Consider the following 213,262-nt stretch of genomic DNA (forward strand, 5'->3'; position numbering starts at 1 on the left):
TATATATACATATATATATATCAAGTTTATTATAAATCTGAATATGTTTGCGTCGAATATAAATGAATGTATTTCCCCGCACTGGATACCTGTTAAAATTGCCTGGATCCGGGTACCCAGTGGCAGGTCTTGAAACTGAAATCTGTTTCCAGGCAGGTACCTGGGACCATGTAGCTAAATCATTTTTTCTGTTTCGCGTAATAGTCGAAAAATACACAAAAATAGGCGAAAAATCTGATATACCGCAATTTTTAGAGTAATAATTACAGTATAATCAGTGAATCACTCTAATTTAATAGATATCTCAAAAATTGTTTTACGATAAAAATGAATTTTACAAATAATGCATCCTAATTGCCGGTACCTTATGCCGTAGTTTGATCCAGAGTTATTTTCAGAGCGGGTAATTGCCGGGTACCCGGTACATTCCAAGTAAAAATTACAGAACAAAATTTTCTCTCTATTTTTAAGTAAATATGTAAGCTAAGGTTTTAAGTAAAAGCAAATAACTCAAAATATTTTTATGGAAGTTATTTAGATTCAATTAAATATTTTTCATATATCTCGAAGTAAATTTTAAAGATGAACAAGAGGATAAAATATAAGTTCCAATTTTTAAACCCCGAGGAATTCAGAATTTTGTTATTAGTTTCTTACGAAATGCTAGCTTATCTAACACATAGTAATAAAAAAATGAGACAAAAATAGATGCAATGTTTGACGCAAACTTCATTATGTTCTCATTTTGGATCCAAGTCTTGTTTTATGTAACAAGTCCAAACTAGATAATTTAAATTCAAAGACGAAGCACATGTAATCTATCAGCTTAAGATTTGTTGAACAGGAAGTCATTGAGGAGACGCGAGGATATCAAGCAGATACATATAAATGAATCCAGGGTGATTTTGGCCAAAAGAGTTATAAGAAAAATATATCAAAGCGTCTTCATTTGGTTTCTAGAGAATTTTCTTTGCATGCAAATGATAATCTAAAATTCGACGTTTATTCTCCCAATAGGCAATTTGTAAATGTACATTTTTCAAAGTTCCCATCTACGCCATACGATAAAAAAGCTATTCAAATTGTGTTCTTAGAGTACATAAATTTATGAAATATTTGAAATACAATTTTCAGAACTGTAAGTATTAAATAATTTCTATACTGGTATATTCCAATATTTCCATATATGGATTTATTTAATCTATTAATATTCCAGTAATTTATTAAATCCTATAAAACGGAGAAAAAAAATCAGGTAACAGTATCATACTGTATAGTAATTCTGATTACTGTTATGGTATGGTAATTCTACTTCATTATGACCTGTATGGTAACTCTGGTTCTAGTATCATAATTCTGGTTACTAAAACCAAAACATACGGTATTTAAACCATTTATTTGGTAATTTTTTCGGTCATATGGTAACGGTTCACCTGGTGTTCCGGTTTTCGAAATTACAGTTTTTATTACTACACATTTCGGAAAATATACAAAACTGAAAATTAAACTTAATCAAATAAAGTATCTAAAGTATCATGATAAAATTACTAAATTTTACCTCATGTACCAAATTTTAATATATATTATAAAACCATATTTTTTTGTTAATTTTACCATAACCAAAGCCCCTTGGTTAAAGCATTAAAATTACCGAGCATTTTAATGTCCCCATAGAGGTAAATTTTACCACATTCTGGTAGTTTTGACCATAATTTTCTCGAGCAGAAAATTTTTTCAAGGGTTACAAAAGTAAAATATGCAATAATTAATTTAGAATGTATAAATTTATGATATATCAGAAATACAAGTTTTGAAATTGTTGGTATAGAATAGTTTCAATATATTGATATATTTAACTTACAAATATAAAAGTAATTTAATGGATCTCATGGAAAAAGAGTTTTCAATCATGACAAAACAACAATAACAACAATAAGAGGGTTTTTAAAATTTGAGATCCATCGTGAGAATCTAATGAGTTTCTTATCGTATTTGAGTTTCTTATTGTATCAAAATTTCATCTGATATAGTTCTTTTAAAAATTTTTATAAACAATTAAATATCAAATTTATGCTAAAAAAATTAATTTTACAAAAATAAGTCATAACTTAGGGTAATTTTTTAATTTTTGCTTTGGCAATGTATCTTGAAACTAAAATATTTTGTAGGTAAATGTAACGTTTTTGAGTTTAGTTTTGTTCACTGTTTCAACTATCATTTTAAAATTACGGTTAAATAACTAACGGCAGTCTATCCATCCAATTTATCGGAAAGTTTACGGTTACCTTTACTATTCTGAAATTATTTAGAACTGGTATGGTCGCGTTATAGAATCGCGTTAACATGTCTTATATACTAGTGAATTGGAATTGCATTTATGTAGTTGTCGACACACTACAGTACTCCCCCACCAGAACTATATCTGTGATAGAATTCGATGAACGGATACCACTAGTTGATTTATTGCTGCTTTGTGAGAAGCCGGGAGAGCTGTATTAAGATCAACGTGCTTTTAAATGCTGATCGTGAGAGTTGTATTAAGTTCACGGTCGTGGTAGACATACTACACATACAAGAAATATTTCCATTACCTAGCATAACCTAATCCATAATGGAAACCATACAAGTTCTTGATGATGAATTACGCGAAGAAAGAAAGAAATGAATACATTGAACTGAATTTGCAAAAATCAATGCATGTAAGTATTCTGTAAAGATAGAGCTTTGAAAAATTTTGTAAAAAATTCCATGAAATTTTAGTTTTGACGAATTTTTAATTCAAGTGAAAAAAAAAAAAAAACTTTGAAAACTTTATTTTATGATTTTCAAATTTTTCATCTTTTACCGTGAGAACGACGAAAAGATAATGCAGTTTTCAAAAAATTGTTTTTATTTATTACAGATGTTTTGAAATTTTTTTTTAATGAAAAATATGTAAAAATACTTATAGAAAATTTGAGGTAGTATTGAATAAATTTAATGACGAATAAAATAGTTATTTGTTGGATAATACTATAACTTTCGGAAAAAAATTTCCTCAAAAGTCTTCAAAAAATTCTTTGAAATTTTAATAATGACAAATTTTTTACTTAAATGAAAAATCCTTTAAAAATTTATTTTGTGATTTTTAGACATTTTATTGTTTACAGAGTGAACGGCAAAAAGTAAAGAAAATTTTGACAGTTAATTGTTACATATGCTGTAAAGATTAAATTTCAAAAACAATGTATAAAAAATATTGATAATTAATTTGAGGTAATATTGTATAAGAACTGAACAAAATTTATAAACAACGCAATATTATTAAATACATGAAAATAGATAGAATAAATTGGATGGCCCTCGTGATTCGAATGAGTGATGACAAAACAATGAAAATGATACTGCTTGTTAGACCCACTTCAAAAAGAAAGCGGGGAAGACCGCGGTTGAGATGAGCTGACTCGATGGAGTCTGATTTTATTGCAATTAATGAAAAGAATTGGAGATCAAAGATAAATCGGAAATCTTTATGGTTAAATCTTCAGAGGAAGGCATTGGCTCACACTGAGCTGTCTGCTCAACTATGATAATGATAAATATTGTATGGCCAATAAAATAATTATTTGTTGAATAATATGAAACCTTCAGAATATTTTTTCTCACAATTCTTTAAATATTCTTAAAAAATTTCTTTAAAAACTAAGTTTTAAAGAAATTTTATTTGCGTTAAAAAAAACCTTTTAAAAAGTTAATTTTATGATTCTAAGCTATTTCATCTCTTTCTGTGTGAACGAAAAAAAACAAGATAAAGTTTTATTCATAAAAGTACCATATTACTTTTTTACGCTCGAAATAAAAATTTTATGCTCGCGATATAAAACTTGATGTCTCTCGCTTTTATGTGTTGATCGAAGGGAAAATGAAAATACAACTTTTTGCCTGTCATTATCTCTTAGCACAAGAGGTACTTTTATGAGATTCTAACTAGACGTAACTCAAGTTAAATGTCATTGAAACTTCTAAATTTGTCTAATGTCTAAAATGTTAAAATGTAACATTATTCACAAAACTTCTAATTTCAAATTCTGAGTAACGTGGTTAATTTATCAAAACCTCAAAACAGAGTTTTTATGTTCTTAAGCAGCAAACAAGAAACTTTTTTAACTTCAACTGAAAACATTTTTGTATGTACTAAGCAGTTCTTAACGTAATAGTACGCAATTTATGTTAATATATGTAACAAACATAACGGAATGTGTAGTTTGAATTTTACGTAATAGTTCAAGTGTTAAAGATGTTTGAACCGTTTTGGAAAAAGGTTGTCTGATGTGTGTTTAACGTTTGATAGCGTTATAATGTTATTAAACGCTTCATAATCCTTTTTTTCAATCAGCGATATTAAAGCTACCTAAATGCTTCCGCTATTTCTGTTTTCGGACGAATTAAAAAAAATAAGAGGCAACGTAACTAAGTTAAATGTTATTGAAACTTCTGAATTAGTCGAATGTCAAACGTAACATTATTCATAAAACTTCTCATTTCTGAGTAACATGGTAAATTTATCAAAAACGCTAAAAACGTTCTTAAGCAATAAACAAGAATTTTTTTAAACTTCAACTGAAAACATTTTTATATGTACAAAATAATTCTTACTATAGTAGTTCGTAATATATGCTGAGTTATACTGTTAACATTATGTAATAGTTCAGGTTTCAAAAATGTTTATACTATATTAGAAAAAGGTTGTTTGCGTCGTGTTTAACATTCATTAACGTTGCAACGTAATTACATCGTTGATAGTAGTAAATTAAAATATTAGTTGGCAGCGTGTAACTCTGAGGTAGCATTTCCCCCCTTTTAACACCATTTTTTTATTATTGGTGATTTTAACTTTATTGCCTAATTATTCTGTTTTTGGTAAAATAAATATTTTATGCTTGCGTTTTTTTTTCATTCATGTTTATAAATGTAAAGTTTTTTTTTATAGAAAATAGAAAATATGATTTTTAAGAAATTCTCAAATTGTTCACCTCCGTTTCAAATAATCAGGTAGTGTTGACGAAATAAAGCTAATAAGGTTGGAAAATAAAAATTCGTATTGCTTGCCTTTAAAGGTATCCACACCGTAAAAAATACCAGATCAAATTACGTTATATAGTACGAGTAATCTAGGGTGCATCTTCCGTAATATTCCTTTTACCTTTACCTTAAAATATTATACCGTTATTTTTACAGTAATATCTATTTCATTATAGTGATTTACTGATTTTACGATTATTATTACTGTAAAAATTACGGTGTATCAGAATTTTTGTACCGTAACATGTTCCATTAAAAAGTACGGCAAAAAGGTAAAATGTACGATAAAAAGTACCGACACTTAGAGTGCCGGTATTTTTTACTGTAATTTGATTCGGGATTTTTTGCAGACAATTTTTTAACATTGTTAGGATCCTCGCAAGATTTTTTTTGTGTTGGGAGAAAGTTAAAATCACTTATATATTTTCATTATTATTGATTTTGGACAAATTAAAAATCAATTTATTTTATAAATTTGTTTTTTTTTTCCGGAAAATATTATGCTAGTTTTCAAATAAACTTGTTCAAAAACTCAGTTTTAAATGGATTTCGTGTCGAAAAAAAAATGATAAAAATTCACATAAAGTATCTATTTAACGGACATTATTAAAAAACTGAAAGCACAAACCAACAAAAAAAGTTTTAAAAAAATGTATTACACGCCTGAATTAAGACAACAATATAGAACTTTCGACGTATTTTGCGACTTACAATTAATAAACTTGAGGATGTCACCATCTATTCAGTTTTTGTTATTTTTATTCTATACATGAAAGGGCATTTTTAGAAAGTATGAGTCATGTTCTTACGTATAAATAAATTAATGCATTGAATGTCAACTTGAAAGCTAATTAAATAGTTCTAACTATTTTTAAGCTTACTTATTGATGAAATTTACAAATATATTTTACTGGAGTAAAAGTAAAAATAAATGAATACAGCGAATGTCAACTTGAAATCAAATTAAATAGTTCAAATAATTTTTAAGCTTACTTATTGATAAAAAGTATATTTTAGTGGAGTAAAAGTAAATCTAATGGGAAAATATATGCTGTTTCTGTCATTAAAATAAAACTCTTATCTCAATTCATTTTTAAGTGTTTTAAAATTGTCTCATTTTTCCAAGAAAGAAAATGAAAAAGTCATTTAAAACTCACTAAAAAATAGAAATAAGATAATAACTTCACATAAATGAGGCATATTTGTGAGGTATGATGTTACAAAAGATTCATTTGAATGTCGCAATGGGATATCGAAATTTTTATTTTATCTTAAGAGTTCCATCTTTAAATAGATAAACTGCAGTATGCTATTAATATAAATTAAAATTCCTTTTATTTTCTTTGAAGAAGAAATTTGGATGCATGCCAGCATGAAATTTAAGAATCTAAGAAAAAGTTTAAATACCTATTAAGGAAGAAAATAAAGATAAATCTCTTCACTGTATTACTAAAAGAGTTGCTTAAGAAATTTGCTTTCAGTATTAGTTTGTATAAAAAATGTTGAAAAAAATTAAATAAAAAAGTACTTTTTGGATAAGATAATTGCTTTTAAAAGCCAATAAAATTTTGTTTATTCTTTGCGTAACGGTGGGCTGTAATTGGTAAATTTATTGCTTCCAGTAATACAAGTAGGGGTACTAGGGGTTGATTGTCACAAAAGCACTTTTTTTACTTTTTAACTATTTAGGAACTGCTTCATTAAAACTATATTACAAGGCTACATTTTCTTTTATTTTAAATTATGCAGATTGAAATTATGCATTATTATAAGTATATAAATTTCAAAAATCATGTGCTTTTTCTAATTTTTAACTTCTCAGCTACTGTTCATTAAAGAAATATTATACCAGCCGAAATTGCAGATTTTGGGTCATATTTAAAGTGGTTTGTCATTTTTAACAAATTGACATTTAATAGTTTTAAATTTTCTAAAATTATTTGACTTTTTGGATTTTTAAATCATTTATGTAATTACATAAGTCAAAATTGCTGCATAATGAGCGCTATGTATATATATATATTATACTAATTTGACTATTTAGGTACTATGGTATTAAAAATGTATTACTCAAAATCAATGATTTTAGTGAATATTTGATGACTTGTATATTAAATTTTTTGAAACTTATTTATTTTTAAAAAATTTATATTTTTTAAAATATACGATACAGTAAGTAAAGTTATCCCAATTGTGGAGGTTAATTATTTCTTGGATTACAAATGAAAGTTTAAATGAGAATGAAACTCAATGTAATATTTAAAATTTGTTTACATAAATTTTTTAGAACTTAATTAGGGGATGCTTTCGAAGATAATTCAATTAAACTACATTAACTATTCGTCTACTGTCGCTTCAAATAAGAGAACACCATACGGTATCACAAACAAGATTGTTGCCTTGCAAGCATGGCTAGTATCGTCAAAGGAAAAATCAAAGAATTTTATCAAATTCTCAGTTTTCCAGCAACCGAAAAAAAATTAGAAAATTCCTCTGAAAAGTAGCTCATTTGACAAATTTTTCTCCATTCAGTGTGTATTTAAGAAACACAGCTTTAATAGAATAACATAAATTCCTTTTCTAGTTTAAGGAGTAATTTCTTGTTTTTAATTAACTAAGAAAGGTATTTTTAAGTTATTTCCGAACCCTCGAAAATTTTCTACACAGAAAGATAAATTTAAGAGCTAGGAAATATGTAAGGAGTATACCATTATATCCATTACATATTTCCTAGCTCTTAAATTTCCTTTATTTCATAAATTCAATCATTTTTAATATTTCCTAATCACTCCTTAAATAAATGCGTCAGTTAATTTAATTTTATACAATTTTACAAAGAGCTAATGCAAATGTTTCTATTCTCAATAAATGTAACGCTCAACAATTTATATCAGTACAAGTGTGTAACTAATTATTATTCAATGTCACAAGTGAGTATCGAAATCTAGTTTTAAACATTCTATCTTGTACCACATTAAACATTAGCATATGCCCTGTTAAGTCTACATTAATTTCCATCAAACTTTTTGGCCTTAAATCTTCAGCCAGACTATTTAAAATTTAATAATAATAACGCGGGGTTCGCTTTATTTTTGGCTGTATTATTTTTCGATAACTCGCCAATTCTTGGATCCCATGTTCACTAGTGTCTGTACTCAAGTACTCATTTATTAGGAATTTGAAATTTGTTGTTGTTAGGAGGGGGCGGGGTTGTGGATGCCAATGACCCCCCCCCTCCCCGTCCGATCATGAAAATTCTGTGAAAATGGATGCTTAAAAAATGTCTCTCTAAAAGGGATTGTATAACAATATGTTGACATAATATTTTTGAATGAATGTTGATGAATTTGTTTTGAATGAATATTTTTGTTTTAAATGTGTCCATGTTTATTTTAAAAAATTCTGCCTAATAAAAGAGGATGATTTTCTTTGTTTGATCATATGTTAGCAATTTCTGTATTTTAGTACAAATGCAGTGCTTAGAATTACACTGTAATTATCTGACGCGAAAAATTTTATGCATGAATATCAAATTATAAAAAAAATAGTCTGACAAAAATTTATTTGATGCTGATTTGTAAGCAGCAACTTTGTTTCTATAAGGGTCATTCTCACAAAAAGGTCATTTTTTAAGTCCCTTAGTAATAAATATTAGGAAATACAGCAGATTTCTTAATATTTTTCCTCATCATTTTTCTTAAAGTTCTAACGAACAAATCATATGCATTTCTGCTAAATGTATTTAATATTTCATTCTTATTTTTTAATAAACATAGCTTCAAAATCCTCTCCGTGGACGTCCCTACGTCTGTGACACAGAATAATTTTTAATGGCTGTTAAACAATTTAAATGTTATTTTAATGGTCTTTGTAGTTTTACCTAGTTAAATGTTTATAGTAATTTTTTATTTAATATTTAAAAAAAAATTATTTTCATAAAATAAATGACTAGTAAACTTTGTCCATCAAAAATGAAGTCTCCCTCCATGGACAATTAATATAGTTCGGTAAATATGCAATAAAGGGCAGATTATGCGAAATCCCTATAAGACAGCTGCTGGGAAAGGTAACTATTCTATTTTCTAATGTTAACTATCAGTTGTTTTTGTTCTCTTTGGTGTCAGTTTTAGATTGTTGTGTTGAAATGAGGTTTGGCAAAGTTCTCACCGTATACTCCGTGGACATCATAAAGAAGGTAAGAGAGAATTATTTTATTTTTGATAGATGCATTTTAGATTGCAAAAATAGTATATTTAATAAAAAGAACTGCGCCATATTTGTAACCTTAAAAACAAAAATCAGTGAAATTCAAGAACTAGTTTTTGTTCCTCCGTGGACGTCCCCTCCGTGGACATAACAAGTCCACGGATGAGAAGACACAGTCAATGGAAGAGATAATGTGTTTGATAACCATAATACAATTTTAATAATTAAAAAACTATTTTCTTTTAATTGATATTTTTTAAAATTGAACAAATGTGCTAGTTTGTTTATTTTTTTAAAGAAAATCAATTAAGTTTAACATTTTCTTATCGGAGAAGTAAATATTGGCAATTTTTCTAAATAATTTCTGTGATGTTTAACATTTTTTTTCTCTTCAAATTTTAGGAAAAAAAAGGCAAAAGCAAAATATAAAAAAAGAAGGCAATCAAATGTTCAAATGCAAAAGAGAAGGGAACAGAAAAAACAAGCCGTCTGTGCCCAGGGAAAAAGAAACAATAACAAGAGGAAAAGAGAAAAAACAAAAACGTTATTTGGATGACGGTGTGTTTAACTTGCATAAAATGTTCATAGAAGAGTACCCTCAACACTCAACTTTCATGTGGAGTCTGAATTTTTATTTCAATAGTCTTTACGTTTTAATTTATTAATATACAGTAAGAGTTACTTAAAAAATTGTATACCTAGGTTAAAAATGGATGTTTCCTTTCATAGCAGCATTATTAATCGGAAGTAGCTCTATCTCTGATAATAAAATATTTTATTATTTACTTATTAATGTTGAACTCATATCAGTTGTACCCAATAATTAATGAATTCATTGACATTTTATAACATAAAATGTCTCCTCCGTTGACTATTACATCTCCTCCGTGGACAAGGCAGAATTTAAAATATTTTAAATCTTGTAAAAAATAAAATAGAACTAAAATAGACTTTTTTAATTGCTTTAATTTAAGAAAAATTTTCAGTCTATTTCTACCTTTTCAGTGAGAATGACCCATAAGAAGGAGATAAAAAATAACGATATTATTTTTGATTTTTCTCGAAATAAATTAGAAGAGGTTTAAAAAAAGGCCGAAAATAAATAAAACAATTATTTTTATAAATGATTTTATTTATATAAAATACATTTTTATATATAGGATGGATTTCAACAAACAGGTTGTAAATAAATTCAACAAAGGAATGTTAATGCACTATTGTTTACTTTTATATATACTATTTTCAACTATTTCACAAAAAGTTACACATAAAGTAATAACAACAATCCAACGTTTATTTTTTAGAATAAAGACACATTAAATGCATCATTTTCTGGAACAACACTCAATATTATGAAGCTTCAATTTTTAATACAATAGTGGAACATCAGTGCAGTGCTAACAGATACTCTGTTACAGTTAATGAATGTGCTTAAATATGATGTACTGTACACAGAAATCCTATTTATCACAAACAATTAAGTTTTTGAATTATTTACATACATAGCTTTTGATTAAATATATTGAATATCAATATGTTTTAGACAGATGCTATTGTCTTAATTGAAAAGAAATTTAAGAAGACATAAACAAGGTAGAAAACATTAGATATATGTTTCATTGAGCTTTCTGTTACGTTAAATTAGCACTAACATGGACTGTTACTATTACTTGTTTAAATTACGCATAACAATTAAATGCTGACTAAGGTAAACAACGTTTAGGAGCACAAAAATATTTATAAATGCAGACAACTGTTTCGGATGCTCAAAGGGCAACCTTCATCAGTGCAATAGGATGCCCTTTGAGCATCCGAAACAGTTGTCTGCATTTATAAATATTTTTGTGCTCCTAAACGTTGTTTACCTTAGTTTGTATTTAAGCACAAAGGTCGCCCACTTGTGTAATTAAATGCTGTTTTAAGCAACTTTAATCAGATCAAGGTTATAGTAAGTTTAAAGCTTTGACTTTAGTTATTGATATAGTTGTAAAAAAAAACTACCATTGTAGCAAATTATACCAGAAAGAGATGAATAGTTCAGTGAATCCCTGAAAAGAAAAGTTACTTATATTTTTTTATACATTTATCTGAATCAGACTTTAGTATCCACCAAATAAAAAGCTGTATATTGCAAAATTTATTAATTCATGATCTTTAATTAGATATTAATTAGTTTGATGAGTAAATACATTTTATCAATTAAATCTACCGTCAACTGCAATAACTTGGCTTTTGCGGGTAACTTCACCGTAATAAATTAAAAAATTGTATGTGTTGTAGTTAGAATAGGAAAAATGATTATCACCTGTATTTTGCATTCACTGATTGGTGCAATAAATGAATGATAATCACCCTCTTTTAGCAAAGTACGGAAAATAAAATCTTTTATCCGAGATTGGGCTAAATTCTCCCTAGTTGAAGCTGTATTTTACAGACCCAGGATATTAAAAAGAGTTATTAATTAATGTTACGAATAATATTTAGTTAGAAAAATGAGCAACAAAGGTACACCACACAAAATCTGCATTTGTATCTTGGTCAAAAGCTACTAGAGATGAGTTTAGGCTCAATTTTGGAGATCCGAGCCCAAAGTATTTAAATCCAAGTCCTAGATACAATAGCATTACTTAGAGCCCAAGTTCGTCGAGATAAAAGTCAAATTTTGCAGTTTTACAATTAGGCATTTGCTACCTAAATAAGGATATTAGTAATTAAAATATTTTTATTATAGTTAATTTTATTTTATAGCCGTCGTTGAACAGGTGACCCAAAGTTGAGTTTAAAACTACCAATGTTCAACTCCATAGCCTTGTAATTTCGAACCAAATCAAGAAGACAAGGGAACTCCTGGATCAGCACCTCAGAGGTATTGATTTGCCATGGGAACTTGAAGAACATTGTGACTCATACAGATTTAACGTGCACCAGTCACCATTTATACACAAGGATTCTTCAGCCGGCTAGATTATGACAATTAATTAATGAATTTTGCATTTTTTATACTTAATAATTGTATCAAACGTTTGTTTAAAAGTAATAAAAAAGTTCATGAAAATTTTTTTCTCACCCGAGACAGAGCCAAGCCCGGTCTTCAGTTCGTCTCAAAAAGCTACTCGCAAAGGTAGAAATTACAGTTAATGACACGGTATTTTAATCAATCAAAAATACATGAAATTAACAAATATACTTGCTATAAAAATGTTTTGTAACCATGTATTTATGCCAGAAACATCTTAGTTTGAAATGTGAATACCTAAATACAATTTTATTCATATAAGAAACGTGTGTTAAATTATAATTTTATAAATATCTTTCAGCTATAGATTCACTCTATGCCAAAATGCTGATAAAAGATCACATTACCATTTTTTTATTATATTATTTTAATTACGTGCTATTGAGACAGAAAGCTTCAGCAATAAAAACATACACTATATGGATGATAAGCCTATCTGCTTTTTAATTTTAAATACACGTGTAAAAGAATTTAAAATTTTTCTAAAGTTTTATTTGGTGAAAACTGAAGATGACCTACTTTACAATTAATTGGAGGCAAGCACTGCAACAAATACTCATCATTTAGGTATGATTTATTAGCAAATTTGACTCGATTTAAATATATGAATAAAGTAATGCTACATATTACAATCTTTAACAAATATTAAAAAAAATATTGTTAGTAAAATAATTTCGAAATGCTAGTCATGTATATCAATTGTTAGATATTGGCCCCTATTGCATGTAATAGATGACGCCTTTTTCAGCATGATGATGAAGCTTTTCAACATGAAATTCTATAACGAATTCACAGAATTCATTAGAAGCTATACAATGCAATTTGTGCAAATATAATTTAGCTATAATAAATATATTCATGCTAGCGTGCAATGAATACTTTATTTTGCAAATATCTCCGCAACACAGAAATCAAAGAAAACAAATATTTGATTTAAAACTACTTTTTTTTTTAAAAAAAAAAAAAATAAGGATACAAGGCAAATTTACAAAAAAATGTCCATATTTTGCCTTTATTTTTTTGAAATGCTTAAGACAATTTAAATACTAGAAAATACTCAAAAGTTAATGATGATTTCAATTCGTAAAAATTCAAAATATGCATTTTAGATAATTTATAAATACTTTTGAGAAGCACAACGCCTTCTCAACATTGTTAGCAATATATTTAAAATATTAGCACTCTTATAAATGTTATGCTAATGAAAAATTTTTGAACTAAATCCAATTTTGTTTCAAACTAAGAGGGGAGTAATGTGTATTATGATTAAAAAACCCTTCTTAATTATTAAATTAATAATTTATTCATTAAATATCATCTATGAAACTTTTAACCGAATTATTTTAAATTACATTTTCTTACCACTAAGGAAAAAAAGGAAAGTACTAAAATATAAATTTTAGCAATCTAAAAACTTGTACGAACTTCAATAATTTTTGAAACATATATAAAACAGGTTTCAGATATATCACAATGCTTTGATATGAAAATTATTAATACAATGACAATATTTAGTTTTATTTTTAACTAAGGAAAAAAATAATATTCTAAGATTTAGAAAATATACTATTGCCACGCATATATTAACTTAACAATATTTATTAAACTTATTTCACAAAATGCAAAATATAATTTGTAATTTTTCATTCAATAATTTAATATTTTAAGTCTATATTATAATTTGAGATTGAATGCAAATTGCACATTTTTATAAAAGTTACAACATAAAGCTTTTATAAAAACATACTTTTATCTGTACAGCTTGGATAAATTAGAATTTGATATCATTAAGTATTTTTTTATACTTTAATAATTTTGAAAATAATGCATCGTCATGAAATTTGTCATGATTTTCAAGAATTCATTCCAAAATTTTCTGTTAATAAGAGAATTAAAAGTAAAATTGCCGAACACTTCTCTTTCAATTAAAAAGAATGATCACCACTTTTCAACGAGATATGAGATTATATATCATCAATTTGATGGAACATAAAATATTAATAATAATAACAATAGCATTTATAAGAGTTCATAAACTCAAGGTTTTAAAATTTTATCTTTGAATAACTGTTCTTATCATATTTAACACATTTTGCAACATATTTTTCTTATGCTTCTTACCTAATTTTACTAATCATGAAAAGTATTATAAATTTAGATGAGAATTTTGAGAGTTGAACATAATGCTTTTAATTATGCTTTTCGATATTATTAAACAATTTTTATTAAACGATATTATTAAACAATATTATTAAACAATATTTTAAACAAGATTTAATCTGTTAACTTATCATAAGATTTGAAGATATATAATAAATAGAATTATTAGAGACAATGTCTTAACTATATTTTATGATGTTTTCAAACAATGCTTGTTCATTTACTTTAAGATTTGAAGATATATAGATAAAAATTATTAGAAGTCATGAATCTATTGATGTTTTATCTTAGTTACTTTATTTGTCAAGCCAAATTGGAAAACCATATCGAAATCAAAACTTGCAGAAGAGCTGGGATCATTTTTCTTTTGGTTGGTTATATGATAATAAAAGTAGTGTATGCACATTAGATTTTTTTAAAACGTGTAATATACGTTTTACTTTTGTTTTCGATATGAAATTCCTTTATAGAATTGATTAAATTTGATTTTTCTTCAACACACAGAATATTCCGTAATCACTGCCTTAAATCCATGTTTTTAAAATCCAAAATTTGATGATTTCCTATTAAGGAAGCTGGTGTAAGCATTATAAAAATAAGACTAATTGCCAGAAGCAATATCGAGGCATTTCTGATAATCACTCTTTACCTTTTATAAATTTTCCCAGCAATCAAACAGGATTTTACGTTTTTATCACACTTTTTTCTTTAACGATTCAGCGGAATATATCTCCTATAAAGCTGGTTAAAAATGATTTTTGAAAAAAAATGAAGATTTATTCATATTTCTTTTAATAAATGACCTGAATAGTCAGATTTTTGAGTGACTTTTAACGAAAGAATTTTTAAATTAAATATTTATTAAAAATATGAGCTGCTGAGCAGTTACGTTACAATGTTGAACAGTTTAATTTTAAGAGTTTGCTTATTTTCTTATTATTGAAAATTATTTTTCTTTTATAACTGTTATCACAGAATGCGACAGTCAGACGACTAAAGGTCAGTAATGGAACATATATCATCCACCTCTATGATGGAGGCCCCAAGTTCGACACCCGTATATAATTATTTGAAGCATGCACATTTAATACGAATCACAGAGAGCATAACACCCTTTTACGCAACTAAAACCTCCGATTTGGAACCCTCGTACCCCATCGATTTTGTTTCATAACTTTTTCAACTGATTTGTCAATTTTTGAGAAGCGTTTTGTTTTTTAATCGCTTAAACAATAATTACATAAAAACGATCCAATATATGTGTAAATTTTTGACAAGGATTTAAAAAAAAAATGCATTAAGGAAGGTGATTACGGAGCACCCTAGATAAATACAATTTGTCACGTAATTATATATATTTTCTCTTCAACATACATAAAGTTTGTGTTCTTAATTACATGTTTGATTTTTTCAACGATCTCACCAATAATGATACAATAAGAAGTCCAATCACATTAAGGCATAAATAAATAATAATAACCCCCTTTCAGGAAGTCATAATACTTAAGTCTATATTTGGTGGGGAAGGTAAATCTATTATTCTGGGGAGTGGCCTTCGTGGCCATGTTTGATATTTCTTCAGCCTTAAGCCATGGTTCCATATTTCCTTCATTTTCTTTGTAAATGGATATATGTTCAGTTCAATCCATTCTGAGACTGTATCATCTTCATATATTTCTCTCAAAGCCTTCACAGCAGCATCTTGAAGCATTTGTAAAGACGAATTATAATAGCTAAAGTCTCTCAATAACTCATTCACTCGTAATGGACTGGAAAAATTATGATTACGATTATATTCCGTCATCCAGCCCTTATGAACAGTAATATCATTTATATATTTGTCTAAAGATTTGGCAACATCGTTGTGACGAAGAGTAAGTCTAAATACAGCAGAACCGGGAAAGAAGCATACACCAAGAGCTCGCCACATATTTGGATCATGTTCTAAATCTAAATGGTAATGGATGCGAGACGAACATTCTAGAAGCTCTTGCATGCGTGGAAATACCTCTTTAGTAAACTCTCCTTGTGAAACAGTAATAACATTTAGCAAAAGAGAAGGAATAGCCGCTGGCAAAAGCTCACACAGAGAAGCAAAATGATCGTATCTTTGCCATCCTGTTATTGCAATTCCTCTAAAGCCTCTAAAACTACTATTTTGTTCACTCATTACGCTTAGCCATGCTTTATTATTTTCTAAATGTCTTTTAGCATCAGGGACTGTTAAAGTTTCTCCGAAAGCACCTTTAAAAGCACTTGCAGTCCAAATAAAAGGAAACACTTGGCTGTATTTTTCCCAAAGACTATTTGGTAGGAATAAATAAACATCTTCTACATAAGACCAGGCCATTGGTTCAACTAGTTTCCCCATCTCGTATTTCTCCAATTCAGAAACTGTTATGTGTCTTAGCATATCATCCCACATTATTGGAGTCACCTTATGAGTATCTCGGATATATCTAGATACTTTTCGTACGTAGGCAAGAAATAAACTATTTCTGTCATATCTCGAGCATCGTGAACAATGACCTAATTGGTACACTTCATCACTACCTATATGAAGCCATTGCGAATCTGTATGCAGAGACATAACTTGACCAATCATAATTTTTACCAAGTTTAAACTGCCGTTATTGGTTGGACATAAAGATTGGGGAATATCTTCAACTTCTCGAAGATGCTTGAATTCCGGAAGTTTAAGAACGAATTCTAAATGACCAAATGTTTGTACCAGTGGAATAATGATAAGATCATTATTTTTCGCTAGCTCTAAGATGTATCTTATTTGCTTCTTAGTATAAGCATTCGACGCAGCTATAGAGGAAAGAGGACCCCAAAATGGAAAAGTATCTTCGTATTCCATTAAAATACCGTTAGCACCAGCGTTTCTAATAAGAGGAAAGATGGATTTGAAATAAGTAATTTTCGGAGGAGCACCCTTCAAATCAAAATGCACTAATCTTAAGGGAGGGATATACAGTGGTGGTTTTTCCGTTGTGGTAATATTTGGTATTTCAGTACGCATAGATTTGTATTTCGCTTTCATCAATACTGAAGTTGGTTTTATTCCCTGTTCCATATATTTCTCCCGTATAGATTTTTGACTGTGTTTCTTTTTCTCTAACTCTTCATTCATGCGGTGAATACGTATTTCTTCTTCGGTCATTCCTTTGTAATGAGATTCAGGAATACTTCCAGAAGTTATTGTCTGAACAGGAGGAGGATTGTCCTTATTCAGGTTTTTATTATCTATTTTTAGTGGCTTTGTAGCTTTAGTGACTAATTTAGCCGTATGTTCAATGAAATTGACATCAATGGGGTGTTTTACTGAAGTTCCGTCAGCTGTATATCCAACTTCTTCGGGAACTGTTGAATAATGTAAATAAAGGTAGAAAACGGCCCATACTAAACATCCAGATACCAATAAATATTTCCGCCTCCACATCGACATTATCGTCATGCGAAGAGAATTCCGGAAACTATCTTTCATTTCCCTAGAAAACAAGAAAAAAATGTTACCACAATTTTGGTTATGAGTACAGAAATCACAGTAGAATCATGCTTTGAAATTTCATCATGGCCTACGTCTATAAAGGATCAAAAGAATAATACATTAAAATTTTCTTATGTACCTTAAATTTTCGATATTTAAAAAAGTATTTTTTTTTCTAATGCTCATCGGTTAAGAACAGTTTTAACCAAAAACGAAGCTTTAATTTTTTACAGTTTTGTTTAAAAAGGAAAAAAAGTTGAATGAATAAAATAAGTCATATGAATAGGCAAAATTTTAATGACACATAGCTTTTATTTCTTTTTTTAAAGAAGTTAGTTAAAAATCAAATTTTTTCTTTATTAGCAAAAAATTAAGAGAAAAAAACTTTGGCTTTGTTCGGAGATTTAGAACCGAGGAACATTTTAACACGGGAGGAAAAAAGCTTTTGAGATATTTTAATTTTAAATTACTGTAAATAAAAGTTCACATTTTACAAAATTAAGCATGCATTATTTTAGGAAAAAATGACTTTTTTGTTTTTTCGTCATTAGTTTTTTTTTAGAATTTTGGTAATGAATGGTGTTTTTTTAGAGTTTAGTATTTCAGTAGCAAAAAAAAAATTAATTAGACAATTATAAAAAGTATACTCTTTATTACGAATTAAATACTTTCTCGTAATTTTTTTTAAAAAATAATTTCCAACTTATAATTGTAGTTATTAAATGTATGAGTCAGCCTAATAGTAGGCTGGAAATAGTATATTCAAGTTAAGGTTTCAAGTTCAAACCCTACAGCATATTACAACGTAATATGATTCAATATAAAAATTTATAGCATAAAATACAAAACTGTTACAATATTAAATATACGCATACATTGCATCTACTCCGTAAGACAATGGAGCTAACTTTGGATAGATAAATTATTTGTTAACGTCAACTTGTTGGACAGCTAATTGACTTAAGTTTGGTTTAAAATAAGAAAGATATGGAGATGAATTATATTACTTCAATTCCACGTGGAACCTCCACTCAGCGATATAAGCAGTGATAAAATCATGCGGAGGTCGAGATAACCTGGTCGGTAGGGAACTGGGCCCATGTTCGAGAGTTCGAGGGTTCGAACCCCGCCCCCCGAAGACTCCCCGTGTATGTCTTCGCCAAGATAGACTCGACAGATTTACCTTACGACCTTCGCTCGACAGATTTAACGTGCACATTACTGATGCACGTTAAATCTGTCGAGTCGCAAAGTCCTCCATGGTTCCATAACAATTCAAAACCTCTGGGGGTACTGGATTGGAGATCGATCGTTCTCTGATTCAGGTCAAAATTACGATGAATGAATGAATGTGTGAATGGGTCCGTCCTATAAAACTGGCTGTGACGTGTGTGTGGCCGAAGAAGAATTTTTGGCCATGGGATGGCGACACTTAAAAACGAGAAACTCACACTCTGCCTTAAATTTGCTCAGTTTCACCAAGCAGGCTTGCCCGTGTGGCAAGTGGCATTAGAAACAACAACAACAAAATCATGCGAGTGATATATTATATTGAACATATTAAAACACGAATCATTAATTGAATATTTGCAACGTTTAGTACTGGTTATTTATTTTAGTTTCTTCTGTTAGAAAAAAACAAGAAGCTTCCATTTATTCTACTTTGTCTGAAAGCCCATATAAGAAGCATTACTTCAGAAAAAACGAGATGTTCATAAATGAATGTCACCGTTTTCCCTCAAGCACTCATTTTATCTTCTACCACTTATTTTTCCGGTACACGTATACTAGGATTTCGTGTACAGAATATTCGTTACTAAAACAGGGCAAGTACTTTGATTCTTTATTACTAGAGTACCAAGTTCCAGATGAACAGTGTTGAAGACATGGGGAAATCAATCTTTGCCTATAAGGGTGGTTAATAAAACATCTACTTCTCCAATAATCAGTGCTAGTTGAGTGAGTTTTTTTCTTCTAAATTTAGAGCTATTGTACAAAGATAGAAACAACTTTTACTCTGTTGGTTGAATTATTTAGTTTGCGGTTGTGTTTAACACTAAAATATGTTTTTTATTGTCATTCATAAAAATATATATTCATAAGAGCTAAACTTGCAGTTTAATTCAAAGCAATTACATGAGACCAAATGTATTTGCAATACAACTTCTTTAAATTGATGTGGGATTTTTAAATCCTCTTCATCTAGCCTTAAAGCGTCTATACATTTAAAATAAATTAACATTATGCATTTAAAAATAAGTCACACTTGCCCAATATGTATTAAAATTGTTTGAAAATTAATTTCAACTCTTCTTTTCAACAAAAGACGTATTGGGAGTTCGACGAAGAAAGAAAAATTACATGGAAGAAAATATTCTGGTAAAATTACCGCATTATGGTAGTGACTTTTACGGTAAAAAAACCCATAATTCTGGTAACAAAACCCAAAATATATAACTGTATTTACACCATTCATTTAATAATTTTTCCATTCACGTGGTAGCGGTTTACCAAAAAATCTGGTTTTCAAACATTTAGTAAAAAGTAGAAAACTGAAAAAGCAAGTTCAGCCTAATTAATGGTTTTATGCCATGCTCTAAAGTATCATGATATAATCACCACATTTTACCAAATTTAAGAAATTTTATACACATTTTATAAGGCGATATTCTATTGTTAATTTAACCGAAACCATTCCGAAAGCAAATCGGTAAAAATTACTGAACTTTTTGGTGTTCTCATACAGCCAGAAGCACGATAAATTTAATCATACTCTGGTAGTTTTGATCATACTTCTTTTTTTAGTGTAGAAATTAAAATTGTATGCAGGTTCTTTTATATTACATGTATTACTGTGATCCCCAACCCCACATCGCTGACCAGTTCCGATCAATAAATCAATTGTCGAGTCGCGATGGCTCAGGGGACAGACCGTTCATCTTTCAATGAGGTTAACTGGCTTCGAATACTAGTGATGGCTGGGAGATACGAATTCCGCATCCGGCTTGCACCGACCACAGTGCTGGTTGACGAATCATGGGCTAGAGTCCCCTTGACGTCGTCTAAACCGTGGGAGGTTTTCGTGGTTTTCGGCAGCATGTAACGCAAATCCTGGTTAGTTCTATCAAAAAGTCCTCCACGAAGGCAATTTTCACCCAATATTTGATCCAAGAATTCCATTGAAATCTGGATTGGGTACAAAATTATAAGGGTACGGAGTTGAACATTAGTTGTCGTAAACCTAAAATATTCGGTCGGCTGTTCAACGACGGTTATAAAATAAATCAAATGGGAGTTATGGTGGCTCAGGGGATTGAGCGTTCCACTTCCAAAGAGGTGAACTGGGTACGAATCCCAGCGATAGCTGGTTGATACGAATTCCGCACCCAGCTTGCATGGACCACAGTACTGACGTAAAATATCCTCAATGGTAGACGGATTATGGGTTAGAGACCCATTGTCATCAGGCTAACCGTGGGAGGGTTTCGTGCCTTTCCTCCCCATGTAATGCGAATACGGGTTAGTTCCATCAAAATGTCCTCCATGGAAGCAAATGTCTCCCAATACTTGATCCCTTGTCTACTGGATTGGATTCAAAATTACAAAGCTACGGAGTTAAGCATTGGTATTGCTTTTTCATTTAGAAAAGAGATTTCTTTTAATTAAATTAGCTGTATCAAAAACATTTTTGAAAAGCAATATTTTATTCAAGATAGTTCGTAAATAATGTAGATTTTGAAAGCTAGTTCTTGAAAGCTTTTGTTAACGGAATGTTAAGTGTGATTTTGTTTTATACTTAAACACGTAAGTGAAAGCAACATCATTAATGAATCAGTTTAAAGCTTTAGAAAACTTTATGAATTTTAAATAGGAGACAAGATACCTGCTGTTATTTGTTGTGTATAATAGTTAGTTAAATATTCATATTGGTATCGGCATTCATCTATTCAATAGCATTCATGAAACTAATTTAAATATTTACGTATTAAATTTATATTCATAAAATAATCTTCATACTTGAAACAAAATGTATCTTTTAGTCTGTAAAATGTATCATGCACTTTAATTGGTTTATTTTAACAAGTTATTCATGGTAACATTTTGAAATATGTAGCGGAGCAGCTTTAAATAAATATATATTTTGAAGTATATATCTATTTAAAGCTGCTTAAAACGACACAATGTTGATATGATATATAATAAAAAGGCACGTAAGACATGAAAACTATTGAAACTTTTTCTATGATAGAGGAATTTGAAGCAGAACGAAGTGTTATTTAAAGGAGGATAGTTTAAGAAAAATAATTTAAAAATAAATAGGAGTAGTTAAAAAAAACTATTGTGACTAAAAGTTCATAATATCCCAAGGCAACATTGTTACAAATAATTTATTTTTTCTTCTTTTTATATTCCTTTTAAAATATATATTCAAAAAAAACTATTGTGACGAAAAGTTCATAATATCCCAAGACAACATTGTTACAAATAATTTATTTTTTCTTCTTTTTATATTCCTTTTAAAATATATATTCAATTCACGCATATCGAATGATCAAACAAAAGCTTGATTATTTTTATTTTTAATGTGTTTTTTAGAATTAAAATGTTCTAAAGAAAACCTATGAAACGAAATAATGTATTTTGTAGTTTTAAGCCTTATTAGATTTAAGCAATTATTTTATCAGTATTTTAAATAATAAAAATAAAGTCATTTAAAAAAGTATCTTTTGTAAAGAAAAATATTTCCCAACAAGAAGAAAACTATTAAAGGATGATCTTATTTTAACAATATAATTTTGTTCCATTTAAGATTATTCCCAAATGAATTTTTACAAAAATAATTAGCTTTTTTAAATTATTTGTTGATTTTATTAGAAGCATATTAAAAATTGTTAAATTTATGAACATCGGTGAAGTTAGTTTTTAAAAGTCTCTAAAACAATCGCCAAATAATTCAACTTCTCTCGCCAATCACATATATTGATGGAGCAGTTTGTGCTCGATATTTTTTTTAAAAAAACTGTGAGTGGCTAAAAAATAAATTTCAATAAATAAAATATATTTTCGACTTAACTAATATCTAATTTGGTTAGATTCGATGATTAAATACTTTGATACTATTTATCTTGCATCTCTTTATATTTAACGTCAGTTTACTTTCATAATATGTATTTTACATCCAGTTACTTTCATAATATGTATTTTGCATCTCTCTATATTTAGAGTCTATTGGCAAAGCTAGGAAAACAACATGCGTCTCTTTATAATAATATTTAACACCTCATGATTAATATGCAATGCTTTCCTATATTCTATCTTATTCAGCAGAGTTTGGCGAAATATTTAATTTCACAAATTAAATTTTATTGCAAATTTTACCAAAATCATAACCAAAGCTCATCGGTATAAATTACCGAGCTTTCTAGTACTCCCATAGAAATAGAAACATAGTAAATTTCCCATATTCTGGTGGTTTTGACTATATTTTTCTCCCAATGTAAATTTTCTACTCTGGCTCTAGATAGCCGGTTACTAAAACTTTAAATTATATTTTTAAACCAAAGCAAACAGTGAAATCATGATGAAAAAGGATCGATCGCTCGGAAACGAAATGAACAAATACTTGTAAAGTTATATTTAATCTATTTTCACCTAAACAGGTACTGAAAACTACTAACAAAATTTTGATAAACATCAGAAAATTGAAAAAATTGAAAAGGTATTTAATAAAGAAATCATTCTGTTTATTAGCTTAAAAAATTTTCTTCCATATATTGTTCAAATTTATTATAACAAACAATATTTCCCCATTTCATAAATAAAGTTAGTGTAAGACGATCATTGTTGAAAAATTCTTTTGTGTTTCCTAAAATCGTTTTGTTAGCATTATTTGAAAAAATATGAGCTTGGATGATTTATTTCAGCATTTAAAAAAAAAAACTTCTTCTTTTATTTACATTTACAACCCTCATTAAAACCAAAAAATGAAACATGAACCCATCTTCCTTTTTCTAATTCTATTGTCTGACAAAAATCGCCTTCCGTCTGTTTTCATTTCAATTATTTTTTCCTCTTTATTGCTCATTTACTACTATGTATACGCAACGAAATTTAATACCCCTGAACAAAAGACCTTAATCGCATGCAAGAAAATGCTGCTGTAAAGGAAATTCGACGTTTTAAGAGCTATCACACGTAAATGAAGCCGTTTCAAACCGCGGTGGCTGATGGGAAGGGGACCATTTCCCGTGTGTGCCCGTAATTTCTAATATTTTGTGCTCCGGATCTTTTGGCTATTTCCCCAACCCTAGAACCTAACGAGCGAGGTAGAGCTTTTATCAGTGTAGCAAAGTAACAGGGCGAATTCGTTGTAGATTAATCACGGGGCATTAAATATTATTATACCCTCAGCGGGATGAGTTGTTATCTCGGTTTAACCAATCGGCTCTAAATATGATACATAAATTTAGAAAATGTTTTATTATCTATGATAGCATAATCGGATAATACTGAAAGCCAAAATGTATTCTTGTTTATCAAAATTTGTAATTTCGGAAAACTATTAAACTTTGGTGAAGTACATTTTTAGAATTGTTTTATTCGTCTTTTATATTATAACTAGAGTTATCAGCATATTATCGTAGTTTATAATGTTCGTTTGCTTAAAATGTAGAATTTGGAGTGAATTACAGAGAAAAACAGAATCATGAATTTTTGAGTAAAGCTAATCGCACTTTCACAGAGAGAAAAAACGCGAAAACCTCTCACGGTTTACCCTACTGCACTGTAAATATTCCGGATCAAATTACGGTCTAAAGTAGCGGCACTTTAAGTGCATCATCCTTAGAATCCCTTTTAACGTAAAATCTCTTTTACCGTAAAATCCATTCTACCGTAAGATCTATTTTACCGTAAAATCCATTTTCGCCGTAGAATATTATACCGTAATTTTTAATGAAATATTTATTTAATTAAAAATATTCAGTGATTTAAGGGCTATTATAACTGTAAAAGTTGCAGCATATCAGATATTTATTCCGTAACATGTTCCGGTAAAAATGGATTCTACGGTAAAAGGCACCGGCACACAGAGTGCCGGCATTTTTAACAGAAACTTTTTAATGTGTTTAACGAGACTTGATCCTTTTCTATTTTAGGTTTAATTTGCTATTTTTGTTCACCGGGTTTTTCAGCTATTTCCCTATCTCAGAACTTAACAAGCTAGGTAGAACTGTTATCAGGGTAACAACCCAGCAGGGAAGTAAAATGCTTAGGAAAATGCCTTCAGCGGTAGATGGATCCTGAGTTAAACCCCTTATCGTCGGACTAACCGTGGGAAGTTTTCGCGTTTTTCCTCTCCTCGTAGCGTAAATGTGTGTTAGCTTCATAAAAAAGTCAGTATGTCACATCCATTTATCTAAGAATCTCTTTGTTTTCTGGTTTGAGTTAAAAATTACAAGACTATATAGACAGTCGTAAACCTAAAGATGGGTCGATTATTCAACGCTGGCTCTAAAATGAAATTTAAAAAAAATGAAAAATTGAGAAGACGCTAGATATATAAATTATAAATTATTTTATTGTCTGTGATGGCAGAATCGTACACTACTAAAAGTCAAAATAATTTTTTAATAATTTATTTTTAAATTTGTAAAATTGAAAAAATATTAATCTTTAACGAAGTACATTTTCATTATTCTTTTATATGTACTTCAATTAATAATAGGAGGACTTCTTGCAGCTTGTAAAGTTCTCTCTTTATAGTATTTAGCCTAAAAGGGAAGTGGTGAATCAATTATGAGGAAATTTTTAAAGGAAGCTAATCCCACTTTTGTTACATGAATAAAAACAGGAAAACCTCTTCCGGTTGACCCGAATGCGATGACGCAAAAGGCTTTTATTTTTCTAGTTTGTTATTATTGTGCTCCTTGTCTTATGGCTATTTGGCCAAATTTGGCTGAGTGAGGTAAAATTAGCATTAAAATATGGTATATACATGATAAATTTCTGTAAATAACGTAAAATTTGGTAATTCTTTCATGACACCTTAGAGCATTGGCATAAAAACCATTCATTTGGTTAAATTTTCTTTTCAGTCTTGTATTTGTTTATTAAATGTTTGGTAAAAAGAACTATAATTTTGAAAACTACAATTTTCGGTAAACCGTTATCATATGAACGAAAAAATCACCATTAATGGTTTATACATATATTTTGGTTTATTTTGGTTTTTAATACCAGTATTATATTTTTTTATACCAAATATATCACTATCATTGAGAACGGTAGTTTTACCAAAATGTTTCTCCATGAACAAAATGCGTTTTTAAATTAACATGACCAAAGAATGCTAGGAACTATATCTGACGCCAACTATACTGTTCTAATATTTTTTCTTGTTCTGTTCAGCTTAATTTCTAGTTAGTGCGATTAAGGTCTTTTAATCAAAGGTAATTAAATTTAATTATTACGTAGTCATAGCAATTTATGAGAAATTAAGAGAGAAAAATAGTCCAAACAGAAAAAGAGGATGCCAATTTGGCCAGATAAAAAAATTAGCTTTGAAAAAGAAAGGAAGGGGTATTAAGATTTATATTTTATTTTAAAAAAGGTTCTATATAAATAGATGGATAAGTTATATCTTAAAATCCAGAAATAAGTTATCTAAACTCAACTTATTCAAAGTATGATCACGCCATAAGTTTAGGAAAAGCGCATGAATATTTCAACAATGTCCTTTTACGCTAACTTTTGCATTTATCTAGAGAAATATCTCTTGAAATTTTTTTATTTGGAAAGCTTAAGGAGACATTTTTTTAGAGAAATAAAGAAAGTTTATTTTTGAATAAGTGATTTTTTTTTCGCAATTTATTAATTTTGAGATGCTTAATCCAAATTATGCTCGGGAATCTAAAGTTAATTTTGAGTTGAAAAATAGGAAATATAATTTTAAAAACATTTCTTATATCACCCGTTTGATTTCGTCGAATCGTTCCGTTTTCAAGCGAACGGATAAATTCAGTTATTGTTCCACCTATAGCTAAAAAATATAGCTAAATATCAGAACAACCGGGTGTGCTATATCTGATGCAAAAACAATTGGAAATTAAACAAGGAAATATAACTGTTCAAGGCTATTTCTCATGCAAAAATAAACGGAATGTGAACTAGGAAAAAAAAGAGGAAAGAAATCTCACTACAGAAACTCGGGGTGGTGGAATTGGTTTATTCTTAAAAATATATATATATNATTAGAAGAATCTGTTTGCTTCACTATTTATAAAAATTTATGCTAGGCTGTAATTAAAGTGTAGAAAATTTAACAATTACTATGATTTTTCATGAACATTATCAATTAGCTCAATATCAATATTATCAGTATCAATATTTTAATATGAAATGCAAATGCATACTAACAATGTACCACAAATTATTTTATAAATAATATATATGTGTGTGTGTGTGTATAAAGATCAACGCTATTGCCCTCTGAATAGTTAGAGCAGCATAAAAAGTGATTTCTTGAAATAAACCTCAAAGCAAGGAAGATGGAGATAAAATAATAGGTATAAAGTTCGACGAGAAAGAAAATGATTTCCTACGAGAAAACGTGTTTGTGTGGTATCGTGATATCGAGTACAAATTACTACCATGTTCTTTGACAGTACGGAGATCATTTATTCATTGCTATCTTCGTAATTGCTAGATGCTAGAGATAATTATTTGTCTGTCAAAAAAGTGACTTATCATAACATACATATACATATTAGTATTTATTAAACACTTTAATAATATTTTTTATATTATATCCAATTTTACAAGTTATTTTTATATATATTTTGATAGACTTTTTTTCTTTAAAAAATAATCACGTCTAAAGCAAAAATCATATTGTCTAAGAAAATGTATTTTTTAATTAAAATAAGATATTTTTCTGGTGCTGTTTAATGAACTGATTATACAGATTTGCATTATAAAAAAAACATGATAAACATGATAAAAAAACGTAAAAAAAATTTAATGAAAGTTGCCGTATAACTCAAGTGTGTTTGATCCGAATTATATAGCGTTAGAAGAATGTTTATTTTTTGTATATTTTTGTATTTATTTTTCATTTTTTCTATTTCGCAGGAAAAAAATATTACATGAAATCGAAACTTTTACATTGTTGGAATTGTTATTCTAAAATTACGGTAAAATAACCGGCAGAATCTATCGATCGAATTAACCGTAAAGTTTACGGTAAGGAATGTTTTTTTATTAAGGTCCTGAATTCGTTTTAAACTAGTATGATTTAAAACCATGAATGCAGAACTGTGCTGCTTTTTAACCTTTCACAACTGTAGCATGGTTTCACAATCGTAAAATTGAGGTATAGCTGGACACTGGAGACAGTTTAGAAGCTTTATTGTGCTGCCATCTATACGTGAATGTCTTATTCTAATAGCCCAAGATCATAAATTGAAGAATGCAGTGCAATTCTGGGATTCTGGGATTCGAACTCCTGCTCTGTCGGTCATAAGATTGGCAGATTAACCCTCTCGGCAGTATCTACTCATCAGCGAAAAACTCAGTGGCTTCATTAGGTGGGTCAAGTTGGTGCGATAAAATTCCTTTTTTTAAGAACCTTTTTTAGCTGAGAGCATTTAATAAACGGTTTTTCTCATATTTAACAGTTTGAATACCATCTTTTTTATGATTATTCGACTGTTTTGTTTGAATATGGTAAAATAACAATTAAATAAACTGTTATTTAACCATTTTTTTTCGATAAATTTCCAATAGCGTAGTTACTCACGAGTGAATAAATATGGCCATATTTTCTAGATAGTTGCAGCCCAAAGATTGTGTATCAGGCAAAAAAAATTATAAAGTATATGTAAAAAGTTTGAGATTGGGTCTGATCTTGTAATTTAATTTGTAGTTATTACTAATAACGCCTAAGTGGGTATTTCATATTGTAAGTTTTAAGTGAGTTTTCGGAATATTGATAATTTGATCTATAGTTAATCAGGGTGTTATGTTCCTTAACCCGTCTAAAATAGGTAGAACTTTTTAACTCTTTGTCCAAGATGGGACACCGTCATCTCTTTCATATATTTTTTGCTCTCTATTTACAAGAAAAAGTATATTTTGGTATCTTTTAATTATAAAAATATATTCTACGGCTGTATTTGTTTTGGAGCTATTTTGACACATTTTTGTTCATTTGAGAGAAGCCTTTTTTTTCGGTGCTTAAGCATACATTCATTGACTGTTGTATGGCGAATATACACAATACAAACCCATGAAGTAATAAGACAACATACTTATAATAAGACATGGTTGTATATTATTTGAATATCTTTAAGCTATCATTATCACGACTGATGTTATATCGATATTAAAAAATAACTATATTTTATCATTTATATATTTCATGATATATCTATCTGAACCTCGCCCAGCTCTGTTGTTGACGTTGAGTCAAAAACTATTTCACCCTTTGACAGCGGGGAACCTTTTATATATTTTTCGAAGCTCTAATCACAAGCAAAAATATATTTGGGTATACTTTTAATTATAAAAAAAACAGTCTAACAGTTGCTAAAAAATGTGTTAGGTTATCGGAATTATATTTGTACTAAAATGTAAAATCCAAAAAGAGTAATTAGAAGATCTTTATTCATTCATATTCCAAAATTTATTAATTGATTCAACCAAAGCAATTTCAATAATGAATAACTGTTTCCCATTAGATTTAAATAACTGTAAAGAAGTTCGAATATAAAAAAAATATTTAGTGGAAATGAGCCTTGCTTGGAAGATTTCTCCTTTAACGCTAATAAATTAATTTAATCTTATAAATTAATAAAATACTAAATATAAAATTTTTTACTTATTTTGACCTAAATTAGTACAAAATAATGAAAAAGCATGAAAAATATGTTTAATAAAAATTCTGCGTTAAAGGGTTAAGTAATGAAAGTAGAAATCACGAAAATTGTTTATAGACCCATAGCAATCAATGAGCAGTCTACGAATTACTACGTGCTCTGTGAGTACCTGAAATACTAATTTTATAATTGCTAATTGATGGCGCGTGCTAGACTGTACCCATGCACTGTAAAAGTTTTAAGAAAAATAGAATGAAAAACAAACGTGTCTGTTAAATGTACATGACTGTACTAGTTAACACTGTATAAGTTTTCTGCAAAAAAAAAAAAAACAGAATGAAAAACAAACATGTCTGTTAAATTGCGTAAGTTCTTCAAGTTTTTCATTAACAGATTATGGAAAACATATTTTTCTCTTTGCATTTCTCTAAAAGGACTCTCTTCAAGTATTTCAGCTTACTGTAATTTGCTATTGCGTTTTCCTGTTTGATTTTCCATTATGGGGCCTCGGGGCACTGTCAGTTTTTGGTTTCATTACTGGCAACAGAAAGGCTCATGTGTGTTGGCAGACAGTGTGTCCCCTGATGAAGTGCTGTCCTACTAACATACAGATCTTAATATTTTTGTAATTTTTGTTTTCTGCTAGAATTGTTTTTCTGACTCTTTAAATCAGTGTATTGTTATTCATTTCATAAGTAAATAGTCACTCTGCCGGTGTGGTGGGTAGAGTCTTCGCTTAACACAGCTTCAGTGTGGGTTTGATTCATCAGCTATAGCTTGTTGTTTGAAAGATCTTCAATCGTGTTTAGCTATTTAAACTTTAATCTAATCATTGAGAAAAAAATATGATCAAAACTAATAACTAGAATATGGTAAAATTTACCGTGCTTCTGGTTCTGAGAGAGCACAAAAAGCTCGGTAATTTTACTGAAGCAGTTTGGTAATGACTTTGGTAGAATTAACAATGGTTAAGAATGGAATGACTAAGTGGGCCGGATGGTCGGTAGGGTGCTGGGCCCATGTCCGAGAGTTCGTGGGTTCGAGCCCCGCCAACCGAAAACTCCCCGTGTAGTAAAGTGACTGATGCACGTTAAATCTGTCGAATCGCAAAAGTCCTCCATGTTCCCATTACAAATCAATACCTTTGGGGGTACTGGATAGGAGATCGATCGTTCTCTGATTCAGGTCAAAATTACGATCTGTGGATGAATGAATGGATGTGTGAATGGGTCTGCTCTATAAACGGGTGTGACGTATGATGTGGCAGAAGTCGAATTCTTATCCATAGATGGCGCCACTGAAAAACAAGAAATGCACACTCTGCCTTAAATCTGCTCGGTTTCACCAAGCAGGCTTACCCGTGTGGCAAGTGGCATTAGAACCAACCAACCAACCAGAATGACTGAGAAGAATAAGGTGGCATGAAAATATCATTTAACTCGGCACGGTATTAAAGTTAGGAAAAATTTGTATTTTATTTTTATTGAACTGCGTTCAAAACTTCTAAGGTGTTACTTCCATAAACCTAAATCATTATAATTCATTCTCACTTTCCTCCTTTCATCCGAATAAACGAAAAGTTTCGGTAAAAAAGAATCCTGAGAATACGTTTACAAAGTTAAGTTAACGAAGGTAATTAGGGTTTGTCAAACTTGCTTTGGAAGTAATGCGATAATCACTACATCTAATTGCATTCTACATGAATCATTTGCTCGCCTCTTTTAATTTCTGTAAATGTTTTTCTAAAGGCTTTTGTCTTATGTAATCATTAAGATTCCTAACGCTGAGATTAGTTGTTAGGCGAATACTTAATTTCATCTTAATTAGAAAGTGCTAACTAAGCATGAAACTTTTTAGGTAATGGTTATATTGTTTAATTTAGTTTTCAAGAAGAAAGGGAAATATTAAAATAATTTATTAATGTTAAGAAACAATGAGAAGAAAAGTGAGATTGAAATTACCATTATATGGTGAAACATGCCGTGTTTCTGTTTCTATGAGAACACTGAAAAGCACGGTAATTTTAAGCAGTAGCACTTCAATGATTTTAGTAAAATTTGCAAAAAAACACGGTTTTTAATATGTAATAAAATATGATAAACTTGGTAAAATTTGGTAATTTTATAATATTACTATCATGGCATAAAAACTATTTTTTCGACAAAATTTACTTTTCAGCTAATTTTTGCTAAATGTGTTGCAATGAGAATTACAATTTTAAAAACTAGAATTTTCAGTAAACCATTACCATATGAATAGAACAATTGCCAAATAAATGGTTGAAGTACCGTGTATTTTGGTTTTTGTTATTAGAATTATGTTTTTTTTTACCAGAAATGTCATTATCTATAGTACGGTAATTTTACCAGAATTATTTTCTCCGTGTATGAAAAATTACATATATTATATATTTATATATCATAATATTAAATAATAAATGTGTATATTTATGAAAACTGAACTTTTTTTATGCATTCATTGAAGAATTAATAATGTTTTAAAAAATGGAAACTAAAATTCAAGATATTTACTGAAGTTTATTGAGCAAAAGAGTGAGAAACGTTTTTCTAAAGACTTTTGTTTTGTGGAGTCATTAAGATCTGAGGTAAGTTGAACTTCATTTCTTATCAAGAAAGAAAAAGTAAGATTTTTTTTTGAAAATAGACATATTATTTAATTCAATATTTTTACAAGAATGAGAAAAAAATTCGTGAATAAAAAAATTTTCAGTTCATATAATTAAATTATATAATAAATAACAAAGGATTATTAGTGAAATTCAACTTTTTATTGAATTTTTATGATACGTTCATACAAAAATTTATAATAAAAATTTTTTTTCTTTAAACTATAACTAAAATTTTACAATTTAAATTAATTATATTGAGCCAAAGAATATGAATATAAATGTTTCCATAATTATTTTTTATCTAATGGCAGGCGTTTTGCATAAAGAGGTGTATTTTGTATTAAAGATATTCTTACTAAATTAATTAAAACGAAACAGAAGAAAAATCTATCTTTCTTTGTTAAAATATACCTCTTTTTATGGCAAATTTGGATTCATAGCTATCAAAAAAAAAGGAAGGAGGATTTAGCTTTTAACAGTTTTTGCAATATCTCAAAAAATTGAAAGAAATAAAAGAATTTTTGTAGGTAAATATAAGCTTTAATTTATTTATTTGAGATTTCACAACACTTTCGTGCAAAAACAAATATATAAATAAAAACTAATTTTCACCATTCTACTTTTTTCTCAATTTTATAATATAAAACGTTTTGAGTTCTGAGTTCTCATAAACTATATACTACATAATATTATTCTACGCACATGTAAAAATAGTAAACAATGTTTATAGTATATTTTAATTCCTATTTTAGTGAAATATCTGAATATTCTGAAGTAAAATAGTCTACTAGTTGTTTTATAATAGCGCTTGTTTAAAAATAAAATTTCTCTCTAGTTATTTACTATTTTAAGACTTTCACATACGTTATATTTGTATTGAACAATAAATATATAAATTTTTAAACTTATATATAACATTTATTCATTTTTTTAAACATTGTTTGCATTTGTTAGTAAGAGTATTAATATTACTAGCAGAAATATAATTTATTTGAAATAATTTTTAAATCGCTTTAAACATTTAAATTTACTAAGTGATGTAAGATTTTTAAAAATTTCTAAGGAAAATAAATGATAATCGTATTTTTATCTTAAATTGAATCAAACCATCACAATTTTTTTATTTCTCGGTTTGTTCTTTTTTCCTTATCTTGGTTTTATTTGTTGCTTTGGAAACATGACCTGAAGCTGTTGACAAAAAGAAAACCAAAGAGACTGCTGCCATTAAACAGAAACTGATATCGATATAAATTTTTACAAAAAATGTAGGATGTATATTTACTTTGAACAGAGAAATAAAAAGAAAATCTTATAATAATTAAATAAATTTCTACAGCTATACATTTATTTGTGAGCATTTGGATAAAGTAGCATTGATAGAACTAGTAAAAAATATAAATAACTATTTTCTCATTATAGTTCCATTTTAAATAATATTTAAATTATATTTTTTAAATTTTTGAAAATATTTAATTGATGAAAAATTATGAATAATTTTCGCAGATTAATACTATAAGAATCGAACAAAATAGAAAAACTAATAATTTAAATAAATTTCTAAATTAAGTTTTAATTGAATAGCATTGGAAGCAAATATTTATGACTAATAAAAATGCCAGCTGGTTTTTTTAAACTATGCACACTATTACCATTAATAATAACTTTCAAATTTGACGCCTGAAACTAATTAAAATAAATGGATTTTTTTTGAGAACATGATTTCTCTTTGAGAATATTTTCTTTAACTAGACTTACGAATACCTTTTTTGCTATTTTTATGAGAGAATTGTTTAGACAACTGAATGGGGTTTTTACCATAAACGGTTTCTGATTTACGGTAGGGAAAAATTAAAGAAAATAATTGTTTCATTTCTTACTATTTTTATGAGACACTTTTCTAGATAGTTGAATGAGGATTTCAACATAAATGTTTTTTGTTTATGTTAGGAAAAAATTAAAGAAAATAATTGTTTTACTTTTTACTATTTTTATGAGACACTTTTCTATACAGTTGAATGGGAGTTTCAACATAAATGCTTTCTGTTTTATGGTAGGGAAAAATTAAAGAAAATAATTGTTTTACTTCTTACTATTTTCATGAGACACTTTTCTGGATAGTTGAATGAGGATTTCAACATAAATGTTTTTTGTTTATGTTAGGAAAAAATTAAAGAAAATAATTGTTTTACTTTTTACTATTTTTATGAGACACTTTTCTAGATAGTTGAATGGGGATTTCAACGTAAATGTTTTTTGTTTATGTGAGGAAAGAATTAAAGAAAATAATTGTTAGTTAAAAATTGTTCAAAAGAGAATTGATTTTATTTTAGTGACACGTTTTAGTAACTTTAACTTTATATTGAATAGTAATTATATTTTTCCTTCTAATCCCGAGGTTCACAGAGAGTTTTTAAAATCATCTATTCTCTCTAGGATTCATATTATTTAATCAATTGAAAATCTAAGCAATATATCGTAAAACATTGAAATTTTTGAGTGTCGTGATGACGATATTCGGAAATATATCACACAATATATATCGCATACATTATATCTTTTGCAAAGCTATAATATAGGATATATCTGAACATTATTGTCACGGTAATATCCTGAACAATATTGTAAACGGTATTTATTCAATACGATAATATCGTTGTAATGATTGAAAATGATAACGATTGATTCAGTATCGTGATTCGAACACAGCATCGTGATTATTATCTTCAACGATGATATTACTAGGCAAACTCATTAAGCAAATCTTTTGCAATATTTTGCCCATTATATTTAAAAATTATGAAGATTTAAATTTAACAAAAATGAGTATCTTCTATTGTGGTTAAAAAATACTGATTGTACAATGCAAAAATGATATATATGATTCAGAAGGAAAAAAAAAGCTTAATTTACGTAAAAAAAATTGTTAACTGGTGACTTAACAAAAAACTATAGCTAAAGAATTATAATAATCTGGTAGAGTATCATTTAAACAATAAAGTCGGTTCGCAGTTCTATTTATACGATTTTCAAACTCATAAATTAATTTCTGAAATGTTAGAGCAAGTAAAGTAATTATCAGATATAATAATTACAGTAAAAGCAATAATTGTAAAATATATTTGAAAAAGGAAAAGTTATAGTACGGGTAAGCAAAACTGAATGGCAAAAACAAGAATTTGAACTGACGGTTTGAAGTCGTTAATGAATAGGATGAAAAGGAAAAAAAAATTCGTTTTCTCAAAAAGAAAGAAAAAAAAAACACTTTAAACCATCAAATATACATAGAATTTCCTTAAAAAAACGGGAATTTTTACATTTTGGGGATAACGGTTAAAAAGAAAAAAAATGTACTTTTCTTTAAGTATTCTGGATTTTTCTGAAGTATTTAGTTAATTTTTTACTGTGTATATGCTCAAAACTATCATAATATAGTAAAATGAACAGTTTTTCAGGCTTTAAGGACAAAAAAACTTTTTATCGAAGGGCTTCGGATTGTATCAAACCACAGTTGATTTTGATAAAATGAACAATAAAATATGATTTTATAATAAGTGATAAAATTTGGGAATTATTCAAAATTCTTATCATGATACCTTAGTATAGGCATAAAAAACCATTTATTCAGTTAAATTTAATTTTTAATTTTGTATTTTGTACTAAACGTGTGGTTATAAGAGCAAAAATTTTGAAAACCAGAATTTCCAGTAAACCATATGAGCGGAAAAATTACCAAATAAATAGTTTAAATACTGTACATTTTAGTTTTATTAGCCAGAATTAATTTTTTTAAAACCCGAAATGTCCTCACCATACAGTACGGTAATTATATCAGAATATTTTTCTTTCATGTGATATACCATTAAATCTAGATATTTTCTTCCGTAATATTGTCATATTAAAATTTTGATATAGCTCAAAATTACTCTTTGTTAACGATTTGCACTTTTACTTGTTTAATATTTCTACCATAGTGTTTCTTTTCAGAAATATAAATCTAATAGAATTTAAAAAATTACAATTCGAGCTAGAAACAAATGATTTAAAATTGCAGCAACTTCTAGTCAAAAGCAGTAAGAAAAATAGGGTTAGAAATTTGATAAAATAGTAATTAAGGTAAATTTTGCACCTAGAAATAGAGCTAAAGAGGTTTCTTGCATTTTAAATATATACAAAAAGTAAATGCTTAAAAATGAAAAATGTTTTTCGTTCGATATATATGTAAAAATGGGACTAACTTTGGAACTTTTAATTTAAGATAAAAAAAGAGAAATTAAATGGGAAATATGAATTAGAGAATTTTATGGTAAACAATGAAAAAACAAACCAGCTAAAAAAGCTAAGAATATAAAACTCTGAAGTACCAGAATAATTTAAAATTTACATTATTAACTTATGCAAATAAAACTAAAATTTAAAACATATTTATTTATTCTTAAAAATAGCCGGTTCTTTCATACAAAACTGTTCTTTTTTGCATATTTAAATCGTAAAACAAAGTAAAGATTCAAATGGTAAAGAAAAGCATTAACCACAGTTTGAATAAAAGTAAACTTTGTTTTCTTTTCTTTCTGGGAACTTCAAAAAAATGAGCTCTAATGAAAAAGTTTAAGTGAGATTCTAAAAGATAACACAAGACTCTCAAAATCAACATGATTGGATTTTACGTCTCTTCAGAAATTCTTCTACTTGATTAGATTTCTTCAAAGTTAAAGTACATTTATTACACTTCTTGTCATGAATTTTTAATGATTTAAGACGTTGAATTCATTTGAAAAAACTGTTTTTCAATTTAATGGCATAAATTAGTTTTAACTCACTTGTAACTATTCTAAGTAAATTCTTAGATTGACTTCAAGTGGAATGGAAAGAATCTTACATCAAAGTAATGAGTTTTTTTTTCAACTGAAGTTTTTTAATAGAGTATCTGTCGTAAAATCGAGCATTCAGTTTAATTTCAAATGAGAGGAATTCGAAGCGTGAGTAACAAATTAAAGGAGAGAAATTCACGGGAATTAAGGCAATTTGGAATCAAAGATTTTGAAAGGAATATCTTTGCCTCTATATTTTTGAAAATTTTATTTTTTATATTTACTTATGAAAATTTCATTAAAACCAAAATGCAAAATTTAAGTCTAAGCTTTTTTTAAAAAAATATATTTATTTATTATTTATTTTCCGAAGTGCATGAATATGTAAAGTTATTACTGAAGCATAACAAAGTGAATAAAGATCAAATAATGGCAAAAAATGTTATAGATTAAGTCCCATTAAAGAGAACTTTTATCAGTGTCGAAACGCATAATGACTCGTGTTTTGCCATTCAGAATAGTTTTTATTTAAGGACATGAAACTATAGTATGCCTATTTTTATGCAATTATTTGAGCTTTATTCACCTTTGTTTTATTAATATGTAGAACAAAGTGAAAGTATACCCTACCTTTATGTTAAGTTATTGTTTAAATTTTAAATCGTACGATTTATTTTGACACTTTTTGACACTTTTTGGGCACATGCCTAAATGTACTTATAAGCTTTTGTAAGAGCTTGAATAGGTTATTAATAAAGAAAAACATTTTAAATGAGGCACACATATTGGCACCTAATAGACATACTTTCGATTTAGTTCTATGAAAAAAAGATTTCCGCGTTCCGAAGCACAAAATGTTTCGACTCAGAGGAGGTTTCTTGTTTACAGAATCGAAACTATAGTATGTCCATCTTCTACCATTATTAGAGATTTATTGATGATATTTTATTTTACTCTTACGTTGCATAAAGCATACCCTATATTCATATCTAAAGTAGTTCTGAATTCCCTAATGCATTTAATATCTGACTCTTTATTCGATCTTGACCTTTTTATTTCATAACCGACGTTGAACCCAATACTGATATTAATGTTCAACTCCGAAGTCTTGCAATTTTAAATTCTACCCAGAAGACAAGGGGGCTCCTGGATCAAGCATTGGGACAAACCTGCCTCACTCAGTGGAGGACTTTTTGATGCAACTAACCCGCATTTGCGTTGCATAGGGAGGAAAATCATGAAAACCTCATACGGTTAGCCCAACGGCAGGGAGATTTTAACCTATGATCCGTCTCTCTCTATATAATAATAATAATAATAATTATACATATATATATATATATATATATATATATATGTATGTATGTGTGTGTGTGTGTGTGTGTGTACATAAAAGCCTTTGAAATAGAAAGTTGCAGTTCGATCAATGCAAATTTCATCCTTTGAAAAGGAAACCAACAAAAATAAAAACCACATTAATGAAGGAAACCATTTCTATACTATTTTGTGTCGATTAATTAAATAATTAGTATAAAAAAGAAACAGTTATCTAATTACCTTTGTCACAGAGATTTCATTACAATTTTTTGAATAGAAATCATTAATAAATCTTGGCACATCGCAATTCGTGGGCCAAAGTTTGAAACAATTCCTTTAACACCTCCGCCATTCTTTGCACAAATACGTTCATCTGTAACTCTGAAATTGTAATTACACATTTTGTCTCGCTTCTTTCTAGAGTTTATCTATGACAGCCTCCGTCATTTTTGATGAGAAATGATTCGTTGAACGAGATGAGGTTTACGCTCTTATTAGCTTCCCGAATTGCACCGGTCAAACAAATGACAGAAAGTACACGTGATTTATGACATCATTTGCTTTTCGATTTTTCCAGTGTTGAGAAGTAGTTAGTAAATATAGCGCCTAATATTTAACGTTGCGAATGAATGACTCTGAAATAACAACAAATAAGGAAAAATGAAAAGTAGTATGCCATTTCTGAAGCTTGTTTCAACTTCGTTTAGAAGAATGAACAACAATATTGTAGACGAGTGCGGGTAATGATTGAAGTTAGAACAACTTTGGGGTCTTGGAGCTAAGATTGCGAGTTGGTAATTTTCTATTTGTAAGTAGATCTTTTTCTTTCTTTCGATTCATTTTAATGTTTTCCAAAATATTTTTCTGATTTTTTCTTAGTCCAACAGAAAACGTAAGAAAACTGCTTCCAGTAGATAATCAAAGTCAAGCATCACTGGCTGCGACAGTAAGCGGGTTGGTGACTACTTTGATAAGCCTGCGAAGGGACCGAGGGTGAGTGATATCGGTCCTCGTTAAACTGTTGTACCGTTAAGTGCTCGACTTAACCTGCAGGGTTTCGGGCTATGAAGACGGAAGAGCCATCCTTTCTGCAAAGGAAGAAAATTGTCATGTCTTTGGATCATCTTCTGAGATATTTCCCAAACAGTTGCCATTAGCCTTATTGTGAAGCATTACTGCGACGTAAATAAAGCACTAAAGTACTACTACCTAATGTTTTAAAACTTGTCAAAAATAAGCAGCTCCCCATGCAACAAAAAGTAAAGTATTGTTTGACCGGCATCATCGTATGTAAACATTTTGACCTCATCTTACGCCAATTTTTGAGCAATGAGACTACATAAAGGAGTGAATCTGGTTAAATAACTTTCTTCCAGCATTAAGGGAATAGTTTTTTTTCCTCAGGATTTTCTGCTTGTGTTCATTATGCCTTCTGGATTTAACGAACTTGAAAATTATTAAATTGAGTTATTTATTCATTAAGTAACCTAATTACGCAAGCAAAATTCTAGAATTGTAAAAAAAATAATAAAATAAATATACAGTAAATAACTTCATGTTTTCTTATTCTTTATTGCACATTCTTAGTTGCATATTCAATGTATGTTATAAGTAATTATTGCTAACTCATAACATTAATGGTCAAATTAGAACTATAGCACAAACCAAAATGCAGTGCTTGAAGACTAACAACGGTCGTGATGCCCTTCAATCTAAAAATGGACGACAAACTGATTAAATAAGATGTTAAAGGCTATTTGACAGTTTCCTGATTAACTGAACATAAACGATGAAAAGGTATCACGACTATAACTTCCTTCATTTACAGCAACGCGCCAAGGAGGAAAAAAAAAATTCGTGTCTGTACACATCTACTTTAATCTCCGGATTTAGCACCATAGGACTTCTGACTCCTTAAAAAAAGTTGTTCTATACAGTATTCGCGAGAACTAAATAGCAAAAGAAAACAAAACAACCTAGAACTTGCCGGCTAACAATTAGTATGAAAAGAATCCCGACTCAGCGAAGAGCTGGTAGATGTCGGCAATGTTGGCGTTAAGGAACAAACCTTTACGTTTAGATCCGCTATCACTTCACGATGAACAGTGTATTAACAGAAATCATTGGGCCACAATGGAGTAGTTAAAGGATATTCCTAAAAGAGTTTTGCAAAAAAGCCTCGATAGTGGAATCAATGCTGATATTAATGCACCTCTTACCTATGAGAATGTTTGGAAAGTGATCAATTTATACTTCACGTAATCTTGTTACTTTGTTCACGATGAAATTATTCACCTCATTTTAAAAAAATATTTGTGGGTCGTGGTTGACTTAAAAACTGAGAAAAAAGGTAGACTCAAAAATATCAGAATACGGTAAAATCTACCATGCTTCTCTCTTTATGGGGAGCACTGAAAAGTTCGGTAATTTTTCTCCATGCATAATGAAGCATTTAACTTGTTCAAAATCCTTCTTAAAAGCATACATCTTAGCTAATAAAGTAATTATGATTTTAAATAAATTTGCTGTTTACTAATTTTTTGAAATTTAAGATTTACCCTGTCTGTTGTTGGTTACGGTTATAACGCTATTGTATTAAAAATGTCGACTTAATGAAAGGACAGATTCAAATCTTATTTATTAAATTTTGAGTGAAAAAGTGGACTTTAAGAAAATAAATTCCTGTACTTAAGTAACTTAATCAAATGGCAGAGATCATTCGTAATATTAGAAAATATCCGACGAATCGACAATAGTATTAGAAAAGATGCTCTAAATTAAGGAAATCTTGATTTGAACAGAAATATGAATAATACGTGTTAAATAGACGCTACATGTATACAAGTAATAAAATTGAGGCGATGTGGCGAAGTTTGCACTTAGCTAAAAATTATTATTATTATTTTTACAGAAAAAGACATTTAAGATTTTTAAGTTTTAAAGAGTTTTGATTCAAATCACGTATTTTATAAAAAAATGTCGTTTGAAAGTAATAGAACGGAAGATAATAATAATAATATAAGTAAAAGAAAAGAAATAATAAATTTAAGGGAAAATTATTTTAAGCGTTAGTTTACCATTTGTAACTATAAAAGCCAGCTTAACAAGGATTTTACTATTTCTGTCGGATTTACACTTACGCAAATCTGACAACGTATTTTAATCATAATAAAACATTTTACATTATTATGAAATATTAAAGAAATTAAGAAACGGGTGGAATTTATAAAATTTTTGTTGCAACTGCCGTATTTTTAGTAAATTAAAGATAGACTTAATTTTATATTGAATCATCAATAAGTTTTGTTATTTTAAAGATAACAAAAGATGTATGTTAGCGATATGTGATAATATATTTTTTTAATTTTTGTCCTCAATTTTATTTTATAGTCGGTAATTTTCGAAGTTATAAGGGAGGTTTATTAAATATTATTTTAAAAATGTTACTTATTACTTATATGCAGATTTTTTTATTAAAGGCATATAAGAATAATAAGTCCATGCAGCTTTTTAAAAATTTATATAAAATTTTTCTCTGCAGATTTATTTTTTCATTACAAATTTTAAGGTAATTTAAAATAAATGCATGCTTGCTTTAAACAAGACTTAATTATTTCTAAATTACTATAAGATGTGTATTAAAAAAATAAATTACGAGAAAAATATTTTTTGCAAATTTTTAAAAAAAACAGTATATTGACTTATTATTCCTTTACGTTTTTGATGAAAGCAACAGATAAATAATAAATTTAAATATCAGTTTAAAATAGTGCTTCATAAATCACCCTTATAACTTCAAAAATTATTTTTATATGTCTTTGATGAGCCGTGAAAGCTCAGGGGACAGAGCGTTCGCCTTCCAATGAGGTGAACCGGGTCCGAATCCCTAGCAATGGCTGATGGTCGATACGAATTCCGCATCCGACTTGCACCGACCACAGTGATGGCGTAAAAATATCCTCAGTGGTAGACGGATCATGGGTTAGAGTCCCTTTGCCGTCAAGCTAACCGTGGGAAATTCGCGTGGTCTTCTTCTCCATGTAACGCAAATGATGGTTAGTTTCATCAAAAAGTTTTCCACGAAGGCAAATGTCTCCCAATACTTGATCCAGGAGTTCCTTTGTCTTCTGGATTGGGTTTAAAATTGCAAGGCTACGGAGTTAAATATTAGTAGGCGTGAATCCAAAAATTTGGGTCGGCTGTTCAATGACGGTTATAAATATAAATAAATATATGCCTTTGATAAAAACAACATATAAATAATAAATATCCGTTTAAAATAGTATTTACTAAATTTTCCTTACAACTTATTTCATAAATCTCCTTCATAACTTCTACTTTATACCCTCGTAAATCTGCTATATAACTTCGAAAAGTGATATAAATCACCAAATATAAAATTATATTAATGACAAAAATTTAAAAAAAAATATCAGATATCACTATCATACATCTTTTGTTATCTTTAAAATAAATTGCCAGCATTCAATGAACCTCAATCTAACAAGACAAGTGAGAAAAATGACATACCTTTAAGTGTTAATTCATTGATTATGCATTAATCAACTATGAATAGTGATTTGTTAATAGCTGCCGTAATTTTTTAAGCTATTCCATTAAGCTCCGAGACAGACAAGTTAAAAAAAGTATCTTTCTTGTTTGCTGAAGCGAGATTAAACACGCTTCAGATGAAGAGTGTGCCAAGAACAATTAGAGTTTTACTTTCAAGTCTTTACGCTACCTTGGCTAGTTACGTTTAAACATTGAAGATTATCTTTCTTTTTTTTGCAGTACAAGTTATTTTTGCTTTTGTCTATAGTGATAATCTTCCAACGAAACTTTTCATCTTTCTTTTTTTAAAAAAAAACAATGAAGCAGAAATAACGATTTTTTTTTTGAGTAGAAAAGAGCATTTCCCAAATGATGGCTCCTTTTATATTCTCTTAGACAATAATAAGTTTAAAAATAGAGTTCAAACAAAATCGTAATAAATTTTTCTCCTTAGAAAGAAAGAACATAATTAGATGACATTTAGTTGACAAGGTTGAAATTAGTAGGCTAAAAATGTCAGATTTAACAGCTTAATATTTTCCAGTTTTTTTTCTTTTATGGAAAATTTACTTGTTTGATCTGCTTAAAAATCAATGTAATCTTTAAAAATATTGAATTTTTTTATTTTTTTGTTGAAAAAATTAGTTTAGTTGACAAGGTTGAAATTTGTAGATTAAAAATGTCAGATTTAACAGCTTAATATTTTCCAGTTTTTTTTTCTTTTATAGAAAATTTACTTGTTTGACCTGCTTAAAAATCAACGTAATCTTTAAAAATATTGAAAAATTTTTTTTCTTTTTTTGTTAAAAAAATTAGTTTTATCTAAGAGAGAATGATTGGGAATTCGAGTACGAATTCTCATGTATTATTAGGGCATAAGTAGAACACACAAAACAAGAATAGTATATTAGGTTGGAGCGCTGATTGAACAAGGGTGAACCACCAAAACAAAATCCAAAGCGAATCCATCCAAAATTCAACAAGGAAAGCTGATAGTACATATTTTGTCCTCTAGCATAGGTATGATCCATTATTATTTTATGAAACCTGGCTTACTTTTACTTTCCTTTTACTTTTACTTTACTATTACTTTTACTTTCGTCTGTAGTGATAATCTTTAAACGAAACTTTATATCTTTCCTTTCAAATAATGAGGAAGAAATAACTACTTTTTTTGGAAAATGAATACTTCCCAAAACACTTGAAACACCCAAAACACAAGTAATGACTTTTTTCGTACTAGTAACTATTAAACTATTTCCTAACTTGTTATTTTATTCTCTAAGACGCTAACAAGTTAAGAAATAGTTTCCGAATAAAAATGTAATAAAGTTTTCTTATTTAAAAGGGAACTATAGGAAAATAATTCGGTGTAGAAGTATAAAAGTTGCAGTTTTCAAACAGAAAGCTTTTATTTTTATGATTTTCCATCAATGTATTTAGGACGTTCTGGAGCTAAATTCTACCTTTTCCAAGTTAACATACGGGAATTATCAATTACCTATTTTTTAAGACACTTACAAATTTAAGAATGCCTTTTGTTTAATTTTATTCCTGAAATGGGGAACTTAAATTCAGGTTTTATGTTCAGGGTAATATTATATGCTTGTTAAAAATGTTTGAAAGAAGGAAATTTAAAAATACTCTAAACTAAAAATTAGCCAACTGAGTTCCTTAAATTACATTTCAATGAACAGTATTCAAAAAAATATTTAAAAATATTAATTACTGACTTAAAGAATCTTTTCTTACTTAAAACTAAAGAAAAAATAAGGATGATGTTTCAATATAAATATAAACAACAATAATCTCGAGAGCTTTTGACCTGTTCGACCTCCGTTTAAAAAGTTTACAGCTGCTTACTATAACTTATTTTGAGAGGTGACAATTTTCAAACAGATAATTTTGTTTTCTATAAAAGAAATGAATTATGTAGTTTCTGAGCTCCAATCTGCTGTATTTCATTAGATGTCAGTAATAAGTAATTTTGGCAAGTCTGAAGTTAAAATTTATTTTAGTTATTTAAGGATATATTGTTAAAAAAGATTATATGATTGCTAGATTTAGTAAAGAACTCGCTTTTTTGGCAGTCTTGATTTGGCCTCTTTTTAATTTTTTATTACTGTTTGTTCTTACTGCAAGCCATACACTATCATACGTTAGTAATAGCGTATTGTTCCAGCAGCGAGACTAAGTTCGTTTTTAAAATTATCATTTTGGTTTAAATTTCGAAGTTGTTATATTGTTGACAAGGTAATAAGTGTTTTATAACGATTAATTTTTTTCAAATGTTAAACTACACAGCTAGAGCGACTTTGAGTTTTAGACGTAGAACTCATTGTAAACACAAATATGAAATCAGGTAACAAATACTGTACATACAAGAAATACTCCCTGGGCCCATGTCCGAGAGTTCGTGGGTTTGAACCCCGCCGGCCGAAGACTCCCCGTGTAGTAAAGTGACTGATGCACGTTAAATCTGTCGAGTCGCAAAGTCCTCCATGTTCCCATAACAAACCAATACCTCTGGGGGTACTGGATTAGAGATCGATTGTTCTCTGATCCAGGTCAAAATTACGATCTGTGGATGAATGAATGGATGTATGAATGGGTCCGCCCTATAAACGGGATCGACGTATGGGTATGGTAGAAGTCGAATTCTTGGCCATAGATGGCGCCACTGTAACACAAGATCAATCGCACCCCCTCTGCCTAAACAATCACGTCAGCAAGAAATACTACTCAAGAGAGTTTCGAAACACAATGAACACATAGTGAGCCATATCGCCTTAAAACACACCAGAAACAGCAACTCGGAAATATAGAGCCTGCAACGCTTCCTAGTGTTGAGAAAACATCATCATTTTAGTGTTTGCTGATCAATGCAGAATGATAGTCTCTAAGGAATTTCATAGAATTCGGAGAATCACTGTTAATTTATAAGGTTAAATCCTTTGTTTTCTAAGAAAAAAAAACAGAGCCCGTAATTTTAACGAGCTTCATCAGAATTAGTAGAGTTGGACGTTAATAAATACGGCTATTATATAAAGCTACCTAAATCAATCTGGGGTTTGGCACTCTTTTCCATGCCGTGTGTAATGTCATATTATGGTCACAAAGTTCCTTGGTTTAATCCTAGCAGAATCCGAAGAACATCTATCTTGTACTCCTTTTACATTGGTAACCACGTTCAGTAAACTCGCAAATCTCTCACTCCTCGACAGATAGCAGCATTATACTATTTCACCTAGTTCTGCGGTTCGCCTAGATTCGACAAAAAATTGCCTGAGCCTTAAACAATGTTAAGTCCCTAACTGAAGATAACTTTTGATAGTATAACGTTAACTTTTAGTTAGAAGTGGCCATATATTTTACGAATAACAGTTAACGGGTGGACCCATATTTTTATGGTTTTAGTGGTATTAGATACTTCAAGTCTCCCCCCCCCCTTAAAAGTAGGGTAAAAAGAGAAGGACATTAATTAAAAAATATACAAAAGAAAACGTCAGGATAACAATCGTAGCATATAATACAGATCGCATAGAAAATTTAAATTTAATAACCGCAAAGTGGCAATAAAACTAATTAAAATTAAATCAAATAAAATTTTGATTATTTCAGAAAGCAAAATGGAGAAACAATATTGAGGAAACAAATTATGCGAACATGAACTCTCATAAAGAAAAAAATATAGAATTGAAAGTTTCAGAAGGCTGCATTAAATCGCATCGATCTTTTTTTAGCGAAACACCGATTTTATATAAAATGTTAATTAGCAATTGTGAAAAGAATAAACAACGAAAAATTGAATTATTATGAGAATATTTGATACCGAGAATGAATTTGTTTCGTCGTTTTAACAATAATAGCCTAAAAAATAGGTTTTATTTCAGAGAGTTGAATTTTATGTCCGTAGTGGCATCTAATTTAGTTATGAATTAGTTTTTGGTGCATGCATATGGAAATGAATAAAAGCTGAATCATAGTTCTCAGTGAAATCATACTTTTCTTTGAATTGAATCATTGTTTTCATTCATTGAAGAGTTGAGTATGGACTCCTATAAACCTTGAGAATGGTTATCAGGGAAAAATATTGTTTTTTCGTTGAATGTGGTTATTTTATTTTAAATTGAAGGATTTTAGCCTGGTTAGCAGTTAGTGAGAACGGGAGATCTAATTCAGCCGGCTGAAGACTCTCCGTGCAGAAAATGGTGCATATTGAATCTGCTGGATCACAGAGTCCTTCATGTCTCCTTAATAAATTATTCCGCTGGGGGTACTGCATTAGAGATTCATCGTTCGCTGGTTCAGGTCAAAATTACGAATTTTACAATTATTGTCAAAAACTGCATTCCAAATGTTCAAGATTTAACTGTTTTATGGCGGTTTATTGAATTGGCGATTATTTTGCAGAGCTCGCCAATTCAGTTGCCACGTTAGTAGATGCTGCAACTATTCCTGTGCCGATTTTAATGTAATTTTTGATAATAATTGTTGTCGAAAATTATATTAAGTTGTCCCTGATTTAGCTGTTTTATCTCAGTTTATTGATTTGGTGATTAATTTGCAGAGCTTGCTGATTCGATTCTTAAATTACTTTAAATTAAATCAGATATAATTAAATGGATGGGGTTAGTTGAATGTAATTCTTAAGAACTGTTATTAGCGGTAATTATTTTTCAAATAAACATAGATTTAGCTGCTTTATCGCAGTTTATTGTTTTGGAAAATAATTTGCAGAGTTTGCCAATTCGGTTATCAGATTAGTATGTTACGATAAAGCAGCTATTTCCGGGCTTCCTTGAATGTAATTTTCGACAATAATTATTACAAAACATAAAATTAAGATAATTTACTTAAAAAAGTACCTTTTTAATGGGGAGCAAACAGAATGTTAGCAATAGGGAAGTGCCCCTAGTGGCGTAGCATGAAATTTTTGGTCTTCGGTTGCAATGCAGTCCTTAAGCTTTATGCTGCTTTTTTTACCTCATCTCAAAGTTTGCTGCACTGAATTACCCTGAATTAATTGCTATGTTACCATATTGAAACAAAACAGACAAATAACCATAAATAAGATGGTAATCAAACGGTAAACTGCGAGAAAAACCGTTTATTAACAGATTTCACTTAATACGGCTAAACAACCGAGATTTTATCGCACCAACTAAGCCCACCTAATGAAACCACTTAGTTATTTTCAATTGCGTACATATTACAGCCGCGAGGGCGAATGTCTCATGACCGACAGAACTGGGGTTCGATTCGAAGAGTTGAGACCACAATATTTCAATATATGAAGAATTGTCAGTGTCCTGCACTCTCAAATGTTCAATGCGTAACGAAAAGTTTAGCTCTGAAGTCCATTTAAATTTCTTTTCTACTGTTTTGAAACCATGCTAGTTGTAAATGGTTTAAAATCGTATACTTATGTATTCATGATTTTATTACCATACTAGTTGTAAACGGTTTCAAACGATAAAAAAATGTTCGTTAGTGTTAACTTTACGTTTAATTGGATAAACAGACTACTGCCAATTATTTTACCATAATTTTAGAATGAAAACTATAACAATGTAAATAAAATTGCATTCATATTTAAAACAACCTCATATTTAATGGATAAATAAGTCTTTCAAATTTGTTACCTATCCAGTTATTTTCGCTGAAAATAGATTTAAAAACAGGGAATTCTATAAATAAAAAATTGAGTTCAATTAAGGAATAAACAGTGAGCCGAATTAATAAAAAACGGAGGTTTCTGTTATTTTTGTAAATTATGAACATCGATAATATTTTCTTGTCAGAAAATTCTACCGATGATAAATTTTTCATTAATTATTTTTATATAACACCCCTTTAGTGTAGATATGACATTTCATTCATCAAGAAGGAAACATGTGATGTATTTGAGGGGGTCAAACGCAAATCAATATCAATCGATTCTCAAGTACCTTCACTATGTTGAGTGGTTAGATTGGACTTCTTAGTGTTGACTAATAAAAGTATGTAAAAAAAACTCATTGATCCGTTTTTTTTTCTTCCATCGAGTTCGTTTTCTAGAAAATAATTTTTGAAGAGTTAAAAAAAGGTTTAGTCTGAATAAGGGTACTTTTAAATATTTTCAGAAGAAAAAATTAATTATTTTACCTTTCAAAAATGAAAAAGACGGAAATTATGCAAAGAATTTTCGTCAATAGGTTAATTATTTGTGATGTAACTAAAAGTTAAATTGTATGCAGTATTAAAAATTCGAATGAGTTTCTTCCTTAAAAAATGCGTAAAAATTAATCACAGTGCTGTAGAATAGGAAAACTATTTAGTAGTTTTCAACAATAATATATTTAGTAGTTCTTAATTTATATTTAATTTTTTATTAAATGTTGATTAAAAGTAAGATTAAAAAACTACAAATAGCAGTTAATGATTTGGAATGATTGTTTCTTCAATGATTGATTGACTAATGATTGATTGAATAATGATTGATCAAATATTTATCAATGATTTTTCAATGATTGATTAATGATTGTTATTTCAACATCGCATTAAGATTAAATTTCTCACTCAAATGAGAGAGTCTTAAAGCTGAAATCAGTAATTTAACTTTGTTAGATATTTTCGATTGCGTCGAAACAATTACTATGTTTTCTTGCAACCTTAATTAAGTGACAAGTTTAACCGCATTATCATACAAACAAATTATTCCTAAGTTTAATACTATGACAAACCAACAGTTAAGTTTGTAGAAAACTTAATAAAATTCTGAGTTGAACCGTATTATCGTACAAATTAATAATTTTTAAGTTTAAGTTTGTGCCGAAGCAGTAGCTAAGTTTAATGCAAGTAGATGCCGAGTTGAACCTTATTGCAATAATTCTTAGTCTTAAGATTCTGTCGATACAATCGTTAGGTTTGTTGCAATCTTAATTTGATACCGAGTTGAGGTGTATTATCGTACAAATTAATTATTCTTAAGATTCTGTCGATAGAATTCTTAATTTTAATGCAACCTTAATTCGATGCTGAGTTGAGGTGTATCATTGTACAAATTAATTATTCTAAAGCTGAAAATTGTGGCGATACAATCTTTAAGTTTGCTGCTAACTTAAAGTGATGTAGAGTTGAGGTGTATTATCGTACAAATTAATCATTTTTAATCTTGTTTACACGCTACTACTGTTTCAATTAAAAGGAAATTCAATTCAATTCATCACCTTAGAAATTTGCACGATATTATGGCTCTAGGTACAGATAAAAATGATCCTACTTTCATAAAGGTGCAGTAAATATGAAAGAAATAGTAAATAAAGAGTAAGAAGTTAAAATTTAAAAAAGGAAAACTTTATAAAATGAGTCTAATGGGGTTAATCTTTTAAAAAAGTAAATCTAATTTAAAGAAATTGTTTTAAACTTGATAAAGATGTTAGAAATAATTGTTTTGTTAAGTTTAGTATAATACCTCAGTATACAAAATATAACGTGATATATATTACATAATATATACTACATAATATATAGCAATATATAAGTGTAATATATTAAACAATATACGTTTTTGAGAAGTTACTTCTAGGATTTTAGTTGATATAATTTACAACTCAAGAAAAAATATGAACTATATTTTTGGGAGTAAGCAGGCTCGGATTGCTAGTTGATGAATGTGAAATCCAATTTAACGTCACTATAATCTGAAAGCCATTAAAGGAATGACTAACGAATCATTTAATCTGCAATACCACCATATATCAGGCTACACTTCTAATTAATGTCTTCTGCAACTAAATGATAAACCAACAATACACCGGACGACAACGTTATCTATCACATGAACCGTTTAATAATTTCCTAAAACGATGGTCACGTGACAATTTTATGCCCGATACTGTTAACTTCAATGATTAAAATTCACGCCTCAATGGAGGATAGGTAGCTTTCGTATGTTTCGCTTCGTATTACACTTTGTTTGATTAATGAATACTTCCTGAGAATTAAATACCATTTAATGCGAGCGGAAATGCTAATTCTTTTCAGCGAACGTAATTTGGAGATGTTGTTTAAATAAGCAGCTGGAAAATGGGATAAATGGGATCTTAAGAGGGTAGTTAAATAATTAAATTAAAGTAGTTAACGTATAGTAGTTAAAGTATTAAAATTTGAAAACATATAATTAAAAAGTAATTTTAATTAACAACTATCTAGTAAGTTTCTAACAGTGGAAATAAAAATTATTACATAACAATTATTCGAAAAATATTATAATAGTTTTACTGTTTTAAGAGGTAGTAAGTCAGTGGAATATGTCTTTCAAAATTTAAGTATGTTATTGGAATAAATTTCGTGGACAGACATTTTAAAATGTCATATTTTTTAAACTTAAAAAAAAAACATTATTTTTGTATTATGAAATTTGGTATGTATTTTCTTTTGACCCATTTTTAAATACATTCATATTTATTAAAATGTAAATGTATTAGAAGCCTCTACGAAAGCTTAAACAGTTCTGTAAAAATGGAGCAACCTTAAATGATTATTTTTTAACCGTTTAAATGTGAAAACATGTAGATTGCTGCTGTTGTTGGTTTACTTCACACATGAGCTGCACAGTAGGCTATTGGTGAGGGTCTGGTAAATATCCCTGAAGATGATCCGAAAACATGCCATCATAATTTTTATCCTCCGCAGAGGGGATGGCTTTCCTGCTCCGGTAGCCCAATGACCTACCCTCTAAATCGAGCACTTTGCGGCAGAACAGTTTAAAGAGAGTCGATACCGCACACCTTCTGTCTCTTTGCAGACTGATCAAAGTGGTCACCCACCCGCACAGTGACCGCAGCGCCAGTGAGGCTTGACTTCGGTGTTCTATTGGGAACCGCGTCTCGACGGTCAGTTAATTGATTGACCAAAATATGTAGGTATATTTATGTTAAAATATCCATAATAAGCTTTTTTTCTCTACCAAATGATTTTTAGAAAGGAAAAATTTTTCTCAGTGGAAAAAGAACTTGATCAACTCACGTTTATTTTTAGGAAAAAATTGATTCACCACAGAAAAAAAATATTTTTATGATGAACCATAACAGCGTGCCAAGCTGGTTTAACTTTAATAACGTGTTAAATAGAACCAAATTTTTGTTCAAGTCAAACCTTACTATCGTGTATTCAAGTTCAAGAAAAATTAAGTTACACGATAATATGTTTTAACGTTGCACTTAAATAAATTGCAAAGCATTTAATTTGAACGATATAATGGTTTGGCTCGCTTCAAGATATCAAAGAGATGGTGAACAAGTCAATAAGAGGAATAAATAGGCTGTTTAACGTTAATAATGTGTTAAATGGAACCAAATTTTATTTCATGTTAAACCATTGTATACTGTTCACGAAGAATTAATTTACACGATAATATGTTTCAATTTAGCACTGGCTTATTAAGATAAAAGCATAGTTAAACGATATCATGGTTTAACTCGTTCCAAAATGTCAAAGAGACGGTGAACCGTTCAATATAAAAGGAATAAATAGGCTGTTTTACATTAATAATGTGTTAAATGGAACTAAATTCTGGTTCGATTTAAACCTTAGTGTCGTTTATTCATGTTCAAAAAGAATTTTATTGCACGTTAATAAGGTTCAATTTGGCACCGTATTAAGGTAGTAGCAAATTTGAACGTTAAAAAGATCAAACAAAGAGCGGACCGGACAATATTAAAGGGATAAAAACGCTATTTTACTTCAATAAGGTGTTAAATTAAACCATATTTTATTTCAAGTTAAACCATAATATCATGTAAACTTCAAGACGAATTAAATTGTTCAATAACATAGTTCAACATGACCTAGTACACAATTTTGGTAAAATTACCGCACTGCTTGGTAGTAACATTTCAGCTAAAAAAAACTGGTTAAAATAATTCTGGTTAATAAAACAAAAATGTATGGTGTTTAAAATTTTCATTTGGTAAATTTTCCGTTCAAATGTTAGCGGTTTACCGGAAATTCTGCATTCAAAATTATCGCTCTTATTACCACACATTTGGAAAAAAATACAAAATTGAACAGTAAATAAATAGTTCTTATTCCATGCCTCTAAGGCATCATACAAAATTACCACATTTTACCACATTTACCAAATTTTATCGCATATTATACAACCATAGTTTGTGGAGCTGCATTTATTTTATCAAAATCATTATCAAAGTAATTCGGTAAAAATTACAGAGCATTCAGGTAATCCCAACTCCAGAAACACTGTGAATTATACCATATGGTATTCTCAGTGTATAAAGGCAACAACAAATTTGAATGGTATTACTTTTCAACTAGTTTGACTAGATTATTTAAAAAATAGAATTTTTGATCATAGCTAGAAAATACAAAAATAAATATATCTTGAATTAGTTACTAAGGAAAAAATTATTTCTTTATATAACCCGAGATTTTAAAAATTCCCACAAATGAAATATTTCTGATTAGCTTTTTTTTTTACAAAAAATAAAAAATTATAAAATTGAAAAACGTTAAATATTTATTTTCTAGCTGAAAAATATCTGAATTAAAGTCAACATCCTTTGTTGCTCCATTTTTTGTAGAGTTATTAGTTTTTAAGTTTCTTTAGAGACCTTTTAAATCGGGTATCTGATAAATAATTCTTTTTATTAAAATCATTAATATTCTGTCATCTTTCTTATTAAATTTAAAAATTTCATCCAAAAAATAGTTTTGTTTGCATTCGAAAAACATCCATCTCCGAGGAAAAAGAATTATTATAATTATTCTTAAAAGTATTTTATTAAATAGATGTCAGAAGATAATGTTACTTTTATTTCATAAGGGAATGTGAATTTTTTTGAGCAAAAAACTAATAAATTGCTGTTTAATTTTGCATATTAAAAATGTTCTTTCGAGAAAATATTTTTTGGTTGCTGTGAAAGGCAGAATTCAATATTCAGATAAAGTTGTAAAGAATGCTGGTTTTTTCGTTACATTCCTCATGTACGTTTTTATGTCTAATATGCGAATAAATTCTCGCATTACTAAATTAGCTTTTCTTAGGTCTGCTCTTTAAACCATAAAAATGCAAATTAAATTAAACCAACAGTTAGATCTGAAACTAAACGAAGGTAAATGCATTTTTTTATTACTGACTGTTACTTACATCTGCTTCTATGCACTGTAAACAATACTGGATCAAATTATGGTATAAAGTAACGGCACTTAGGTGTTCATCATCCATAAAATCCATTTTACCGTAAAATTCATTTTACCGAAAACCGATTTTTGCCTCAAAATATTATACCGTAATTTGAACAGCAATATTTATTTAAATAGAGTAATTCAGTGATTCCAACGTCCATTAATATTTTATGGGAAAAGATTTAAATTTTTTCTTAATAAAGAGTATGATTTTTTTTTATTTTTCTTTGATCGGTATTTGAACCACGGTCTTATTTGCTACAACTTCTATTATATGACAAAGTAAAAGACTTTCTATATTTATTATTAACTATTCTTTTCTGAAAACTATAACTGTGGCGCCCTCTACTAGCAAAGTAAAAATAACTCAATAAATACCAAAAAAATATAAATACATAAATAAATGAATAAAATCCGATTTGATACGAAACTAAAATATTTCAAAGGAGCATCCCACCAAAGCATTGTTTTTTTACAAAATAATATACTCCCAGTAAATAATGAGATATACATTTCTGAATGTATCTTAAGGACTAGAGGCAATATAATTTTACCAATCTTTTTTCATCTGAAAACAAAACTTTTTGATCAAACTTTTCGTTGTTGCTGTACTTACACAAGTCAACAGCACAATGCATAGAAACACATTATTGCCTAATAGGGGGATTCTGGAGTTTCCAAAATAAAACAGTCCATTATATTAATTTCCAGTCCATTATATTGCCCAAATTCCTTCACATACTAATTAAAAATTACTCCTTGTCTCGGTGTAATCAACGCATTTTCGACAAATTACACATGATCCAGATAATTCATTTTGAAAATGTATATTACCATTATTTTGTCTAAAATTCCTCACACATAAATTAGAGGTGTTCTTTCGGAGATATTAACATATTCTCGTCAAATTACACATAGGATTCATTCTGAAAATGTGCATTTTCGTTATATTGTTTAATTCCTTCACATATAAATTATAAATTACGACTTCTTTCAGCAATTTTAATGTATTCTCGTCAAACTTTACATAATCCTGGGGAATCTTAAGGAACTTAAGATATACAAAATTACGGATAACATTATGATAATAAAATGTCCTTACAAAAAAATTAAAAGTCAAGATGGATTGAATACTCTTAAGCTGAAATGAATGGAATCAATGCCATGAAAAATTATCGCACATGATAACACTTATTATCAACAGTCATTATTTTTCTTTAGAACAACAATATCTTTTTACCTTTAATGATCTTAGTCCCAACATAATCCTTTAGTTTGTCACCCCTGTAATGATGGGATTAGATGTAATAGGAAACGCAACATTTTCATTAGAACTCTAATTTTGTTTCCTCCCAGAGGTTTGCTTACATCTCAACAAAGTAAGTAATGTAAGCTTTTAAGATTTAGTATCAAATATTTAGGTTCAAAAATATAAATATATTTGTAAAATCATTTTGACCAAGGTGTTAAAAACTGAATTAAAACATTGTTAACCTATATAAAGTTAATTTTAATTTATGTTTACTAATGTCATGATTTACTCCAAAACAACACAAAACTTACAGCGTGGTCTTATTTGAACTTAAAGGTTGTTAAGTATCATTAAAAGAAAAAAAGTTTTGGTTAAAAAAGGAAAAATCTTGTAGCATATCCATGAGACGGGGCATAAATTTTCCTTCCCAGAGTTCCTGGCTTTTAATTCAAAAATTTCCCGACAGATGACACCTCACTTAAATGCCCTCTGTTTTTTGGTTACATTTTACAAAAATTTTATTATTAAGACATATAATCGTGTTTAATATTGAGTGGACATTTTCGAAAATTTTGTAATGGGATTTTCCTTTATTTAATAATGTCGAAAATTGTGTTGTTATTTTCAATTATTTTTCTTTGAATAACAGGCTTATTATCTTCAGCTTCATCGTAGAAATACTTTTGAGCTCAAAACAGAAGTTCTGGGTAGAAAGAGTTTTGCCTTACTGCATGAATATTTGGGAGAATTTTCAAATCTTAATCATTTTCAATACTTTGATGTTATCAGTATAATTTTGGACATTCTGTATATCTGCATGGCTAGTTTGAATTTTATTTGTCAAAATTTAAAAAATAGCTTTAGACCACTTATTTACGAGTTTCAGTAGAGCCGATCTCAGGAAAAGTTGGATAAGCGGATAAGTAAAAAATATTTATTCGTAATTTATTCAAGGAACGCTTAACTGCCATAATTAGGTATAAGAACAATTAATTTTATAAATTCAAATACGTTATTAATTTCGCAGTCTGAAGGTCGTTCTGTGGACACCAACCTTGATGGATATTTTTACGATATTAGTTAAACATCACATAAAGAAGTAAGCACAGTAGGGGTGACAAATTAATATTTAAGCGAGGAAAAATTACCAACGTGATCGAATATTGTCAAATAATTGGTGAAAAATACGAGGTGAAAAACATTAAAACTAGTTTGACTGACTGATGAAATTTGGAAGTGTCTGCACTTCCCTCTGTTCTTTCAGACAAGTCCTCCGTTAAAAAGAGTTTCTCAAAATTCAGCAAATATGTATAAAAATAGCTCCGAAATAAATAGTAGTTTAATTTAAAAATCCCATGTATTATAAATTGAAGCAGCATGTAATCATTTTTGAGCAAAATACATACTCTCAAAAGTGATGCGGATGGAGAAATGTGTGAAAGAGACGTTCGTTGGTTGCAAGCAAGATTGGAATCAAGATTTCGGTCAGAGTTCGTGGTAGGATGCTCTAGCCACCATAGTTGTACACAATAGCCAAGGGAGAGTTAGGAAGCTTTATATAATGACCACCGCAATGAGATATCACGACATACACTTCATTCGCTTAAAAGTTTTTAAGATGCAGCGAACTAAGCAAAAGGTGAAAATACAATTACCGACCTCTTGACTAAACTATTAGGGCCAGATTTTACAAAGTGACCCCCTTTGTATCATTCAAATTGGAAATTAGTTGTACTGTATATTTGCCGTGTGTATGAAGCTTCTATGTATAAATCCTCTATGTATATAATATCCTCTATGTATACAGCTTCCTAACTCAGCCTGTACTAGGATGGGTAGCACCCTTCAACGAACTCAAGGGACCTTGGTTCGAATTCTGACGAACATCTCTCTCGTATATTTCTCTCTCCATATTACCTTTGAATCGATTCATTTTACTCAAAAATGATTATCTGCTGTTTCAATTTTGAATACAAAGGGTTTTAAAATTCTGTTTCAGCGATATATTTTGACACATTTTGGTTCTGTTACATTTTAAGAAATCCCCTTTTCACAGTATAGGTGTAATTTTTTTTATTTCCACCTCTCTCAATAAAGGATTTATTAGATTTAGTTAGCGCTTTCGCTTTTTCTATGCTTTAAATATTAGTTTAAGACTCCAAATGCGGTTGCTTTTAAACGAATTGAAAAATATTTTTGTACCATTATTAAACTGTTCCTTTTTAACTTCATTACTTTTATCATTTACTATAATAATAATCAAAGGTCGTTGGGCTACCGAAGCGGGGGTGCCATCCCCTCTGCAGAGGATCAAAATTGTGATGGCATGTTTTCGGATCATCCTCAGGGAGGTTTCCCAAACCGTCGCCAATAGCCCATTGTGCAGCTCTAGTGCGACGTAAATGAACTACAACAGCAACAATAATCAAAAATTTGAATTATGGGATATACAATATTTGACTCAATTTTAAGGTACTGTCTGACAAAGCTAATGTAGAAAAAAAAAGAAAAAGGTTGAATGAAAAATCCAAAATTTGACCGGTATCGGTCGAATGGAGTTTTTGGGGAAGTGAAAATTTATTACATAACCTATTTAAAAATCCACCACTCAATCACTTAAAAACTATTTGACCGATTTTATTTAAATAACAGATTTTGTCATTTAAATTTTCGTGGTTTAGAAGATAGTGAAAAAAATTTTTACACATATATTCGCGAATTACTGAATTATGTTAAGTTTTTAAGGTATCCATAATGAATTTTGCACATGTGCAAACAAAAGCAATTCTTTTGTTTTCATCAGTAGACTATGAGTCAAATTGCGAAAAATTTAAACATGATCGATATTTTCTCTTAAAATAAACCTTAATGCAAATCTCATTTAAATTTTGCTTCAAATTATTCAGTTACAAATGAACCTGTTCTTTTTCAATTGCCATTAAAACTGAATTATCTGTAAAATTTTGATCCTTCTAAAATAATAAAAACTGTCATTTATATAAAAATATATTGAATTGAATTTATGTATTTATGTATTTAAATTATACTTTCCTTATTTGAATTGATCCCCCAAAAGATTTGTCTTACATGTCAGGAAAGCTGACAAGTGTAAACATATTTAAAAAAGTAATGCTTGAAAAATAAATACGTTACTTCTTGAAACATTATAGTAACAGCTTTTATTTTATGTAAAAATTATTCACACTGCGTAAAGCGTCTAGTATTTTTTTAAAAGTTTCACTGGTTTTAAACTTTATGTTAATTTTTCCAGGCAACAAAAATGAAGCTTTTGTTCTTTATAATAGTAAAACTTCTCGTAATAAAAGGAAATATTTAAAATGACGAAAATGTTCGTAATTGGAAAAAGTCTAGGAAGCAGACTTTTCTTCCAACTCCTGTACAAACTGTCAGACTTAGAAGAAATATTAGCCATTTTCTTATCTTAACTCAAGTTGAGTAACATTTTTCTTACAAAAGGAAGATATATGCTAATTGTTTTAGAGGTCCGAGTCAAGTAAAAACTTTTATTATCTTCTAGCAAGAAGTTGCATGAAAAAAACTGTTGAAAGTCGAAGAAATTAAAAGTTGTTTTAGTATTTTGTATGTGAAAGAATTTATACACTTTGGATAGCATAAGTAATTATAAGGCTACAAAGAAAATTTTTTTTTTAATATTTTTCGATTTTTATTTTATAAAAAAATAATCGCTTTCGATAAAAATATCTCATATTTTTCAACCTTTTATTTTAACATCATAATTGTTAAATTCAGAATAAGGATCTAAATTCTGCATTTTTTAAAAAAATTGTTTCCAATTTTTGCAAGAATTGAAACCTATTAAATGTGAAAATATGTCCAAAAATTTATTTCGTTTTCAAAATATTGCAATGAAAGTTTTTTTTTTGTTAAACCTTTAGCGCAGATGGAACACCATTGCTACTTTCATATTTTTTTGACTCTTTAATTACCAGTAAAAATATATTTTGAAATTTTTAATTATAAAAAAAAATAATCTAATATTTATTAAAATAATCTATTGTATTAGCGGCATTATAATTATATATATACACTACCGGTCAAAAGTTTGCGAAAATTTTTAAATCTGCAAAGAAAAGGCCTAAATTCAAATGTTCATAGAACTGCGAAAAATCATTCAAATGGCATGAAACTTTGATATGTTTTGAAGTGAACCCTCTACTGTTAGTTACATATGATCAAATTGCAATACTTTGTTTTTTGCGAACTGAATCCAGCTTTTCATCACGGATTGTTTTTATGGTGAAAAAAGTTGTTAAGTTTGAACACTTGCCAAACTTGCAAAAAATATTTTTTGTACNAAAAAATTTTTTTTGCAAGTTTGGCAAGTGTTCAAACTTAACAACTTTTTTCACCATAGAAACAACTCATGATGAAAAGGTGGATTCAGTTCGCAAAAAACAAAGTATTGCAATTTGATCATATGTAACTAACTGTAGAGAGTTCACATTAGAACATATCAAATTTTCATGCCATTTGAATGATTTTTCGCAGTTCTATGAACATTTGAATTTAGAACTTTTTTTTGTAGATTTCAAAATTTTCGCAAACTTTTGACCGGTAGTGTATATATATATATTAATCCAAAAAAAATTGTTTTCCAAATTTTTTCTTTTTTCTATATTCAAAAAAATATCAATAATTGATTTTGTAAATTATATAAATTTCAATTAAGAACTACTGCTGCTGTTGTATCTTAATAACTACAAATAAGGAAAAATTTGTTATCTAATTTTTAAAAAGAGGTTTTTTTTATAATACAAAAGAGTTTCACTCGTCTAAGTACAATTAGCAAAATAAAAAGCGGAGTACCCTCAATTACTTTTGCTTTAATGTTCCGATTTTAAGCTAGCTAGACTAAATCTTAATAGTTCGTGGGTCTGACCTCAAATATGCTAATTAATTAATACAGACGATATTTCTGTAATCGGACACTAAACTTACTTTCTCTGAAAATACATACTTATATTTCGACCAATTCTTGACCCTCATTAAAAGTAGAAATAATGTAAAGGAGTTCAAATAATTTATCTTGAATAAACTATTTCTACCATATTTTCTCGGTTATTTGCACTAATTAATTAGTATATTTGAGTCTCGAATCGTTAAGATTGAGTCCTAGTACGTGATAATCCGATCATTAAATTAGTCAGGGTTCTTTTTGTTTTGTTTTTTGTTTTACGCACTGTCCATTTCTGCTAACAACTAAAGCAAAACTTTTTTCCTTATTATGGCGAAACTTCACGGAGTTAAAACAAATATTTAAAATTGCGCAAAGTTTTGTAATTGCAAAGACTTTTCGAAGATTGTTTTTCTTCTTTCAACTCAAGAACAAACTGGCGAACTGAAAAGGAAATATTAGCTATTTTCTTAGCTCAACAAAAGTTTAGAAATGTATTTTTTTTAACTGAGGAAGACCTAAGCTAATTTCTTTACAGCTCAGAGAAAAAAGAAACCTATTACTATCTACAACCAAAGAAAAAAAGAATGTAAGACAGTCTCAATAAGATTAGTTTTATTCAATTCACCTTTTATAATTTAAACCATCTTCAACCTTTTTATAGATTGAAAAGAATAAAAACTGTTAAATAAAAAAGTACTCTTCTGAGTTTATGTATTTAGATGATAACTTTCCCATTTGAGTTGATCCCCCAAAAGATTTATTTTCCAAGTGAAGGAAACTGACAAGTGTAAAAATATGCTCGAAAAATCTCGCCTTAAAAAAAAATTGTAGTATCAGCTTTTATTTTATGTGAAAATTATCCACATTTCTAAAAGCGTCGTGTATTATTTGAAAGTTACATTGGTTTTATAGTTTCTGTGCATCTTTTCAGGCAATAAAAGTGAAATTTTTGTTCAATATAATGGTGGAATCTTTCCTAGCAAAGGTTTATTTTAAAATGACAAAAAAATTTGTAATTGTTAACATTTGAAAAGCAGGACTTTCTCCTATCTCAAGAGCAACCTAGTGGAAAGTAAATAAAATATTAGCCGTTTTCTAAAGTTGAGAAATATTTTCATTACGAGAGGAAAATATAATCGAATTATTTTAGAGCTGCGAATAAAAAAAAAACTTCATTAAATCAAGATAAACTTTTATTAATTCAAGAAAAAATAACTGCTCTATAATTTATAGAAAATTGAAAATATTAGAACTTTTTATTCCTTAATTTTTGTATACACAACATTCATTTTCTTTTTCTAGTGTAGAAAACATTAAGGTTACTCATGGAAAATGTTATAAAATTGCAGGTATGTTTTCAGTTGTATAATTATACATTGTATATTTATGATTAACTGAAAACTCCAATTTATTAAAAAAAACACTTTGTTTTTGGTCCAACTTAATTCTTGCCTTAAGATTTAGACACCATATATCAATAATTGTAAAATCACCTAGATGTGCAAAATTTCTCAAATAGTTCAAATTATTTTAGCATATTTGCATCATTAGAGCAAATAGCATTAGAAATTGTGGAGAAATTACTGCTTATTAAAACGCATTTCTTTAACATTAAGCTTTTACTAATTTTAAATATTTTACATCACATATTTTCAAAATCATTATTTTACAAAGAATATTATTAAAAAATTGGAAACGTGCAACACCATTTATACAATCGTAAATATTAAAAGAATTTTTAAGTTTCTAAGTTAATTGTAATTTTTAAAAAAAAATAGTTCTTATACTCCATTCTAAATAAATAATGACTCAATGATATTTAACGAAGACAGATTAAATTTTAATTGATATAACTTAAAATAAACATATAATCGTTAGACAAGTGTATCGAATAAATATTGCACTACGTGAACATACGCTTCTGAGTATTGATTCATTATTTTTACAACAACAAAACTTAAAGTTTTGCAATATTTTACTGCCATCTTTTAGTTGTTAAATTGCGAGATAATGGTGAAAACATTTCATTGAATGTGAGAGCATATTATAAATAGATAAAATGTCAAGATCAGCTCCTAAATGATCAATTAGTTACGTAAGTGTAATTGAAATCGATAAAGAGGGGGTTTAAACATTATGTGGAAATAGTTTAGTTTTTCGAACAGTTTTATCATTTTTTGATGAGACGTGATTAAATAAATTAATATTCATAATATATTTTTTATTGGAAAGCAAAATTTAATTTTTTCATGTAGGACGTACACTGTAGAAATCCAGGATCAAATTACGGTATAAAATAACAGCACTTAGGGTGCATTTTCCGTTAAATTATTTTTACCGTTAAATCCAATTTTGCCGCAAAATATAATACCGTAATTTTTGCAGTAGTATTTATTTAATCAGAGAGATTTAGTGATTTTACAGTAATTATTACTGTAAAAACTACGTTTTATCAGATTTTTTTTCCTAACATGTTCTCGTAAGCACCGTCCTTAGAGCTTCAAAAGATTTTAACAGATTTTTTATGTCTCATTTGCTTAAATATTAATTTAGACTTTTACTGTTTCCCATTGTCTAATATTATCTTCAATTAAAAATTCTAATGAATACGTGCTGAAAGTGGCCATTACAAAAAACTACAGATTATAAAAACAATTGACATTATGTGCTGTCTGCATATTTAAAAGCGAATAATTAATAAAGATTATTTGGTAGAGAGTTTAACTACATAAAATCTAATTATATTAAAATGAGCATACTTCATGCAAATATTTATAAATGTTATTATAATAAATATTTATAACTAAATATTCAAGCTTAAAATAGTAACTTGTTGTTTTTAGAACTATTTTTCCCACACCGTGAAAAATGCTAAAGTTCATTCAAGCTCTAGTTAATTCTTTCACACTTTTGTTGTAAGGCTGCCAGCCTGGGAAAAATTAAAACTAATTAATTTAACGGGTTGAGAAGGTAGTGGCTATTCAGTCCTCGGATCACGTATAACTCTAACCGGCAGCAAAGATTAACCGTTATGTATTGTAAAAGCAACCACTAGGAGAATTCATTATGTTCTTTTTGGTGGCAGTTTGGGCAATCTTCACTGTTCTAAAAGAATGTACCTGGAGTTTAATTAAATCGTTGGTGGCTTAGGGTTCGTGCCAAAAATATCAAATGTTAAAAAAAAATTCATTTTGTTAATGAAAATTTCGCTGCTTTAATTATTTGAATGGGATATCCATTGGAAAACGCTTCTAAAATTGTAATAATTTGACGTAACTCATAATTTAACTCATAAATTTAGTAATTCGTTTAATTCATGTTTAGAAATAAATGGGGACCGTCGTTAAAATTGTTACTTGAATTCATTTTTTTTTAAACATAGTGATTTTTCTTTTGAAAGAGTACTTTACGTTTCTTCAGTAAAAATCTCAATCTTTACCTTATAATCAAAACCAGAGTCTAACGTTTCGGCAACAATTTTTTTTTATTCTAGCTTTATGAGACTTATGCTTATGAAATTTAAAAAAACTCTACCCCTTGTAAAGAATGTTATATGTTCTTTTTGGTTTGATCTTTTTTAAAACTGCGCAGTAAAAAAAAGTCTGTTAAAAGACAGAAGATTTGTGAAAGTTTCATACGGAAAATTTCTGTTCTTTAAAACATCAGATACTTACTGTGAAATTACATCTAAAATTGTCAAAAGAGATATTTTTGGTAAGTAAGACAAAATTAGTTTTGCAAATTTAATTTATTAGTTGCAAAAATTGTTTTCTGTTTCATAAAAAAATATTCCATATCGATGGAGCAACAAAAAGGGTTGTTTTTTCAAGTGTGATATTTATTCAAATGTGAAATTATTTCTTCAAATGTTAAGATGTTTTTCTTCAATTCTGAATTGTTTTATTAATGTCAGAAATTTATTTTTCTTGTCTGAGATTTTTCTACTAGTGTGAGTGAGCTTTTCCATTCAAGCTTGAGATTTTCTTCAAGTGTAAATTTATTTCTTCAAGTATGAAGTTTTCTTTCAAATAGGAAACTTTTTCTCCCTTTCTGAAAACATTTTTCAAGTCTGAAATTTCTTCCTCTAGTCTAAAAATATTTCTTCAAGCATAAAATTTTCCTGTAAGCGATAAATTTTTCTTCAAGTCTTAAGAAATTTTTTCCTCAGTTTTGACATTTTTAATTCAAATGTGAAGCTTTTTCTTTAAGTTTGAGACATTTCCTTTGATTTTGTCTTCCTCCTCCATTTGCTATGTACGTAACAAATTTCTGTAGTTTTATGAATCTGCGGTTCAACTTATTCAACTTGCTCACCATACTCAGGCTCTAATCTTTTCTTGGTTGGTTGCAAAAAAAATATAAGGACCAACTTGAATAACTTTTGATCTAATGATCAGATCTTCACTTTTCAGGACTCAGGCTTACTGTTTCGAGTGGATGACCTCAAATATGCTAATAAATAAGTTTAGACAATATTTTAAGTCACTAAATCAGACACAAAAAAGATCTTTCTGAAATAATTTATAGGATAAATTCTTTTAAAATTACAGAGAATTAAAAACGGGAATTTTCTGTTAAAATGCAGAAAAATACTCACGGGAGACCCAGTAATTTTACAGAAACAGAGTAAGTTACAGTAAAATGAAATCTAAAAACTAAATTTTGAACGGAGGATTGCATATCGAACAAACATCCGATTTTTTATATGGGGAATCGAACCACGACCGTAAACCTGATGGATGAAGGCTTTATTCGCAACAGTTATTCATGAGATAAGCAACAAAACATTAATATAACTGCTAGAAGATCTCTTTGGAGAAATACATCAGGAGAAACCAATGTTTTCTGTAACTCTGTTAACAAGAAACTGGTCTATACGTTTAAGAACGCGAACTTGCAGATTCCTGTTTTTCTCTGCATTTTTACAATGAGGTAAAAATGAATAAAATAGTTTCGTTGAATTAATTATCATAGATTTTTTTAAGTATTATCTTTATTCGAATTTATAAAAGCATTAAACAGAAATGTCTAAGACACTTACTGTTTCAAATTATTTGTTTTTCTGGAGAACAATTTTTTTTTTGTTTCTTGTTGCTTAAGATTTTCTAATAGATCATCGATACATTCGTATCTCAGATTTCAAATCTGCAATCGAATTCCCTCTCCAAGTTTCATTTTTATTAATGACATTTACAGCTACAGTTTTTTAAATGACATTTTCTTTTAAAATCACATTTATAGTCTGTTTTAGTTGTAATGTTTTGCTGTAATAAGTTGAAAAACGTTGTATTACATAGCAAGGAGTCGCGTGAATTTTGAGACGAAGTTTTAGGGGAGTTAGGACACATTATCAGGATTAAAATAGCATAGGAAACTATGCCCAGAAATGTTACCTTATGCTGTCAGGGGCACTTCCCCAATATGAAATTGTTCTACGTGAGCTTTTGAACAGGTCATAATAGATTAAAAGTTGAATAAATGCTGTTGTCAGGAAATTTCGTAGTTAAATATAATCATTGTAATTGACTAACTCACCAAATCATTAAGTTTAAAAAAAGACAGCTATTCCTGAACTTTTTCGACAATTATAAATAAAAAACGCAAAAAGATGATAATTTAAAAAAACATAAATACTTATTTTAGGGCTGACAAAAAAAGAATTCAAAATCAGGAAGCGCCCCTAGTGGCGTACAATGACATTTCCGGACACGGGTTCCTTTGCATTTTTTTAATTCTGATCACGTGCCCGCAACTCCCTTAGAAGTTTGTCGCATCATTTAAGCGACCCCTGAATATATAACGTTTTCATACTTCTACATTTCGATAAGAATAAACTAAAAATGTCATTTTAAAAAATATGGAGTGTTAAGAGCAATTCTGATTTGAAGTCCCTGCATCAGAACTAGGCAAGATCAAGTATTTCAAGTACTTGCATAAATGCAAGAAAAAATTTGCTCCCCAGTGTGACATTTACCCTACATTTTATTACATAAATTCATATTAGGAATTGTTCATAAAAAATCTTTAACTATGTCTACTATATAATTAATATACTAGTAATAAAACAAAAATGTGAAGCCAAACCACGTCTGTAATCAGTTTCAGAATGTATTAAAGATTAACATTTTAATAAGATAATAACTTTGAAACTAACAATAACTTTGATAAGATAACGCAATGATTCCATAACCCAAGTTATTAAATTAAATGGCAAATGTTAACAGCAAAGGCAACTTGATGAACTTAAGGTACCTGACAAGACTAGCAAACTTCTAACAATCAAATTGGCATTTATATTGTTGCAAAATCATGAGCTTGCGATACCAAGTTTCGAGAACTTGCTTTGGAATAAAATTTGCATAATTAGTGATGTTTCCGCTAAGATGATTTAGAGATAATGTCCTAAGGCACCAGGTAAATGATTAACGCGTTAGTTGCGCCTATTTAAAGTTAATTCCAGTTATAAAGCCCATCCTATTTTTCAAAGTTTCTCAACCAAAGTAAATAATAAATTTTTGAACCGTGTAGTTAATTTGGTAATTAGACCTACACTTTTAAACAGTTTCAATGTTTAACGTGGAGCATTTCCTAATATGTTTACTGGAGTTATAATGAATTTAAATAATTATGAAGAAAAAGAATATTGATTAGGGTTTGGAAAAATATGGACATATTTTTCTGTATTTAATGATTTCTGGAGAATAAGTACACTAAATGTTTAGGGCAGCGGTTTTCAAATAGTATTCTGCGGAACCCTAGGTTTCTGCGAAAGGGTTGCAGGTGTTCCGAGAATTATTATTTTTTTTAACTAGTAATGATTTTTGAAACCTGTAATTAAATTTATAGCTAATTAATAATCCGTTTTTTATTTAATATTTCTGTTTTTTTTATGAAATTATTTAATTGAAATTCTTGTGAAGAAAGAAATTTTATAAAAATGCTTTTTCCTATAACAATATTATAAATGAATTATGAAGAGGATGTTTATTTAAGAAAAATTCAGTAGTATTTTCAAATCGAAAAAAATGGCAAAATTCAACAAGGAAGAAGCATGTTTCTCTGATAACTATTCTAAACGTTTATTTTCTTCCATTTTTCTTTTTTATGTTAAAGTAAGACTAATTTCAGCTCATTCATTTTCAGTTCGTTAAAATATATCTAGCAAAAAAAAGAAGAAAAAACAATTTTAAAACTAATATTTATAAAATGATATAAAAAATTTCAGTCTTCATTATTCAGTCAAGAATATTTTCAAAATAATTAATAATATTTAAATCATAACATATTTTCGAAATAATTGATAGTCTTTCGTTAAATAATATATACTCAAAATTGCTGATGAAATTTATTAATTAAGTTTAGGGGTTCGGAAAAAGAAAGCTCGATCATTTAGGGTAGCACTGTCGAAAAAAACTGGGAGCAGCTGATTTAGGGAGTGATTGCGAAGAAGTAATTTCAATATTGCTTTTAAATTAGGATAATTTGAATAAGTAAAATAAATAATGACTAATTATGATAAAACAAATAAAAATGGCTCATTTTGATACACAGATTAGTCCATTAAAAGTAATTCAAGATTTAATTATTGCAGAGTAAAAAGTAACTCGAAACTAAAAATTTATTTATTATGACTTTAAAGTACATGATGAGATGACAGATGACAAACAAATATAAATATGCTCAAAAATGGAGTTACATATCATAAATTTAAAACTAAATTTATAAAACATAATTAAGTGAAAGCTAAATTGTAAGAAGCATTAACAGCAAATTCTTTACCACTTTTTAATTTTTATATGAACCTGTAACTCAATTGTAACATAAATTACCACACGGAGAAAGTAAAGTTCTGTAAATATTGCATGATAATGACACGTACCGAATGATAATGACATTTCTGTTTAACTAAAAACCATAATACTGGTGGTTAATTAAACTAAATCATACGGTATTTAAATCATTCATTTGGAGATTTTTTTGTTCGTTTGGTAAAGTTTAACCGGAAATTCTTGCTTAAAATTATAGTTCTCATCATTAAAAATTGAGTAAAGCATACAAAACTGAAAAGTACACCCAACCGAATAAATGGTTTTTATTCCATGCTCTAAAATATCAGGATAAAATTACCAAATTTCAACACACATACAAAATTTAATCACAGATTATTAAACCCTATTTTATTGTTAATTTTACTAAAATCATTGACGAAATCATTGTTAATTTTACTAAAATCATTAAGAACTACCCAGCTTTTTCGTTCTCTTACAACCAGAAACACGTCAAATTTTATCATATTCTGGTAGTTTTGACCATATTTTCTTTCACTGTGGTCCTGAAGTGTTGTCGGAGTGCAAGGGCATTGTATATCAAATTTGTAAGTTTCTTTTTGTTTTATCATCAGTAAGTAGAATTTTTAAATTCTTCAAACATTTAAATATTACTTAATTTTAAATTAAAACATTTAAAAACCTTTTAAACTAATCCAAATCTTTATTNTTTACTAAAATCATTGTTAATTTTACTAAAATCATTAAGAACTACCCAGCTTTTTTGTTCTCTTACAACCAGAAACGCGTCAAATTTTATCATATTCTGGCAGTTTTGACCATATTTTCTTTCACTGTGGTCCTGAAGTGTTGTTGGAGTGCAAGGGCATTGTATATCAAATTTGTAAGTTTCTTTTTGTTTTTGTTTTATCATCAGTAAGAAGAATTTTTAAATTCTTCAAACATTTAAATATTACTTAATTTTAAATTAAAACATTTAAAAACCTTTTAAACTAATCCAACGCAAAAATTTATTTTCTTGCGAGCTGTTTGATCAAATGTTAAAAAAAATATCATTAAATTCTCGTTGAATATTTAAAAGCAATTTCTAATAGTTGATCCTTATCGAAATTCCATACGTCTTTAAAGTGCTTCGAATTATACATAATTAGGGTATACAGAACATTTATATTCTCCTTAATTTCCAATTAAAATTAGATTATCGTAAACGTTTCGTTAAGTACTAATTAATTTTACCTCGTCACAACAAAGAAGAGCCTCCTAAATAATGGAACAGTTCATTAATTAAATATAAATTCCATATTTTTAATATTAAGTTGCATATTGTCATTTTTAAAGAACGAATAGCTTAAAATTTTTTTCATTAATTAGATTTGTTATATTTTCATATCTAGAATCAATGCTCCGGTAAAAGAATTCCTCTGCAAAGTGTGGTATAATCATAAAGTAACGGTTTATATTTAAAATAATTTTGTAACAAAAACTAATCACTGAGAAAAAAATGTGTTGGCAAGACTACTAGAATATAGTAAAGTTTGCCCTGATTCTGGCTCTATAATAACACCGAAAAGCTAGGTGGATTTTATAGAAGCGTTTTGGTAATGATTTTTGTAAAATTAATAATAAAATGAGGATTTAAAATATATGATCAAATTTTGTAATTTTATCACGATGCCTTAGAGGATGGCTTAAAATTACTTACTAGGTTAAATTTACTTTTCAGTTTGTTACTTTTTACTAACAAGAACTATAATTTTGAAAACCAGAATTTCCCTTAAATCGTAACCATAAGCGGAAAAATTGCTAAATTAATAGTTTAAATACCACATATTTTGGTTTCATTTAACCAGAATTATGGCTTTTATTGACAAAAATGTCATTAGTCAGGGTACGGTAATTTTTCCAGAATTTTTTTAAAATCTGTTTTGGCTGAAAGTGAATCAATTATGAAAGAAAAGTTTTTAAGACTATTCGATGCATAATTAGAGAAATAATTAAAGAGTCTTGATGATAAATTTGTTAACGTATCTGGCGTTTCTATCTTTCAAAATATCTTACATACTCCATACGGTGTTGTGTGTAAGATATTCAGTTTAAAATTCGATTGATCTGAAAGAACTTAGTAGAGTCTAGTCGTTCCTGATAATCATTTGCCGTCACAAAAAAAAATATTGTTTTCATATTGAATCATTTAAAAGTTTTTAGTAATAGTATTCCTTTTGGTGACATTTTTATATATATTTTTAGAATCCAAGACAAAAATAAAATTTTGAAAAGCAGATACTTTAGGTATGACAAATAAATATTTAAACAAAGAAAAACAAAAAAGTTATCGAAATTAGTCGAATAAGTAGTGAACAAAGAGAGAGGAAAAATATAAAAATCAGTTTAATTTTCTGGTGAAAAGAAAAGTTCTTTCAACATATCTGCTTTCTCCAGCAATCAAACAGGTTTTAATGTTTTCAGATTCGCTTTATTTAGCAGTTATTTGTTAGAATTCAAGAGACATTTCTGCTTTTTGCTGCTTTTTTGAATATCTGTTTGCGACTCTTAATGGGGCTATTTTTTATACAATATTTGTAAAAGTGTCTAAAAATCTATTTGAAGGGGGGGCATTGTGGAACACCCTGTGAGTTTATTACTGCTTAAATTATCTTACAATGTTACAATTCCACGCTAATATTTTATAAATAATATTTTGAGCAAAAAAATCATTTTACTTTTATATGAAAGTTACAAGTTAACAATTTTATGCGTAAACTATTCAAAAGAAAAACCTTTATTTTTCAGTTAAATAAACAGTTGAATGTTTTATAAAACAAAAATATTAGAAACTATTCTTTACATCAAAAACAGCTGTTTCACTCCGAAGAAATTTAATAGCACGGAATAACCATGAAAAATCTTTTTGCTTTGATTCTGGTTTCTACAAATACTGTCAAACAAGTTTGAATCTTCTCATGTTTCGTGATATGTATTTGTTTCAAATCTTGCTTTATTTCTATGAATCAAACTATTGGAATGGCTTACTAAATCTACAGAAGTAATCAAGTACATTTTGAGAGAATAATAACATTGGAATTAATAATAACTTTGGAAGGATAGTGGGATAAAATTAATATATTAAATTACATATATATAAACAGTGAAGTGTATGATATACTGCTGTATATATACTGTATGTATGTATAATATATATATATATATATATATACTTATATATATATATATACAAGAAGAAAATGAATTTTGTCTTTGGGTAATTTTTTCGTTTATATGATAACGGTTTAACGGAAATTCTAGTTTTCAAAATTATAGTTCTTATTACTACACATTTAGTAAGAAATATAAAAATGAGAAGTAAATTTGACAGAAGAAATGATTTTTATGACAGGTTCGAAGGTATCATGATTTAAGTAGAAAATTATTTAAATTTGGTAAAAAAAAAACCACAACTGGAAAGTAAATTCAACCGAATAAATGGTTTTTATACCATACCATTAAATATCATGGTAAAATTTCCAAATGATACCACATTTATCAAATTTTATCCCATTTTATAAAGCCAGATTTTATTGTTAATTTTCCAATAATCATTAACAAAGCGCTTCGGCAAAAATTATCCAGATTTTTGGTGGTCAAAAGCATGGTATTCCATATTATGGTAGTTTTGAATATACATTTTTTCTCAGTGTATAAATATAATTATTCATTTTAATTATAAAGTAGTGAAAACCAGCTAGTATAAACTTGCCAAAACTAAATTAAACTATTATAAACTAAAATTTATGACACGGTCATTTCCAGAGCGAACTTTTAAACCTTAAACTTTTAAACCAAGTAGCTTCTAACTCAACGTCAACGATGGAGCTGGGCGACGTATAGATCGATATATCATAAAATATCAATCGTGATAACGATATTTTAAAACAAAATCTAGTTATATAGTGGGACTACAATATCTTACAATAGATATCGAATTAACGATAATAATTGATAACAATATGACCGTGATTATAATCAGCAACAATCGATATTAAAAACACGGGAATTATATAACTTATATATAAATTTAAAAAGTTCAAAAATTAGTAAGTAAAGTATCCTCAACAAAATTCTATCTTCTTCTTTTTATTCGTTAAATATACGGTTGAATGTTTCATGAAACAATTGATATTGGATGCTATTCCCATCAGAAACAGCAGTTTCAATTTACAAAAGTTTAATGGCTCGGAATGAGCAAGGAAAAATCTTTTGTTTTAGTTCTGATTTGAGCGAGTACTGTAAATCGGATCTTGCCATGTATTGTGATATGCATTTATCTCACCTTATTTCTATGAATCCAGTTATTGAGAAAACTTAGCAAATCTACAGAAGTAATCATATTTGTTTATTAATTATTCATTTTAATTATAAATTAGTGAAAATCAGATTGTATAAATTTCCTGAGACTAAGCTATTTTAAACTAAAGTGTTTTACAGGGTCATTTCCCAACGAGCTTTTAAACCATAATATTTTAAAAAATAGACTTTTAAACCATAAACTTTTAAACCATAAGCTTTCAAACCAAATAGCTTCTGACTCAGCATCAACGATAGAGCTGGGCGATGTATATATAGATATATCATAAAATAACAATCGTGATAACGATATTCAGAAAAAATTTCTAGTGATATAGTGGTACTACTATATCTTACAATAAATATCGAATTAACTATTGTATTTGATAACAATAATATCGTGATCATCATCAACAACAATCGATATTAAATACACGGGAATTATATAACTTAAATCTAAATTTAGAAAGTTCAAAAATTAGTAAGTAACGTGTTCTCAGCAAAATTCAGTCTCCTTCTCTTATTTCGTTAAATATACGGTTGAATGTTTCATGAAACAATTGATATTGGATGCTATTCCCATGAGAAACAGCTGCTTCAATCTACAAAAGTTTAATCGCTCGGAATAAACAATAAAAAATCTTTTGTTTTGATTCTGATTTGAGCGAGTACTGTCAATCGGATGTTGGCATGTATTGTGATACGTATTTATCTCACCTTATTTCTATGAATCCAGTAATTGAGAAAACTTAGCAAATCTACAGAAATAATCATATTTGTTTATTAATTATTAATTTTAATTATAAATTAGTGAAAATCAGATTGTATAAATTTCCTGAGACTAAGCTATTTTAAACTAAAATGTTTTACACGGTCGAACGAACTTTTAAACCATAAACTTTCAAACCAAATAGCTTCTGACTCAGCATCAACGATGGAGCTGGGCGATGTATAGATAGATATATCATAAAATATCAATCGTGATAACGATATTCAGAAAAAAATTCCAGTGATATAGTGGTACTACTATATTTAACAATAAATATCGAATTAACTATAATATTTGTTAACAATAATATCATGATCATCATGAACAACAATCGATATAAAATACACGGGAATTATGTAACTTATATCTAAATTTAAAAAGTTCAAAAATTAGTAAGTAACGTGTCCTCAACAAAATTCAGTCTTCCTCTCTTATTTCGTTAAATATACGGTTGAATGTTTCATGAAACAATTGATATTGGATGCTATTCCCATCAGAAACAGCTGCTTCAATCTACAAAAGTTTAATCGCTCGGAATAAGCAAAGAAAAATCTTTTGTTTTGATTTTGATTTGAGCGAGTACTGTCAATCGGATGTTGGCATGCATTGTGATACGCATTTATCTCACCTCATTTCTATGAATCCAATTATTGGAAAACCTACCAAATCTACAGAAGTAATCAAAAGAATGCTGTAATAACCAAAGATATGAAGGGGAGAAATTACATAACCGCGGAAACTAATTTTCTCGGCAACATTTACCGTCACTTAATCGATTCTTCTTAAGTTTATTTCATTATTCTGACATTCTTTATCACATTCAGATTTGAAATGCTTTTCGTGAGCAAGCATTTCTTTCAAAATAAGCTTGTTTGGAAGAATAAAATATTTTTTATTTCTGTGTAAATACAAAAAAAAATAATTTTCGGGAATAGGATTGACTATTTTGTTGGAGAGTAAAAATAAACCAAATTGTGAAAAGTTTTGTTCATTCTATTAACTGCAAACTAGTATTGTAAATATAAACTAGCATTTATGAACTAGTGCGCATGAAGTTGTGCGTATAATTATAAGCTAGCACGTAAATTTCTATCACTGTAATTTTTCGTAAGAACTCAAACTTTTAAATCATTAATCCTTTGACACAGATTTTTTATTAAATATATTTTTAAAACATTTTTATTATTTTGTATTGCTTTAGATCAAATTAAGTGAAGCACATTATATTTGCAATTTAATGACTTATGATTATGAAACACAGCATGAGACACAGGTGTGTTTTTCTTTGTTAAAGGTAAAATCTTCCAAGCATGGCTCACTTCTAAATAATAATCTTTTCTAAATTTGCACTCATTCAGATCTAACCGAAACAGTTATTCATCATTGAAATTTCTTTGATTTACAAAATCAATTACTGATATAATTTTGTACATGAATAATAAAAATTTCTTTTTAAACTACTTTTAGATATATTTTAGTACAAATATAATTGCTATAATCTAAAAATTTTTTTTACCAACTATTAGACTGTTTTTATAATTTAAAAAATACCAAAATATATTTTTTATTTGGAATTAGAGCCTCTGATAAAAAGATACATAAAAGTTACACGGTGGTGTCATCTGCTTTAAAGGGCGAAATAGTTTTTGACTAATACTATCAGCAACAGAGCTGGGTGATGAATTGATAGATATATCGTGAAATATATAAATAAATAATAATGTTTAATATTCATAAAATATCATTATTTTCAAGATCGATAAAACATCAAACGTGATAACGATGGTTTAAAAATACTCAAACTCGCCATACATTAGTCAATAAATGTATTGTAAAAAATTTCAGAAAATTTGATTCAACAAAAATTTTTCCAAAAATCTGAGAGAACTTTATTTAATATCATGTTTCCGATCAATTGAGAATCATTTCTTTTATTTTCAAGAAAATAAACTGAATCGCATTGACGCCGATTCAGTTCTAGAGTGTGGCGTAGCTACCACTACAAATATTAAATTCTAATTAACTAGTATATTAGATATGTTAACTCAATTCTTTCTTGAGTTCAAAATTACAAGGTTACGAAGTTGAACATTGCTAGTCGTAAACTCAAAAAATGGGTCGGTTGTTTAACAATGGTTATGAATTAAAATATAGTTGCCTCATTTTTATACACTTTTGCTCTAATTTAAAAAACTATTTTTTATAGTTAATGCCTTTTCTAGAAATAAAAAGATATAAATATAGACTTAACGAGAACTATTGATTACGATAATATTGAGATCATTATCGATATTGATAATCCAATAATGATAAAGTCACACGTTTTATCGATAATGATAATCCAATAATGATAAATTCACACGTTTTATCGATAATGATAATTATAAATTAGGATATTATTGGGATAATTATCGACAATGTTAAATATCATATACAAAAAATGACATAAGTTTTATTATTAACAAGAGTTTTTGAATAAAGTTTGAGATTTTATCGATAGCGATGACCAATATTACGAGTACCTTTTTCAAATACGATATTGTGAGTGTTGAAAAATTTTGTTTGAGTAATGAAAATATTAACCAATATTTAAATTGAAAAATATCGTAAAATATCGATATCCTCGATGATATAGCGCGATATTCGAATTTTTATATTTCCCAGCACAAGTCATTAGATTTCTCATCTTTAATTTATTTATTTTCCTTGATGTTTTTTTCTGTCTTTAAAATTTATGTTTCACTGTTGGTGAATTATTTATTTAAAACTAAAGATACTCATTAAACTTAAATCATTAAATACTGAAAAGAAACGTGATTTAAAAGATTAAGTTTTGAAGAAAACAAAAAATGGGTTTTTCAAACATCGTAAAATTTATTTTTAAAACGTGGCATGCGTTTGATATGAAATATTGATGGAATGAAAACAAAACAAGTTTAAAGCATACTCGTATTATTCCTTGTTGTTTTTTCTCTTTTAAGATAAACTTTTCTTTCAGAGTATCAATTATAAAACAATTAAAGAAAACTATTCATCATAAATTGTATTTTTTAAAACAAAGTAGACACATTTTTGCTTAAATGTTATTAATGATTCCAAACATCAAATTAACTTGAAAAATTTATTTTGCTCATGAAAAGGCTTGTTATGAGAGTATTTTATATTTGTAGGCTTGATAATCAAATTTTGTTTTGAACGTTTTAGTTAGGTAACAGATCCTTTTTTCGCGGTTACTGTGATCTTCAAGCAAACCCTATTATCCTCATTAAAACTTAAGATATTCTTGTTCTAATATTATTTATATGGTTACCTGTTTAAATTACATATTGCAGAAAATTTTTGGTGACTCATTTTTGATTAAAATTTAAGATTTTTTTTCTTTCAAATTTAGAAATAAGGGAGATTAATAGAAAAAAGAATAATTAAAATAATTAAATAAATAAAAATATTAAAATTATTAATTAAAATGCTAAAATAATGAACTAAAACTTTAAAATAATAAATTAAAAAGTTAAAATAATGAGTTGAAACACCTTAAAACAATAAATTAAAATATTTAAGATAAATTAAGATAAATTAAAATAATTTCAACAACAAAATTATAAGGTAGTTTTGTTTCTCTACATAGTTCGTTTTAAATTTTTTAAAATCAAACATCGAAAATTTTCCGAGTCAATTACAAATTTCTAAACGAAAAGTTTAATGTCTGATCAAACATTTTTTAATTTTATCTTCGTATGTCTTCCTGCCGGAAAACTGCTCGGTGGGTCAGGGTGCGGCTGCTGGCTCCGTACTGTCGGCTTGGTTTTGGACACAGCCTGCTGCCGCACTGCTGCCTTGTGGCTTTCTACTCATTGCTTAGTGCTCGACTGGTCACCTCTGGCCGACGTGTACATGGCGCTTTTCTCGTTCCTAACTCGGGGCCTTGTGCCAGTGAATTGGAGAATGCTCGGTCTTGTGTGCTGATCGGGGTTGTTTTTGTGGTGGCGAGACCTCTAATATTTTGACAAATGGGCCCTTTGGGTTTGGGTCCCAGCATTGCCGTTTTATATGTCAAAGAGAGAAAATAACAGAAAAGAAACAAATGTCTTGAGAGAAAGTTTTTTTGAAACCTAATTATTAGTGGCATTTTTTTTTTTTCGTTTGGGAATCAGTTAATACATTTGACCCGTTTAATGAACATTTAAGCTAAATGGATATAAATGGTACCTAATAAACTATAAAAAATTTGAAATTTTTTTTCAGAGGATTATTTGCCAAATACTCCGCAAAAAAGTCAGGATCAAATTATGGTATAAATTACGTACACTTTAAGTGCATCTTACGTGTAAAATCCTTATTACCGTAAAATCCATTTTTACCGTAAATATTATACCGTATAGCAATAGTTATTTAATTAGAGTGATTTAGCGACTTTTCGGTAATTATTGTGATAAAAATTACGGTATATCAAATTTTTTACTAAGTAACAGTTTTTGATAAAAATGGATTTTGCCGTAATAAGTGCTTTTAATCGTAATTTGATCCGAAATTTTTAATAGTTAGAGTAAGTTGAAATTTTTTAAAATGGCAGAATTTTATTAAATAGCTTTATAACAAATATTAAGGTCTGTGAATCAACTTTTTAAATTTTTCAATCTTTCAGTAAAATCTCTTTTTCAAATATCTAAGTTGAAACGAAATTTAAAACAAAATTTCATGAAACCAGATGTCTGTTTAAAATTAATTTCTTTTAAACAGCAAAAACAAATCCCAAATCAACTACCATTGCTTTAAATTTGTTTTTTAGAAGTTTATTTTTTGAAATATCAGTATTATTTGAAAAAGCAATAGAAATTTTGGTAACCATAAAACGACCGAAATGTAGACAGTTAATGCTTATAAACAATTCAACCTTTTAAATTTTGAGTTTTTTCTTTTAAGTTTCTTTATCAAGTATCAAGGTTGAAATCGATTTGTTCTATGAAATTTCATAAAAACAGAAAATAGATCAAATCTATTTACTAAATTCCGTTTTCGTTTTCTAACCCAATATCAGGTATTAGAAAAATCTCATAAAATGAGAAAACTCTGTTGTACATCATATTCAAAACATGTTTCTGTGTAAATAAAGTTATAAAACACAAAACATGAGACAAAATCGACTTTATTCGGTGATCTGGACAAAAAATAAGAAAATTTCTGAATACCAAGTATATACGTATATTGAAATGCATGGAAAGCGTCAAAAAAATTAAATTACCTCAAAAGAAATTTTTCATGTGATTTCGGTATTCTGAGAAAAATTTGTATAAAAAAAAAGAAAAAGCATAACGAATCTGAAACTTACAGTTAAACATATTTCTTTTATAAAAATGATAAAAGCAGTCTGTGACGAAAATAAAATATTTGTAAAAAAAGTAAGTTCTTTTATCTCGATACTGTAACATTTGCATTTCTTTTCAGTTATCATTTTTTTTCTTCACAAAGACAACTTACTTTTTTGACGTGAAAACATTTCAATAAAAAACAGAGTAAAATATTTACGCTATTTTTTTCAGCAGCATAAAATATATCGAGATTCTTGCCTTATTTATTTCCGACAGACTCCAGATAATAATAAAAATATTTAAATGAAACAATATTTCAAACTTTATCTTTAAAAACTTTTTGAAATTTATTGTAAAAAATAAAATAGTTCTCTTACCGTTGATATACTTTTTATAAGAATATCCCAAAATAGATTGATGGAACAGCCGAGTCAGGAAAGTTGATAAATTTATTCAAGCTGACTCAAATGTTGATCTAGAAAAATATATATCTTATAAAACTTACTCAATACAATTCTTAAACATAAATTTAACTAATAAAAGAATAAACTATCTATTCAAGAAAATTGCTTTTTGTTAACATGACTGAAATTGCTTTTACAATTTTGTTCCTATCAACCGAAAAATTGTGCAGGAAATATGCGTAATTACATATTTCCCGAAAAAATTGTTTAAAACGATACCATTAAATATATTACAAAAAAATATTACATTCCAAAATGACACCAATACAATGTAAAATCAATTTAATATACAAACAACGCAATATACAATCAACAACTACGTACAAAAAATATTTTTTGGTTGAAACTTTATGAAGAGCTTAATTTACAGGCCTGTAAAATTTTGCAAGGAATCCTATAAAATATATACTAAGTTGCAATGTGTTGAGTTTTTAAAATAGATCCTTTTTTATTTTATTTTAAGTACATTTTTAATTTCAGAAAAGAGTTAACTATTAGAATAAATCATGCAGTTTTTGAAAAGATTTTAACTCTTAGGCACAGATTTTTAAGATGAATTATGAAGATCAGGAGTTACATATTTCATGAAAAAAATATTAAATTATACCACTAAATAAATTACTAAATATTGCATTAAAGAAAATACGAATAACACAATACACAATTGGAAACCCAGTTTATATAAACTTTTTATTACTCCAAGCTTTGGCGCAGTTTTTTCTGTTTGCAGACCCACTAAATTTGACAAGAAATCAAAAAAATTTACATATATACCGCCGTGGACTGATCGTTATGACACAGTTCCCAGCAGATCACCAAAGTCAAGCATCACTGACTGCTCTCAGTGTGCGGGTGGGTGATTACTTGGATTAGTCTGCGTAGGAACCGAGGGTGTGAGGTATTGGTCCTCGTTAAACGGCTCTACCGTAAAGTGCTCGCCTGCACGTGATGGTTGTCGGGCTATCAAAGCGGAGGTGCCATCCTCTCTGTTGAGGATTGAAATTGGGATAGCATGTCTTCGGATCATCCTCAAGGATGTTTTCCAAACCGGATCCAATAGCCCATTGCGATGTTCTAGTGCGACGTAAATGAACAACAACAATATTCGATGAAGTAATATTCGATGATTAAATTTTCAATGAAGTTATTTATTACTAACTGGATGATGTGGGATAATAGTTTGACTTATTTTTTCATTTCGATTTAATATTTTCATAAACTTTTTGTATTTTATACTAGGGGATGCATTTGTTTTATTATACAAAGCAACATCAGATATTATTTGGTGTATTTCGAAAAAACGAGGCCATTCTGTAGAATGAAAAATAAATGAATGAATGAGTTTCGTATGTGTAGAATGTTTTAAAAATAAATGAACTATCCTAAATAACTTTTGATCGAATAATCGGATCTTCACATTTTTGGACACAATCTTAATCTCTCAACCTAATCTTTCGAAGAGGTGACATAAAATAGAAGAATTAATAAGAGCAAAGTAAATAAATAAATAAATGAAATAAAAAGCGGACCTACCTCATAACTTTTGATCTAATGATCAGATCCTCACATTTTAGTTTTCAATCATAATGGTTCGAAAGGGTGACCTCAAATATGATAATTAATTAGTGCAGGCCATATTTTAAGTTACAAAATCAGACACAAAAACGTACTTTTTTAGAATAAATGTAGCGTTTCTCGGCAAATTTGGATTTTTGACCTTTGAAATATAATAGGTAGCTGCAGTCTGGGAAATATACATTCTTGCATTTTTTAAAATGATCTAAAAAATTATATACCTTGCAAATTTTTTTCGACTATTATTAAATAAAATAATAAAAAATGGGAAATGTTTACTAAAGTTATATTTACTAAAAGTTATAAAAGAAAAATCTTTGGATAAATAAATTTTATAATTGCGTGCAAAAAATGACAAATTCTCTTAAAAAGTTTTCAATATATGATGAGATAAGAAGAAGTAAAAATAACATGAAGGGCTCCAACTTTAGATCACTCTCCTGACCGAAAATTAGGACCATATTTCCCAGTTTGGGACTATCCCGTATATTTTGGGGGTCTAAAATCAGGATCCATCATTAAAAAAGGTGTGTTCACACAAAGAAAGTGCAATTTGCAAAGTCTGATTTTGCAAATGAAAAATAGTTTGCTCTAATTAATATACTTAAGGTTACTTTCTCGAATTTTTTTGATCGAAACATAGAATGTAAAGATCCGATCATTAACTAAAAGTTATTCAGAGTGGTTCTTTTTTTATCTTTTTTTCTGCACTGAACAAGAGAAAAGGAAAAATGGAACAGGATCTAAAGTTGGTTGTTTTTAATTTTTTTTTTAAATAATCTACCTAATCCCATATGGACTAGAAGTAAGAAAACATTCCAATATATTATTTTCAGCAAATATTTAATTAAAACCAGATTTTTACAGTTAAATAAATGTCTGAATTTTACACGAAGCTTTCTGTTTTTTTATTATGAAAACTAAGAAGAAAGACTTTTTCTGTTTTTATGACAAAGAGCATAAGTTTCCTGAAAAACAATATCTTAGATTTGCAATGGCAGAATTTCACATAATAGCCTAATTCTGATTAATCATGCAGGTTTTAGTACGTAAATGTCTAACGCTGTGTTATCAGGTGCTCAACATTTGAAGACTACGAAGATTTGAAAAATAAGTTGAAGATAAATGGAAGGAGGCTAAAAATTACGGTCCACTGCATTCCATTTAAAAGACCAAAGGGCCGAGATAGCTCAGGAGATAGAGGTTCAAATCCCGGCGACGGCTGTACGATACAAATTTTACATCTGGCTTGCACCGACCACAGTGCTGACGTGAAATATCTTCAGTGGTAGACGGATCATGGGTCAGAGTCCCCTTGCCGTCTGGCTAACCGTGGGAGTTTAAGGTGGTTTTTCTCTCCATGTAACACAAATGCGGGTTAGTTCCATACAAGAAGTCCTCCACGAATGTAAATTTTTCCCAATACTTGATCCAGGAGTACCCTTGTCTTCTGAATTAGGTTCAAATTTACCAGGCTACGTAGTTGAACATTAGCAGTCGAAAACCCAAAAATTGGGTTGGCTGTTCAACGACTAGATTTACTAGACGAAGATTTAAAATGATACGTAAAACTTGTCAAGAAATGGCATTGCGAATTGAAAATAAAATTGGAAAAGCCATATCCTGCTTGAAGTAAAATCTTTTAGGCTAAAAGTCTTCACACGGGTGCATGTTTTCTCCTCGCCATCTGTTGACAAAAGTTTTAACTAATTCTGAAAATTAATGTGAATAAACTTGTTTCTCAGCAGAACCTTAGAAACCCATCTTCTTCTACTTTTCTTTAATTAATTTGTCATCTTATCTGTAATTTTTCGGACATAAGTTATTATAAATGAGCTCAATATATATAGCGAATTAATAATTTACATGTGCATTTTTCACTGTGTACTTAAGTCCCGTTATTCCATTTAAAAAGATTACCATAATTTATTCAGTTAGTTGAGGGAATTGAAATTGACGAAAAGCATTAATATTGAGATGAATATAAAGAAATGCAATTAACGTTTCCCAAATAGCAAATTTATATCAAAGGAGCTTATAAATTAGGAACCAATCAAATTAAAGGAGACACATAATGAAGCGTCTGGACTACAATAATTTGCTTTAAACATACTAATTTTCTGTAAAATGAAAGCCTTTAAATTAATAAAACCCATTTCTTTTTTTAACAATTAGAATTTCATATGTATCTTCTTTATTTAACACTTAATTAAAAATTACAACTTAATGAGACAATTAGTGAATTAATGGAAGACTAATAACTACTTTGTTTCGAGATAATTATGTTTGCAGCATAGTTAAATTTTCTAGTTCAACGCATTATCTTTTATTGAATTTCAGAGCAAATTAATTCGTTTAATTTATTAATCTTATGCTACAAAATCTTTTAAATCATTTAATATCTTTCAAACTGCCTGAATAATTCATGTAGGATGCTCAAAATTAATTATAAAAGTTTTACGAACATCTTGAAAAACGTAAAACAGAACAACAATTATACCATTTCGACAAAGAAATAGATAAACATTGATTTTCATAAGCATAACTAAATATATTAGGGAAGAAAAATTATTTATTATAATTCATAATTTAGTTTTTGTTTAGAAATTAAAATATAAAACTAAGAATTGCAAAGAAAAAAAATTGAAAGTCAGTGTTAACACATTTTTAAATTTATTATGAAAATGCGTTTATTTGTTAGAAACAAGTCGATTCATTAGTAATATTGACAAAATCCGAACATTGTTGTCATCAAAACTTAACTATATGCGAATAAAAAAATTTCTTTTCAATAACTAAGAATTTTACTTTTTATAAATATAATTTTTAACCCTTTAACGCAGAATTTTTATTAAACATATTTTTCATGTTTTTATCATTATTTTGTATTAATCTAGGTCAAATATAATGTTTAGTATTATAGTTATGAAATACAGCATGAACACAGGCGTCTTCTTCTGCGTTAAAGGTAAATTCTTCCAAACATGGCTCATTTTGAAACAAAAACTTTTGAAAATCTGCAGTTATTTAGATATAAGAGAAACAGTTATTCATCATTGAAATTTATTTGATTTATAAAATCAATAACTGATAAATTCTTGAGTGTGAATGAAAAAAAAAATAACGAGCTTTAGTTTGGATTTTATATTTTAATGCAAATATAATTCCGATAATCTAACAGATTTTTTAATAACTATTAGAATGTTGTTTTTTATAATAAAAATTACTAAAATATATTTTTGCTTATAATTAAAGTATTAGAAAAAAAGCATATATAAACGGGATGCCGTTGTCCCATCAGCGTCAAAGAGTTGAAGAATATAATATTCCACTGATATGTTCAAGCATGATCAAAAAACTAAGCTCAGTTTCGCAACAGTCCATTGAGGGCCAAGGCCTACTGACCCCTTCTCAGTTTCATTGATCTTGGATTCTGGGAAGCAAGAGCAGATCTTCTGGTTGGGTGGTCAGCCGAACGCGGAACCCCCAGTGTTTAGTCCCCAAGCATGCTTGCTACTCATTTGAAGAAACCACTAAAAGGATGAAAGGCTGAGTCAATCGTGCCTGGACCGAGGATCAAACCAAGGACTTGTGGCATGAGAGCAATGAGCATGACTACACTGTTAAAAAGGTTTGAAAAGTTTCGAACCACATTATTGTTCAAACCATATGCAACCAGAATGCTGTGCTCAGTTCTACCATATTACAGTTTACATTCTTTCTTTCTTTTTTATCATGTTACAAATGTTGGAATATTTTAAACTTGCAGTAAATAAATGAAATATTTATTGCATTAAATGAAGGGAAAGTTTTCTAAACGTACGTGTTGTGCAAACATGCCTGATATATTTTATAACTGAGATACTTTGTACAAATGTAAATTGATGTGTTTTGATTGTGATAAATTTTAATCGATAAAGTGTATAGAAAAAATTCTGCAAAATATCAAAAATAAATATTCTGCAAAACATTTATGGAGGCTAAACAGGCAAGTTGTTTTGCATAATCATTCTTAATTCTATCATTTAATTATTAAAAAAAATCATAAGAAAGTGAGAATATTTCATTCAGTTAATAAAAGTCACAACGACCACAGCTCTTCAATAATTTTGTAACACACGGTACTCAAATAAGGATAGAATGATTCAAACACTTTTATTTCGGCATTATAAATAAACATATTTAACAAATAGCTACATATTAAAATTTTTATCATAAAAAACTACTTCCCTACATAGAATAACTGATAGTTGATGTTTTGTTTTAAATATCTTTTCATTGGTAATAATAGTGTTTCTCTTATACTTTTTTTAAAAATGCATCTATTTTCGGCAGATATCCAATTACCCAAAAACATATACCGTTTTTGTCCCTGTCTTAAGTCATGGAATAAAAGAATTGCTTTGAAAATTTTCAAAAAGAAAAATAATACCTAGTCAAAGATATATTTAATCTTGCAATTGCTTTTATCCTAACGAGAAACAAATTCCAATTTTCTATAAAATAGCTTACAACATGATTTCGTCAGCAATAACCGAAATTTTTTAGACATTTTTTATGACAATTTATTTTTTACGTGACATTTTAACATCGAATTTCCTCTTTTTCGAACTCTTTTCAATCATCTACGAGACTTCTCTTATGTTATTCAATTACAGAAATAGGGGTGGCAAACGATAAAATTGAGAAAAACAAGGAAGAACTTTCTTTCGTAAAGAAAGGATAGATTTAAGTGCAAACCCTGCTCTATTTTTCGTCCTTAATAACAGTACATTCAGAGACAGCGGCGATCTTTTAGAAAAGGCGCATCAGATAATATAAAATATCTTTCTTTGCCCAAAGGAAACAGAAAACGAAACACGTTCTTTAACTTCTTAAAATCAGCCATATATATCTCTAGTACTCCCAGTGAACGACGACTTTACTCCAATCTTTGGAGTCAAATGTCACGTTTGGGAGGCAAAAAGGAAAAAAAAACTGGAAAAGAAAAGGTAAAGATTTGGCCACGAAAATGACAAAGATCAGTAACTTTGCAGGAATTTTTTAATTTTTTCTTTTAAAACTGAGCTTGTTTTACTTTTTTTAAGCTTCTTTTCCTGTAAATTTTTAGGGACGATATTCATTAGAGAAATGAAAATGTGGCATATGTTTATGAAAATAGTGATAACACCACTTATAGCTCATAGAACTCAATTATTATAAAATGAAAAAAATTAAAAAAACAGCCGGTTATCAAATTCAGGGTTATGATTTTATATTTTTCTGATATACGTAATTGCTTTTTTAAGTCAAAACAGCTTTAGTGTGAAAAATACCGGTTCAAATTACGGCATAAATTGTAGGTACTTTAGGTGCATGATCAGTGAAAGTCCGTTTTTATCGTAAAATAATGTACCGTAAATTATGTAGCTCATGGCACATAGTTCATCGAACTCAATAATTATAAAATGAAAAGAATTAAAACACAGCCCGCTGTCAAATTCAGGGTTATGATTTTATATATTTCAAACATACGTAATTGTTTTTTTTTAAGTCAAAACACTAATTTCAGAAGCTTCAGTGTAAAAATTACTGGATTAAATTACGATATAAATTACCGGTACTTCAGGTGCATCATTCGTAAAATCCGTTTTTATCGTAAAATAATGCACCGTTATCTTTTTACAGTAATATTTATTTAGTTAGAGTGGTTCAGTGATTTCACGAAATTATTACTGTAAAAATTATCATATCTCAGATTTTTAGTTCCATAATATCTTTCGGTAAAATGTACCGGTATCCTGAGAGGGACGGTACTTTATACCAGACTGGGCACCCTGGATCGACAATGATCGATGACTTTACTCCAACGTTTGGAGTTAAATGTCATTTTTGGGAGATAAAAAACTAGAAAAGAATAGGTTAAGATTTAGCACAAAAATGACTAAGATCAGTAACGTTTCAGGATTTTTTTTATTTTATTTTATTTATTTATTTATTTTTTGAAACTATCTGTTTATTGTACTTCTGTTTTCCTTTCTTCTGTAAATCTTTAAGAACAATATCCGTTAGAGAAAGGAAAATGTTGACTATATTTATGAAAATAATTGAAACACCACTTATAATCCATAGATCTGGACTGAATTATTATGAAATAAAAAGAATTTAAAAATAGCCCATTATCATGTTCAGAGTTAGGATTTTATATTTTTCTGACATACGTAATTGCTTTTTTCTAAAGTCAAAACACTGATTTCTGAAGCTATACTGTAAAAAAATACCGGATCAAATTATGTTATTAGCTACCGGCACTTTTGGTGCATCATCTTTAAAATCCTTTTTTACCTTAAAACAGTATACCGTAATTTTTACAATAATATTTACTTAATTAGAAGGATTCCGTGATTTTATGATAACTATTACTGTCCAAATTACGATATATAAATTTTTTGTTCCGTTCCATGTTCCGGTAAATTTGGATTTTTCGGTAAGAAATACCGGTAACCTGAGTGCGGTAATTTTTACCATAATTTGATCATGCAGAAAGGAGAGCTTATTATTTTTCAAAAACTTTATTACAGATATAAAAGTATGTTTCATTTATAGATTTAATTTTAGAGACATTGTTTTTTAGGGCAAGTATGGCCTATATTTAGCCACTGCCTTCTATGCTAATTCTGAAAATGCTGAAAGAAGAAAAGTCACAGTTTTGTAAAAATAAAAATCGTTGGGATCTAATTTTTTAATTTTAGCAAAGTTTCTCCAACGGTGCATTATGTGGACTCATAAAAATTTGAAAAAAAAAGTCGAGATTTATACTTTGATTTTGATAATTTTAAAATGCTGAAAAATTTGGCGTTTTTCGAAATAACAAATAATAAATTTTAATATATTTAAGTTTTTTCGATAAAATTGCACGGACATTTAAAACTGCACAATGTCATATAAAATGAAAAATATACAAATATTTTTCTGCTTAATGTCAGAATGTTTCAACTGAAACATTTGCACTTGCGACAGTTAATTTTGCCCTCAAACTGTGCCACTATGTTGTTGCAAATGCATGTTTTCATGAAGCATTTTTTAATAGTTTTTCACAATTAGCAATGCCCTCTGCTGATAAATTTTGTAAACCAATTTTGAAACACGGTGAGTAGAAATTTTCTTGATCCTTAAGCATAACGTAGAAAAAAGAACCTTTTCTTATCACATTTCGTTTTTTCTTTCAGTGATTTTTTAAATTATCAGTTACTTTTTGAATACCCGGCATTAAAAAACAATGATGTTTTTGCTTTAAAATATTATTTTATTTTACTCATAACAATCAATTTTTATGTACTCCTTTGTGAAAAAAAGAAACATCACGTGAATTCTTTAAAAGCTTTTAAATGTACCCAGCTAATGGCCATGAAAGAAAGCTAAGCTTTGAAAGTAGTTAATTGTTTTTGAATCACAAAGGGATGTAAATTCTGACACCCAAAATGTGTCTAAATAAAAGCGTGTAAATCTGAAATTGATTAGTTTTCTAACTCATAAATTTAAGCAAATGGGCAGAACAGGAAACAATAAACTTTATGATTACTTTCTTTACTTTTATTTTTTCGTTGAAATTTATTTTTTACAGTAGCCTTAACAAGAATAGATTTAAAGAGTGTGTCAATCACGAAGGTTATAAATACCAAATCAATTATTCATTAAAGGTCTTTAATAAAAAGTTCTTATTTTTTCCCGTTAAAACGTGCGAACGATTTGTCCGTTTTTCATGGTTTTTTAACGATTATATTTATAGGGTAATTAAATGTATTATTCTATTAATGTTCGCGCATGTTTCACTTACTCCTATGGTACAAAGCCCTTAACTAGTATTAGTGTAAAGGAAAGGTCATTAATAAAAATATACTCTGCAAGCTAGTTAAATATATGACTGGAAAATCTTTATTGAAGTAGAAGAAATGTAAAATGTATAATCTTAAACAAATTCTTATAACTTATAAACTTAGTAAGCTTAAATTAAAATAAGCAGAATGGACTTAATATATTTGGTTTTAAGAAGTTATTAAAATGAAAAGAAAGTTTTATTTGGTTATAAATATCCAAACAAACAAAATTACAAGAAATTGTTTTTATTGGAAAAATTACCTCAAAATGTTACCTATTTCAAAAATGCTACCTCATTTTTTTAATGCGTTATGTCGCTTATCGATTTAATACGATGCAAACAAACTCATAAAACTTGTTTTCAAAAATGTTGCCATATTTTAATAAGAAAATTTTATATAAAATAAGAAAAGAAAATAAAGTTAATAATCTCAAAAAACGGCAGCGGTAAGATATTACATGATAAAAACTTCATTCGCTTCAAAAATATAGAAATTGGAAATAACAGTTGATTTGGTTGAATTAATCGAAAACAGCTCCTCACAACAGCTCATCATAATACCCTGTAATCTTATTTCATTCATATGATTGCTGATTTCATTGACATTTCACTGATAACAGTAGTTCCTCACCAACTCTCCATAGCGCGTGGCAATGCATTTTCCCTGATTCACCCCGTCCACTCACTGTGGCTGTTTTTGTTCCGTTTTTCATCTTTTTTCTATCTCGGCTACTATGGTTTTTCTAGTATTGTTTCTCAGCTTTATTTTTCCATTTTTCATTAGCAGGTTTTATATTTCAAATCACTTTTCTTTCTTTTAATCCATATCTGGCAAGTCTGGAAAACGGTTGCCTGTTTTTGAGCGCTTGAAACGCGTCGACTGTCATTTTCAATTTGTATATTTTTGAAGCGAGTGAAGTTTTTAATCAAGTAGTGTGAAGTTTTTAATCAATTTACGTAACATAAAATACAATGTATTTTGCATTAACTAAAATACGTAGCTCAAATACCGCGCTATAAATAAGACTAATTTTGCTAAACTTGCTATATTGCTTTTTTTCTTTTCGTTTATAAACATTTATTACTGTATTTTTTAGACTGCACGGAAGATAATATTTCTTAACCTCAGCTCAAATACGCTGCTCTTTTATTTACAAAACATTTCTGTAATTTGTTTTTCGTTGCAATGAAGAACAGACGGATAGAATAAAAAAGAATAATTTTTCCAGCATTTCTTAAAAGTTATTACTGTTCCTAATGTGGTTAAGTCTTTATGTGCTATTTAATCTTGAGCGTTGACAGAGTAAATTGGCTAACATTTAGAGTGTTGTCTACAAGTAGCTCTGATGATGTAATTAATCGAAGCTATCAACAGTAAGTGGAAAAGAGCAATAGAAAGCGAATTCTTTAAATGGAGAACTTAAAATGACTTCAAGTAAATCAAACTGTCTTAGCTTCCTAGGGGAAACATTTCTTTTAAGACCTAACATTAGTTCACTTGGGAGTTCTTTAAGATAAAAAAAAACTTAGATCAAGATTTTGTAAACACAACAGTTCACAATGATAAATCAGAAAATTGTTTCTTATAATTGTTTGTTCTTGCTTCCTATAAATCAGAAAATATAAAGTTTTTAGTTGAAATAAATACTTATATATTTTAAAGATTGCATTATAATTTATTTTGATATTTAACTGCCATTGCGCACAACAAAAAACAAAATTGAATGCATATAAAAAATACTATTAATTCCCAGTTTAAAGGTTTAAAATCGAGTGATTGCTTTTAATTTCCTTCTTATTGGCTTTTTGACAAGGATATTTCCAATCAATTAAAAAAATACGGAAAATTAGTGTTCTATTTTCCTCATTAGAAATATCTTCACGAATTATTGATTGTAGCTTTGCGTTTATATTAGTAGTTTTTGGTTAGTAGTATGAGACTATTCAGCTTATGAAACTACTAGATTATTACCATAAACTAGAATATTAATTAAGATTTTTGAAAAAATATTTCATTTTTGACATTTTTCAACTAACTGTCTGCTTAAGTTCCTTGACTTAAGTTCTTTGGCTTTTCTTCGCTTTGTTTTAACTCTTTTCTAAATCTATTTTATCGGTTTGTAAAGGCTTGTTTTCTTTTTAGATTTTATAATTTTGCTTTTACGATTTTTGACGACGAAATTTTGATTTGAAAACAAGTCATACAGCATGTCTTTTGGTTCCGGCTAAAGAGGTTAACTCTATATAAACCGTTTTTGACACAATTCAATGAAAACACGTAAAAAAGTTTGACTAAACTTAATGTTAAAATCAAATTACGAAGATGGTATTGTACATACAGCCGTCTAGGGTAATAAGCCAAGTAAAATAAGACAAGTAAAAAACTAAATCACATAAAAGTGCTAGAATATTACAAAATAAAGGTATTAGCTTGAATATACTTGTCCTATTTGAGCAATTTTTACTATAACGTAATCGAAAACTAAAAAGTTTATTCACGGAAAATAAATATAATATACTTAATTTTAAAATCATATTTTAAAAAAGATATCATAAAATCTGCAAGAGCAAATATTTCATCAATTGTTGAATATCGAATAGGGCAAACTTGAAAAGAAATATTAGCTTTCTAAAAAAAGAAAAAAGAAAAAACTTGCTAAGCAAAAAAAAAAAGAAAAAAAAATGAAATAAATATTTCTAGTAAGATTACGATGTGTGATTTTAACGAGCTAACGCGGTCGAAAAAATTTTTTTCTTCAGATTGAGTGATTTACATATTCAAAGAAAAGTTTTTTTCAGTTTCCGTTTTATTTTCCTGTTGCCGGAACGGCGTTTACCCAAACTAAGGAGATATTTCTTTCCATCAATACATACACATTCAGAAGGCGCTCAAAAAATTCAATTTTCTTACATTTGTGAGAGCTGTTTTTCATTCCTTCAATTTATTTTGTTTGCAAATATTCGCTTGAGTAGTTTTCTCAACCAAGCAATATTCTTTCCAGGAAGCCTGACTCCTTTTCTTTTCATCTTATCCTTGCAAAAGTGACAGAAAAAAAAGTTTCAATAGCGAAGAGCATCCAATGTTAATATTGGTTCAGCTGCACAAAGACTGAAATCGGATAAGAATAAAAAGCTTCCTTCGTTTGAAGAAAAGCTATTTGCTTGTTGATTTGTGACAGTTCCCATTTTCTAAGCTCATTTTTCTCACGGCGGAGGATCAATGTAGTGATATATGTTGGTCTCTTATCATTTCAAAAGAATACTTGACCACCATGTATAAAATTACATGTTTTGACAGTAAAATAGCCAACTTGACCCATTTAGAGATGTTTTTAGCTCATATATCATCGATTGGGAACAAGCTTTGAAAATCGATTGGGAAAAAGTTTGTGAAAACATTCTTTTAAATTCTTAGAGTTATTTAAAATGGATTTTCGGTTTTTATGAAACTCACTCTGTGGTGAATCCTATGAAAATAGCTTATGAACGTATTTCTTGACCCAACTTAATTTTTGAAATGAACTTTAATTCTTGGCCGAACTTAATTATGAACTTAATTCTTGAAATTTGAAACTTGACCCATTTAGAGTTGTTTTTAGCTCATTTATCATCGATTGGGAGCATGCTTTGAAAATCGATTGGGAAAAAGTTTGTAGAAATATCGTTTTAAATTCTTAGAGTTATTCAAAATGAGTTTTCGGTTTTTATGAAACTCACTCTGTGGTGAATCCTATGAAAATAGCTTATGAACGTATTTCCTTACCCAACTTAATTTTTGAAATGAACTTTAATTCTTGACCCAACTTAATTCTGAACTTAATTCTTGAAATTTGAAACTTGACCCATTTAGAGATGTTTTTAGCTCATATATCATCGATTGGGAATGAGCTTTGAAAATCGATTGGGAAAAAGTTTGTAGAAATAACGTTTTAAATTTTTAGAGCTATTTAAAATGGATTTTCGGTTTTTATGAAACTCACTCTGTGGTGAATCCTATGAAAATAGCTTATGAACGTATTTCTTTACCCAACTTAATTTTTGAAATGAACTTTAATTCTTGACCCAACTTAATTCTGAACTTAATTCTTGAAATTTGAAACTTGACCCATTTAGAGATGTTTTTAGCTCATATATCATCGATTGGGAATAAGCTTAGAAAATCGATTGGGAAAAAGTTTGTAGAAATAACGTTTTAAATTCTTAGAGCTATTTAAAATGGATTTTCGGTTTTTATGAAACTCACTCTGTGGTGAATCCTATGAAAATAGCTTATAAACTTAACTCTATAAATTTTATTAGTGATCTATGAAAGTTTAAATTCTATATTCTTTGTGACACAATGTTAGAATTTTCATTCTAAAATTAAGGTCAAATAACCGGCAGCAGTCTGTCAATCCAATTAACCACGAAGTTTACAGTTACGAACATTTTTTACCTTTAGGTCTTTAAAACCGTTCAGAACTTGCACGGTTAAAATTATGCGGTTTTGTAACCACTTATAATTAGCGTAGTTTCTAAACCATAAAAATGAAACTTAAACTGACTTTGGAGTTCGGTGGATACAACGCTATTCATGTGTGAAAGATAGTTGTGTATTCTTAATAGCTCAGTGTCAATGATTGAAGAAAGCGAGACACTGAATGTATCGATCGAAATAGCGTAGTATCAACACTGGGATTCGAACCCCAGTTCCGCAGGTCATGAGAATGACCGATTAGAGAATAAATTAAAAGTATGCTTTTTTTAATGTTGTGAAGGCGTCAGTTGAAACCTCGATCACTAGGGATCAATAGTATGTACTTGCCCCCCTTGAAATCTAATATAAAAATATATTTTTTTCTTTTAAATGCTATAATTTTATTTGTTTTTAAATAATTACAGTAAATTCTTGTAACATAGCGTATTGAATCTACTTCAATTAAGTGAGCGCAAATGCCACTTTTTTTAATTTAATTCTTTAGTTGAATAATATTTCTTGCTAATTAAGAGATAAAAAATAAGTTGACATTAAATAGGTAATAATACAATTTTTACACCTAGAGATAAGGTGTGGACAAAATTATCAGAATATGATAAAATTTATCTTGTTTTTGGCTCTATGGGCACAAGAAAAAGCCTGGTAATTTTTACAGAAGAGCTTTGATGGTGATTTTGGTAAAAATTTCAATTAAAATATAGCCTTATAAGGTGTGATAAAATTTGGTAAATGTTCTGAAATTCGGTATTTTTATCATGATACCTTAGAGCCTGGCATAAATACTATTCTGTCGATTAAATTTACTTTTCAGTTTCAAAATGTCATGACCATATAATATAGCTATTTTACCAGAATTTTTTTCTCCGTTTAGAAAAAAAATCTCTCTTGATCACCTAGATCGCGTTTTTTTTTCTTCTCAAACCATAATTAGTTTAAAGAATTTGAATTAAAATTGGTTTTTATGTTTCAAAGTTTAAACATTAATAAACAATCTTTTTCTCTGCTAAAAATTTTTAGATTAGTAATTTTATACAAATCATTGACTTGAAAAAATTACAGTTTTCCAAATGTAAATAATTTTTCCGAAATACAAAATTAAAAAAAAATGTTTATCCAGAAAATATTTTTAAAATAATTAAATAAACATTTTCCCTGATTTTAGATTTTACCGGGTGCTTTTAGTAGGGAAAAAAATAATGGGTGTTTGTCTAAGGTGTTTTTTTAGTATTAAACTTTCAAATGATAATCCCTTAAGTGCATATTAGCATATTAGAAAATGGATGCGAAAATTCTAAAGAAACAAACAGTTAACAAAAAACGTCGTTTTGTTAGTTAAAAAAAACAACAACTTCTCATCCAATCAAAAAGAAAATATAAAAGAATTCATCAGACTGCTTTAAATTTAGAATTTCTTGAGAAAAAATTAATGTTAAAAGCAAAAAGCTAGAGATAAGTAATTTGATACAAAAAATAATAATGATAATAAAGTTATAATAATAAAATAGTAAAAAATAATATGATAAAGAAATTAAAAATATGTAATTCGACGAAGTCATTTTGAACGAAAAAAATATAATTTTTGTAAGGAGACACCAACATAACATAAGTCTAAATATGTGCTCTATATTTTGTTGAAAAAGTTTTTGATTTGTACTAAAAGAGAAAGAAATAGAATACCAAATGTTTAAAAACGTTTCTTTGCAATTTATTTTTACGTGATTTGACATACTGCGCGTGATGAAACTCATAAATTTCAAATAGTCTATTTTTTCACTGCATATAGACCTAAGGCATATTTATTCAAAAAATACTCCTTTCACGGGACGTGTTTTAGATCTCTGTACTATTCTGTGACATATTTATTGTTTTTATAAAACTATAGTATGCATATCATAGAATTAAACACTAGATACTACAATTTGATTTAAAAATTATTTTCAGAGATTTGAATAAATTTCATGGAGAACAAGATTGATCGAATAGTTTCTCTGTTATCAATTTTTTTTTTACAAAAAAACCGATTTCATTCAAATTTTGTACTTTAACATATAAAATCACTTATAGGAGAGTCGGGTAGCCCCGCCCACTTAAGGAGTATTGCTTATATTTCTGTATAATATTGAGTAATAATCAATATTTTTGTATGTTTCTATTGTTTTATCATCTAATTAAATAATGCAAAAAGAATAAACCTATAAAAGAACAGTTTAACTTAAAAAAATAGAAATTTAAAAAAACATGTTTTTCAGCTCTTTTCAAAATGTGTCGGGTAGCCCCGCCCAGTTACAAAAATTATGTTTTTTGACTGTTTTTTCAGGTGTAAATGAAAATGACCAATGTATTGACAATAGATAAACCTCATTTATCATTTTTATCACAAAATTATTTTATTTATTACATATTTATATACTTTTAGTGAATTCTATCATTTAATAACAATAATTTAATAACAACAATATTTGTTGTTAAAAATGCATATAACATTCAAATTTGAAGCAATAAAATAATAATCTTTGCAACCGTACATTTATCGACGAAATAATATTGGGCGGTGACACCCGACATTCATGTGAGCGGGGCTACCCGAAATTCAATTTTTTAAAAAAATTGTAATTATTCGATCATTTTTTCACATGTAAACTTCTTTCTTTGTGCAAATTAAACTTTAGACTACATACTTTAATGCTGTATGCAAAGAAAAAATTATTTTTTTAATATTAAAATGAAGTTTAATCGAAACATTCAATCAATTCTTATTAATTTCATGACTACAGTAATCAACATATTTTCAAAACTATTGTTTACCATGCTACCAGCTGCATAAATGCTTGAAACTTTGAAAATAATCTTTTTTTAATATGACAATTAATGTCCGATGGTCCATTGACTTTAAAAAATATTCTATACATATGAAATTGACAGTAGGCGAGGGTACCCGACACTCCCCTACTATAAAGGGATGTAAGCATTTTACACCTTAAGATCCGAAATGTTTTCTACCTTTATTAGGTAAAATAAAAATTACAAATTATTTTTTTAAATGGAGTTAGTTACCTTTAAATAAACGAATTTCATAAATGTGTACAGAAGTTTTTCGATTCACGTAAAGTGTTCTCGAGATAAGCGAAATACGTAAAAAATGAAATTAACTTTAAAGAGTTCGCAAGAGAAAAATGTGATTTTTGAGGGTTATAATACCGACTAAACTATTGGACAATATTTTCTAGTTTCCGGCTACTATTATCTGCCTAAATTATTGTATATTTAAAGTTGAGGCTTCTAACCGTTTTCGTGAAATGACCGTAATTTCACGTCGTAGTAAGTGAAAATCACGTCCTTGCATCAAAAGTTATCCAGGGTGCACGCAACGCACTGTGCGTAAACATGTTATCGCTGTTGAAACTAAAAGCTATAGTGAGTTGATTTTAAGCTCCATTACTACTGAACCAATATTTTTTTTTTATTATTTCAAAGCGTTGGGGTTTTTCTTTTTAAAATAAGGTTTAAGGTTGATATATTTTTTTATTACCGTCGTTGAATAGCTGACATAATTTTAGGTTTACGAATACTAATATTTAACTATATAGCCTTGTAATTTTGAACCAATCCAGAAGACAAGGAAACTTCTGGATCAAAACCCCCAGAGGTATGATTTGTTATCTGAACATGGAGGACTTTCTTACTCGACAGATTTAACGTGCATCAGTTACCATTTACTACACAAGGAGTTTTTGGCCGGAGGGTATCGAACCCACGACTTCTTGGACATGCCGAAGTAAAATGCTGTTCAAAATTTAGAAAGCAAAACAATCCATTATTTTTAAAATTGCATTTGGCAGATAAATTTTCTTATCGCATAATATTCTACAACCTATACAGATGAGCTGCAATGGTTCAGGGGATAGAGAGTCCAGGTGAATCGGGTTCAAATCCCTGCAATGACTGGTCGATACGAATCCACATTCAGCTTGCACCGACCACCGTGGTGACGTGAAATATCCTCAGTGTTAGACGGATCATGGGTTAGAGTCCTTTTGCCGTCAGGCTAACCGTGGGGGGTTCTCGTGGTCTTCCTCTCTAGGTAACGCAAATACGGGTTAGTTCCATCAAAAAGTCCTCCACGAAGGCAAATTTCTCCCTATACTTATTCCAGGAGTTCCCTTGTCTTCTGTATTGGGTTCAAAATTACAAGGCTACGTTGTTGAACATTAGTAGTCGTAAACCCAAAAATTGGTTCTGTTGTTCAACAACGTACTTATAAAATAAAATAAAAACTTATACAGATGGATTAAAATTTGATAAAGTACCATTTATAGGAAAGCACAGCTTTTCAAGTATATATAAGCAAACAGTCAGATTCACATCTTTTCATATCGCTAACATTTTCATTGTGTTGTCAAAAAGATACATAAACATGAATTTAAATATCTGCGTTTTAAATTTAAAGATAATTACCTTCTTTGGATTTAAAAGTTGATAAACCTTTTTAATTACATATAGCGTTGTTTAGTATTTTGCTACTTGATTTAATAAATAAAATTGAAAAACAATTCAGTTAAAATTCTACATCAGCAATAAAATTACGGAGAAAAAATTCTGCTAAATTTACCGTGCTGTTTGGAAATGAGATTTCGAGTAAAAGGATTCATAATTCTGGTTAATAAATCCAAAATATTAGGTATTTAAAACATTTATTTAGATATTTTTCTGTTCATATGGTAACTGTTTATCGGAAATTCCGGTTTTCAAAATTATAGTTCTTATTATCACACATTTAGTAAGAAATATAAAACTGAAAAGTAAATTTGTCAGAATAAATGGTTTTTATGAAAATTTATCAGAATAAATGGTTTTTATGACAGGTTCTAAGGTATCATGATTTAAGTATCATATATTATCACCTATCATAACGCCATACTTTATTGTTAATTTTCCTAAAATCATTATCAAAGCAATGCGGTAAAAAAATACCGAGCTTTCTGGCGTTTTCACCGGGCCAGTCAAAAAAGCGATAAATTTTAACATATTCTGGTAGTTTTGAATACACTTTTTTTCTCAGTGTTTTATTGCTATTCAATAGACATTTCGCACAATTTTTAAGTAATGTGATTTTATTTGATTTTTTCATAGCTGAAGCTGAATTGTTATGGCATTTTTAACTAGCGGATATTACAGTTGTATAGCCTTACTTTAAAGCAATTCAGATTCTCGATGAATAAATTTTTGTAAAGTTTAAATTTAGTTAAATATATTATAAAAATAAAGAATAAATTTCAGGGAACAATCAATATTTTGATCTGGACAAAATATTAACTCCGTTTTAAAGCAATCAAATACAGTACATCACAACAATTAGTTTTAAATATGCAATAACTAAGTTTTTAAGCAACATTTGTGAAAAATAAATCCACGATAAATGTTTTAAAGAAACCATTAAGCAGACTAAAATGCATCAATCAACTCCTATGGTGCCGTGGTGGCTTAGGGGATAGAGTGTTCACCTTTCAATGAGATGAACCGGGTTCGAATCCCAGCTATGGCAGATAGATACGAATTCCGCACCCGGCTCGCATCGACTGCAGTGCGGACGTAAAATACACTGAAGAGCCAAAAAAACTGGTATACCTGCCTAATATCGTGTAGGGCCCGAGCACGCTGAAGTGCCGCAACACGACGTGGCGTGGATTCGATCAATGTGTGAAGTAGTGCCGGAGATAATTGACATCATAAATCCTGCAGGGCTGTCCATAAACCAGTGGGAGTAAGAGGGGGTGGGGATATCTTCTGAACATCACGTTGCAAGGCATCCCAAATGTGTTCAATAATGTTCATATCTGGGGATTTTGACCAGCGGAGTGTCTAAATTCAGAAGAGTGCTCTTGGATCCACTCCCAGACATGAACATTATTGAACCATTATTATACCAGTTTTTTTGGCTCTTCAGTGTATCTTTAGTGGTAGGCGGATCATGGGTTACAGTTTCCTTGCCCTCAGGCTAACCGTTTGAGGTTTTCGTGGTTTTCCTCTCCATGTTACGCAAAGGCGCGTTAGTTCCATCAAAAAGTCTTAAACGAAGCCAAATTACTTCCAATATTTGAGCCAGGAGTTCCCTTGTCTTTTGGATTGGATTCAAGATTACAAGGTTACGAAGTTGAGCATTAGTAGTCGTAAACCCAAAATTTGGGTCAGCTGTTCAACAACGGTTATAAAATAAAAATTATAAAATGAACAACAACACGTGTCCAATTAAAGCTCATCTGGTTGATGACTCTGAAGCATGAAGATATTTGGCTAGTGGATTCGTCTCAAAAAAAAAAGAAAGAAAGAAAAAACTCGAAACGCAAATGTTATATTCTCAACTAGCAAGTAAAATTTGTTATCTAACACACTGGATAAAACTTAACACAAAATATAGTTTTATGAACATCATTTTCAAAATATAGTTTTATGAACATCATTTTTATTACGAATTTAAAAAAATATCATTACTCGTGAGTTTAAGTTGCTTACAAATTGCAATGATTGTTCTAAAGTAAAATAAATAGTGATGATGAATCATAAAATAAAATTACCTTTGAAAATAAATTTAAATTTTCATCTCTTTAATTTACTGCCCAACACACTGGTATATCCTTCTCGTAGATTTGTTTTGATTAGCAATATAAATTATAATTTCACTAAAAATGGAAGAATGTGGATTTTGAGTGATACGGAATACTGGATATTAACTGTTAAAAAATCAATCCTTTTTCCTACAGTTTGAAATTTTAAAATATAAATACTCGCGTATTTTAGTAGTATAAAAATTACGATGTATGATAATAGGTAAAATAAAATAACCTTTGAAAAAAAGAATGTTAAATATTCAACCAACTGAGGAGTTAAGCTACTACCTAACACACTAGTACATCTTTCCAGTAGATTTGTTTTGATTAGCAACATGAATTATAATTTCACTAAAAAAGGGAGGATGTGATTTTGACTGATATGGAATACTGGATATATTAACTGTATATTAACTGTTACATAATCAATCCTTTTTCAAACTGTGGGAAATTTAAAAATATAAATTCTCGAGTATTTTAGTAATATGAAAATTACGATGTATGATAATAGGTAAAATAAATAGCAATGCATGATGAATCATAAAATAAAATAACCTTTGAAAAAAATATTTTAAATATTCAACCCAATAATAAAGTTAATATATAATACATTGGTAAAAGCTTTCTTTTAAGCCTAGCAATATATATGCTTGAAATATTAACATGAAAATAATTTTAAAGATTTCGGCCAGTCACAAATTTAAAATCAACTTCATGACTTTTAGTATCATAAAAATAACAATCTATGATAAATCGGGCAACATTTCAATGAATTTTTCATTATAAAATAAATATATGAGACATTAGGAAATATATACTTACGTCATTTATTTAAATCTGACACAAAAATCTCACAAGATCTTAGTATTTATTCCTATTTCTAGGATACAACAAATGTGATATCTAGTAAAAGTTTCATGCATACTGACTTACAAGCCGTTACATTCTGATCTATTCGGTGCTATATTTCTTTTACGGTTTTCAGAAATACAGTTTTGGGTAAAAAAAAATGAAAGAGGAAATAGGTTTGAAGATCTTTTACCTGAGAAAAAAAGTACAGCCGTCTTTTTTCTCACGATATTCCCTCATCTTAGAAATGGGAATATTTGTATGGAATTTTTTTTCATCCTCACATTTACTGCTTTAGTCATCGTGCTACTCAATATTTTATATTGCTCACTTTACTCACTAAGAAAATTCCATCTTCTTAAATTACAAATAAAACTGCATTAGGAAACGGGATGATAAATTGCTGGAACTTTAAGGTTCTTTTTTGTTAAGAAAAACCCTTCGTTTTAAACTTTTTTTTTCTGTACAAAGCTAGGAATTTTTAAAAGTTATATACTGCTGAGAGTAAGAGTTGGAAATGAGATATGATTTTATTTTTTTAGCCAGCCAAGGAACTTCATGAAAATCTCTTGAGTTGATTTTTTTAACGTAATTTAGTTTCAGCTTTTTTTATGTCCTATAGTGGTACAGAAATATTGCACAAGCTCATCATTTAGACATTACAGATTCAAAACATACCTAAAACAAACGCAGTGGCTATTTTAAAGTTCGATTAGTATCCAGCCTGCTATGAAAAAACTAATTATTTTAATTATTAATTATTTAAGAATAATATCCACAATTGAATCGAGCGCATAAAAAGTTGTATTTGTAACATGGGTTTAAGAACCATAAGATAAAAATTTTCTTGTCCTATTTTTTTGTAATATTTCCTTTGTATGCTTCAATGAATATAAGAATATTACTTTAACATCCGACTTAAGAGGGCAAATTTAAAGAAAATGACAATAAGTAGTGCATTTGTTCTCACACGGGCTACAGTGCCAATTTAAACATCCGTAGTGGTAAACAGATCAGGGTTAAAGCTCCATTGCCATACAGTTAACTCCAAAAATATTTCGAAAATTCTCCATGTTTGTAACGAAAATGTTATTTAGTTTACAAAACTCCATGATAAAGGGGAATTAATGTAGTTTAACTTTTGAGCAAAGCGCGTATATTGATCTAAATTTGAGAATCACAATTTAAGACTTTTCGTATCCTACTTTTTCAATAATTATATATATATATATATATATACTGANGCAGTTGTTTCTAAATATGCTACAGTTTTACAAATCATTACATATATATATATATATGCAATGCTAATATTACGTGCCTTAATGTCAATGCGAACATAACACTGATATTCGAATTAGGCTGCCCAAGTTTGAAACCTGATAATTATTAATGTATGGTTCGCTCACCATGAGTTTGCACTTGGCCACACCTCCTCGGACGAAGAGTTAATTTGAGCGCGGGATTTGGAGGCGAAACGTTTCCGCGTTTGAAATTAAGACAACCCTAAATGCGCGCCAAACGCAAACAACGAATTATTTCAGGCACTTACTTCATTTTATCATCTGCTATTACACCTTTCGTTTCTCCAACTAATTAAATATATTGCAGCAAAATTTCCCAATAAGGACAAACTATTCACTCAAAAGAGAGAAATATCATCAAATTTATGAAATATTTAATATTAAAAAATGCACATAAAGATTGCGAAATAAATATTTTTATCATACGATCGCCTAATAGCAACCTTGTTCAGGATTCTTCTCCTCTTTCGCCCAAAAATAGCGAAATAGTATCGTCGGATACCACGTGATGAAGGCGGAGCCAAGTGCCAACTCCTGGTGAACGAGCTATATCTGTTACTGTCTTGTGCGATTTTAAAATAGCCCCATTGAGATTAAAGTTTTGCTGTCGTTGGGCTGACTCTAAGTTGGTTTAGGAGTGTTTATATGAATATAAGCTCAATATTACTTAAACAAAAAGCAAGTTCATATTAATATTTTTATCTGACAAAAATAAGTGTGTTGTATTAGCGTGAAAACGAAAGATGAGATTTGAATGTTTTCTTATGATATTCGATAGCTATGTGACTAAAGCTTTGCGTCTGAGGCGATTCAAATTTGAAACTTTTCTGTAGTTAGATGCCAAAGCGAATTTAAAATCCACGCAGTTGTAAACAGAATGAACGTTAAAATCCCATTGCGTCTAGCTACCTCTGACAAGATTCGCATGCCTTTACAGCAAATATTAGTTACTTTATAGAAATAAATCTACAAAGGAGAGTTGAGAACTCATATTTTACTTCAGAGCAAAGTGAATAGAATTAATTTAAACTTTAGAGCCGAAAATTGATATAAAACTTTTCGTAACCCCACTTTTGCATTTTATCGGTATTCCTTCCCTTTATCAGTATTCAGTTCCTTTAATACTTCAAGATTTCTATGCCTTTAAAACAAATCTTAGTTACTTCTTTACAGAAATAAATTTTCGAAGGCCAGTTAGCACCCATATTTTACACTTGAACAAAGTGAATAGCATTAACATAAACCTTGGAGCAGAAGTATAAATACTTTCGCAGTCCCATTTTTTTATCAATATTCCTTCCTTTTATCAGTATTAATTTTTTTTTGTTGATCCAACGAGATTTTCATGCGTGTAAAACAAATATTAGTTACTTTCCCGACAAGACTTGCATGCCTTTAGAGCAAATATTAGTTACTTAACGGAAATAAATCTACAAAGGCGAGTCAAAATTCATATTTTACTTCTGAGCAAAGTGAACAGCCATTAATGTAAATTTTAGGGTTGAAGTATGAAACTTTTCGTCCCCCCCTTTCTTTTTATCAATATTCTTTCCTTTTATCAGTATTCAATTTTTTTATCCGATAAGATTTCTATGTCCTTAAAGCAAATGTTAGTTATTTTATGAAAATAAATCTACAAATTTGAGTTGAAATCCTAAAACCCACAAAACCCTTTACTCCTGAGCAAAATGAATAGCATTAACGTAAATTTTAGAGCAGAAGCATAGAGCTTTTTCTACCTCCACTTTTTCCTTTTATCAAAATAAAATGTTTCATTTTTTTCTTATTTATGTATCATGTGATTCAAAATGTAATTTTGCGAAAATGAAACCAAACAATTTATGTTACGGCGTATTCATATATAAATACTTACCAAATGCAATTTTATAAGTGGAGAATAGAATAATAATTCGAAAAATGCAAACAACAATTGATATTTATTATTTGTACTTCTATGCACTGTTCAAATACAAAGCATTATTTATCAGGAATAAAACTATCTTTTTGAACCAATTGAAAGAGAGAGAAAAAAATAATTTTAAATTGTAATATTATTTTCAAAACTAGAGACATGAAAAATTTAGATAATAACTCTTTGAAAGTTGAAGAAGCAAAGAAATGTAGCAGAAAATCGCAATTCCTAGGCAGTAAAAATTAATTATGGAAGGAAAAATTCTAAAATAGAAACGACGAATAGTTTATGCTTATTTTTTTAATTAATACTTTAAAGTAAGTTCGACAAAATATATTCTTTTATTTGTAATGATTAGAATACATACATTTTATTTGTTACTATGCTTTTAATATTAAAAGACATGTCAGTATTCGTTACAAAATAAAAATCTTCATTGAAAAAGGTTAACATAAATTTAAATTAGTTCATTGATTTTTATTTCATATCAATGTTCCTCCATAACTTGCATTTACTTATTTTATTTTTACAACGTACAATAAAATAATAAATCTTTCTTCAAGTTTTGTTTTGACATATTCTGAACTTGTAAAAATTTTAAAAAATAAAAAAATTGTCTTAGGATTAATAATTTAATCTTAGGATTACAAAAGTAACCGAATCGGATTAAACGAAGATTATTAAAAATAAAAGTAAAAGACAAGTGAAATGTTTTATAATTTTTTTTTTCTATTTTCGATGTGGATTATTATTTGAAGAAACTTTATATTTCTTCCTTAATTCAATATTTTTAGTCTCCTCTTTGAAGTAACTCAGACACCAAGAATTATTTCAAAAAATATTTTTCTAAATGTGAAAAGATGTTAAGAATAATTTAAAAATCCCCTTCAAAATTTTATTATTCCTGTTTTATTTTTAATAAAAGACAACAAACATTATTATAATAATTGAAATTTTTTATGCATTTTTTTTACAAAAAATATTTAAAAACGTTGTTCCTGCAATTAAATTTTTACAGACAATTCTCAAATTAATGTACGGAGCACAAAATAAAACATGGACCACCCTGAATAACTTTTGATGTAATGATCGGATCTTCACGCTCTAGGACTCAATCTTAAAGGTTTGAGTGGATGGCCTCAAATAGGTTAATTAATTTGTGCATATGATATTTTATGTTACAGAATCCGGCACAAAATGTACTTTCTCTGAATAAACATACCTTTTTTGGTTGACAGATTCGAATTTCTGATCGGGGGATACCACGAACTAGGAAATATGGCCCCAATAGTTAGACCAGGATAGCGCTCCAATGTTTTGACCCTTTAATATTGATTTTACTTTTAGCGTATTTCGCTATATCTCGCTAAATTTTTAAGTGAATTGAAAAAACTTTTGTACACAATTATAAAACTCATTTATCCAAGCAAAAAATAACTTCTAGCTAATATTTATTATTTTATTTAAGAATGGTCGAAAAAGTTTTGAATTGTAGGGTATACAATTTTTACATCATTTGAAAAATACTATTTTAATGGCGGGTAACCGCAATCCATATAATCCAAATATGGTCCATATAATCTAATCAAGATAGCGGTTTGAATTTTGGACTCTTTAATGCTAATTTTACTTTTGTTCCTGCATTTCACTGTAACTTGAGAAATTTTTAAGCAAAATAAAAAAAACTTGCAACCAATTGAAGACTAATTTTTTTATCCAAATGAAATTCTATGCAAAATATAACTTTTAATAAATATTCATTATTTTTTTATAATAGTCGAAAAAATTTTAAATTGTGAGGTGCACGATTTTTACATCATTTGAAAGAATGTGATTTTAAATGGCAAAATACAACATTTCAGCGAAATCGGTTGAATTTTGAAAATAAGATTCTTTCAAAATTGAAAATATATACCTATATTGAGACTTGTCAATTGAAAATATTGAGACTATATTGACAATAGTGAGACTTTTGCTTGAAATACTATAATGCTAAGCTCTATTTATTACAAAATCCCTTCAATTTTTTCGCTACTATTTATCTTGTGAGGCAAAATTAGCTTTTGAAAAATAGCATCACCAAATAGAATAAAAAATGTCTAAAACTTTTAAATAGTTTGATATTGAAAATGACGAAGTAACAAACCACAAGCATTTAGAAAATTAATGCACTGGACATAATATTCCACTAAAAGATTTGAAAAATACTTGAATAAAATAATAACTCACCAAAAACTGCATAAAAATATTAAATATTTAGGTTATGAAAATACTTAACTAAAATTCCGCCTTCATATAAACCTTTTCAACACAGAATCCAAATCTGGTACTTCAAACTTTGCCAAAGGATTTAATTTAGAGAAGCGTGATTTAGATATCATATTGTAACAGAATGTATGCGATTTGCATATTTGGTTCGATGAATTATTATCTGCACGAGTGGTATGGATAAAACAAGCTCAGTACTTGAGAAGTATAGACTTTAAAGCATAATTCTGAATTAGGCAGAAACAGTTATCACAATCTTGCAGGTGAATATCGTTATTTATTTACTACTTACTAGGATTATCTCTGAAATTTGTGAGCAGATATCACTATCGCGTTGAGTATTATAGTATTAAGTTTTCAATAACTTTGATCAATACGTGGATGTTTGGTTGATATAGTTTCCACTTAAAAACATTTGTTGTATTTTAACTTTACGATAAATATTGTTTAGTTTTATATTAAAATTGCAGTATTTACTTAATAAAACATTGTTTAAATATTTGTTGAAGTTTCTAAAGGTTAAAGTAAAAAATAGTAAGAAAAAACCAAATACTAATTTGGACATATTATAGTTTCGATTCTACAAATAAGAACTTTCCTCGGTGTTTCAATTGTTAGCACTAATTATTTAGGCAATTGTATTTAGATACTGAGGAAGATTTTTTTATAGAACCGATGCCCATTTCTTTATTTTTAATTGTTCTCGCTGGGTTTTGATTTGCTTATCGTAGCACCTTATCCTCTTTCTGCTGAAATGTATCTTAAAATTCATGAAAAATTGTATTTTTACTGAAGCGCTTTGGTAATGAATTTAGTAAAATTAACGATTAAATACGGTTTTGTTATATTTAATAAAATTTCGTAAATATAGTAAAATTTGGCAATTTTATCATAATACCTTAGAAAATAGTAATTTTAGGACCAATTCAATTAATACTTAATGTCTTTTCCCTCCAAAAACCAGTTATTCATTTGGTTAAATTTATTTTTCAGTTTAGTATTTTTTAATAAATATTAAGAACTCTAATTTTGAAAAGCAGAATTTCCGGTAAACCATAGCCCTTAGAACGGAAAAATTACCAAACGAATGATTAAATACTATGAATTTATTAACCAATTATTTTTTTTTGACAAGAAATTTCATTACTAGCAAGTACGGTAATTTTACCCGAAATTTTCTCTGTGTGTACCAACTTCGTTGATACTTAGTGTTTTTTCCCTCCAAAAACCAATTTAGCTTCTTTTGTCTAACATTTTCCTCGATCCCTAATCGCTTTTGGAAGCAATCAAATCGATTGAGGCTTTTCTTCTTTCGCTAAACCTTGATTTAAATCTTATAAACAAAGCTTGCGTACGGAAATGTCTAACCGATACACGACCATACATAGCATACTTTATGTTCGATCATTTAACTCCCGCTGCGCTAGTCTATGTTGATTGAAATCAGACATGATACTTTCTAGCTAAAGCACTATGTGTCAAGAGACAACTTAGCTTCTTTTTTAAGCCAAACAAGAAAAGTAATAAAAGTTATTCTATACATACGATCTCATTTATTCCTTTCTTTTAATCTTCAAAACCAGCTGTTCTTTGCTAAAGAAAAGCTTTTGTTTAAGAGCTCTTTAAAATTATTTTGCTTTTAATAAATGAGTATTAGTTTTCATCGAAAGTTTTTTCTCTTTATACTACAAACTGTATTTTAATGGTTTGGATTTTAAAGGTCAGTATTATCAAAATATATTTTTTTATTTTGTTTTATGAGGAGTAGTTCTATTATTAGGCATACAAACTTACTTTTTGAGTTCGCTATTTACAAATTTAGTTATTGAGGCACAAATTTTTTTTTAAGTTCTCGTTTTAAATGCTATGTGAAACCTAGGCGTGAAATGTGAAGAAAAAAAATAATTATGCATTCGTGTTCAATAATAAGTTTTTGAATATAAATGATGCAGTTTAAAAAAAGTGTTTCACATTCATATTTCACAGTAAGCATGATGCATTAAATAGTTAATGCAAGAAAACTACCGAAAGTATAATGATTAATATAACTATAACAGATCATTGCAAAAAGCGATTTCTTAAATATAAACAATTTGACTTAAAGTCATCAAGAGATTTTTAAAAAAGCAATGAAATATTTTAGAAGGTTTGATTAAGATGATTAAACTAAAACGCATTTAAGGTTGATACAATGACATTAATATATTGAGTCTAAGTAAGATTGCCAATTTTTCAAAGAATAATTTGAATATTTACATTATTTCAAGTAAAAGAGTAATTCCGTTTCTAATTACTCCTTACACTGAGAAAAAAAAGTATGATCAAAACTATTAGAGTATGGTAAAATTTTCCTTGTTTATAACTCTAAAAGAACACTAATAGGCTTGATAATTTTTAACGAGGCATATTGGTAATGATTTTGGCAAAATTAACAATCATGTGTGTGGTTTAACAATAGGGGATAAAATTTGGTAAATATAGTAAAATTTGATAATTTTATCATCATATCTTAGAGCATTGCAAAATTTTCTCGATTTCTTCGATTAAGTCATGTATATTCTACTTAATGTATGGTAATAAGAACTATAATTTTGAAATTTCGAATTTCTGGCAAACCATTATCATATAAGAAGAAAATTTATCAAATAAATGGTTTAAATACCGTATATTTGACTTTATTATTAAAAATTATGGTTTTTCGTCACTGAATAGTCATTACCTTACAGTGCAGTAATGTTCCCGGAATTTTTTTCTCCGCTTACTTAATGGCATTGTGGTGTCGTCTATTTAATTAAGAGCAAACTAATTTTGTGGATAAAAACGAAAAAAAAAGACAAAATAACGATGGAATTACTCCCAGTAAATTGCAAATGCTTGTTTATCTAAAATAAATGCATTATGTGAACTTTTTAATGAAGCTATTTATTAAGTTTTTCTCATTTAAGACTTTTTGACTCTATAATCAAAGTAATCTACACTTTATGGTGCATTTTTTGTCGGATAATTTAATTCGATATAAAACTTTTGGCTGAATCATAAACATCGCACTCCGATCACTTATATTCCTTCTATTTTCTACCAAAATGTGATTTTTACTTTCAACATCGCATTGCACCTAACACAGTCTGCAAAAAAAAAGAAAAAACGTATCATCCTGAATAACTTACGTTATAATGAAGAGATTTTCACGAACTAAGTGTCAATCTTAATGGTTCCAGGGAGTGACCTCAAATATTAATTAGCGACAACTATTAATTAAGTTGCGAAATCAGAAGTAAAAACATACTTTCTCTGAATAAACCTAAATTTTTTTTTTACATATTTGGAATCCTGACCTTTAAAAAAAAAGGGGGGGAGTAGACAAAATTTCGAAAAAATTGGGTTGTAAATTTGGTCGCCATAAAGATTGATATATATTAGCTAAAAATATATGATTGCAATTTTACTCTAAGCGCGATAAGTCAAGTTTCTCGCGAGTTAACTACATTTAAATAATAATCGCTCCATTTAAATAATTTCTCACTGTCGCCAAATAAATTTTTTTTTGAAAATAATTAATTTTAGTTTTTCTCGGCTTCTACGAAATAAAAATTGCTGAAATTTTAGATTTTGTAATAGAAAAATGCATGGATTAATATGGTAAAATAAAATTTATACCTCATACTTCAAAACTTCGTCAGCCACAATTTAATTAAATAATAAAAAATAATAAATAATTATTAAAAATTATTTTTTGCATGAAATTATCTTTGGGCAAATGGGTTTTATAAGTGGGTTCAATTGTTTGGAATTGCTTTATTAGTTTTAAAAATATGACTAAAAACCCAAAAAGTGAAAATAATATTAAGGGATTCGAACTTTAGATCACTTTTAAGACCAAACTATGGGGATCACATTTTCCAGATTACGGCTGTCCCCTTCATTTTGAAGGTAAAAAATCCAAATATGTAAAAAAAAATGTATGTTTATTCAGAGAAAGAACGTTTTTGTGTCCAATTTCGTAATTTACGTAATTTCGTATTGCATATTTGAGGTCACCCCTAGGAACCTTTAATATTGACACTTATGTGAAAATCCGATCATTAGAACGAAAGTTATTCAGGGTGATATCTTGTTTTTTTCCCACTGTACACAAAATAATATTCAAATTGTATTCAAAATTAGGAATTTATACTAATTTTGTTCATATTATTTTTGTCTGAGATAATGTCAAATGGATAAAATGTACACATTGCAGAAATATTTCATGCAATGTTTTCCAAAACGTTAAATTTTTAAGATTGCATATTTATTAAATTTACATATTTAAAGACAAATAAAATTTCAATAAAAATAAGCAATGTAATAAACAATAAAAATAAACAAATAAAAAATAAACAATATCTCTAGAGTTCTATATCTATCTAATATTCTATAGGGTATCGTAATTAAATGAAAATATGCACAAAAAGCAATTAAAATTCCTTTATAAATTAGAAGATAATAAATATATTTTATAATTTACTTTTCGAAAATCGCGCACATAAATTAAAAAGAATTAGAAATAATTATAAAATAATAATTAGTGCTTAACCTACTTTTTAAATGTCTCAAAATTTTCTAAGTCCGTAAAAAGAAATAATGTAATTTTACTCATATCCCCTAGAAAAATTAATTATTCCAGTTTTATTAACTCCTAAGCATGCAGTACTGAAAAGATCATGTTCTGTCTTTAAACATAAGTTTAGTGATTAAAACAAGATACCATACTTTCCAAAACTCGAGAAAGAAACCATATTGTCTTCGTTTTTTTTCTTAAATAAGAGATAAAAAATTATTTTAATGCTATTATCTTAATGACTTACTGCTAAACAATAATTGAGATTATTCTTGCTTGTTAATTTTTCTTCACTGGTCATTTATGTTGTAGCAGATGTTACTAACCTTTTTTAATGCTTTTATGCAAAGAAAAAGAAAATGCCCACAATAATTAATGTAATGGAAAAGATACGGAGGAAACAGCTGTACTTGCCACTTTTCTGAATTATTTTTCCCATAAAGGATAAAATTTTAATTAAAAATTGGAGTTTAATTTAAATCAAATTTATTCTTTCTAGTTGAGATAATTTAATAACTAAAAAACTAAATTTTTTTATGATTTTCAGATGCTTTTATTCTGTGCTTTTTATAATTAATATTTTTAACAGAATAATTTCAGAACATATGTTTTTTACTTCTTTTTTTACATGAGCATTATTTTAATCCAATTTTTTCAGGACGCAATGTTTCAAGACGTCTCATCATAGAAAAGCAAATATCTAAACAAAGTATTTGTTTTTAATTTTATAAATAAACATTCTTTAGAGAAATAGGATGTTTCAAGAGAGGTTACAGAAAAATTAATAACTGAGATACATTATCTTTGTTGGTCTATTAACTACTTTTTGCCTTCGTTTTCTCTTTTTTGGGTTAATTTGTTAACAATAATTAAAAAAAATAATAACTTTAAAAAAAGTTGAGCGCAATGTCTTACTTGAGTATATATTTTTCTTTTAATGTATCAAACAAACAAAAAAAAAGGAAACAAATACGTAAACAGTAACAAAGAAATTATTTTTCTATAAATATATTTTATGAATTATGTTTATAAATTTATGTTAATACATTTATAAAAATGTTAATTTTATAAATTCTTTAAATTCTTAAGAGTAATATTATTCCCCATACACCACAGATTCTATCATAAATGTAAAATAAAATTAAACCATTAGCGGTAATCTGTAAAAATCATTCACATGCGTCTTCTATGTCAGAACTATTCGGTTAGATCAGAAATTACGCCCAGATTCCATTCCACCACGAAAAAAACAATTACATGTGTCCTTTATGTCAGAACTATTCGGTTATGTCATAACTGATTAATCTCACATTCCAATCTACCACGTAAAAAAACATTCACGCGCGTCCTTTATGTCAGAACTATTCGTTATGGCGGAACTATTCGATTATACAGAATGCTTGTGAACAATATTACATATTTGCCGCCACTCTTTATATACCCCTCTCTTACACTCTCTTCATTTCGATGCACTATCGGCTTCATCTGGTGGCTTTCTGTAATTTGGATATTATTCTTGAAGATGTACGCGATAATTATATACAAAAAAATTTATTTTAAAGCTCAATTTCCGTGTAATTTAAAAATATTCTTAAATTTTGGGCATGTGATCACACTCGAGTGTACAATAAAACTATTTGATATTGAGTTAAATAGGAAATAATCGAGTAGGGCAAAAATGGTAAATTAATTAATAATTGGTGTGAATTTATATGAAGAAAAATAAGCTCGTATAAAAAAAAAATTGGAGAAATCTTAAATTTCAATAACATTTTACGTAGGTAAAAAATATCTAATATAGGAAAGAATAACAAAAGTCCCTCGTGTTATCTCCCACATAATTCATATTATAACTCCCCATTAGTTCCTTGACAAAGGGAGCAAGCATTAATTTATTTTGTTCATCCTCATTACATGCAAAGACACTGCCGTCTTTCTATTGAAGCTTCTGGTATCTATTTTGCTTAAAGGAAATCGATAAGTTGATTACGAAAAGATTTTTTGCTGCTCAACGCTTAATCAGATCTTTGCAGTAAAATATCTAAATATTAATATTATGTCGTAGTCTATGTTTTAAATTGAATTTTTAGTAGTATGATAAAGCAAGACTAATGAAAAAATAATGAATATCAGCAAAGTTACGTGATTTTCAAAGACAATTTTTGGTCATTTCCTAGTTTCCAGTTCCGAGTACCAGTTTCCCCTCTATATTTTCAACAAAAAAAAAATACTTTTTTAAAAATATTTTCTGGTATTTTCACCAAGTTTCAGTGCAAAATACACATATAAATCCAAATAATAAATTTCTAAATTAAAAAATTTCAATATTTTACTTCCGAAGATAATAGGGTACCTTAAGCGTTTTTAATTTGTTGGTAAATTACTTTGATCGAGAGTTATTCTAGTATTTATTTTTATAAAGCTTCTGAATTAGTTTCTGTTGCTAAGTAAAAATAAACTCGTAAAAAAAAATTGGAGAAATCTTAAATTTTAATAACATTTTACATTGGTAAAAAATATCTAATACATGAAAGAATAAAAATAGTCCCTCCAGTTATCTCCCATATAATTCATATTATAACTCCCCATTAGTTCCTTGACAAAGGGAGCAAGCATTAATTCATTTTGTTCATCCTCATTACGTGCAAAGATACGGCCGTCTTTCTATTGAAGTTTCTGGTATCTATTTTGCTTAAAGGAAATCGATAAGTTGAATATGAAAAGACTTTTTGCTGCTCAACGCTTGATCAGATCCAAAACTTTGAATCTCTAGTTTAGGAAAAAAAGAGAGCTGTACTATTTTTTATGCATTGCAATACTTTGATGTCACATGAATATTTCATACGAAAATATTCCAATCGATAAAATATTTTTCGTGTCTTTAAAGGTGGGATGTAACTGATTAGCGAGCACCGTTTTCTTCACTTTCGTTTGTGGTTTGAGTCATATATTTTCAAAGTTTTATTCCATAAATTACTGTCACTTTGAGTTATGGATGTTACAAGGTTCATGAGTTTGCTCTAACTTAAACAGAACTCTCGTGATTAAATGAATTCATTATGATTTATTATGAGTGTTTATCAAACGTTATAAATATGATTTTAAAATTGTGCTTTTTGAATGTAAAATAACTTTAAATTAAGAAAAAGGAAACAAAGTTCTAGAATATGAAAAATGAAAGAGTAGTTGGATTAGAATCTAAGCTAAAAGAATTTTTTAATCATACGTTACATGAAATTAGATACCAAGTGTTGTTTCAAAATATTTAAACTTAGATTTGAATTTGTTTATAAAACATGAATATACTTACATTATCCGACTATCTTTTTTAATCCGATTTTGAATCATTTCTGTTTCTTATATGAAATAAAACGATGAACTTTTCTCTTTATAAAACAGTTTCAGTATAAATATAAATAATAAATTTCTAAATTAAAAAATTTCAACATTTTGCTTCCGAAGATAATAGGGTACCTTAAGCATCTTTTATTAGTTGGTAAATTACTTTGATCGGGATTTATTCTAGTATTTATTTTTATAAAGCTCCTGAATTAGTTTCTGTTGTTGAATTATTAGTTTTTGTTATTATTTTTATAAATTTTTTGTTCATATTTCGCTTAAAGGAAATCGATTAGCTGAATACAAAACTATTCTTTGTTGTTCAACGCTTCATCAGATCCTAAACTTCGAAACTGTAATCCAGAAAAAAATAGAACTGTTCTATTTAATTTTTAAGCTTTATAAAAGTAGCATTATATATTGTGATATAAATTGATGTTACAAGATTGTTTTATGCAAAAATATTTTATCGATAATTTATTTTCCGCGTTTTCAAAAGGTGGATGCAGCTGATTAGTCAGCACGGTTTTCTTCACTTTCGTTTGTGGTACGAATCGTATATTTTTGGAATTCCATTCCATAAATTACTGTCACTTTGAGTTATGGATGATGCAAGGATCATAAGTTTGCTCTAACTTAAACAAGAACTCTTATGATTAGTTGAATTCATTATGATTGATTAAGAGTTCTTATCTATTGGTAGAAATATGATTTATAAATTATGTTTTAGAAATGTAGAATTTCTTTAAAATGTAGATTATTAAATGAACTTTTTGCCTTTTAAAAATAAAAGCTTTTACAGATTTGAATAAAAATTAAAAGAGCTATTATTTATTTACCAAGTTGTTCAATAAAAATAAAATAAGAAAATTTTTTAAACATGGATATTAATAATGTGTTAAAACAAGAGTAGTTCTAATATTAGTTACCATTTTTAAAAGTTTGATTTGGGATGAAAAGAACGGGATAAATATAAGGTGCTTTATAAATAGAGGTACACATTTTAAAGTACATCTGAACGCGTACACAGTGAAAAAAAGGTGTGGTCAAAACAACCAGAATATAGTAATATTTATCGTGTTTCTATACTATATTCTGGTAGTTTTGACAATACTTTTAATGCCATGTTACATCAAACAATATTTACCGGGTTACACCAAACACAAATCGGTAATTTTTTCCAAAGCGCTTTGGTAATGATTTTGATAAAACTAAATATAAAATATGATTTTATAATAGGCGTTAGAAATCTGGTAAATGCGGTAAAATTATGTAATTTTATCATGATAATCTTATGAGCATTGACATAAAAATGATTTACTCGATAAAATTTACTTTTCAATTTTGAATTTTTTACTAAATTTGAGGTAATAAGAATTATAATTTTGAAAAACAGAATTTCAGGTAAACCGTTACCATGTGAACGGAAAAATTGCCAAATCAATGGTTTAAAAACTATGTATTTTGATTTTAATAACCAGAATTATGGTTTTCTTTATCAAAAATGTCTTTACCATACAATACTGCCATTTTAAAAGAGTTTTTTTTCTCCATTCAGAGATATACCTTTTGCAAAGATATACGAAAAACATCAATTGCTATCAAACGAATTAAATAATTACACGGGGTTTGCTTAAGTTTAACTTCCTATATTATCTAAAATTCCTCTACGAAAATAAAATTTGAAGAATTTTTCTGTTTGTATGTCTTTAAAAGAATTGTCTTTCTAATAATATAATTGGATTTTCCCTCTATGGATGGAGTCTTAGACTGCAACGAAAAATTATGAAAAAGTAAAGAATTCGATTTATATTATCTTTCGGACAATGATATGGCATATTGTTATCTAATTATATTAGTCTGAGGGATTTTTTTTCAGAAATAAACAAGAAAAAAATATCCATCAATATCCAAAAAATGCTATTAACTATAGTTTTTTTTATAGAATAATTATGAATAATTAAAAAAGCAATTAAGAAATACTAATTCAAGTTTTTTATTACCGCATTTCTAATATTATTTTCATCTAAGCAACATATTTCAAAGAAAAAATAGTTATTCTTTTTTTTTTAAACCTAAAATCCATAAATCAGTTATTATCACAGTAAAGGTAATAGAAGTTCAGCAGTGCAAGAGATGTAATAATTAAGAAACATGGTTTAAATTATCGATACATAATTTCTTCAATTGTTCTTAAAATTACTTATAAATATTTATTCCAAATTTCTAAATTAAAATGAAAGTTGCTTAAAAGAATTTCCTAAGGCGCTAACAACTTTATTTTCTATTTTCAATTCATTCACTTTCTTTTTTTTACTTTCTAATCTGAAAATTCCCTTTAAACTAAGTATTGATTATTTTTTTACTTAATTCCTTAAGTTTTATCTAATTCAAGGGCAGCGTACTCTAGAAGAATGTTGAATCTTGGTATTTATTTCAGCGCACTTTATCATCCCATGCTCTTTCCCCCCCTGTATTTATGAGCACATAAAGAGTCAAGCACATAAGTGACAGAGTTATGTAGGTTTTTTTTTTAAATTTTGAAATTGAAACGCATGTCTTCTCATATGCTTTATAATTTATTTACAACAACATACAAAAAATTCAAAGTTGAATTTATAGGCTCTTGTTTTGTACCTTTTCAAAATAAAATGTCAAATATTCAATATCAAGTATTCTGTTAAACAGATCTGTACGGTAATAATATTCTTACTAAAAAACATAATTCTGGTTAACAAAATCAAAATATACGATATTTAAAACATTCATTTGATAATTTTTCAGCTCATATGCTATATACCGAAAATTTTGGTTATCAAAATTACCGTTCTTATTATCACATATTTAGTAAAAAGTACGAAACTGAAAAGCAAGTTTAACCTAATAAATGAATTTAATACCATGCTCTAAGGTATCATGATAAAATTACCAAATTTTGCTTCATTTTCTAAATTTTAAGGCATATTATAAAGCCATATTTTATTGCTAATTTTCCAAATCATTACCAAAGTACTTCAGTAAAATTTATTGAACTTTTTGGTGCTCCCGTAGAGATAGAAACACGGTAAATTTCACCATATTATGGTAATTTTAACCATATGTTTTTATCCATGAGGTAAATTTTACTGAAATGCATTAAAAATATAAGAATGAATAACTGAAACGCTAATTTTAGCTAGTTTCTTAATCAGCTCCAATTATCATAGAAAATTAAATATATATAAAATACACTCTATAACAAAAAAATCGAAGCACCAAGAAAGAGTTGTCCGACTAACGAAAATTGGTGAATAGGAAGACAATGTACAGAATAGTAAATGATTAAAATTTCAGAACAATTGAATGATTTATTGCAGAGTTACAGAAGCAAGCTCAATAAGATGTAGACCCGCCTCTAGCCTGGATACAAGCTGGCACACGGCGTGGCATAGACCGATAAAGCTCCCGGATGGTCTCTTGCGGTATTTTCTGCCAAATTCGATCCAATTGTCGAACGAGGTCATCAACATTCCGTGCCAGATGCAATCGCCTTCCCATCATATCCCAGACATGCTCGATGGGAGAGAGATATGGTGATCTGGCAGGCCAAGGAAGAGTTTGCCAAGCTTGCAGACAGTTCATAGCAACACGTACCGTATGTGGTCTGGCATTGCCCTGCTGAAAAACCAGCCCAGGGCGCTGCAAAAGGAACGGTAGCAAAACAGGTCTTAGAATGTCGTCGACGTACCGCTGTGCAGTAAGTGTACCTCTACTGACGACCAAAGGGGTCCGGTTGTCAAAGGAAATGGCACCCCAGACCATAATGCCTTGTTGGGGTCCGGTGTGGCAGGCAATAGTGAAGGTAGGATCCCCACTCTGCCCTGTGCGTCTCCAAACACGTCTTCGATGATCGTCAGGACACAGTTGGAGGCGGGATTCGTTGCTAAAGACTATACGTCCCCAGTCGGCATCATTTCAGCCATATCTGTTCAAAACATTCATGTATACGAAATTTCAAAGCAATCGGACGATTGCTTCTTGGTGCGTCGATTTTTTTGTTATAGAGTTTATTTTTAAAACTCAAAGAAGTTTTGTTTAAGTCTCCAAAGTGCTTCATAATGCCATATATCAGATTATAATTGTTTACTGTTTTTTAACTGTTTTGCACGAATTATCTAAATTATTATTTGCTTTTGTGTGGATCTTTTTAAAAGTTCGAAAAACACTAAAAAGTATTAAAAAACATAAGAATTTTTATATAAAAAATCGCACCAAAATGTTTTTATTTTACCATTGTTAATTCCATCAATATAAATGTCACTGTTATTGATGTTCAAATTGCGACTCTTTTATTGTTAAACTCAACTCAGAAGATAAGGAAACTCCAGGATCAAATATTGAGAAAAACTTACTTTCATAGACTTTTTAAGTAAGACCTGCATTTGCGTTGCATAGAGAGGGAAACCGCGATAATAATCTAAGTTTGGCAAGAGGATTTTCACACATATAATTGGAAGTATTTTACATCAGCACTGCTGTTGGTGAACCGTGAGCAGCATCAGGCAATCATCACCGAGATATGAACTTGGTTCACATCTTTGGGAAACGAGTGCTCTATCTTTAGGAGTGATTTGCTTAAATATGTTTAAAAAAATACTTTTTTCAAAAGGAAAAAAATTCGTTTGAGAGAAAAGAACCGATATTATATAGTATATTACATATAAATTTGTATATAGAGTATAGTGTACGTTAGCATATAGTGTATGGTATATATATTAGTATATAGTGTATAGTATATATTAAATATTACATTATTTACAACTAAGTATAGAAACTACTTGCCTATCTCATTTTGTCATAATATAAATGAATAAAAAAGAGGCATACAGTGAAAATAAGAAATTTACAGATGCTTAAAAATATAAATGGATTCATGATATTCTTGGTGACTGATTTTCTCAAAATTAAAATTAAATTACTAAATTAAAAATCTTTGTTGATATTAAGAATAACTTAGTTCACAAACTCCGAAGCACTGAAGCAAAGAAAGAGTTATTTGTAACGAGTTTCTGAAATATTTAGTAAGTTTTCCAAAACTTCTGCGTACTAACTTTAAACTTTAGTTTTTCTTAATACGCTTAGAAGACGGCAAGACTCTGAATTAAGTATTATGAGCAGCGATTACAAATCGCCCGGAATAGCCCAACAACTCATTTCGCCCAGCTGTCCCTTTAAGCAGGCGCGCAATTAACAAGGCAAATATTTTGACCTAAATTCTCGCAAGTTAGTTAAAATTTAACAACTAAGAATCCGTTTTCAGTTGTAGAATGCATTTATTCATCAGCTTATCATTAAATGCGAAATATGTAATAGCTGTTTTATATGTTTGGAAACAAAATGTATTAAGTTATAATTCTTATTAGTGATGCAACTAAATTGTCACATCATCACTTAGTATAATATATTTCAGGTAAATATTTTTCTTTTCCATATTGCAACATTGTAAATGGAGGAGTATTTGTTAAAAATAGTAATTATAAAATTTTTAAGACAAAATATTTTATTTATTTTATATTTTGAATGAGGAGAATATTATACATCGGTTTGTAATGAATAAGTAAAAGTTTTTCGTATAAAAAATAAATAAGTTGTTATACTAATAATTCTTATAAATATAAATAAATAATTGCACTAATAATACTTATAAATATAAATAAATAATTGTACTAACATTACTTCTAACTAGAAATCAATAATTATACTAAGAATTCTTATAAATATAAATAAATATTTGTACTTATAATACATATAAATGCAAATAAATAATTGCACCAATAATACTTATAAATATAAACAAATAATTGTACTAATAATACTCATAAATGGAAATAAATAATTATACTAATAAAACTCATAAAAATAAATAAATAATTGTACTAATAATACTTATAAATATAAATAAATAAATGTAGTAATATTACTTATACATATATAAATCAATAATTATACTAAGAAGTCTTATAAATATAAATAAGTATAAATAAATATTTGTACTTATAATACATATAAACGCAAATAAATAATTACACTAATAATACTCATAAATATAAATAAAAAAATTGTACTAATAATACTTATAAATACAAATAAATAGTTGTACTAATAATACTCATAAATATAAATAAATAATTATACTAATAATTCTCATAAAATAAATTCATAATTGTACAAATAATACTTATAAATATAAATAAATAATTACAGAAATAATAATTATTGCCATAAAAAACAACTTTCCTGAAAATATAATTGAAAGCTCACTCAGAAATAAAACCACTTTCGTTGATTCAGCTATCCTTGAGCTGTGTTTCTTATTGTTGATAGTTATTTGGTCACGAATTCGCGTGATGTTTGATGAAACTGCTTCCTTACTTATGTGTTGTTCCAATGTAAAGAGCAAGTTTTCTCACCATAATGAAATGAGCACTATTGTAAACTTACCTTTCATTATCATCAACTTCAATTGTTTCCCTGCATCAAAACACTGATAAAGAATTTGTCTTAGATTTCAATTATAATTCTAAAAGAAAAGGCCAATATACATACCTTCTAATAAGCATGCTATTGACAAAATAGAATCTAGTTATAGACTTCTGACAATAATATGTAACTCAAACTGTATTATTACCTAATTAAATGTGTTGACATTTCAAATCTTGGTCCTATTGTCAACTCCATTGTATGATTTAAATTAACTAACTTTAATTTAATTTGTTGCGTTCTTCAGTTTTCTAATTATCGAATCAACCACAGCTCCACGCATTCATTCTACATAATTCTTTATCCAACTTTCGCCATTTCTGCAAATTAAAAATAGCTCTGTTAGTAAAGCTATTATTTTTTCTAATGGTATCGTTTCTTGGTATTATTTTTTCTAATAGATTCCTTGTTTTCTTGCTCTATCAATTCTAAATTAAATATTTTAAAAAAACTGCATAAATTACTTTTGTAAAAGTTCAAAAGTTTATTGGATTTAAGATTATTTGCTGTTACATGTTTTTTTTTACACTAATATTGAAAAAGCTGAAGAAAAATTAAACTATTTCATAAAAATCAAAATAATTTAATAAAAAAGTAAAACATTCCTAAAACAGCCCATTGTAAACCAGGAGACCATGGACGTTAAGGACCAGCAATTTCTTGACCGATGTCATAATTGCCGCAATGTGGTCAGCACTACGCATAAGACGCTTTTACTTCCCAAACAAGCTGGTACCCATTGATCTGAAGCTGTCAGGACTTCAAGTTGCCACTGGGAAACGAATCTAATTTGTTTACAATCACTGAACAGTGCCTTTAACCTATGAGTTATCGTTTATTAAAAACAATAATTTTAGCTAGAAGTGAAATTAGAAGCATCATTTCCTTAATTTAAATTTTTTTTAAAATTTTGTTATAGAAGATATGTATAGGGGAGAGTGCGGTCAATTGTAACAGGGTACGATTGTAACAGAGCAAAAATTTCGAGTGTCGGGTTCTAGATTTGGTTCCTAGGTGGCGNGCAAGTTTTCTCACCATAATGAAATGAGCACTATTGTAAACTTACCTTTCATTATCATCAACTTCAATTGTTTCCCTGCATCAAAACACTGATAAAGAATTTGTCTTAGATTTCAATTATAATTCTAAAAGAAAAGGCCAATATACATACCTTCTAATAAGCATGCTATTGACAAAATAGAATCTAGTTATAGACTTCTGACAATAATATGTAACTCAAACTGTATTATTACCTAATTAAATGTGTTGACATTTCAAATCTTGGTCCTATTGTCAACTCCATTGTATGATTTAAATTAACTAACTTTAATTTAATTTGTTGCGTTCTTCAGTTTTCTAATTATCGAATCAACCACAGCTCCACGCATTCATTCTACATAATTCTTTATCCAACTTTCGCCATTTCTGCAAATTAAAAATAGCTCTGTTAGTAAAGCTATTATTTTTTCTAATGGTATCGTTTCTTGGAATTATTTTTTCTAATAGATTCTTTGTTTTCTTGCTGTATCAATTCTAAATTAAATATTTTAAAAAAACTGCATAAATTACTTTTGTAAATGTTCAAAAGTTTATTTGATTTGAGACTATTTACAGTTACAAGGAGGGCACCATACAATTTTTTACACTAATATTGAAAAAAGCTGAAGAGAAATTAAACTATTTCATTGAAATCAAAATATTTTAATAAAAAAGTAAAACATTCCTGAAACAGCCCAATGTAAACCAGGAGACCATGGAGGTTAAGGATCCACAATTTCTTGACCGATGGTACAATGTGGTCAGCACTACGCATAAGACGCTTTTAGCTCCCAAACAAGCTGGTACCCATTGATCTGAAGCTGGCAGGACTACAAGTTGTCACCAGGAAAAGAATCTAATTTGTTTACAATCCCTGACCAGTGCCTTTAACCTATGACTTATCGTTTAATAAAAACAATAATTTTAGCTAAAAGTGTAATTAGAAGCATAATTTTTTTAATTAAAATTTTTTTAAAATTTTGTTGTAGAAGATATGTATACTTAGTGTACTGTCAGACAGCAAGAAATCGAAATAATTTATGCATTTTAAAAAAAATATTTCAAAATGATGCTAAAGACAAATGGTGCCTTAAACAATGGCAATCATTACAAAATTGAGTTTTTTTAAGGAAAAAGAATGCAAAAAATACATTTTCTGCAGAGTGTAAAAATAGCATTGTAACGAAACTAGCATCAAATATTTGAATGAAATATCAAAGAACCAAATTTCAGAGCTATGACTAAATTACATTTATTTTGTCATATTTTGAATTACTGATTTGTAAAGTACTTAAACGGAACAAGTCATCCTTAAAAATTCGTTTAATTATGGTAAAATAATTACGTTTTACAATTTTCCTTAATCATTGTTCAGAAAACCTTTCTCTCTTCCAACATTTCTATTCATGCTTTATAAATAGATGCTGTAATGGTAAAGTAACAGATGTTTCTATGGAAAAAATATTTATTGTTTGTTAAAATATAATGGCTTGCAGGTTCATCAAAAAATAGTAATTATAAACAATTCGCTGAAATTTGATAAATTCATACTTAATTGCAATACCTGTGCAATGAGAATAACCCTTGAATTGTGAATAAAAACGAAAATTCTAAACGCCCATTTTATTTGTTTATTATTATTATTATTGTCTACTGTACATTCAGTCGAAACATGTAAGAATATAAATAACAAAATTACATTATTAAAATATCCTAGTTATATTCTCCATTAAAGAAAAAAAACATAATCCTCACATTTTGAGCTTTGAAGAAAAATTTGATTTGCCCGAGTGATCCCTCAGAATTTGATTTTTTTTATTTATAAAAGTTTGAATAAGTCAAACCTTTTTCACTATTTGAGTGCCTTGTACTTACTCGTAATCATAATTATAAACTGTAAATAACATTTTGCCATAAGGAATTAGCTAGACTTTAAAACGAAAAGTACCGTAAGTATTTATGAAAATTATTAAACTTTTTGTTTAAAAAAAATCACTAGTTTAAATAAATTTTTAAACCAAACTAAAAAGCTCTAGAATCAATACAATTCCCAAATTTTGCAAATTTTGTCAGTCCTGCCAATACTACTTTAAAGTAACTTCTCGAAAATTAAAAGAAAATTACATCGAAAATGTCATCCCATTTTCATAAAACTATGGTTTTTTTCATATAGATATCTTGCACCATTTTCCCTAATACCTGAGGACGAAAAATGGACAAAAGTTAGCCCAACAATCATAAATAACTTTTTCAAACTCGCAACAGCTGTAAGATTAGCCATTATTTGCTGAAAAATGTTTTTTCACACACCGACATAGCCTTTGAAGTAAAGTCTTAATGAAAATATTGTATAGGCATAGAAGAAATTCCATTATACTTTAGCAGCTGTTTCTGCAAATTATCTTGAATAGTTCCAAGGACATAAATGTCATCATTTAGACTGTTTTACATCAATCACATGTGTTTGGCATTTTTCTTTGTTCGTGTAATAAGATAAATAAAACATTTAGATTATAATTTGTGTGGTTTGCGCATTTGTAAAAATTGCCAAGTTTATGCCGCATCGTTTCATAGAATTACATCGTTTATCGTTTCATATCAACGGTTTCATAGAATTTTAATTGTTGATACCATCAGCAGAATCAAACATAATTTCAGCATTCTCCAACTCAAATAAAAAATTAGGCATTCATTATCCAAAAAATAATTGTGATTAAGCGATAAAAAATATACGCAGATTTGCCCCGAAAGATTTAAGTTTTATGCCATTTGAGCAGTAAAGTGTTTTCAACAAATTAAAATAGGCAGTGGAATAGCTGATGTTGGTTTCATGATTTTATTGTATTTTATTACCGGCGTCGAACTGCCAACCCATATTTAGGGCAAGAATCTCTGATATCAAGCATTGAGACAGACTAGTGGAGGAATTTTTGATGAAATTAACCAGCATTTGCGTTACCAACTCCATAAAAACCTTTTCAAGTCTTAAAAATCTTAAAATACTATTTTTAAAAGGTAAAATCGTTCCGAATTTTGAAAAATACATTGGGCGCTGAGTCTAAGGAGGTTAAGTAAAATTTCACAACTTTATCAATATACGCGTCAATATTAAACATGCTTTCGGATTTATACGAGTTTCAGCGATAAAGAAAGTTCTTCTAATCGTTCATGCTGCCAAGTTACACTTACAAAGTCAAACGTGACATCAATGTCCTAGGGCTTAGTTGCAAAAAGTAAATCCAGGTAGTTAAAAAAACATATTTGTCATGTTATCAATGTAAAAATAAAAAATAAATAAATGTGGTACCTAAAAAATTTTCTTTATGAAAAGTTGGAAAGGCTAATAATGATCTGAAGATAATATTGGCGAACGCTACACTGAGGGCACCAGAGGGCAGATGGTGGTGATGACAGACCTGTCTTTCACACCATGCTCCATAGCCGTAGCTATCAAACGAATTATATTGCGTTTAATAACGCCTTTTTAGTGTTTCATTTGTACATACGTCGAAATCGATGTTTTTTGTTTAAGGTTTCTTCTAAGATTGCCATAGATGCTTTATCACATTTATACAAGAAATGGAGGGTGGCTTTTTAAACAAACTGGATGTTTCTTGCGACACTGAAAAACATTCATTTAACCATTTTTTTTGCCTAGAAACAAATTTAACTCTTAATAATTTAATTAAAAAGCTCTGGGATCAAGTGAAATTTTTATAATAGCTCACCTAAGTGTGAAACGCTTGGTTCTTTTAACAATAATGTGGAAGCATTCCGATTTAGATATGACTCTGCAAATATAATTAAGATTACCTAAAAATTTTGATGTACTTAATAGTTAGTGCATGCAGGACCCTAATAGTTGGATTGTAAACTGTTAGATTGTTACAATTTACGTTGATTAGAAGACAATCCAGTTATAAACTAAGCTTTGATTAAGTTTTCGAATCACTTCGCTAGAACTTAAAAGTTAAATGATGGATATGTTCTCTGTCGCGTCCAGAATAGATAAAAGAATCATCTAAAAAAGGCACCTTCTCCAAAAGCGCCGTGTTTTACATCAACCCTTTGCCTTTCATGCTTCAGGATAGGTACTTAAGAAGTTTCCGTTTTTTACATCAACTCTTTGCCTTTTCATGTTTCAGGGTAGGTACTCAAGAAAGTTCCGGAAATTCCTCTCAAATACAGGAAATGTGCAATTCTTGTGACTGAGACGATTGTGTTTGTCGTGGTGCCAGGCAGTGCTTCCATCTGTCGGAGAATGAGACAGTTGCGTGTTCGTTGTGCATGGTCATCAACGTGGAAGGTTGTAGACGAGATGGGATTTGGAAAAAGACCTTTGGATCTGAAGACAGAGGCTTTAACTATCATGAAACGAGTGTACAGTGCACAAAAAAATGAACCACCCTGAATAACTTTTGATCTAATGATCAGATATTCACGTTTTAGGACTCATTCTTAATAGTTGGAGGGGGAAAATCAAATATGCAAATTAGTTAGTGCAGACGATATTTTAAGTTATGAAATCGAACACAAAACGCTCTTTCTTTGTATAAACATAGTTTTTTTTTCAACGGACTCGGCCTTCTGACTCTCAAAATAAAGGAGGTAATCACAATCTGGGAAACATGATTTCCATAGTTTGGTCTGGAGTGCGATCCAAAGTTTAGACCTCTTTATGCTAGTACTCTTTGCGGATTTCGCCATATCCCCGGAGCCTTTTAAGAGAAATGAAAAATTTTGCACACAATTATAAAATTAGTTTATCCAAAGATAATTCCATGCGAAAAATAAATTTCAGTTAATATTCATTATTTTTTATTAATTTATTAGCCGAAACATTTTTGAATTATAAGGTATAAATTTTTTTTATATCATTTTAACATATTTAATTTTACGTGGGAAAATCCGAAATTTGAGTTCCTGAAAAATTGAACTTTAAAAGTACGACTTTTTTAAAATTCTGTTTCTCAGAAACCATTGAACCGATTACGCTCAAATTTTGTTTTTTGCCATGCAAAGTTTCGTACGTTAAAATAATGTACAAAAATTGTGTCCTTCACAATTCAAACATTTTTCGACTATTATTAAACAAAGAAATAAAAATTTACTAAAGTTTATTTTCTGCATGGAATTAACTTTGGATAAACGAATTTCATAATTGTGTGCAAACATTTTTAAATGCATTTAAAAACTTCTCTAGATATGTGAAATACGCAAAAAGTGAAATTGACCTTATGGCGTCCAAGCCTTGGATCACTCTCCTGGCCAAACTATTGGGACCATATTTCCCTGATTGCAGCAACCCCCTATATTTTGGGAGTCAGAAGTCGAAATCTGTCAAAAAAGAGTATGTTTATTCAGAGAAAGTACGTTTTTGTGTCTGATTTCGAAACTTAAGATATCGTCTGCACCGAGTAATTAGCATATTTGAAGCCACCTTTATGAACCATTTAGACTGAGTCCTAGAACGTGAAAAAAAAGTTATTCATGGTCCGTTTATTTTTTTGAGTACTGTACTTAAGTATCTTATTACCTATGTAAATATATGGTAATTTCCATCAAAACACGTATCTGTACAATTTGGATATTTGGATATCTGAACATTGATGAGGAATAAAACTACAGATGAATTAAATCAAGCTTCTAAATCGGGGATAAGTAAAAACGCAAATTTAAGTAAGAGTATATTCAAATAACGGAACCTTGTCATATTTGAGCAGATTTGAAAGCAATTCACGAAAAAAAAAATTTTCATAGAATATGTACAAAACTTATCAGAAAAAACTTATTGAATCAAATGCTTATAATTGAGGAGTACGGCAATTCCAAGATAATTTTTTAATTCTATACCAATTTAAAAACAATTCGCAAATTTATTTTATGCAATATATATAAAATTTACATAAAGAAAAACTTTTTGAATACAAGGTTTGCACCTCAGGTGTACGTGGATTAGAAGGAAATTTTTTCCGATTTAGAAAATGGTTTATTATACTGGGGCGTAAAAGAAGTTAAAAGCAGCTCCAAAAAACACTTGAGACTAAATTTTACATTTCGTTAGAGTTATTAATACTTTAAAGTGAAATCAAATAACTAGTAGAAGTCAGAACTTTGTAAAAAATAAAAATAATTCATGTTAATACACTAAGCAAATGGAAGGAAAACTAATAACTAGCTCCAAAATTTAACAGAGTAACGGTTTGTCCTCTATAATTACTGAAGTGTAGTTATGCAATAAACGAGAAACCGAATTCCAACACTGGAACCGAGTAATAGTAACTAGTATTAAATGAAGTGTCATCGTATATAATTGATTCACGGGTATTATTATGGGGATTTTATTGAATACATTAAATATTGATACACTACAATTAACATAGTCTTTACTTTTACAAATCGTTCAATTCCTTTCGTTGAATTAATCAATTCGTTGGATCATTAAATGATAATATATTTGTAATTGATACCATCTTCAGTTTAGTTATGCATGAAGCTACACAAAATTTAACAGCATCTCATTTCCTTGAATATATTAAGGATTCTATATGGTTACATTATGTACTAATAATGTTATAAATAGACAAATTATTCCTTACGCACTAATGTGTGATAACTATAAAATAGTTTTTATTCTCATACTATTTCAATCAATTTGTCTTTTCAATCAATTTAGTTTTTAATCAATTTGTTTTCGAAAACAAATATTTCAGAATTTTTGCCTGTTTGCATATGTTTTAGACAAATGTAACTTTTGTTTTTTAAAAAGCTCAAATACAATCTAAATGTAAAAAAACAAAAAAAAACTGCTTAAGGAAATATTTATTAACTTTGCTTTATTTTGTAAAATTGAATCTGTAATCATCAGTCATTCATTATTTATCATTATTATGTTTTTTAAAGGCGCTATAAGCACTGTGATAGACTAACGCATTTTTAAACCAATAAGAAATAAATTGAAATATAAAATTTTTTAATATGACTCACTTACAAATTATTTTGGGTAACTTTATTCTGTGTAGATGTACCGTTTGAAACGAAAGTATATTTCAGAAGGAAAAAAATTGTATATTAAAGAGAAAGTTTTTCTGGTACATTGGCGGATAAATTAAGATATTTTTTTTACATTTTGTAAGTGTGTTTTAGCATTTGAAGCACCTTCTGTTGATATATCCCAAACTATCTGATCATGTGACCAACACTGACACTTTAAATCTGGGTGCCCATACTTAAAAATTATTCTATATCTTTATTCTACAGATTGTAGCAATAACGTTTACTTAAAAAGTGTTTTTGGAAATGTGAAGAAATTTATCAATAACAAATTTAAGTGCTGAGAAAATCCTTTAATTAGATTCTAATCAACTGGAAAATTTTATTTGTCAATAATATTTCAGAGTAATATTGGAAAGTTTGACCCATGACCCACTAAAAGTTATGATTTTCATTATTAAGAAAAATAGTAGTTATGAGATATTCTATTTCAAAGTTTGAGCAAGTAATTTATTAAAGGACCACAAAAACTGAAAAATAACACGAATAAATACAAAATATTTTAAATTTCTTTAACTTCTAAGCAAAAGAAAATAGAATTCTACATTTAGAGCAAATAATAAGAGATATTGCAAGTATTAATTTAGCACCTTGAAAATTATCATTGAGTTAACATGTTTCTCCAAATTTAAAATGTATATAGAGAAAAATGTTGAAATTTCAAAATTATTCAGTATGCAGCTAGCATGATAGCGAGCTAAGTTTATATACAATTAAAAATATTTTCAATAATGTTTTAAATATGTTTTAAATAATTAGTAAATGTTACATTTATAAATTATACATAATTTTATAGTTTTCTTTTAAAAGGTATGTTTTTCAAATGCATAATTAGGGCTCCTTAAATGAAAAAAATGAATTTGTTTTTCGTTTTCTTCTGCCTTTTTTATAAAAAATAATTTTTTTAAGAAAAACATTATTTAAATAACTTCATAATATATAAAACTTCATAAAAATTTATATTTGTACATAGAATAACTTTTGAGAAATCATGCGAGTAAGAGTTTTAAATTTAGATATTTTCTTGTAATAATCTTCTTTTCAGATTACTAAAAATATGTTTACTTTGTGATAATTTACAAAGTGTCAAATTGTAGCTAAAAATTTCTCCCTAGACATTTTAAATTTTACGCTTTTATTCGTACTTTTAAAGCTCTGAGACTTCTTAACAGCTCTTTAATCAGGACAACTGATAAAACTTGATGCTTTCAAATTTCAACGACGCACTTGTAAAATTGAAATATGGAAAAGAAAGAAGACTTTTATAGTTTAAAAGTTCTGTCCTTGAAGTTCCCGTTGTAAACAGATGTTTTGTAACTTTGCCCACTTTTTCAGTTAATGAGCAAATTTTTAAAAACTCAAATATTCCTAAAATTATGATTTTGTCGATTGGTTTCAAATTTTGATAGCATATATGTGAGAAAGAAATTACCTCATAATGAAATACCTTTAAAAATTGTCCTAAAATTATAATGAAGTATCTCATTATAATGACGTACATATTTTTTTTGCATTTTGAATTTCAAAACTGAATTTATTTTTTTCTATTATTTGTTAATATATTGTTTCTATTATCTCAGAAGACAATAGTATGTTCCTTTCAAAGCTATTCAGTAGTGTTTTAAGAAATATTAATACCATGTTTTTTTTTTAGAAGTATATTAGAGTTGAGCAAAACAAAGCTATTTGAATCAATATAATCAGTTTATTTAAGTGATTAAAATCAGCAATTCGGATCACTGATTCAATGCCAAGATGGTGCCAAACTTAAGTGAATATAATGAATTTCTTCAGTATGGAACATTTGAATTACTTAACAATAATTAAACAATAGAAATATAATATGATATAAAGGCAAAATTTAAATTTTGAAATTTTGGGATAATTTCTAATTCAAGATTTCAAAAAAAAAGAAAACAAAAAAAAAAAAATACTAGACTTTGTCTCAAATAACTGTAATGCATCAAAAATTCTGTAGCTTCAGAAATATTTTAGTTTTATATAGCGTCGCTACTATTACAAATAAAAGTCTATATAAATTAAAAGAAACCAAAATTTATTATATTCTAAGCTTTTTGGGAAAAGAAAACACTGATTTGTTTGAGTCATTAACTCGCATTTTAATTTGAATTAAAGGATTCAGATTTTGAATCGAATAAGTTTCACGATGATGATTAAATCCCCGGATCAGTACTCAACTTATATAGTACATTCAGTCTTTTTTACATCCTATAATTTTTGGTAAAAGTTACGTCTGTTAAAATAAAAGAGTATTACAAGTCAGTTAATTATAGTACTTACACCCGTAGACTGCAGTCAATTTCTTTTTAAACAGAACTGAATGAAATATGGACTCATTTTTCGTTTTTAGGAAAATAAACAAAAGCTAAAATAACCAAAATCAATAATAGTTTATTTTTTTTAAGAAAAGGAAAAAAAAAACATACCTTTACGTGAATTTGACTTGAAACTCCAGGACACAATTGAGTCCAGGTATTTTTCAACCTGAAATTAAATTTATAATTTGATGAAATAATAGTATTTTAGGAAAAAAAGCAAAAACAAATCTTTAGGATTACAATTTTAAAATTACGGTAAACATTTTTTAGGTAAATAAAACATCCATTTCGTGTTCATACTAAGCTGTAAAAAATACCTGTAGCTGTAAGAAATATATTAAACCTATACATGTAAACTCTGTTTGCATTTTATAAAATAATTTAATTATGCTTTTTTTCTCTAGAAGAAAATACCTAATTAAACATTAAAAATTATTATTAATTAAAAGAGATTTTTGATAGTTAAAAGCTCATTTTAATTATATTTTATTATTAAAATACTGCGACTAATTTTTTTTCACCCAATCAACGTTCCTTAGGTTAACAGTATTTATAAAAACCAAAATTGTAATACTATCTTGTTAGTTTCAAGTAAAATGACTTATTAAATAAGCTTTGTTCATCGAAAACATATTTTGTAATAACTAATTGTTTTATTTTTCTTTAGTTCCATCATGACGTAGTAAATCTCACACAAACTAATGCATATTTAACAAACGAGCAAATACACATTAATATCTACGAGGTTCGTATTTAATCAAGGATGTTCAACAACTTTGCAATGCCTTTTTTATCCTTCTATCTCGTATCCTTTTCGAGACTCTGCAGTTTTCCAACAGATACGGTGGTAAGCGATAGCTTTCACCACATGCCTTCTCTACAATACCAAGACACCCCTTTTATAGCTTTAGCTGATGCCTTAAGGCAGGGATGGGAAAACTTTTTTGGTCGAGGGTAAAATATCGAGGATAAAAAGTTTGGTGGGCCGAGTAGATACTTAAAAAAAAAATAAATAAACGTATACAAGTTTTAATTTAAATATTTAATGAAATTGCGATTTCATTTTTAAAAGTTCTTTATATTGAGGTTCGAAGTGAGATGTGCTTATTTTAAGAAACGAGGCTAAATGCTTGCCTGTTAATCTACTTCTAAAAGGATTTTTTATAAGGTTTATAGTTGAAAACACTTGTTCACATATATAAGATGAAGCAAACATAATACTGATTTTCTGGGTTTTACAATAACATGATATGTGTGCAATCTTTCCATACGCTATAAATAATGTTACAACTCGCGCCGACAGAAAAATCCGCTGCTTCGAGCTTTCGTGGTCTACCACATGTGAAGTACAATTCACCTATATTAGTTTCCATATGTGTGCTCCTCGAGAAAGACAAACGCTCGTTGGAGCCAATCTACGGCTATTCTATAAAGAACTTCTGCTTTCAACATTTTATATTGAAGCTGTCCGTATTCCATGTTGTACTATTTCCATCAATTTATATTTTGTAGAACAAAAATAGGGAAAGTAAAAAGGTCATCAGTAGCTTTAAACATAGTAGACAGGAAAATAGATATATAATGTATCTTGTTTATATTCACCACGGATCGGCAAGTTAAAATTTTATTCGCGGGCCGGATAAAACGTTCCGGCGGGCCACAATTGGCCCGCGGGCCGTAGTTTGCCCATCCCTGCCTTAAGGGAAGAGAATGGCTTACTGTATCTTGATTTATACAATTGCTTTATTTATTACTCTATTTAATTATTTACAATGACTGTATACAATGACTGATATAATTATTATTACAATGACTGATATAATTATTATTACAATGACTGATATAATGATTGCAACTACTTTATACTTTTCTCAAATAATATACTGCTTGCAAAGTAAATCTCATTTTCGATTATCAACAAAATTTTCTTTCTCAAATATTAATTTACAACATTTACTATAAATATTTCATATTTTTTAAAGGTTTTTAAAAAATACATTAATAGAAAAGAACATGAATAAACCAGCATCATTTGTAATTTAATTATTGAAAGCATAACTAGAAGAAATTTAAAGCTAACCACTTTTAAACTATATTACTTTAAAAACATTACTTCCCATACTATTACAGAAAAAAAACATTAAATAGATTCTTTAAGAAAATGTCTGCAAAATGAAAGATGCTCTAGTACAGAAATGTCGCTTTAAACAGTTAATAAACGACTCCATAGAGAATTTATTCAAGTTTAAAGTAAAAGAATACGCTACATTGTAAATTACAGCACTGAATAAAGTACATTATAATGCGAACATAAACTCAGAAAGTATTGAAAAATAAATTTTTCCACAAAAAAAGAATGATTCTACGTTAAAAATGAGAAATACTCAAAGAAAAAGAAATTTAGTTCAATATTTCTATGCAGATATCGGAAGATATTTTATTAAATGATGGATATCGATCTTTATAATCGAGTAAAAAAAGATAACTTTAAAATATTTTCATTCTCATCATTTCTCGTAGTTCATCAAAAACGACAGTAGATAGCAAGGAAGAATGACATCATAGAATCAAAGTTATAGTGATTGGCTCCCTTCCAAACTTTTACTTCCGGGCAAATAGTCACAAAAGTTAAAAATTTTGAAGTGTCTCACAGGTTTTAATGTCTTACAGGTTTTAGATTAAAACAGAAAGAGATCTTTAGTTGAATAGTATCAATAGAAAGTGTCTTCAATTTAGCTCGTTTAGAAAATAGCAGACTTTCTACTTTTAGAAATAGAAACTTTCTACTTTTTCAACTATATTGCTAGTAAAATAATTATTCAAGTTTTATTTTACTTCATTTAAAAATTATTTTGTTTAATTAAAACATTTTTTAATCCCAATGGAGTTTCTCTTCAATATTGCCTTCCGGGGAAAATAGTTGGATAGTATCAATAAAATGTATCCTCTATTTAGCTCGTTTAGAAAATAGTATACTCTCTACTTTTAGAAATAGAATCTTTCTGCTTTTTCAACTACATTTCTAGAAAAATAATTATTCAAGTTTTATTTTAGTTCATTTAAAAAAAATTTTTTAATTTAAACATTGTTTAATTTCAATGAAGTTTTTCTTCAATATTGCCTTCAGATGAAAACTTCCAATCCTAGGTATAATGAGTTTAATGTAAGTAGAAAATTAGTCAAAAAATGTAGAGAAATTGTCTTCAAATTTGAGACTAACTTCAATTAACTTAGATTTTCTTATGCATTTGTAGGTGAAAATTTTATTTAAGCTTTATTTTACTTTATTTTAAAACTATTATTATTAATTTTTTGATTAAAACATTGTTTAATTTAAATAAAATTTTGTTGCGATACTATTATCACATAGACGAAATGCGAGGAAAATTTCTTATCTAAAGTTTTGAGAACTTCAACGTTATAAGGAAGTTAGTCTGAAAATGTAAAAAAGTAAGTTACAAATTTGAAACTTTCCATTTTTTCTCAAACTATCATTTTATATTTATGTTATTCCTTAATTAAAACATTATGTTAGTTTCAAATTTGAAATTGACTTTCTACTTTTTAAGCTTCATTTGTAGTTGAAAATTTTATTTCAGCTTTACTTTACTTGATAGAGTTATTTTTTAATTAAAACAATGTTTAATTTCAATGAAGTTACGTTTCAAATTTATCATTCGGGACAGACTGGGAAAATTTCTAATCAAAAGTTTAGTGAATTTCAACGTTAGTAGAAAGTTATCGGGATAGTAACATTCTGATGTCACCTAGCACTGGTTTTAATAGTTTGTTTGATTTTATCCCAATGCTTTACTCTCTTTTAATACTTAAAATAGATGTACCTGATAATCTCACCTTTTTGTTTACGATGCTACATCGATCTATCGGGAAATGTCGATGTTTTTAAGTATCGCATTGAATTATCGAGAGTGTCATGAAATTTTATTTAGGTAAGGAAAATATTGATCAATTTAAAAATAGTTTAAATTTGTTCCGATGTAAAAGAATATCGTGATATATCGTGGAATATAAGTATTTCTTGACGTGATGTTAAAATTCAGATAGCTATGTAACGTAAGTTAATAAACGTAATGTTATTTAATGTAAATAGTTTAGTCGAAGAATTCAAGCATAAATTCCTTTAAATAATTAATGCTTTTTTTTTCTCATTGAGTTCCTTACTTACAGAAAAAGAACAAAGATATAGAGATTAAATTGCTAAGCTGGGGAATTTATGATTTTATTTCTCACATTATATTTACAGACAATCAGAAAACAATTTTCTTGCCCATCTTCCGTTCAAATTCGATTTTTCGTCAACTGTGTGTAGTATATTGATCTTTTTACTGCAACTTTTACATGATGCTAAATTGAAATTAATCGTTCTTCTTAAATTTGATAACACTATGCTATAGTTCAGCATGTGCGGAAACATAGTTCAATTTGAAACATAACTATGGTTGCTGCAAATTTGCACCGCAACATGGTCTAAGATAGTGATTAAATGGTCCAATTTTGTAGCATGTTGAATCTTGTTACTCTTCAAAATTGCTGAAACTTTTATATGGTGTTCAGTTGAAACCTATTGATTTTTCTTAAATTTGATTATACGATTTTACAGTTCAACTTAGTCGGTAACATGGTTCGATTTGAAATGTGATTATGGTTGCAGCAAATTTGTACCGTAACATGGTTTAAGGTACTGATTAAAAACTTTCTAATGCTTCTCTGAATGTCCCAAATTTCTATTATGTCTTTTGATCAAATTTAAAAACATGTTTTTGTGCATAAAAAAGCTGTTACAGACAGAAATTTATTTATCTTTATCTTGAAGGAGCATTTTTTATGTGGAAAAAGTTGTATCCAAATTTGCATCTTAAAACATCGCTATAAAAAAAGCCAACCATACCTTTTATTTCGAAGTTTTTTTTTAGACATTTGAGGTGACATGATAAATCGACTCTTGTCAAGAAAGTCGTCCTTTGGGTCAAAAAAGAAAAGATTCATGTTTCTGTCAGGAAAAGAGTACCAAACAGCTGATAGTTTTGCCACGAAAAAAATATTTTTCTACCAAAAAAAGAACAAAAGCTTGAAATCCAACATGACAAAGAAAATATATATAAAGGGGTTTGCGGGTAGCTGTCAGGCCACGTGATAAGTTAGGAAAAATCGATGACTTTGACGAAACCCGAGCGTTAACTGGAACAGAGACGATTAGTCAAAATTCACAATACCGTTTGGGAACGAAAAAGTCACGCTTCTGTAACTTTGGATCTCTGTTCTGATCCAATCTAGTTTAAATAGAACATTAACAATAACAAATGAACGCAGATTGTTTTTTTTTCCTTCATTTATACAATAAAGAATTGCGTTAATAGGAACTTTGCGAACTTTAACAGTAAGAAACGAGCGTAGATAGTTTAATTCATACAATTATAGAATTGTTAAAATATGTACTACACATTTTTGATTAATTTGCATTAAAATACAAACTAGGATGTAAATTTTTCTTCTATTTTTGAAAATAAATATGTAAATAAAAATATAAATCTTTTATTTGTTAACATTATCAATAACAAAAGAACGCAGATTTTTTTCCTTTATATTTCTTTGAGTTATGTAAACCTAAACTTTGTATACTTGATAATAAAGCACTTAATTATAGCCTTAGTACATAAATCAAAAATAGATCAACATGTTTTGAGCACACGAGCATGACACTCCTTCTCCAGAAGATAATACATGAATACGTTAGAAAACTGAATACGTTGGAACTGAATACTGAATACAAACTGAATACGTTGGAAATAAGCATAGACACAGTTGCCAGCGAAAAATTAAAGTAAAATCAATGGTCAAAGTAAACATTATTAAATTGCGGTAGTTGAGGCGAGATTGCGGCCGAAGTTGGACTGTCGGAGACATTTCCGTACAGGATGCAGGAGAGATATTAAATAAACTTCATGCATTCCATCTTTAAATGTAATAATATTTATATTTTCTGAGAAATTTGTGAATTTAGAAAAGCATAGTCTAAAAAAAAATTATCTGAGCATTGAATCTAAAATGAAACAGACATATTGCTANTATATATATATATAAACAGCTATCATATATATATATATATATATATGTATGTATCAAACACAAAAGCATGATAATAATCAATGCTATGTAAATTATGATAAATAGGAACTGTACATATTTTTTGATCATCAATTATTAATAATTCAATATATTGTTAGTAAAAGAGTTCAACTGAATCAAAAAAACAGGGAAGCGAACTTTTTAATATTCAACTGAATCAAAAAAATACGGAAGCGAACTTGGTAAGATTTGAAGTTACATTAAATTCATTCCAGAATTCCTCTTTTTGGTCGGTGTCCAAAGTGAAATTGCTCCTATGAAATAATCACACTATTCTTGAGTCAGTCCAATTTTTAATTATTCAGGATAGGATCTTCAGATTTGGAGATTTCCTGGATATCAATATTCCTCAGTCAGGAGATAGGTGGAGGTTAAATTAACTAACAGATCCTCTATAAAATCAAACCTTAATTGCATACATCTTGTAAAGGATTCTAAACTGTTTTATTTTAAAACATGCTGAGTTCGCCATTCAGTCGCAGAGTGCGCCAAGGTGTGGGGACACCAGCATGGATCCCACGTGCTCTCTCCAAGGGCTGTATGTGTCTAGGATCCAAATTAACTTTAACTTACTGAAGTAAACATTAAATTAAAAAAATTAGTTACATATTAGAATTATCTTCTTTTTTAAAAACATAAATCCCAGACACATAACGGAGAGAAGCGCCTAAAAAGAATTTAAAAAAAACTGAGAAAAAAATTACAAAGACGGACTCGCCTTCTTTTAAGAAATCAGATCATGGAGTGAACTTCAACCCGTACGCGGATCGGAGGTAAGCTAGGTTACAGTTAGTACAAAGTTAGTACTTACAAAAGTTAGTTCAGTTAGTACAAAGTAAATCATCAAAAATAAAACGGTGGCATTTCCACAACGATTAAGAAAGAAAAAAAAAGTGAAGACTCAATTAAGTTGGTAAAACGGGCTAAAATGTGATGTGAACAACATGACGCAATGTCTTAAAATTAGAAAATTGATTTTGATCTCTTATGTAATTTTTATCGCTTAAAAATTATTTTCTCCCAATTAAACCTATAATAATAAATGCGGTACATATATGGTTAAATAATTTATGTTCATAACTAAAACTTAATTTAAACTTAAATGAAACTAATACAATTTTTAAAACTTTATCTTTAATGGAACTTAGATTTTGATGCAATAACAAATAATATTATTTTTTCGGTTACTTTATTTCAGCTCAATCTTAGACATTTAATAAATTATTCATTGTAAAATTGATTTCTAAACGAAATATAGCTTTTACATCCTTATTCTAAATGTTTTCTAGTGTTATGCAAAAGTGCAACCCTTTTTATGTATCCTAAAGCAACCCAGATTTTATTTTATCTCAACCTTAGGCATTTAATGAATTATTCGTAGTAAAATTGATTCAAAATAAAATTGAAATCAAATGTAGCAGCTTTGCAACCCTTTTCAATTAAAAAAATTACTGTCCTGATTTGTTATAGAAAAGTTACGACATCAACAAACCATAGAATGCTTTTAAGTTTTAACCAACATTCATTGCTTTTCTCTACCAATAAAAACTGCGTATTAAGCACTATTTTTATTCTTATACCAAATTCTAAAAATATTCAACACCGGTTTTCCTAAGTGTTTTTTTTAAACAACATAAAGAAAAAGGTTCGCTAACAAGATGAGTAACTTTTCCAAAATTCAAACAGTACGCAAACATTAAAACCACTTTTAACGAAAAAGTTTTCGACATTTTCTTTTCTCGAAATTTCTAACTCACTTATAACTGTCGGCTCTAAGAAGGTGTGAAATAACTAAAAACACAAAAGGATACTCTCACTGTAATATTATTTGAATCTGCTGTAAACTTAATATTAAGTCTAAAAACTTATCTAACGCACTTTTCAACAACTTCTCTGAATTTCTCCATTTTTTTCCGTTTCCCTAAATAGCCAACATGGCGATGCATATAAAATAGCTGTTTTGCATAACTTTGCCTGTACTTTGAATTACCCACTGGAAAAGCGGGTTGATATTTCCGGAAGTTAAAGAGAGAAACTAAGAAACAAAAAAAATGTAGCGAAAAGTTAAAAATATGGAGAAAACATTGAAAATAATAATGATTAATGAAAGAGATGAAGGATAATATTAAAATTTTTAAAGATATTTAAAAAAAAAACATTATTTAAAAGAAATTATTAAATAAATATTAAAAAGCCGGAAAACAAAATAATGAAAAGAGAGAATCTTTTCATCAGCTCATACGATTATATCATGATAGAGATTATATCTTTTCATTATTTTGTTTTCCCGCTTTTTAATATTTGTTTTTCTTAAATACTTTTGAAATTGCATTCTTCTTCTTCATCTCTTTCATTAATCTTTATTTTCCATGTTTTCTCTACATATTTAATGCATAACTACATATATTGAGAGAAATTGAAGAAAAAAAATTTCATTTTAAAAATATTGATTTATTTCACTACCACCAAGCGAACCAATGGGTCGTGGTGCCTATGGTCACTACCATGTCGTCTATTGACGGAATCCTATGGGTTTGAACTGAGACTGCGCTTGCTCGTGGGCCTCCCTTCTCCATCGAGGCCATTTTGGTTCTGCCGTGTGTGACTCGAGGCCTTGTACTGACAAGTGCGCTATTGATTAGACATTCTGTGCTGTTGCGGACACTGAATTCTCTTGCTTGCGCATGCGCTTTATGATCCTGGGTTACGTTGTGTTAATTGTTAAATTATTTTACCTACTAAGAGAAATCACAAATTAAAATGCTCGCTTATAAGATAAATTGGTGCGGAAATTATGCTTTTGAGTAAAGGTGAAAAAGTTCAGCTGGCACGTTTGGTGAGAAACTTAATTTATTCGTTAAAAAATTTGATTTAAAAGTTAAATCTTAAGTTGTTTCACCAGCCATGACAAATCAATAATTAAAATATACGTTCATAAGATTCATTAGAGAGGCAATAATGCTTTTAAATATTGGCGAAGTAGTTAAATTTTGAAAAATTCTAACTACTTTAAATCTTATTAATAGACCACTTTGTAAAATCTTTGCAACTTTGTAATGTATATTTCATCTTGAGTATTTTTTATAAGGATTCTAAACATAATTGTTAAGGACTGTCTTTGTAAATACGTTAGATATATTTCAATATCGCATGCTCTCAGAAAATGGTTCAAAATTGAGCTATAATCTTGTGCGAATTCACCGCAACCATAAATAGGTTAAATAGAACCTCATTTTTTCGGATATTGTATAGTATAATCGAATTTAAGAATCATGATTATGGCTCAGTTTTGTGCTATCTTAAGGCTTAAATGACATTATGGTTTAACGGCTTTCAAAACGTCTAACAGTGAATGATGGATTAAATTTTAAGATTATTTAAAAAGAACCTCCTTCCAGGTTGTAACAGAAATTTAGTAAAATCCCTACTTCCCGATAAATGTTATGCCTTATAACTTTGGTTCATCTAATATTTAAGTGTTGTTTGCCAGAATACCGATTTCATATTTCAAATCGTTTTTCTCCGCAATTCTTTACCAAAGAAAAAGCTTCTGATCGTAGTATATCACGTCGAATCGTCATCACCATCATCGTCACGTCATCCGTTTTTTTAACCAGGAAATTCGCTTGCTTTGATCTTTATTAGATAATATCAGTAACCCTGGAAGATATTTCATTCTTTTACTATAATACAGACAATCAGAAAAAGGATAAAAATGATTCCATGTAAATATATATATTTGTTATGATTTTGAATGTTTTTATTAATTAATATAATGCTGCATTAAAATTATACGGTTATTACAAATTTTTGATGAACATTTCTTTACTGAATTTCCTAGGACAAATCACAAAGAAATTTAAAAATTTAATCAACAATAATCAATTTCTTGTATATTAAAGATGTAAAGTATTTCCAATTTAGTTTTGATTCCAATTTGGTTACTTTGATAATTTAAGTTTAGGTTTCAGGTAGGTTTAAGTTTAGGTTAGGTCTAAGTTTAGGTTAGGTCAGGTTTAGGTTTTTCAAATATATATTTCTAAAATAAGTAAAAAAATTTACTTTGTTCTTTATCAGAAATTTGCTACCATAGTTTTTTCGATTTCTTTTTGAGCACTGTTTATCAATGGAATTGTAAATTTCAAGGTTCTAAGCATAGCTTTTATTAATCCAAAACTATATTGATGTTTTTTTTTCAAAATTATTATTATTATTTTACTTATTATTATTTTACTTCTGCTTTAGCTACATTAAATTACTCGAAAAAATTGTTTGTTTTAAATTGTCTGAATTTAATCATTTTAAATTAAATCGTAATTAGTAAACATATCGATAAGTTTAATAAACTCAAAAACATATTGAAAAACGTAAGTGTTTATGTAAGTGTGTAAGTAACCATAAGTGTTTTCATAATAACTACATTTCATGTTAGGTAGAAAAATATTTAAATTATATATTAGTAAATAAAAGAAAATTTCTTTTAAAATAAAAAGCAGCTTATTTTAACCCTAGAAAGCACGGGCAATTTTTGATTAAGTGAATAACACGGCAGGATCCTTTCTCTTTGAAGCACGTAATTAAATTTGGAAAATGCTGACGTAGCACTATATAGTCTACTTTTATTTTATTTTATATCCGTCGTTGAACGATCGACCTAGTTTATAGGTTTACGACTACTAATGCATCATGAATTTCAAGAAAACATAGAAAAAATTAAAATTAGAAAAAGTGAAAATTAACGATGCTAAAAGCATTGAAAACACAGCACAAGGAAAATGACAGGAAACAATCAATATATTTACAAACACAAGGATCCAAAACAATATAGCCTGCACACCCTTATAACTTCACTTCACGATTTTCACGAACTAAGTATCAATCTCATTAGTTTTCCATGACTTCAACTTCGCTAATTGATTAGTACTAACTATTAATTAAGTAACGAAATCAAACACAAAAACGTACTTTCTCGAAATAAACATGAATTTTTCTTACGCATTTGGATTTTTTGCTCGTGAAATCTGGGGAGGGGTTACCCCGCAATCGAGAAATTGTGGTCCTTATAATATACTACAATATACCATTATATCCTTATAATATACTATTTTTCATTTCATAATTATTTTATTTCGAACATAAAGTCTTTAAAGTTTTTAACACAATTTAATTAATAGCTAACTAAACAATTCCAAATAGATTAATATCAATATACAGAAAATTCTTATAGTAATGTTGCTTAAAAATAATAAACAACATCAGTTAGTCAGTATTCTTTCGTAATAGCAATCAAATTTGATTAAGATATTAACTGTAGTTCAAGAATGTCTCAGTCAATTAATATTAAAGTAGGATTTCAACAATGTTAAAGAAGCAAAAAAGGAATTAAAAGAAAAAAAAATTTAAATTGCTGAATGATCCCCCAATTTACCATTTCAAAATTCCATGGTATGATAACTGTATTTTAGTTTATTTTATAACCATCGTTGAGCGCTGACCCAATTTTTGGGTTTACGACTACTAATGTTCAACTCCGTAGCCTTGTAATTTTGAACTAATCCCGAAGACAAGGTAACTCCCGGATCCGTATCACCAGAGGTATGATTTGTTATGAGAACATGGAAGACTTTGTGACTCTGCAGACTTAACGTGCATCAGTCACCATTTATTACATAGGGAATCTTCGGTCGGCAGGGATCGAACCCATGACTTCTTGGACTCTAGCTCATATAGTCTACTGCAAAAAAAATAGACTTTTGAAATTTTAAATATTCCTAAATCCATTGCACCTTCTTCATTCAAAATTAAAAAGTGTCAGTTCAAAATTTTAATTATTAGCATTTTTTATCAGAAATAGGATTGCTTTGTTTAGCTCAATAAATTAATATTAAAACCATAAATATTTGGATCTAAGGTAAAGTTAATTAAAAATAAAATTGAAGCAGAAATCTTTTTCTAATATTAAAGTTAGAAATAACAGTAGAAAACAGCCACACGGCTTAAATATTAATGAATAGCATAAAGAATAAAAATTAATAAGATTAAAAGAAAATTACTTGGACAAAAGAACCATAACTTTAAAAAAAAAAAGACAAATTCCATGTATTTCCGCAAAATTATTTGGGCGCTGAATACCTTTAAAAGAATATCAATTCAGTAATAGATCGTTAAATAAATAAAAAAGCACCAAAATTTTAATCAAAATACAGAGTTATTACGGATATCCTAAATAATTGCGTAAGCGTAAATTAATATGTTTTTCATTTTGTTTCGTAACTCTTTCCTTTCTTTGTTTTGACCTTTATGAATATTAAAAATTTAACCTTCTACACAATGTCGTCTAAGCCAGAAGAGACCCGCCTTTAACACACTTAAAAGAATATTGAAGTTCAGACGTTAATATTTAATTGTTCTTTTTAGGGCAGTAAATATATAGTTGAAATTATATAGCTTTAACCTGAATTACCTCTTCGGCGACAACAGTTCTNCCGATACCGTGCCGTTAGTTAACCTTTTCACGTGGGCGCAAAAATAAGAAATCGAGATCCTCTGGTGGGCTGTTTTTGAGACTGGGGGATGAATTCAAGAAAGGGAACCGCTAATCCCTAGAACAAGACAAGTGATGAGTGTTAAGCATCCCCGAGAGTTTTATTCTCCTTCTGTTATTCTAAACGTCATTTGCTATCTTTTACACCACCGCAGTTCGGGGTAATAGAAATACCACTGGGGATGGATTCCAGTTTTTTGTTGACAACTGAGAAAGCGCGGGAAAACTTCTTTGGTGGTTTTATAGGATTCAGGGTAAAAAACTACATTCCGAATGTCACATGTCGACTATTTATAGTGTTTTATAAACATTCAGAGTTAATGCGGTGTGTCACAATTTCCTGATTTTATTGTTTTAAATTCTATAAACAACACATAATCCTAACCATAGTCCCGAAAAACTATTCATTACGCTAGCTATAAAAATATTATGCGCGCACACTATATATATATATATATATTGTTTAAAATAACGCAAGGCATTATTGTTCGAAAGTTACACACTGCAAAAAATTTCGGATCAAGTATCAGTTCTTTGGATACATCATCCGTAGAATTCCTTTAACCATAAAATCCATTTTTACTGTAAAATATTATGTAGTAACTTTTACAGTAATATTTATTTTATCTGAACGTTATTGATTAAATTTTAAAATATTGTTTAAATTTCTGAACTTTATAAATGAAATAGGGAATTGTAAGGTTTAAAATAGAGCAAGCCGTTATTGTTTAAGAGATACACACTGTCAAAAAATCCAAATCAAGTATCAGTTCTTTGGATACATCATCCTTAAAATCCCTTTTACCGTAAGATCCATTTTTACGATGAAATAGTTAACCGTAATTTTACAGTAATACTTATTTAATCCGGGAGATTCAATAATTTTACGGTAATTATTACTACCCAAATTACGATATATTAGATTTTTGTTCCGCAACATGTTTCGGTAAAAATAAACTTTACGATAAAGAGACCAGGCCTTTTTACAATTATTTGATCTGGAATTTTTTACAATGCAGGCCAGGAATATATTTTGTAATTTTATGTTCATATCTTAAGATCCTCAATCACAAAAAATAGCAATTTGAACGTTGTTAAAGGTTTCAAAGTTGTTTATTTTTGCAACTTACTAAAAATTGTAAAAACAATCAATAAAATTCTATATTGACATGGCTTTCAACTTATACGGTCGTTAAAAAATACTTTACAAAATGGCAGTAAAATATTTTTTTTCATATTCATAATTGAGAAACTTCGCAAAGTATTAATATCATGACAGTCCGACTTATAAATCAATTCAAATTACAAGAGTCAAATTACAATGCGCAAAATAAAAAACGGAACATTTAAATAACTTTTTTTTCCACTGCGGAATGGCGATATTAAGAAAAATGCCTGATATTTTGTTCGATCTCCTGCATTATCTATGAATCCCTCTATTTTGATGGTCATGACTCTAAATACGTCGAAAAAAGATATGTTTATTTAGAAAAAAAAAACTTTTTTGAATTTGATTTTGTAAGTTAAAAAATTGTTTTCACAAACTAATATGCATATTTAAAGTTAAACCCTCGAACTATTAAGATTCCATGTTTGTATATGAATGCTCGTTCATTTGATCATAAGTAATTAAGATTCACACGGTACTTTTATGTAAAGACATTCTTTACATTATTACAATATTTAAACACCAAGGAGGAAGAATGGCTTATGCCCATTTTTCACAAAAGAAAACAATTCGTAAAAAATACATTTTAAGGATTATTAAATTTTGATAAATCAATAGCGTGAAAAACCAGTTTCTTTCTGAGAGTTATTACACAGTCAAGCTGAGTTATACTTCGGAAAAATCCTTCTTTCTATGCGAAGAATAGTTTTTTTTCTTTCTGAATCAGCTTTAATGAACATATACCATTCTTCTCCCGTATTCTAAATTTTTGGTAAGGCATTAATTAGTTGATTTGATGGTGTTCACAAGAATTATGTGATTTATAAGATTAATAGCGACCGACCTAACAGCGGAGAGCTTTTCGGATAAGGGTTTGACCCGTTGTCACGTGCGAACCAAACACTACAAAAATACAGTAAAGTAAAATTAAATCTTACAAAGAGTAATACTCATTAGAAAATATCACAATATCGATGACGTGTAAATTTAAAACAATAAATCAGGTATTGTAAACCATGTAGGATTGTACGTGGATAAATGAACGCTTCAAACACTACAAAAATACAGTAAAGTAAAATTAAATCTTACAAAGAGTAATACTCATTAGAAAATATCACAATATTGATGACGTGTAAATTTAAAACAATAAATCAGGTAATGTAAACCATGTAGGATTGTAAGTGGATGAATGAACGCTTCAAACACTACAAAAATACAGTAAAGTGAAATTAAATCTTACAAAGAGTGATACTCATTAGAAAATATCACAATATCGATGATGTGTAAATTTAAAACAATAAATCAGGTATTGTAAACCATGCAGGATTGTAAGTGGATGAATGAACGCTTCAAACACGACAAAAATACAGTAAAGTAAAATTAAATCTTACAAAGAGTGATACTCATTAGAAAATATCACAATATCGATGATGTGTAAATTTAAAACAATAAATCAGGTATTGTTAACCATGTAAGATTGTAAGTGGATTAATGAACGTAAAACGTGCCTTTGCAATAACAGATAGTTCAGCATCCCCAATGAGATTTATAAAATTTAAAATCAATCATAATAATTCCAAAAAGGATTTGTAGATGAAACTAATATAAAGTTTCGGAGCAAGACATCAAAGTGTATAGCTATAACGAAATAAGGGACCAAAAATTTTCCATAGAAGGGAGAGCCTCCGAACCAGCAACTAGTCCAAGTTTCCGGCTTAAAATAAAAGATCAACGGGATCTTGAAGAATTTTGAATTCTTTAAAACAAGTCAAAAGTACTTAAAACATCTAAAGGAGTAAAATTAACCAAAAATAAAAGTGTCAAAAATACAGTAAAAAAAAGTACAAAGAGCAGCTCAGGTAAAACATCAAATGGTAAAAATAAGTGTGTATCTGGTGATTTACAAATAGGACGAAAAATAATTGACCCATTATTGAGCAAAGACTTTAGAGCAAAATAAAATTAAAGTGAAACAATTATTAAGCAGTAAAGGTAATAACACATGATGACATATTATGAAGAAGCAAGCAAAATGGTAAAGGTCATACAAATGAAAAGACTGGAACCAGTTGACAGTTAAATTTAGTTTTTCGATGAAGTGTTTCATCAAAACATGAATAACAGCTGAAATACTTGTCTCCATATGTTGCTTCTATCATTTTTACAGACATTATTCTTGATACATATGACAAGAATATATAGCTATAGCGCAGAGTTTTATGATAGTAACAATTGAAAGTTTTCGAGGTGCATTGAAGCATAAAAAATAGGCATTTATGAGTTAAAATCATAACTAAATGATAACATTTATTTCCAATTATGTACTCTTTAATGATTTTTAAATTAGCTTTAAGAAATACATTTAGTTGTAAGATATGTTTAGTGACAAAGCGTTTTAAGTTAATCTTATAACGAAAAATATGTTAAATACATATTTTCTCATTTGATTTCTTCTTCGAAATGAGTTGTGTTCAGTTTTCATTAATAACTAAATATATTTTGGTTTATGCAACGAATTCAGCAAAATCAATGTCTTTTATTCCGTTAACGAAGTCTGATATTTGGAATCAATGTTTTCAGAGCGACTACTGTTAAAGGAAATATTGATAAATCAAATCTTTTCTTTCATCTTTTATACAAACTAGCTCGGTGCAACATTTATTGAGAAATCCGACTTTTTTTCGAAGAACAAAGTATATTACTGTTTTTTTCTTTCTTTCTTTAAACATTTTTCAACCCTAGTTAACTGAGCGCTCGTCCGACAGATTACTGATCTCCGGAAGTTGTTTTCAGAAGTTAGGATCTTTTACATTGATAACAGTGGTAATAAATTTACGTTAGTACTAGTAAGTATTTTCTTTTCTAAGTTCCACTTTAACAACACATTTCTTTTATTATTTTTTTTATTATTTATTTGTTCCACATTTCGTTTACGAACTAATGAATATTGTACACAAATATAATATCTACGAATGTTTTAAAATATCGACATTTGTAGCATTTTCGCCCCCTCTTGTTAAATATTATAAGATCTTTAGATATCCTGTACAGAGGGGAGGTAATCAGTGTAAAAAGAAAAATTTGGTATCCTAATCATTTCCCGTTTATTCTTGATTAATCTCTATTATTTCTTTAAGAAAAACTGAAAAGACTGTGGAAAAAAAGAAATAGCATTACGCATTAGAAAACTTCGCGTAAAAGTCAATAATGCAATGAAAAAAAGCATGGTCAAAACTATCAGAATATGACAAAATTTACCGTGTTTCTGGCTCTATGGTAAAAACAAAAAAGGTCGATGATTTTTACTAAAATTCTTTGGAAAGGATTTTGGTAAAATTAACAATAAAATATGTTATCACAAAACGCGATAAAATTTGACAAATGGTTATTTTACCATGGCTTACAGCATGCCATGGAGCTATTTATTTGATTAAATTTTTCTTTTCAATTTTGCATTTTTTTTCAAAATGTACTGTTATAAGAGCTATAATTTTGAAAACGAGAATTTCCGTTACACTGTTACCCTATAAACGGAAGAAAAAATAACAAATTAGTGGTTTAAGTAACGTATATTTTGGGTTTTATGAACGAGAATTAAGTTGTTGTTTTTTAAAATATCATTACCACATTCTAAGGTAATTTTACCAGAATTTGTTACTCCGTGTAGAAAAACAAAACACATATTTAGCAAAAAGTTTATAAAACAATTCTAAACATATCTAGTATTTGCATTTTTCAGGAGAATATTATTCTAAAAGATATTTTGGTTAAAACCACCATAATTTTTATGTTGATAATAAGAATTAAAATATTTTAGTTTTTATTTTATCTTAATTCAGAAAACTAATCTGAACAACATTACTTACTTGATAAGTATAAAAATTTTCATAATAGATTTCTTGAATTATGACTTTCTTAACTACTTCAGATAATATTTTTTTAACCCAGAATATTAGTTTATCATCTTAATACACGAAAATCCTTTCACCCTTTACTTTTGTAGGTAGTGGTCTCTTGTGTTTCTTCATAAAATTTATGGAATATAAGCAAATTATAATCTTTTAAAAACCTGACATTTGAGCTTAATAAATTTCGGTCAGATAGTGAAAAGATTTCGTAATACAGCCTTTTGGAAAGTTAAATAAAAATATTTAATTATTTAAACTATACTTAACAGAACATTTTATTGCTAATATTCAAACTTAACTTTTACAATTTATTTTTTTTCAATAATTTGTAACGCGTAATACTTACTTTTAATACTTATTTCACATGTCAAAAAATTCAAATTCTAGTCTTTTTTATAGAAATGAGTTATTTTAAAGTCTTGCTAACATATTTAACAACGAAATCACCATTTATATTTGTATTTATTTCAAAAATAATAAAAATGTTTTGGTATTTTTATTAACATTCAATCTGAATGACTTTTGGATTAAGTTTTAGTACTTGCATCTGATGCAGGTGACCCATGTTTATCTACACCATGTTCATCTACACCATGAGCGGCCAACCATGCTGATATAAATTTAAAACATAATCTTTGTAAGCGATTGAAAATTAAGTTATGAGGAACACTTTAGTGTTCCATAGGTTAAAATTTAACAGTTTGTGTCAGAAATTGCAAGTCAAAAGAATGCATTACAAGTTGTACTTCAATATTATGAATTTACACTTCAATGGTGCGTGTCATAAATTACACTTAAATGGTGTGTGTCGTAAGTTAAACTTCAATGGTTTACGTCATAAGTTACACTTCAATAATGTACATCATAAATTATGCACTTCCAATTGCATGCTCTTAAATACGATTATAAAATAGTACTATGGGTATTACAATTTAAAAACAAATTTAAGTAAGAAATTCTGAAAGTGTAAAAAAAAAATACAGCTAACGGGCTTTTAACTTATTTGAATGAAACTAAAGTAAAAAACCTAAAACAAGATTTCAAAATCATTTACTTTTGCTTTCACTGTTTACTGCTAAGTAGACAAAATTAATAATTCTAGCTATTAATAGCTTTTAGCTACTCGAGTTAAATAAGTCATGATTCTTCTGTTCAATTAATAAACATGAATTTAAACATTTCCATTTTGCTTATTTTTGACATCTTAAATTTCAACTATTCAAAAAAAAAATTAAAAAATAAATGCCATTATCACTAACTCTGTTAATTAGTTAGCAATAATAATTTCTCAGAAAGTTTTACACAATATGCCAAGAATAACACCAAATTGGTGTTCATCATAAGTTACATTTTAATAGAGTAAAGCATAAATTACACATTTTAAGTGCACGAAAAAAAAAACAATTTTAAGAAAATTATAGTACTGTACGGTAATGACAGTTCTGAAAAAGAAAACTTATAATTCTGGTTAATGAAACCAAAATATATCTATTTAAATCACTCATTTGGTCATTTTTCCGCTCGTATCATATGATAATTAATTTTCCAAATTATTATCACTCATTTAGTAAAAAACACAAAACTGAGAAACACCGAATTTAAACGAAAAAATAGTTTTTATATCATGTTTAAGGTATTGTGATAAAATTAACACATTTTAAACATTTACTAATTTTTTTATCACATATTATAAATTCATATTTTCTTGTTAAGCTTACTACAATTATTACTGAAGCTTTTTGGTGTTTCCATAGATCCAAAAACACGCTTAATTGTACCCTAATTGTATTCTGGTATTTTTGAAAATACCTTTTTTCGCAGTGCGTGAACTTAGAAATTGCATAAGAACAGCGTTCTTGCAATGAGCTATATTTTTTTATATAAGATAAGGAAAGAAATTTGAATATCTAAACTAACACTTAGTGTAGTGTATCGACCACCTGCAAATATGCAATTCCAATTCACTAGTATATAAGATATGTTGACTCGATTCAATGTTGGGGTACCTTTTCATAGATGAAGGTTGACATGTCTTATATACTAGCGAATTGGAATTGTATTTTTGTTGTAATACACTACAGTACTTCCCCTCCAGATCTGTGATAGAACTCGATGAACGGGATACCAATAGTTGGTTCATTGCTGTTTTGTGAGAAGCCGGGAGAGTTGTATTAAGTTCACTGTATCCCCACACTTAGGCGAATAAAGTATGCAAACAAATTTAAATAAAAAATTATTCCTCAGTTATGATTCTTTTGTTTTTCTTTCAATTAATATTTGTAAAAATAAATTTAAATATTATTTTATTTTTTGATATTATCATTTTTAAAGCCTTCTACTCAACAAATTCATAAAACACATACACTCATCATCTATTCTACTGAGTAGCAAGAAATAATAGTTTCTTAGAAATTCAGGATTCCTTCAGAGTAAACATTTATTATATTTAACGAAGAAAAATCGAAACATTCGATGAGAAATGATGCTTCGATCACAACTGATGGAGCGAAACTCCAATGGGTAGTCTTTAAGTTCTAAAAAATGTTTCCACAGAAAAGAGAAGATTATTATGGGCCATAAATCGGAGAAGTTGTTGGAAATCGAGACAGATATCTGATATAAAACTTGATGTTATCGCAAAAGTTCGAGAGTAGTTCTTATAGAAAGTTACTCAATGAACAAGGGAACATTAGCTAACAAATAGGGCATGAAAATTCGAAAGGATACGATTTTAAATTGTATGCGTTTTGCTGTGTGTATTTAAATATCCAATAATTATTGGAAATCTGTATTTAGGGAGTAATTCTATTCGTTATCTTGGTATTTTGGAAATGTTTTCATTGATTTTTTCAAACTTCGTAGTTTCATTTAATTTATTTTTAAGTTTTATTAAAAAAGGGAATTCTTTTGAAAACTTTATTATAAAATGTTTTTACGATGCTCGATTAAGTTAAAAAATACGAAATCAAAAATACGATTCAATAATTTAAAAAAAATGCGTATTTTTAAGACGAAAGATAGAACGTTAAGAGTTGAAATACAAATGATTTTTTTTTTAAAAAATTATATTACTAAGTGACAGCAACATTTTCAAATTTTGCAAAAGAGCTTTTTTGCATTTAAAATTCATGATTCATCTTGGGCAATGAGTTGTTTCGGAGTACTGTCTTATAACTGAGTTGACATTGCGAAAATTTTTAAGCACCCTATCTGGAAACAATACAAACTAATAGTTTGGTGCAAAATTATAACCTTTGAAGGAGTGTTACTTTATGGCCTCAATTCCTCCCTCACAAAATAGGAAAACTTTTAAAATTACTAACTATGACTTAATCATTCACTTTCGTATTAATGCAGTTTTTGAATTATACTAATATTTCATGAGCATTACCTAATCTTATTAACGTATTAATTCACCGAAAAATATGAAATAAGCAAAATAGCAAACATTTTAATCAAATGAGGGTGAATTTTTTTTATAAATAATCAGTATCATTAAGATCCGAGTCTCTTTATTTTACATTTTTTGCATTGAGTTCTTTTAAACGGTGTGGAGTTTCTTTTTTTTTTAACATCTGTTCTCAATTTTTCTCCAAGAAGTGCACATTTATTTTTTATAAACACTCGTAACCATCGATTTAGTTGGTATTCATCCGGGGAGTAATTTGGAAAAGTTCATTTCTTAATGCATTTTTTTTTCTTTTTTAGTCAACATTGAATTACTAGTTTTTCCTCTTGCATTAATGTGGTTTTTGCAAAGTGGGAAATAAAATTCACTGGAGACTTGACATGAGCCTTAATTACATTGTTACAAACTGTTTTAAGTCGGAATATTTATTTAAGAGTTCAATGAGACTTAAAAAGGAGCCCTACTGTCTTTTCATTTTGCTAGTGTTTTTATCGATTTCATTGGGCAATTTTCAAATTACGATTTTATTATAAATGGAAATATCCATGGGTCTTTGTAATATCAGGCGTTAGTTCAGTTCATAATTTCAGGCGTCTTAATGTTTAGGTGTTCTTGCCTTCTACTATTAAAATATTGTTTTTTACATCTAATGAAGGGGTATTTTTTTAAAGGTGTATTAAGTCCTACACTAAATGTTTTTTCTTTAATTTACTAATAGCTTTCAGTTTAAAGTTCAGGATGTTCCATATTCACCACCCTTAATATGTACTTTTCTAATCCTTGTCAAAACACAACTCCAAATTTTGTACTTATTTCTGATCATAAAATAATCTTTATGTGAGGCAGAAGGAAAACCTCCATCGAAATGAAGCGTAAGCATCATTTTATGACAACAAAAGTACTACTACAATTTATTATGGGGCCTCGGGGCACTGTCGGTTTTTAGTCTTACCACCGAAAACAGAAAGACTTCTGAATGTTGGCTGGGCAATGTGTCCCCTGATGAAGTACAGTTTTCGCTAACATGAGTATCTTTAGATTTCGTTTTTCTTGTAGTTAAATTTTCACGATTTTATTTTATTTGCATTTTTTAAGAACCTTTAAGTAGGATTCTTTTCAAGCAAAACAAAAAACTAAGTTGATAAGAAATATCAAATGAATGCTTAAGATACTCCGCTGCATGTTAAGAAAAAAACATTGCGGTATAATATTTAAGTAAACATCCGCGATCGCATATAGTTCCGTTTTATTTCGTTATCAAATTATTTAAATATGCTTTCAAAGCATTATAAAAGCTTTCAAAAGTTAAACATATCATGCAGAAATTTAATTCGTGCTATCTTTCACAATATATATAATAACATTATTTTTTAAAAAAAAGATTATAGTTCTATAGCTTTACTCGAATCCTAGACTTTGCGACATTTTTCAATAACTAAGCAAACATACTTAGATTCTTGAAAAAGAAACAGCTATATGACGTTGCAAGAGCATTGGATTTAATTGGACCACCAAAAGTGGCGCGTCTTATGCAAATACTTATTATTCTTTCATCACATTCATTCTATTCTACAAACAATACTTATTATTCTTTCATCAAATTCTTTAATTGCGAACAGAAAGACGTACAATTGTTATGATTTTCAAATATCATTTTTATTAACTCTCGTTAATTGATTATTGTTGTTAATAACTGCTATTATTATTAATACGAAGGCAAACAAACAGGAGGATGCACAACGTATAGCGATGTTGGTAAAAATGATATACGTTCGCGTGAAGAGCATGGCATCCATTTGGCTTGCACTTAGGTGTAAACAGGCTCTCTTTATAGGTAAAATGGCTTTTTCTTAACTTGCAACAGAGCTATACTTGCAAGGTATGGTTTTTTTCCTATTTTCTAACAATTAATCATTCAAATTTTTTATTTTCCATTTTTTTAAGCTTTTTCGACCTGCGCAAATGTTGCGTGAAAACTATACTAAAATTTCATCAAAACCTTTTAAAATATATTCTGAAATATAACATTTAATTTTTGCGGGAAGTAGTTGGGAATTAAAATATTGTTGTCGTGGAAATATACTAGAAGAGATCGTTAACTTTTCTACTTCTTTCTAACTAATCAACTATTTAATATAAATGTCATTTCTACCAGCCGTGTTCGAATTCATGTGAACATGTTTTAAGCTCACGTAAAGCAAACTTCATCAAAAGCTGGCTCGCTGTTATAAGTTAAATAACCAATATAATATTCCGTAACTCAAATATATAATATTCTCTTTCGTTCGTTTTCTAACCAACCAACTTTAACTTTAATATCACATATTCAACTCGAAACTTTTCTTGCTAGTTAAAACCTGCGCAAATCTTGCATTAAAATTAGTATTATAATTTCTAACTTCCACCATTTATGAATATCTTTATAAATAATAAATATAATTTTTTTCTGTAATACTGTAGTGAGTGAAAATAGAGTTAACATGGAAATATAGTTTACTAGTGCTTACTAATAATTCTAAATGGAGAAAAAATATTCGGGTAAAATTACTGTTTATAATAATGACATTTCTGGAAAAGAAAAAAAAACCTAATTTTGGTTAATTTAACCAAAATATATGATATTTAAACCATTCATTTGGTACTTTTCCAGCACGATTAGTAACTGTTTGACGGAAATTCTGGTTTGAATTGGTTTGAAAAAATTAATAATAAATTTAACTGAATAAATGTTCTTTTTTTTTTTTGCAATTTTGTAAAATGACAAAAATACCAATTTTACAAAAATTTACCAAATTCTATCACGCATTATAAAATCACATTTTATTGTTAATTTTGTTTAAATAATAAAATCATATTTTATTGTTTTACCGTAATAATTGCTAAAATGTTTACCAAAGCACTTCAGTATAAATTATGTGTTCCCATTGAGCTAGAAACACGGTATATTTTACTATTTTCTCGTAGTTTTGGCAATACTACTGTCTTACTAATCAACTACTTAATATTATTATCATTAACACCAACCATTTTCGAACAAATGTGAATGTAAAGCAACATCTAAGGCTAGCGTGAATTCAGAGCATAACTTTTGCGTGTGACGGAGCCTGAACAAATCTTGAATCAAAATTATAATTTCTCATAGCTTTGACTACTGCCATTCAATACAATTTCAAGTATTTTAAAATATAAAATTTTTCTGTAATACTGGAGGAAAAGAAACTGCTGATACAATACAAGGGTAGAAACAACAATAATGCTAAAATAGGAACCGTGGTGGTTCAGGGGATAGATCAATTGTCTCTTGATGAAATGAATCGGGTTCGAATCCCAGCGATGGTTGGTCGATATGAATTCCGTTCCTGGATCGCACCAACCACAGTGCTGACGTTGAATATCTTCAGTGGTAGACTGATCATGGGTTATAAACCACTTGCAATGAGGCTATTCGTGGAATGTTATCGTGGTTTTTCTCTTCTTGTAACGCAAATGCAAATATGTCAAAGGCGTGGGAAAATAAGCCTTGTGCAAAACATTACAAGGAGAACCGAAATAGTAAGCATGAAGCTCAATATATGACTTTTGATGATTGAAGTTAGCCTCTGTTTAATATAAATGAACAACAAGAGCCAAGATGGCTCAGGGGATAAAGCGTTAGCCTTAATGAGGAGAACCAGGTTCGAATCCAAGCGTAGGTTGTTCTATACGAATCGACCACATTGCTGAGGTAAAATATGCTCTGTGGTAAACGGATTATGGGTTAGAGATACCTTGCCATCAGACTAACCGTAGTAGGTTTTCCTCTTCATGTAAAGCAAATGCGGGTTAGTTCCATCAAAAAGTCCTCCACAAACTAAAATTTCTCTCAATACTTGATTCAGCAGTTTGCTTGTCTTCTGGATGGATTTCAAAATTACAAGGCAGCGGAGTTGAACATTAGTAGTCATAAACTCCAAATCGTGTCGGCTATTCAAAATAAAATACAAGTAGATACTATCTTCTCTACTACATTTTAACCAATCTCCTATTTAATATCTATGCTATTTCATCCTGTCTTGTTAGAATAAATGCAGTTGTAATAGGTGTGGTTGTTCCTCAGAGCCTAACTTACTTTTGCAAATTAAATAACGTTTAATATATTTCGGAACTTAAATTGCATTTTAATATTTCGGACATATTCGAATTATATTAAATTGCAATAAAATATTTCGAATAATATTTTTTTCTATTTCTAATATATCACCTTTAAGGTAAATACTTAAATTATGCTTATTTAAAGCGTAATTTTTCCCACAACTTAAAACTTGAATACGGATTGCATTAAAACTAATATCGCAATAACGTTTAAAGTATTTCGAAACCTAAATTGCTTTTTAATGTTTCGGACATATTAGAATTTCATTAAATTGCTATGAAATATTTCCAACAATATTTGTTTTCTATTTCTAATAAATCACCTTTATGGTAAATACTTGAATTAAGCGTACTTAACGCGTAATTTTTCCCACAACTAAAAACCTGAATAAAGCTTGCATTAAAGCTAATATTATAATTTTTGAAAGCTTTGTTCCCAGAAATGCATAACAAGTTTAAAATATAAAATATTTCTATAATACTGAAAAGAGTGAAAATACTGTCATAAAAATACAAAACAATCTCGTACAAACTTTTCTACAACTTTCTAACCAATCATCTATTGAATATTTACCATTTCCACTAGCCGTGTCCAAATAAAAAATACCTATCAAAGTGCATTTTACTTAACGTTTTTATATATTTATTTGCCCACGTAAAGCAAACTTGATCTAAACCTCGCTTACCGTTACAAATCAAATAACGTATATAATATTCCCAAACTCTGGTACAATGATCTACATAGTAAAGCAAAAGGGATAAAGTAAACTAGTAAATAATTTATCACCTTTAGTGCTCCAATTTTAAGCGTGCTATAATACAATTTACTTCAAAGAAGTTCTATCGCCGGAGGATTAAGTTCTGATACCATAAAGATACCCGCGAAACTTATTTTGTAATCTTTTCAGTAGAGTTTCTTCTATTGGAATAAAATAAGCATGTTAAAGAAAAGGAATTGTAAGCAAACGTGATCTATTCCTTTCTAAAGAAAAATAAAATTTAAGCATGTTTTCTCTATTTTTGGGACTTCCTTATGTGTTGGAAAGCGATAAAACCTTTTTTTTTCAAAGCATTTTTCTTCTTTTCAAGTTAGAGTAGCAAATAGCCCTTATAATATAATGTTCCCATTTTTCTCAATGATCTTGAATTTTTCTTGCTTTTTTTAAATCAGAATTTTTACTTAACATACCCCAAAGAATGGTCAGCCGTTTTCTACATAGCATTTTATTATTTTCTTTTTTACCTGGAATAATATTTTTGAAAGCCATTTCCTCGAGTAAAGAAACATTTCGGTACACCGAAAATAGGACTTTTCAGATATTCAGTTTCATAGGTAAATAACCATCTTTTTCATAGGTAAATGGCTTGAAGTATTTAGAGAGCAGAACTCGCTATTATTTTATGCATTTGCATTTTCTCATCAAATTGCAATTTATATCTAAATTGGTAGAGAACAGAATAGTAAATTAAATTGTATTGTTAAAAACTTTGATAATATTACATAAATAACGGTTTTTAGTTAATTTTAAAGTTTAAAAAATAGATAGAATTTTCGATCATACTTTGAGAAAAAATTACGGTAGAAAATATTGGAATATGGTTATTTATCGTGTTTCTAGCTCTACGGGAATACTCTAACAAGATCGGTAGTTTTTACTAAAGGGGTTTGGCAATGATTTTGGTAAAATTAACAATAAAATAAGTTTTTATAATATGTGATAATATTTGGTAGTTTTATGACGATACCTTAGAGCATGATATAAAAAGCATTAATTTTGTTAAACTTACTTTTCAGTTTTGTATTTTTTACTAAATAAATAAGAACTATAATATTGTATTGTAATCCTGAATTATTTCTGAATAGATACAGCATACCAGTTTACCTAAAGCAAAATTTCTGGGTGTAAGTTCTACTTAAAATTAACTTTTAAATCTTACATTAACTATCTGCAACAATCTGTGAAAAGAAATTTAACATACTAAAAATTTTGTCGAACTGCTCTTGGGGGACAGATACCAAATCTATAATTAAAATTTATCGCAGTATCATTCGCTCTAAGACTTACTATGGATCTATTATCTATGGATCTGCTAGAAAATTTGTTAGATACCTTCATACAGTTCACCACGAAGGAATTCGCATTGCGACAGGGGCTTTTCGTACTTCGCCAATTCAAAGTTTGCTAGCACTATATCATGAACCAACCCTCATTTCACGCAGAGCAAAACTTGCCCTAAATTACTATTTTCATATCAAGAGTCATCCTAATTATACTATGTTTTCTAAGATTTTAATGCCCGGCTAAGAAACTCTTTTTAACCACAGATCATCCTGCTTTCCAACTTTTGGATTCAGGAGGAAAAACTTTTATCAGATTTTACCATCGAGGATTTTAATCCAGTATGTGTACCACATCCTCCCTCGATTGATATAAATTTCATCGATATTTTTAAAGGAATGACTAAAGAACAACATCATATACTATTACTTATCAACAGATTTTTAAGTGCCACCGAGAGCAATAAGCAGATTTTAATCCGGTCCGGCTCAAAAATTAATGGTCGCATATCCTCTGCTGTTGTGGCTAATGGATCCAATGTTTCAGAAAAACTTCAACCATCCTGTTCAGTATTTACAAGTGAGGCGCATGCAATATTCTTGGCTTTACAGTTTATTTGGCTTACTCAGCCTTTAAAAAAATGATATATTTATAGTGATTCGAAAAGCTGAATTGAATGTTAAATCATAATCATAAACCTCACTCCATTAACAATTGTATCTTTCACCTGTATAGCATTTCTGGGCACAAACTTATTTTTTCATGAATACCTGGACATAATGGCATTTTGGGAAATAAAATAGCAGATCGGGAGGCAAAATCGACGCATAACCTAGCTAATTACAAATCAACGTTATCAGACACTAAAAATATTATCAAATGTACCTTGCATTCAGAATGGAAAAACAGCTGGAATAATGAGACAAATAATAAACTGCATGGTATTTATTCTAATCTATAACCCTATACACAGCTTAATCTACCTCATAAACTTGAAGTTGTTTGAAATCGATTACGTATCGGCCATAGTCGCATTACTCATAGACATCTTCTACTAAATGAGCTTGCACCAGAATGTTCCTATTATAGGGAACTGTTCACTGTGAAACCTATTTTAACGAAGTGTAGGAAATTTAAAACTCAGAGACAACGCCAATTTGGTAGCTTTAATCCTTCATTGGTTTTGTTAATTGAAAACTATATCCACGACAACATTTTCTCTTACCTCAAAGCCACTGGTTTTGATACATCAATCTAGATATTTTATAAAAACCAGGTTGTAGGTGCGGTATAGCGTCAACTGGCTCTTGCGCCTATAACTCCTAACTAACTAATCTAAAAGAGCTGTTTACAAAATTGAAATTGTCTCTTATAAAATTATAATTTCGTTATCCGATAGATTTCTTCGAGAAAATTTAAAATTTAAATTGCAACTAAAAGCTGATCAATGTCTGAAATACCTTGGTAAAGAAATTTACTTTTGTTGAAAATCAGACTAAATAAGCTATTATTAATATACTGCTTCTATAATCTAAAAAAAGAGATACCGGAATTAAAATTATTATAATTTTTTAATTATTCCTGTGAATTGTTTGAAAACAAATACGGATGGAGGGTAACCAAAACCCGAAACACTGCTGTAAACAAATTTGATTTTGTTGCAAAACAGACAAAAAAAGCTATTATTAATACCATGCTTTAAGAATCAGTCTCATTTTAAGGTAATAGAACAGATATTATCAGAATTAAAAATTACGTAATTATTATTCAGAATTTTTTAAAAAGTGTAATTAGAGAGTAAACGAAAATATGAAATATTGTGTAGGATGAAAAGAATTCTGGAAAAATTCCCGTACTGTATGTACATTTCCGGTAAAAAAAAAATCTATAATTCGGGTTATTAAAACCAAAATAAACAGTATTAACCACTCATTTGGTATAAACCACTCATTTGGTAACTTTTCCGTTCATATGGAAACGGTTTAAAGGAAATTCTAGTTTTCCAAATTATAGTTCTTATTACAACACAGTTAGTAAAAAAATACAAAACTGAAAATTAAATTTAACCGATTAAGTGGTATTTATGCCAAGCTCAAAGATATCACGATAATATTACTTAATTTTCCCACAATTACTAAATTTGATCACATGTTATAAAACCATATTTTGCTGTTCATTTTACTAAAATCCCTACCAAAGCTTATCGATAAAAATTACCGAGTTTTTTAGTGTTCTCATAGAACCAGAAAAATGGCAAATTTCACCATTCTCAGATAGTTTTGACCATACTCTTTTTTCGCAGAGTGGTAAACAAGTTTAATTCTGTTGTAAAATATTCAGTACTTTCAAGCTTTTACTATGTATCTTTTATTGAAACAGCAGTTTATGAAATTAAAATTAGTATCATATAAATTCATTATCAATTCTTTATTTCTTCCGAATTAATTGGAACTTAATTTCATAAAAAGTTAAATAAAGTTTAAAATACCATGGTAAACAAATTCACTTTTGTTGTAAATTAGACAAAATTATCTACAATGCCTTTCGTACTTATAACAATGCATCTTTTTCAAAGAGATATTAATAAAATTTAAAGTAAAATTATCCACACTGAAGTTCCATTTTTAGATACAAATATTAATCAAAATCTGAAGCAATGTTAGCACGAAATTTATTACAGTTGTTAAAAACACTAAAAGTATAATTCATTTTTTCACTATTTCAACAATGTATCTAATCGCAAAAAGTACACTCTTTATTGTCATGAAAACCCTATAAATTAAACATAAACAGAGCATAAACAAAGTCGGACATAGATTCCCCACAAAACGACGTGTAACGTCTAAACAAAATACGCCTTTTCCTGAGTAAATATAAATACTTAAATTCAACACGCGAGAATTTTTACAAGGTTTGTAGAAACTTGCAAAAGATCCTAGTTCTAGAATGCGTGCATATTTGCCCAGATTTTAATAATGCAAACAATTCACATAAAAACATTCAACTTCTCGCTACCTAAATATCTCAGAATACAAGTAGAAGCACGTCATAATGTTTCTAGGACACAAATCTTCCAAAACTCTAACGACGCAAAAGAAAGTAATGTATGCTTTAAATGAGATTTGGCATGCAAAAGTACAATTGGCGACAACTTTTTTAACCAGATGCTACACCAGAATATCAATGCTATCTCGCGTGATTTCCATTAAAGTAATAACATGTCGCAAGCTTAGCACGAAAGCACAAAATGACTTAGATGAATTTCCTTGGTGTAGTACTATAATAAAAAATACCTCTCCTACAGTTAATACTTTGACTTAAGATGATTATAATTCTCTGTTAATAGAAACGTAAGAAGAGCTAAATTTAGTTGTATCAAATGAAAAATAAAACAATTGCTCTAGTTTTCTTACAAAATAATATTAGTTTCCGTAATTTTATTCTCGAAGAAGTTCTTCACTAATATAAATTCATTGTATTTTGTATAAAATGTAGAAAACAGCATAATTTACAATTGTTCACTTAATTACGGAATAACCGTATAATTTTTATAGTTCCATAAAATGTTTTTAGTTGCTAGTTAAACTTGCCTTAAAATTTTTTCCCATGCAATTTTACTTTCTTTTTCAATTCTAAATATACTTTTAATACTTACTTTAGTTACATATCTTTGATAACCCAAGGAAACTTAGATGAAATTTTAATGTAATAATTGAAAAATTGCAATTAAAACAACAAAGAAAATGAGAAGTGTATTTATTTTTTTTAAATCCAGTTGTTTTCATTTTTGCCTTCCTATAGATCGTCCACAATCTATCTAAATAATTTTAAAAATTGCTGCAAAAAATTTAAAAATTTTGAAATATTTCCGCATAATTTATAGACCTTAATTTACTTTCAATAATCAAAAATATACCCTAGTCAATATTCAATAATCATATATAGATATAATGAATAAATAGAAATAATTAAAAGTTTCTATTCAAAAGGTACTACAGTTTTATTAACTTAAAATAAATTTATTGTAATAAAAGAATTCATTTATAAATTTTTTGCACTTGCTATAGTAAGTTTTATGTTAATTTTTAAAAACGTTATGTTTTTTTTATAATGGGCTTATATCTTCGTACTTTGCATTTTTATGGATACAGGAAATTCGTGCACATAAAGTTGATTAAAAATATTACCATTTAAGATATTTCACTTTCGCTAATATAAGAGCAAATTAATTATTAAGGCAATTAAATTGTATACTTTTTACACTTTCGTTTTAAGTTTTATGCCAGTTTTCAAATACGTTTTCTGTTATACGTTACTTATTTTTCCAAGAACAAATAAAAAGAAGCGATTTAATTGAAAATCTTTTTATTTGTAGGTTTATGTTTTTTAAATTAATTTTAAATGATTAAATTAAGTTTAAATAAACAGTCACGTGAGTTACTTCACTTTTTAATCACTTCGCAGCAAATTTCCAATTAAAGACTTCATTTGTTCCTTATTTGGCCGTTGAAAATTTAAGTTGTATTATATTTTTAAAATAATATTTCTGCTGTGTTAACTGATTAGTTTGTACTGTATAATTTATAGACTTATATAAGTTATAGGCTATGTGAGGCTAAGTTATAGGCTATAATCTCTTTACAGGATAAAGTACTTCATATCAATTTCAAAATTTCAAACCAAAATTATCTTAGCTTATTATATATAAATAATTTTAAGGTTAATATTTATTATTTAAATTCAAGAAATTGTGTTCTTCTTTGCTATGTTTTTATTTTGATTTTTAGAACCATTTACAAACTGAATAATGTGTTTTTAAAACTAAAAAAGATGTTTCCTTGTACACTTTTAGTTTAAAATAAATATCATGCAACAAGATCTACTTTAAGCTATCTTCATGATGGTTTAATCAAGTTTTAATCTATTTCTAAATATTAAAGACAAAAGTTACAAAATTTTTCTAAAGAATATAAATAAATAAAATTTTGATTTTAAATTTGTGAAGATTTGGTTTATCATAAAAGGTTTAGCATAAGAAGTTGGTTTAACACAAAACTATTGATAGTACGTGAAACAACAGTTTGAATATATTCTACTGGTTTGTTTTGTTAGTTAGATTGTATTAAATGTATTCAAATAGATTTTTTAGAAATAAGATTAAATTAAAAAACTGTCAATTGATATTATAATTCAAATTTGTTTAAAAATTTATTGTGCACAAATTGAAATTCTTAAAGAAAGTTAACCATAAAATAATAGTTTCGTATTGCAATGGGAATCTAAAACTTAGTAGCCTTTATTTTAATTTATTAAAATTTAATAAACTATATTACACTAAATTATTTAAAAGCTCTTAAGATGTAAAATTTGCCTACAAATAAACAAATTTTTATTAGGATTCCATTTTATTTTACAAATTCAAAGTAAATAATTTAGATTTTTGTAAAAAAAGAATTAGATAACCGTAAAATACTTTTGTTGTTACGTGAATATCAACAATCTGAAGGAAATTTTTATTTTAGCAGAGGTATTCAAATATACCACATATTAGATAAAGTAAATAAATAAGAGTAAGAAATTGGTATCAGATTGATTTCGATTTTGCTGACAAATATAGTAAATAAATTGCAATTATGGAAAAAAAAATTCGCTAACCATGAAAGAAATCAACATTCTCACGAAAAGATTTTATTTCACATGAAATTTTAAATATGATTTATGTTAATAACCATGGTAAATAAGATGTTCTTCAGTAATGAAATTTGGATTACAAAATGAATATAACAGAATCTTTTTTATAAAAAAAAACTTTAATATTAAAGCATAGAAAGAGTGTAGAAATATTTGAAGGGGAATGTTTACGTCTTTTTTATTAAAATTTAATAAAAGAAATTCATGTAAAATAAGGAAATCTTTTTAGAGATTATTAAATTTCCAGGTTTTGAATTTCTAGCATTTTAACGACATAAAAATAAAACTCATAGGACTTTAAAAGTATACTTTTCTTCCCATTAAGCTATTCGATGAGTAAAGAGTCATCGTTGAAATCTCTATTTCTCCAAAGGCATTAAAATATTTTAAAAGAAGCTTTTCAAGATAAAAATTTTAAGACTTCAACAAAAGTACTTGAAGGAAAAATTGTGAAGAATAATTCTCCCGTGTGCTTTGAGAAAAAGGAAGAAAACAAAAGTTATCATCCTTGTTTTTTATTTTATGGAGAAAAAGAAATGCGAAAACATAAAACTTTTTGGATACTTTTTTACGTTAAAAAAAATAGGTAAAAAGAATATGGAAAACAATTCTGCGGCATATAGCATAAAACATTTTTATGATTACATATTATATTTATATTATTATATTTAGTGCACTGATTAATCTTAGCTAACATAGTGAAAAAGTTTTTATTAATTAAAATTTTAATTACACCAGATAAAAATTAATTAAAAGTACCAGATTTCAATACTCTTTAAAAGATAGACAGTCAAATTTCACAAAAGTTTCTTTTCTTTCGACGCAACCGTTAATGACATTGAAAAAAAAATCGTAATTCTGGTTAATGAAACCAAGATGCAGAGTATTTTAACCATTCCTTAGGTTTTCCATTTATATGGTAACCGTTTACTCGAAATTCTGGTTTTAAGACTAATAGTTTTTACTACCATGCTAAATGCGTGGTAGTAAAAAATACGAAACCCAAGAAATAGATTTAACCTAATAAATGGCTTTTATATTACGCCCTAAGGCATTATGATAAAAGTACCAGTTTCACCAAATTGACCTAATTTTATTACATATTATAAAGCCATAGTTTATTGTTAATTTTACCAAAAACCATAACCTTAGCGCTTCGGTAAAAATTACCTAACTTTTTGGTATTCCTATAAAGTCATAAGCATAGTAATTTTATCCATATTCTGCTAGTTTTTTCCATACGTGTTTTCTCATTGTGGAAATTGCTTAGATCGAACATTTCGCCAAAGAAATTTATTATATTTATCTGTTTGAAGATTCGAATTTTACAAAAAGCATTAAGTTTAATACTACAGATCGACTTAAGGAATTGATGCAGATATAAATCTCAAATTAAAAGGAGTTATCAGTCTTCCTCAGGATTCGAATCTGGGAAACTCGTTTGACAAACAAGTACACTAACCCCAGCTTCATTTCTTCATAGCAATGTGATTTAAACTAAGATATACTGAATTCAATAAAATGACACACAAGTAAAGAAGCAATTGCGTAAAAAAATTAGAATTCCTTAGTGAAGAAATGATTGTCCAAAACGACGAAAATTTCGAGATATTGTGACGAAATTATTGTCAAACCTACAAAAGACAGCTCAAGAAACTCAAATCGTCAAAAATGAGAGTATATTTTCAAAAAGTGTCATTATGAAGAAAAAAATCCATACAGTAAAACAGTAAAGAATTTAATTTACTGCAACCCAGGCCATTTGGCCCATACGCCAAAAAGTAGATGCTCCGCCGCCACGATAGCAACCATGAACAGCACGGAAGACCAAGCAAAGGACTCAATTGGCACAAGGTCCCGAGTCACGCAAGACAAAATCACCACAAATCAGCGACGATGAGCAAAGGAGGAAAGGAAAATTGAGAGTACCACCGGCCAGATTGTCGTGCGGTTAGTATGCCTGTCTGCGAATCCAATGGCTGTGGGTTCGAATCCTGCCTAGGACATGTTTCTTTCTGTGTGCTGTTCTCTATTGTGTGAATGTCGCCCACCCTATAAAGGGGTATCTGTGACAGTGGGGCGTGGGTAATGTTGCTCGCCACTTAGGTTCACAGGTGCTCACTGGGTAACGTTAAATGGGTAATACTTCCGACATCTTCCTAGGCGAAGGACATAAAAGTTCAGTGCCATTCGAAAAAAAAAATAGAGTACCAGAGAGTACCAGAACCCCAGGGCAGGGCGTCAATCAGCTGCAGACGACTTAGGCATACAGCAGCGAGCGTCCACCACACAGAGATCCACCAAAAGCCATCCGGCTTACAACAAAGTAAATTTTAGCAACCAATTTAATTTTTCAATTTTAAATCTTTCTTCTGTATTTTAAAATTTATTTTCATTGAAAGATATTTACGACATTATTTATTAAAAACTTTTAAGTCAATGTATTTTAACTAACATGAAAAACAATTATTTTTAGCATGAAATTTTTTTATTTAAATAGATTCGTTTTATTATCCTTTGAATTTAAAAAATACATGAATTAATAAGTCTGTTTCATCAATTCAGAAATTTTATTTATCGAATACCTTTATATTTATATAACTTAAGACACATTTTGACAATGTATTGATTTAACTAGCTGAATATGAAATAAAAATTTATTCTATATAAATAATACTGATTTTAGCTCTTTTCTTGTTAGAGTACGGGTACTTTTTACCGTAATTTTTTACAGTGTGATTAATGAACTAAGTTCAAAATAATAATAATTTACTTTTATAAAGACTTCTTATCCTCATTGAGCTTGATTAAAATATTTGGTGATGTATTTTCTGTGGCTTAATTTATCTTAAAATAAAATGAAAAGGCAGATATTATTAAATGACTAAGAATGCAATCAAAAGGTAAGTTTTAAATTTTTAACTTAAAAACCTTTCATAAAGGCCCTAATCTTAAAATTTTAATTTTTTTTGAGATTTCAACATAGCGTTAGTCTAATACTAAGAAAACAAAGAAATGAGTCTTGCTAAACAACAAAATAGTAATTTTTTTCTTTTGACAATACGGTCGCTATTGTTACATAACAGCGGATTTTACATCCTTTTTCCTCTTGAATATTAATGTAGTCTAATGCAATCTTACGATTCAGTAGTCGTGATTTAGTTTCCTGGAGAGCATTTAATTATCGATCAAGCATCAGAAATGAAATAGATAATTTGATAATGATATCTTACCATCTATTCAATAAATAAATCGTAGTACCACTAAAAAATAATTTTCTAATATTATAAATTAATAGATGCATGAAGTAATGAGAATTAATTTAATAAATTTAAGAGAGTTTGAGCACAATTCAACAATATACTTTAAAAAATAGTAAATGTTAATTTTTTGCTAAAGTTACCGTTAATAATGATGACTAAAGATTTTTTTTATACATTATCCTTATTACTTTTCTATATGCATTAGTTTTAATCAACATTTGCAATAAACAACGAACACTTTAATTTGACTTAACATTGTTTATTATAAAGAACAACTACAAATAATACGTGAAATAAATACACTTGACTGAAATTGCTGAAAGGTTATTTTAAAAGAAATAGAAGTAAATAGTTAAAACCATAAAAAAGAGTTTTGATTATGCAAAGAATCTGAAGGTAAATTTTCATTATAAATTCGGAAACTTAAAATCGTGGCTTTTTCTGCCTCTTTTCAAGCTGCTCTAAATCCTGCGTAATCTCTTCTAGTGTAAAAAATGTATTATTTCTCCTAGCATAAGAAAACTATCCCATTTTTTAGCATAGGAAAAATATCCCATTTCTCCTAGCATAAGAAAAATATTTTATTTCTCCTAGCATAGGAAAAATTCCCGATTTCTCCTAAAATGCAAACACGCCAACTCTTCCAATTTTGTAAGACAAATTGAACAGCCTTTTATATAAAAGTGAAAAAAATTCTGGTACAACTTCAGTACAATATGTCATATAGTAACTACATTTTTGGTTAAAAAGAAAAAGAACGAAAAATAACATAATCATTTTTAATAAAACCAAAACATACGGTACTTAAATCATTTATTTGTTACTATTTTTCAGTTTGCATGGTAACGGTTTGTCGGGGTGTATGGTACTGATTTTTAAAATAATAGTCTATACGTCTAATAAAAAGTATAAAACTGGAAAGTAAATTTAACCGAATAAATGGTTTATATAATATGGTCTAAGGCAGTGATTCTCAACCACTGTGCCGCGGCACTTTTGTGAGCCGCCAAATTCTAAAAGTGTGCCGTCAAATATTAGAAATGATACAATAAAAATTATAATGCTTTTTTTTATTACGAGTAAAGTTTAAATTAAAGAAAAGTGTATATATATATAATATAATACATATATAAATTTGCACATTTTATAATTTTTCCATGCTTTAACCGTGTGAACATCTTTCTCGGCCATTGTCTTGTCTCTGACAATCTTAAAATAAGAAGGAAGTGTTTAAATTGTCTTTGACAATTTCAAGAAATGTTGAAACTAGTAGGAAATTGAATGATTATTAAAATTATTAATTAACAAAGGAAAGCAAGCTAAAGATTAACTTTAAAACTGAAATAAAAACTAATCATTAAAGTAAGCTATGCAATACAAATTAACAAAGGATAACTAACAAAAAAATAAGCTGACAATTAATAATCTGCAAAAAAAACTAGTTAACAAGAAACCACAAAGAAATAACAGTTAATAGCTATCGAAAACAAGCTAACAATTAATAACTAGCAAAAAAAGAAAAGAAAAATAACTGTTACTAACTAATAAAAAATTAGTCGAAAGAAAAAATTGATCCCTTAATAAATGTGCTATTGTAGTACATATTATTTTATTTCACATTCAAAATTATTATCACAAACTATTTAACACAGTGTATTATAGGTATGTAAACAACTTTTAAACTAATTTTTTTCATTGTGTGCCGTCAAATTTCAAAATCGTTAAAAGTGTGCCGCCCCCATAAAAAAGTTGAGAATCACTGGTCTAAGGTATCATGATAAAATTATCACATTTAAGAAATTTTATCACATATCTTAAAACCACATATTATCGTTAATTTTAACAAAATAATTACCCAAATTATTCGGTAAAAATTACTGTACTTCTTGGTGTTCCCATAGAGCCAGAAACAGGGTTAAAAATTTCCATCATCTGTTAGTTCTGCTCCGATCACTTTTTTTCCCTCAGTGTAGAAAAAAAACATTAGTGTTCTCTCTGTTAGCCGAAGTTCGTAGCATAATATAATTCATATAATTATTAAGTATTTAATACTATTTGCATTCTACAGAATAAGAGAGAAAGATATAAAAATTCAGGCAGTTGCTTCGAATAGAAAAAAATAGCTATGTTTATCCTTGACGCTGGTAACAATTAGCTGGTTCATTCAAGTACGCACTGCAAAAATACTGTTGTACAAGTAACTAGAATCGCATTTAGAGTATTGTTTTCTTCCACATTCTCGTTGTCTTCAATCCCTCTTATACCTTAACTAAAATTAATCTGCATGGGAAGTGGATAATATCTGCATGGAAACTAAATATAGTTAATACATTGAACTAAAAAGATACAAATTAAAATAATTTGCTACATTGCAATTTTTGGTATGTCATTCTGTTGAATGTAATTTACTCTTAATTGCATTTTCCTTAACTAACAAAAACTGGAATCGCAATTCTTGTTTTCCTTTTTTTAAAGGGGTTATATTTCTTTTTCTAAACTTTCTTATACCACTTTATAAAAAATAATTTTTCAAATGAATAGCGATAAATAATTTTCCTACTTTCTACGCAAATATCTTTTTGTTTGCATTGAAGTGTTTTTAATTCATACACGTTTAGTGAAACACAAAAAACTCTATAAATATTCTTTATTCTTTTAATCAACTTTTAAAACAACGTGCTGTCTTTCCATTTTTGTTGTATATTACGTTGTTTTTAAAGTCTCAAATTTATGTGCTAAATAACTTGACTGATATATAACAATGATATTTTACATTTAAGAAAATGAATTAGTGATTGCAAGTACTCTGTCACACAAGAAGGCATTAGAATAACAGAACTTAATGTTACATTAAAACTATATTTTTAACAGTCCTTGAAGTGTCCTTACTTGCAATGTGTTAATTTAACGAGCAAAAAAATTTAAAATTTTAAACACATTATGTAAAATTGACTATTTTAAATTCATACGAGCAATTTCGATTTTAAATTTGAACTTAAATATTAACTATTTCATACAAATGCATTTAAACAACTATAATCAATGCAATTTTGATGTTAAGTCTGAACTATCTTTATACAATATAGGCTAATTAAGAACGTATGAGAAAAGAACATGTTCAATGTAGCACAACACATATTGTGTATATATTAAATATTTAAAACCTATATATTTCAAACTTATTTTAATACACTCACCTTCGATATTACATTTGGAATTTAATCTTAAAAGTAGTCTAAAAATATATACAGTATTCTGTAGAATGAAAGAATTTAAATTTTTCCAACTTTCCGAGTCAAAGCTTGCGTGAAAACTTTATTTGAAGCAATGTTGTCATTCTCAGTATTGTGCTCTGAAGGGAGATCATCTGTATAAAAGAATTTATTTTCCCTAAGCGAACATGTGGCTAAAGATATCACTCTACCTATGCATGTTTATTCTTTCCATTCAAACATTTTTCTACTGGGTTTATAATCTTACCTCTTTTGGCTCAATATAGTGGTTCTAGTTTTATTTTTTCTCTTCTTAAATGAAACTATTTATTTTGTATAGACAGATTTTAATATCGGTTTATATTAATTGGTTCAGACGAAAATACACAACTTGCAAGTTTTTCAAGTTAAACAATTAATTGCTGTGGAAAAAACTTTCACTAAGAATTGTTTATTTATTTCAAATATATATNAAACTTGTCTAATTAGAAATTTCTCCGATAAAGTTAGTTACGACAAATAAAACTGATTGAAAAATTTGAGACAAAATTTGACTTTTAAAATTTGGAAGCAAATGTATTCCTTCAAATACAAATGTACCCATTTGTAGTTTTAGGAATGCTGCTTATTTTCGTTTTCATAACTGCAGCATAGTGACAAAAATGATTTTATTTCACTAAGAAAACTGCAATATATTTATTTCAAGAAGCATTTCTAGGGATATATATATATATATATATATATATATATGCTTTCATCCTGAATTTTTTTTAGCTTATTGCAGTATTTCAAGCTTTACTTTTATGAAACCTTTTAATGTGTATGAATAAATTAAGCAATCAGTTAAAATTTTGGTTTTAAAAACCTGTAGCGCATACCTGTAGACCTTCAAAAGGAAATGAACAAAATATTGTTCATAAAAAAACATTCCCTATCAGTTTTTAGCCTCTTTTATATTTTTTTTTTTTTTACTTTTGAAAGCTAAACATATAATTGTAACACTATCATGTACATATCTTTAAATTACATATTACTCACGGTTAACAGTTTGAATACCATCTTATTTAAGAGTTTTTGAATATAGTAAATTAATAATTAAAAAAATTTTTATTTCATCATTTCTTTCGAGAAATTTCTTACAATGTGACTTGCACCAGTTTTAAGTAGCATAAAGAAAGTAACAGGTGCAGAATCAACATATATGTTGGAAATGTATTCTTTACAATGCATTTGAAAAAAGAGGCACCTAAATTAAATTATTGTATTTAGGAAAATATAAATGCTAATTTTGTATAGTTAATTTAATTGTAGCTAAATTTACAAAATAATCCCAATTAATGCTTAAGATTCATTTTAAGATATGTTTTATTTGGCAATCAAAACAACATTTTTTACCTTCTTCGAGAAACACGATATAGCAATTGCATATTATAATTTGTTTCATAAAATGATGAATTTTGTGATGAACCATATATTTTTAATTTAAAGAATCGAGTAATATTGTTTGCACTTTTTAGACGAAACGTAGACAAAAGTAATGCTTATAATATAAGTTTAATTAATGAAAAGAGTAAATAGATGATTTTTGTGCAAACAATTACTTTTAAATATACTATACTATAGTCAATAAATAATACATCTGTTTACTTATAACATTTATTACATATTAAAGGAAATCATCATAAAAAAATTAAATATTTTCCTCGAAAGAAGTATATTTTTATGTAACCAAATATTATTGTTTTGAAATTATAGAATTTTTGTTTCGTGATATCGTTTCACGTGGATGGAAGGTAATAATGGTCTGAAGAAGCAAATCTAATAAATACATCAAAAGTGGTAAGCCCACCTTAGCAGCTCAAGATAACATTTATTAGTCTTGGTCTTATTAAAAAGCATTGCAATATTATTTTTATGTCATATAAATACAGTGAAACACTCTTCTACTTATTATTTAATGCTGATGATGATATTAATTTTTAATATATCATGGTTTTTCGACAAAATAAACTTCAAAATCGAATTATAATTTTTTTAGAATACTGTGAAGACTGTATTGCTCAAATTTGGTGTTGAAAAATTCATTGCGTGCTATTTCAAGTTTATACTAAATCAAATGTTCATACACGCTTTAAAAAGTCCAAAAAATGAGAAGAGAGTAAATTACTGAATCTGTTTCGTACATTTGAAAATAGTTCTACGTTGTTCCGTACATTTGAAAACAGTCAACGATCGATATTTCTTGTTTACAATCGAGCAAAGAATTTGAAAGTTTAATTTTACATTTCTTGATGATGAACACGCTATAGAAGTGAACTTGTTATAAAAATCTAGCGTATTTTTACACTGAAAAAAACTTTGGCGTATACTTCAACATCAAAAATTGCGGTAACTAAACTAAATTCATTTTTACGTATAGAACTGGAGTTATTGTGTTCAAAAATATACTTAGTTTGAAAAAATCACAATTGTTTGAAAAAAATTAATGAGAATATATTACCAATAATATGCCTGTTTTTGTAAAGAAATGTTTATGCAATAAACTCATAAATTGTTTCAAATGCGCATGAAAATATGTGCTGTCAATAATTAAACAAAAATTGAATAAATAAATAAATAAAACTGTAACAGTTAAAAAACTAAATAAAAATGTGTTTATATGCGTTGTAAAAGCACGGTAAAAAATTTATTTTGCCACAAAGCCAGATATGAGCAACTATTCACAAAAATATTTCACTGTGCAGCTGTTTATTGCAGGTAATTATGTTCTCATCAAAAGATTTACATAGCTCTATCAATTAAATAATTTTATAATATTTAATTTCTATCCGCTACAGTTTTGTTCAACCTTGATCGAATTCTAATGAATATTTTCTTTGTGTTGTGTACTTGGTTGATTAACAAACTTATTTTATATTTAGAAATATTCTTACCCGCTTCTTAAATTAAAGATTATTATTCTAGTATATTGAATCAGAAAATAACCTTACTGACTATTTTTTTTATAATATCTTATTGAAAGTTATAAATATTAGCGTTACTTAATAACAAAAAAAAATTTAAAAATGTATTTATTATTAATATATATTTGCATTAAATACCAATACGAAAAATAGATTTATCCAAGCTTTTAAAAATAGCCTCTAAGAGTTTTATAATAAACTTTAAATAAAACAAGAATGCGAGTGTTCCGTACGTAGAATTGCTTTTAATAAGGTATAACCCACCTGCCGAACCCACCAGCCATTTGCAGAGAGATTATACATTACTCATCGTATAATAATTATGGATAATAATTCATAAAAACACAGTATAATTTCATTACAGTAAATCACATTGCAGTAATCATCATTAAAAAAATCATGTATAAAATCCATCATAAGTAATTAAAGTGAACTACATCAAAAGTTTCAATATAAAGTTTCAAGCAATTCAAATGATATAATTTGTGGTTCAAACCTGTAATATTAGTATGGGAATAGATTCTTTAAATTTTTACAGAATTATTTTCTACAGTGTCATGGAATCATTTTCTTCAGTGTCTACCAAATATCAAAAACAAATAATGTTTTTTTGCGAATATGATTTGATTAACTACACAGGAAACCAATTTTTTCAATGGATGATATTTTTTAACTGATTTTGGATATTAACACGGAGCTCATTTCAAATCTGCAATTTATTTCTCTCGTAAAACTACAATGCTTTTAAATAACATTTTAGTCTATTTTTCGTCAAAATATACGAGTTTTAAAATGTAATATATATCAAGAGGTCGCATAAATGTTGCGAAAAGCTTTTAGGGGAGTTAGGGCACATAATGAGGATTAAAATTACGTAGAAACCCATGCCTGGAAATATCATCATACGCCTTTAGGGAGGAAGAAACGCAAGAAAAAACAGTTCAAAAAGAGGAAGCTCCCCTATCCGTGTACGACGACATTTCCGGGCATGAGCTCCCTTATTGTACCCTAACTGCCCTAGAAGTTTGTTGCAATATCTACGTAGCCACCTCTTATATATAACGTTTTTAAGCTTGTACATGTGAGCAAAAAGTATACTAAAAATGTCATTTTCAAAAATCTGTAGCCTTGGAAGTAAAACTAGTTTCAGATTTGAAATTCTCACATTCGAATTAAGCAAGATCAAGTATTTATATAAATGCAAAGAAAAGCATTGTTCCACGGTGTTACAACTTATCATCTCCATTAAAGAGCCTCGAAATAGAAATAACTTCAAAATTTGAAGGGAATGTTGGAAAAATAGTCCATCGACATTTAAATGCATTTATGGATTTTTTCTCAAAAAATAAAGACACAAACTCGATGAACAGTTTATTTTCTTACACTATAAAGAAGGTTCCATTAATTAAAGTATGATTAATTGTAAGTAAAAATAAATTTTCTTTTGTGAAACAATGTAATGCAATACTCTTTTTTACAAGAAAAACTTTTTTAAAACAGCATTTTTTTCTAAAAAGGTTTAAGCACTACTCTGTCAAAAAAATTTATTTAAACCAAGTATTGTGTAAAATCTAAGAATTAATTACATATATTTACTTTGTTGCATCAGCATTAATTCATACAAGTACTTATTTATTTTTTGTTATTGTTCTCATTCACTTCTAAATGTCCTCTTAAAAATATCGAAGCAATATTTTCGAGGGAAATACATGGTAAAGTAAAGCAGTTGCTTTCACATTAACAATTTCGTAAATATTTCGAAAAAATAATTGCAATAAAAAAAGAGAAATCATTAACAACAAAATTTAAAACCCTATTTATCTTCTTAAGAGATATTTTATAAATAAAGAATTAAGTAACACCAAATTTGCTTTGAAAAAAAAGATTATGAAAAAAGAAAGTAAAGAATAACATGACAAATAGGTGTTAGTAATTTATTTTACTTCCTTACTTAGCCTGAATAACTCTCAAGCTCTAATTAAGACTCATTTGTGTAAGATGAAGTAAAATACATTAGCTTCTTTCAAAGTTTCTTTAAGAAATAAAAGCTAAGAATAAGGGGAAAGGAAAATTTTTAAGCTCTGTTTGAGTAACAAAATTTATTTCGAGGTGTTCAAACAAGATGTTGGTGCTTTTTTTTTATTATTAAAATAAATTATTAATCTTCCTAAAAGCTAAAACATTGCATTTGCACTGTTTTTCATTTTACATTTATAGAAGCACCTAATACATTAATTTGCATTTTCTTCAAAAACACAAGATATATATATATATATATAGATAGATATAGATGTAGATGTAGATGTAGATGTAGATGTAGATGTAGATGTAGATGTAGATGTAGATGTAGATGTAGATGTAGATGTAGATGTAGATGTAGATGTAGATGTAGATGTAGATGTAGATGTAGATGTAGATGTAGATGTAGATGTAGATGTAGATGTAGATGTAGATGTAGATGTAGATGTAGATGTAGATGTAGATGTAGATGTAGATGTAGATGTAGATGTAGATGTAGATGTAGATGTAGATGTAGATGTAGATGTAGATGTAGATGTAGATGTAGATGTAGATGTAGATGTAGATGNATATATAGATATAGATATAGATATATATATAGATATATATATATATATATATCCAGTGTTCCCAAGCATGCTTGGCAACTAAACAATGAGGGTTCCGCGTTTGGCTGACCACCTGACCGGATATATATGTATGCAGATTATGCTGGAGGATTACACTGTGTATGGGTATATTTAGAAATTACAATTTTGTATAGGATTTTTTATAGCTAAATTAGTTTTATTTTTTGATATTTGTTACAAAAGTTTTAAGGCACAAGTACGCAATTAGGAACTTTTTTATATTAATTAATTAAATACATCACGTGCTGTACAAAAATGTGAAACCACTCTGTTGTTTTATACCACTGATGTTCGGATATCAGAGTTTTTAACGCAAGTAGATGTTTCATTATTAAGAGAGAAATGACTGGAAAAAAACAACTGATGTTTTGTGAAGATACTCAACCTAAAGTTCATTCAATGATTTTTTTTTATTTTGCATTTTTTTTGTTACAATTTTGAGTTATTTATGTATTGACTTGTGCTAATAGCCCTTTTCTTATAGAAAAAAACTAATTAATTTTAGAAACAAATAATTTTATGATCATAATTTTTATGATAAGATGTATTTTATTTCAGATTTCAATGAAGGGGGACACTAACATAAAAAAAGAATAAAAGAAGAATGAGAAGGAGCGTTTTATGCTCAAAATAATTTCCTTAAACTATTTTTTAGAAAAGTATTTTCATTTGTTTTGTTTATTTCTTTATTTTCATTAATAAGATTTAAAGGCGCACTATGACTCCTAAACCTTTGTAAAAACTTATTTTAAATTTTTTAAACTTCGCAAAGTATAAAGTAATTCCTTAAATATTTTCCTCTAATTCAAAATTTTGAAGAAAATGCAACAACTAATACCACGTTTTCACAAGCACAACACACAATTTTTCGAGTTTCAATCATGTTTTTCAGGTAGTAATTTTCAATTAACTCTCATATATTCAACTGAAACTATTTTTACAATATTTCCTATAATAAGATTAAAGATAATCTACTGCTCCACAATTCAGCACAGTATTTTTGCACCCTTTTTGTTGAATATTTTAGCTACTTAAAAAGTGGTTTTTTAGGAAACTGCATCAATGTTAGCCATTCGTACATGCAGGCTACATCTTACATTCATAACCTTAGAAGTACTAAGCTTAAAATAGCATTTGTTGATACACCAAATATCTGAAAAAAATAACGAATCTGAAAAATAACGGCCAGAAAAACTGATAAAAACTTAAATTATTCATAAAATACTGCAATGAATATTTATTAATCAGAGAAAACGTTATTCACAAAATATTACGATTATTTGAATGAGCGCAAAACTTAATAAAAAACAGTACAAAAAAAGCATTACAAAAGAATAATTTTAGTAACGCATTCTAATTGACTCAATACTGCTTTTTTATCCCTCTAGGAATTATAGCGCGATATAAGACAAAGAAATATTGATTTTTTTTATTTATTTATTTTAATCTGGGAACAAGATACTGTATCGTAAAAATTTCTAGATCAAATTACGGCATAGAGTAAAGGCTCATTGGGTGCATAATTCGTAAAATCCATTTTTGCTGTACAATATTATACCGCAATTTTTGCAGTAATATTTATATAGAGTGAGTATACAGTAACTATTACTGTAAGAATTACAGTATATTAGATTTTTTGCTTCAGCAAAAATTTTCCGGTAAAAATGGATTTTAAGGTAAAAAATACTGGTACCCTGAGTACCTGTACTTTGTACCGTAATTTGATTCGTAATTTTTTATTGTGTAATATGCTATAGTTCTATAATATGTGACACCCCGACTGCTGCATTAGAAGAGTAATTTATCCTCTCCTCTAAATAGCCCTATGATTCTACAGCAGGTAAGATTTTAGCAGAAGAACTAATTAAAACTAACTAAATACACATGGGAAAAACTAACTAAAACGCTCGTGAAAATAGTGTGAAAAAGACAGTAGAAAGAACAGAAGAATTGTCTAAAAAAAAACAAAATCCAATATTAAAGCATTTAGAGCTTACGTATATAATATATTCTAATACTAATTTGGTACAATCACATATTAGGGCATTTTTTCAAGATTTTTTTAAACAGATTTTAATTTTTTGAGATAGCACTGAGGTGCTTTTGATATTAGCAAATTTAACTGATCTCTAATGGTTTATACAAACCTAATGAACATTACACATAATTGACATAAAAATAATTAATATTTATTCCGCAAACAATTTTTGAAAAAGTACCTCATATAGGGAGGAAAATATTCTGGTAAAATTACCGTACTGTATGGTAAAGACATTTCTTGTGAAAAAGAAAAAAAACATTATCCTGGTTAAAAATATATATATATATGGCATTTAAACCATTCATTTGGAAATTTTCTGTTCAGATATAATAAGGGTTTACCAGAAATTCTGGTATTCAAAATTATAGTTTTTATTACCTCACATTTAATAAAAAATGCAAAACTTAAAAGTAAATTCAGCCGAATAAATTGCTTTTATACCATGCTTTAAGGTATCATAATAAAATCACTAAATATTATTACACTAACCAAATTTTTCCAATATTATAAAACTAAAATTTATTTTAAATTTTGTATAAACCATAACCAAATTTTACGACATATTATAAAACCAAAATTTAGTGTAATTTTATCAAAATGATCAGAACTCTGGGAAAAATTAGTGAGCTTTTTGGCGTTTGTAAAGATCCAGAAACATTGTAAACTTTAACGTATTCTGATAATTAACCATGCTTTTTTTTCTTAGTGTAGAAGCATTTTTCGTTTTTTTTCTTCTCAGATATGATTTCTGTTGTGTATTATAGAGTAGTTACAAAATGTTTTAGAGCATTGTAGTTATGCTCTGGATGTTTATTATTAAAATAATTTTACAAAACAAATTTCTGATATTATAGAAAAAAAATTGCATTTATTTACTTATTATACTATAAGTATTTTTTGCTGTTATTTTTTAAGAATAAAAATACTTAGAAGTTTATTTTCCTAAAAAATCATTAATCTCAATCCTTTTTCTACAAAATTGTTTTCTGGAATTCAATTATTCTTATTAGATTCGAGACAACGTCAATTGCTTTTTAAAAAATAAACCTAACGAATTTTATTTAATTTTCTTTCATTATTGTAAAAAAAATATTTTTAATTACTCAAAATCAAACTTAGCTCTTAATTTTGTTAAATTTTCGATGGGTTTCTTACGGCTTTAAAGAAAACTTTTAAGCACTCATATACTTTACATTTTTCTTTAGAATTCTTTTCTTTTCTTAAATCATACGAGTACATGTGTATTTAATTATTTTTAAAATATATTTAATTAAAATGCAGTGGAAAATTGAGCTCAACGTTTTCTTTGTATTAAGTTTTCGTTTTAATTTATTCTCTTTTTTAAATGTAGAAACTACTCATAAAATTTCTGCTTCCATCTCATATGTAGGCTCGTTCTGTCTCGTTTTAAGTTATTTAATTGATATTTCTATTTATTTTATTGTTTAAAACCCCAACATCCCTGAATTGTCATTCGTTATTTTAGTAAAAAAAAGAAGCTGTGCGTTTGGTTATTTCAGAAAAAAATTTAAAAGAAGAAAGCAGATTATAAATTTTAGTTAGTTTCGTTTTGGATAAAAAGAAACACTGCAGCAAATTTTTCTACCGAACTTTAAACAACGTGTTTTACTTCAAAACCAATTCAACACAACCCTTAATTAAACATATTTAAACAATCGTTAATTACTTAACATCTTTTTCAGTAATGCTTACTGATCACAGCGCATTTCTCTCATTATTTCAAATCTTTCAAATATCTACTTTTTTTTTCTTTTTAAAAAAAATTTTAACCGTCATTACAAACCCCCCCCCCTCCGAAAAAAAAAGAAAAAAGAGAACATAAAAATCTTGCATTACTTTTATTATTATTTTTAAAAATTGCAAATCAATAGCAACATATAAAACCGGTTATGCAGCATTTTCTTACCAACAAATCAATGATCATAATTTAGCTTAACAGAGCTATTTTTTTAATGAACAATCTTCGTTCGCAAGTTCTCATGAATAAAAACATCTAATCAAAAACAAGAAAAAGGATTTTTTTTGACTCGCCTTTAAGGCTTTGAAAAAAGATACTTGCGAAAGACAAGGCGCGATATAGTGCAACTGCCCCTTTTTTACAAAGACATTTTAACATTAAACTATTCCTAAGTATCGTTTCCAGAAAGATACTTTACGAGTTTCAAAAATTTCCACTTAATAAGAAAGTAATATACAGAAGCATTTTATAGCTTACATGGAAATTGTGCATTTTTTTAAACAAAAATAGACTCTTGAATAATTTTATATTGTGGTTTATCATAATAAAAACCCAAATTCCAGAATGTATTTTTCTTTCCTGTACGAACTTTAAAAACGGATAAACCTAGCTTCGAAAACAAATGCTTTGTATTATATTTGAATACTTTCTCTCTTAAGCTTAATGTTCAGACATATTAAAGCATGCATAACCAAACAGTTCACAAATGTTTATTTTCTTTTACGAATCGCTTAGAACATACATTATTATTTTTATATAAGATGATACATTCTACGCATATTTCACTAAAGTATTTCGTAGCCAAACCATAAAGCATTTATACGCCAAACCACTATTTGCGAGGGTGTCTTTTATCACTCAAAAAGGTTTGGGAGAAAGCCATAAATTTACATCATCCTTACAAGTGAAATAAACAAAAGGTTGCTGATGACAGGAGCTAAACTTACCGTGCATTGAAAAGGTACATAAAATTTCGAAAATGTCCCTCATAAAAGAAATAGTAAAACAAGGTAGAAATTTATTTTTATTTTAGTTTTGTGAAACTAGCTTTCTATTTTTTTTTTTTTTTTATATTTCCCTTACTTAATAAAACTTTTTTTGGCTTGACTATGTTATTATTTTTACATAAATTTGCTATTTATACACAATTGCATAATAATGCGTTACTTTTAACATTTAAAAATAATTAATGTTCAAAATCCTAGGCATAAGGAAGGACTTTTTTTTAGGATTTCGTGTTTCTAAATTTTGAAGTATTTAATCTAAAAATGTAGTAAGAATTTAATAAAATCTTTAACGTTCTTTTTAAACTTTTAACTTACGACTCTATTTTTGTAAAAAAAGTTTTTTTGGAGAAATTTTATTTTAATTATCGCAACTAATTGAAATTAAATTAGACAAATCTATTTAGTTCTAATTGCATTACATTTTTACCTTAATTTTTTGCGTAACACAATTTGAGTGAACCGTTTCCTTTATTTCAGATTAAATAATATTTCTCGTTTACTAAAAACATCTTAGCGCTTGCATACTAACTGTAAAAAATATTAAATAATTAGAAATATTTTGTTTTACTCCAAAAATCGTTTTTTACGTCAAAAATTCATGAAATTGACGGCACCTTGAAAATGAAGCTTCATAATTTGACTGAGAATCAAACATTTTAGCAGAATTGAAAATCAGTTGTTTAAGAAATGATTAATTAACCATGAACACATAGTAAAATCAAAATAGAAAATTCAATGTAACTAAGAAAGTTATTTTTAAAATATTCTATAATATATTATTTACTCATATTTGTAATTTGTATTTTACACCTGTGATATATTATTTGCATTCCTTGACACATAATTTAATACACAGAGAAAACAATTCTGGTACAATTACAGTACTGTATGATTTCTGGTCATGAAAAAAAAAACATAACTCAAACCAAAATATGCCGTATTTAAGTCATTCATTTGGTAATTTTTCCATGTAAATGATAGCGATTTATCAGAAATTCTGGTTTTCAAAATTATAATCCTTATTACCACACATTTAATAACAAATACAAAACTGAAGACGAATAAATGGTTTTTATGCCATGCTCTGAGGTGTGGTGAAAAAAATTACCAAATTTCAACACATTTACCAAATTTATCACATATTTTAAATTTGAAATTAATCAGAATTATATTTGATCAAACTCATTTACTAAGTGCCTTGATAAAAATTACTGAGCGCTTTGGCGTTCCCACAGAGCCAAAAACACGATGAACATAAACGTGTTCTGGTAGTTTTGACAATAGTTTTTTCAAAGAATATTTTCTTAATTTTATAACTAACTATTTATCATCTTATCAACTTCTAAATTTAATGAATTTTTTAAAAAAAAATTTAATTTCTTACTTTCTACCCTTTTAAAGTAGAATTCGCGTTCATAAACTAATACCAAAACATTTTTTGTTGTTGAATATTGGACGTTTAGATGCTAAGGGACTTTTAAAGACAAATATTTTTTTAATAACATGACAAATTGCTAATTTTTTTCGAATTTACTTAAAAAAGCCAATGAGCTGTATGGAAATTTTACTAGAAATTTCGAAATTTTACTTTTTTGTCCAAATTTATGGAAAAATTCGAAAATTATTCCTATAGTAAATGGAACTCGATAATTTATCGAAACATCTTATAGAGAAAAAGAATGGAGAATTAACGTGAAACTGTAGGAACCAATCTTTTTTAAAAGTGTTTTCTTAGTATTATAATAACAATTGAAAATCTCAAAGAAAAACAATCTATCTAGGAAATGGTTTAGGTAAAGAAAGGTAAAAAAATTATTAAACTACTCCGCTACAGATGTTACAACTGAATCAGTTTTAAAATTACAGCTGCAATTTAACTAAATGTTATAACACAGATAGATAAAAAAAACATTCAATAAGAACATGCCTGATACAAAATAAGCAATTTGATTGATTACTAATTGATTAAAGATAAATCTTTACCATAATAAAATCTAAATATTTTATTTATTGCTCAGAATTTAATTGAATATATTTAAAACAATAGGTACCCAACATTTTAGTAAAATTTAATCTGTTTTATTTTCTGAATAAAAAGCATATTATCAATATTTTTAGTCTTCTGGTTACTAAACATCAGTCTTGATGGTTTCTTAGAGACTTTAAGCTTTTTTAGACCCCTGTTTATAGTATTCGACTAATTGCTAAAATCATGAATCACTGGCATTAGTATATTCATAATATTTTACTTATTGTTTACGTAGAAATCCCTTTCATATTATATTTATAATATTTTACAAATTGCATAAAAATATTTCATTCAACTTTCATATTTATAATATTTTCCTACTAAGAGGAAGCATAGGAAAGTTTTTCTTTCTGAATTAAAAAAAAATAAAAAGAAGTTTTGAAAATCGAACGAATTCACCCTGGGATACTCAAAAGATTATATTTTCTTATATTTTAAGATTTTTCTATTTATTTTATTATTAACTCAAAAGCTCTTGTCAGAAAATTTTTGAAGAGCTTTCTGAACCACTTTGTTCGATTAACCTACAAAGCAATCAGAAAAGTTTCAATATCTTCGCTTTAATTTTCCTATATAGTCTTGGATTTAGAGAAAATCAAAATTCCAACGAAATTGATGGAAATAATTACCTTCAAGTTCGAAAGTTGAATAAAAGTAAAATTCAATATCACCTTAGTAGAAATTCAATCAAATATTTTTCGCGAAATCAAGAAAGAATTCTCAAACTTTTCGTCTTTAATTCCCTCCTAATAGATCACATGAGAGTTCTAATGTTTTCTACTTTTCCATTACATTTCTTCTTCTAGTAGAAAAATGTTTTGCTTATAAGAAGAAATTTTTAGAAAATTGCTTGATTCAATTGACTGTACTGAGCTAAGAATTAGCTTTTTTGAATGGCGTAGATATTTCTTAGGTGATCGTTTTTATTTTGAGATGTTTATAGAAAAAAGAGAATAAGAACTACACTTATAAATGAAAATACAAATATTATATTATTGTATAAGATGTTTAATTTTATTTAAGTTTAAATTAATTAGAAAATTTATAATAGTTTCTATTTTTTTTGTTTTTAAAAAAAATATTTTAAACAAAAAAAAGTTGAGAGCTCTTAGCTACAAATCAAAAACATGAAAAATGTCTATGCTTTATTAATATTATTTATTATTCATATGCGTACAAAGCGGAAAAATTGATTAAAAAAGAAATCATTAATATTAAGAGCTAAATTATAATTCAGTCATAATTGTGCTAATTGTTGAAAAAAAGATAGATAACCATATGGAATCATTTGTCATCGAAAATTAATACACAAAAGTTTAAAAAAAATGAGTTTATTAATATTTTACTATTTAAACTGACTTTTCACTGGGAACAATACGTAACAAAAATTACAATTTCAGTATGTCATTAATAAATAGAAACTTACTTTAAACATTAAAAACACCAATTCGTAACTAAACAAAATTTGTTTCTTTGTGTTACAAAAATCGTTATAAAATGATTCAGAATGATATTAATTGTCCTCGCTATATAATACACAAAATTCTTAAAAAGTTAATTACGCATTTTAAATGTAATTTTTAAATGTGATCCTCAGTTTAAGGCACTATGTTAAAGAAATCAACAAAAATAAGCTCAAATAACCGTAACTAATTGACATTGCTCAAATAATAGATTTCACAAAACTTAATTTAAAAATTGAATCTATCCTTAACAACTTGAAATTTAATTTTGAATTTAAAAGTAACAGCTAATTTCTTGTTAAACGCTATTATTGTTTTTTTACAGATCTATAAAGTAAATTAAACTATCCATAACTATTTGAAATTGATGTCTTTATAATAGAATGCTCGAAACCTACTTGAAAAAGCTAATACATGCTTGACTACTGTTAAAAATAGCAGCAAATAAGTAATGTGTGATTTTGAATAATCGTTTAGTTCACCAATTGCACTGTAAGAAATTTCTGTTAAAAAACATAATAATTTTTTAATACAACTCCTACACAAACGCTCTGTTCTCAAAAACTACAGAAATTTAATGTAAAGCTGCATGGTCGTAATCTGGCAAAAGGTAAATTTTTTCTGTTAATAAAATAAAATCTGTAATCACTGATACAGATTATATCTTTTAGGTGCAGATTTTGTCAGTTTTGAATATGAAAAACTTTGGTATCGATTAAGTGACAACAAATAATTTGATACATTGAAGCAGATGTCGACCGACTTTTATGGTGATTAAGAAGTTAGCCTCATACCTGGAAGGTCCAAATCTCGCTTCGGAACATCTAAACTTAGCGATGGATTTCTACGATTATTCTTTTAAACTTAATGGTTTTTAATAGCTCAGAAATTCCGAAAAATCTCACAAAAAGTGGAATAACTAAAAAACTGATCAAAAGTTTAGAAATATGTGTCATTGCGCATACCAAAGAGCATACAGCTACCTTTATACCAAATTTCAGAGTCGTACCCTGACCTATCTGGTGCGTACAGATATTTGGATATTTTGTACAGTGATTTGAACAGGAAATTTCTGCCAACATGTTTTTTGCTGCAGCATACGAATTATCTCTGACTGCAAGAAATTTTACTTTGCTGCAGGAAATTTTCCGCATTATAACAAAAAAAAATTTAACAGCGTAGAACCTTTCCTAAGAGAAAAAAACATTCATCATTAATAGTTTCTATACGAATTCTGTATTTTTTCTATATATAAAACGTTTTAATTCCTCTTAAAAAGAAAATCATCAAAAAAGCATGTTTATTTTTTAAATTCAACTTTATTTATATTATGTTCATTTTTAAAGCTATACTTTTGTTAATACTAAACAAAATTAAAAGACGATAATAAAAATGCATTAATGTTTTTTATTATTTACTTCAATTGTGAATTTAAGAATAAAAAAAAGAGTGACTTAAATGCCACGGAAACGGAAAAAATTGATATAAAAATACCAGTGAAGTAAAAATAAAAATCTATAAACTTAGAAGCAATTTAAGTAACATTTATTTCAATACTAATTAGAGCCAGTATTCACTGAGCTCATTATTTTTTATAATTATTTAAAATCTAAATAACCTCTCATAAAACGTGGGTTTAAATTAATAAATTAAATTAAAATACTGTTCTTTTTTGTAAAATAATCAAATGTTTCTCGGTTAAGAAAATAACAAGTTTATTTTCCAAACACCCCCTGCTGAAGTTAAAAAAGATAATAAAATAAAAATAAAAAACATTTATAACATGAAAAAATTCTTTCACAGCTTGTTTAACCGAATAGACTTTAGGAAGAAATGAACTAGAGTTTTCTAACCGAATTCTATTCAGAACTGACAAAATAGAGTTTAAAAACACGAAATTGAACATTACTTTTGTTGTATTATTTATGTTCCCCGCGTGCAAATAACACTGAAATAAGGCTGAAGCTGAATAAATAATGTACATTTTCTTACAAGCACTACTGACTGGTGAATAACAAGAAGTAATCCTCATTTCTCGGTTGCATTTTGATTGTTTTCCTCAGTTTAACACAATTTATTTTCAAAAACTTATAAAAAATTTAGATTGATAAATTCATTTTTAAACGAAATTAGTGTATTTAGTTTGTTCATATTTAAAAAAAAAAAGTTCAGTACCTTTAATTTGATTAAAATTGGGAAAAAAAAAAGAAATTTATATCAATATGAAACCATAGCTTCCGCACATGATGTTCTGTAATTAATACCCTTTATATATATTTTTCGAATACATATAAAAAGTAAGGAAAAGTAAGTAGTCAAATTAACTATTTGATGCAAACTTTCCTTTAAGCATATTTTTCCTACTTGTTAAAAAATATTTTGTATTACTTTAAGTCAAAATAAGTGAAAAATATTTTATTTAACCTTCTAATAATTAATAGTTACGACATAAAGCATGAAACAGCGGTGTCGTTTTCCGTGTTACAAACACGGCTCACTTCCAAATGCTAAATTTAAAATTTGCAATTTTTTAGATCTAAGAAAATTCTAAGTTCATTAGTTCTAAAAAAAAACGGTAATTCATAATTGAAATTTCTTTCATTTACAAATTTAACTAATATTAAATTTTTAAATATGGGAAGAATTTTTTTTTCAAACACTTGTTTTTTAATCTTTCACAGTAGTACAAATATAATTCCATTATCTAACAGATTTTTTAGTAACTATTAGAGGGTTTTTTATATTTAAAAAATTTAATAAGGTTAATTAATTTTTACTTGTAATTAGAGCGTCATAAAAATATGCATTAAAAGGCCTCCAATCTTCCATCTGAACTAAAGGATTAAGTGTCGTGAAACAAATAAATCATTACTGAGATAGGCGACACTGAACGTACCAAAACCTGTTTGATTCCCGGCGGAAACAGGAAGTAGTTGAAAATGCTTTATTGAAAACACCTTGAAATTTCATCAGGCAATCAAACTGTGTTTATTGTCTTTCATCACCGCTTCCTCACTAGCGATTCGACAGTTTTTTACTGAGTTTTTGTTTTTTCTTTGGGTATATATTTAATGGCTAACCCTAATATGTGTGCTTTTTTTAAATTCATTTTTGACAAGGATACTAAAAACTAAAATTAGGTGAGGAACATCCTTTATTAATGACTATTCAAAGATTATACATATTTAAATTTCATTTTAAATCATTTTTTTTATCTTCCATTATTAATACAAGGCAACAGCCTCAATTGTGGTTTTCTTATTGATAAGCTTCTTATAATTTAACCAAAATGCAAAGTTTAAAATTATATAATCCAGATCCTTCATAAACATATAGCAAAAATAGGAAATGAAATTATCCAGAATCTAAAGTGAATGTATCATATATAATAGCGTAAGTGCAAAAGGTCATTAAATAAAATCTATTATTTTGAGCAACTAACTATTATCTTGTCATTGTGCAATAAATTATGAAAACTTATTAATGGAATTATTGAGGCAATTTATTCTCTTTCAAAACACTGTGTTTAAAACTATTCTTTATTTAAATAGTAGTCATTTTTTATTTCACAACCAATCAAGGAACCTTTTCGAACATACGAGATAATATTAACTTTTTTTGTCCTATTGTCTGGACGTCAGACAGCATGCATCATTTGAGCGTGCCAGTGACACAGTGACATGTATAAATTTATTTTTCGGTATTTTTAGACATTATTTTTACACATACAAGTTTTATACCGCTTTTTCGCTTGTTTGTTATCAAATTTTATACGTTATAAAGTTAACATTATTTTAACGCTTAAGTCCTCGTGCTTTGATTTGGTGCTAATATTTTAATGTTAAGCGAAACTTCGTGAAATGGCATGAAAACTCATTAATTCATTCAGAAAGTTGATCACTAATTTATACAGCCAGCTCCCTTTGAGATAACAGCTCAATACCCGTTATTTTAACGAACTTCAACAAAATTATTAGACTTGACCGTTCATTTCTGCAGCCAGCTTCCTTCATTGAAAAAGAAGCCATTTACTCGTAATTATAACGAACTTCAACAAAATTAGTAGAGTTGATAGTTTATTTATACAAACAACTCCCTTGTGTCATCACAATTTTGATCCTCTGCAGAGGTTGACTCTTCCTCTTTGGTAACGGTCTGGGAGCTGAATCGAGCACAGAGCTCTTTATGATAGAACAATTTAACAAGGACCGAAATCAGGCGCCTTCGCTCCAGGCTGATCAAAGTGATCACCCACTCGCCGTCTGTGAACCGTCTTTTTACGATCACAGTGGTACCATAAGAATTGTGAAATGGATACCTAAACGATACTTGTGCATATTCCTTTTCAATCGCTAATTAAAAATGTGAATTAAAGGTATATTACTGACTAGTTACCATTGTTTTTTTCTTGAAATAAAGAAAGCAAATTAAATTTTGTAGATATGCCGAATGATCTGTTCATTTTTCCGAATATTGAAAATCATTGAGAGGTCAACATCGACTACTCATCCCGGGGTCACTGTCTCGAGAGGAAGGGTCCGTTTCGGCCTCAACTAGTATAAATTTACTAGAAAAAAGTCGGAGTTAACAAACTTCTTGTGTAATACCAGGAGGCAATTAAATTAGCAATAAGATGTAAAAATTTTAACATTTAAAGTGTGAGTTGGCAGTGGTGATTATGTCAATTCTTGAGTTAAAAAAAGGGTTAAAAAAAGTTTGCTCATGATCATCAACGAAGTTTTAATTTCATTACAGCTAAAAAAAAGTGCAATTGTTGAAAGCTATGAATAAAGGTATCATTTTACCCCGTAAAACCTGCTTGCATCAAGGCGAACACTAACATAAAAAAGTTCTTTTCAGAGAGGTAGACAATTAAAAGCTACAGTTTTCAGAATTTTTGGTAGTTTTGACAACTTTTTAAAAGCTTTATTATGAGAGACCTTTAACAAAGTGGCGTTTAATATGAATCCACTACAAGTAGTGCTGTGGAAAATAATTTTAAATCAAATATATAAAACGAAGATTAGAACATAAACTTCGCTATCACTAGAAAAAAATTTTCCAAGAAGAGTAGACGTTGGCAAACCTGTAAATTTAGATATAAAATGCACCTTAAAAAAGTGGTAATGAATTTGAGCGTGAATTTAATTGATAATTTTGGCGCTAGGCTACAATTTTTTGAAAACTTATAAAAGTTAAAAGCAACATAATAAAAGCTTCATAATTTTTTCATTTGATTTTAAAATAATTTTATAATTTCTAACTTTAGGCTTGGGTATTTCGTCTTGAAATTGATAGTTTAAGTATAAAAAGTTCTTATATGATCATAGGCGCTCACTTCTACGATCGTAGACAAAAATATTCTTACTGTTAACAACATTCATGTTATAACGTATAAATCTGAATTTGGAAATTAAAATCTGAAATTGTTTTACGAACTCGACAAATTTTTAGACATTTAAAACATTAATATATACGATAAATTATTTAAATATTCATGCTTTTATGTGTTGAAAAAGTAGCTTAATTTTTTGGGAAATGTTCGTAATAATATACTACCGCTTAGTAAACCATTTTCTAATGACTGTACAAGTTGCAAAGCCAAGGTGGCCGTAAAAAATATTTAGTGTAGGTTTCTAAACAACAAGGTACTTAGCCAACACTTAAAATCATAGCTGCGTAACTAATAATACACAGGACGTCCCGTTCATGCTTCAAATAGAAGTAGGGCACATCTTAAGGAATAAAAATAGCGCGTTAGTCCATGTTCAGAAATGTCAACGCACGCCGCTAGGGAGGCTTCCCTATTTTGAACTCTTTCTTTGCGTGACATTAAACAGGCATTTCTATTTTATTTTTTAAATTTTCTTCATTTTTATGTTTTCTAATAATAATTGCTGAAATGGATCAGAAATAGCTGTTTTATCGAAATTTAATGATTTGTTAAACTTGTACAGTTAGTCTATTGCAATGACTTTATTTAAATGCAATATGTCCCAGCCAAGACTTAAATTTTTTAACATGGTTTTTTGAAGCTCTTTAGCCTGTAAAAATAAAATAAAACATAATTTAGGTGCCATAGACTTGAAGCAAAGCTATAATTTTTAACTATATATGTCCTCTTGCCGTGAAAAACTATCCGAGTTTTAGAACAAATATATAATAAAATTTATAAAACTTTTTAGAAATCGCAAATTTGGTGACATTTTCCAGCTAGATAAAACTTGTCAAAATTAATGCCTTATTCTCATATTTTGCAGAGTTTATTGAGCCCAGATAATGAAGCATTGGAATAAGCTTTTATATATTAAAAAAATTGAATTACAAACGCTTTTCTCAAAACTGAGACTTTTCTCTAAATTGAAGTCAATTTTCAGATTAATCATAAACGGCGTTTGCTAAAGATAAGCTAAATTTGATCTAACAGTCAGGAATAACTGTTGCAAACTCACAGCAGTTATGAAAATTGCTGATTATTCACAAGAAAAGTATCATTTCCTGCGGCGACAGGGCATTTGAAAAACAGCAGTAAAATTATTTTTCATCAATGGCTATTTTCTCAATTTAATTTTTTTTCAACAATGATAAATATCGTATTAAAGTTTAGCTAATAATAGTAGTACGGACTATTTATGCTACATAATTCAGAATTTTTTTTATATATAAAAATAAAACATGGATTCTTTCAAGTTGTCAAGAGTCTTAACATATTAAAATCGGTTTCTCTTTTTTTGAGCGAATGTAGTTCATTTTAATTAAGCAAATGTAAACGCTCAATCGAACTTTCTTATGAAAAAATGTTTATTAGTTTGCACAAAAAACTCCTCAGAGTGATGTTTTGAAACCAATTTTTTACCGCAAGCGTCAATTTTGCGTTCGCTTTCTGAAAAATTTCTCTACCAACTTTTACCATTTTTCTACATATTTAAAGTTCTCTTATGAAATAAAGTTTTGTAAAAGAAAACAAATGTGTTAATAAAAAGACACGTTACTCTAAAACTATTTAAAATTTATTAATAGTGGCACTAGTAATTTAATTAACACTTTGTTAAGCAAAATTTAATTATAACATACCTAAGGCGAATGAAACTAACACCGCTTCCCATCCTTGAGAAGAAGATTAAACTAGGTCTCAAAATTGCAGGTAATCTCAGAAATTTTAGAACTAATGATGCTAATGGATTCTTTGGCAAAGTTAGGTTGATTATCGATTTAATTAATGGTCTTGATAAATGATAAAGAGAATGTTGAAACAGTATTTCATCAGTGTATAAAATTCTAACTCTTTAATTGTATTGCCATTTAATGCAACAAAAATAAATACAATAATTTTAAATTATTTTTTTTAATTGAAAACGAAATATCAAAAGATAGATTTGACTTCTACTTTAAATATAAAAATAAAACCCTTCCGAAAAGTCAGAAGAGTTGACAGCTTCTGCAAGAATTCATGCATATTTTTCCTTTTTTTATTTTACACAATTTTTTATATTATTATTATTCATTGTTTTTTTGTCTTGCTCTAAAGCTAAATACAGCTAACCATACAGCGTCAGAATCAAATAAATATATTTAAATTACAAATATTCATTGACATCATAAAGAGAATTTTATTGAAGGATGAAATATTTCATAAAAAAAATTAAACACTTTTTGTAAATTAATTTAATATAGATGTTTGCTTAAATTAAATGAAAATTCGAATTTTTTGATAACAATTTATTTTAATCGTATTTTATTTCATACGTTAAAAATTAACTACCATGATGTAATAAAAGAGTGCTTACGAATTTTTTGATGAAGGACAATGAATGGTAATTTGATTTGAAAATGGAAATTATGATTTAAGAAAATATGATTTATGTATTTTTAATTTTACTAGAAAATCTTTAGTGATTGTCTACGGTGTGTATTATTAAAACCCTAAATGATCGATACATTTCTCGAAAGGTAAAGTTTTTTTTATGCAAACATAATTTTTTATACAAAAGCTTTTTGTATTCAACCATCAATTAAAATTTCAATACTTTATGAATGGTCAATAAGCTTCCCAAAAAGTACATTTTTTTTTGTGCAAGCAGCAATTTTTATATGAAAGTTTTTTTATACAATCCTCAATTATAACGGCAATATTTTATTAAAATAACCTTTCATAAAATATTTATAATTAGCGCAGTTTTTTTAAAAATACATTTGGTTGTAATCAAAGTCTGATATAAAATATATTTTTTTTTGACGGTAATAAATTTTTTCGACAATTTATATAGAAGAATGTATGAATGTATATATATATATATATNTTTAAAGAAATAATTTCGTTATCAGTTTAAAATTGATTCAAACGCTTTGTTTAATTTTTTTTAATATTTAGGCTATAGCAAAAGTGGCACTAGACCAAGTATATATTTCGGACATTTACCAAAGGTCTAGTCATATTAGGTCTGTTTAAGTGTCATTGCTCGGTATACCCTACACTGATGTTTTAAGGTCAAGTGCCATTGCCCGGTATACATTTGCCCGCTATACCCTACCCTGATGTTTTTTTAAGATCAAGTGCCACTGTCCGGTATACCCTACCCTGATGTTTTTTTAAGATCAAGTGCCACTGCCCGGTATACATTTGCCCGGTATACCCTACACTGATGTTTCTTTAAGGTCAAGTGCCATTGCCCGATACTCCAAACACTGATCTTTTCTTCTAATCTATCGTCAGTAAGTATTAAAATATAGAATAAAAATATCAAATAAATATAATAATATTAACGAATAAATTAATATAAAATTGAATATAACAAATATTTCGGGCATTCACCAAAGTGACTATGTGAATGTTGACATTCACCGGTGAATGTCGACATTCTCCAGATTTCGGTGTCTCACCGTAACATATATATATAGATATTAAATATAATGCACGGTCCTTCTAACTATACTAGCAATTATTTTTAATAAAACTATGAACAATAGGTTTAAATAAAAAAATAAGTAAGAATACGAATTATTCTGGTAGTGAGACAACGGTAAGACACAAAAAGAAAACTTTTTAAATAAAATACAGATATTCAATATTGTCCAAAACAAATTAAAAATGAAAACATTTTGACGTCATTTTCAAACTTTCAAGGATTCTTTACTTTAAGCATCATAAAGAAAAAAAATAATATGTCGTTTTAGGCATCATGCACCGAAAAAAAAGAAAAAAAATCGAATTCTATATTTGAAATAAACATGTATCCGCGTCAAACACAATTCAATAGATAATTTAGGAATAATTCCATAGTTGTCAACAATGGGACGTTTTGACACTTTCAGCTTATTATTATTTTAACTAGATCAAGGATTCTCATTTGGCTAGGAATAATGTGGTAAATATAACGAAACAAAGACAAACCTTGATCATTTATACACTCGTGACCAACACTATTCGTTATTTTGTAAGGCATATATATTTTTATGAAAATTATTGACCTACTAGACGGGTAAATATTAATATGGTAACTTAAAAAAAAAAAATTCCTATAAGCTTTAATTCAAATTAACTACCCTTTTATTTTATTTAAAAAAAAAAATGGGAATCTTAACTAGAGGAGCCAACTTCTTCAATTTTTAAGCCAGAGATTTTTTGCAAATGTTAAAAGAAATAGTAAATGCTATTTTTTATCTTTTGGTTTTAAATGATATTAACTTACCATAACATTTAAGTAATTAGAAGATATATATGAAAATACTTCAGCACTTTGGTTATTTAATTGTTATTTCACAACATTTTTAGTATATTGAGGAGCACTTGAAGTTCGGAGTAGATGGTGTTTTGAAGCCCGAATTTTCATGTGACAGTAAAATCGAATGGCCATGGCGAATTTTCATATGGCCAGTGAACGTTCTAAGCTTTTTTGAAAAAAATTTTCTAGTGGTAGTTAAGTTCATGGTATCATGTAAGATTCTTTGCTTTGTAAATTTGATTAAAAGTTATTTTCCACACATCACAACATGTAAATGATTCAAAATATCATTTAAAACACCTCTTTATTCAAGCTCTTTTATAATGTTGTCAAAGTTACAACAAAAATGTTAGAACATTAATTTTCAGTGGTCTGCTATTCTATCTCTCAGAAAGCGTTGAAAGTCCTGATAGAGGGAAAGCGGTTCCTATTTAAAAAGTATTAGCATTAAAACTGAATAAATAAATATTTTTCGCTTCGCTACTTCTTCTGATATAAAAAAAACATTGCATATTTACATATTCGCATGTCAAGAGTTTTATTGTGTTTCTGAATTATCATTGGAAAACGAATATTTTGCGTAGCAAACATAAATATTAATATTGAAGTCATGTTGCTATTACTATTTACGTTCTTGACAATATAACTTAGCCGTAATTTACGATTTTGGGTGTTAACACGTAAAAATGTGCTTTTTTAAGGGTTTTTTGGTTTCTGCAAGTAATACATAATTACTGGGAAATTTATCTAGTTTAAAATAAATTTCTGACAAAACGATTGCATAGGTAAGCTTGAATCGACCTTGGCATTCAGCTTTCATGTGCAATATTACCCTTTGTCGAAATTATCACACTTACTTTATAGTGCATTTTTTATGTGATTTTTTTTATCTCTAAATTAAAAACTAATTTTTTATCGCTATTTCAAACTATGATTTGTCTTCTGTGTGCATGCCACCGAAAACAAAACTTTAAATAAAAATATCGAATTACCTTTCGAACTGCTCAATTTAACATAACGTAGCCTGTTTGCCACATGTTGGACAGGCCTGTTCTAGTTATTCTCATTAATTTCGATAGTGAAATTATAGTAAATTGAGCAAAGTTTTTTTTTTCAAAATTTCGCTATTGTTTAATATTTTAATGACATATTTATCAGGTCTTTCATGTATTTAGTTAATTTAGGGAAATGTCCCGTAAGTCAAAATCATTTTAAACGTTGAAGCATAAACTTGGTTATCACTTTAAAAATCTAGAAAATCTACATCTCAGCGGACCTGATTTAATATAAAAAGATATCTTCTTTTGTTACCTACCACTTTAACTTTGAAAAATCTCTGTGCTTTGAATTGGAATTTAAATACTAAGTGATGAAAAGTACTATTTTCGTCAGGCATGCGAATGCTAATTATACAATGAAATACTTCTTATTTAACCCTTTCTAAGGCAGTGGTAAGTATACTTATCACCAATTACAAATATCCATGGTAAGATATTTTACCACTTTTAATTTGGGGTTCTAATTTTTAATAAATTCAGCTCTGATGGAGTACGGGTGAGTAAAATTGGTGACCATATGTCTGTTTTAGAAAATGTACTGAAAATTATAATATGTATAATTCCTTTTGCAGTTTGTAGCATTTTAAAAATATTTTTTATTATAAAAAATCGCAAGTTAATAAATTTCTTACTTTTTATTACATCCAATAAGCGGTGGTAAGCATGCTTACCAAAAATGGCGTTGAAATTAGAATTAATTTTATCTATTAAGCTAAATGATTTTTTCTTGTGTCATTTTCAATTCCAAAAATATTTATATTTACTATTAAAGCAAATAAATGACCAATTAAAAGGTTAAAAAACCGTCCCTTTAAAACGTGGTCAGTCAAAATAAAGTTTTACAATTCAATGAAAATAACCTTTTTTAGTAATATTCCATATAGGTTCCCCATATATAGCTTTTGTACATTTAATTAGGCAAACTCTCCGAAAACCTGACAAGTACATTATAAAAGTCAAAATTCCAAATTTTAGAAACTATTTTCTACGTTTTAGTATACATAATATTCCACTAATACATAATACATGAAAATATTTCTTTCAGAATCTTGGCGACACATTTGTTTGGAATGTTAGCACTGAAAGTTTATTTTTCTTGGAGCTAGGAAATAAGGCCTCTCAATCATTTTTTCCAAATAGCATCCAGCTTTTAGCTCTACTCGATCTTTTGTTGTGAACAATAAACGTAGTAAAAGTGTCGATATTGCGTTTTCTATATCCTAACATTGAAAGAAGGAACGTTCTGTTTTTATGAGTTATGCTTCGTTGTATGGATTTTTGAAGGAACTCTTTACAAATAAAAGATTACTCGTAATAATCATAAATTGAGCAAAGTGGAATGAAAGGAGTTGCATTTATAGCTTTTGTTAAAGATATGTCAAGAAATTACGCAGATAAATGCTAACGAAACGGTATTTGTAAATAGATTCCTTTCGAAACTTCAATTCTATCATAATTTAGTCGATGATGTATATCCTTAAAAAGATGTAAATCATGAAGAATTTCTTTTATTTGTATTTGTTAAGAGATTAATAACTTTTGAAACAAAAGACATACTGTAACATTGAAAATAATATGTATTATTAAAAAAAACTGAATCTTAGGGTGTAGAATTCTTAATGTTTACTATTTGTTAATGTTTTTAAAAATAATTAACACAAAAATTGAAAAACTAGTTCAATCTACTTGTTCAGCGGCACTGCCTGTGTTCTCTTCGATACATTGATGTCGAAGTTTCCACTTTCTTTGATATAAATACGTATATATATATATATATATATATATATATATATATAAACCTAAACTAAACTCAGCGGCGTGACAGCCCATAGAGGGCCAAGGCCAACTGTGCCTATCTCAGTTTTCTTGACCTTAGGCTCTGGGGTGCAGAAGCAGATGTTCCGGTTAGGTGGTCAGCCGAACTTCGGAACCCCCAGTGTTTAGTTCCCAAGCATGCTTAGTACTCATGTATCGACCCACTGAAGGAATGAAAGGCTGAGTCAACCTTGCCCGGCCCGAGGATCGAACCAGGGACCTGTGGCACGACAGCGCGAAGCAAAATTTATTGCGCGTGCCAAATCCTGAAAAAGCCTTCTTTTATATATTTTTTGGAATTTTTTTCAGATCCGTTGTAAAAAACTGTAGATTTTAGATACATTCAAAGAAATTCTTCGCCCTTTTGAAAAAACATTGATAAAAACTATATTTTTTGTTAAGAATTTTGGATGGGCCCTCAGTCGTCCCGAGCTTAGGGACAATAGTATGCCTCTTTCCTCCTCCCCCCCCTGAATACGATCTTTATTATATCACATGTAAAATGCACGCATAATTTTCTTAAATTGTCTCTTAAAATGATCACTATGATCATCTTGAAGAAAGTATTTTTACGTTCAATGTACTTCTTTCTGGAAGAAATGATAGCCGTTTTATTAAGCTATTATCTCTACCAAATACGCTGAAGTTCGTTACATTTGCGGGTACTAAGCTTCTTTCTGTCAGAAAGGCGCTGGCTGCATAAATGTACGGTCAACTCTTCTAAACTTGCAGAAATGCGTTACTATTACGGGTACTGGGCTTTTTTCTGACAGAAGGGTGCTGGCCGTATAAATAAAAGGGCAACTCCTCTAAATTTGCTGAAATTCGTTACTATAACGGGTACTGGACTTCTTTCTCATAAAAGAGAGCTGGTTGTATACATGAGTGGTAAACTCTACTAATTTTGCTGAAGTTCCTTTTAACTACGAGAATTGGTTTTTTCCCTACAGATTTTCAGAACTTCTTCAGGGATGTTTGTCAGACCGTCGCGAACTGCCCATTGTGCAGCTCTACTTGCAATGTAGAAAAAAACTGATAAAAAATTGCTAATACTACACATTCTTACGTCTTCTTCAGCATATCATCACCCTTTAAAAGCACATTTGTTAACTACTTGTTATGGAATTCCTATTTCTGGAAACGAAAAAGCCAGTCTCATTAGAAATTATGAAGTAAGACGCCAATTAGCTCATCTTTAAAAAACCCGCCCCCTTTCTTTTTTGGAACAAAATATTCAAAAACTGTATTAGTAAATGGGGAATTCACAGAAAAGGGGTTTGGTTGGTAATACGTTGGTATTTAAGTTGAATTGGTTAGAATGTAGGATGAAGTTGAAAAAAAGGAAGCGGAAATTTTATATTCATTCGACTTTATTCTTAAAAAACATTCTGCTTAGTTTTTAATTTCTACTAACATAAGACTGTATAAACGATACAAAATACAATATTTAACTTGTAAAAGCATTTTGTGATTATCTCTGTTAGTTAATAAAAGTTACTGCCGCCGTCAGCCGTGCTTCAGAAAGTTTTGACTGAACGTGCTTCTCACTGTCATAACTCAAAGAGAAATGAACAATTTTAGAGAAATGAATAAAAAATATTCTGATATCAAAATATTATTATTCCAGTTTTTACTTCTTGAGTTATTTTTCGTCTAAGTTTCAGTTCTAAGTTCACAAAAAAAAAATTGTTGACCGATTTTAAAATTTCGAATTAAAATGTTTAAAATTTAAATTTATTTATACAAAATAGGTAAACAAAAAATCGTGTTTGTTTACGTCTTTTAAACATGATGAATGTCAAAGATTCCCCTTTCACTATAAAATGGGCTAATTTGGTGCTTTATTCTCAAAATATTCGGCATTCGACGAAATTTGCCAATTACCAAATTACTTGAAAAATAGTTCATGCAATACTCAAAAATTAGATTGTAAAATGCATTTTATTTTATGGCTGGAGCATGTAAGTATAAATATGCTAAATCAGAATTATATTGGATGAAAAAATTAAGATAATGTGCTTTTTTAATAACTGTAAGCAGAAATTTCATATATATATATATATGATCGGTAGAACTCCGACCCATCCCAGGAGGTATACGGAGATAAAAACTTAAATTATTACATTAAATATTTAAGCTTACAACTAAAAATACAGTAAAATTTTGATAAATGACAGTGGTAGTGATCAGTTAAAAGATAATTAACTAAAAATTAAGATAATTAAAAATTAAGGTAATTAAGAACATGATTTAAAAGCAATGAAAGCTAAAAGCGCCGGTAATCAGCGCCAAGAATTAAAATTGTTATAATAATAAGGAAATTAGAGATGAAAATAAAATCACAAAACTAAAACTCAATGAGAGCTAAAAGTCCTAAGAGTAAATGTCTATAAAAAGAAGTTTGAATAAAGTAGATGAAGTCTAAAATCACAAGTAGATAAAAGTTCAAAATGTAAAAGAGGCTAAAAGTTGATCAGTATAAAATAACGATGACATGTTCGATTGTTGGTTCATGACTGGGANCAAAAAAACACAATACGTACTGGTCTTAAACAAGAAGCTTTAAAAGCAATTATGAACATCTACCTAAATGGAAAACCCCTTTCAGATTTCTGTTCAGAAACCTCTGTAAATCATTGGCTTGATTGTGGAACTGGCAAACGTCATATTTGATTCATTTAAAAAACGCAGTACCCTCGGATAACTTGACATTCCAGATAACTTGACCCTCGTCATTTAAGTTATTTCATAAAAGAAATACTGGTTACTATTAGTAACCTAGTATTTCTTTTATTACTGTATAATGTCATCCTAGTAACGACTAATTCATTGTGCAATTTATATAAATGTTTGTAATAAATAGGAGAAAATTATTTTTTTATTTATTTAAAAGCGACGGGTTAGTTTCAACGGAGGACGGGTGCATTGTTGGACGAGCCGTCCTAGGGGACGGGTAAAATTTCTGAGTTTTTTCGAGCCCTGATAGAAGGATAACTTATTAGAATTAGAAATACAATAAAATTTGATGGAATAAACGTAAAGGTTCTCTTCTGGATGCATTCCTGTTTAGAATCCTGATGTTAGAGACAATACAGAATGAAAGAAAAGAGAAAATTTAAATTAAAAATGATGAATATAAAATTTATTAGATTTGATTGACTATGCATAAGATGCTAGTGCCTGGAACCCATAATATGAAATTTTTTATAAAAAGACAAAAAAAAAAGCAAAATAAGAAATAAAAAATAAGGAAACAAAATTTGAAAAATATGACGAAAGAAATAAAAATTATTGAAAATTTCAAAAAAATTAAAAACATAAAATTAGAAAATTAAACGATGAAATATTATCTCACTATCAGCTCACACGATTGTATCCGCGAAATTAGTGCTTTATTATATTATATTTATAAAGCCATAGCAAAATATATTAATACAATAGTGCGAGGAGCTCGAAAAAAAGATCTGTGCCTAAACAAATTTTTTATCAATTAAAAAAAATTTTTAACCTTTATCAAGTCATTTTCTAATTATAAACTACTTTTTAAAAAAAGGGAAATATATTTTATAATATAGTTTTTGCTACCACTGGAATATTTTTGACGGGCGATCAGAAGCTTCACCTAACGAAAAATGGTGCGAACTTTCCAAACGACACAATAATACTCCCTGAAATCTCGAATCGAAATCACGACACAATAATGTTCCTTGAATCTGATTTAAGACTTAACTCTTCAAATATAAATATTTATACAATGGTAATCATAACTATCTCGTTTCTGTAAACAGGGAAATTCTAATAATGAAACCCTAATGTTACCACTTTTTACTTTTTTTGGAAGAAAAAAAAAGTCCAAATAAAAGGACGTAAGGCACAACTCATTTAATAATCATATTTTTAACTTTAAAACTTGTCACTTGCTGCGCAAATAAATCAAATATGCATTCCAATTGCAAAATTAACAAAACGTTTGATAATTCAATTCCGTAACAATTCTAAATATTTAGTTCCAATTCGTGGAAATGTTAGCTGTAAATTCTACACAATCGAATTAAATACACCTGTGTATCAATTTTTTTAACTTTTTATTTCTTTTCAATCAAAAAAAAATGCGCAACTTATTAACCGTATTAGGAAATTTACTTTTAAAAAAAATGGCAAACTTTTCACGTGCGCAATTTTTTTCAAATATTAGAACAGTCGAATATTCAAAACGCATTTTATCCAGATGTGATTTCGTTTGGATCTTTTGCATACGTTAGCACAGAAACAAACTTTTCTTTTCCATGCAAATCGATCCGACCTTTTTATTGATAAGTTAGAATACTTGTTTACAAAATATTTTGATAAAAAAAAAACAATTCTAATAATTTTAATAACTATTCGCAAATTAACTCCTTCTCTTCAAACATATTCATAAAATCTTATATATTATCTATAATTCATCATGCATAAGTATCTGGAAATGTTAAAATGAATTTTATCTTATTTAGTTTGTTTTTTCCTCATTAAAAAATAACACATTTTACAATTATCAGCTTTGTTAGAAGTATAAATTAGTAAATTATAGTAATAGTCAGCACTTCGTCGTGAGATCTCATCGTTTTTTAAAATTGCTTAACAGTTTTCTTAACAGTTAAAATTGCTTAACTGCTTAACAATTGCTTAGTAATTTTTATTACATAAACATATAAAAATGGTCTTTTTAAACGTATACGAAATAATTTTTTGAAAATTTCCAAAGCGTAATTTAAAACTTTTTAAGCATGTTTTTTCGGTAGTTTTTTTTTTAATTAAATAAAATACTTTAAAATGATACAAACATCGAAAAAAAATGAAACAAATAAGAAACTTGATAGTTTCTTATTTATGAAATAAGCTACCAAAGTCTTCATGAACTTGACCCCTACATGAAAAAAAAGTTTTTCCTTCTGAAAAACTTAAAACAAGTTTCCGGAAGGGAAAAAAATTAGTTTTCCCCCTCTAATAAGGAAAAAGAACGACAAACCCGTGACGGAATCTACAAATGCAATAAAAATAAAAATAAAAAATTGCTTTAAACACTCACCGGTTTAGTGGGTCAACAGTTGAAAAAGAAGTTCCTTTTTGACTTCTTACCTTGAATCTTGTGGTCCGAAGCTAGCGCCGCGGCCAGGTAAAATGATAAATTATTACACCTGATCTATTTGACAACATTGGCCACACATGCGCAGGACGTTTTCTTATGCGCGCTCTGTTGCGCTAACTTTGTCTTTTCATTTAATTAGAATTTAGAGAGCAAAAAGTAAACTGTAAAAATTATCGTTTGCAAAAAAAAAATTATATTTCCCTCTGTTGCGACTCTTAGAGGTACACGAGCCGACCAATCGTTTTATTTCTGAGAACAGTTAGAAACGTGAAAGCGAGTTTTAGAAAACTAAATGGGATTAGCGACATCTGGCGCTATTTTCGCGCAACTCGATTAAAGGAAGCTGGAGAAGTACTATAGAAGAAACAAAGATAAATTGTTCTATTTTATCGCACTTTTAGTTTAAGCAACAGGTCTGCTAACAAACATACGCATTCGCATTTAAGACAAATATAAAGTATTTTTTTATTTGGAAACTGAAAGCAATAATCAAATTGAAATCGTATTTAGAATTTAACAAATATTCAATGAGCTTAGAGTTACAAAATAAATTATGGAAATTATATTCGAGTTTTAAAAAGCAATAAGAAGGACTTTTTAAATAGTATATATNGGTAGGTATATATATATATATATAAAGAGAGAGATAATTCTGAAATAACAAATATTTCTAATGCTTAACGTTTTATTACATGATTTGCGTCAATTGAAGTTTATAAAAATCACTAAATATATTATTATCAATATAATTCATATATTACTTTTTGGTTGTAAATATATATTATGGTAAATCTTAGAATTTAGTTTTAAAAAAAGCAAGATATTTGTGTTCGACAGAATACTGCAACTACATAACTATCTATATTTTGATATGAACTTCCAAAGCCCCCCCCCTCCCCAGTAGTCAGTCAAAAATTTTAAAGTGGTAGTAAACTAATTATAAAAGTAAGAGAAAATTTTAATGATTTAGCAACCACTTAAATATAATCAAATTTTTCTCTATGTCCGTCATATTTTTATGCGCGTGTACCGAATTACGTTCTCGAGTTACCGAGTACCGAGTAATTACCGAGTAATTACGTACCGAGTTACCGAATTACGGTGGTGACCGAAGTAATTGTATGCAAAATTTTTAGAAACAAGGCATACAAGACATATGTTGTTAGGTTTGCTCCCACTTTATATAATTAGGCGAAATACTGAGAGTCCAGGACTTCTCTGAATTTTTCTCAAAACTAAAATGATAATCAACCTTAAAATAAATATAGTTTAGTATGTCAATAATGACTGATAAGGAATACCAAATGGTGAACATTTTTTGTAATTGTATGCCCCGTAAGATTCAATTGAAACTGATTTCATTAGAAATAACTGGCGTTATGTTTTTTTTGCAAAAATACTCCTTCTTATTTAAAAATGTATTTAGGATATAATAAAATAAATTAAAATGATTCTTAAACTTTTGAATTTAGTGGCAAATTCTTAAATTTAGTGACAAAAACGTAAAAAAATAGAAATATGTTTGTGTGAGATTAGAAACCGCTCTGTATCCGTACATTTTAGAGTTCCATAACTCAAAATTACTTTTCAAACTTCTTACCGAGAGTTAATTTTGAGAAGAGTAGAAAATGCAATTCCCAGGATAGAGATATTATGTAAATGTTGCGACAAACTTCTAGGTGAGTTAGGGTACTTCATCTGCTTCTTCATTTATTCGTCTGCTTCTGAATAGTTCATAATATGGAAACACTCCTAGCGGCGTATGATGATGTGTCCAGGCACAGGTTACTATGCAATTTTAATCTTGATATTTTTGCCCAAGTTCACCTAAAAAGTTTCGTTTATGTTACCAGTGTTGTATATTACATTTTTAAATTGATGAAAAAAAATTAGACTAAAAATGTCATTAAAAGAATTACTAATTTCAGACATGAAATCAAGTCAAGTAATTGCATAAATGCAACAAAAAATTGATTCCCCAGTACTATTCACCGTTATTTACTTCCAGTCTAGACAAAAGAGGATTTTACCTGGGAAAATTGGTGAAAGTTTTTATTTTTTCTGGTAATTTAATGTTTTTGCATTATTTATTTATTTTTTAACAGTCGCATAATTAACATCCAAATATAACTATTTCAGTTACTATTATACGACGGTGATTAATAAGATTGCTTCTTTACCTTTAAATAAATGTTTAAGCCACTTTTTTTAAAAAATCTTGAAAGTGGCATTTTGAAGTATCGCAACAGATATGCTAATCTAAAACTTGAAAAGAAAAGAGGAATTTATATCTACCTCCATAGATATAGGAATAAAATCTAGAGAACTGGAAAATCTTGAACTATGCTCTGCAGTCATGGTATTTTAAAAATTGAGTGAAATTAAAATTATGAAACTTTTACTATTCTCTAAATACGGCTCACTAGTATTTACGTACTTTTGCCCGTTTAAAAAAAAGTCCTACTTAAATGTTATAACTGTCAAAAGATAGCTTGGTAGTTACGAATATTTTACTTTTTTGGAAAACAAGCAAGAAATAAAATGGTTTTTACAAACGCTTTTTCTTACTTTCAACCTTGAATGGACAAGTGCTATTTTTCAAAAAGTTAAAGAGCGGTCAAATTATTTTTTCATTTTCAAAAAGCTGAAGGGAGCTCTCATTCTTAATATTTATTTTACAAAATTCAGACGTTCGCGTATCTCTTAATATATTATTAATAGAAATATAAGTGTATCGATTAGAAATCGTTCGATTGCAATTTTATTTTAAACTGAAGGGGGTACTTAACAGAGTAGCGAAAACCCGGCCTTTTCTGAAAAAAATCCATACATGCCGGTTTTTATTAAAAATACTGACTTTTATTTTAAAAAAGCCAGTCTTCATAGGCTTTTTTAATATTTTATGTTAAGTAAAATATTTATTAAAGAAACTTATTTTATCGATGACTATTAAGTAAGTTAATATCAGTAAAATCTTATTTTATAAACTTAGCCCTGGCAACAATTTTACCTTGGTCCCAGATGCGTTCAAAATTGGCTCGATATGGGTTGCACCGAGGAACCAATATTGGGAAGTCTGGATTTTTTAATAATCGTCCTATATAGGGACAATATCGGCCTTTATGGGGCAAATATTGGACCTATATTGGTAGATTAATGAGTATAAAATATCGGGTGAATCTGATAATTCCGATATTGGTCTGATAGAGCCGATATTGGTTGTAAAATATCGGGTAAATCGGACAATATCTGTCCTATATGAACATACACTGAGGAACCAATATCGGGATGTCTCGATTTTTTAATATTAGTCCAATATAGGGACAATATCGGCCTTTATAGGGTCAATATAGGACCTTTATTGACTATTAAATGGATATGAAATATCGAATGAATCTGATAATTCTGATATTGGTCTGATAGGGTCGATATTGGTTGTAAAGTGGTTGTAAAATATCTGGTAAATCGGACAATATGGGTCCTATATGAACATTCACCGAGGAACCAATATTGAGAAGTCTTGATTTTTAAACATTGGTATAATATAGGGACAATATCGGCCTTCATGGGGCCAATATAGGATTTATATTGGCTGGTAAATGAATATAAAAAATCGAGTGAATCTTATAATTCCGATATTTGTCTGATAGGGCCGATATTGGTTGGCTGTAAAATATCGGGTAAATCGAAAAATTCTATTTAGGGCTAATATTGGGAAAATAATTGCTCTTTGAACCTTAAGCCAAGGTTCGAGATTATTGGTCCAATTTGGGCCCAAGTTATTTTTGCTGCTAGGGTACTTTATCTTCTGAGATTATTATTCCATAAATAGATAAAATGTAACTTGATTTTTTATGATGCAATTTCTTCTCCACATTTACTTCAAAATCGGACATTTTTGTCATAAATTGCTCTAAACCTATTTGAATCACGTTCTAATATATCCTAGTTGTGCTTTAAATTAATTCAGAATGAGATTTTTTTTTTTTAATTGAGCTGACTTTACCATAAACTAAGCTTTTGCTATAAAACTATGCATGACGGACATATTTATAAAACTGTACGAAATAATATATTTTGTTTAAAATTTAAACAAATATTTATTATGGCTAATTTTGTATTATTAATATACTTATGCTGCATTAAAAAAGCTGAATTTTTATAATAAGTCAAAGTAGTTTTAAATTATTGTCCCTAACGCTTGTAAGGTTGAAGCTGTTGCTTTAAACTGTAAAGTTGCAGCACGTCGTTTCTAACGTACAATCACGCCAATTTAGTATATAATTAACAATATAATACCCCTTTATATTATTACAGCTTTTAGAAATTATTGTTTCTTACGAAAGCCGACTTTTTCAGCCTTAGCCGATCTTTTTTAAGTGTTTTAAACCAATAAAAAATTAACTGTCTTTTTTTTGTTGTTACCCTGACTAAAATCTGGCAACCCTGGTAGCTCCTAAGCCACCAATAGAAAATATCCATTTTTTATGCACAAATGTCATACCACTAATTTTGTAAAGGCAGTTTATTTATCACTAAGAATAATTGCTTTTAACACGATTTACACGTGCCTTTAAAAAAATAATGATATAATCTTTAAAACGCTATCTTTAAATTAGGATTAAAAATCTAATAAAGAACCAATAAAGATGCCATTTTTGACATTAATCATTAGAAGACAGGAAGTTAAGATAATTTTAAAGAAATGAAAGTACCTATTCACAGACAGACGAGGAAAAAATTCAAAATATGGAAGCGCCCCTAGCGGCTTACGATGACATTTCTAGTTATGGGCTCCTAAGCAATTCTTAACCCTTATGATGTGCTTTACGTCCTCTAGAAGGCTTACAGTCTTGCTGAGACTCAGCTTGTATAAAAGATTAGAATAACAAATGTCCCTGGTTTGAAATTCGGATGCGTGTCTTACAAAAATTCGATTTGTTCTAAAATTTTCTGCTTCTGTTCATGACCACGGGAAAAATATTTCGCTTAAATCTCAAATGTCAAATGGATTGCATGTATCAAAAACTGAATGTCAAAAAGCTCAAATGCATGCGTCAAAAAATGGAGCATTGGTGACGAATGGGAACCCTTTGCGTGACAAAGAACAAAAAATTAAACTAATTTTTTTTTTAAAGAAAAGCCATAGGAATCGAAATAGAATAATAGCTTTCAATAAAATAATAGCTATTTAAATTAAGCAACATTTTAATATTTTCACTAGCTTATACTGTCAATTTAAATCATACATATTCCTTAATTATTTTCTTCACAAGACTGAGGAACAGACAAGATTAACTTCATTAACCTTCATCGATAATTTACGTATAAAAAAGCTCATAAAAAGTCGATTCAGTTTATAATGATTTATTCTATTATAACTTTCTTCACGCTTCGATTATCCATAAATGTTGAGCGAATTAATTAGCGTTTCCCATTAATTAATGTATTATTCAAGTTTAATCGCATTTTCCGGTAAATCTAATGTATCTACATCATCTTTAAAAAAATACTAACTACATTTTTTTCATCCACGGCTCTTGTCTTTTAATTCTCAGAGGTAATTTTTAAAAACATGCGCTGATTTATTACCGTATTGGACAAGAAAAATTAAAATTTAAAAAAAATACAGTTTAATTTAAACATGTTGCTCAGTTACCTTACGAGTACTGATTATGTCAATTTTATAAAAATATTTTTCATATACTAAAAACCATTTGGTTAAAAAAAGCAAAATTAAATAATAAGGTTGTCAAAGTCAAAACATTGCGCAGATATTTGTTGTGTGCCTTAAATTTATAAAAGCATAAAGTACGAAAATGCTTTAAGATGCTTATCTGGAAATACGCATTTAAAACTAAAATTTTAATTGCAGTTAGTTAAAACAAAAATTCGAAGAAAATAAGAAATTAAGAAATAGAATTATCCGAAATTTTTTTTTATTAAATCGAAAGTCGGAATATAAATTTGATAGAAGCTAAGTTTATTTAACTGAAGTTAAAAATCTCAAATCTGGTGAACTCCAATAACTAGGAAATTATTTTTCTTTTCTGTTGTATGATATTTTTAATCGATATGAGATACATTTGCATCTCTGATTTTAAACCTGCAATCGGTTTCTCGTAAACAAGCTACAGTTTTTATTCCCTCACGTGACTACTAAGTGTACCCACTTCTCCAGTACATAACGCATGGTAAGAAATGGATAATATATTTCAGTTTATGATGCGATAATTCATGATCCTAAGTTTTATATCTAAAGTGCTATTTTTAAAGGATCAGACAAGTATAAACTGTAAAAAACTGTATTTTACAGCAAAAGTTGTTGGCACGGAGACTGCCTACTGGTGCTATAAAATTTAAAGCAAACTTGCTGTTTTGAATATTACACTAGACTGATGTGAAATTTGCAGGAGAGTGTTATTTTGAATTTTTACACAAAATACTGCAAAATTTGGAACACAGTTGTTGTTTAGAATATTACAGCAAACAGTTGCTATTTTGAACACTACATCAAATTGATAAAAATTTCATAAAGTACTGTAAATAATACGGAAAACTGCTGTATTATTCACAATACTTTTATAATCGGCTGCCATAGTAAATCAATGGAAAGCAAATTATGATAACCGAAGATTGATATTGCACTTTCTCGGTAGCGTGAATATGAAAAGGCACTTTTTCAAAATAACAAGTATATGTTTTTGTTTTATTTCAAACTGCCAGGCAATTTCTTTCGTTATTAAAATTATTCATAAATTCCCCATTTAGCCGAATTTTTGTTTTATATTAGAATAATATTTTCAAATTTAAATTAGAGAAATCTTATTGCAACTTATTATTAATTTGTTCTTAATGCTTAGCGGCTTTCATACTTTCTCTTAAACGCCCTCAAATTTTTGTTCATTTCTTTGAAGTGATTCTCTTTTCAAGTGATTCTTATAAACATATATTTAATAAATAAATATAAATAATTCATTTGTTTTCATTAACAGTAAATTGAAATTGTTGGAAAATCATATTGTGTCTATATACACCTAAAAGCCTATTTAATGCATATAGCTTTAAAAAAAAAATTACCTTTCAATTTTTTCTTATAACGTTCTATTATTTGATAATTTATATTTTTAATAATATGTCTAAGAAATTTTATTAAAATTTTGCTTAAATTTGTTAAATTCGCGATTCCGAAACTAAGCCTTATCCTACAATATTAGTAAATTGAAGAACTAGTGTAGAAATACAATTTAGTGTGTAATGTTTCTTCTACTTTGGAGCATTAATACTTTTAAAAAGCATGAATACTTAACATACTGTATTGCTACATATTGAAAGTGACGGAGGTTTAAATACTTTAACTAACGTAAGTACGTTTTTGTATTTGTTTTGGGGACTTAAAGTATCATCCGTACTAATTAATTAATATATTTGAGATCATCCCCACGAACCATTAATATTGAGTCCTCATACATGAAGATCCGATCATTAGATCAAAAGTTATTCGGGTTGGTTTGTTTTCTTTTTCTTTTCTTTTTTTCTTCCTTTTTTGATCTCTCTACATTTTTAAATAAAAAAATATTCAAAAGCTTCATCTTTCTATTTCAGCATTTCGCCATTTATTTGTTTCACTCGAAACAATTTTCTGGATGAAAAACGAAATGCAGCCAAAACTGTTTCACGATCAAACTTGAAAAACATTACGTATCTATTATATTTAGGTGAAGATCCGAACATCAGATCAAAGTTATTCGGGGTAGTCTGCTTTTTTTTCTTCTTTTCTTTTCTTTTTCTTTTTTTTTCTTCCATTTTCGCTCTTTTCTTTTCTAAACCTTCATTTTCCCATTTCAGCATTTCGTCATTTATTCCTTTCGCTCGAAACAATTTTCTGGATCGAAAACGAAATGCTGCCAAAACTCTTACACGATCCCACCTGAAAAATATTACTTAACTAATATATTTAGGTGAAGATCCGATCATTAGATCAAAAGTTATTCGGAGTGGTCTGCTTCTTTTTTTTTTTTTTGCTCTCTCTACATTTTTAAATAAAAATTTATTCCAAAGCTTTATTTTTCAATTTCAGCATTGCGTCATTTATTCCTTTCGCTCGAAACAATTTTCTGGATCAAAAACGAAATGCTGCCGAAACTGTTTTACGATCCTACCTGTAAAACATTCCGTAACTAATATATTTTTCCAATTATCTGTGAGATAAGGCAACAAATTTAAAATGAAATTTAATGCCACCTTTAGATGTTTAAGCGAAGAATTTTCCGTAATTAATAACGAACAAATGCATTTTATACCCAAAGAGTTCGATTTGAAAATTAAACTTGTTTCTTCCTTGTTTCAGAATTCGAAAATTTATTTGAATATTTCTCTTTTCGTTATTTTTCTCGGTCCACATTAATTTTCAGAAAAATAAATTTTTAGAGATTTATTTGATTTCAAACTAAGTTCAAGATTTATGTTTGTAACTAATGCCTAGTTCCAAGGATTTAAAGAAAATTTTAAAACAAATTCCGAACATAATAGTTATTCTTAACAAAATCTAAAAAAAAATGTAAATTTAACTATAACGTTGAAGTAGTATATAAAACAATTAATAAACTCTTTAAAAGTATTTTTATCTTCGTTAATTTAACTTTAACTATAAGGTATACTGTCATACCTTAAAAAGAAGCTATCATATTTTTAAAAAATAAATAAAAGTTAAAAAAAGATAGAAATTAAAATATTATATGGTATGCGTACTGAAGAATTATTAAGAATACTACAGATTTCATTTAAAATATAAATGTGTGCTCAATTTAAACCTTCCTTTTAATGCACTACTCTGGAACAACGTAGGAGACACTTTCAGTTTTTGCATTTTTTTTAAATTTCTCATCAAATACTTAAAGGATTATTTTGTAACTTTAGAGATGTTTAGTCGGTGCAATTTTTCATACTAAAAAACAAAATTTAAAGCTTTCAGAGGTTTGATACATCTACAATAAATTAAGACAGAAAGATTTTTAGACACCCTTAAGAATTTTGAACACGGAAGAAAATCAAGACAAAATCAATCAACCTACGGAAGAAAATCAAACAATAAGCTTGTGTCGATTACTTTAGTTGGTTCATAAAGTTTCGTAATCCTAGAGTAAATATTTATATTTATAGAGATCTGGATATTTTTATAAAATTTAAATTTTTTCGTCTAACGTTTTTCATTATAACTTTATAGATATTCTGTAAAATTAAACAAAATTTTTGGAACAATTTAAAATTAATTACAAATTTGTCGATTTAAAATTTTAAAATAATTCGTTAACAACTGCGCCTGTTACCAGTATTTAAATTAGTTATATTACACTGCGTATGCAATGAAAATTTTAAAACGTTACATCATAATCGTATTCGGTCACAAATAAAAAAAATTTGAATTGAAGATCTTAATTTAAAAAGTTTCAAGCAGTTTTCTAAGTAGTTTTTTGTACTTTTCAGAAGAAAACTCAAAATGAACAGGGGTTGCTCACAAATTTTATTTTGCATAATGAGAAAAAATTTAATAGCAATGATAATACCTTACAATAATCATACACTGATGGAATAGAGAAAGAAAACATACTTTTATGGGCTTATGGGGATGATCGTTCACTATACTGGTCTCATTTTTACTAAATCTTGTTTAATAGTGCAAGATGAAATTTGTGAATAATCCTTTATCGTTTTGATCGTTTTTTAAAAAAGTAAAAAAAAAACAACTCAGAAAATTGCTTGAAACTTTTTAAATTTTTGAGATATCCCATTAAAAACTTTATTTTAGGTTGCCAAATATGATTCCTAACATGTATAAGAAAAAAACTTTTCCAATTTCTCTCTGCGCATGCGCAGTTTAAAGGAACTAGCTTATTTACTTATATATTGCGCAGTTTTTAACGAATTTTTTTAAAATTTAAAACGAAAATTTTTGTAATTAATTATATATATATATATATTGACGTGTCAGTGTGGCCGAGAGGTCAGAGTCGTCGTCCTGGAAAGACTGAGATTCAGGGTTCGATCCGCAGAACTGTAAGAAGATATAAAACTCCAAAATAAGCTTTTATTTATTATTTATGTTTCTTCTAGAAGTTTCTAGAATGTTCTAGCATATCATTTCCTGTTCCTATCACTTCCTGTTATTATTCCTATAAAAGACTGACTGTCTCAAGCCGAGGCCCCAGTTACTTTGTTCACGTTACTTTGTAGGTGTTGAATAAAGCTCTCGTACTTTATAGACTAAGTCCTATTTATTCTACGTGACANATATAGATATATACAGCAAAATAAATAAATACAAAAAACACCAGGAAAATTAAGAAAAACAATAAGTTTCATTTATTGCGCATAAGCTGCAAGTAAACAGAGCTCATTAGATAATTTCAAAATGAAGATAAAACAAAGGAGAATTACAGACAAATGAAAAAAGGGGGAGAAAAGAAAAATAATAATAAAAAAATAACAAACAACTGGGAGAAGAAAAAAAAGGATAAAATTTGTTTTAGAAATCCAGAAAATAAAAAGATATAATCTCTTCATCAGCCCATACGATTATATCTGTAAAAAAGAGTGCTTTCTGATATTGTATCAATATAGCCAAAGCAAAATATATCAATACAATAGTGTGAGGAGCACTCAAAAAATTTTTTACAAAAATTACAACGAATAAAATAGAACACAATAAGTAAAAATAACACGTAAGAACAGAAAATAAAATAAAAGAAAAATAAATAATAAAAAAGGAAAGAAAACAGAATAAAACATAATCTGTAAAGCGAGTAGCAAATTCAAATGTACTTACATGAACGGGAAATTTTTCAAGAATGATTTAAAAAAATATTTTCCTTACAAGATTGCCAGATTGCAAAATATGAAAACAAAAGCTCAAATCGAGCGTAATTAGAGGAGTTTTGTTTTAAAGTGCCGTTCTTACTGCATTGCTGAAGTGCGTTTGATTTGTTAGTTACCAAGGATGGGCCCGAAATGGATGTGCGCAAGGTAATATTATACTGGATAATTTAAAGAATTGATCATAAATAGTTTTAGAAGATAGATGTTTATTTAAGAAAAAATATAAAATAGAAAAGAGAAACATAAATTGCCTGTTTTGCAGATAATTTTAGCCGCGGATTTGCACGATATGGATTAGCACATAGAAAAATTATTTAAAT

The 213,262-nt window shown here is 28.3% G+C and overlaps 1 protein-coding gene across 5 annotated transcripts; it reads right to left on the reverse strand.

Annotated features, from left to right (window-relative positions):
* Positions 1 to 10,378: 10,378 nt before the first annotated feature.
* On the reverse strand, positions 10,379 to 202,144 carry LOC107452992 (hexosaminidase D). Of its 5 annotated transcripts, XR_011638406.1 has the most exons (6): positions 202,008 to 202,144; positions 131,010 to 131,067; positions 121,725 to 121,896; positions 79,082 to 79,179; positions 15,675 to 17,937; positions 10,379 to 15,320 (listed from the first exon to the last, which is right to left on the reverse strand). XR_011638406.1 is itself a non-coding variant. In XM_071188421.1 (5 exons), the coding sequence occupies exon 5, from the start codon at positions 17,931 to 17,933 to the stop codon at positions 15,930 to 15,932; it is 2,004 nt and encodes a 667-aa protein (XP_071044522.1). In that variant the 5' UTR covers positions 17,934 to 17,937; positions 79,082 to 79,179; positions 121,725 to 121,896; positions 131,010 to 131,067; positions 202,008 to 202,144; the 3' UTR covers positions 10,379 to 15,929. The 5 variants fall into 5 exon arrangements, 3 of the variants coding, with proteins under 3 accessions (XP_071044522.1, XP_015925127.1, XP_042903767.1); XR_011638407.1 differs by lacking the exon at positions 121,725 to 121,896; XM_071188421.1 differs by having other exon boundaries at positions 10,379 to 17,937.
* Positions 202,145 to 213,262: the final 11,118 nt, after the last annotated feature.

Source organism: Parasteatoda tepidariorum, chromosome X2 (assembly GCF_043381705.1).
Source record: "Parasteatoda tepidariorum isolate YZ-2023 chromosome X2, CAS_Ptep_4.0, whole genome shotgun sequence".
Lineage (NCBI taxonomy): Eukaryota > Metazoa > Arthropoda > Arachnida > Araneae > Theridiidae > Parasteatoda > Parasteatoda tepidariorum.

What these genes read in the sequence shown, in the direction of transcription:
- LOC107452992 (XM_016069641.3), bottom strand. Translation starts at nt 17,933, where the DNA reads ATGAAAGATAGTTTCCGGAATTCTCTTCGCATGACGATAATGTCGATG.